Genomic DNA, 281,067 nt, shown 5'->3' on the forward strand with positions numbered 1-281,067 from the left:
TAACACTTTCACAGAAGAAGACTACCACAGCTTCCTCTGAACATCCTTCTATTTGTTCCGAGTTTGGAAAGTTCAGGACATTTGGTGTTCACCTGCGTGAACGTGTCAGACAGGTGAGCTTTCAGAGGAAGCTGCAGCTTCAGACCTGATGATCCACAGACGCAGATCGCTGCTGGTGACTCGGCGGGTGACGTCAGTGTTTCGCAGACGGTTTCTGGTGATGAGAAAAAAGTTTTCATCAATCAAATTATGAAAGAAAATATAATTTGAGTTGAATAAAATAAATGTCAGCCTGAGTGCATCGGCTACAAATTCAGTTTCTTCTTCTGAGAAAAAAAAAAAAAAACCCTCTGCTTTTCATAAAAAATTCATAAAACATTTTTACCCTTTCAGCAGAGCAAAAAAGGCCGTTTGAAGAGTGTAGCACTAAAGTCTACGGTCAGTCCCGAAACATACACAACAGCAACACCGGGTTGTATGTCGCAAAACTATTTTGATTGTGCTCTTGTTTGTAGCAAACCTGCGCTACCTGTTTTCAGGCTCGCGGAAAACATGGTCTCCTGCTCCACCACTGAGCCACCCCGGCGCTATGTTTTGCAACTTTTACACGCGTGCAGGCATCCTCAGCTCAAATTCTCTCTCCTGCCAGCTGCTGCCTGACGCCCCTCTCAGAAGCCACTGTCCCAACTCTCCTTAGCCTTTATAACTGCTAACTTTAGTAGGGAACAATCTGTCAGCAGCGCTTTGCACTGCTGCACTCTCTCCTTCTGATGTTGCAAAGGCCTCCACCCACTTAAAGAACATGTCAACCACAATGACACAATATTTGTTCCCTTCACTCCTGGTGAGCTCTATGAAATCAGCCGTGTTCAGATGTTTCATCAGTCTGTGGCTGTGCTGCTTGGAGCGGTGATGTACCTCTTCCAGAGATATGTGTTGCACAATGACCAGAAACATTTCTGTGGTGAAGCCTTCGATGAATAACCTTTGCTGAACGAAGTAATAAACACAGCCCTCTGATACAGGGTCTGATTCACAGGTCAGTTTAGCAGAAAGAGGAGAAATGGTTTGTTATTCAAACCACAGCTGATGAAACTTTTCTTCAGAAGTGTGCGTGCATGTGTGTGTGTGTGTGTGTGTGTGTGGTGTGTGTGTGTTTAGAGAGATACAAGATACTTCTCGCTCCTGCTCTGACATCCTTGTGGAAATGAGAGCATGGCAACAGTTTTTGACAGGAGAATGGCTGATAACAGCGCAGCCTCTTTGTCCTGATGTAGAGCAAGTTATTAAATGCGTCAAACTCAATTACTGCTCCAAAAGCATATCTGGAAATTCCCAGCAAACATGCCCCCACAGGCCCGTGTAGCACAGCCCACATGTGCCCCATGACATGCTATCAGCACCAGCAGGTGTGGCGTGTGGACCAGAATGGTGCTCCAAAAAAGAAAAAAAAAAAGCTGCTTTTAGGCACCTCCCTTATAATGAGGAGTGCTCACAGAGTTACACCTGATGGCTTCCTGCTTCCTTCCTGCTTTCTGTCTCCACTCAAACTCACCCAAGAATCTTTTGCTTGATAGACAAACATGCAAATCACTAAACTATGGAGCCACATGCCCCAAACAAAAGATTTGAAGTCTTCTATCAAACAAATTAGTCTGGCTTGGGAAATGAATGTATCAATAAGCTCCAGTTTAACTTCTGTCTTACTGAGGTCTTGAATCAGTCACCTTCTCTCAGTCTCATGTTTCTTTCGGTGTCTTCTTTCTGCTGCTCCTTTAGGGGTTGCCACTGTGGATCATCTGCCTCCACCTCACCCTATCCCTAATATCCTCGTTTGCACGTGTCCAGACCATTTCAGCTCCTCATAGCAGTCAGAGACTGCTTCTCAGTCTGCGTGTGCTGACGGTGGTTCTCCACAACCTCATTTGTAAGTGAAATGGACCTTTTGTTCATGCTCACTCGGGGCCTGAGAAAATGAAACCAGAGGCTTTTGTTCCCAACTCAGTGAATTCTGTTTCTGGGCTGTCTGCTAACAAAGTTATATGTTTGTATTTCTGAGCCAGTCAGCAACAAGATTTCAGGTTGTGTATCTGAGCCGACAGGCTGGAGGTCTCCAAGCGGGCCAAAGCTGGTTTTGTTGATGAACCCCCAATAATAAAACAATGTTTCTTTTAAATCTGAAAGTGATCATTCCATTATTCCATTATTCTGCCAGCTCAAGGTGATGTTCCATGCCTACAGACTGCCAGACCCCCCCCCCCCCCCCATGCCTGAACACCTGCTGCCTGTCCATGCTCCCAGGGTGAGGGTGGCCAGGTCCCCACACCTCCTGTTCCTGGGCTGTGAGTTCAGTGGGTCCCGCTCCACTAGAGCCTGAGAATCCAGGGCCTGTGGGCCTTGTGTACCCTGGCCTGAACCCGACCCTCAACCCAAGCCTCAGAGGGATCACCACCACAGATGCCAGCCCAAAGTCAAGCCACTGGAGGTGTCTTGTCACCACCGGCCTCCAGTCAAATCACTGGAGCGTCCTTGCTGCCATCATCAGCCCCCAGCCAAAGTACCTGAGGTGTCCTGTCACCTCTGCCCACTCTGCCCTCATCTGTGCTTTCCCCATTGCCGTCCACCAGGGTAGCTCCATCTCCTTTGTCAGCTTCCAGAGGACTGCCGCTGGCTCCTGAACAATTTTGCCTCTGCCGCTGGCCTCACAGCCAGCCTCAGCCCCATAAGCCTTGTCCCATGGCCTGGGCAGCCACCAGAACTACACTGAAAAAAATATATCATTGACTCACTTAAAAAAAATTGAAGTAATCTGTCACACCTAATATTTTGCATTGACCAAATGTAAATAAATCTTTTAGTGTAACCTAAAATTTTTAAATTCATGTAACTAATTTATAAAGGTGAAGAGAACCAATTCTTTCAAATTGTTCTAAATTGAAATACCGTATTTTCCGGACTATAGAGCGCACCATACTATAAGCCGCACCTACAAATTTTTTGGAAAAAAACTGGAAACGTACATATATAAGCCGCACCGGGCTATAAGCCGCTGGTATCTCCGCCGCTCTCGGTTTTCCACAATTACTTCGGCACTCAGCAGAGGGGGACAGACAACCCCAAATTGAGTTATAAGAAGTCAATTCACCATTGATTCGTTCACGCCGAGCTTACGTGCAGCGGCTCTATTTCCCTCCTGTAGTGCCAGGTCGATAGCCCTCAACTTAAAAGCGGCATCATAGGAAGTTCTTTTTGTGGTTTCCATGATGAGGGAGTTTGAAAAAAATCTCTTTTGTGCCTGCTGCTAGCACTTGTTGGCGCTTTCTTCTTTGATTTCCAACTTTGACGTCCCATGATTCATATCCTGCTAAAGAGCCCCCTGGTGGTTAAAGAAAAATCCACAGAAACGCCGCACCGGGCTATAAGCCGCATGGTTCAAAACGTGGGAAAAACGTAGCGGCTTATAGTCCGAAAAATACGGTAAATACATTGGCTTTATTACTTAATGTAAATATTCTACTAAATCTAACCTAAAAATTTTAAGTTGATGTAAACCATGTTGAAATGTTTGAGCATATTATTTCTTTTTAAGTTGGCTTGAATGTTATAAGTTGTTTATAACGTATATTAAGAATCAAATAAGCATTTCAGAAACTTTTATTCATAAAATTTTGATTTAAACACAAAACATGTCTTTACATAACATTTATGGTTCAGTGAACATCCAAAACATTACATATATTTGAAAATGTATAAACATTAACAGGCATTTTGAACAAAATGCTTGCATTATAAATTGAGAGAAAAAAAAACAATTAAAATATGTCTGCAGTTTTAGTTAACATACAATGGGTACATATTGTCCTTGTCTTCCTAAAACAAAATCAGCAGTTGCCCCCTCTTCAAAATGGTCAACATAAAATATGTTATCAAAAATAATAAAGTGAGAGCTATTCCAAAAGGAATTATCATCAGTTCCATAACTTTCAAACATATGGGTGGGGAAGGGCCAGCCTCTTTCATGGTCTGAAAAACAACACCTGCAAATCCAATTGCTCTTCAGTTTTTCAGAACAGTGACGATGTCTCTAAACTCAGGTCATCGTGCAATTTAAGTCTCTGAATGCGAACGTCTTGAATGTACTGTAGAAGAACCAATGGAAAAGTAAAATCAAGTGACCAAGTCAATTTAACAGCTGTGAAGTTGGGTACTCAGCCTATAAACCTTGAGGACATATTTTTTCCACCAAGCTCCATCAGGAGTTTTTGAAAGAATTCAAGAGTGTACTGCAGATTTTGGGATATTTTAGGTTGAGTGCATATATGAGCCCATAGAACATGGCAACAGCTGTTGCAAACAGAAGGCACATCATCCAGGACCTGTGTTCCATCGATGATGATCTTGATGTCTTTGGGTGGATGGAAAGGATCCTCTCTCCCAGTGACAAGATCGCCATGGTTTCCAGCTGCAGTTGGTCATCCTCCTGCTCATCCTGCAGACACACCAAGAAAAATTATTTATGACAACTAAAAGAGTACAGACCTCTACCAAAGCATAACAGCCTAAATATAAACAGTTCCATTACTTTCTGAAACACTAGACAATTTACCAGATATACTACAACAACAAGAGTTCTCTGTTAAAATTAAATGTATTTGTTTCTCCCACTATGGCATGCCGTTACTTCAATTTGGGCCCAAATACAATAGACAAAAATAAAAGGAGAAAAATATCTAGTGAAATGTTGAATTTCAACCACAAAAAATGGTCTGTGGATGTTACTAGTGTTAGTGCAACAGATCTCCTTACCTGGTACTCTTTAAAAAGATGCTCAACAGGCTCACCCAGGTAGATCATCAGAGCTTTAAGGACAGCTTCTCTTTTGATGGTGATGTCAACAGTCTGAGTAAGAACAATTGTTATTAATTAAAATCTAACTCACTCCTACACAAAACAACTATTCAGCTATAAATCCCAGTGAGTCTTCTCAGATACCTCATCTACAACTTGTAAGATCCTGGAGGTCTGCTCTTTCACACGTCCTCCCTTCCTCCTAATGACCTCCAGCAGTTTGGTGGAGTGCCAAAAACGTAGCCTCCAAAGGAACTGTTGGAATTCGCAGGAACTCAGCATTGATCTGCAAAACAAAATGAGCATGCAGACAGAACTGAAATTTTCTTTCAAAAAACATCTATGGGATTGATCACACTGCTTCAAGATCAGCTTTTTTTTGAATGTGCAATTAATATTAATAAATTTATCTCATCTCAGAAATTGCTTATCTTTATTCTTACAGTATAACCATTAGTACATGAATAAACGAACTGCTCAGAAGAACAACAACAAAGCATACCTCTTCCATTAGGAGAAGTGCTGGCCATCTCACCAAAATTTCTTCAGCGGTTGGCTGGCTTCTGTACGATTTCCTGTCTTCGGTATCCAAATGTCTTTGCCATCTTTGCTTTTACTGTTTGCTGGTTGTTTCTTTTCTGCATTTCTGCCAAAAAGGAAATCCTCTCTTGTTCCAAGCTTTCTGTAGTCTCACCAATTGGAAAAGATGGAAAATGGTTGACCTCAGCTCATCTAGGACTCTTCACATTCTATGCCGGAAAGGCATCCCCTGGAATTTTTGCTTTTAAAGAATTCACTGTGAGCTCAGCAGACGTGCCATGTGCCTTGAGTTGGGTCCGGTAGTTGGCCATTTTTATCTTGAGCCTCTGTTTCCACCCATAGCTCTGACTGAAAGATCTTGGCTCTCTAAGGCAGGGGTGCTTTCTTGTGAGTGCCTCAGCAACATCGCTGTAGTGACCATCTTCAGGATATGGTGTGTATGCATACACACTTTCAGCTAATTTCTCCACTATGTCTGACAACATTTTTGAACTAGGAGTCAGTTTTGTTTGGCTTTTCATGTACTCCACATTTGCCTTCTGCAGTTGGCATTTTGTGTCATAGGAGAAGTTTGGGATTTGGAACACTTGTGGCCACTGCTGTGTCCTTAGTGAGTCTGGTGAGGGGCTGCTAAGCAACACTGTGTCATCTGTATGTGCAGAAACAGAGGAGTCATCACTGTCCAGGCCACTTACAGAAGTGTTGATACTTATTGAGGGATCAACCGGGTACAAGACAACAGTTGTGGTATCAGGGTCTAACTGAACAACTTTGAGAATTTAAGATCCCTAATCACAGATGTAGAGGTCAGATTCACAAATATGTTTCCAAAATCGGTGTCCTTATACTGCAGCCTTGTGTGTCCCTCTAATCCACACGCATTCTTAACCTCATCAATAAGCTCTTCCAATGAGTTTGGAATCCCTTTGTGCAGCTCCATTCTTACGCTGTTGTCTTCACTTAAAACGATCAGCAATCAAACAGGTGCCATGTCTGCCATGGTGCTCTGAGATGATCAAGTTTGTAATGTTTTAGAAGTTCAGATCTTCTTGAATATGAAGAAGATCATATTCTTTACATTTCCACATGCATGGATAACTGAGGAAAAACACAAGGGGTGAGGTGTAAGGAGAACAGGGTTATCAAAGGATGATCCAGTTATCACAAATGCACATTGTACAAAGAACTTACCACAGGTTGACCCAGGACTTCCAAGTTGGTTGCACAGCAGAAATACAGTGTAACTGGTGGACACTTTCTGAAGTTAAAAGAGAAAAGATTATTTAACATTGAGTATTTTAATTTTACATTAACACACTTTCTCGCAGTGATTAAAAAAAACCCCACAGAGCATACCATTTTTATTGTTATACATACCAAAACCATCCTGTTTCAAGACACCTCGCTTGTATAAAAATGCTTAACAGTGTACCTTTAAAATTGAGTGCCTTCACATGGATTCTGTGGTTCAGAAACCTTTGTTTCCTGATTAATTTTGTTACTATTTGAGTTAAATTTGAGTCAATTAATTATTTAGCACCACTGTCAGACTCAATACATAATCCTAACTAGCTAACTGTGCATGCATTTTGTTAGCTGATGCACCACCGCTGAGGTGCTGGTTCGCGTGCCAGTGCTTGCACCTGCAAACAGCTTAAGAACGAGCCTGCGTTTTCACACCGCTTTTCTGTTTAACTGCTCTGCCGCTCTTGTCAAGCGTTCTTGGTTCGAGACCAGCTAGCTTGCGGGCCCGAGTTGAACTCGTTTTTCGGCCGAGGACCGAGTGCGTTCGCGGTGGAAAACGCGCTGGAACCGGCAGCGGAACCCCTGTCGGTGTGGTTTCCTTTGCAAAGCTGATCAGAACAATTCATAGCACAAGGTTTCTTCTCCGCTCACCCCCTGGAACTTATATTATCTCATATTACTTAGCCCATATAAATCTAAGACAGGATATTTCCATTCAGATTTAACAACGTTTTATCAGAGTTTAATGCTTACCTCTCAACAGAAGCTGCCCTTTCTTCAATCCCGTTCTCGCCGTTCCGTAACAACTTCGCTGAAATGGAAGCTCTGGTTTCAGGCGGAAGTAAAACTATACCGCCAGAACTTAGTTTTAAAGACTGCGCATGAGCAAATCATACTCAACCTAAAAAAAAGTGCTTTCATTGAATTCAAAAAATTCACTTTGGTGCCCTGCTATCAGTACCATTATAGTAAGGTAAAACATTTTAATTCACCCATAAGCATAAATTAAACAGATTAGTTTGAAAGAGCAAACTAATATTTTTTATTTATTGGAATCCAAATAAACACATTACACTAATGACAGTGCAGGTTTACTTTTTTCAGTGTACTTTGTCTGTTTTGTCTAGCCCCTTGGCCAGGTCTATCACCTGGACTGTTTGTCTTTTGTATATACTCTTATGCGTCCTTGTGTACATTGTGCTCTTCTGTCCGTCCGTGAGGGTCCTCTCCACCCACCCGGGTTGAGTTAGATTCTAAGACCACTGGGAGCCGACTGTCATGGTACTGGTCTTTGACCCAGTGGTCTGAGTTTATTTTCTGTCCTTAGTTAAGAGTTTTTCTTACTTATGATTTACTTTGCCATCACTGACCCAGCTGTCTTAGCTAATTATAAGCCAATCTCCAACCTTCCTTTTCTCTCAAAGATTCTTGAAAGAGTAGTTGTAAAACAGCTAACTGATCATCTGCAGAGGAACGGTTTATTTGAAGAGTTTCAGTCGGGTTTCAGAATTCATCACAGTACAGAAACAGCGTTAGTGAAGGTTACCAATGATCTTCTTACAGCCTCTGACAGTGGACTCATCTCTGTTCTTGTCCTGTTGGACCTCAGTGCAGCTTTGATACTGTTGACCATAACATTTTATTACAAAGATTGGAGCATACTATAGGTATTAAAGGTACTGCACTGCAGTGGTTTGAATCATATCTAATAATTCTGTGTGTTTACACAAGACTCTGCATTTAATCATTAGTTATTATTAATCTCTGTCTCTTTTCCACAGTGTGGCTTTTGCCCTGTCTCTCTCCCCTCAGCCCCCACTGGTCACGGCAGAAGGTAAATGGTAAATGGACTAGTTCTTATTTAGCACCTTTCTACTCTAGCTGAGCACTCAAAGTGCCTAAGATGACTGCCTCTCCCTGAGCCTGGTTCTGACAGAGGTTTCTTCCTGTTTTTCCTTCGCGCTGTTACCAAGTGCTGCTCATAGGGGGTCCTTTGACTGTTGGGCTGTCTCTGTATTACTATAAGGTCTTTACCTTCGATATAAAGCGCCTTGAGGCGACTGTTTATTGTGATTATAAATTATTATAAATACAGTTATTCCAGTTTTGTTGTGTTGGTGTCTCATTGTTATTAGTTTGTAATGTGAATTGTACCTGCTTGTCTGGTATTGAGTGTGAGCAATGGGCCACCATGACTGAGACTGCTGTGGCAGGTAATTATCTCAGGTCACTGTTTCTGTTGGTGGTGAGTTTCTTTATCCTACGAAAGCTGCATTCCTTCAGCTGTGTACAGAACACAGGAAGTGCAAGTGTGGACTGATATCTGTCTCCTCCTTGGACTTAGCAGTAGATCAGGAAATAAAAAATGGATATGTCAATCAAAAGATTTTCAGCAACCAAATCTGCCTACTACTTCTGCCTTATTTCCTCCAATGAAGGCAACATCAAGACCCTGTTTTCACTGCTAAATAATATTCTCCACCCCCCCCCCACCCCCCGACTTTTTTCCTTCTCATTTTTACTCCACTGTAACCTAAAACTCCCTCATGTTGTTTTTCAGTGAAAAAATTGACAAAATCCAACAACAACTACGTCCAATTTCTGTTTCCCCCCATCTGAACTTCCACACCTCTGTCTGCTGCTCTCCAGCTTTCACCTACCAACTCTCCCTGAAATCACTGACCTCATCCAGAAATCCAAGCCCTCCACATGTCTACTTGGTCTCACCAGGAGCAAGACTCTCAGAGGGGTCACACTCAGGTGCATAGCACACAGTCTCAGGAGGGGCTAATGTAGTAGCCATAACAGTCCTTGAGGGAATAACAGCTGGGGGACAAAGGTGTAAAGTGTTTAATAGGAAGTCTCTTACTAATGCATGCAAGGAGTCCAAACTCCATATTAGGCTAGAAACCAGTCTTTGTAACCTGGAAGTGACAGCCTCCTTGTAGTCCTCACAGGACACAGCAAAGCACAAAGACTACTTACTCACAGATTAAAACAGGAAGTGATAACAAAACAGGGAAGACACAGACAAGACTTAAACACAGGGGACTTGACACAAGGGAGGAGGAAACCTCTAAAACAGTGGAACTAGAAAACCTATGTACACCAAAGAGAAACCACAGGAAACTATATAAACATTAAATAAACCAGGGATCGCTAAGAATAACAAATAGCTAAACAAAAGCACTAAGAAATAAGAACACGAGTAAATATACTAAGAAAAAAATATACAAAAAAAACATATAATCATAAGGCAACCAAGAATCTCAGAGTCCAGAATGTGCTGGACCTTTTGAGGTGAGCATTTGTGTTTGGGCCAAATACTAAGGTCAGAGAGCCTGTGGGGCTAATTTTGCTCTCAGATGATCATTTGGATTCTCACATGCTTATCAATACTTTGATCAAATATGTACAGAACATGGAGATCTCCTGGACTATTACATGAACTCCAATGCATCCCAATTACCATTATTGACTCCAAAGAGCAGAACAGCTTGCCTGGAGTCCTGCTCACCCATAAACCATCAGACAGGGTAGAAAACAATCTGAAGTCAGTTTCAGTGACAACACTTCTTATAGGATGTTGATCAGTTTTGTAATGCAGATCCAAATAGTGAGTGATCTTACATGAAAAGCTCTCTCAGTGAGTCAAATTCAAGAAAAACAGTTTTTAATGTGGTGAAATCAGACACTTTCGCCATGTCTTACATCATTTAAGTATACAACTTTGTAGGATTTTACAGATGCTTGGAGTTGTTGTCATGATGTCAGGGTGATTAAAGTGACAAATACAGAATATTATCAACATTTATTTTATGTGTTTCAGCTGGATTTTACTGCTGCAGCCAACACATTTAAAGAAACAACTTTTACTTTGAAGGCGACCTGCCTGAGTTTCCATAACGCTGCTGATCCTTCTGGGATGTGAGCTGAGCGCCTCATCTTCATTCAAAGCTACAGCAGGAAAACAGCTTCATAGAGCTTCACATAGACAGCAGCGGCCTCTGGAGCACCACGATAACAGGAAATATCTTGATATCCTCCTTACAGCCTTCCTTAAGAAAGTTCTGCCTGTCATTGCTTTTGACCTGATTCAAATAGTAAACTCATCCCTCTCATCAGGTGTTTTCCCCCAGGCTCTAAAGACAGCAGTTATCAAACCACCATTAAAAAAGAACAATCTTGATAAATTGCTATTGCAAAATTACAGACCAATCTCTAACCTTCCATTCATGAGCAAAATTATTGAAAAAGCTGTATTTCAACAGTTAAATAGCTTCTTAACAATGACAAACCGCTTTGAGGTTTTTCAGTCCAGATTTCTGTGCTCACCACAGCACTGAGACTGCCCTCGTCAAAGTGTTCAGTGATATCCACACAAATAGACTGCAGAAGACTGTGGAAGAACCACAGTGCTGGTTCTACTGGACCTTAGCACAGCATTTGACACTGTTGACCATGATATATTACTAAAGTGACTAGAGAACTGGGTCGGACTCTCAGACACAGTACTTAACTGGCTCAATTCCTACCTAAAGAACAGGAACTTCTTTGTGTCAATAGGCAATTTCTTTTCAGAGCGGACAGGAGTCACATGTGGAGTACCCCAAGGCTCAATCCTGGGACCCCTTCTATTTAATATCTACATGCTCCCACTAGTTCAGATTATAACAAGTAATAGGATTAGTTATCATAACCATGCAGATGATACACAGCTCTATATCACATTATCACCAGCTGACTCAGAACCTATCCAAGCACTGAACAGATGCTTAGAACAAATCAATGTGTGGATGTGCCAAAACTTTCTCCAGCTGAACAGAAACAAAACTGAAGTTATTATCTTTGGACCTAAAGAGGAACGATCAAGAGTCAGCGCGCAGCTTCAGCTACTACAATTAGAAACCTGTGAATAGGCCCGAAATCTGGGTGTAGTAATGGACTCAGACCTGAACCTTCAGAGACACATAAAAACAGTTACAAAGTCGGCTTTCTACCACCTGAAGAACATTTCTAGAATTAAAGGACAACAAGATCTAGAGAAACTCATCCATGCATTTATCTTTAGCCGCATTGATTATTGCAATAGTATCTTCACAGGTCTGCCAAAAAAATCGATCAGACAGCTGCAGCTAATCCAAAATGCTGCTGCTCGTGTTCTCACCAAGACTAGAAAAATGGAGCACATCACCCCAGTTTTAAAGTCCTTACACTGGCTACCTGTAGCCCAGAGAATAGACTTTAAAATACTTGTATTAGTTTATAAATCGCTGAACGATTTAGCACCACAATACATTAAAGACTTACTATCATCGTATCAACCTTCCAGAACACTCAGGTCTTCTGGTTCCAGTCTACTTTGTATCCCCAGAACCAGAACCAAACATGGAGAAGCAGCTTTCAGTTTTTATGCACTTTAATGTGAAACAAACTCCCAGAAAACTGCAAAACAGCCGAAACACTAAATTCCTTTAAATCAAGGCTGAAAACCCACCTGTTTTGAATATAAAGCCGCTCTAGACAAAATATCTTATTACATATTGACCACCTCTCTATGATGATCATGTGTATCTGCTTGATGGCTTAATGATTTTGTGTGATGATTTACTGTGTACTTGATTGATGTTTTTAATGCTTTTATTGATTTTACTGCATATTTGTTTGATGTTCTTATGATGTAAAGCACTTTGAACCGCCTCGCTGCTGAAATGTGCTACACAAATACATTTTTACTTTATCCACAAAACTGGCATTTCTCATTCTTACATCAACAGCTGCACATGAATTATGGACATGAAGGAGGGCAGCAGTTCTCATCTTTCTTCACTTTCAGTAACATCGTCAGTTCAGGTGTGTTTCTGCTGCTTCCCAGTCAGGTTAAAGAAGCCTGTGGCTCCCTCTGCTGGTCAGATGTTAGCTCACACCTCTCTGTCCTTAGTTTGGACCTCTGCTCAGGTCCTTCTCCCTCCTAACGGAGACAAAAAGATTCGAGGAGACGCTCGTTTAACAAGATGAAGCATCTTCCATCATTTTAAAGAGACGGCTGTCATTTGTGTTCATGGCAGCTTTTATATTTAGAACTAAATACAGACAGAGTGGACTTTTCAGTGTGTAGGTTTTTACACCTCAACTCAACTTTGTTTATGAAGCACTTTAAAATCACTGGCAGTGCCAAAGCGCTGCACACAAGTACCAACAAACAGCCTGTCTGATGTGCAAAGGGAGCAGCGGCGTGGTCACCTCTCAGCTGTCTCTGTTGGGATGGCCAACAGTGACAGATCAGCTGACCTGAGTGGGCGTGACATTGGCCAGTCGTCTTAACTGATAAAACAGAAATGAGATCAAATTGTTGGGGGGGGGGGGGGGGTCAGACTCATTTCAGTCCTCATGGGCCCAGCCAGTGAAACAAGCACTCAAAAAATATGTATGCCCAAAATGTTGACGTTAAATAATTTGATTACAGTAAATTTCCCATATAGCTCCATAAGTACAATGTAAAACTTAAATGTAAGGGTATAGAGTCAGGTTATAGTATATTTCCCCCAGTGAGTGATTTATTAGAATAAATAAACCTTTGATTTTATATGTTTCTGATGCATTTTACTCAAAATTATTCCTTATTAATTTTGAGTGAGTGCATTAAAAAAATACCCACAAAATACATTCTGAAAAAAGGGCAAAGAAGGAAGTATTTGTTTTTACAGAGGTCTCTGAGGAAAAATTTGTAAAATTTCAAAAATGCATTTTGTCCACATTCAGCGAGTCCACTGTCACCACATTACGCTTCACAGACCACAGTGGAAAGGCACACAGCCTTCACCTGTAGGTGACCTGAACAACAGGAGGATTTCAATCAGCTTTTTTAGAAATACTCTCAACTTTCTGCAGATTTTCACTCAAGTCTGTTACGCTGAAGGTAAAAACATGTGTACACCTGTGCGTCCTCAGTCACAGCTCCTCCTGCATCCTTCATGATCCATCCATCCGTCCATCTGTCCGTCTGTCCATCTTCTGCTGACCTTGTGTTCACCATAGTGTGATTGTGTTTTTATGTAGGTTTTTAATTGTGCCATGTCTCTTATGTACTGATATGCAGTTTAATGTTTATGTATGAATGTCTGATTATGATTATAATTAGTGGCTGTACCAAAGACAATTTTCACCAGTGTGGACAATAAAGTTATTATATTGTGTTCATTCTTTCCATCCATCCATCCATGCATGCATACATGCATGCATGCATCTTTAACCTTGAGTCTGCGGCTGCTGTTGTTGGTTAGCACTGTTGCTTCACAGTAAGAAGGTCCTGGGTTTGAATCCACCATCTATCCATGGAGTTTGCATGTTTTTTCCGGCTACTCCGGCTTCCTCCCACCGTTCACTTGCATGCAGTCAGTGGGGTTAGGTTAGCTGGTGATTCTAAACCAGGGCTCTTCAGCTCCAGGCCTCAAGAGCCCCTGTCCTGCAGGTTTTACATGTGTCCCTGATCCAACACACCTGAATCAAATGGCTGAATTCCCTCCTCAGCATGCAGTCAAGTTCTCCAGAGTCCTGCTAATGACTTCTATATTTGACTCAGGTGTGTTGAAGCAGAGACACATCTAAAGCCTGCAGCAGAGGGGCTCTCGAGGCCTGGAGTTGAAGAGCCCTGTTCTAAACTACCCATAGGTGTGAATGGCTGTCTGTCTCTCTCTGTGTTAGCCCTGCTAGAGACCGGTCTGGGGAGTTGTATCCTGCCTCTTGCTCTATGGCAGCAGGGATAGGCTCCACCCACCCCCACCCTCAGTTGGGTAAGTGATGATGATTATCATTGATAGTAATAGCAGCAGCATATTGCATGTATCTGCTGTGAATAGTACAAAAAATTGTTGTTTTCCTCCTTAACACCTTCGCTTGCATTCTGTGTCATGAATACAGTTATTTTGAGATTGTGCTTGTTGCTTATACAGTGTTGTGGTGTTTTACCTTTCCTGATATTACTATAGATTTGTGACTACAAATCTCCTCAGAGAAAGTGTGAAAAATAAGAAAGCAACGACAGGGAGGGGCTCTTATTCTGAAGGGCAGGTGTTGTCGCCCTCTGTCGGCGCTGTGTAGAAGCACCTGTCCCTCCTCCTCCTGCGCTCCGTTTCTATTCCCGGACAGACCTCCTCCATTTTAACTCCGACACTCGGCGGAGGAGCAGCGGCTGGCAGCGAATTCGGCGGCCGGTAGAGAGACGCTCTCCTGCGGCGGGACTCTGGCTCTGACCCCGGCGGTGGAACACGCTCTTCTCGGCCTGAATCGACCTTTTTTCGGGATGGAGGTGCTGCGGCAGGACGCAGCCGGAGCGGCAGTGGATTTGTGAGGATTTAACGGCTCTGTGTTTCCTGCGGTGAAATTTCCCCCATTGAGAGGAGCCGAGGAAGAGGAGGAGACTGTGTTTCGGGTGCTCAGGTACCGGCTTTGTTCTAATTGGGTTTATTTATCATGAGGCGGCTTTGTTTGATCTCCTCAGCGGCCCGCGGAGCTGCCGCAGGCCGCTGCTGCAGCCTCTCCGGCGGCCTGTCAGCGGCTCCTGCTCGCTGCTTCCATCCGGACAGCATCCATCTGGCTCGGTGTTTTTGGGGGTGGGGTGGGTGGTGGTGGTGGTTATATAACGTGTGCGCAGAGGACACGCCGAGCTGTCCGTGAGTCTGTCCACGGTGAGGCTCACTGACTCACTGCTGCTGCCTCTCTCCTTTTAAACGAGCTGCTCCGGGCGCTCATGGCGGATGTCCGAGGCTGTTTTTCAGGCTTTGTGTCCGGATGCTCGGGCCCGGGGGGTGGGGGTCTGAGGCAAGGCTGCAGGTGCAGCAGGCCCGCTGCTCCATCCGGCAGAGAGCCGGACATGTAGTTTGAAAACGAGGCGGAGAAATCAGGTCAGTGTATCAAAGAGCCGCAGATGAGCGTCCGGATCCATCTGCAGTCCGTCAGCAGCGCTGCTGCAAAACATCCCAGAATCAGCCTATTAATTACCGCCGCTATGGATCAGCAGGGATGCCTCGGTTCTTTGTGCTGATGGTGATGGACTGAGATTATTTGAGCTCAGGCATGTGAGGAAACCGAAAAAGCATTGTTCCAGAAATTTCGCACATTTCAATAAAGCAACAAGATCAGATTCACTGATACTGAGCAGCTGAAGGACGCGACGTGACCTCAGTGCAGTGAGATTAAATATAACTGAGTGGCTTTAATAGTTTAGGAGAATGAAAAGGTTGGGAGAGATTTGTCACTGGCATGTGAAATCCTCCCGAGGCCGAACTGCTGAGAGCTGCTTCTCCTCAGTCCTCACAAAAAGCCGAATCCTCCTTCAGTGCTGAGCAGACTGAAAGCTGTGACTCTGAGGCTGCAGCGTGACAGCAGTGCTTACAGTGACAGAGTATTTTTAGTGTTATAGTAATACCTCAGATAACGGATAATTTGACTTTGTTGGCAAAATGAGAGGCAGATGTTCAGATGTTCTTCAGTCTCTGGGTTTCGGGGTGGGACAGGAAGAATGAAATTTTATGGACTTTTTGCCCCAGCTGCAGCTTTTTAAAAGCAGCTTTTATTTGAACTCAGACTGGCTTTTAGGAAATGAAGCTTACTTAAACATTTTCACTTTTCCTTGTTGGAAAACGTCACGAGGGGAAGGAAGGGGACTTCATGAGGGCTTAGGAAAAGAGGAGTTTGGTGCTCAGGGAAGCAGGCCTCTCTGTGGCTGTGGATGTCTGCAGTGTTGGAACTACATCGTCCTGCAGATGGACTACAAAATGCTTATCTGATGTCACCCCGGCGTGTTCTCAGCGTGTTGTTTCAGCAGGTCACAGGAACGAGAGCATCGCTCTGTTAAAGAGGCTGGAACTTTAGAGAAAGGAACACAGAGCCTATAAAATGGAATAAATCTTAGTTTTTATTGTTCCTGCTGCAGATAATTCCCTCCAGCCATCCCAGCTGACCTGAAGTAAACATGAATCCATGATAATCCATGATAAACAGCAGACATTACCAATGAAATGGAACTGCAGGGAACCTTAAACACACTTTCATATAATCTGGATTTAGACAGATTAGGTAACAGCTGGGCCAGAATCTGCTGTTCTTCCAGGAGTGTGACCTTCAGAGTTCAGCTCTGAGTTTCACAGCAGGTTATAGAAAATGGAAAACACATTCTTATTGAATATTTCCATCATCTGACTCATCTTGGCTTTTGGAATTTTTTTATGGATGCTCTGATTGGTGCATCGCTATGAATTCTGGGACGTCACCATCTCCTCTCCTTTCATAAAGGATCCTTTGGTGTGTCCTCTGCTAACAGAGCTGATAAAAGATGCTCTGAAGCGCCTCTTCTTAGTATTTGGAGAATGCCATCGGCTCACTGCACTGAGTGAGAAACCTTCCCAAGCAAAACTGCAGCTCTGATCTAGCTGTCACCCCTGTTGTCCACGGTGTCCCCGCTCTTCATTCATTCAGACTCGCTGTTAAAGTTTAACATCTCCAGCTAACAAAGTCATGAGGTCCTTCAGATGTCTGAAGGTGAATAATGCTCCTGTAACTCTGTGAATATGGACGATGAAGAGTGGAGCTCAGTCTGATGGAGGCTTGAAGGATGTGTGATCGGTGACAGCAGCTCTCTGTAGAAGTTTGCAGGCCAGGACTGAGATTTCTAGAATATTCTTTAAATCCGTCCAAAGCAGCTGAATGCTTTCACACTCATTAAAACTGCAATATGTGTGTGTGTGTGTGTGTGTGTGTGTGTGTGTGTGTGTGTGTGTGTGTGTGTGTGTGTGTGTTGTAGGGTGGGAGATAGATAGCCTTTATTGTCATTGTACAAGAAAATTGAGCAGCAATCCTTAAGGTGCCTAAACCTAATAAAAACATTCAATAAACTGCAGATTAGTGCACAGCCCCCAAGTAGCTTTAAAAAAATAAAAATTTAATTTAAAAAAAATGACAATGACATGAGACTTCAAGCGTGAACACATCATTTAAGTTCAATTCAATTCAGTTTTATTTATATAGCAAACATTTGCCTCAAGGGAGGCCAAAGTAATACCATCCAGAGGAAGTACCTGGTTAGACACCATGTTTCTAAGATTTGTGGAGCCGAGCACAAGAACTTCAGTTTGATCTGAATTTAGAAGCAGGAAATCAGAGGTCATCCAGGCCTTAATGTCTTTAAGACATTCCTGCAGTTTAACTGATGTGTCATCTGGCTTCATTGATGGACAAAGCTGAGTATCATCTGCATAGCAATGAAAACGTATGCAATGCTTTCTAATAATACTACTTAAGGGAAGCATGTGTAGTGTAAATAGAATAGACTCCCCATTTACATGAACAAACTGGAGTCTAATAGATAAATGAGTCAAACCACTGCAGTGCAGTACCTTTAATACCTATAGTATGCTCTAATCTCTGTAATAAAATGTTATGGTCAACAGTATCAAAGCTGCACTGAGGTCCAACAGGACAAGAACAAAGATGAGTCCACTGTCAGAGGCTGTAAGAAGATCATTTGTAACCTTCACTAATGCTGTTTCTGTACTGTGATGAATTCTGAAACTGACTGAAACTCTTCAAATAAACCGTTCCTCTGCAGATGATCAGTTAGCTGTTTTACAACTACTCTTTCAAGAATCTTTGAGAGAAAAGGAAGGTTGGAGATTGGCCTATAATTAGCTAAGACAACTGGGTCAGTGATGGCTTTTTAAGTAGAGGTTTAATTACAGCCACCTTGAAGGTCTGTGGTACATAACCAACTAATAAAGACAGATTGATCATTTTTAAGATTGAAGCATCAATTAATGGTAGGACTTCTTTTTCATTTCAATTTATTTATTTTTATAGCGCCAAATCACAATGAACAGTTGCCTCGAGGCGCTTTATATTGTAGGTAAAGACCCTTCAATAATTACACAGAAAACCCAACAATCAAAATGACCCCCTATGAGCAGCACGTGGTGACAGTGGGAAGGAAAAACTCTCTTTTAACAGGAAGAAACTTCCAGCAGAACCAGGCTCAGGGAGGGGCAGTCATCTGCTGTGACTGGCTGGGGCTGAGGGGAGAGAAAAGACATGCTGTGAAAGAGAGACAGAGATTAATAACAATTAATGATTAAATGCAGAGTGGAGTATAAACAGAATAAAAAGAGATGAAAAAGTAGAATCACTCAGTGCATCATGGGAATGAGCAGTCTAGTAGGAATGAGAAGGTCCAGCAGTGCTAAAAGCAGCTGAACATGAAGATATGTCTGTGACATGGTTATGAATAATTTTCTTTTTCTAATGGTGAAAATTTCATTTGTGGGGCTCCCGGGTGGCTTAGTGGTGAAGCAGGCGACCACATATATATATATATATATATATATATATATATATATATATATATATATATATATATATATATATATATATATATATATATATGCCGCATTGTGGTGCGGGCGGCACAGGTTCGAGTCCCGGCCTGCCCTCCTGTCTTCCCCTGTGTCTTTCCCCATTTCCTGTCTCCCTGTACTGCTGATGCGCTGTGGCCAAAAATGCAAAAGAAAAAAAAATTATTTGTGAAGAAATTCATGACTACTACCGTATTTTTCGGACTATACGTCGCTCCGGAGTATAGGTCGCACCAGCCAAAAAATGCATAATAAAGAAGAAAAAAACATATATAGGTCGCACTGGACTATAAGTCGCACTTTTTTTGGGGGGGGGTTGATAGAATCCGAGACCCAGAGCAGAAATTCCATCTTGAACGGCAATTTAAACTAATAATGGATTAAAGAACAGGACGAACACGGTTACGCCTACGTTATGCTAACGTAGCACATTCAGCTACATGACGCACAACGAACACGTGTTCGGTATGTTAACGTAACATTAAGTTATTCAGATAACCATAGCATAAAGAACATACTAACAAGTTAACCAAACCATCAATCCATTGAATTCTTCATCCTCGGTGTCACTTCTAAACAATTCCGTACACTCCGTAGACGAAGCGCCGCTTCCTCTTCTGTGTCGCGTTAGTCAGACTCGTCGTCAGCTGCAGTTCCAATTATTCCAGCCTTTCTGAATCCCAACAGGATGGTTTGTCACTGAAGCCCATGTTTTCTTGATCCATCCAATGACTTCCAGGAAAGTTGGGTGGCGCATTCTCCCAGTTGCCGTTAAGCTGTGCTCTCCATCCATCATCCACTGCGCCCACAGGTTACGCAAGACTGCCTTAAAGCTGCAGTTCACGGAGATGTCAAGTGGCTGGAGTATTTTGGTTCATGTGTTATAAATGTCACATATACGTCGCTCCGGAGTATAGGTCGCACCCCCAGCCAAACTATGAAAAAAAGTGCGACTTATACTCCGGAAAATACGGTAGTTAAAGAGAAAGGAATACTCGGCTCTACAGAGCTCTGACTCTTTGTCAGCCTGGCTGCAGTGCTGAAAACAAACCTGGGGTTGTTCTTATTTTCTTCAATTAATGAACAGTAAGATGTCCTAGCTTTACGGAGGGCTTGTTTTATAGAGCAACAAATGCTTTTTCCAGGCTAAATGAGCATCTTGCGCGTTTGTGAGTTATACCAGGAAGTCAGGCACTTCTGATTTGAGGCTTTCTTTTTCAGAGGATCCACAGTATCTGGTGTTGTACACACTACTGACAAGATAATCTACCTCTTCAGCTTTTGTGTGTTAGACCTTAGCTTTTCTCAGCAACAGCATGAGTACACATACTTTAGACACTGTCCCCACCTGGCAACAGATGCTCTGTGACTGTAGACGGGCTGTCTGCTGACCCATAATTCAATTCAGTTCAATTTTATTTAAATCACAACAATCGCCTAAAGGCACTTTATATTGTAAGGTAAAGACCCTACAATAATTAATGTATATAAGGAATAAATAATGTCCCCATGAGGCAGAGCAGAGTGGATGGTGTGATGAAGTTTTACAATAATTAATTTATTAAAATGTGTTTTATTTTGTCCCAGTCAGCTGTGAGGTCAGTTTCAAAATGCAGATGTTTTTATACCTTCTTTATTTTAGTGTAACTACTACCACCATTGTCCAAAATTCATCTTTTACTTTTCTAGGGCTGCAACGATTCCTCGAATAACTCGAATAAATAGATTACAAAAAATCCTCAAAGCAAATTTGTTGCCTCGATGCTTCGTTTAAACTCTGCAGCGCTCAAGTGTCTCCGTGTAAGTGGAGCGTTTCACTTGCGTTAGCGGCATTAAAGTAGTGATGGGTCGGTCGCGAACGATCCGGCTCTAAGAGCCGGCTCTTTGAAGTGAACGACGGGAGCCGGCTCCTGATAGTGAGCCGTTAGCATATGATCGTCTACACTGAGCGGGAGGAGGAGGGTCCACGGACACACTGTGCAGTGAGTAAACAAACACCAGAGAGGGAGGGGCTCCTGCAAAATGCTGGGAGACAGGAAAGAGGAAGTTGCGCGTTACATCGAGGCTACACGCGAGAACTGTGAGGAAAATGAGTGACGGAAAGCGTAGCAAAGACTGGACACATTTTAACCTTATACCTCCAAACATGTCGAACGAGACACAGCATACTTCAAAAGTGCCGGCGTTTGTGGACTTCCGGTCACAAATACCGTAACACCACTACATGACTATGAAGTGTAATTTCTGAGCTTTCAGGAACCGTTTGAATTTTTTCAATAGCACGAATAGTCGCGGAGTTACGGTGAAAAGCCAGCTGACTGCAGTGAGGCTACATCTTAATCAGGTTTAATGGCGGTTGGCAAACCAGCTTAGAGCTGCATTACCACCACCTACCGCTGTTAGCTCCCAGAACGGATCGTTATAACCACAGTTGCTAGCGAGCATTAGCATATTTTTTTATATTTTAATCCCTGATTAGTGATTAAAAATAGACCTGCACTAGATACATATTTAGGAGAATGCTTGCATAAAGCATTACAACATTATGCTCATGCAGACCCCAATTTTTCAACAAAAATACTGATAATGCAACAGCAGCAGGCAGCTGTTTTATGTGCTGTCTGTGCTTTCCCTGTAACCACCATTAAACCTTTACTGGGACACAGCTGGAGGTCCTTCATCAACCACTTGATCAGTAAGTGAAGAAAAGAGAACTTTGTAGCTGCTCCATCCACCGCTGTTTGTTTCACACAGGGAAAAACTGCTGTATGGAAGTTAAAATATGCACATGAACTATTAATATGAAAAAAAATTTCTTACTCGAGTAATCGATGGAAAGAATACTTGATTACTAAAATAATCGCTAGTTGCAGCCCTAAATTTTTCCATAATGTTCTACGTCTACAACAGTTAACTTGATAGAACAGAATGCCTTTATTGTCATTATACAGAATGTACAATGATGTGTTATCAGTGAATCCTAATACGCTTTAACTTAATCAGAATAATTTGAAAAACTAAAAAAAGCCCTAAAACTTAAGTTTAAATGCTTATTTTGTCTAATATCAGCAGTGTGTGGTCCTCAGGAATTTTTTTAATGTTTTGGTCTAAAATAAAAAGTCGTCATATGCTCGTGTGCACATGCAGGATGTCAGTCACTGCAGAAAGAGAAGATGAAGGTCACAGTTTACAGCAGTGCACTTCACAAACTAGTTGGCAAGTTACTGTGGCTCAGCTGCATGGTTTTATTTTAATCCACTCTTATTCTGGAAAGTGGCTGCACGGTGGCATGGTGGTTAGCACTGCTGCCTCACAGCTAGCAGAACAGCTAGAAGGTCTGGGTTTGAATCCACCTTCGCCCGGGCCTTTCTGTGTGGAGTTTGCATGTTTTCCCCGTGTGGTTTCCTCCGGGTACTCCGGTTTCCTCCCACAGTCCAAAGACATGCAATTACTGGGGTTAGGTTAACTGGCGATTCTGAATTGTCCATAGGTGTGAGTGGTTGTCTGTCTCTCTGAGTCAGCCCTGCGACAGGCTGGCGACCTGTACAGGGTGTACCGTGCCTCTCGCCATATGTCAGATGTGATCCAGCTGAAAAGTCTGAACAGAGGAGGAGTGCACACCTTCAGCTGTCACCTGACAGCAGGTTTCATAGGCTGTACATAACGAGCCATACATGGATCAGGAAGACTGTGCTCAGCTGATTGGTTAACAGATCAGTCACTCTGTAATGGTGCAAATCAAATCGTTGGCGGTGGCGATTGTTGATGTTGTTGACAGATCTGATGGGCCTTGCTGTGATGTCAGACAGGGTTCAGGCAGCCCCCTGCAGCAGCCCGATACCTTCAGGGACACCGTGTTCACATTTATCATCTCCCCAGAAAAACATCTGCTTCCAAAGGCCACCACGTGTTTGGGGCTCAGTGTGTGAGTCGGCCTTTAAAGAGTGCTGAGTCAGCGTGTCGATGACCGAGCTGCTGCTCTTTGTTTCCCTGGTGAGTTCTGTGTGCTGGAGGCTCCTGTGTGGATGGTCTCATGCTGCTAAGAACGTGAACCACTGAAAGAGCCCGTCTCCACACACACTTGCTGTCAGTCGCTGTACTAGGAGGAGCTTAGGAGCTTAATCTGAACCACACAGCTGTTATCTGAGGGCTGCAGACGCCGACGAGTTCTGATCTGACGCTGATAGATGAGTCGGAGGCCAGCGAGGTGCCACGGGGCAGCTCGCTGAGCCTCACAGGATGTTCCTTTAAAGTTTCAGAAGCATCAACCTCTAAGGCTGAAACAGGAAGCTCCACAACTGCAGTTCCTCTGCAGTCCAGCAGAGGTGCCACAGTGAGTCAGTAACCCACAGACTCCCATGTTAAAACGTTCCAGCAGAAATAAATGTTTGCAGCCTGATACAGAAACTGTTTTGGTTTCTATGGCTAATTTCCTCCTTCGTCACAGCTGTACGGGGGGAATATGTTTCTATAACTAACCTGTTTAAATAAAGTTTCTATTATTGGGGCATGGCTTCTTTAACTGACAGGTAGATGGCGACACAGGCAGCTGTACCTGCTAGCAGTCTGCTAGGCTTCACCTTAGCTAACTTGAGTCCCTGAACTGGACCTCTGGACCATTTTTGTGCTGTTGGAGCCTTTTGGAGCATTTTTAAAGTAATTATCTGACCAATAATATGGCTGCTGTGTGTTTCATTGGACTAACAGACCATCCAAGAAGGCTGAGCTCCAGTTTGATGAGTGGAATTTGAGAATTTTGATTGGATGTTACTTACTAGCTGGTATCTGTGGGTGGCAGTGGTGCAATGGGTTGGTGGCCACCTCACAACCGGAGGGTTGCCGGCTCGAGTCCCCATCTGAGTGCATGCTGTCGTGTCTCCTAGACACTTAACCCACATTGCCTAAGTGTGAATGTGGTGGTCAAAAGGGCCATCGGTGCAAATTGGCAGCCACGCCTCTGTCAGACTGCCCCAGGGCAGCTGTGGATACATCAGTAGCTTACCACCATCAAGTCTGATTGAGCTGTGAATGAATAGTGCATGAAATTGTAAAGCATATTTGAGTGTCTAGAAAAGCGCTATATAAGACTAATGCATTATTATTATTTTTAATATTATTTTTCTGTGTCTGTGTGATGCGCCCATACAGTCAATGCTAATCAAGCTAGCTAACATTAGCTGTTAGCTTAGCACCCCTCCCTCTCATTCAAATATATTCACTTTTGGAAACAAGAACAAAATAAAAATCATGGCTGCAGCCATAAGGCTACAAGTCTACAAGCTAATGGGTGACATCATGGTGGCTACATCCTTTTTTACGTACAGTCTGTGGGCTACTCCGGTCAGTAGAGTCAACATGGCTGCTGCTGAGCGGGCCATAATTGATTGTCCGTGATCATCTTGCAGCCTAAATCAGAGCACAGGTTGTGGTTATTACATCAGGTGGTGGCTGGCTTATCTCTGTGGCGTTAACGGACTGTTTGATGGTGAATTTTAGGCGATGAAGCTGTCGTTGAGCCGGTGAGAAGCAGGATCCAAAGTCAGATCTCATCAGCAGGTTTATTTGCTGAAGTGCCGCTCCAGAAACACACTGTGGCACGACGGTGAGAGGAAGTGGCTGTGATTGGTGGAACAGTTATGAGTAGAGAGCAGAGTGATCAGAGGGAATAATTCATGAATTTAAAAGCGTCACATCAAGGAAAATGTGACTTCCTGCCTGTAAACAGTTTGAATGACATAAAGGACCCAGTCTCCCATCTGAAATCAGCTTATTAATATTTCCAGTACACATTCGCCAGCTTTTTCTTCCTGTCTGAGTTTAAAAGAGAGCGATTCACGCCCTCTGACCTGTTACTTTGTTCTGGGTTTCTGGCGCTCTGAATTATAACCATTAAGCGAGGAGTTTGTATCAGTCAGGACATCAAACTGATTTTAGTTCATGGCCACAAACGGCCACAATCATATCACGGTACAGAAGCCACGGCTCTGTGAATTTCAGTTCATTTGCATATATATATATTTCATAAATGCAAATGAACCAAAATTCAGCGATCCAGTTATTTCTAGGTCAAATGATGATTTATGTGACTAAAGAAAACTAATGACTTAGAGCTTCTTTATTCCTCACAAACTACAACAAAACTACCTTTCAATAGACATAAAAGTCTCATTTGTCTAGAAAACAAAAACTGAGTTAAAAAAAAAAAAAACTGATCAATTTATCAGCGTCTACTACAGATCACCTGAGAGTGAAACACCACTACTAACACAACATTCCTCAGAAAATAAAGCTGACACAATAATCCTCCTGAGATTCATGAGAACAGATTAATCAGCATCTAGAGATCACTTTATTACCACCTCATACTTATTATTCTCAATATTGTTGCAGTTCCTGATTGTCAGCAGATCAGACCTGCGACCCTCCCATTTACAGACAGCTAACAGGCACCAGCTAATCAACAGCAGCTGATTATAAGCTAGCATTATGCCAGCTAATGTTAGGCTCAAATATCCTAAAAATCTCATTTTCCTCTGATAAACAGTTTGATTACATTCTCACACCACATGAGAATTTATTTGCCAAGTATCTGAGTCGTCCACAACATTAGATCCCCCTTGAAGAACGTTTCAGCAGCTGGGCTAACAGCGGCTAACACCGCTAACAGCAGCGCTTACTAAAACAGCAGCGTTACTGACAGAGAAGTCCTGGAAATCCTCAACAACTCAGCTTAGTATTGCTGTCATCAGTAGGGCTGCAACAATTCATCGATGTAATCGATGACGTCGACTACAAAAATTAGTCGAGGTGACATTTCAGCATCGACGCGTCGTGTTTTTAAACCCATCAGTCTATTTTTTTTTTTTTTTTTTTTTTTTGCTTATCGTGTGATTTTGTAATTGCAATACACTACAGGAAGATATGGGGGCAGTATTGCCTCCATTGTCTGGCAGTAAAAACAATACTAAAAAGAACATTACATGAACAACATAAGGCTGCTGGAACAGAGAGGAGGGTGGAGAAAATGAAAGAAAATGGATCCACACTGTCAGAGGTGTGGGAGCGTTTGACAGAAAACAGAAATAAAGCTGAATGCAGACTGTGCAGAGCAGAGCTTTCCTTCCACGGCAGCATCGCTGCAGTGCTGAGCGTTTAAAACCCGGCACCCTGGAGCTGTGACGTCAGCTCTGGATGGGTACGTTTTAGAGAGTTTTAGTGTTTGTACGGTAATGTTTGTGTTTACCTGTCAGAAACAAGCGCTCATGGATGATGTTTGCTAAGTGCCACCATTTCAATGATGTTGGCTAACGAGTGAAGGACAATAGGAGCAGTTACATTGGCTACTATTTATTTTCTCACATTAATATTAGCGTTAATTCTGAATAGTAAACTTCTTCATGAACTGACTCATCTGTAAACTTTTCAGTTGTTTTGGATGAAAAATATTTTTTGATTTAAGTTGAAGTCTTATTTGAACTTTTGGACAGAGGCCATTTTTATTTATTTGCACATTATATTTTCATTTAAAAATAAAAATTGCATTCACTCTAATATGCATGGTTTAGTTGATATTTATTGTGATGGTCACATTAATGTTAAAAATACATTTGATTAGTGTCACTCGTATTTTTATGGGTCATTATTTTAATTGCGAGAAGAGACAACAAGGTGATGTTAACAGGTGAGCAGGCTTGAACAGGTGAGGTAAGATTGAAATAATCATTGACTAATCGATAAAATAATTGACAGATTATCCAAGTACCAAAATAACCTTTAGTTGCAGCCCTGGTCATCAGACAGAAGTGAGCTTCTCTCACTCAGCAACACAAAGTTTCCAGCCTCCTCCAGAGGAAACAGCCGTGGACGCTTCATGATGTCAGCAGTGATATTAAATAAACACCAGCCAGAGCGTTTGGGGGGGAAATGGAAAATATCTGAAAATATTTCATTAACACGTATGTTTTTATTCCTGATTTATTGATAAGTGTTATTACAATGTGTCAGAATATAGTGTGTGCAAAAACGTTTTTATACACAGACAGTAGAAACGCGCCGGTGGCCACCGCCGCTGTGGGGTACACAAGACTCAAACACAGAACTCCAATTTCTCTCTTGTTTTATTTGGGATTTCCAGACCGTCCTCTCTTTTTTTTAAATGCCATCATGTAGAAACCCGTTGAGCTCGGTCCTTAAGATGTTTCCAGGTAAACATTTGGAGCTGTGGCTCTGTGAATATGAACTCTGTTCATGAATATTTCACAGCTCTCATTGGGAAAATGAGAGCGGACAGAATATTAGTAACAGGAACTTTCTAATAAAGTTGATCCACGGTGTCATAGCTGGGGAAGGTCACCCTGAAGCTGGATGAAGGTGTGTGGGAGAGTGTGTGAGTGAAAGCATTCAGCTGGTTTGGACTGTTTTAAAGAATATTCTGGAGTTTAAATCTCAGCTCCGACCTGCAAACTCCTCCAAAGCTGCTGCCACAGATCACACCTCCTCCACCCTCCATCAGCCTGCGCTCCACTCCTCAGAGTCCACGCTCACTCGTATTCACCCTCAGACATCTCAAGGGCCGAGCTCCACCACTTTCTTCCTGATGGACGGAGCCTCGGAAAGTGATGGTGCTGTTTTATACTTCTGTTATTGAAACTGCGATGCATCCCATGATATTCTTGCTCTCCTTGGTATTGTAGCTCTGTAAATAAATATTACATCATATTATAATAACCAGAGTTCCTCTGAACCAGAAATCTTATTTTTAACATTTTTAGCAGATTTTCCAAAATAAAACCTGCACAGCAGGCATTTTGTTACTGATGGACCCTCATAGATGGGCTTCATCAGTCTTGGTCTTGAAGGTGGATGAATGTCTCAGTGTGGATGCGGGCAGTGATAATCATGAATTCAGTGTATTTTTAAAACCTTTAAATGGGGCTGAGAGCTCCCTCCCTCTGACAGCTGCTGGCCTGAGAGGAGCTGATGAGGAGGATGATGGGGGGACAGATCCACAGGGCCAGGTAGAGTCAGGTCTGAGCACATGATGGCGGTGTCCTGCTGTGAGAGGAGGTGTTTCTGGGTGGATGTTGTCTGTACTGCAGCTCTAATAGAGGCTTCAGATGAGTCATGCTGCTGCTGCTGCTTCGCCATGGCAACTGAGAGGAAGGGTGGGGGTCTCTGAGTGACGCTGCACTGGAGGAATATTCCAGATCAGACATCACTGCACGCGCTCAGAGCAGCAGCGCCGCCTGCGCCTCCTGCAGGCGGCAGAGCTCACTGCCACCACATCTTGGTCCTGGATCTGGTCCGAGAGGCTGAGCAGAGGCTTTCATGCTGAACTCGGACTAAAACCTGAAACTGGACTCAGTCTCATCACATGAAGTGTGAGGAGCAGTTTACTGAGATCAGCTGATCTAAACCCTTTAAACTTTGCTCTGGCAAAAAAGTTTTTTTGTTTTTTTTTTAAATAATAATTAAAAATAAAAAATCTGAGTGAAATGAGCAAACCCACCCAGGAAACAAATTGAATTAAAAACAAAAATTAGAAACTAAATAGAAATCTGAACTCAGTGTTGTAGCTTTGGTCTGGATGCAGCCGGGGTTTGCGCTGAGAGATAAAGAGGCTGAATTACGGAACTAATGAGTCAAACACGTCAGTTACGAATTTCATAAACGATTCAAACTTTTGAAATCCTCCATCTCATCTTGATGCTTTTTCCTGAGCTCTTTTGATAATCAGGTCACTTTCTGCCATGCGTTACTCAGCTTCAGTCCATCAGAGGCAAACGTGGAAGAGTCGCTGCAGTTTCAAACGTTTTGCCACCTTTAACACGTCGACACTCGGGCTGTTGTCAGCCACCGAGCACCAAAGCATCTGGCTTGGCTCAGTGCGCTTGGAACCCCGGCTGAGTAGGTACTAAAAAAGTACCTGGTACCAGGTGCTGCCACCTAATGGAAACCCTAAAAGCCGAGCCAAGCAGGTATTAGAGGGAAAAGCGGCATAACAGAGTGATACTGAGACCACGCCGGGGATAACTAAAACCATCTGCTTCTGGATGCATGGACTCTGTCTGTGGAGCGGAGCAACGTTCATCCTCGGCTCTTCAGGCTGCTGCTGTTACCGCTTCACACGTGACGTGAGAGGTGAAGATCCTTTAAGTCGTCCAAACATGTGACCTAACACACAGGAAACATGTCTGTTCAGATTCCTGCGGAGGTCATCCTGTTTTTTCCAGAAACCACATTCAGGACTCCCTGTTTTTAGGTTTCCTTCAGTCTCTCTGAGAGTTTCATCTCTGTGTGTGTGTGTGTGTGTGTGTGTGTGTGTGTTCAGCTGGTATTCAGCGGGTTCCTTTAATCCAGTCTAACAGACCTGCACCGGTTCTGTGTGAAAGGTTTTCTAAGAGGCAGACGAGCAGCTGCTGCTGTCGCTCTGAGTCTCTGTCATGTCGACCTCGACGTGTCTCTGCGGGGACTCGCCGTCTGTAACCGGGCCTCTGATTGGATGTGACCCGTCTCGTCCCCCAGATCAAGCGGTTTTCAGGCCACCGCTGAAAACGCGCAGCCTGCGGCGCCTCCTTTGTTCTCCAGCTCTGTGTGATGTAACTGTGACATCATCGGTGACAGCACCATCACTGAGCCGTAAAATCTAGGTCACGAGGTAACCGTAGCAACAAGATCAGTAGGTCAAGCTGTTAGGCTGCTGGTGCATGCTGGGAAATGTAGTGAGCTCAGGCAGCTTTTCTCTTTAGTTTGATGAACTTAATGATGTAGATATATTTATTCCACCTCTGTTCATTACAGCTTTATTTAACAGGAAATATCTGTTTACTGAGCCCCGGCTTCCGGATGAAGGCGCCCTGCTCTCACCTGGGTTGGACCTGGCTTATCTTTAAACCTATCATTCACTCAGTTGATGCTTCTGGATGAAATGTGCTATTTTTGTCCCGTGGGTGACGCCGTCGGCCCGTCAGACCTGTTGGAGGGTGCTCAGGTGTTCTCTCCTGTCCTTATTCTTCACATCCGTCACTCCTCTGAGCGTCCGTGCTGTATCTGCTCCATGGGTTTAAAGAGCAAATTAAGACTTTAGCATGACTGCAGCCAGGAAGCCGGGCCTGTTTCAGTACTCAGACGGTGACACGATGACCTTCATCAACGTGACGAAGGTGGCGTGATTCCCACAGCTGCACTTAAAAAACAGCAGCATGATATGAAGGAGACCTGAACCAGCTGCAGGAGCAAAACAGGAATATTTGTTTTAACTGAGCTGTGAGCCGCTGCTTCCTTTGTTAGAATGTGTGTGTGTGTGTGTGTGTGTGTGTGTGTGTGTGTGTGTGTGTGTGTGTGTGTGTGTGTGTGTGTGTGTGTGTGTGTGTGTGTGTAAATCCACTGCTAGTCCAGCTGCTCGTTATCTTAGCCAGGACACACTAACTGAACAGATTTCTAATCTCAAGACTTTTGCTGGTTCAATAAGATAAAAATGACATGAAGTCATATAAACTAATAGAAGTGTTACACAGCAATATGTCAGAGGAGTGAATTTATGTTTGTGGCTCCCTGAGATGATGCTTTTAAAGCTCTGTTAAGAAATCTCATGGATACATTTTACAGGCTAAATGAAATGAGATTTAATACCACATGCTGCTCATTTAATGTGACGGATGGACGTGTCTCAGATAAGCTCTGAGCAGCAGAGTTTTGGCTCATCTTCATGAAAAACTGCAGAGTTAATTTGTTAGATCTGACAGAATCTGTACTGAGCACGCTCAGACGCTGGAAGATGATTTTTCCTCTGTTTGCCTTCAGCACTTCCTCCTCCTTCCAAACAGGTTCCTGGACGTTCCTCTGGTTGCTTTTTTGAGCAAACTTCAGAGATCTCCTCTCTTTTCTCCCTCAGGTTCTCTGCGAGAATGCGACAGTGAGCATGCTCAGAACCCTGATCGTTACCATGGTGATAACTGGCGGCCACGCGTGCAGCGATCAGGACAACTGCTCGAACGACAACAGCGGGTCCAAAGATTACTGTTACTCAGCCCGCATCCGCAGCACCGTGCTGCAGGGGCTGCCCTTCGGTGGCGTGCCCACCGTGCTCGCCCTCGACTTCATGTGCTTCCTGGTGAGTTGCAGCCACCGCAGACGCAGAGGTTAATCAGGCCTCCCCTCTGTGTCGTCACATCGCTCACATTAGACCCAGTGCCACAGCGCCCGTTCTATGCAGCAGAAGCACTGAACCCAGCACTGACAGGGGCTTCTGATTTTTATTGGCTTTAGAGATTCACAGCTTCATCATCATCACATTTTCTTCTTCTAAAACACCGAACATTTGTTTGTAATGTGACTGAACGCTGCCCCCGACTCCATTTTTAGTAAGTTGGAGCTGAGCGCAGATAAGTGAGACACCTGAGGGGTGTGATTAGGTCAGAGTTTACCTGCTGCACGTTTCAGAGATTCATTTTAAACCTCAGATTACAGAAACCGCCTGTTACCGAAACAAACTGAACTGAAAAGTTCAACTGAATTATTAATCTTATTAATCGTGCACAGGCTTCTGCCTGCACGCACACACACACGCACACACACATGTATTAGGATACACCTGAGCAACATGGCTGCCACATTTAGAAAGCAGCAGCTGCGTCTGCATGTCACCTGACTGCACAGCTGGAGGACCTCAGTGAGATTTATCCCACTCATTTGTCTGTCAATGTTCACATATTGGTGTCAGCACACTTTGACCTCTGACTTAGAGCAGCACGCTGGATTTTTCCGTTACATGTCTAACATGAAAATTTTCCCTCTTCTTCAGGTGCTCCTCTTCGTCTTTTCCATTTTACGGAAAGTTGCGTGGGATTATGGCCGTCTGGCGCTGGTCACTGACGCTGACAGGTAAAGAGTTCGTTGCTCTGAAAGGGTTTTTTATCATTGTGGTGTTGCAGGCATGTTTTCACAGCATTCAGATTTCTTATTAGAGGTTTTAAAGTCCGTGTGGGTCACCGAGTCATGAAGCAGCAGCAGCTCTTTCAAACGTCTCCTCGAACTGAAGCAACAGGGACGATTCTGAGAGCTGCATCTTTGTGGTAGACTTCATGCTGGGTTAATGAAACTCTTGATTGTGACTGGAATAAATGTGGGCATGATGTTCTCCTGCTGTGTGACCTGTTGGAGTTTGTTTCCCTCTCAGTATTGTCACCTCTCAGTATTGTCATTCTCACAGCACTTTTTTATTTTCTGTTTTCCCTCCTGAAGATTGAAGAAGCGTTTCAGCGACCTGGAGGAGCGGGAATAGTATGTTGTTGTTTTCTCCATGTGTGGTTTGTCTGCTAACGTCTTCCTCCTCCTCTGGTTTCATTAACGGGCTCTCTGATTGGCGCACTAACACCTCTTCTTCTTCTGCATTTCAGTTTGTGTTTGTTGGGGTTTATGTATAGAAGGTTATTGGTGCCACACAGACCAGAAACATGTAGAGCCAGCTCACTGCATTTAATCATTTATTTGTGTCAACACATAAAATTTTAACTGTATAAAATTTTTATTTTAATTGTTCTGGGGTTAAAATTTGGCTTCAAAATGACCAAAGACATTTTATTTCTGTATGCCATATTATTAAAAACACCATGGGTCATATTTCATGCTGTTCTGAAAGCCGGTTTGGCCTGTGAATGTAAGGTTAGCATTAAAGTGGCCATGAAACCCTGCATGTATAAACCTGTCACAGTAACTCTGTCTGGGAAGCTGGATTTAAGTAAAAAGAGTTTATAGTTTTTAGAGCGTATGGAGCACCTTTTTCTGCCTGTACATACCGTGATGTCACTGGGTGGGCTGGTCAGTTGGTTGCCGTTAACAGACTTACATTAGCTCACGTTAACTAACTAGTGACAGAACCAATAGTTATTGTAAAGATATCACGTAATGTAAGTCTGTTAGCGACAACCAACCGACGCAGTGATGTCACGCTCTGTGCTGGCACAAGGTGGCGCTACACATGCTCTAAAAACTTCACTTATTTCTTTAACAGTGTCTGTGAAGATGGATTCATCTGTGACAGTTTTAGAGCAGCTCCATGCTGTAAATATGCCTTCATACATGCAGAGTTTTATGGCCAAACAGTGTTTAGAAGCAGCTCGTCAGTGTGGCAGGTGGCACTAATCACCCTCCGTACCACATGAACACAGTGTGTTTTTACAGCATTGAAGTGTCTAAGAATGCTAACTGCTGTGATGCTAACACCACTCCACGCTTCTCTCCATGTTTACTGTGAACTCAGCCGAAGGCGAGACCGAGATAACTATGAGCCGGTGAAAAGGTAACAGGCCGCTTGTGTTTGTGCCGCTGTCTGTAAACCCTGTGACGTGCTAGTTAGATGGCTCAATAGCCAAACACACTGTAGTTACACAGCACGTTCAGTCACGTGGACAGCAGCTGAAACCGAGCACTATGATGATGATGATGATAATATTAACTGGAATATTCCTGAATAAGTTTCTAGAGGAGACATGGCAGACATTATATAATGTCTCCACTGTGGAATAGCCAATCACCCCCTGAGTCACTGGTTGTTATGGAGCTGTCGCACTCGATTTTCACCAGAAACTGAAATGCGGATTTACGGAAAAACCGAGTCACTGCAGTCGTAATCACACTGGATCAACAATGTTGCCGAATTGTGCCGATGGAGGTGAACGAGCCAGAAAGCAGAGGGTGAAAGGCGGGGCAACTGAAGGAGGAATTTACCTGATACACCTGTAAATGTCCTGGTTCTGGGGTTTTTGGACCCTGAATTTAGTGTTTATGGACTTAGATATTCTCCATCTGGCTTTTGGTTTTATTGTTTACATTTTCATCTTCTTCGTATTTTGACTGTTTAGTTCTTTGTCCCGGATACGGCTTGTTTGAATTTTGGTTCCCTGTATTTCCCTCTGTTTCCTGTCTGTGTCTCCCAGCATTACGTTTACTCCCCCCATGATTGTGTGCACCTGTGTCTTATTGCCTTGATTAGCCCTTAGTGTGAGTGTAAAAGGTGCTATATTACCCTCCTAGTGTGTTTCCTTCTGTCACTCAGGTTGGGTGGGATGAAGTCCAAACGTTCCTGATTGTTTTGAAGCTGAAACATCTGCTTGAGTTATGAAGCTCCATATATGGCCGGGTTTCTTTTGGTCTCACCCTTTCTTCCTGTCGTACGTCGGCTGCTGCCGCATCTTCGCACTGATGAGTTCTGTTGAATGAACGTAACAGAGGGAGCAGGTTTTTTTTTTTTAAACTCGTCTTTCCAGCTGAGCCGAGTGTTTTGCTTTAAATCATTTTTCCCAAAGCCGTGAACGTTAAATCCGATGAACCGTCACCGCGTCCGTGCATCATCAGGTTTTCAGTCTGTTTGTTTTTCTCACCATCGCGTCTCTGAAGCAGGTCCATGTTTGTGTTTGCTGAACTGTCCACTTCCTTTTAGCTCCTGTGTTTAGTATCACAAAGCTAATTTTTTGAAGGATCTCTGGAGGCCAACCAGCTGTCACACACAGAGGTCAAAGGTCGGCTCCACACTAACCTCCCTGTCTGTCTACAGTGTTGCCTCGGCGATGCACTCAGAGACGCCCGACCGCTACGAACGCCTCACATCGGTGTCCAGCTCCGTTGACTTTGACCAGAGAGACAATGTAAGTACACCTTCATCATTCCCCCCTCTTCATCATCTCCTCATGGTCGTCTTCTCTGGTTTTTGGCGGCACGGTCCCTTTAGAATCTGTCTGATTTTAGGTTCAGCATCTCAGCGATCAATAATCTATACGTCCTTGATGATCTGCTGCTTTTAAAGGAGAATGTTTACATGCATGAGAATATCCCAGTTTTCCAAATATGCCCATATTTGAAAGTTTATACAGCTTCTGCTTGAATATGCAGGCTGATGTTCTTCAGGGTTCAGGAGCATATTTTTTCAGAAGGCAGCTGAAGGAGTGAAAGAGTGAGGCTCAGTTAGTGGAAAACAGTTTACTGTCTCAAGTTGAACAAGTGGTTAAAAACAAACAAACAAGGGAATCGCCCAGCAGGAAGTCCAGGATTGTTTGGAATTTCAGAAACAGTGTGACCAAAAACAGGCTCACAGCAAACTGTGTACAGTAGTTCCTAAACCTCCCCATCAGTTATGAATGTGTTCCTTCAGCTTCAAGTTCTTCTCATTCAAACTGGGGTGATGCCCCCACCCTGCAGGCGTGAGCCTGTAAAATACGAAGGCAACAAATTATTTCAACTTTTTTTTAACCACAATTATAGTTTATTGCTGTTCATGAGCCCCCGTCTGCTTTACCCGTGAGTTCCACGCCTTTGGTTAGCTGTAAATTAGCTTCATGTTATTGATTAGTGGTAGTTTGGTTCTGCAGAATCAGTGTTTAAAGTGGCAGTTCACACAGTCAGCTGTTCCTGGTTGGGGTGTGTGCGTGTGCGTGTGTGTGTGTGTGTGTGTTTGTGAGATCAGGATGGCAGTGAAAGTCCAGCTCAGGAGGTTCCAGCATGCTCCTAATCCGTCGGCCATTATCCAATTCAGTAGCACAGCAGCTTGGGGTCAGTTGATCTGAGACTGCCAATAGTCAGCTGAGGCTCCGCCCACTCAGCATATTTCAGATGATTTTTTATCTATCATCCACCTGGTCCTTACTCAGAGTTTCTGTCTGATTTCTCAGACTTTTTATCTGATTTAGTGCTCATATCAGATAAAATAATTATAGTGGGTGATTTTAACATCCATGTAGATGCTGAGAATGACAGCCTCAACACTGCATTTAATCTATTATTAGATTTAATTAGCTTCTCTCAAAATGTAAAGGAGCCCACCCACCACTTTAATCATACTCTGGATCTTGTCCTAACATATGGCATAGAAACTGAAGACTTAACAGTATTCCCTGAAAGCCCCCTCCTGTCTGATCATTTCTTAGTAACATTTACATTTACTTTAATGGATTACACAGCAGTGGGGAATAAGTTTTATTACAGTAGAAGTCTTTCTGAAAGTGCTGTAACTAAGTTTAAGGATCTAATTCCTTCATTATTATGCTCTTCAGTGCCAACACAGTGCAGAGCAGCTACCTAAACTCTGCTCCCAGTGAGGTCGATTATCTCGTCAATAGTTTTACATCCTCACTGTGTACGACTTTGGATACTGTGGCTCCTCTGAAAAGGAAAGCTTCAAATCAGAAGTGCCTGACTCTGTGGTATAATTCACAAACGCACAGCTTAAAGCAGATAACCCGAAAGCTGGAGAGGGAATGGCGTCTCACTAAATTAGAAGATGCTCATTTAGCCTGGAAAAAGAGTTTGTTGCTCTATAAAAAAGCCCTCCGTAAAGCTAGGACATCTTACTATTCATCATTAATTGAAGAAAATAAGAACAACCCCAGGTTTCTTTTCAGCACTGTAGCCAGGCTGACAAAGAGTCAGAGCTCTGTAGAGCCGAGTATTCCTTTCACTTTAACTAGCAGTGACTTCATGGATTTCTTTACAAATAAAATTTTAGACATTAGAGAAAAAATTGTTCATAACCATCTTACAGATATATCTTTATAAAGAAATTCTACCATTAATTAATGCTTTAGTCTTAAATATGATCAATCTGTCTTTATTAGTTGGCTATGTACCACAGGCCTTCAAGGTGCTGTAATTAAACCTCTACTTAAAAAGCCATCGCTGACCCAGCTGTCTTAGCTAATTATAAGCCAATCTCCAACCTTCCTTTTCTCTCAAATCCTTGAAAGAGTAGCTGTAAAACAGCTAACTGATCATCTGCAGAGGAACGGTTTATCTGAAGAGTTTCAGTCAGGTTTCAGAATTCATCACAGTACAGAAACAGCATTAGTGAAGGTTACAAATGATCTTCTTACAGCATTGTTTCTTCTTAAGCGTCCTGAGGCAACTATTTATTGTGATTTGGTGCTATATAAATGAAACTGAAATGAGAATGATGCAGTGATTGATTTCTGATTTTTATGGGGATTTGTCGCTGCTTTTACTGATCTCTCGCACACTTTAAAAAAATCTTTTTAGAGAGTCTTGATTTCATCTAAACCTATAATCTGTTTATGCATTTCAGGGTTTCTGCTCGTGGCTGACGGCCATCTTCAGAATAAAGTGAGTATCTGTGAACACACTCAGATGTCCTACTCTAGTAACAGACTGTGAACACAGATGTGTTATGGATGAGGCTTTGTTCTGACTTATCTTTTTTCTGCAGAGATGAGGAGATTCGTGAGAAATGTGGCGAGGATGCTGTTCACTACCTTTCCTTCCAGCGTCACATCATCGGCCTGCTGGTCGTGGTCGGGGTCCTCTCTGTCGGCATCGTCCTGCCCGTGAACTTCTCTGGAGACCTGCTGGGTAAGAGCGGCAGCTTGTTCTCGTGCTCAGCCTGTACTTCAGGTCGTGAGGGTCCAGCTTCTGGACTCTGGTCCTGAGAGTTTGTCTCACCGAGTTCTCGCCTTGTGTCTGATTGGTTTTAGTCCGAATTATCAGTAAAGATGTTTTCTTCAGCCAAGGAGCTCCCGGACCTCCTTCCAAGGAAGGTAATGTGGGTGGGGTCAGAGCTGTAGCTGCTCTGTGCCCCGTAGACTGTGTCTGATGGTAGATGTGGTTTAGGTGGACCTGGACTAAGGTGCCATCAGGTCTGTAGTGAGTGCCGTGTTCAGCTGTGTTACAAACGTGGTACATTAAATATCAGTCTGTGCTGAAGAGAAGACGCGCTGTTTTTATTCTGATAACAACAGGCTGACAACATCCTCAAGTAGCCAATAAAAGGACCTATAATAATATCCTGTATTTATCCAGGGAAGCGCCTGTTCTGGAGTGACACGGCCACAAATGCAGCAGATTTTAAACAGGAGTAAAGAAACAGGTTCTTACTAGGACTGAAAATAAAGATGCTGCACTTCCTGTCAAACTGACACAGAGCAGCAGAAGGCGGCATGTATGAGTGGGACAGTCCACCGAGCTCAGAGAGCTGTGAAACAAACTGCAAGGATTTAAAAAAGAAAAATGTTCAGTGGGTGAGCAGACACCATGCGCCCTTCGGCTGAAATGCAGCGACCCAGGTTTGAGTCTAACCTGCAGGCCTTTGCTGCGCGTCCTCCCCTGCTCTTTCCCCTCCTTGCTGTCTCCTTGTCACTGCTACACTGTCCAATCAAGTCAAAAAGAAGTTCATCCAAAAAAAATAGAGCAGTGTTTGAAGCTTTATTTTCTCAGGAAAGTTAACACAGTCTGAACAGTGAAATACATCTTCAGCACAAATCATGCTGCTGCTCCCCACAGACTGTATGTGGAAGATGGACGTCCATGTGACCCCTGGTTTTTTTGTCTCTGATTTGGCCACAGCCAGAGGTGACCATAGTATGGCGAGAGGGTGGAGTCTTTGAGGACTGACCAACCCCAACTAACCATTACATGATGTGATGATGATAATAACAGAGCACAGCCTCAGACCACGTGCAATATCAAGAGCAACTTTCATAGCAGTCACAGTAACCAGGAGAACCATTTCTCACTCCTTTAAAACTGGCCGACACTCCTGTAACTTTGGGCGCTTTGGGTTTTGTGGGCGTCATTTTTCCCGCACAGGCAGAAACCGTCAAAATTCAGGAAGGTGTGAATGTAAAACTGTCCCATCCTCTTCATCAGCACTGTACAGAGACGATGGAAAGGTCTGATCTGAAGTCAGTTTGAACTTAGCCTCCGCTACTGGACTCATGTTTCTCTGATCACATGACTTTATTTCTTCCAGAAAACAATGCCTACAGCTTCGGACGCACCACGATAGCCAACCTGAAGTCTGGGTGAGTCACGTAAGAAGGCATCTGCTCACATGTCACTTTGATTGAAACATTTAATCTCCCCTTCTTTGCTTTTTTTTTTTTTTTTTTTTTTAAATCACTGTGAATCTGCCCTTTCCTATTTCAGAATAAAAAAACCTGTGAATCTTCCTTTTTGAAGGTTTTTATGTGACTTTTAGAGATATTGTGTTTGTTGTGTTGCAGGACAAATCTGCTGTGGCTGCACACCACGTTTGCCTTCATGTATCTGCTGCTGACCGTCTACAGCATGAGGAGGCACACGTCCAAGATGCACTACAAGGAGGACGACCTGGTAGGAAAACCAGAACATACTGGATCATGATTTCAGTCTGTGAACTCTGAGGACATGGCGTCTTTTTTTTTTTTTTTTTTTTTTTAACCTGAGCAGTAATCCCAGTTTTGTGTCTTGCAGGTGAAACGCACTTTATTCATTAATGGCATCTCTAAGTACGCAGAGGAGAGCCAGATCAAACAGCACTTTGAGTAAGTTCCCTGCCCTTCTTTCTGTGATTAAATGGACCTATTCTCCATACTTCCTGTCATGTATCTTCTTGTACATGTTCTTGTTCATATTAGACAAATTTCCCTGTGAGGCTGCTCTAAACACTCGGTTTATCACAGTTTATTATTTCTTGGATCTGTATGATGACACCCAGAGGGGACGTCCTTAATAAAGATGGAGGTGCTAAAACAGCTTGTTTTAGACAGCGCATGGGCTGAGGGGTTGCACCAGGGCCTGGTGTCAGATAAAGAAGGATGATTATGAACTGTGAATCATACAGATCTGCTCCAGGAATCAAACTGTGGAGCTGGGTTAGGATGTTCTGATGATGATCTGCCTCCTCTGTGTCGTCCTGCAGGCAGGCATATGAGAACTGCACGGTGCTCGAGGCTCGGATCTGCTATAACGTGGCCAAACTGATGGCTCTGAACGCCGAGAGGTGAGGCCCAGTGCATGCTGGGATCCACTCCATCCCACAGCAGCTGATTTTTCTCTCCTCCACTTAAAGCTGAATAAAATGTCATACAACCAAACAGGAATCATTCTATGTGAAGATGTTAAACTGAACGTGTCCTTTTCTTTAAACAACACTGGTTATAAGTAGAGGTGCAGCCATTGATTGGCTGGTAATGGGATTGGCCGGTTTTAACTCTTCAGAAGCCTTCAGTCTTTTTCACCTTGCAGTAATTATAGTACAGGTAGCTGTTGTTCAGCATTTATCCTTTACATGAAGCCGACCACAGCAGAGTAACTGCACTGCATGTTAGAGGTAATCACAGACTGATACAGATGTGTGTAAGATGTTCAGGTATAGGTGATGCTGCTGAGTCCTGTCCTGTTGAGGTGGCTCTTCTATGTGTTTGTGGAGCAGCTGTTGGGTTTCACCAATGTAGAGGTCTGAGCAGCACTCACTGCACTGCACACCGTACAGTGCGGTGTTGAGCTTGTGTTTGGGTGTTTTGTCCTTGGGATGAACCAGTTTCTGAGGCTGCTGCTGGGTCTGAAGCAGTGTTGCCAGATCTTGCGATAGAAACAAGCAACCAGCTCTATGAAAACAAGCCCAAAAGAAGCCCAACTGGCAACCCAAAACATTGTATAAAACTGAGGGACAAACTACCTACCACTCGTCTTTTGCTTTATTACGGGGCGCCGAGAGATAATCAAGGAGTTTCACTCGGAAAGAAAGTCAAGCCCAAATAAGCAACTCCATGTTCAAAAACAAGCCCAAAAAAACGCAATCCGCGACTCACGAGATTTGCAAGCGACTTTAGAAAAAAAACAAGCCCAAAGTCGCTTATAATAAGCAGACTTGGCAACACTGGTCTGAAGCACACTTGGATGTTATACTTGGAGAAAATTCTCTAACAAAGCTGCCACGAGTGAAGATGATGATGTTCGGCCTGTCGTTCTTTCTCCCTGGTTAATGTCTGAGGTTCTCGAGGTTAAATACGTGGCACTCCCCATCGGCCATTAGAACTGAAGAAGAGGTGAAATATCTTCAAGAGCTTAAAAAGAAGTCTAGTATCCTTAACCTACAGACCAATTAAGAAATTTTATTTTATTTTAATTATTTTTTTTAATGTACTGGAAAGAAAATTGTGACTATCCAAAATGTCATCAGAAGGTTTGACTGCACACAGTACATCTCTCAAAGTTCTGAAACTCTCCATTTTTGTCCACCAGTGAACCGGATTTCTGAGCACTGACGTTAACACACATCCACAAACAGAAGATAAACAGGAACTCTTCTAAACCACTCATTTCAGATGTTTATAGCTGTACACTGATAATTCCTAAAGCTGCATCTGTGTGATTCAGGCGTAGGCCCAGATCTAGGAAGCACCTTCAACCATCAGCTCTGAGGTTGCGTTCCGAAAGTCTCTCCTATTTCCTCTTTCTTGACCTCAATGAAAACGTTTCCAAAGATGGACAGCCGGTGTTCTGAATGCGGTGTGCTCGTGTGTTTTTAAGGTGACCGTGGAAAGAACGTGTACTCTGCGCTGATGTGTTTGACTGCTCAGAGCAGTGATGCTGTTTCCAGAACATAAATCAGTCACTGCTTTCTTTGACTTTGCTACCAGCCACCGTTTACACCACTTTGTTTCTGCTTGTATTGCATCAACTCAGAAGTCCTTTACCAATTTTTTTTTCTAACTTTAAGAGCGGTTGTTCTGACATTAAAGGGTGTTGAAGAGAATTTTCACTTCTTTTTCTTCCAGATCTTCTAACTCCACGTGAATGAGATCTGATAAACCTTCAGGAATCTGATTACAAACCATAGAAGAATTTGTCTGATGGGTTTCCTCTGTTTAACAGGCTCCACGTGACCGGAACTGACAACTCTGTTTGTTTGTAGGAAGAAGACAGAGCGCAGCAAGAAGTTCTTCACCGATCTGATGGCAAAGGAACACGTTCCCACCATGATCAACCCCAAACCGTGCGGACACCTCTGCTGCTGCGCCATCGCCGGCTGTGAGGAGGTAAAACAGATATTTCACTCCCACGGCAGCCTGTACGGTGACAGCAGCAACAGTCATAAAGAATCAAACATCTGTGCACAGTGCGCAGGGGACCGCTGCACACAGTATCTCACTAATGTGACGCTAACTTCAGCTAACCGGGTTAGATACTATTGTCTTTTGCTGCTCTCTGTCAAGGGCTCGTTATACAGTGATGTTCAGAATGACTTTGTCCCTCATCACATGACTCTACGTTATGTTGTGGTGTTTCCGTTGTAAAAATGCCACCGATACAGAAAATGGCGAGCTCCTCCACCTTTGTCTTGATACTCAGAATGACGAGTTCAGGAGCAGGAAGCTGGACTTCAGGGTCACTTCACCTGCCCTGCAAGTCTTCGTGACATCGTCAAGCTTTACCCACATAATTCAAATGCTAACATGCTACTGTTAGCATCCCAGGTGGTAGTGTATTGATGCTTTTCTGTGGTGTGCAGGAGGAGGCGGTCAGCTACTACACTAAGAGGGAGGCCAAACTCAAGGAGGAGTACAGGAAGGAGAAGGAGAAGGTCCACACCAAGCCACTGGGCATGGCCTTTGTCACCTTCCAAAATGAGGCCATGACTGCCATGTAAGCCACTCCCATGACTGCGCCCCAAACCCACCACCTCCTTATGTGTGTCTGACTCCATCCCCCTGTTTTTCTTTGCAAGGTCAACTTCTCATTTGGTGATTGCTGAACATGCTCGTCATTCTAAATTGCCCATAGGTGTGAATGTGAGTGTGAATGATTCTGTCTCTGTATCAGCCCTGCGACAGGCTAGCAACCTGTCCAGGTGTACCCCGCTTCTCACCCTGTGGCAGGTGGGATAGTCTCCACTGGGCTCCAAATGGATAAGTGGAAGAGGATGGATGGATGGATGGATGGATGGATTGTTAAATATTTTATGGTATTTACAGTTTTTATTTTATGAAATGTGACTGCTTTGACTCCACCTTCACCTCTTTAACCACGCCTCTCACATTCTTATCACACCACCTTTCACTCCACCTCCTCTTGTCCCAATCCCACCTTTTCGTCTCCTTGACGTCGCTCTTTGTTGTGACCACACCTTTTCCTCTGACCCTTCCTCTTTCTCTGACTCCACCCTTTCTTTTCTCAGTATTTTGAAGGACTTTAATGCCTGTCAGGTTCAGGGCTGTCGATGTCGTCAGGAGCCACGTTCCTCTCAGTTCAGTGAGGTTCTTCATGTTCACAACTGGAGCGTTACATACGCGCCCGACCCACAGAATGTCCGCTGGTAGGTCCACAAGCTCCTCCCACCTGAAACCTCCAACAAATAAATGCACTCTTTGAGATCAGCTGACTCTGTGTCCTGGTTCCATACTGCAGGGAGCACCTATCACTGGGTGGGATCTCCTGGTGGATTCGCTGCTTCATCATCAACTGCATCCTATTCATCCTGCTTTTCTTCCTCACCACACCTGCGATCATCATCTCCACCATGGACAAGTTCAACGTCACCAAGCCTGTGGAGTATCTCAACGTAAGAAGCAACAAGCAGGTGTTCCGTCCGGCTTCAGTGTGATTCGTCATCTTTCAGCTCTGACACTGTGCTCTCTCTGTCTGTCGGTTGGATGAATGCTTTGGTTTGGTTGGATGAATGCTTTGGTTTGGTTGGTTGGATGAATGGGATGGGTTGGTTGGATGGTTTCTTGAACAGAACCCCATCGTCACTCAGTTCTTCCCTACCCTGCTGCTCTGGGCTTTCTCTGCTCTGCTGCCCACCATCGTCTACTACTCTGCTTTCTTCGAAGCTCACTGGACCAGGTACAGCTGCTTCCTCCCCTCCTCTTCTTCACTACTGTATTACTAGGAGTAGCACACAAGAGTTGTTGCTGAGATTTCTGTGTAACCAGAAAAGTTTGAAGTTGAACCCAGAGTCAAAACAAGTTCAGATCCCATTAAAATAATTTCAAACAAGTCAGAGTCAAGATTAAAGTCACATGAAGCTCACATCTGACCTCAGTTTCACTGGTTTCACTGGTTATGCCCCCTGTGTTTTACTCTGCTTTGTTATCTATGTTTTGCCCTCTTTATCTCTGGATTGATTTTATTTTATTGATTGATTTATTTTTCTAGTTTCCCCCCACTTTATAGGGCACACTGTTTTCACCTTTTTACCCCTACCCCAGAGGGAGGAATGGGGTATTGTTTTTGTTAACAATGTTACAGCAATGCTATCAGTCTTATTCAGACCAAATTTGCATGAAAGATCGCCTGATTAAATTTCTGCCATAATAGGGTAAACGTCAGAGGTCAAGGTTTATTGAAAATCTTGTGATAACTCAATGTCATGTAGGATGTTCAAATTCATACCATAGATATATCTGCTCAAACTCTTGGACGAGTTTGAATCTCCTTGACCTCAAGGTAAAGGTCAAGGGGAAATAATGGGCATGGACAGTGGGACTGCTGTTATCTCGGTGATTCAATGTTTGGAGAGTGACACATTTGTTAGACGGACGACGTTCAAATCAGCTAAACTGTCTGCCAGGCGTGGGGTTTGTTTGCTCCTGGCACCACTTATTTTCTTCCTTTTTTCGTACTTCTTTATTGCCCGTTTTCCCCCCATGGTTTGCCCCTCTTTTGCCCCCATCTCACCTTGTTTTTGTTTGACCCGCCTGTGTGTGCAGGTCTGGAGAAAACAGGACGACCATGCATAAATGTTACACCTTCCTGATCTTCATGGTTCTGCTGCTGCCGTCTCTCGGACTCAGCAGGTAACAGATCTGTTGTCTGTAAAGAATCTGTAACCTGACTGACCTTTGACCTCTGCTGTCACTAAAGTGTTTGTTCTGTGGTTTCCAGTCTGGACGTTTTCTTCCGCTGGCTCTTTGATAAGAAGTTCCTGGATGATGGTACAGTCAGATTTGAGTGAGTTGTTTTTTTATTTCCTGGAGATTTTGTGCCCTGCAGTTTGTAGCTTGTTGCCGCTCATTGATTGCCATTGTGTTTCCACAGGTGCGTCTTTCTGCCAGATAATGGTGCTTTCTTCGTCAACTACGTTATCGCCTCTGCATTCATTGGAAACGCCATGGACCTTCTAAGGATCCCCGGCTTGCTCATGTACATGATCCGGCTGTGCCTGGCTCGCTCTGCTGCCGACCGCCGCAATGTCAAGAGGGTGAGAACGAATTTGCCGAAATTGTACATTGTTGCAGTAAACCATTCTGCCTAAAGGGGGCGCTGCTCTGGTTGTAACCCTGTCTGTCATCCCTGCAGCATCAGGCCTACGAGTTTCAGTTTGGAGCAGCGTACGCCTGGATGATGAACGTCTTCACAGTGGTGATGGCCTACAGCATCACCTGCCCCATCATCGTCCCCTTCGGTCAGTCCAACACTGCAGTAACTATTACACAGTCAGTACTTATTTAGAGTACCAGTAAACGTGCTTAAGTATTAATACTAGCATGTCAGTGTAAAGTGTGATGTCAGCTCAGATAAGTCCAAGTCCTGTTTAAAGTTTTAAGTCAGAATAAAACCAGATCCAGTCTGACTTCAGGTGTATTGGTCCCCTGCAGGTCTGATGTACATGCTGCTGAAACACCTGGTGGACAGATACAACATGTACTATGCCTACCTGCCCTCCAAACTGGACAAGAAGATCCACTCTGGAGCTGTCACCCAGGTGGTGGCCGCACCCATCCTCTGCCTGTTCTGGCTGTTCTTCTTCTCCACCGTACGCACAGGTGAGCCCCGCCCCCCACAGTCATTATGGGCTCCGTTTAAACCTGGATAGACTTGGGCAGATGATACAATTTACATCTCAGGGACAAACAAGCGGGTTAGAGGTGCATTAGGAAACTTTGCCACGTGTTTTGTTTTTATTGCTGGTGTGTCAGCAGTAACTTTAAAAATGAGACCATCCTCAACTCTCTGGTCAGCTCTAACGGCCTGTGGACTCATTTCTGAGTGAAGGACTGGAGACAGGTTCTTTTGTGAAATCCTAAGGATGTGACTGAATGCTAACCAAAGCTAACTGCTAATCTGCTCTCAGGCTTTAATACGTCGACCTCCATGTTTACGCTAGTGGTGCTGATCGTCACTATTGTGGTCTGCCTGTCGCACGTCTGCTTTGGACACTTCAAGTACCTCAGCGCTCACAACTACAAGGTACAGGAGCAGTGTGATGAAGGTTTGTATAACGTATATAAAGTCCAGCGTCTCACTGCAGTGTCTCCGTTTCAGATCGACACTAAGGAGAACGACGTGGACGCTGTCGAGAACGGACGTCCAGCTCGTCCCTCGTCCTCTCCCACGACCAAATCTCAGGTGACACATCTAAGATGTTCTCTTTACTCCATTCACAACAAACTGTACCCCCACATTTTCATCAAAACGACCAACAAGCAGGTCTCGGTGCTGCCGGCAATCAGGGCTGATGAGGCCGCAGGTTAGTCCATCTTACGCGGCGCGCTCAGAAAGCCAGGCAGACTCACCAAAGCAAACCAAGACTGAAACAAAGGACATAGTATGAGGTTTTATCACGAAGCTCCCAGAATGCCTTTCCTGATTTAACTTTGGCTGACCTTTTGTTCAGCATCATCTTCTAATGCAGCTTATAAAACACCGTGTGGCCACACCGAAAGGTTAAAAAAAGGGCACCGACCTCAAAAGCCACTGAAACATCTGGTCTTACCTGACAGCGCCACACACAGCTTATTTAACTGCTCTCCCAGTCATTGCATAGAAAGAAAGAAGCCATTTAAAGTTCTTGATTATATTCATAAGATAAAATGCTTCTAGTTCTCAGGGAACCTTTTAGAAAACTGCACTGACAGTTTGGCTGGTACTCCACTTTGGTGATGTTTAGGTACATGAGTTTTAGAAATTACAGCTAAACAAGTTCTTTTTTAAATTTATAGTTTTTTTGTTTTTTTGTTTTTTTTTGTTTTTTTCAGTTCAAATGGAAAAAAATATTAATGTGTTTAAACATGAGATCACTTCCAGTTTGCTGGATTTTGTCTCTCCCCTTTGCTTTAACATAGCCGTGTCTCCTCTGGTTGTGGTGGAGCTGTTTGTGGTTCTGTCTCCTCTGGTGGTGGTTGACATGTTTTTTATGTTCTTTTCCTTCCAGCAGCAGCAGCAGATGTACATCGCCCAGGTGCTCCAGGACCCAAACTCAGACGAGCCTGGCGGTGGCAGCAGCGAGGAGGACCGAGGCTCATCCCAGGACGAGGAGATGCTGAACGGAGGGAACAGCATCAATGAGGCGGATTTCCAGTCGGGGGAGGACAGTCTGATCGCCAACGAAGTCCACCAGTAGCTGGAGGTGGTGCTAGAGGGAGGGGGCGGAGCTAGTAGAGGGTTATACCCCCACAACAGTTACAAATAAAACTGACTGGAAAATCACTACACCCATAAACACTCATACAGTAGATCGACACGGTTAGCTCCACCCCCTCTCAGCCTGAAGACTTGACCCTGACCTTTGATGACGGCGCCGGGCGCCAACATCCAGTCCTGCACGCCTGTGGAACCCTAAAGGACGGAAGACTGTGTCCACAGGAAGCCACTGTATATAATCACAAAGCCAAAAGTTTTTTTTCTTGGGTTGGGTGGGCGGGATTTAAAAATTTGTGCCTGGGCTGGATTTTGTTTGTTCGCACTCGTGTCTTGACTTCTGATCCACTGTGGGTCACCTGAGCTCACCCCCTCCACCCCCCATGGGGTGAGAGCTGATGCTAACGCTGTCTTTTTTTTTTTTTTTTTTTTTTTTTTTTTCTCTGCATAGTGATTGCCTCCAAAAAAAACCCGCTACCCATACTCCAGAATCAGAGCACGAAATAACTTGCCAACTGCCAGTTCTTGTAGTCTTAGAAAACTCGCTGACACAAACGCATCGCAGTCCCTGCTTCCTGCTGGCTTGTCCTCCGTTGTTCTGTGACCCTTAATGCCGGTACAATCAACGGATCACTTGGGAGTTTTTTGTTTTGTTTTTTTTTACCTGCATGCTAATAGAAGTGCTGTCTGGATTAACATCGTCACACCTTTGGACGATGTCATTCATCACAGGACTGTGCTGGCCTGGGAACATGCTAAACTTCCTCCCGCCTGCTGGACCAGGATGTCCAGCGCCACCGCTTCAGTTGGATTGCTCCTCGCCACCGGACTACAGGACTCCACACAACCATGCTTTCTTTTTTGGTTTGAGTTCACCTGGACTACCTTAAATCGTGAACACCTGACAAAGGGAACGGGGATGTTTGTGTCTGTGTAGGCTTAGCAATCAAAACTCTTTTCAAAGGTGGGATAAACTTTGTGAAGACTCTGATTCTTCCGGCAGCAGCAGCAGGTAGTTTGGTGTCGGGCAGACGCAGAAGAGCAGCGCTTTTCGTCTGGACGTTCTACCTGAACGCCCAAAGCTGTCAGGACACTCAAGGGAAATATTTTCTGTTCTGAAGTGTGTGCTGTCCATCTATCTGTCCGTGTTAGTTTCTTATAACATCATCACCAGGTAACCAGTAACGTCATCCGTCTACTGTAGAATCAGGTCAACAAAATGATCAATTTGGTACAAAAGTTCAGAAATATATAATCACGCTTTCTCATCTTTGCACACATCAATAAAGTTTTATACTGAGTCAGACTGGAGCGAAGAGATGGACACCGGTTTCATCTCTCATGATACAAGGCGCTCCTTCTGCATTTCCATCGATGAGCCACAGCATTCTAGATGCACCGCCTTCAGACAAATAATCAGTTTATCTGTTAATATTATAACTACTGTTTTGAGCTAATTAGCTGGGTTTATGTGATTGAAGTCGACGAACGGGCGCTAACCCTAGGCTAGCTAGAACGACCAGCTAATAACTGATGTTTCTGTCCACGAAGCCATACAGAACTAGTTCTCAAAAAGAAAAAAACACACACACTGGCCCTTTTACTTGTTAGTGCGTGTCTTTATTGCTACTACCATAGTTTGTTGTCCTGATAGTGCAGCGTTAGCCTAGCTCTGGCTCCAGTTAAACTCACCCGATTAGCTCCTTAGCCAGATGGTACAAATGCAGGAATAAACCTGCATAGACTTCAACTTGTTCGTAGCTTCTCACTCGCACCAGTGGATGGTTTAGAACCAGGAAAAGAGCTGCTGAGTCATCATAAGCATTGAGCGTATAACTCGCTGGTGAAACACAGGACTGGCACATTGTTAGCTGTTTGCACGCAGGCTACAGCGAGCCAGCTACCCCTGGGTTAGCAGTCGCTTAAGTGAACCTGTTTCTGGTTGAAGGTAAGACTATTGTTAGTTCCCCAGCTCTGTGCGTGATGATAGCAGAATCACCCTGTAGGGAAGCAGAGATGAAACCGATCACCATCTGAAATACAGTCTGTTTGACCCGTCGATTTATTTCTCCTCAGCGTGTCCTCAGCTGCAGATCTTTTTCAGGATGGATCCTCGCCACATGATGACATTTGCCAGCTGGGTCTATGAGCGCACATTAGATAAAAGCCGATAAATGATCCAGCAGCGTTGCAAGAAGAGCACTTTGACACATACTCTGGACTAAAGGCGAAGATCACTGCCCACGTGGCGAACTCCCAGTCTGTGGACTTCCTGTTCCACAGGGGGCGCTCACAAGCTCATCCAGAATGAATGGAGCTGCAGAACAAAGTGGTTCACCCTGTTTTTGATTAAAAAAAAACCCTGAGACTAGGGCATCCCGTTTTTAGATGTCTTACTGGTTTCTGAGAGAATCAGCCACAGACTGCAGAAAGATGGGCAGAGCTACTGTGGTGTGAGCCGCAGAAGTCCTGCTTTGAAGCCTTGTTTCCACTATCGGCTGTGATGAGAAGGGGCAGATGTGACAGTGAAACCACACACTCTTTGGCTAACGACTTGTGATTGATAATCTTCCATTTTGAATCATTGTATGACCAATATCTACAACATGGGGTTAAATTTTTTTTATTCAGTATGATCCAAAATAAGTGACAGAGGTCAGAAAGCTGCTTTCTCAAGGACTGGAAGCCTTTTTGCAGCTGCGGCTAGTGCCCCCTGGTGCCCACAGAGGGAATGCAGGTTTAAGGCATGTCCACACTGGCTTGATTTTGAAACCATCTGTGGTCACAGCACCACCAGCCGCTTTACAGTGTCCTCCATTTTGATTTGGGTATAAAGGGAGCAGCAGCCTCCTGACAGTATCACCTTCAGCTGCCACAACTAGCTGCTGCTTCTACACACAGTTTCTGCTGGGCTTTAACTTTGCTCCTAAGGTCTGCCGGAGTTAGTATTTAGAAACGGGCACCATCAGGGAGGACATGCTATCCTAAGTCGTTAATTGACCAATCATCACGCATTAGCAGGACATAGAAGAGTCACTTTATTTGTGGAAATTAAATGCTTTTATCTGAAAGCAACTGGACGTTTACAGTTTTTCACAGAGGACAAGCTCCGAGCGCCCCCTCTGTGAACTGAGGTTAGCTCAGAGGAGGTGAACAGGCTGTCTCGCCCTCCACATGGTAGTTTTAGTTGAGCCTTTTGGAGCAATGGGGTGCTTATGTGCCCCCTGGTGGACAGACGTATTAATGGCTCTTTGCTCATGGCTGTCTTTACATTTCTGCCCCCTGGTGGACAGATGTGGAAAACATCGTGTTGCAGCTGCTTCTCTGCATGAATGCTAAAAGTTTGAAAAACAAGTGGAAACTGACCTGGCTGGCGGTGACATCACAAACAAAGGGTGGAGGGGCGTGGCTTTCGCACAGTAACAGTTCTTTATGTTTGAGTGTAGCAATGGAACAGCGAGGAGGTAGTCTCAGGTGTGTGTATGTGTGTTTGTTTTCCTAAAACAATGTTTACATCAGATTATGTTGATTCTTTTTGTTTGGTGTGTGTGTGTGTGTGTGTGTGTGTGTGTGTGTGTGTGTGTGTGTGTGTGTGTGTGTGTGTGTGTGGGGACACAGAGCTGGACTATGAAAGCTGCAGCTGCCGGCTCGCTGGCATCAGCAGGCGGCTGCACGCTGGAGCTCTGCAGCGTCGTGTCCGGGTGTTGTGTTCTTTGTTGTCGACTCGCGGTGCGGCGTCGACTTCCCTGCCGCTCCGCCCAAGATTGTACGCACATGAACCTGAAGGAGGCAGAGAGCCTAGGTGCGAGTCTGAGACTTGAGGTTCAGCTCAGCAGCTCTGAGGAAGTGACCTGCTTCCTGTTCCTGTTTGAGATCCGGTCTGTGGGAGGACCAGACACTGATGTTCGGGCTTCGTGAGTCCAGCCGAACTCTGGGTGTCGGACCCAGCAGAACTGAACGCGAGCCCTCGGGCCTCAGAGGTCAAGGGCTGCTGGAGAGCTGCTGAGCGACCTGTGACTGTTATATTTTGCACCGTGCTGACTTGAAGGTTTCTAAAAATGAGCCACTGCTGTTTTGTTTTTTGGGTTGGTTTTTTTTTTTTTTTTTTTTTTTTTTAAATAAAGTTCCTCCTGAAGTTCCTGAAATGTGAAGAAGAATGTGAAGTGAGGCGTGAAACGAGTGACAAATGTGTATAAAATGAGTGTAAATAGCCATCGAACTGCAGTCTGTTGTCTACGTCCTGCTTTAATTTATTGCTGTGACTCTATTTATTTGGACTTTGGTTTGTGTACAGTGACACCTTCGTCCTATTTATGTTCCTGATCAATAAAGTTCAATTTCATCCGTCCACTCGTCCTTTGAATTTATCTTCAGGTGTGAAAAACAATCTGAAACACTAGATATTCAATTCAATTTTATTTATATAGCGCCAAATCACAACAAACCGTCATCTCAAGGCGCTTTGTATTGTGAAACTCTGGCTTTTCTTTTCCAGAAAGCTTTAACTTAAATGCTTAGTCAGTTACCATGATAACAGGCTATGCACCTCACCTGTGTCAAAAATGTGTCTGCATACACCTCAAAGTACACTGCTCAAAAAAATAAAGGGAATACTCAAATAACACATCCTAGATCTGAATGAATGAAATATTCTCATTGAATACTTTGTTCTGTACAAAGTTGAATGTGCTGACAACAAAATCACACAAAAATCATCAATGGAAATCAAATTTATTAACCAATGGAGGCCTGGATTTGGAGTCACACACAAAATTAAAGTGGAAAAACACACTACAGGCTGATCCAACTTTGATGTAATGTCCTTAAAACAAGTCAAAATGTGACCCTCAGTATTGTGTGTGGCCTCCACGTGCCTGTATGACCTCACTACAACGCCTGGGCATGCTCCTGATGAGGTGGCGGATGGTCTCCTGAGGGATCTCCTCCCAGACCTGGACTAAAGCATCCACCAACTCCTGGACAGTCTGTGGTGCAACGTGACGTTGGTGGATGGAGCGAGACATGATGTCCCAGATGTGCTCAATCGGATTCAGGTCTGGGGAATGGGCGGGTCAGTCCATAGCTTCAATGCCTTCATCTTGCAGGAACTGCTGACACACTCCAGCCACATGAGGTCTAGCATTGTCCTGCATTAGGAGGAACCCAGGGCCAACCGCACCAGCATATGGTCTCACAAGGGGTCTGAGGATCTCATCTCGGTACCTAATGGCAGTCATGCTACCTCTGGCGGGTTAGGGTTAGAAGAAATGCCACCCCACACCATTACTGACCCACTGCCAAACCGGTCATGCTGAAGGATGTTGTAGGCAGCAGATCGCTCTCCACGCCGTCTCCAGACTCTGTCACGTCTGTCACATGTGCTCAGTGTGAACCTGCTTTCATCTGTGAAGAGCACAGGGCACCAGTGGTGAATTTGCCAATCCTGGTGTTCTCTGGCAAATGCCAAGCGTTCTGCACGGTGTTGGGCTGTGAGCACAATCCCCATCTGTGGACGTCGGGCCCTTATACCATCCTCATACAGTCGGTTTCTAACCGTTTGTGCAGACACATGCACATTTGTGGCCTGCTGGATTTCATTTTGCAGGGCTCTGGCAGTGCTCCTCCTGTTCCTCCTTGCACAAAGGCGGAGGTAGCGGTCCTGCTGCTGGGTTGTTGCCCTCCTACGGCCTCCTCCACATCTCCTGGTGTACTGGCCTTTCTCCTGGTAGTGCCTCCAGCCTCTGGACACTACGCTGACAGACACAGCAAACCTTCTTGCCACAGCTCGCATTGATGTGCTATCCTGGATGAGCAGTCTGACAGCTACAGCTGCCTCATTATAAATCCGTGACATCATCGCTGTCTCCGTCCTTACAGCCAGTTGACGAGTGAATGACTGTAAAAGCTTCATGTTACAAAAATAACGAGCTAACGTCTAACTGGGATTTCAGTGCTTGTAGAAACAAACGTCTGCAGATGAATTCGCTCCTCTGATCACTTTGCAGCGTCTTTATGAAGGAGGAAATGAATGGGAGTGTCAGACAGGTGGTTCAGGTGCAGCAGGAAGAGAGGAGTCAGACGCTACGTTCACACTGCAGCCTGAAGTGACCCACATCCGATTTTTTCGCCCTCGTGCAACCTGTATCCGATTTTTTCATGCCAGTCTGAACAACACAGATCCGATTTTTTCAAATGCGACCCAGGCCACTTGGATATGTGGTCCTAAATCCGATACGTATCTGATCTTTTCAAATGCAAGTGTGTACGGCCAGGTCGCATTTATTCGACCTGCACATCATTGATACTCGACAAACGTCACTATTCTGCGTCCTGTTATGCGGAAGCGGGAAGGAAAACGTGTGACTTCATTGAGCGTGCTCACTACATGTGATGTTATCGCGTCCTCTACTGCGCATGCGGGACGCTTTCAGGTTTGTCTGCTGTTCACACACAGATCACATCCAAGTCGCATATATTTGGAAATGTGAACGACCACGTAAAAAAAAAATCGGAATTGGGTCACTTCAGGCTGCAGTGTGAACGTAGCCAGAGAGACACTCAGAGTTTGTTGGATAAAACCTGCCAGCGAGCAGGTTAGGGTCACAGAGTCTGTTAACCATGGTAACTGACTCAGAGTTGGAGTTAGCTCTTTCTGGAACTGAAAACCCGAGTTTCCCTCATTTTAGGGTTAACAAACCCAGAGTTGTTAGCAAAACCTGCTTCCTGGGATAGGCCCCTGGAAAAAACATTCTAAATATGTTTAGAACTTTATGAAATAACGTCATGACTTTAATGCTTAAATTTGGTCCCGTATTGTTTAATGGTAGAATATGAAATTCGAAAACTCACTAAATCTAGCAAAAAAGTCGCTAAGTTGCCAACACTGTGTATGTATGTTTCTGTATATGTGTGTGTCACTGTCTGCGTGCCTGACCTTCATCAACTGAGACCAACAGTCCACCTTTGAACCACGTGCATGCTGAAGAGAAATCCACCAATCAGTTTAAAGTGTAATCTGCCAATCAGAATGCTCCTCTACATTTAAATCCACCAACTGAAAACAGTCAAAAGCTGTCAGCAGGACTGCAGTAACTGCTGACATACAGCCACTCTGTGCCCTGTTAAATTCACCTTGGTGCACTTCTAAATCAAAGACTGTAACTTCTATCAAACTACTTTTTGAACTGTGAGTGTCACAAGGACCTGTTCTACACATCAGTGTGATTGTTATATCCCTGAGGTCAAACAATTTGGCCATGGGAGCAGTTTAAAAAAGGAGTTCTGTCCTGGTGTTGAGAAAATCTCCTCCCTAAAATTACAATTGATCTCTATGGAGGAGTGGGAAGGTACTCCCTTTACTTGGACTCATGCAGTTCAAAAAGTTTACGTCTGTCAGGGTCGAGACACACATTGTTTGAAAGAAGAGTAGCAGCACTACATTTTGAGGGTAAAATGGTGGCTACAGAGTTAAAACTGTGGGAACAGCGGCAGTTTAAAAAGAAAAATTATAGATGAAAAATTGGAATTCCCCCACTCTTGACAGATGGAACTTTCACTCTAACCACCAAGATTCCGTCCTATATAGACCCTTTTACTGTTTGTAGACAATGATGACGTAGGTAGCCATGCGCATGCATTTTGGAAACGGAAGTACGGCGGAGTTCAATAGCAAACTCAATGTAGGAGAAGGGATTATCAATGAAAGATCGTGAAAACTACCTGCAAAAATGAATTTTGACCACCAGCAACTGACTCCGATCCCTGTGGTACGTTAGCAAGTGGCCCAGTATCCGTGGGCAGATATATACATGTATTTAGTGGAGAAACCCAGCGTATACACTGGAGAGAAGTTGCAGCACATATAAGTCACTGGATGGTTACAATTATGTTTGCAGCCGTGTACCGAACATCAAATATCATGACACAGACTCTGAGTTTTGTGTCTTGAAGGCAGAAGTTCTTCCAAGTCAAAGAAAAGGAAACAGGAGCGTTGTGTATGAGGCTCGGGCCACTGTAAACAAGTCAGAGAACTACGTCCTCACAATAAACTGTACCTGCATGGCAGCGTGAGTACTTCGTAAAATTGCTTTTCTAGCTTGTTAAGAGTTTTCCGGCTGCAGATATTGATTTACAATAAAAAAATATATATATATACTGTTCCAGTCACACTGTGAGACTCGCTCAACCATTCATATGTGAGTCTGCTCAGACGTTTGACTGGCACTGCATTTTGTAATCTATAGTGTGATTAAATATTAATTTAAAAATCAGGACTCTGAGTCCAGCGATGCCTCACCTGTAAATAGCCACACTACAGTTTAAAAGCCAAACAGCCTGCCAGCTGATACTGTTTACGTTAGATACCTGACATCCCGGTATAAACAACGGAAGATAAATAACTTTACCTGATATAAAATGGGCGCTTCAAACGCGAGCATTTCTGATCCTCTCCTCAGTCCTGATCGTGTCCAATTTTTATCAATACATTTGATGACTTGCAACCACAGATGCCTCCGTTTTCTCCTAAACAGCCTGATCCCGTGGGATTCGGTACAACTTCAGTCCACTTTTGGTAGAGTAGAAATTCTGACAGCCAAACACGCAACAGCAGACATTTTGATGCTGATATCGCTTTTAAATCACGTTTAAATGCTGCGCAGTCTCCTCGTTCTTATTGATTTGAATGGGGTAGAAGTTCACTTCCGTTGCCAAAATGCGCGCGCATCTTTTGATGACGTAGGCTGTAAATGGGTCTATACACACCCATTCTAAAGTCTGAAAGGGGTGAAAAAAACATGAAACTTAAACTGGAGCTGAAGAAAAACCATCAAAGATATTGAAAAGATAAATACAACCTGAGCAGTTCAATGTCTTGCCATCGTTTTAAAATTTGAATGGTGTCTGTTGCTGAAAGTATGTGGAAGCAGTTAGAGTTGAAAGAGGAGGAGGTTGGATGAGGATTTGAATACTATCTGAACCAGCATTCACACAACAAATAAAAATACCCATTAAAAATGTCATGTGACCACCTCATTTGCATAAGGAATGTTGACTTTGTCTGAAACTGTGTTACATCACTCAAATCCTACATGATAAAGATAAATGGCTAAAGACTTTGATCCTTAGCTTTTGATCTGAAGCTTTAAGTAGGAAAGAGAAATTTCAAGTGAACATTTTCAGTCTAGAAGTCGGTTTGTTGGCCGCTTTCATTTTCGCAGCATTCAAAAGTTCGGCATCGGCTGAAAAACGTTCAAAAACTTTTGTAAACTTTACTGAGTCAGAGAATCAAAATTGCAACATGTCTCAGCACCCAAGAGTTCTTGACTGGGGTGATCAGCCAAATGTCTCACATGAGGCTGAATCCCTCACAAGTCCTGGAGAAATCTGCAGTGAACTTCTCATGAACACACAAGTCCGAGAAGTTCCAAATATGCAGTACCAGCCCAATATGCAGATTGCAAGTGATTAGTGATTAGTGATTAGTGAAATGGAGGTGTCATACGCAGAGATGCAGAGCAGGTTCCTTGACACTGAGAGAAAAAATGAGGTTATGCTTCATGTCGAATTGGAAAAAAGCAGACAAATATTGGAAGAGAAGAGACAGGAGGAAATAAAACACAGAGAGGTCCAAAACAAGCTCCAGGACATGGAAGCAATGCATAAGGACATGCAACGCAAGCTTGAAGACATTCAGGAAAAAAACAAAGTCTTGCAAGCAAAGCTTGATGAAGAACTGCAAAGAAATGGAGACCTGCTGAAAGAGAAGGAACGTCAGGAAGAAATTTGAGATGGTTATGAATAAGTTATGAATAAGTTTTACTCTAAGAAATCTTCATGTTCAGCTGCTTTCAGCACTGCTGGTATTTATTTAGACTCTTTGTGATCGATCTTCCGAGTTAACTTCAATAGTTACTTCCTCCAAACCATCAACGTGTCTGTTAGACTCCATTCACACAAGACTAGTCTTCTTTGAGCAGTACTGCTCAAAGAAGTTCTACCATTAATTAATGCTTCAATCTTAAATATTATCAATGTGGCTTTATTAATTGGCTATGTAGCACAGGTCTTCAAGGTGGCAGTAATAATTAAACCGCTACTTAAAAAGCATCACTGACCCAGCTGTCTTAGCTAATTATAGGCCAATCTCCAACCTTCCTTTTCTCTCAAAGATTCTTGAAAGAGTAGTTGTAAAACAGCTAACTGATCATCTGCAGAGGAACGGTTTATTTGAAGAGTTTCAGTCAGGTTTCAGAATTCATCACAGTACAGAAACAGCATTAGTGAAGGTTACAAATGATCTTCTTACAGCCTCTGACAGTGGACTCATCTCTGTGCTTGTCCTGTTGGACCTCAGTGCAGCTTTGATACTGTTGACCATAACATTTTATTACAGAGATTAGAGCTTGCTATAGGTATTAAAGGTACTGCACTGCAGTGGTTTGAATCATATTTATCTAATAGACTCCAATTTGTTCATGTAAATGGGGAGTCTTCTTCACACACTAAGATTAATTATGGAGTTCCACAGGTTTCAACACCATCATTCCACAAAACCTGGTGCACAAACTATTCACAATTGGACTGAGCTCTTACCTCTGCAACTGGGTCCTGGACTTCCTGACGAACAGGCCGCAATCTGTGAGGATCCAAAACGTCTCCTCCTCCCTCATCATCCTCAGCACTGGCTCCCCCCAGGGCTGTGTGCTGAGCCCTCTCCTGTTCACCCTGCTCACATGTGACTGCTCAGAAAAACACCTTGGCTGTTGTATTGTGAAGTATGTTGATGACACAGCAGCAGTCTGATGCATTGCTAACGATGAGTCTGGCTACAGGCAGGAGGTGGAACACCTGGAGGATTGGTGTAGAAAGAACAATCTCTGCATCAGTGTAACAAAAACAAAGGAGATGATCGTGGACTTCAGAAGAGTCAGACACCCCCTCCTCCCCCTGCACATCGGAGGATCTGTGATGGAAGTGGTTCCCCGGTACAGGTGTACACCTGAGTAACAACCTCACCTGGGGCAACAACACTTCCAGTCTGGTCAGGAAGGCACACCAGCACCTCTACTTCCTCAGGAGGCTGGGGCATGCTGGACTCGGGAGCTCAGTCCTCTCCTCCTGCTACAGATGTGTGGTGGAGAGCATCCTGTGCTCCTGCATCACTGTGTGGCATGGAAGCTGCTCTACGGCAGAGAAGAAAGCTCTGCAGAGGGTGGTGAAGGCTGCACAGAGAACTGTTGGAGTCAGCTTCTCCACACCACAGACATTTACACCGCAAGATGCAGGAAAAGGGCCACCTGCATCCTGAAGGACCCCACACACCCAGCACACACACTTTTTGTTCCACTCCCATCAGGCAGGAGGCTGAGGAGCATTGAGAGCAGGACCACCAGACTGAGGAACAGCTTCTTCTCTGAAGATTAAGATTAAGATTAAGATTAAGATTAAGATAGTGTTTTATTTGTCACATGCACAGTTATACACAGTACAATGCACAGTGAAATGTATTTGTACCTGCAACCATATATACACACACATATAAATAAGAAGAAGAATAAAAATAAAAAAAAGTAATTCACACTATACACTATACTCTATATACTATACACTATACACACTTTTATAAATTATAATATTTACATTGTGCAATAATGGTCCAGTTAGGGCTCAGAGTTGAGCAGACGGATGGCTTGTGGGTAAAAACTCTTCTTCAACCTTTCAGTCTTAGTCCTCAGGCAGCGGTAACGCCGGCCTGATGGGAGCAGGGAGAAGAGAGAGTGTCCGGGGTGGCTGGGCTGTTTTAGGATCTTCATGGCCCTCAGCCTGCACTGCTTGGTGTAAATGTCCTGCAGGTTGGGGAGGGTGGTTCTGATGGTCCGTTCAGCTGAACGAACCACCCTTTTTAGGGCCATGAAGTCCTGCTTGGTGCAGTTTTCCATCCAGGTGGTGATGCTCCCACGCATGATGCTCTCGATGGTGCAGGTGTAAAAGATGTAAGACTGCTGAACTCCAGTGGGGCTATGTAGCTGCACTGCTTTTACACAAGTGCCCACACCCACCCACACACACATCACACACACACACACACACATTGGTTGACCGCGTACAAACCACCACAGAAGAAGACATGGCGCGGTCATAAGAGCTCCTCATGCTGCTGTCATTTGCACAAATCACTGCTGTGGCACCACATGTCGCTACCTTTACTCCATCTCAAACTGGACATATATATATATATATATATATATATATATATATATATATATATATATATATATATATATATATATATATATAAAAATTACAGAGCACTAAATCTGGACTTCCAGGGCCTGAAATTGTCTGCAGTATGAAGGTAAAGAAACTAGGTGACTGTGAAGGAGTCACATGTGGTTTTCGTGTGTGAAGGTCGTGCTATCCTCCGAGGCTTCGTGATGGGACATCAGGTATCTACCTTTAGTTTTCTTCAGGTTCTCACCTGAAGAAAAGAATGAAAAAAAAAAAAATCTGGCTTTATTTGATAGTTCACACTCCGGCCGGCAGGGGTCGGTACAGCCCCTGCGAGCTGACCCGCAGCGGAAGCAGTAAGCGCCGTTACCAGCTGGTTAGCCGGAGCTGAGGCAGCGTGATGTCCGCGGCCTCTAAAGTGGTCCTGTGCGTCTCCGTGGTTCTGACTGTGAGCACTGTGGCCGCGGTCCACCTCAAACAGGCCTGGGACAGAGAGGTAAGCCGGGCCGGGCCGGGCTAAAGATTAGCGTCTGTGTGACGGAGCAGGAGGTCACAGGAGCTAAGAGGCTAAAGCTAACGGACAGGTGGTCGGTTAAATTTACCTGAACGTACACAGTTGACGTCAGAAAGACATGAAAACGATAAATAAAAACGATGCTGAAGATAAACAGCAGCCAGAAAATGCTTCCTGCGCAGGTTTTCAAAATAAAAGACTCATCTCAGCCTGAATGTGATCATTAATAATTGATCGTTTCTTCATCGATCGCTTCCTTTATTATTCAGGAAGTAATGCAGATTGAATTAATCAGGCTGCACTTGTCTCAGCTTGTGCCCAGGTGAAAAAGAAGCAGCAGGTGTTTTATGAGACGCTGAGAGAGGTTTACAGGTATGCTTTTATTTTGAAGGAACGTTTCCTGGTGTGTGATTTCTGTGAGGTCACCAGTCCTGCTGTTAAACGACCAAAACAAACGCAAAGTGATACACCTGAGGTTGGCTTTAAGGCGTTCACATACCAAGAGCGAATCTCTCGAATCAGAGACTGATTAGCGTCACACCTGTCACACCTGTCACATGTAGTCTCACATGTTTCTCGATGCAGCGCCTCCGTGAGGGCGTGGTCCGGGATCTGGAGCGGCTGGAGCGCAGGAAGGAGAATCTGCGGCTGCTGGAGGAGCAGCAGATCCTGACCCAACAGCTGGAAGAGGAGAGACTCCGCAGGGAGGTCCATCTCCCCCCAAAGGACACCTGAGCCAGGTAAATGCTCTCATGAACCTGTGCTGTAATGTCCCTGACTCTTCTGATACTTACCTGACCAGCTGAGTGTCCTGTTTTACCTGTATTGTTTATGCTCTTGTATAAACTGTAGCATTCACCTGTTCAGGTGTGCTGTACCTGACGCACGGCGATGGACAGCAGCGGTGAGCAGCTGGTGGGCGGTGAGGACGAGGCTGCCTGCACGTCGGCCTCGGAGGGTCTGGAGGAGGGGGAGGTGGAGGGAGAGACGCTGCTGATCGTGGAGTCGGAGGACCAGGGCTCAGTGGACCTGTCACATGACCAGAGTGGGGACTCCCTGACCAGTGATGTGGGTGAGGAGGCCGACGGGGGCTGGGCCTGCGAGGACATGTCTTTCTACTGCGACCGCTGCCACAAGTGGATCCCCGCAGGTGAGACAGCCAATCGCAGTGCTCCATTTCTGTTGGTGCGAGACAGCATCCCATCTGCAGGGGGCACAGAGTTTGTTTCTGATTTATTTCACAGGTTTATGGCACGGCAGCGAGGTAAAACCGACATGTGGAGTGGGTGACATAAAATCAGCTCAGCCTGGAATAAACGGGAATGTGACAGCCACAAGAAGTTCCGATTTTTGTTTAGATCCTGGCTGTGGGTCCTTTGTGGAGGGGCGGTGAAAGCTGATCCAGTTGGCTGGTTGGCTAAACGTTGTGTTGCAATGTTTGATGGAGCTCAGCTGTGTACAGACCGCCCTCTGACCTCCATCCTCAGCTTTCTTCAAGTGTTTGGATGAGCAGCACTTTTGAAGCTACTCTTAGGCTGATTTTCTTTTATGTGGTTAGATCAAATCCCGCAGGTCTGATGTGATCCGGGTGGAGCAGTAGAGTCTCTCACAGAGGAACTTGCTAGTCCAGCTCCTGATCTGCAGTTTCATGTCCCTGAAGATGAGTCGTTAAAAAAGAGCAGTAATGTAGGAGACCCCCAGAAGCTGCCAGGCGTGCAGGAAGGGTTCGGTTGTGTGAACAGCAGCTTGACTTATTATTAGTTTCAATTGGCAGTGCAAAGCAGCGACCTAAACTCTGCTCCCACAGAGGTCGATTATCTCGTCAGTAGCTTCACATCTTCACTGCGTATGGCTCTGGATGCTGTGGCTCCTCTGAAAATCAAAGTCAGAAGTGCCTGACTCCGTGGAATAACTCACAAATGTGCAGCTTAAAGCTGATAACCCGTAAGCTAAAGAGGAAATGACCTCTCAGTAATTTAGAAGACTTTATTTATCCTGGGGGGGGCTCCGTAAAGCTAGGACATCTTACTATTCATCACTGATTGAAGAGAATAAGAACAACCCCAGGTTTCTTTTCAGCACTGTAGCCAGGCTGACAAAGAGTCAGAGACACCCTCTCTATTTTTAAGACTAAGCTTAAAACTGTCTTTTATGATCAAGCTTATAATTAGGGCTGGATCAGGTGACCCTGAATTCTCCTTTAGTTTTGCTGCTATAGGCCTAGGCTGCTGGGGGAGAGTTTCTTTTCATTCACCCATTTTTACTCTGCTCTGCATTTAATCATTAGTTATTATTAATCTCTGTCTCTCTTCCACAGCATGTCTTTTTTCTCCACTCAGCCCCAGCCAGTCACAGCAGATTTCTGCCCCTCCCTGAGCCTGGTTCTGCTGGAGGTTTCTTCCTGTTAAAAGGGAGTTTTTCCTTCCCACTGTCACCAAGTGCTGCTCATAGGGGGTCGTTTTGACTGTTGGGTTTTCTCTGTATTATTGTAGGGTCTTTATCTTGCAGTATAAAATGCCTTGAGGTGACTGTTGTGATTTGGTGCTGTATAAATACAACTGAATTGATTTGACTTGACTCTTGTACCTCTGATCATCTTCAGCTCAGCTGCGCGGCGAACAGCCGAGCTACCTGAAGGGAGACAACTTCTTCAAATTCATCTGCTTCAGCTGCTCCGAGGACGGCAAGGAGAGCTTTGAGAGGATGAGGCTCACCTGGCAGCAGGTAGGACAGCAACCTCGCCCACACAGTCACACACCTCAGACACACCGCACGCTGACAGCAGGTGCTTCCTGTGGCAGGTGGTGATGTTGGCCATGTATAACCTGTCTCTGGAGGGGACGGGCCGGCAGGGCTACTTCAGGTGGAAAGAAGACATCTGCGCTTTCATTGGTCGGCACTGGAACTTCCTGCTGGGAACAAGGTCAGCACAGAGATGGATAATAAAGTTTCATTCTTTATTGATAACGGTGTTCTCGATCACAAACGTGTTGCACTCTTCACTCTGCAGGAAAAAGACATCGACGTGGTGGAGCACGGTGGCCGGCTGCCTGTCAGTCGGCAGCCCCGCCTTCTTCCGCTCAGGAGCGCAGGAGTTTGGCGAGCCCGGCTGGTGGAAACTGGTCCACAACAGACCTCCAACCCTCCGACCAGAAGTGGACAAATCTATAACAAAGCCTAAGGGTAAGCTGCGCTTGAAAGTCAGCGCCCTGGTGGAAGGTTTCCATTGATCTCTGACCTTATGTGTTCTTTATGTACAGCCTCCAAACCTGTCCTGGACCCGATCATCACTGTGGAGGGTCTGCGCAAACGAGGGGCCCGCAACCCCGTCGAGAACGCCATGCAGCTGAAGGAGAAGCGCTCTCGCACCCAGGAGGCCAAAGACATCCGGCGGGCCCAGAAGGAGGCAGCAGGAGGATATACGGACCGCAGCGCCTCCTCCACACCTGTCAAACTGGGCGGAGGCCGAGGTGGAAGTGCCGGCCGGCGCCCTGATCTTGTCCTGGAGAAAGGCGAGGTCATTGATTTCTCCTCCCTCAGCTCCTCGGATAGGACGCCACTTACCAGCCCATCACCGTCTCCTTCACCTGACTTCTCTGCCCCGGGAACGCCAGCCTCACATTCTGCTACTCCGAGCCTGCTGTCGGAGGCGGACCTCATCCCTGATGCCATGCCACCACAGGCACTGTTCCACGGGAAGTTAATAGCTGATTTGTCCAGGGGGTGTGTTGTTTTATTGTGATGTAACCATAGCGTGTTCTGCTAACTCGACTTCCAGACGATGAGGAGATGGAGACGGAGGGGATGATTGACCCAGGGACAGAGTGCATCCCCCCTACCAGCGCCAACCTAGTCACCCGCAAGAAGCTCCGGCCGGCCCCGCCTCATATCAAACGTGAAGCAGAGAGTGAGGACGACGATAGCCGCGGTAGGGAGGATAACTTTGAAGAGCCCATAGGACGAAGTGAAGGCGCTCCTCTGTCCACAGTTGGTGCTGGAGGACATGAGCGGAGGAGGATGACTCATCCTGAGAAAGTGGACGGCGCTGCCAGCGCCTCCCAGAGTCCTCGTTACACCTCCCTCAGTCTGTACGAGGAGAGGATGTTGCTGCGACGGCTGGATGCCTGCCCGCTCGCATTAGCCGTCACCCCGCAAGCAAAACGCCTCCACAGGAAGCTGCTGGTTCGCCAGGCGAAGCGGCAGAGGGGGCTTCCCCTGCTGGACATTGACCGGGCAGTCAGCGCCACCCTCAGCCTGGTTGGAGGGATCTATGGCGCCCAGGAGGCGGGAACACAGATGGGAGGCGGAGTCAAAGGGAAGTACTGCACCAGCAGTCAGGAGCTGCGGATTCTCGATCGCTTCCAGGTAACCACAACCCTCGAACTCCCGACACTTCCTGTCAGTTCACTGTGATGCAGTGCTTCAGCACCTCATCACAGCAGCAGCTCCTGTATCTGCAGGTTATCCGATGCATGCTGAACATCACCTGTTTGTGTTTTAAAGACCAGCTTTTCCAGTAGAAGAGGCATCCAGCAGCAGTCCGTGTCCTTCTGGCATCGTTTGATGGGAGCCGAAGGCAGTTTGGATCAGACCATTAAGAGTCCGTACACTTCCCGTATCCTCAAACCCTACATCAGGTAAACCTCGTGCAGGAGAAAGAGTCCTCTCACTCTGCATCAGATAGAGAACCTACCTTAGAATAAAAGCAGTCCAGACCTTTAGTTGGGCAGAGAGAATCCCAACAGCTTTAAGCAGGGAAAGCCCAGGAGTCCTCAAAACCTCCTGCAAGTCTGGAAATGTTCGGTCAGGTGGAGTCGGGAAGCCTCTGGAGATTCAAAGTTGTGTGTTCCTGCTTTTCCAGGAGGGATTATGAGAGTCGTCCAGTGAAGCTCAGGCTGTTGGCAGAGATCAGAGCGTACCCTCACAGGAAGGAGCCTGGCTGGGTCCCTGAACCCGATGCGCCCATTGATTACTGCTACGTCCGTCCAAACCACATCCCCTCTGTCAACGCCATGTGTCACGACAGCTTCTGGCCAGGTAGCACGCTTACCTCTTCCTGCAGTAGGGGCATTGTCCTGCCGTGAGTCAGACTTTTTATGTGTTTCTTCCTCCAGGTGTGGATCTGTCCGAGTGCCTGCAGTACCCAGACTTCAGTGTGGTCGTCCTGTACAAGAAGGTGGTGGTTGGCTTTGGTTTCATGGTGCCAGACGTGAAATACAACGAGGCCTACATCTCCTTCCTGCTGGTCCATCCTGAGTGGAGGAGGGCCGGCATTGGGACCTTCATGATCTACCATCTGATCCAGGTATGAATCTTCAGGTGACCGGGATTGTGTGTGGTTGTGCTGGTCTGATGGTCCTAAATGCTGTATGTGTGTGGTCTTCAGACGTGTATGGGGAAGGATGTGACGCTGCACGTGTCGGCCAGTAATCCCGCCATGCTGCTGTACCAGAAGTTTGGTTTCAAAGCCGAGGAGTACATCCTGGACTTCTACGATAAATATTATCCCGTGGACAGCACCGAGTGCCGCCACGCCTTCTTCCTGCGACTGAGACGCTGAGCCTCTGAGATCTGCTCACATGAAGGAGGTTCGCAGCCTCAGTCCTTCGGCTGGGGTTAGCAGTGTAACTGTTGGTGCTTTGAGAAACATTTGGGCCCAGGAACTCCCTCCCAGGAATGTCCTCAGAGCAGAGTCAGATAAACTGCTGTAGCCTTTAAATGTCTTTGTTTCCTGTTTTTGTTTCTGAAACAATAAAACCAAAGTTCTGCAGAAAGTTTGGTCTCCTCTGTCTCACTCAGATTTCGTTTCCACTCAATTGGATCTGGTTTGTTAAACTAAAGCAGGGGCATGTGAACGTAACTGCTACTGGATGGATGTCATAGACCCAGGGTTATTATAGTTAACGAAAACGAACGAAATAACGAAAACTGAAATTGAAAAAACATTGTCGTTAACTGAAATAAATAAAAACTATAATTAAAAGGAAAAAACGATAACTAATTAAAACTGAATTGTGAGTTTACAAAACTAACTAAAACTAACTGAAATTATCGATAAACTGACTTTCATTTTAAGCCTTGTGGATTGATATGAAATCATTGTTTCCGCTCTCGGAGTTTAAGCTGGGAGCGCCACAGGACAACTGTGTGTGTGAGTGCGCATGTGCGTGCTCACCGCGCTGGTCCGCAAAGTAATGGCTGCGGTCTGCCGAGAAAGCGGCAGAGTACCGTATGGAGGTTCTTTGAGTACAAACACCTGCACACGACCACAAGGTAATAACACACACAATCCAGCTACACAAGCATAAATGCGGACATGAGGTCGGCAACTTCTGTAGGTTGTGTACAGAGGCCGCAAAGACCCTGCAGGTTTAATTAGCGAGCATCTAACCAAGCTAGCTCCTAAACAGAAGCAGCTTCAGGTGGTGAGAACATCAGGATGCAGCTGGATTTGAGCTTTGACTCCTTCAAAGAGTTTGTTTTTGTTTAACACCACATGTAGGCGTTATTAATCTGCTGCACTGATGCTGAAGTTTATTGTGGAGTTTATTGTAGAATTTATTGAGTTTGGGAGTTCATGTTTTTCTTTGTTTCTCCCTGTTGATGTTCATGTGTGTCCTTAATATTACACACATTTAGCATGTCTTGTGAACAGCTGGTTGTTGAATATATTTCTTTAAACTGTATCTTTTGTCAAGTTTTCATTACACAATAGTCACTTTTGCGCCTTGAATCTTGCACCTGATTAGGTATGAAAATACTAAACTAATACTGAAACTAACTGAAACTAACTAAAACTAAGCATGAAACCAAAAATAAAACTAATAAAAACGAGCAAAACCACTCTGAAAACTAATTAAAACTAACTGAATTAGAGAAAAAAAGTAAAAACTAACTAAAACTAAACTATAATGTAAAATCCAAAACTATTATAACCCTGCATAGACCTTTTTTTTTTTTTTTTTTTTCACTCCTTTAGATCCAAATCTGGTGGCAGGACTAAATCACAGCAGCTCACCTCAGTGTGTTTGCTGAGAACCTGGACAGGAATTAACTTTATTGAAGTTCTGCTACATTTTGTATTTCTGGACATAAATATTGTTCTTTGTTCTCCACAGAATTCATTTTAAAGGTTTCTTATTCTGCAGATATCAAATCTACTGATCCAGCAGTATATATGTCCTCCAGATCATCTCCAGCTGGCACATAAAGTGATGTACAGCGTTTAAGAAATGCCTCAGATCACCAGGAAAATGAACTGTAGCACTGAAGCCTTCAGTCAGTCCCGAAACACACGCAGCAACACAGGGAGGGGTGTATGTAAAAATACCCTGTTATTGTGTTCTCTTTTTATACTTCTACACGCTTCGGTTTCTTGGCAGGCATCCAGCTCAGCTCAGCTCAGCTCAGCTCAGCTCTCCTCCTGCCAGCGACTGCATAAAAAGACAAAACACACAATCAATCCCATGCCCGTCCCCCCAACACCCCTCTCAGAACTCACTGTCCCACCTCTCCCCTGCAGCCATGCCCCAAACCACACCCGGCCTCCACAATAATATTTTTAGAAATCAGCCAAAAAAACTTGTTTAAAACTAAATGATATTTATTCAGCAAAATGAATTTCATACCTGACTGTGAGCCGGCACACTGGACCTCTCTGAGAGGTCAGAAATGAATCAAGCACAGCATCCCACCTGTTCAGGGCTGCAGGTAAATACTTGTAACCTGGCATCTTAGTACAATAATAATTCTTTATTTTATAAAACCGCAAAATTGAAAACTCATGGACAACAACAATAATTATATTTTAAGCATTAAAAATATTGTTGAGATTAAAGAATTTGAGTTCACTGATGGATCAAGTGATTTCTGTCATTACCAGCACTGATAATTTAGTCTTTGGTGGCTGACTGCTTTGATTATCATGCAATAATCTCATGGATGAGGATTTTTAGTTTCTGTGTATCTTAGAAGCTCAGACTTTTGCACTTCAGCAGGATCCAGTCTTCCTTCAGTGAAGTCAGATTTGATTTCTGTGGCATCTTCCCAGATCAGTATCACAAAGTGCTTCACAACAAAAATGCTTGAACCTAAAAACAAAAAATTACCCACAAGCAAAGATGAGATTTAGCCGCTTAGAGGCCTCAGAGGAGATCCAGCTCCTTTAGGTCATGCACTGCCCTGATCACACGACCTCAGGGACCTGCTGGGAATGTAAACGTTCAGGTCCAGCATCAGCAGAACGTTCTCCTGCAGCGCTTCACATCGAGATGTCCCCGGAGACTCTAAGAAGAGCTGTCTCAGTGGAAGAGCTCTGAAGCCAGAGTGCTGTGTGAAACAGCTGGAAGCTGCTTAGCTGCATCCTTTAAACAGCTGTTTGGAGCCACTGAGAAGAGAAGCGCCTGATTTAAACGAGGCGAATTTAAAACAGAAGCACTTTGAGAAACCTCCACCGAGGCAGCTCGCTCGCTTTGTATTTGTAGAGCTTCGTTCTTTAAGCTGTTTGCGATGCAGTAAAAACAGAGCAGCTGAAACCTGTTTTAATATAATTGACCTCATTTTGAGGGCAATTATTTTTATTATTATTTATTTATGTGGATTCATTCTCTCACTTTCTTTAAAGATAAAATACAGCTTAGGGTCATCTTGAAAGAAAGGCAGATGTAAAACGTAAACATGAGGTCAGAGGTCAAATGTGACATGATATTTTTATACGGTACTTTCTATATGTTGACAACACACTCCACACATGTGAGAATCATAGCTTCAGAGTTACGAGGCTTTTTGTCCATTTTGGACTAATAAATCCTGAAGCTGACCTCGGAGACCTCGGTGGTGGATGTGAGCCAGATTTTAGTGTTACATGACCTCTGACCTCTGCACCCCTACAAAGATTTATCAGAATTCATTCAAATCTTTTTGACCCACCGTGTTACAGACAGAATCACACACACGCTGCCAAAACCAGAAGCTCCCTGCGGCAGGAGTGAAGAGTCCTTCAGCACAAACAGGTTTAACACACAAACACACACACACACACACACACTCACACTCTTTCTAAAATGACTCTTCATTCATTAACTCCTGGAAGCCCCGCAGAGCCACCACTCCCTGAACAGGTGAATATGAAACAAACAGACTCACTGTTAGGGTGTTTGATCGGGTCAAAGGGCAAACATCAGTCTTTTGGCTTCATTTTGCTCTGAACTTGCCTTCTGCTTCTATGCTGGAAGCAGCTGTGCGATCTGAACACCTGACTCCTCGATGCTGCAAGCGCTCACTTCATCAGGAGGAAACCTGCAGAGTTCAGACTCTTCATGTGATGTCAGGTGTCAACGCAACACCTGATTTATTGCCAGGTGACGGCAGGACGTGCAGCAGGGGGAGCTGAAGTCTCAAATGAAGTCATTCAAAAATCTTTGCACACCTGAAGGGGCGACAGAGGAAAACGTTCCACAACAATTGAACTCTTGACTCCTGCACACTGTCTCACATACCACAACGCTTCAGACTGACCTCCATCAGGTACAAGGACAATGGACACACACACACACACATCTTCCAGATACACTTCAATCATCCAATCAGAGCTCTGTGACTGATGAACTTTCAGTTTCTTTCTGATCTAAATGTTCCTTCAAAGAAGAATGAGCATAAATTTAATGAAAAGTGGAGGAAGTCAACAGCCAGCCTTTGCATCTTAAGTGACCAGTGGCCACGTCCATCTATACTGGACATATGCAGTGCATTTTATATGGCAGGCTAGAAGTTTGGTGATTATTTCTTTCCAGAAGTTTTATATTGGTGGACAGAGCCAGAATGTGTGGAGATGGTCATCAGTGTGTTAATGTACAGTCTTTAAAACATCTCAATTCCTTGTGTTAGGATATTCATAATATATGCCGCATCTATATCTTACATACATTTACTTGCCTGAGAAATTTGTTTTGATTGGAAGATAAACATAACGATTAAAAATACAGAAGCTTATAATGTTCTGTGTCATCATGAACTTTGTGTTCTGACTGTACAATGAACCACACTGATGAAGACGACACAATGATAGAAATGGAGACTTCGAGGTCACCCTGTTGTTGAAATTCTCTGTTTTCCACATTCTGTTTTGTAAATGATGTAACCAAGATAGGTAAGCTGTGACTACATGAAACTGTAAGCTGAATTAGAATGTGTCAGCACTTCATGTCATCTCACATGGCATCCAGTCTGACCCAGATATCTGTAAACTGTTTGAAATGGCTTTATTAAATTAATAATGGACTCCTTATTCCTGTTTTGTGTCATTCCTGTTCGATAAAACGAACATGCAGAAACCTACAGGCTTAAGCAGCACACACACACTATTTAAATTCCTTCACTTGACAATTGAAAAAATATATTCCACATTGTCAAGTGCTTCTAATTCTGCCTCATGCAGGTACGCAACAGTAAAGTTAAAAAAAAAAAAAAAAAAATGGTGTGAAGGTTTCCATCTCTTTCAACAGATCACAGAAAATCAGTTTGGTTGGTGCGCGCTCAGTTTATTTTTTCCAGTACAGCCTCTACAGGAAACACAAACAGCTCAGGCCTCAAACCTGCATTCTCTCTAATGTCCAGCAGGGGGCGACTCCTCTAAAATCTGATCAGTCTTTGAGAAAGTTAGCACCTCCTGCTCAGCTGACCTCTGACCTCAGTTTCTGATGAGTTGCTGGTTTCAGGTCGTTTGAAAAAGTAAAACTGCCCAACGACTTTATTCTTTGGTTAGCAATTTTGATTTGTTGTAAACCTCGATGTCCTTTCCTTGTTATTTAAATGCCCCCCCCCCCTTTTTTTTTTTTTTTCTTCCTGTTACTGTCTCTAATAATCTGCCAATGTACCACTCAGCCTGTGAGATCTAGTTGATACTTATTTTCGATATTGTTACCTTGATTGTCTGTAAATCCTTGTTCTAAATAAAAAAAAAAAACTAAAAAAAAAAAAAACAACTGAAAAAAAAAAAGGTCTGTTTGAATCAACAGGAAATTGATTTTGGGCCTATGAGAGGAACAGGAAGTAGCGGTGCCATAACAGGATGAGGTATGTGTTGTTCTTTTTTATGGGCGGAGTCACTAAACAGTTTGATCATAGCTGTAAAAAAAAAAAGGCACATCTGAAAATATTTTATTTACTCCAACCATCCCTGAGACCTGACACATACACACTGACAGGAAGTGATGTCACTCTCTAAGCGCATGACTTCATGTTCAGACCGATAGGAACACACCCAGGTTCAGTTTGTCTTTCCCAGTTGGCCCAGTAAGTCCAGTCCAGTCTGAGCCGCCAGCAGAGACACCATGCTGCCGCAGCCCGAGCTCACCGCCACATCGTACGCTGTCTGACCCGCGGCGTTCCTCCGCCTCAGGTTGGCCTTACAGCTGAAAACAGAATGAGAGGATGATCTCATTATGACATCAGGACATGGGAGGAGCAACAACTGCAGGTATTTTGCTGCATTCAGTGATGACTTGTAATTTCAAACCTCCGTCTATGAAACATAAAAAAAAGCAGGAGTCAGATTTCGGACTCGTCACCTCGGTAACCTTACTTTGGTCATCGGCACAGTGGTGCCAAATCAACTTTTGTTTGTGATGTAATAAAACGTGTTTCACTCTAAACTACACGCCTGCGGGCGCTCAGCAGGACTCTGTACTTCACCTGAGCAGCACCTCAGCACACGGCAGACCTGCAGAGCCCAGAGCAGCAGCTTCATGAAGAGCAGTGTTCTTCATCCTGAGGAGGAGGAGGAGTTCACCTTTAGATCATCAGCACACACGAGCATCACATCGTCTAAAAACCAGGGAAGCTTAAAGGGCCAATCAGAGGGCTCAGTCTGCTCTGACCTCCTGCACCAGAACCACAGAAACCTTCCAACAAACATGAAGCCGGTAAGTTTGCTGATTCTGATCTTTGGAGGGTGCCAAATACGATCGATAACAAGGAAGAAGCTGGGACGGGCTGACGGGAATGACCTGCGCTTTTCTTCACACCTCAGCTCATGTGACGACTCACATGATCGATAGTGGCTTAACGACTCTCAGGACCACCTCCAAGAGACCACCCCCACTAGGCGTTTATTACCCGTAGCTCCCCAGTTATTCTAGACCTGAAGAAGCCTCTGGGATGCTGCAGTACCAGAATCAGGAACTCTTAGCAGGAACCGGCTCCTTAAGGTGGAACTCTTCACACATTCAGGGACTCAGAGGTATTACCAGAGCTGATCATGGACCTGTGATGGAGGTAATCAGCTGACAGGCGGGCATCGCTACTAATTCATTGATGTTTTAAAGATGAATGTGTCTCCAGAGTTATTTTATCTTTTCTAATCTTTCCTCTGCCTCCTCCAACAGATCTGATCCTCATTAAAACTATTTTTGTAAGTTCATCAAAGCTCAGGATCTGTCACGTCCTGACCCCACAAACAGCTGCTGAGAGGATGTTGACAGAGGAGAGGACATCATCTCAGAGTTTCGGTCCATCAGAGGCCACAGTAAAAGCTGAATGCATGAGGGAAGATTTGTGAGCAGATGCTGTGACGGTGAGTCCATGCCTCAGACTAACATGCTACAGCTGGACCTCCTGCAGGTTCAGTGTTAGAATAAAACTCCAGCAGACAGGTGGAGGAGATGTAAATTTCTTTCTGCTGATTTTATAAAGTTATGGTGGGAAATAACCTCTTCCTGCTCGGATCGTCTCTTACCGTCCGGACTGCTGGTCCACGTCGGCTCCTCGCTGCACCAAAACAGGAAGGATGTCATGGTGACCATTCACCACAGCAACCGCCAGGGCATGTCGGCCATCGCTCCCACAGCAGGAAGGGTCCGCCCCCTGGTGAACGAATGCACACAAATGAAAACCGTGTCAGGTGACCCTGAGGAGGCTGCTGATTGGATGCAGAGGCTCATACCTGGTCCAGGAGCTGCTGGATGACAGCAACCTGACCTCGACAGTGACTCAGCTCCTTCAGCAGCTGAACATCTTTCACCTGCAGCCAGATAGCCAATCAGAGAGGAGCTTGAACAGGAGGAAAAAAAAAAAAATCAGGGAGAGAACCTCCCCCAGCTGTGGGGGAGTTTCTTACCGCAGGTTTGGATGTCAGGGTCAGTTTGGAGAGTTTCGGCGAACCTGATACCTGACCACTTCCTGTCCAACACAAAAATAAAAGCACAGATTGATCAGCAGCTTCTGATCAGCTCACATGAATGAAAAATAAAAGCACGAGAAACAGGAAAAATGAATCAATACCTTAGGGATATATTGATTATCAGCTCAGCAGTGACTCATCACTTTTTCATTTGTAACTGCAGTAAAAATTTCAACATTTACCTCCAGCAAGTACAACTGTATCACATTTTATTGTAAATATGTAGTACTTGAGTAAATATTTCTGAGTATTTTAACTCTGATAAGCTCTAATTTATATAAAATAAAGAGCTCCCGTCCCTTTAAGGCTCTCTTTTCTGATTGGCCAGCACCACAGGCTATGACAAACAGAAGCCAGGAGGCACCACAGCTGCAGTTCCCCTGATGACCAGCAGGGCGCCACTTTGAATCAGTCCCCTTCGACTCCCATGTTAAAACTTTGCTGCAGAAATAAACATGTTTACAGCTGATACAGAAACTGTTTTGGTCACTGTAGCTAATTTCCCCCTTAGCTGTTTATAACTCACCTGTGTGCCAGATTGTGTGCCTCCTTCGTGTGGTAATCAGGCTCCCTTACACTACTCCTGTGAACTAGTCTACTCCCTGTGCTAACTCCTGTGTCTCCCTGCTTCTACTGTCTACAGCCGAGGTGTGTTACTCACCAGAATCTGTTACCTGCTTCCACTGAGCTGATCTGTTTCTCCTGCAAACTTTTTTGGAACACTCTCCTCACCTACTCACCTGCCTGCCCACCCTCTGACGTCCTCTGCTCCTACAAAAAGACAAATTGCTGGACTCCCCCTCAGGAAATCTCCTTCAGTCCTCCAAGTATGCTCTCACACCTCTGTTCACTCTCACTAACTGGACTCACATTGTGGAAAATCTGTCAGTTCCCCCAGTTGTGCATTTGAGTCCACCTTTAACCAGTGGCCCATACGGCTCCTCACATTATGGGGGCTGTGCAGTTAATTGTACTAACAGGCTGAGCTCCACTTTGCTGAGTGAAATTCTGGGATTTTTGAGTAGAAGTTACACCAATATCCACATGGATTACATGTGGATATTGGTGGATTACAAAAAGCTTTCTTCAGATGTTCAGCCTAACTTCTGTAAGTTTGTATGCGAGTCACACGGGCCTTCACCTGTCCCACCTGTTCGCTCTGTAACGCTGCTCAGAGTCTCGGTCAAATCGATGGGCTCAGATCCTCCACCTGCAGGTCCCACACCGACATCTTCAGCACCCACCTGAGACCACACCTCACTCATTAAACTTGTTCATTAAGCATTGTGTGCCTTCAGGTGTCCCAAACACACCTGTTTTTCTTTTTGTCCAGCTGCCACAAAGCTGACGGTCAGACTGACTTCGTACCGATCCTCCTGAATCACTGCTGACACCATCTGAAAGGAAATGACACGAAGCAAAATCACCTTCTGACAGCTGATTTAACACATGGGATATCACTGCCACACATGTGAGGTGCGATTTACCCGGCCCAGACGAGGTTCTCCCAGTAGGGCCCTGAAGGGGGCATTGTTCTGGGCGTAGCTCCTCAGGTGTGCACATATGTGATCCAGCTGCTTCCTCCAGTAACCTGAACATGGCAGGTATCACACACTCAGGACTGCCCCTCTGCAACCCCGCCCCCAAAACCCACCAGACTGAGACAATGCAGTCGGTGGTGTTTTACCTCGGCCCGGGCTGATGGTGGTCAGCGGCGGGCGGTGGTCACTCGACGCCTGCTGTCTAGTGAGCTGTAGCACTCTCTGCTGCTCCTTCCTCTGCAGCTCAGTGGCTGATGGGTAATAGAGCCCTACAGTCTGTGTGCTTTGCTCCATGGTGGGCGGAGCTATCTTCACACTTCGTGGAAGGCGCGATGAGGTAGTGGCCTGTACACGCAGGGGGAGAAAGCTGACTCACTGGAATCATATGAAACACGTTGACGGTGTGATGTTGGTGGTGCGGCTTACATGATTGTTGGCGTTACCCTCCACAGGTCGTGTGATGTCACTGCAGGATCCAAGCAGGGGCGGTGCTTCCAGGAAGATGCCACAGACGGCGCAGTAGAAAGCGTAGGGGTGGCCGCTTGCCCCACATTGCCAACATGTCACACAGCTGGCAGCGTGAGCGTGCTGAAAAAACACATCGCATCACTGAAAATCCCACAATGCCTCTCTCACACACACACACACACACACACACACACACACACACACACACACACACACACACACACACACCTCCTGTCACCTGGACGTCATTCTGCTTTCAGGCATTCTGAAGCTTCAGTTTTAGCGTTTTGGCTGCTGCCACATTGCTTTTTTGGAACCAGAGTTGACCATATTTGGATGAGAGTGCTGAGAGTTCTTATGTGATGTAATGTGAGGTCAGATGTGTGCTCACCTTGGAGCCGCACCAGTCGCAGAATCTTGCATCACTGCGGTTTAAACGTTTACACCTGGAGCACGACAACTTCCTACCGTGTGCTCCTGGGTCAGAGGGGACGCCGCTCCTGGCTCCACCCACCTGAAGCCGTGAGAAGAAACAGAGTAAACTGTCTGCAGGTGAAGCTTTAAACCAGGCGTGACCAGCAGCTGAGGTTACCTGCTGCAGGCGGCTCTCGCAGGTCAGACAGCTGGAGGCGTGAGCTGGATTCCCACTTCCACAGCAGACACACACCACATGTCCCTGCACGCCATCACAGGTCAACAACAGGGTGTGTGTGCGTGGGTGTGTGTGTATGCGTGTGTACGTGTACCTGCAACGTGACGCTGGCCTGAGGCTGCAGCTGCTGATCAACAGCGGCTTCACACACCAAACAGGTGTGAGTGTTGGCGGGAACCAGAGAACCACAGAACACACACAGCAGCGTCTGACAAAACGCACACACACAAATACACAATCTCAGCATCAGGTGTTCAGCAGGACACTGCCCTGTTCAGGTGGTGCATGCAGTACCTGTCCCCCCTTAGCAGGTGGCAACCTGTAACCGGGTAATGAAGGAACCGGCGTTCCACACTCAGGGCAGAACCGAGCAAATGGGTCAGAGGGCCGGAGACTAAGACAGTGAGCACACCTGGAAAGAAACAGAAACTGCTGCTGCTTCATCTGATTTATGTTGTGAAGCCAAAAGTATATGGACAGGCCTTTGCCTGTGAATGGAATAGATTAGATTTTTTTACAAAAACAGGTTTCCCTCTCATTTTTTCTTCTTCTGTGAATGGATGTTCATCAGGTTCTGGCTAATGAGCTGTCCACATACTTTTGGCTCTGATGGAGACAGAATAAATGATTAACTGTGTGCTCATACCGCAGGAAGTCGGTCTCTCGCTGCACTCGGTTCGTTTCCCTGCTGTTTAACTGCCTCAGATCACCTGACCCCTGACAGACCACGGGCTGGGAGTGGCGAGAAGAGGTGAGCTGGGTGGCAGCAGTCCCAGAACCCAGACGGCCTTTCAGAAAACGAGGACCCGAATGAAGGGAAGGGTTTCCCATCACCCTCAGCTCTGGACACAGGAAACAGGAAGTGTGAGCAAGCTGGTGTTTGTTTACAGTTCATTGGTTGGTCAAACGAAGAGCAGAAAGAGCGATAAAATTTCTTCCATCATGCATTTCATTTCCTCGCCCATGTGATTATGCAACACTAGCTTCGGTTTTCTCCCTCTCACAGTTTGTGTTTTGTCTCGTCTTGGCTGCCCCTCCCTGATTCTGCCTCTGCTGGAGGTTTCTTCCTGTTAAAAGAGAGGTTTTCCTTCTAACTGTTACCAAGTGCTGCTCACAGGGGATCCTCTGATTGGTCGGTTTTCTATTTGTCATTGTGGGGTCTTTAGTTTACAGTATGAAAAGCCTTGAGGTGCCTGTTGTGAAGTTGTGTATCATGAATAAAGATGAATTGAACTGAACACACCTAAGGTCCCAGCAGAACTGGAAGTTCCTTCAGGCGAACACTGAAAGGGAAACAAAGCATTTCTGTGGATCATAAGCACTCTCAGCTGTGTGCCGGGGCTGATAGAAAATGCAGTCTGCAGCAGGCAGGTGTGTGATTACCTGCTGGAGGTCCTGTGGGACGGTGTCGACGGGATCCACGGAAAAAACCTTTGTGACCATGGAGCTCTCTCTGCCATCACTGCACATGAACAAACTTTATTGATCTATGCTGTGATAACACATCAGCACTAAGGAGACACTAATGTAAAGTGAGCACTAACCTGGCAACAGCTACCGCTCTGATGGTCACCCGGCCTGCATGCAAAAGGATGGGATCACTGTACTTCCTGCTGCTGCCTGTTGCACCTCGATGCCCTGCCCCTGGCTTTGAACCATCCAGAGTGTAAAAGATCTCCACACCTCCAGAGTCTGCACAGACACATTTTCACCTGTCATGCAGCCAGATGGATGGATGGATGGATGGATAGATGGATGAATGGATAATGCATGGATGGATGGATGATTGATGGTTGGATCGAATATGGATGTTTGATGTATAGAGGGGTGGATGGATGGATAGATGGATGGATGGATGGATTGATGGATAAATAAATAGATGATGGTTGGTTGGAAGCATATATGGCTAGATATTGATATTTGGATGTATGACTAGTTGGATGAATGGGTGAATGAATGAATGACGGTCAAGTGGATGGATTGATGATGAATGAAGTTGAGATGATTCAATTCCAATATGAAGCCAATATGGGAGAAATATTCTCTCTTCTAGTCCCTGTTAGTACTTAGCTGCAGCATTTGGATCAGCTGAAGGCTTTTCAGGAGCTTTTAGGACAGCCTGGTAGTAATGAATTAGAATAGTCTAGCCTAGAAGTAATAAATGCATTAATTAGTTTTTCAGCATCACGCTGAGACAGGGTGTTTCTGATTTTAGAGATATTGTGCAAATGTCATGGACTCAGCTGGCCCCTCTCTCTCACTCTGGGTCTCCCATTCTGTTCATGTTCACTAACCAATCCCTGTCTTGAAGAGGCGGTCCTCTCCAGTTCTCAGTTGCTAGGCACCTGGGCTGGTCCCCCGCAGCTAATGATGGTTTGGGTGATCATCTGTCCTACTTAAGAGGAGGAAGACCTACACTCAACACCGGATTGGTTACTTACCTCCCAGAAATTGGAACTCTTGAGTGCATACTTGAGAGTAAGTGAGTGAAAAGAGGAAAAGAAGAGAGGTTCAATCATTGTTTTTGAATAGAGTCCTGTAAACCTTTAGAGAGTCCAACCTGCCACCTTCTCCCCTGCTGTAACTATTCATTGTCATGTGCACTATAAATAAATTCACTGAAGAAATTCTAAAGAGTCTGCATTTTGATTTGGAAGAAGTTACTTTGAAGTTAACTCAGAAAGCTCAATCGGAGTGAGAGAGTCTAAATAAATACCAGCAGTGCTGAAAGCAGCTAAACATAAAGAGATTTCTTTGAGATGATTATGAATAATTTTTATATAACAAGTCTGTATTTTGAGTCCTCCCTATTCCCTCAGCCATGACAGCAAATGCAAAAAAATGGTCCTACATATTGTTTAATATGTGCATTGAAGGACATATCCTGGTCAAAAATGACTCCAAGATTCCTCACAGTGTTACTGGAGGCCAAAGTAATGCCATCCAAAGTAAGTATCTGGTTTGACACCATGTTCTAAGATTTGTGGGGCCGAGTACAAGAACTTCACTTTATCTTAATTTAGAAGCAGGAAATTCGAGGTCATCCAGACCTTTATGTCTTTAAGACATTCCTGCAGTTTAACTAATTGATGTGTCATCTGGCTTCATGGAGAGATAAAGCTGAGTATCATCTGCAAAACAGTGAAAATATATGCAATGCTTTCTAATAATACTGCCTAAGGGAAGCATGTATAGTGTAAATAAAATTGATCCCAACACAGAGCCCTGTGGAACTCCATAATTCTCTCAGAGGCCATAAGATCATTTGTAACCTTCACTAATGCTGTTTCTGTACTGTGATGAATTCTGAAACCTGACTGAAACTTCAAATAAACCGTTCCTCTGCAGATGATCAGTTAGCTGTTTTACAACTACTCTTTCAAGAATCTTTGAGAGAAAAGGAAGGTTGGAGATTGGCCTATAATTAGCTAAGACAGCTGGGTCAGTGATTGCTTTTTAAGTAGAGGTTTAATTACGGCCGCCTTAAAAGCCTGTGGTACATAGATAACAAATAAAGATAGATTGATCCTATTTAAGATTGAAGCATTAATTAATGGTAGGACTACTTTGAGCAGACTAGTAAGAATGGGGTCTAAAGACATGTGATTTGGAGGAAGTAACTATTGAAGTTAACTCAGAATTGGAGTGAGAGAATCTAAATAAATACCAGCAGTACTGAAAGCAGCTGAACATAAAGAATAATCTTTGAGATGGTCATTAAGTCACAACTAGTTAAAGTGAAAGGAATACTCGGCTCTACAGAGCTCTACAGAGCTCCGACTCTTGTCAGCCTGGCTACAGTGCTGAAATCAAAGCTGGGGTTGTTCTTATTTTCTTCAATTAATGATGAATAATTAAGATGTCCTAGCTTTACAGAGGGCTTTTTTTAATAGCGCAACAAACTCTTTTTTCCAGGCTAAATGAAGATCTTCTAATTTAGTGAAACACCATTTCCTCTCCAGCTTGCGGGTTATCTGCTTTAAGCTTCCTGCGTGTGAATTATACCACGGAGTCAGGCACTTCTGATTTGAAGCTTTCCTTTTCAGAGGAGCCACAGTATCCAAGTCGTACACAGTGAGGATGTAGAACTATTTACAAGATAATCTACCTCACTGGGAGCAGAGTTTAGGTAGCTGCTCTAAACTCTGTTGACACATGGCACTGAAGAGCATAACAATGGTGGAATAAGAAGTGCTTGATGACTGCCCCTCCCTGAGCCTGGTTCTGTTGGAGGTTTCTTCCTGTTAAAAGGGAGTTTTTCCTTCCCACTGTTGCCAAATGCTTGCTCAGAGGGGGTCGTTTTAATTGTTGGGTTTTCTCTGTATTATTGTGTGGTCTTTACTTTACAATATAAAGCACCTTGAGACAAGTGTTTGGATGGATGGATGATTGACAGTTAATTGGATGCATGGATGGATGAGGACACGGGTGTGTTATCTACCTGACTGGATGGACACAGGCGTGTTCGTGTCGATGTGGTTCTTGGCTTGGTGATTCTGCAGGTGGATGATGGGAATGATGAGTGGAGTTGACACCGCCCCTGCTGCCATGACAACAACTGTCTGCCAACCAAGCAGTTAATCATTAAATTAGTCAGTTAATTCCCTTTCCGACTGCAATGTAACTGAACATTTCTGCTTCGTGCTTCCTTTGGCTGCTCCATCTCTCAGAGCCACAGTGACCGGGAACCATGTTGAAAGTGCTCAGGGCAGTTATCTGGGCAGTTGTTTTGAAGCAGTCTCCACATTAACCTAAACCTCAGTGGACATTAAACCTCCCGTAGAGAATCTCCTGTCACCACCGGCTTTGTCCCAAAATATGATTTAAAAACGTCTCTCAGGGGGAAGTACTCTTTTACTCTATTACATCTGTCTGTAGTTATTTCATGAGTTTTCATAGCCTCTGTGTCCAGTGACAAACATGTATCTTCATGTGTAGTAAGTTTGTGAGACATTTTATTTGAAGCGCTGCTTTATGTTTCCATTTCCGGAGGGGGAACAGCCTAATATTCGTGGTTTGCTTGTTTGTTAACAATATTACAGCAAAGCTACAAGTCCCAATAGATGGCCAGTAACCCTGAGATAATCTGATTACATTTTTTTTTTTACATAATTGGGTCATGGCAAGAAAAAAAAAAACAACAACAAAAAAACCCAACAAAAACAAAAAGACAAACAGAAAAAAACAACAAAAACAAAAAGACAGAAAAAAAAAGTTTTAATCCCCCATCTTTGGCCCACTGGAGTCGACGGGCGCACCGGTGCATCCTGACTTTGTGGATTTTAGATGCAGCCTCACTGAGTCTCCATTGAGACTCAGACTTGAGAACTTGTGTCGATAGTGTGGATTTCAAACTACGCACCAGTTTTTAAATTGTGTTGACAGACCAAGTAAAACTAGAGTTATGATGAATAATTTACGCCAAGCTTTTTCTTGCATATTGTCTACACGTGTGACTCGCGTTTATGCAGGAAGAAACGGGATCTTAACTAGCAGGAAGTGCTTGAGAGCAAACAACAACAACAAAACAAACAAACAAACAAACAAAAACCCCAAAACAAAACAAACAAACAAACAAAAAAACACAGCATTTCCTTTCCTATTGGTGGAAAAATGCACCACTACAATCAATCAAATAATTATATGCTAACGTGTGACATTTGGCTGCTGAGCAAAAGGTTAAAGTTGTGGAAGTGATATAGCCAAAGAGAGACAGTGAAGGCAGACATTTGAGCATATATGGAGTGTGTAGTTAGTGTGTAGTTAGTGTGTAGTTAGTGTGTAGTGGACATGGACAAAAAATCACCAAAGACTCAAATGTAAACGCTGTCTCCAGGTGTGCAACAGGAGGAGGGACACCTGGACGCATCAGGCCTGTGATGACGCTCTCTGTCTGTGGGGACAGGAACTGTTTTTTGGAGCAGCACAAATAATTTGTGTAGCACCTTATTGTGACACCTGATTGTCTGTAAATAGCTGTACAGAAACTGCCTTTTAATGTAAATAGTTGTTTATAACTTTGTTTCTTGCTAAATTTGTACATGAGGTTTTTTTTTTTATTAACAACTTCTGTTTGTATTTTAAGTTATAAAATAGTTTGTTAAACATGTTTGTGGTTTTCACAGTAAAACAATGAAAATGTTTTCTACTCTTACAATGGTTTTGTGTGTGTGATTTTAGGTCCAGTGTGTTAATACTGTATGTATGTAATAGTGTGTAAAATGAAACAATAACTGTACAGTCACACATGTGATGTTGTGCTGAAAGAAATGATACTGAACAAGTGGAGGTAACCAGTTTATAAGGTGACATATAAAGGTAAAATCAAAAGAAGTCAAAAACAGCCAAACATACCCCCAACTCCACATAGGGCAAATAAATAAACAAACTCATATCTCCCTCTAAAACTGTCAGATTTATCTGGTATTCAGCACACAGCTGTGGAGGTCAAGAACTGGTGCCAAACTGAACGCCATCTGGGTCCGATCGAGGTTCTGGATTTGCAGGCTACTTGCTTTTAAAATCATGAAAATGACCATGAAATTAAAGTTATTTTACTTCAGCTTTTTAAACCCTGGAAAATTATGGGCGTGGACAACAGGACCTGTGTGTTATGTCTGTGATTCAGTGTTTGTGAGACCTACAATGTTCAGATCAGCTGAAACGCCTGTCGGGGGCGGGTCTTGATGTACCCCTGTGATTCTTGTTAAAGGCGACAAATTTAACTAATTTTTTACGTGACATCTGCGACTTTTGGACAGTTTTGGAGAGAGGCCAGAAACCTGAAATCCTTTGCTGTCACCGTGTTTTGTGTAAATACTACGAAGGAGTATTAGGGCCTATTCTATTCTATTCTATTCTATTCTATTCATTCCCTGCATCCATGAACCTCCTCTGAGGTCTTATTCTTTTCCTCCTGCCTGGCAGCTCCGGTATATCCACCCTCCCTCCTCTGTACATGTCCAAATGGACTCATTTCTAGTCCTGTCCCTCCTGCTCACTCCCAGTGAAGATCTGAACATCTTCAGCTCTGCCACCTTCAGCTCGGCCTCCTGTCTTTGTGTCAGCACCACCATCTCCAAACCATCCATCACAGCAGGTCTCACTACCATCCTGTAAACCTTCCCTTTTACTCTTATTGCTCTCCTTCTGTCACAGATCACCCCTGACACACGTCTCCACCCGCTCCACCCGGCATGCACTATGTGCTAGGGTAATCTGCGGAGGACCGGGACACGCCGGTAAATAAAACAGACAGAAACAGTTTTCTTACCTGGATGAAAGCGCAGGTGATCCACGAGACGCTGCCGCTGTTTACGGGAGCGTCACCATAGCAACGAACTCTGTCCGAGCGGACGTTTGTTTTATGCTCCTGAGAGATAGAGGTGGGCGGTGTTGACAGTATGGTATTGTACCCGCCCAACTTACCGGGCTGCATTGGTACAAACTTTTTTCTACTTCTTTTTATGAATTTAGAAACATAATGATGAAAAATAAATATAAATATGAATAAAAATCCATTTCAGGGCCGCGGAGGGACTGGAGTCTATCCCAGTTTAAGTTTTTATTTGATATATTTTGTTTTTTAGATATATCACTTAAACACTGAAACAGGGCCTTTCTAAAAAACAGCAACTTTTTTTTTTTTATCAAATTAACCAAAGCAAAAAATTATGTTTTCAAAGAATTGGGGCTATATTTAAACAAAAGGTAAATAAAAAAAACAAACGATACGGGTTTTTTTTTTTAAATCAGGCGGTTTTCAGACGCCTCCTGCTGCCCGAGGAACCTGAGGACCCGAGAGTATGTCTATGGCAGTTAGCTCACAGGGTAGCAGGCTAACGGCGGCACGCTTGCGGACATGGCTGACGTGAAGGTGAAGAAGGAGACGAACCTGTCGGACCCTGTCGAGGTGGAAAACAGGTCAGAGAGGCAGCGGAGCCGGCGGACCGCTCTGTCCGAGCACCGCGCTCCGGCTCATTACTGCCACATACACACACGCACAGACACACACACACACACACAGACAGTCTGGTCGTTAGTGCCGTCTTCAGCTCAGCTGCTCTGAGCTGAAAGAAAATTTTAAGCGGAGTTTACCGCTGAGACAGGAAAAGATTTAAAGTTCAGAGTTTAAACACCTAAACGCGTTTTCAATCTGGTAGATTTAAAGGTGTCTGTGTGTCTCTGTGTATGATGGCCCGTGCGTGTCTTCCAGGATCAAAGAGCTGTGTCAGCAGTTCCCTCATGGCATCACAGACCAGGTGATCCAGAATGACATGCCTCACCTGGAGCCACAGCAGAGAGCCATGGCCATCAACAAGCTGCTCTCATTGGTCAGTCTCATGATGTCACACTTGTTTCCATGCTCACCTTCAGACAGAGAGCAAGGAGGTGAGGAAAAAGGCCATGCCATGGTGTATCAGGAGGTGATTGATGAGGTGTTAATTGTTTCAGGGTCAGCTGGACCTGCTGAGGAACAATTCGGGTCTCCTGTACAGACTCAAGGACTCTCAGAGCACCAGGTAAACATGCACAGGTGTGGGAGTATGCTTCCTGTCAGGTGATCTGCCAGTGCGCCTCCTGGGGCTTTAAGTCTGGCTCGTGTTGCTCATTGGCGTCTGTGAGTTGAGCCACTTCCTGTCTGCTCTGTTTCAGTAAGATGAAGGGCTCGGACAACCAGGAGAAGCTGGTCTATCAGATCATCGAGGATGCAGGAAACAAAGGTAACAAGCTACTTCCTGCCGCCGTGCAGGTCGCCACTGCAGCTTGCCGTGCAGCTCACCACGGCGTCTGCGTCTCTTTGCAGGAATCTGGAGCCGAGACATCCGCTTCAAGAGCAACCTCCCTCTGACTGAGATCAACAAGATCCTGAAAAACCTGGAGAGCAAGAAGCTCATCAAAGCTGTCAAGTCTGTGGCTGTGAGTCTTTCACTGATCAATAATCAATCGGCCCAATTGCTGATCAGCAATCAATAACCACAGGTTGGGGTTTGTTTTCAGAACAATCCAGCGTGACAGGAATTACGATTAATCTACAAAAATGCGGTTAAAGCATGTAAAAATTAAAAATGCTCATTCACATGTCACTGCGTATTTTAATGTATTTTACAGGTACTTATTTAAATATTATTAAAATATGTATTTGACAAATATCAGTAATATTTTAATGTTCTGGAAAATATGAAAAGCTTCTGGAAAAATATTGAATATAAAAAAATGAATGATTTCAATAAAAATTAAATAATTGGAAAAATCTTAAAATATGTAACAAATAAAAATGTGGAATTTTTAAAAAAATATTTAATCATTACCTGGGTAAAAAATTAATACATTAAATGTGAAAAATAAAAACAAAGAGAATAAACACATTTACAGAAAAATGCAGCCTGTGATGATGTCGTGCTTCCTCTGTTTGTGCAGGCGTCGAAGAAGAAGGTCTACATGCTGTACAACCTGCAGCCCGACCGCTCAGTGACAGGCGGCGCCTGGTACAGCGACCAGGACTTTGAGTCCGAGTTCGTGGAGGTTCTCAACCAGCAGTGCTTCAAGTTCCTGCAGAGCAAGGTATAGAAAAACTTTATTTGAACTGTTTTATTGTCCAAACTGTCAGAATGACAGACCAGCAGAAGGCAGCACTCTGATGGAGAAGAATTATTATGCTTCTGTGTCGGGTCTTTGTAGGGCCAGAACCCTGTCTGAACTCTACAGGGTAACCTGTGCCATAACCTGATGTGTAACTACACGTCGGGTTGGTGCAGCCCACAAGGATTGTGATTACCGCACAGAAGGGTTTTGTTACGTATGAAGGTTCTGCAAAGAACCAACATAGAAGCATAATTCAGGTCTTAATTGGAGGGTTAGAGGAGGGGGAGGCGGCCTGCTGTGCTGGCCATGTGACTCGGCTGTGTGTTTCCTGTGTTAAGGCTGAGGCAGCGCGGGACAGCAAACAGAGTCCGATGGTTCAGAGGAACAGCTCCTTTGCCACATCGCACGAAGTCTGGAAGTACATCTGTGAGCTGGGCATCAGCAAGGTGAGACCGCCTTGACATCACACCTCAGACCCACCAATCACACCACAGCGTTTACCTGCAGCTCAACTTCACGTGTGACGGTTCAGAGACTGTCACAGACATTACAGACACATTAGAAACAGGAAACACAGCTGGAAATAACAGAAGGAGAAGTTCTGATGTTCAGACAGGTGAGCGTTACCTGAGGAGGCAGGAAGTGGAGTTTTTATTCACCTGTGATGTTTGAACTGTAAGACATTTAAAATCACCTGGATCCAGGTTTTTTAAAGCAGCATTGAGTTGATTCAGACTTTCAGTCGCACTCCTGAACCTCCTATGAGTTTCTGCCTTCTGAAAGCTAATTTAGCCAATCAGGCCTTTTCTTTCATGGTCAGATGACTCAATGAAAACGTGAGAGTAGAGAGCTTACAGTCCTTGTGAAGCCCAGAGGCAGCATAGACCTTTTTTTAGTGCGCATGAAGCAGGTGTGGCTGTGAGTAGTGCAGGCATGAGCTGCTTTTCTTGACCGCCAGGTGTGTCCCTCCAGGTAGACCTGTCCATGGACGACATTGAGACCATCTTGAACACGCTGATCTACGATGGGAAGGTGGAGATGACCGTGATCGCCGCCAAGGAGGGGACGGTGGGCAGCGTGGATGGACAGATGAAGCTGTACCGCGGTGTGAACGCCATCATCCAGCCCACCGGCCTCGTCAAGACGCCCTGTGGGCTCTGCCCGGTAACACCCGCACACATGCGCACTCTTGAAGCTGCTCTCAGAGCACCTGAGCTCATCCAATCTCCTCTCCGCAGGTGTTCGATGACTGTCATGAGGGAGGAGAAATCTCGCCATCCAGCTGCATCTACATGAGCGAGTGGTTGGACTTCTGATGCCACAGCTGCATTTCTGTGAAGGAAACTTCACTTCCTGTTCCTCACAGACGTGAAGAAAGGAGCAGCTGAGTTGTTCCCTCGGTGATGATGATTGACTCACTCCATCCCGTGGTCGTGTCCTGGAGGCGGCCTGAACATGTGGATATCTCAGTTTAAAATGTGACCGTTTGTTTATGAAGCTGCTTTAATGTTTCTGTTTCACAACTTCAGTCTTCAGGGCCGTGAGATTGGTCCGTCAAGGTCACATGGTCTCATATTTCCTGGAATAAGTTATTGTTTTGGTTCTTTAAAAGGCCGCCCCCGCCTGCAGATACTCGTTCGCGCATCATTCTTTAGTTCTTAGTTTAGTTTTTATGAAAGTGATGGTTGGGGGGGCTCTGATGCCGGCTCAGTGAAGGTAACCAAAGTCTGAGGTGGCAGGAAAATTGGAGTGAGTGGCCGTGTTTGTCAGCAGTGTGGAAGGGCTGGTAGGCGAATCTTGACCCATAAAGGGGGAGGAGTCTATGCACCTGATCGAAAGGTGAAGCGGAGAAAAGCTGCACTTCTGTACATGTGACTGACTGGGGCAGACACACCTGTAACTATGGTTTACAGACATGCCCTGAACGCATCACAGTGTCCTGTGTGAAGATGCTGAGTGTGTGTGTGTGTGCGCTGCAGTGTCATTAAAATCATTTAAAACTAAAAGGTGCAGATTTCTCTGAGAAGTGTTTTTTTTGGGGGGGGGGGGGCACAAACACCTGTGCCTCCTCTTCCTGTTTGTATCATCTGAAAGAAATGTGCTGTCACGAAGGCAGAGGAGCTTTTTGCAGGTCACACTGATGTTTTCCATGGCAGAAGCCAGGCTCCTGTTTTAGGGTTAAGCTGGAATAACCATCCACACAGGAAGTAGCCTTCACAAAGGTCTGGAGGGGCCGTCCTTGAGCTGGGGCTGTAAAGTACAGTGGCCAAAGAGGATGAAGGTGTGGCTTCTCCGTCCCAGGTATGAACATCCTCAGTCACTTTCAGACTCGGCGCTGCAGCTGCAAACATCTCAGCCTGAGTCCAGTTTCTGGAGAGCATCTGTATGCCCTTCAGAGGTCAAGGCTCTGACAGGCGTACAGATGTTCTTCATAGGTCAGACTGGAGTCACCAAGGAGGGCATCCGGGCTTCTGCACCTTCTCATTGATTCGGGCCCTGAAGTGTGCGGTTCTCTTTGACTGCACCTCTGACGGGATCAGGCCTCTCAGAGCCCCTCTGGGAGCTCCAATGGTGAATCAGCACTCAGGTTCTCCGGTGCACTCAGCTGCTCATCCAGTCACAGCCCTCTCAGGCCGCCGTGTTTTCCATCAGAGGTCATTAAGCAGCTCCATCAGGCTTAATGGGCTCAGCGCTGACCATCAGCATGGATCACGTTATGCAGCACGTACTCGTATCACTATGGGGGAGGAGTCTGAATACTGGACTACCCATGAGTCTCAGCTGCCAGTAACCACCACAGAGTGTGGTGTCTGAGAGGTCAGAAATTAATCAAGCACAGCATCCCACCTGTTCAGGACTGCAGGTAACTACCTGTAACCTGGCATCTTAGTCAATAATAATGTGCTTTACTATTTTTTTTCCTGCTTTATTTTGTAAGACAGTATATTTGAAAACTCATGGACAACAACAATAATTATATTTTAGCATTAAAACTATCATTTAGATTAAATAGCCTGAGCACACTGGTGGATTAACTGTTAGTGATTTTGGTCATTAACAGTTCTGATAATTTAGTCTTTGGTGGTGTAATAAAGTAATAAATGTGCATATTTTATATTTAAATGAAAGACACTGAGTCATAAAACCTTTAAAGTGAATTATTTTATAGCAGCAGAACCCTTAAAGTCACAAAAAAATGAAGTGTAACAGAAATCAAACTGCTCCTTCAGACTCTGGAGAATAAAGTAAGAGTCTCACTCTGGTTTAATTCGGGTTTTTTTTTGGGGGGGGGGGGGGGGGTCAATAAAGGTGAGTTTTGGGCGTTCCTGCTCCTCAGAGGATGAACCTGAACAGGTAGCGCTGTGGCCTGCAGGGGGCGCTCTCTGCAGGTGATTCCTGCTCGGTTATGTGGACAGCTCCCTGAATGCTCCACGAATTCCAGTCAGAAAAATAAAACCCAGAATCTGATCCCGGGTCTGATCCCGATCCAGACCCTGAGCAGACTGAGGACGAGGAGGAGGAGGCAGGGAGTGGAGGGAGGAGGAGGAGGAGGCAGGGAGTGGAGGGAGGAGGAAGAGGAGGAGGAGGAGGAGGGGGCAGTGCGGATTCTTTCCCGTCATTCCCTGCAGCAGCAGCAGTAGCCCCCCTCCTCCCTCCGGTCCTGTCGGTGCTCTCCGGTCTGCGGACTCTTCCTCACCTCCGCTGAAGTTTGGAGCTCCGGTCTGACCCTGAGCAGGTAAGCAGCCTCTTCCTTCTCTTCCTCAGACTCTCCTCATTTCTACTGTGTATCTATTGTGGCTGTGATTGGTGCTCCGGGAGGGAGAGGGCACCGGAGCCTCTGCTCCTCTGTAACTTCGCTCCGTGTCGGCCGGGATCGGCTCCGTAAAGCTCCGCGTAGAATCACGAAGTCCCGCAGCCCCGCTCCCCGGTCCGGGCCGCGCTCCTCAGCCGCGGCGCGGTGCTTCTCTGCCTGCATGTCCGCGGCTCGTCCCCGCCAGCAGCCATTTGTGTGGGCAGGAGGATGGAGGAGAATAACGGTGCGCCATGAGAGGAGCAGAAACAGGCGTGGCCGCGGAGGAGGAGGAGGGGGTGAAGAAGGCTGGTGTGTGAGTGCGGGACAATAAACAGCGCGGAGCCGCTTTCTGCGGACATCAGCGCCGGGGCTGTTTTAGCGGGAGCACGGCGGGGACGTGCCCGGCCTGCAGCTGCCGCTCCCCAGCTGCGACGGCTCCGCGGGCCGCTGCGCGGCTGCGCGCAGTCCGTGAGAAAATGCTGGAAAACAGCAGCAGGAGGGCCGAAGAGCAGGCCCCAGCGCCCGGAGCAACAACAATCCCCGAAACCCGGCCCGGGAAGGGGAAGGGCACGGAACGGTTTCTTAGAGTTCCTACAAAACACACCCGCTAGGTTCTGCTCAGCGGAACCAGTTCTGTTTACCTTAGAACCTGCGGGACTGACGGGTCATTCATCAGATCCTGTAAATAAGACATTAAAGTCACGTTCCCCAAACCTTTAAGTAACGTTTGTTGTCAAACCAAAACAGAACATTAAAGAGTCTCGGGGAACGTTCCAGACTGGTTCTATTAATCCCACCGTTCCTCCAAGGTTCCCAAACTGCATCTGTAAGTTCTGCCTTATAGTTACATCAGTGTGTCAAGGAAGCGTTCTTTAAAGGTTCCCTTGTTGATAGAACATTCCCTAAAGGTTCCACTGTAACGGGAAGCAGTATTTGGTTCTGTAAACGTTCTGGGAATGTTTTTCTGATGTTAGGAGAAGCTCATCACTGCAGAGTCGGGCTCATAGATCCCATAAGTGTGATGAGGAAACCTGTTTCAGACATTAGAAGCTCGTAGAAACTGAACCTGCTGTGTTTATCTTAAATTTAAGATGATAAACCCCCCCAACATTCCTCTAACGTTCCTCTAACATTCCCATGGCTGCACCTTTTTTAAGAAGTGGAACAGATCAGGGGCAGCACGGTGGTTAGCACTGCTGCCTCACTGTGAGATGGTCCTGGATTTGAATCCACCATCTGGCCTTTCTGTGTGGAGTTTGCAAGTTCTCCCCGTGTCTGCGTGGGTTCTCTCTGGGTTCTCCGGTTTCCCTACACAGTACACAGACAGGCTGGCGACCTGTCCAGGTGTACACCCCCCCCCCCAACCGAGGACAGGATAAATGGAAGAAAATGGATGGATGGAACCGATCAGACAGGACCTGATCAATACCTGTTCTCAGCGCTCTGGTTTAAATATTCATGTGGTTTGTTTTCTGGTGATTGATCAGCTGAACAATTAAGGGAATGTTCTCCAAACATCTACAGAACCTTCTCTTATGGTGTGCTGGTGTTCCTGATTGGTCCTGTTTCCCTCTGCTTACTAAAGGTTCCCATTTAGGTTTTTGATGACGTTACGCTGTGTGCAGACGTTCTCTGGTGGTTCTTGGAACATTAAAGGAGAAAACTGCACATAAACAAAAGAACCAACCTAGCTTTGATGGGACCCGGTTCGGTTCTGGTTCTGGATGGTCCCAGACCTCGTGAGTTTGTGATGTCCGAAGTATTCGGGTGTGTTTGCGTGAGTGGAACCTCGCTGCGTTTCCGATGTCGGACAGTTTGCATTTCACTCGCCACACAGATGCCGGCGTGTTGGGCTCAGAGTCTGGCAGATCTGTGTGTGCCCGCTGTGAGTTCTGACCTCAGATCAGCAGCGAGCCGCTTCCTGTTGCCGGGTGGGGTCGACGCTTCAGGAAATGAGCCTGTTTGTGTGCTGAATAAATCCAATAAGTCCTCCCTGCTCGTGCACAGCGGTGAGCTCACTCTTCTTCTTCGTCTGCACAAACACTCGTCCGCTCGCCGTTCAGGAGACTGAGAGCAGTTCAGAGTCATCTCAGGGCTGCAGATTCAAACATGATGAAGCATGACCACACAATACCATCCTACACCTCTTCATCGCTGTTCTCTGTCCTCGTTTGATATGAGTTTCAGCCACGGCCTCATTTGTCATCTTATGATCTGCTTCAAAACTGTAATCAATAACTGATCAGCAAACCAGGTGAAGGATTCCTTCTTCTTCTCGTTTGTTATGTTTCCTCTCCAGTGCTGAGAAATAAGAAGCTTTATGTATTAAAAACAGTCTTAATAAGTCATGAGTGCTGTGTAATGTATCTCTCACTGTTTGTTTTATGACAACAGAAGCTGAAAACACCTGATTTATGGCTCCAAAGCCAGCATGAGATATTAGAGGTTATTGTTTTTTTAGATTTTGTTGTCAGCAGAGTGTTTGAATAAAGTTTTTTTTTGCAGCAGCTTGTTTCCCTCTGAGCTTCATCAGCTCTTTTTTTAACTGTGTGAGGAGACCAGCTGCTGCAGGCGCTTCTTTGTGGTGTTTTTTTTTTTTTTGGTTTCATGAAGCTCCAGATGTTTCAGTGGGTGAACATCTGGACTGTATTCAGGTCAGTTTATCAGCTGGACTCTTCTCCTGAGGAGCCATGCTGCACAGTGGGGTTTGATCATCTCTAAAGCTCTACCACAAACACTGAGCTCATTCAATGTGCCTCAACATATGCAGTACCTTTGAGGCTCACCGGGGGCAGCACCACATTAGATGCTTGGTTTGGATGCTACTTTTGTGAAGCGCCTTGGAGAACCTCTGTCATTACGTGACAGTTACAGTTGGAGCCGCTGAAGGAGTCTGAGGTGTGAAGTCGGGCTTTGCTGACGCGTTCTCGTGGCTGAGCGGCGTTGTGCTGGGAGACAGCTGCTGCCTCAGACAGGTGACACACACCTGCTGCCTGCTGCGTTCCTGTCCCTCTGACTCTGTGAGGATCCCTGTCTGCTGCAGCCCTTAGGAGGACTTCCCTATGAGGTCTTCACTTTGGGGCTTTTTGAGGGTCTGGAGCCGTTTCAGGGCTCAGAAGCAGCAGATGCCTCACTGAGGGTCCTCACAGGGGCAGGATGAACGACGCAGTGTGTGTGTCCACAGCTGTGACTGTCAGGCTCTCAGGAATGCGGGGGGGGGGGGTCTGTGTGTGTGTGTGTGTGTGTGTGGGCTCCATTTGTTCAACAACAGCCCTTCCACTACCCCCAGTCCACACACAGTGTGTTTAAAGAATGCAGGGCGGTGTGGGTGGGCAGATGTTTGAATGACCTTCTGTCCTCTTACTAACCTGCAGCTGATACTGAGGTGTCACTCAGCTGGGAGGAGACTCGACACTTCCTCCTCAGGAGGTCAGGTGTGCAGCATCAGTTGCCATGGCGATGTAGCAGGTTAAATCTCGGTGACTTTAAATTCGACGCAGCTCGCTGACGTCATGTTTGTGGAATGTGAACTCAAACAGAGCCTGAGCGAGAGGGCGGGGCTCATTTCACTTCCGTTCTGCCTCCCTCAACACACACGCGCACACACACTCCTCTCAGACGCTCTGCAGCGAGACATTTTCCTGACAGCTGACAGCTTCTTCTTTCTCTTCTTCAGGGGCACCTCTTTGTATAACAGCAGCTGTTTTTCTTCTTCTCTGATGTTTAACATCTGACCCTCATCGTTCTCATCACTGTCATAAGGGACATGATAAGGATGCAGGAGCTGCCCCTGACCTCTGACATTTAGGCTCAGCCTCTCTAGCTGGTCTGTTTCTGGGAAGTCGAGTCCATTAGCGTCCCTCAGGACTTCCTCTGAGTGCTGTGATGGCTCCTGCTGCTGCTCGGGCCCATCACTCTGATCCCATTAGCTCTGATCAGCTGAATCAGCCAGCCAATGGGAGCACAGCACACACAGACTCATGGACAGACTGCGCTACCCATGATCCTCAGCTGCTGAGTGTTTTGTGTTTGACTACATAAAGTTTAATGATTCATAGATAATCAGCTGGTGATTTGATGATGTCAGGCGGTGGTTTGATGTTAGGTGGAGCTTCCTGTCCGAATGGAGCCTCTCCAGCTCACAGAGGAGATGAGCGAGGGGTTAAAGCTCCACCTGGTGGCTTTCCCGGTGAAAACAAACACATTTATAGACCTGCAGAGTGTGTCGAATGTTTCAGCTCGATTCATCTGAGCAAAATAAAATCTGAATGAAACAAATTTTCTGCTAAAATTCTTCTAAGTAAGCAGCATCCCCACTAGTTCCCTCAGGTTAGAGCCTGTTTTAGCGGCAGGTCGGGCTCCAACGTAAAACAGGAGCTTCATTCCTGTTTTTAGGAGTAGGAAGCTTTTTGAAGCGTGAACAGGTCAGAGTTCAAAGCTGAAAATTCAAATCAATCTGGGTGTTTGTTCAGTGACTGCTGCTGCCCCCCTGTTGACCCTGATGTGTCCCCTGCGTTTCATAATAAGCGGTTTTTCATAACTAACCTGTTACATCAAACATCGTTTCCTGTCTGCTCCGCAGGTCTTGGCCTGAAGCCGCCGATGTGGACGTGTCTTTGCTGACATCGAGGTGTGTCAGAGGTGAAAGGTCATGATGACAACGGTGGCCGCCGAGTACGACCACATGGAGCTGCAGCAGCAGTACAGCAGCAGCAACGACACAGTCAACAACCGTTGGGACGATGACTGGGACAACGAGAACAGCTCGGCCCGCCTCTTTGAACGCTCCCGCATCAAAGCGCTCGCAGGTAGGAGCCGGACCACTATAACGAGCACACCTGAACAGGTCCGCCCAAGTCAGGTCAAAGGAAGTGTCAAAAGAAAAATAGAGACCTACAATAAAGACATCAAAAATCAAGTCATTTTTCATATACTGTTAATTAATGAACTTATTTATTCTTGAGTTAAACAAGTGAACAAACTGGGAATGAAGATGATCAATATTTGGAACTGATTTATAGTAAAAATGAAAATTAGTGTCACAAACTGTCATTTAAATGTTTTATGTGAATCTTGCTCAGAACATTTATGAGTGTTTTTTGCTTTTATCTAACATCGTGTTAGAGAAAAATGGGTGAAAACTTACCTGCACAGGTACATCTGCCACATTTACACTGTGAACCTGGAAGTGATAACTCCATGCCATTAGAGGCCACCAGCACGCTGTCCATGTGCTGATGTGGTCCCGATTTGACCCCGAGAGCAACGATTTGAAGAGAAAGACCACTGATGAAGCCAGAAAACATCCAGTGAGAACTTCAAGTCCTCCATAACTGAAAAACTAGCATGAAGAAAAACACTTCTGTTAGAAAAATAACTGGGACAGCGTGAGGAGCGACCCTGATCCAAAAAATATGAAGGACAGGATGTATAAACAAAATTCCACATCCTACAGCGCCAAGGGGCAAGAAACAGTCTCTGCTTGTGGGAAATGATATGCCATCACTGAAGAACCTCTACCCCCAATCTGATTTAGACATACATAACTCTTCCATTTAACAATTAACATTTCCTTAATCCAGTGTGCAACAGTAGGTGGACAGGGAGATTTCCAAGATAAAAAAATATGTTTCTTGGTGGCAACATTCCTACGTAGATGCACAGCGATCCGAATATCATGTGGCATTTGTCACACTGAGAAGCTATTGATGGGAAGATGTGGTTCAATATGGTTTTGGAGTAATGCAGCCTGTGCATCACCTCATAATGAATCAGTCCGTGATTTGGTGATAAAGCATCTGTGTGTCAGGGCAAGGCTTCTTCCTAAAACTCCACTGACAGTTCTGTGTTTAAGTCCTTGACCCAAGCTTCCTGCGTAGAAGCTGAAGATACAGTCAGCAAACTTTGATGTTAAGTGTTTGGAGCCTGGAGAGTGTGCCAAGAGCTTGTACAAAGATTGATTAGTTGAAACAGTTTTATAACTGGATAACTCCTTCCTCACACAGTGTCTGATTTGGAGGTAGAAAGGCAAGTTTGGAAGACTGGATTTGGTGCAGAGTTGTGACAAGGAGGCAAACTGTCCATCAATGTACAGATCTGCCAGAGTCACATACTGTTACCTTTTTATCCTGTCTCCCTCGCCTCACCTGCAACCGGTCGCAGCAGATGACTGCCCCTCTTCTTCCTGTTAAAAGGGAGTTTTTCCTTCCCACTGTCACCAAATGCTTGCTCATAGGGGGTCGTTTGATTGTTGGGTTTTCTCTGTAATTATTGTAGGGTCTTTACCTTACAGTATAAAGCACCTTGAGGTGACTGATTTGGTGCTATAGAAATAAAACTAAATTGAATTTAATTTACCTCTCTAGACTGCAAACACTTCATCAAGCTGACCAGGCTTAAAAGAATTATTACGCCAAATTACAAGGAGTGACAATGCTGCTAGAGAACAGGAGAGATGAAAGGGATATGTTTTTTAACAGCTGAGGCCTCAAGGAGAGCCCACTGGGAAACATCATTGAAATCTATGGACCTCCAATAAATGAGAGCTCTCATGTTGGCTGCCCAGTAGTAGTGTCTCAAGACCAGGAGGCCGAGGCCCCTCTCCTTGGTGGACTTGTGCAGGTGGACCTTAGATATTCTATGTGACTTGTAACCCTAAACAAAGGGCATTATAAGAGAATCTAATGTTTTGAAGAATGTCGTCTTCAAATGTAAAGGTAGGCTTTGGAAGACATGAAGCAATCTAGGTAAACTCAGCATTCGTTTTATGATTGGTAGAGCATTCACTCTACCAATCATAGTTCAGAGTTTGTTGACTAACTCTGTAAAATGAAATTTGAAAAGATGTCTGGGATCTGTGGTCAGTTTAGGTAAATTCACTACTTCATTCAATTCTCTGAATGGCAAGGTTTTCAGAAACTCTGCTGATAGCTTACATGTTAGGGGCATGAATTCATTTTTCTCCCAGTTTATGCTGTAGCCAGAAATCTAACCAAAACAATTTATGTAGCTCAGTAAGATGGGGGACAGAGACCATTGGTTCACCCAGAAAGACCAAAAGATCATCGGCATAAAGAGTCACACGGGTTTCTGTACTGCTCAGTTTGATGCCCCTGATATCTGGATGGGTCCTGATACCTATAGCTAAGGGCTCATGTGCAGTGTTGAAAAGCAAAGGGGACAGTGGATCGCCCTTAAAGACCCCACATTTTAGGCAGAATGATCAAGATTTGTCCCCATTAAATTTCAGGTTCACCTGTTTTTGAAGGAATTGTTGATCATTCTTAACAGAAGATCTAAAATGTCCTGGAATCCTTTAGAGAACTAAAGGTTCTCTTTAGAGAACTCAATCCTTTAGAGAACTCAGGGCCAAACCCATCCGGGTCGGCTGCCTACCGCTTGGAAACACTTTGATAGATTCCCAAATTTCAGATAGTGAAAAATCTGCATCTAAACCATCTCGAACAACTCCGTCTATTTGCAGAAGAGCCAAAGAATTAAATAAATTGTCAAAATCCTCTGTTGTTGCAATTGATTTAGAAATGTAAATATCTGAATAAAATTCACAAAACTGATCTTATATTTCATTTAAGTCTGTAAGCATCCGAACTGATTTGGACTTTATTTTGTAGATGGCATGTTTAGATTGTTCCACCTACCCAGCCAACAATTTATGAGATTTGTCACCCAGTTCAAAGTGCAGAAGAATTTTATCGGACTCTGACTGAAGAACAGAATTCCTGTAAGCCTGGTTGGCAGTCAGTTTCTTCCATTCTGCCATGCTTGGCCTCTGATCTGTCACCTAATGTACACTTTCTAGGTTTCCCAAAGCACAGAATCATTAACTTCACTATTATCATTGTTCTAAAGAATAAGGGACATGCCATGACATGCCATGGATGATGTGGCCTCCAGATATCTACAATGCCTTTGGCCATCATCAAATTATTCGGAGTTTTGATGGTTAGAAGATTATAGCAGTTTCATTTGGCTTTAGAACTGAAGAAGCCTCATGGATGAGAGGTGAAATGTCTTAATGAAGTCCACTTGCCTTCTTTTTCAAGCTCTTAAGACATGAACAAAATCCCCACCCTATGCTTCCCCTAATGAAGCAGAATAACCTTCATTTCCTTTACCTTCAGGCTAAGATAAAGAAAAACTGAAAAAAAAAAACAGCGTAAGCTCCTCAGAGGCACATACAGGAGGAAATGTGATTTTTTTAAGCTTCTGTAGCATTTATCATATTGTTCCAAACAAAAGCTATTGCTTTCAAAGGTCAAACCTCAAAACTCTTCTGCATAGTCCTTGGCTTCTTTCTGCACTTCTTTCTGTCCCTCAGCTTCTGCAGCATCTCTTGGAAGCCCCGCCATTGCTCTGTCACCTCCATGGTGTAGTCCAGATTGATGAAAATGATCTGACCGCCATATTCCATTGGGCGCTGTCTTGAAAGTTGCAGGACCTTTTCTTTTTCACGCACGAAGTGGAACCATGCAATCATTGTTTGGGGCTTAGAGCCCACGGGTAGTTCTGGGCTGTTGTGTAGAATGAGCCCTGTCAATGGTCACCAATTTCAGGACATTATCTGACCCAAGAAACTTTGGGATAAGATTAGGAATGAAGGGGGAGGAGGAGGAGTAAGGTTTAGAAGGAGGCAAATCTTATTTCCAGGAACTTACTAGTCCTTTTACCTTCTGTCTTCAGGTTTTCAGGTATTTTATTGTGAAGGGGTGTATTTTATTGTGAACTTACACTTAGTGCCCTGCTGATGTAATTTCTCCTCATTCTACACTGTGAGGGCATCCTCAGCTGACATTTACCAGATGGAGTGACAGCAGCTGCAGACCCTGAAACTGATTGGCTGTCTTGTTCTGTTGGTGAAATGCACCCTGGGTGTCGTAGTCACAGGTTTGGGTTCTGGTCAGAGTCTGAGGAGTCCTGGGAGTGTGTGTCAGCATTGGTCCTCACCAACATAGCAGTGCAGGTGTGTGTGTGTGTGTGTGTGTGTGTGTGTGTTTGTGTGTGCGCGTGCGCGTGCATGTGTGCGCAGGGGGGACTCTGGGGGGCAGGATGTTTGTTCCTCATTTCCTGTCCTTGGTTCAGGAATGTGAAGAAACAATAAAGGGAAACACCCCCACCCTCCCTGCCCTCACCCCTTCACACCCTAATGACATCATGCTGAAGCTGTAATGCCATTGGCTGACACACTCCAACACGCTGTAAAAAAGTCAGGCTCAAACCTGAAGCTGGAGTCAGACTGGGAACCATCACGACGAGCTGCTGAGAAAGCTGGGAGTTTTCTCTGAGATTATGAACTTTGCAATAAATAATAGAAACGTGATCTTTGGTATTGAATGTAGTTTTTACTCGTTTTTATCAATCACTTAAAAATAACTGGACTGCTGGCGTGATTGCACGGTTGTGCACGTGTAACCAGCAGATGAATGTGCAGGGCTGATTATGGACGGCGTTTGAAGCAGACGTTCTCTGCTGGTTAGGGTTAGCAGCAGGTGCAGCAGGTGTGTCAGACAGGTGACCTGCTGGCTGTACCTGGAAGAGTTCATGCTGGACGTCATTTCGGTTCCACCTGAGATGTTTGATGGTGGTGATGACCATTTCCTGCTGTTTGTACAGAATCATTTAATCTCATCATCGGAGTCATAGACAGCAGCACATTCTTCTTCTACTTCTCTGTTCAGTGGTGGCAAACAGCTTGTAGTGCATTACTGTCACTTTCTGCTATTAAGATAGTGTTACATCCACCAGGCACAGGTAAAAAATTTACACAGTCTGTGAAAAAGTCCATTCTCACTACTTCTATATGGATTGAGAGGGTCAGCAACAGCCAGGAGCTGATAATAAAATGCACTGATTGATCATCAGCAGGCATGTTAGCATGATGTCCCCAGAGAAAAGACCTTCAGTCTGTGTGCAGCAGCACCCCCTGCTGTGTGCCATCTGCATGTGAAGCGGCATTTGATCTGTTTCAGGAAGCTATGTGATGTTTGAGTGTTCAGCTGAAGCTGGGAATGTAGCGAACCATTTTTTACAGTGTGTTTGGATAGGGAGTGTCTGTGTTTGCTGTGTGTGTGTGTGTGTGTGTGTGTGTGTGTGTGTGTGTGTGTGTGTGTGTGTGTGTGTGTGTGTGAGTGAGAGAGAGAGGCGAAGAGGAGGGAAACAGGACAATCAGTTAGATCATTGAGCAGGAACGAAGAATGAGCAGCGTGTAGCTGCATTGAAGGCAGGGCAGACACACACACACACACACACACACACACACACTGACGCCACGCTCGCCGTCTTGCGACCGTCACAGCGACCTCTGGACTCCCATTTTTCCACCTCTCGATGACACGAGCGCGGTTTTCTCTTCTCGCAGCGTTTATGCTTTGTGATTTTCCTCAAAGGAAGTTTTTCTGTTTTTCAGCAGCAGCATTTTTGAGGAAAGTTTTGGTGACATTTCAGAGTCTCTCTCTGTGCTCGGGTTCAGGCTCAGCTGACAGTTGGATTTCTGTGCTTTAGTTTATGGACTTTGGCCTTTTTTTAAACTCAGGTGATGAAGGCAGGTGTCTCTGTCTGAGTAAAAACAGTCCTACTTCATTTGCTGAGTTTCATTTTTTTCTTCTGCTCTAAGTGCTGAAAGAAGAGTTTGATTTTTCGCTCTGAAACACCTGAAACGTGGCTTGAAGCAATGATCTTGCTCTCGGTGGGCTGATGTGCAGCAGCGTTGCCTCGTGGTTTATTATCAGCTTTGGTAAATACCTTCTCCCGTGTCTTCAGCTGTGATGGAGGCAGAGTGGGCGTCGGCGGACTCGCAGCCCAGCTACAACGTGCTGGAGGGTCGATTCAAACAGCTGCAAGGTAAGGCAGAGGTCAGAGGTCACGGCAGCAGAGGGAGGTGGGTTTCGTGTAATTGGGAACCATCATCCTGACCAATCTTGAGGCTGCGGCCCTTCAGTGGGTTCTCTGGATAGATCACTAGAAGATTTCTTATACTGTTCTGTTCTTATACTGTTAAAAGTTGCTGGTTGAGTTTGAGTTTGCAGCTTTTTTCTTAAATTTTTGCCTGTTAAGACCAAAATGGAAATGGTGAAATGCCAAAATGTGTGAGGTAAGCTATTTTCTGACCGTGTGGTTAAAAAACCCCCAAACTACCTGCACACGGCGTAGCCGAGCACCAGCCGTGGATTACATTTTCTGATTATGTTCACAATGCAGCAAAATATGTTCTCTGAATTTTAGCATTAAAATACGACGGATTCCTCTTAAAAGTGCATAAAACCAGCAGGGGGCAGCGTTTCACCTTAAGGTTTAGATGGAGGTTTTACCTGTCAGTGACTCACGGAGGAGTGAACGAGGCTCAGAATCTTTTAAAACTTGTCATCAGCTGTTCTTCCTCTTCTTCTTTTGGTCAATGTTTGTAAAAGATCACAACATCTGTCAGGTGTACAGAGGGTAGAAAACAACCTCTGTGGACATGATGAAGATGCACCAGTGTCCGGGGCGCCGTGCAGCAGGAAGGGAGCTGATAAAGAAATTAAAGATGAATGCAGAGATGATCAGGCCCTTGCACCTTGGTGCATGTGGATGTATTTGAATGTCTTGAGCTCTGGTTTTTTATTGGCTTTCTACAAACAAGCTACATGTGACTTCCTGCGTGTCGTGGAATCAGCTTCACTGTGTAAATCTCACATAGATTAAATGGTTTCTGTCACAGTGTTAATCTGCCATTGCCATTAGGTGACGCTGTGACATTTACTCCGCATTGACACGTAGATGTCTCCAGGCCTGAGGTATAACTCCTCCCTGTGCGGTTGGGAACGCGCACTGCAACAGAAACCGTCCAGTTTGTTAAAGTGTAACAACAGGAAACGGCGCCCTAATGGTGGGGCTGCTCTGTTAGGGCTACAGGGGGCGCTGTGGAAGATGTGGACCCATCTGTAAATGTTCTGATGTGTGTGCGACGCTCCGTAAGTTTTCGAGCACATTTCATCAAAAGAATGAAGCCGTCACATGTTCAGTGCTCGGGTTCTAAAACTCCGCCCACAGAGCTCTTCATTACAGTAACATGTTTAAACACAGAGTGACTGCATGTGCAGCGTACTTGTGTGGCAAAGCCAGGTGTCTGTGGATGTGTTGGATGACCTTTGACCTGCTCCTGGTTAAAGTTTAAACATTTAGTTTTATTGCTGAGCTCAGTGACACCTTTACAGACTGTTTGCAGAGTAAGACCTGCTCAGAGAGCAGGTTTACGTTCAGACAGGTGCAGTTTAATCAGGTTCACCTGTTACAGACTCTCAGATTTCCACTGAAACGTGCTGCAGGAACTCTGCCTGAAGTTTAAAATGTCTATTGCTGGTTTCACTCCTGGACTCTTCTTCCTGGACAAGCTGTTTTAGCTCCTCCCCCTTTAGGACAGCTTTCTTCTAATTGGCTGCTCCTTGCAAACAGGTGGGTGGGGCTTCTGTGCCTGAAATGATGTCATCCAGGTCCAAGAGTATGAAAAAGTTTTGATGAGCTGATGTGTTGTCTCATGCTGGAACGGGAGTTCACTGTTGATGGTTCTGTCAGATATTAAACTTTTTAATTTTTTTAAAGATGAAGCAGAAAAAGATGTTCGTGCCATCACACAGTCTATTCAGCAGAAGGTGCTCTGAAGTCCTGCCCCCAGTGGTCATGTTACATACTGCAGCCAAACTGACTCTGTGTGTGTGTGTGTGTGTGTGTGTGTGTGTGTGTGTGTGTGTGTGTGTGTGTGTGTGTGTGTGCGCGCGCAGATGAGCGGGAGGCGGTGCAGAAGAAGACCTTCACTAAGTGGGTGAACTCTCACCTGTCCAGAGTTTCCTGCAGGATCACAGACCTCTACATGGACCTGAGAGATGGACGCATGCTCATCAAGCTGCTGGAGGTCCTCTCTGGGGAGAGACTGGTAACGCGCACACACACACAGAGACACACACATACATATGCACACACTGTGCTGAATCTGAAGCTGCTGACATCAAATAAATAGCAACATCGGCAGCAGCCGTCGTGCAGCACACGGAGACGAAATCCAGCTGTGAGCGCTGATAGAGCACCCCCGCTCAGGCTGTGGCCACTCACAGTACTGCAGCTCCTGAAGAGCGAGAAGGGCAGGAGAGATGCTTTTGAGCGTGTGCAGTGAGAGTCCACTTCAGTGATTTTTGTGCCAGCAGCCCAGATGTTTACAGAGGTCATTTCCTGTATGTCAGATGACTGAAGAAGCACCGTTTTTTTGGAGAGTAAATGTCACATGTTCACAGCAGCTGGTCATGTGTTGGAGGTTGCTGGGTGATGTTGTTTTTTAAGTAAAAGTCAGTTTTCATTTCACCGTGTGACTGTATGTAAACAGATTAAATCCAGTTTCCCTCTCCTGATGACCTCTTGAAGGGTACAGTAGCTCACAGGAAGTAACTTCACAGCTGAACCAGGTGTGTCTGACTTCCTGTTTTCCCTCTGAAACACTAACCTGCTTCCGTCTGAGAGGTCAGAGCCGGTGGACCCGTTGACCTTGATTCTGAACTCCGGATAAGACCGGGGGGGGGGGGGGGGGGCACTGGCTGTTGTGCAGCTGCTGCCCCTCTCCCCACTTGCTCCGCATTCAGGGCCAGGAAGACAGCCGGTTTTCACCACTTCCTGTCCTTTGTGTCATCCTTTGGAGAACTGCGAGCTGCATCCACGCTTCACTATATGATTATATGAAAGTCTGCCCTCACAGGAAGTTAATATGATTTGTTATAAACTCTGGAAGCTGAGCGTTTGCTGCAGTTAGATCACAGCAGCTCCTAGTGGACATCAGAGGAGCTGCGCTCAGACTCACCGGCCTTTCTTTAAATCTCATAGATGCTTCACACATCTGAAACCTCCTGACTCTGTTGCTCCTTCTCCAGCCAAAGCCCACCAAAGGGCGGATGCGGATCCACTGTCTGGAGAACGTGGACAAAGCGCTGCAGTTCCTGAAGGAGCAGCGGGTTCACCTGGAGAACATGGGCTCTCACGACATTGTGGACGGAAACCACCGTCTTACGCTGGGCCTCATCTGGACCATCATCCTCCGCTTCCAGGTAACAACACCGACAGGTGTTAAACTATTAAACCAAGAACTAATCTCAGACAACCAATCAGAAGATTTTTTTGGACCTTTCAGTAAGTGCTCAGAGATGAGATGAGGTAGGGAGCTAAAAACACCAGACAGGTGGAGGTGTGACTCTTCTGCCTCTTGTCTTCAGATTCAGGACATCAGCGTGGAGACAGAAGACAACAAAGAGAAGCGGTCGGCCAAAGACGCCTTGCTGCTCTGGTGTCAGATGAAGACAGCGGGGTGAGGCTCACCTGCAGCAGCTGCAGCAGCTGTGTACTGTAGATGATGCCCACCTGAGATTAACCTCTGCTTCCTGTTATCTTCCCAGATATCCCAATGTCAACATCCACAACTTCACCACCAGCTGGAGGGACGGCATGGCCTTCAATGCTCTCATCCACAAACACAGGTAACACCGTCACCCATACGAAGAGTCCGGGTGGGATTTTTATGGAGTGGGAAAACTACTGTGTGAATAAAGTTTTTGTTGTTGTTGTGTTCAGGCCAGATTTGATTGATTTTGACAAACTGAAGAAGTCCAATGCTCACTACAACCTGCAGAATGCCTTCAACATGGCAGAACATCACCTGGGCCTCACCAAGCTGCTGGACCCTGAGGGTACGGGCCAGTTTACCTGAACACTTTATTTGAACCCGCTTTGAAATATCCATATTTCATTGCCTGCTTGATTTGCGTGTTTGTTTGGATGTCTCTGAAACTGCTGTTTGCTGCAGATATCAGTGTGGACCATCCTGATGAGAAGTCTGTCATCACTTACGTGGTGACATATTACCACTATTTCTCCAAGATGAAGGCTCTGAAGGTGGAGGGCAAACGTATCGGGAAGGTCAGTCAGACTCCAATAAGCTGCTGTTCAACAGTCAGATTTGACCTTCATCGTCCTGAAAATGACTGAAACTCAAAGGTCATAGACTCTTGATTCTGCTGCACATGGCGGCAGCATGCCTCACTGTGTCTGTGTGTTTGGTCCAGGTTTTGGATAATGCCATTGAGACGGAGAAGATGATCGAGAAGTACGAGTCTCTGGCCTCAGATCTGCTGGAGTGGATCGAACAGACCATCATTATCCTCAACAACAGGAAGTTTGCCAACTCTCTGGTGGGAGTCCAGCAGCAGCTGCAGGCCTTTAACACCTACCGAACTGTGGAGAAACCTCCCAAGTCAGAACCTCTTCTCTTCCTCCACGCTAAGCAGTTCATTCTACCTGTGTACAGGCCTCACCTGATCTCTGTCCCCCCTCAGGTTCACAGAGAAGGGGAACCTGGAGGTCCTCCTCTTCACCATCCAGAGTAAGATGCGAGCCAACAACCAGAAGGTGTACATGCCCCGTGAGGGAAAACTCATCTCAGACATCAACAAGGTGCGAGCTGCTCTGAAACTTCCAGTCTATCAGTGTTTTACCTCCAATCAGCTTCTGGGAACGCAGAGGTGAACCAGCCGTTCGCTCAGCAGAAAACACACTTTTCTTTTTTTACCTCCAGTTTCCAGCTTTCCAGACATGAATGTTTTTATTTTTAGTCTTCTATGAGTGAATCTCTCTTTGAGTTTTGGGTATCACATCTGAAGACTCAGATGTTTTCCACCTCTGCAGCTTCTTATTTTCAGTCTCATGACTGTCGACTCCAGCAGATGAAACGATTACAGCAGGACTTTTGTCTAGTGGCTGCTATTTAAACATTTACACCTGTGAGTCACTCACGTGTAATTGGTTTCTCGACACGATTTGTCCAATCATATGACGGCTAACGAGTTTGGGCTCACTGTGAAAAAGTTACTGAATACCATTTGATATTAGAAAGGCTTTGAATGACAGAATGATTAGAAAAACACACACTTTCTGATCATGTTAGCTGAAAACTGTCCTGATTATTAAGGAAACATCTGCTTGGTTCAGTGTCCAGAGCATCAGCCTCTCTGAGTTTGATTATAGTCTGAAAAAGCTAAAAAATAATATGAATACGAATACCTTTGTTAGTCCCACAATGGGGAAATTACAGTTAACAGAACACCCATCCAAGAAATACAAACACAGAGACAAACACAAACAGGGGGGGCAGGTGTCTGAGGTCATGCAGCCGTTTTACCGGCGCTACCTTTAGCAGGAAAACAGAAAGAGATACACTGGGATAGGTAGGTTACAAAAATCATCTGGTACTGTGTTCATTATGAACACCTTACGAGGTTCAAAAAAAACACCTCAGCAAAGCAGCAGCACATTTAAAGCCTGGAGAGCACTAGGGTGGGTAGGGGAGGGGCTGCCAGCGGAGACGAGCAGGATACTGTGATGGCCACACAGCTTCCAGACCAGCAGTTCATGATAAGATGGTACAGTCAGCCTTGGTTGCCAGGATACCAGTTCATACAGGTCACAACACGGGGTGGGGGTGAAGAGCATCTGTTTACATAACATCTCCAAGAGGCGATTTAGATAGACAGCCATCCAAGGCCGTCTGGGAGCCAAATTCCAAATACTGCAATTGTTTAGGTTCAGGCCGTCATAACTATTTGCTGACAGACCTTACAGTTTTCTGGTTACCTCTCAGAAATCCAGTCATCCGAATTTGGTTCTACTCCGCCATGCAGAACAGACACTCCAACACTCCTCCAGATGTAATCCACTTCGATTCAGCTCAACTGAGTCTGATTGAGTTCGTACTGTTTCTGCAGCCCTCACAGGCAGCCTTACTAGGGCCTGAACAGCTGCCCAGAAACCAGGTATCCCCAGGTCCAATTCGGGAAAAATCCTGGTATCAATATAAATGCCACGTCCACACAGTGCAGCCAGGAACGTTATCTTCCATCCCCACGGGAATCCATAACATAACCAGCCAGGTATGTAGCCGGGCCAGAGGAAAGAGGGTTCCCCTTCTCCCAATCTCCTTGTGATGAGAATTTGATCATCAATAGTGTTGAGAGACCAGCTGACCAGATCCATAATTTAAATTCCAGTTCGGGGATGTGTGAAGAGATGCTCTAAGCAGCGAAGCAGCAAAAAGCAGGGGTAGATAGGGAAGGGTGGGGAGAAGAGAAAAATGCGTCTGTCTCCACCGAGAGCAGGAAGAAAAAAAAAAAAAAATAATAATAAAACTGCAGAGTATTCTTGTTCTAAAGGAATAAAGGGGAACTCCCAAAGAAAACAATAACTTCACGTGCTAATGTGCACTGCTTCCTTAATGGAACAGAACTAACTGACTCTAAAGACTATACTCCAGGTTATACTCTAGGTCAGTGTTTCCCAACGTGTGGATCACAACAGTACTGTTATATTTATTTATATAAAAAGTTAAATAAAACTGGTAAATAGGAGGTGGATAGTTTTTGATATTTGTCATTACTCTGACCTAAATTTACTGCTCTTGTATTGAAGTTTGTGTCTCGGTGGCAAGTGGGCAACATATTGGCATTAGCACTACATATGGCTGGGTAGCTGTTGCTGTTTTTTGAATAGAAATTTCAAGGAAATACATCACTTTCTCTTGTGTTTTAATTAGTGAAGACAGACTCCTAGCCAGGAAAATTTCACAGGCCGGCGCTATCAGGCGAATTTTTTTTGGGGGGGGGGGGGGGGGGGGGGGGGCTCCATGGGATTTTCTGGCCGCAGTGCTCTTGACTTTGGGTACCACTGCTCTAGGTTATACTCTAGATTATACTCTCATAGATCCAACATTCCTGCTGTACTTCTTTGATGTCCACTTGCATTATAATGTAAATTCTCTGTGGACAAATCCACATGGTTACAAAACAGGTACATGGACATCCACACAATCCCTCAGCTAAACAAGCAGGAGGACATCAGAGTCTCTAATATGAAAAATTCTGAGACTCAAGACTGAGGTGGTAGCTTCATTAATAACCAGGATATGGTGGTTTTTGAAGGGAGTAGTACACACCTGTGCACAAAGTCTTTGGGGGGTTTTAGGCATTTTATTAGAATAATGGCCAAAAAAAAAAGGCCAAAAAAAAAAGTCACCACCTGAATTTAACTAAGCAAATAGGTACGAGCCTCCTATTGGATAATTACTGCATGGGCGATTATCTTTCAGCTGGCTACAAGTTATTTAACCCCAACTGGTGCAATGAGTTGCTTCTCATTTCTTAAACAACCATGTCAAAGACACATCGCGTGGTCGTGGAAAAGATGTCGGTCTGTTTGAGAAGGGTCAAATCATTGGCAAACATCAAGCAGAGAAAACATCTAAGGAGATTGAAGAAACTACTAAAATTGGGTTAAGAACTGTCCAACACATTATTCAAAACTGGAAGGATAGTGGGGACCCATCGTCTTCGAGGAAGAAATGTGTCTGGAAAAAAATCTTGAATGATCGTGATCGTGATCACGTAGCCCCTTAACTGGCAAGGGCCCGGTGACGGGCCGTTTGTAGTCCCTTTTATATGGCAGGCTAGACCCTCCCATTTTTATTGACACGTCATTCGGCCAATCATGTAACTGGCTGCACCAAATCACCTGACAAAGCTACGTGACGCCCTCTGAGTATTATTGGCTCTGGGAAACCCATTTCTTAACATGATTGGCCGAATGAGGTGTCAGTCAAAATGGGCGGGTCTAGCCTGCCATATAAATGCACTTCATTCGGCCCGAGGACCAGACGCAGCCGATTAATAGGCTATGAAATGGGTTGTTCAGAGCCAATAATAACCAGAGGGTGTTATGTAGTTGTTTCAGGTGATTTTATTTGCTGCCAGTTAAGGGGTTAAACATTTGGTGAAATCAAATCAAAGAAAACAACAGTAGCACTCAGGGCTGTGTTTAATAGTGAAAATAAGAGCATTTCCACACGCACAATGCAAAGGGAACTCAAGGGATTGGGACTGAACAGCTGTGTAGCCTTAAGAAAACCACTAATCAGTGAGGCTAACTGGAAAAAAAGGCTTCAGTTTGCGAGGGAGCATAAAGATTGGACTCTGCAGCAATGGAAGAAGGTCATGTGGTCTGATGAGTCCAGATTTACCCTGTTCCAGAGTGATGGGCGCATCAGGGTAAGAAGAGAGGCAGGTGAAGTGATGCGCCCATCATGCCTAGTGCCTACTGTACAAGCCTGTGGGGGCAGTGCTGTGATCTGGGGTTGCTGCAGTTGGTCAGGTCTAGGTTCAGCAACATTATGTGCTCAACGAATGAGGTCAGCTGACTACCTGAATATACTGAATGACCAGGTTATTCCAGCAATGGATTTTTTTTCTTCCCTGATGGCACGGGCATATTCCAAGATGACAATGCCAGGATTCATTGGGCTCGAATTGTGAAAGAGTGGTTCTGGGAGCATGAGACATCATTTTCACACGAGTAGAGACCTCAACCCCATTGAGAATCTTTGGGATGTGTTGCAGAAGGCTTTGCGCAGTGGTCAGAATCTGCCATCATCACTGCAAGATCTTGGAGAAAAATTAACGCAACACTGGATGGAAATAAATCTTGTGACATTGCAGAAGCTTATTGAAACAATGCCACAGCGAATGCATGCCGTAATCAAAGCTAAAGGCAGTCCAATGAAATATTAGTGTGTGACCTTTTTTATTTGGTGGTGACTTTTTTTTTTTGGCCTGGCAGTGTATGAAATTATGGTTTAACGGTGTTCAGCTGTGCTAGCATGATTGTTAAAGACTTTCCTATTAGTGAGTACCAAATGACTAAATTTTAACACTGTAGGGTCTTTACCTTAAATATAAGGCACCTTCATTTTATCCAGGTTTGGAACCGGCACTGGGAAAACACCAGCTTTCCTGAGGCTGGGTTTGAGTCTCCTCCTGGTCTCGAATCATAGAGCCACTTCAGTTTCTGCTACATTAGATGTGCTTTTCTTCCACAAACGCTGACATTTTTAAGTGGCCTCAGACTTGTGTACAGACGGATATTTGCTTTTCCATCGTGCAGTGTGCCTGCTGAAGCTATTCTTCTGTGAAAGATCTTCGTGCTTACTCAAAGCTGAACAAATTCACACTAAAGAAATCATTGAAAAGGATTCCTGCGTAATTCAGACTCAGTAAAATGCTTTGAGATGTTGTAAATGCTGCAGCTTACTGTCCGGATCTCTGTTGGTTTTATGCTGCCTGAGCGGTCTTAATGTGGTTCTGGGTGGAGTTTGATGCTGACCTTGTGTTCACCCTGACAGGCCTGGGAGCGGCTGGAGAAGGCGGAGCATGAGCGGGAGCTGGCTCTGAGGACGGAGCTGATTCGTCAGGAGAAACTGGAGCAGTTGGCTAGACGCTTTGATCGCAAGGCAGCCATGAGAGAGACCTGGCTCAGTGAAAACCAGAGGCTGGTGTCACAGGTAGAAAGAATCACATGACCTGCATTCATTTTTTTTTAAATTCTTGGTTTCATGAACGTGCTGCCACCCCCTCTCTGTCTACAGGACAACTTTGGCTTTGACCTTCAGGCTGTCGAGGCAGCCACCAAGAAGCATGAGGCGATAGAGACAGACATTGCAGCGTATGAGGAGCGTGTCCAAGCTGTGGTTTCTGTGGCGAAGGAGCTGGAGGTGGAGCACTACCATGACATCAAACGCATCACAGCCCGGAAGGACAACGTCATCCGTCTGTGGGAGTACCTGTTGGAGCTGCTGAAGGCCCGCAGACAGAGGCTGGAGATGAACCTCGGCCTGCAGAGGGTCTTCCAGGAGATGCTCTACATCATGGACTGGATGGATGAGATGAAGGTACCCTAAACAAATCTTGCTCCCACAGGGTAAAACAAAGGGAGAGGAGTCTAAGACTACAAACAGGAAACGAATTTGAGCAGGAAGATGATCATTGCTCTAACTGTCCATCTGTGGTTTCCAGATGTTGCTGCTGTCTCAGGATTATGGGAAGCATCTGTTAGGAGTGGAAGACCTGCTCCAGAAACATGCCTTGGTGGAGGCCGACATCGCCATCCAGGCTGACAGGGTGAAGGCAGTCACTGCCAATGCCAACAAGTACTCTGTCAGCGACAGCGGTGAGCAGCGGGCACCTTTCCTCAGTTCTAAGTTTAATTTGATCTCAAGTTTTGGTGTTTTAATTCTGTTTTTCCTAATGGATTCATAACGAGGAGTCTTGTAGGACCAGGAATGTGTCCTAGTTGTCCTGTCATTCAGCACTTCTTTATGTACTGGTTTATTACAGTTTTTTTTTTTTTTTTTTTAATTTAATTTCATGTCTGAAAAAATGCTGACAACATTTTACTGTTCAGGTTACAAGCCCTGCGACCCTCAGGTCATCCAAGACCGAGTGGCCCACCTTGAGTTCTGCTACCAGGAGCTGACTCAGCTGGCTGCAGAGCGCCGTGCCCGACTGGAGGAGTCTCGCCGCCTCTGGAAGTTTTTCTGGGAGATGGCAGAGGAGGAAGGCTGGATCCGTGAGAAGGAGCAGATCCTATCTTCTTTGGAGCATGGTAAGGACCTGACGGGGGCACTACGTCTCCTCAGTCAGCAGCGTGCCCTGGAGGATGAGATGAGTGGCCGTGCTGGCCACCTGCAGCACACCATCGCTGAGGGTCAGGCCATGGTGAAGGCTGAACACTTCGGTGCCACAAAGATCCAAGAACGCATTGGTGACCTGCAGAGTCAATGGGCTGCGCTGGAGCAGCTGGCAGCAGTAAGGAAGAAGAAGCTGGAGGAGGCTCTGGCCCTCTACCAGTTCCAGGCTGATGCCGATGACGTAGATGCCTGGATGCTGGATGCCCTGCGCATTGTGTCCAGTGGAGAGACAGGCCATGATGAGTTCTCCACCCAGGCGCTGGCCAGAAAGCACAAAGATGCAGCAGCAGAGGTGGCCAGCTACAGGCCGGTCATCGACTCACTCCACGAGCAGGTCGCTTGTCTGCCTAAAGAGGAGGCGGAGTCAGAAGAGGTCCGCCGTCGGCTGGCTGGCATCGAGGAGCGTTACAAGGAAGTGGCGGAGCTAACGAAGCTGAGGAAGCAGGCGCTGCAGGATGCTTTGGCTCTTTACAAAATGTTCAGTGAGGCCAATGCCTGCGAAGTTTGGATCGATGAGAAGGAGCAGTGGCTGAATAGCATGGAGATCCCTGAAAGACTGGAAGACCTGGAGGTCATACAGCACAGGTAGGATTTTATTTATACAGCAGCAGAACAACAGTTTTTCAGTAACTAATACCTGAAGGCTCTGCCTCCCATTCTACTCTTAAGTATCCTAGGAACCACAAGTAAGCCAGCAGTCTGAGAGTGAAGTGCTCTTTTGGGGTGATATGGGACTATGAGGTCTTTGAGATAAGATGGGGCCTGATTATTCAAGACCTTGTATGTGAGAAGAATAATTTTAAATTCTATTCTAGATTTAACAGGGAGCCAATGAAGAGAAGCCAATATGGGAGAAATCTGCTCTCTCTTTCTAGTCCCTGTCAGTACTCTAGCTGCAGCATTTTGGATCAGCTGAAGGCTTTTCAGGGAGCTTTTAGGACAGCCTGATAATAATGAATTACAATAGTCCAGCCTAGAAGTAATAAACAGTGAAAATGTATGCAATGCTTTCTAATAATACTGCCTAAGGGAAGCATGTATAATGTAAATAAAATTGGACCCAGCAAAGAACCCTGTGGAGCTCCATAATTAACCATAGTGTGAAGAAGACTCTCCATTTACATAAACAATCTGGGATCTGTCAGATAGATATGAGTTTAAACCACTGTTGCGCAGTTCCTTTAATCCCTGCACTGAAGCACAGCATGTCCTCGGCAGGTTTGAGAGTCTGGAGCCAGAGATGAACAGCCAGGCATCACGTGTTGCTGTGGTGAACCAGATTGCTCGCCAGCTGATGCACAGTGGTCACCCAAGTGAGAAGGACATTAAGACCCAGCAGGACAAACTAAATAACAGGTACACCCTAACTGTGAATATTTCAGGTAATGAGATTCCTGCCTAGGAATTACAAAACCAAAAATATAAATATAAATATGAGAATCTGATGTGTAAACTGACCTGAAACAGGACTGCACCTTCATGCCATGGTAATCCTCTTCTCTGCCTCCAGGTGGAGCCAGTTCCGCGAACTGGTGGACCAGAAGAAGGAGTCACTAAATTCAGCTCTGGGTGTGCAGAACTACCACCTCGACTGCAATGAGACCAAGTCCTGGATCAAAGAGAAGACCAAAGTCATTGAGTCCACCCAGGAGCTGGGTAATGACCTCACGGGGGTAATGGCCCTGCAGCGCAAACTGACCGGCATGGAGCGCGACCTGGCCGCCATCGAGGACAAGCTAGGTGAAATGCAAGGCGAAGCTCAGCGACTGGCAGAGGAGCACCCCGATCGGGCCAACCCCATCACAGGCCGTCTGGCTGAGATCACCGCCGTGTGGGAGGAAATGAAGAACACGCTTAAGAACCGAGAGGAGTCTCTAGGTGAAGCCAGGAAGCTGCAGCAGTTCCTGCGTGAGCTCGACGACTTCCAGTCGTGGTTATCTCGCACTCAGACCGCCATCGCCTCCGAGGACATGCCCAACACGCTCGCTGAAGCAGAGAAGCTCATGGCCCAACATGAAGGCATCAAGAATGAGATACAGAACTACGAGGAGGACTACCAGAAGATGCGGGACATGGGTGAAATGGTAACACAGGGCCAGACGGATGCTCAGTACATGTTCCTGCGACAACGGCTGCAGGCGCTCGACACCGGCTGGAACGAGCTGCACAAGATGTGGGAGAACCGGCAGAACCTTCTATCACAGTCCCACGCCTACCAGCTGTTCCTCAGGGACACCAAACAGGCCGAGGCCTTCCTCAACAACCAGGTAATTACCTGCTTAACACCTTCCTCCACATCTTTGTCCTGATTCTGCCTGTGATTTAATAACCCACCGTTTCTCTGAACCTTCTCCTCTGTGTCTGTGCCCTGCAGGAGTACGTCCTGGCTCACACCGAGATGCCCACAACTCTGGAGGGTGCCGAAGCTGCCATCAAGAAGCAGGAGGATTTCATGACTACGATGGATGCCAACGAGGACAAGATCAACAGTGTGGTTGAGGCCGGCAGGCGGCTGGCCAGTGATGGAAACATCAACGCCGACCGAATCCAGGAGAAATTTGCCTCCATCGACGACAGGTAGGCCAGAGCTTCACTTTGCGTTCTTTTACTGGAACTGTAGAATAATCTTTTAGTTGTTGTTCTGGAGCCTTGCACTGTCATTTTGAGGTCCTCCTCAGTAGATGTAGTCATTAAATTTCCAAAATTATTGCCTGGTTGGAGGTACAGGAGCTGCTCTGTACCTCCTTTCAGCCGTTCTGTTTCTATTGAACAACAGTGGCAGAAAGGTTCCCCGTGGATCCTGAGTGTAGGAAGGCTGCTTCTCTGAGAGGTTTCAGAATAGGAGCAGAAAGATGATCAGGCAAAGCTTCACCAAAGCCACTGAGCTTCACCCAGCAGTTTGCCAGGCGTGTTCACAAATACCAACCCAGAGGAGGTAGTTTCCTTCTGAAAACCCCCGTCCACAGAGGTAACGGAAGGAGATGATCTCATGATTGTCTCCTTCGTCAGAAGGAAGACCTCTTATTTTCTAAGTGCAGCATGAAGAGAACACTTCACAGAGCAAATCCAGAGGGCCGAACACAAGCTGCAAACCATCTATCAGTGTGTGATAAAAAGCGCACTTGGTCCTGAGGCTTACTGCTGTTTCTGTTATATTTTGGAGGTCATTTGGATCTTATGTGTTTGTTTCAGGCATAAGAAGAACAGGGAGTCTGCAGTGGAGCTGCTCATGAGGCTAAAGGACAACCGAGACCTGCAGAAGTTCCTGCAGGATTGCCAGGAGGTCAGTCTCCGCTCAGACAGATGGAAGCATCCTGTGATGAGCCCTTTAGATGTCTGTGCCCTCTCAGACTTGTGTTTTGTTCTGTTTGCTACAGCTGTCTCTGTGGATCAACGAGAAGATGCTCACAGCTCAGGACATGAGCTACGACGAGGCCAGGAACCTGCACAGCAAGTGGCTGAAGCACCAGGCCTTCATGGCCGAGCTGCAGTCCAACAAGGAGTGGCTGGACAAGATTGAGAAGGTATAGCACTCGTCTGTAGTTAGCAAAGAAAAGGAGTCAATCAGCAGAATCTAAACTCATACAAGAGATAAATTACAGCGTGAATCAGAAGTAAATGAAATGGGGTAAATGAAAAAAAAATGTGTCTGGTCTGGATACTCGTTTTATAAAGACACTCAAATATTCTTTGATATGTCTGATAACATATGATTAATCTATCAATCAGATCCCAGCCGTGACTACTCAGATTTACAAATCAGGGAATAAATCAAATGTCAGAAATTACAGAACAATTAGTATATTTCCAGTTGTATCTAAAATGATTGAAAATGGAAAGCAATTAATAGATTATAATGATGAAGGTGATGATGATGAAGGTGTTAGCTCACCTTTATGCTCATGTTTGACTCAGTTTTCTGAGTTTGCCGTCTATGAAGTTACTGAAACACCAATTAAATAATCATTTCATCCTGTACAAATGTACTGAGCGAACCACAGTAGGTCACCTCTGGGGACCTTTAACCTGACCTGAGTTTCTCCTGACCTCAGGACGGCATGCTCCTGGTGTCGGAGAAGCCAGAGACGGAGGCGGTGGTGAAGGAGAAGCTGTCGGCGCTTCACACAATGTGGGAGGAGCTTGAGTCCACCACGCAGACCAAAGCTCAGTGTCTGTTTGACGCCAACAAGGCTGAGCTGTTCACGCAGAGCTGCGCCGACCTCGACAAGTGGCTGGCCGGCCTCGAGGGCCAGATCCAGTCTGACGACTACGGCAAAGACCTGACGTCTGTTAACATCCTGCTCAAAAAGCAACAGGTACGGTTCAAATGAACAGATTTACATGTTTTCTGCACAGAGAGAACTCCGATGCATACATTTTACTCATATTACAGCTAAGACGCCTGTAACAGAGAATTTTTTTACATTTTCATTAACAGTGAGTGTGAGTTATTCTGTCTCCACTGACTGCAGTACCAGATGGATTTGAGTATTAGTACTATTATCAGTTACTAAGTATCAGCTTCAGTAGCAGTAATGGTATTTGTAGAATTAGTCTGCCTAAATTCAGATTCCTTACAGCTCAGAGTCCAGAGCAAAAGTGAGTAAATCCTGAGCAGGTAACAGACTGAGAGCGTTGTTATCAGCGTGAGTCTGCTCCTACTGACTCCGCATCAGAGGGAGGTGGTGGAGTGGCAGCAGTACTGTTGGGTGTAGTAAGAGCAGTAGCAGAAGTAGTATGACAGCTGTGACTCATTCCTTCTGCAGATGCTGGAGAACCAGGTGGAGGTGCGACAGAGGGAGGTGGTGGAGCTGCAGAGCCAGGTGAAGGCTCTGGGTCAGGAGGTGAAGGACGCAGACGAGGTGGACGGGCGGAGGCAGGTGGTGGAGAAGAAGTTTCAGGAGCTCCTGGATCCGCTGCAACAGCGCAGGAACTTTCTGGTGGCGTCCAGAGAAGTTCACCAGTTCAACCGGGACGTCGAGGATGAGATCGTACGTCAAACGTTACACATCCATATTTTCAGGGTAATTCAGGTGTCCTGCACACTCTCACTGTGGTCTCGGTTCTTTACAGCTGTGGGTTCAGGAGAGGATGCCTGTGGCCATGTCCACTGACCACGGACACAATCTGCAGACCGTCCAGCTGCTCATCAAGAAGAACCAGGTAGGAGTGCGTTCTTACCAACAGTCGGAGCTTGGTGGTGTTTCCTGATAGGTGCCTGACGCTGACCTTTTTTGGTGTAAACATCCTCAGACCCTGCAGAAGGAGATCCTGGGCCATCAGCCCCGCATTGATGACATACTGGAGCGCAGCCAGAGCCTTCTGAAGGACCAGTCCTCGAACGCGGATGTGATTCGCCAGCGCCTGACTGACTTGCAACGGCTGTGGAAGCAGCTGATGGAGGAGGTGGAGAGTCGGCACAACCGGCTGGAGGAGGCCCACAAAGCCCAGCAATACTACTTTGACGCTGCCGAGGCCGAGTCCTGGATGAGCGAGCAGGAGCTCTACATGATGTCAGAGGAGAAGGCCAAGGTGGGCATACATACACAACAGTCTGTAAAAATCTCACTAGATAAAACTCACATTAAAAGTTGTGAGTGAATGATTATGACGATTATTTGCTTTAATCAGGACGAGCAGAGCGCTGTCACCATGCTGAAGAAGCATCAGATCATGGAGCAGGCGGTGGAGGACTACGCTGAGGCCGTCCACCTGCTGTCCAAGACCAGCAGAGGACTGGTGGGCGACGGACACCCGGAGAGGTGCTCAGACCCATTTCTAATCACGCATGGAATAATTGTGCTGCTAAAGTTTGGCTGAACAATATCACACATAAATAACATGAAGGAACATTAGAAATGATCATACATCATCAGGAACCCAGCTGTGATTAAAGGACTCCACTGTGTGTGTGTGTGTGTGTGTGTGCGTGTGTGTGTGTGTGTGTCAGTGAGCGGATCAGCATGCGGCAGTCTCAGGTGGATAAGCTTTACGCTGGCTTGAAGGACCTGTCAGAGGAGAGGCGGGGCAAACTGGATGAAAGGCTCCGCCTCTTCCAGCTCAACCGAGAAGTGGACGACCTCGAGCAGTGGATTGCCGAGCGGGAGGTGGTGGCTGGGTCACATGAGCTGGGACAGGACTACGAGCATGTCACTGTACGTCACTGCGAGTACTAATCATCATACTTCCTCTGAGTGTTGTGTGTTAAATATTACGTGCTGACCTCTGACTTGTGCTCACTCTTCAGATGCTACAGGAGCGTTTCCGGGAGTTCGCCCGGGACACCGGGAACATCGGACAGGAGCGTGTGGATGCCGTAAACCGGCTGGCAGACGAGCTGATCAACGCTGGACACGGTGATGCGGCCACGGTGGCAGAGTGGAAGGATGGGCTGAACGAGGCCTGGGCCGACCTGCTGGAGCTCATCGACACCAGGACGCAGATTCTTGCTGCCTCCTTTGAGCTCCACAAGTTCTACCATGATGCCAAGGAAATCCTGGGACGCATCGTGGACAAGCAGAAGAAGCTGCCGGAGGAGGTGGGCCGAGACCAGAACACGGTGGAGACGCTGCAGAGGATGCACACCACCTTTGAACATGACATCCAGGCCCTGGGAACACAGGTCAGTCTGGCCAAACCTGCTTTATGGGGACACTGGTTTTGTGTGGATCTTATGAGTTTTGGCCTTATTGAGTCAGAGACTTATGGGAACATATGGGGACTCAGTCACATGGGCATGTCAGCTTTGTGGGGGCATTTATTTGAGGTGTCCCTCAGCATCCTGAGGGCCCCCCAGGACCCTCTCTGTACATGGTAGAGTAATTTCCACCCAGAAACCAGCCGTATCCTGCAGCTGATCAGTCATGTAGTCGTTTGTGACCAGCCGGAGCGTCGGCGCTCCCAATCGCGTAACTGCTTTTAAATGCCTTTAGAATTGCAACCACATACGATAGAGCAATAGTTCTTTTTGCATATAAAACCAGAGGATTTACATGCATTCATAGTGGCCCAGAGCGCTGTATCCTTCCTCTGACGGGTTCACAGAAATCACGTAAAAAGCGCTAACAACAAAACATAGTTCATGCACTTTACCGTTTTTTCTATTATAGGTCATAAAGCAGGGCTCTTCAACTCCAGGCCTCAAGAGCCCCTGTCCTGCAGGTTTTAGATGTGTCTCTGCTTAAACACACCTGAGTCAAATATAGAAGTCATTAGCAGGACTCTGGAGAGCTTGACTGCATACTGAGGAGGTAATTCAGCCATTTGATTCAGGTGTGTTGGATCAGGGACACATGTAAAACCTGCAGGACAGGGGCTCTCGAGGCCTGGACTTGAAGAGCCCTGTCATAAAGGGTTAAAGGTTCTCAGCCATCATATAGCTGAAGAAGTATTGATCTTATCTATTCCGCTACAGCTCTCTGTCCTCATGTTTCCCATCAGGTGATTTAAAATCAGAGCACTTATGTGAAAACATGTAGTCGTATGTGTTGTGACCTTTGACCTGGTGTGGCAGGTGAGGCAGCTGCAGGAGGACGCGGTACGTCTGCAGTCGGCGTACGCTGGAGACAAAGCAGATGACATCCAGCGCAGGGAGAGCGACGTGCTGGAGGCATGGAGGACCCTGCTGGAGGCCTGTGACGGACGGCGACTGCGCCTCCTCGACACCGGGGACAAGTTCCGGTTCTTTAGCATGGTCCGAGACCTGATGTTGTGGATGGACGACGTGATCCGGCTCATCGAGGCCCAGGAGAAACCCAGGTAGGCCCACGTGCAGCATGATGGTAGCTCCTCGCCCGACAGGGCCCTCGCTAACCGAAGACGTTTGTGTTCAGAGATGTTTCCTCGGTTGAGCTGCTGATGAACAACCATCAGGGCATCAAGGCGGAGATCGACGCCCGCAACGACAGCTTCACGACCTGCATCGAGCTCGGGAAGGCTCTGCTGGCCAGGAAGCACTACGCTTCAGAGGAGGTGAGCTCAGGTGTTTCACAGGTGACGCAACAAATCACAAAGGTAAATGGTAAATGGACTAGCTCTTATATAGCGCTTTTCTACTCAGTCAGAGCACTCAAAGCGCTTACACAACATGTTTACATTTACCCATGCACTCACATTCATACAAGCACTTCCATGTTTATACTAAGCTAAGTGCTTTTAATTAGCTAACATTCACACACATTCATACTCCGACAGGACGGTCGGAGAGCAACTTGGGGTTAAGTATCTTGCCCAAGGATACATTGGCATGTAGCTTGGAGTAGCCAGGAATCGAACCGCTGACCTTCCGATCAGTAGGTGACCTGCTCTACCTACTGAGCTACAGCCACCCCAATAGGGTGTGCTGCTATCAGAGATGTAGGCAGGTAAAAACTCTTCTGAAAGGTTGAAGAAGAGTTTTTACCCACAAGCCATCCGTCTGCTCAACTCTGAGCCCTAACTGGACCATTATTGCACAATGTAAATATTATAATTTAAAAAGTGTGTATAGTGTATAGTATATAAAGTATAGTGTATAGTGTGAATTACTTTTTTTTTATTTTTATTCTTCTTATTTATATGTGTGTGTATATAAGGTTGCAGGTACAAAATACATTTCACTGTGCATTGTACTGTGTATAACTGTGCATGTGACAAATAAACACTATCTTATCTTATCTTATCTAAACACGAATGAGTCAGAGAGTAATCAGGCTGAGAGAAGACCGAGGAAAAATGATGCTAAATTAAGAAAATAAAGTTTTAATACTTGTGAGAAAAGTGAGAACGTAAAAGATAACTAAAAGTTGTTAAAAGTTCAGGTAATAGTATCGTAAAAATTAAATCCTTTATGATGAAATTTATAAAATAGCAAGAACATAATCCAAAAAAAAAAAAACGCTGTATTTACAGCTGTGGTCAGAAGACTCACAACAGTGGGAAAGTCCAAGGAACTCAGATAAGATCTAATAAGGAGAACTGTAGATTTACATGTGTTAGGAAAGTCTCTTGGAGCCATTTCTAAACAGCTGCAGATTCCAAAATCTCAAACAACTGTACGTAAGTCCAAGTTATTCAGATATGTCAGCACTTCGCTGAGGTCTGGAAGACCCGAACTGTTGCCCTCAGATTAGAGGAAACTGGTCAGGATGTTCAGGAACCACCAAGGCTCAAGCCTGCCATGAACTGGAGCACCAGCGTCACTGTCCACAGTGAAGCCAGTTTCACATCGTCATAGACTGAGAGGGTGCCGATCAAGAAAGAAGCCCCTGCTCCAAAATCAACACCTTCAAGCTCGACTGAAATTTGCAGCTGCCCACATGGACGAGCCAAATGCCTTCTGGAGAAAAGTTTGATGGTCAGACGAGACACAGATTGAACTGTTTGGCTACAATGACAAGAGGTGAAGTAAAGGTGAGAACACTGTACCACCAAAGCCCAAAATTACCATGATATTCATGCCCAAAGTGAGCGTATGGAAACTTCTGACCACAGCTGTATGACAGAGATATTTCTGAGAAATAAAATCAGGTTTGAGCTTCAGTCTGTAAAGAAGTAATGTTGCCAATAAAGTTGAGATTGAAATCTGCTGAAACTGTTTTCTCTCCCAGATTAAAGAGAAGCTGCTGCAGCTCACTGACAAGAGGAAGGAGATGATTGACAAGTGGGAGGACCGATGGGAGTGGCTGCGACTCAGTAAGACTCATTTTCTGTTTATCGTCCACACAAAACATCCATTTAAAATGATGCAAGCTGAAAGGTCAGAGGTCAGAGCTGACTGGGCACTGCAGTGATGAGTCAGCACTGATGAAGTCTCCTCAGGCTCTTGGTGTCCTTTAGGAAAGCTGAATCAAACCTCTGGCTCTGACCAATCAGGAAATGCTTCAGGTAGTTGAGTCATGCTCAGAGAACAGCTTCAGATGTTTTCTGACACATGACTGCACCTCTCTGCATGATCCTTCATCTGACAGCTGCAGAAACTTTATTCTCATTGGTCCTCTCCAATCAGTACGTCGACCAGCAGTGCCCACAGAGACACAAAAAACACCCACCAAAAGACATCAAACACCCACAAAGGCACAAACAATGCCCACAAAACACAAAAAACATCCACAGAGACACAAAAACTGTCCACAGAGACACCAAACAATCCCCACAAAGAGACAAAAAAAGGCTGAGGCTGAGGCTTCAAAACCAGGCTTAACAAACCAAAGGCTGACTGTCACGGTGGCTACCTTCCTGTAGGGGAAGGCGCTGCATTAAAGGCTAAACTATGGGAACAAAAGCCTTGTTACAGGTCATACACCTGTAGAAACACCTGTACACCTCTCACCTCATCATACTGCAGTTGTGTCTCTGTCATCAATTCATCTCAGTCACATAATCTTCCTCTCTCTTCCTCTTCAGTCCTGGAGGTGCACCAGTTCTCTCGGGATGCGGGCGTGGCTGAGGCCTGGCTCCTGGGTCAGGAGCCCTACCTGTCCAGCAGGGAGTTGGGCCAGAGCGTGGATGAGGTTGAGAAACTCATCAAACGCCACGAGGCCTTCGAGAAGTCAGCCGCCACCTGGGAGGAACGCTTCTCTGCCCTGGAGAGGCTGACTACGGTGAGGGAGGGTGGTGGTAGTGGAGGTGGAGGTGGAGGTGAGGGTGATGAGAAATGTGATGATGATGAAGATGTTTGCATGTGTCTTCCAGCTGGAGCTGCTGGAGGTGAGGAGGCTGCAGGAGGAGGAGGAAAGGAGGAGGAAGCCGCCAACTCCAGAGCCCGTGGAGGTTCAGCAGGAGGAGGCTCAGCAGCAGAGGTGAAAGAAACATCAGCGACTCTCATAAAGATCGCCATAAAAATAAAACCGTGAGAATAATTCGGTCTGTGTGTTTCTGCAGCGCTGTCACTCAGAACGGACTCCCCTCAGACCAGGACTCTCCGCGGGTCAGTACTCACATTCAAGCCGTAAACTTTATTACAGCTCCATCAGCAGGCACACAGCAGATCGCCTGGCATATTTAAAATGACTTCACATTTATTTTCTTCTTCAGATGGATATTAATAGTAAATTACTCCTTTACTTCAATTTCTTCTTCTGCGGTGTTAAACCTGACCTGTGGACTCAGTTCAGTTTGGATAATCTGTCCTTTAACCCCTCCCCTGTATACCCCACCTTTGCAGGACGGTGTGGATGGCGGAGATCTGGTGAACGGTGTCGCCGAGCGTAGCTCCAAAGAGCCGAGCCCTGCCCCCTCGCCCACCTCCGGCAGGAAGATTAAAAGTCAGTCGACAACACTGCCCACCAAGAACCAGGACTCTGCCTCACAGATGGAGGGACTGCTGCACCGCAAACACGAGTGGGAGGGCCACAACAAGAAGGCCTCCAACAGGTAAGATCCTCTGCCACAAAGGAGGTAGTCAAGCAGCTGCATCACCTGACACTGCTGCTCTTTGATTGGCAGGTCGTGGCACAACGTGTACTGTGTCATCATCAACAAGGAAATGGGTTTCTACAAGGACAACAAGGCGGCCAGTCAGGGCGTCCCCTACCACAACGAGCTCCCCATCAGCCTGAAGGAAGCCACGTGTGATGTCGCCTCAGACTACAAGAAGAAGAAACATGTCTTCAAACTCAGGTAACAAGCTCTGCTCAAACACTGATGTGCAGGTGTACTCCAAAGAGTAAAAAATTCAGGTGTGATCCAGTCCCAACACGGCCTGGAGTCAAGCAGTTCAAATGGTGTTCTTATTTCAAACGCCCGTCACTGGTCCCAGTATCACCGGGCTTCATGTTTTAACCAGGGGTGCTGCCAGGACCTCAGAACACTAGCGGCTTAGCCTCGCCCACAAATTTTCAATCTTCAGTAATTGCACCTTTTTGAAGTTATTTCAGAGTAAAGCTGATCTAAAATGTCAGACACTTTGCACTGCCTAAGGTGGAGGTTAGGAGACTACGTTTAAAGTTACAATGTGTAAAATACAGTATCACCACTAGATGTCAGTAGATTGCAGTCAACTGAGTTCTGTTTTCTTACGCCTCCCAATTCAAGTGCACACTGTTGATGATGTGTCCTGCATTATAGTACAGGACGCACTATATTTGAACGTGTTTGAATATAAAAAAAAAAAAAAGCAATAAATCAGTAAATTAAATATTTTGGGTGTATTTTATGTTTTTATTCCTGAGTGACCTCAAAAACACTGACCGGCTGTCAGTCTGTGTTTTACCTCAGCTACCAATACGTAGGCTGTAAAACTTTGTGAAAGGAGTCCGATACAGGTCAATGAGTTGGTGAAGCTCACTTCTGGTGACTTCACCCGATGACAATCAGCTGTCTCTCCCAGTCACCTGCTAAGTATTTTTTTTAATAAGCCTGCTCTTTAATAGGCAGTTCTTTTATGAGTTCAAGTGCTATTCAAAAACCACCCGGGGCTAATGACGCAGCTCATTTTAACAGATGGTATTTATTCCTCATTGGGCACAGGTGGAGTCTGAAGGTCTGTACTTCTACCGTCAGTGAAAATAAAAGAGCAGACTGATCATCTGAGCATTAAATGTGTGGTTAAAGTTTGTTTTGATGGGAGAAAATACACTGCTCAAAAAAATAAAGGGAACACTTCAACAACACAATATAACTCCAAGTAAATCAAACTTCTGTGAAATCAAACTGTCCACTTAGGAAGCAGCACTGATTGACAATCAATTTCACATGCTGTTGTGCAAATGGAATAGACAACAGGTGGAAATTATTGGCAATTAGCAAGACACACTCAATAAAAGAGTGGTTCTGCAGGTGGGGACCACAGACCACTTGTCAGTACCTATGCTTTCTGGCTGATGTTTTGGTCACTTTTGAATGTTGGTGGTGCTTTCACACTTGTGGTAGCATGAGACGGACTCTACAACCCACACAAGTGGCTCAGGCAGTGCAGCTCATCCAGGATGGCACATCAATGCGAGCTGTGGCAAGAAGGTTTGCTGTGTCTGTCAGCATAGTGTCCAGAGGCTGGAGGCGCTACCAGCAGACGTGGGGGAGGCCGTAGGAGGGCAACAACCCAGCAGCAGGACCGCTACCTCCGCCTTTGTGCAAGGAGGAACAGGAGGAGCACTGCCAGAGCCCTGCAAAATGACCTCCAGCAGGCCACAAATGTGCATGTGTCTGCACAAACGGTTAGAAACCGACTCCATGAAGATGGTATGAGGGCCCGACGTCCACAGATGGGGGTGCTCACAGCGCAACAACGTGCAGGACGCTTGGCATTTGCCAGAGAACACCAGGATTGGCAAATTCGCCACTGGCGCCCTGAGCTCTTCACAGATGAAAGCAGGTTCACACCGAGCACATGTGACAGACGTGACAGAGTCTGGAGACGCCGCGGAGAGCGATCTGCTGCCTGCAACATCCTTCAGCATGACCAGTTTGGCAGTGGGTCAGTAATGGTGTGGGGTGGCATTTCTTTGGAGGGCCGCACAGACCTCCATGTGCTCACCAGAGGTAGCATGACTGCCATTAGGTACCGAGATGAGATCCTCAGACCCCTTGTGAGACCATATGCTGGTGCAGTTGGCCCTGGGTTCCTCCTAATCTAGGACAATGCTAGACCTCATGTGGCTGGAGTATGTCAGCAGTTCCTGCACGATGAAGGCATTGAAGCTATGGACTGGCCCGCCCATTCCCCAGAACTGAATCCGATTGAGCACATCTGGGACATCATGTCTCGCTCCATCCACCAACATCACGTTGCACCATAGACTGTCCAGGAGTTGGCGGATGCTTTAGTCCAGGTCTGGGAGGAGATCCCTCAGGAGACCATCCGCCACCTCATCAGGAGCATGCCCAGGCATTGTAGGGAGGTCATACAGGCACGTGGAGGCCACACACAATACTGAGCCTCATTTTGACTTGTTTTAAGGACATTACATCAAAGTTGGATCAGCCTGCAGTGTGTTTTTCCACTTTAATTTTGTGTGTGACTCCAAATCCAGGCCTCCATTGGTTAATAAATTTGATTTCCATTGATGATTTTTGTGTGATTTTGTTGTCAGCACATCCAACTTTGTACAGAAAAAAAGTATTCAATGAGAATATTTCATTCATTCAGATCTAGGATGTGTTATTTGAGTGTTCCCTTTATTTTTTTGAGCAGTGTATTAAAAAAAAAATAAGTGTCCATCTCAGCGCAACCCAGTAGGGGGCAACCCAGAGTGGTGCAAGGTTTAACTTTTAGACTGACAAAAAACGTTTTTATGTGACTTTAAATATTCAGTTTGCTGTACTTGAACACTCTTCCTTACATTGACCTTATTTTTTCAAAGCTAGCAGTCCTGAGGATCAGCAGGACGAGTGTTTTATTGTGTTTGTTTGGTCGAGTTCAGAGTTCCTCCTTCGCTCACCTCTGTCCTCCTCTCTCCTTTCGTAGAATCGCCGATGGAAATGAGTATCTGTTCCAAGCCAAAGATGAAGTGAGTTTGATTTTCACTCAGATTCTTATAAAAACTGACCTTTGTGGTGTTTGAGCCTTAAACCTCTCTGCTTTTTAACCACTAACACACTGTTGGTGATGTTTGAGTCCCTGACTTGTGTCGCCCCCTGCAGGAGGAGATGAGTAGCTGGATCCAGGCCATCCTGAATGCCAGTGCCGCTGACCGCTCCGATGTGCAGGGCAGCAACCCCGGCACGCCTGCCTCCGGACGCGCTCACACGCTGCCGGCCACTGTCACGCTCACCACCGAGTCGAGTCCTGGAAAGCGGGAGAAGGACAAAGAGAAGGACAAGGAGAAGCGCTTCAGCCTGTTCAGCAAGAAGAAGCAGTAGAACGTAAACGACGAGGTGCTTTGGTGAAACCGGTCTGGGCGCTCTGATGCAGCAAACATCACGTTAAAAAGGCCTCATTTCTCACGAGCTGCTGTCAGCTGGGGAGACCCAGAAGCTGCCTCAGAGCACCGTCAGCTTCATGAAGGTTCATTCAGCAACCTTTGTAATTCTCAGCTTGCCTTTCTCAGCGGTGAACCTCAGACTCGGAGCCATCAGTCCTCCTGATTGAATTACTCACCTTTAAAATGAACACAGAAAAACACACCTAGTGTCTGATGTCACTCCCAAACAGCCAATGACAGAGGTTGACCGCTGAGAGGGTTAAGATGAGGCACAGAGAAGTGTTTCACCAAAGCGCGCCGTCTGCTTGTTTATGTTTGTTCTCAGTTTTTTTGTTGTTTGTGTGTTGGTCGTTTGGCAGCAAGACACCACCGAAGCACCTGCGAGCATTTTAGACGTCCCGATCTAACATGTCATCATCTATGACTGAACGGAGAGCCGCTTTGGCTCTGACTCGTTACGAGTCTGCGTCTGAAGCGAAGCTGTGTCTCTTTGTGTGTGTGTGTGTGTGTTCGTCGATGATGAACCGCTGTGACATCACAAACTGCTGCCGCTCTCGTTCCGATCCATCAGTTTCTGGACAGAAATGCCCGTTAGCTGATGATGAACCGCTGTGACGTCACAGTATCTCGCTCTTTCTTTGGTGACATCAGCAGGGACCACACACCTAATTTCTGTTGTTTTTGGTTTTTTGTTTGTTTGTTTTTTGCAACATTGATGATTTTTTATTTTTCTAAAATTTGTTTTTTCTCTTTTATTGTTTCCTGTTTTTTGTCTTCAGAGACAGCCTACATTCTTCTTCTGCCATTGAGAAATTGGACCAACAGTGCATTTAGTTTTATATTATTTCTGTTGTTTTTGTTTCTCTGCAGCCATTTTGTTTTTGTCAGACAGCCAATCGCCTTTGAGGAGGCGGGTGATGTAGAAATGTCCACCTGCATGCTTCATCGGGCTCCGGACCTGAACACTCACCGGAAATTGCGACTCCCTTCTTTTTTTATCTTTGGTTGGGCGATGTTGGCGGGAGCGGACGGAGCTTGCCGTCCTCCATATGGAAGCGAGGTCCGGCTCTGGACTCGTGAAGGTTGCTCGCTTGTTGTCGGCTCTTCGCACCGCGCTGCGTTCAGATTTTCTGCTCTTTGATACTCGTGTTGCTCCCCGTCACTGTATATCTATTGTACCGAACATGTATGGAAGTTAATGTCATCTTACTGCACAATCAGAACTGCATCTATAGGAATGAAGAAAAAGCTCTCCAAGGGCAAATATTTAAGCAGAAGTTAGATCATTAAAGCTTTTCTCATGTATGAAACTGCACCTGTAGACTTTAAAGCGCTCTCTCTCTGTCAAATATGTGCGATGTCATTAAAGCTTTTAAACTTTACTCTCCAGCTTCCTGTTCTTTTCCTCTTTGCACGGCCTCAGCTAGAAACCTTCAGGGACCCCTGTCCCAGTGCACCAGCAGGGTTTACCGAGTCAGGTTTAGCTTGATTTTCTCAGACCACGTATGAGGGTGGGCTGAAAAGTTCATAGGCTGACCACGATGCAATGGTCGAACTTGACCAAATGCGTTTTATTTTTTGACATAGTCTCCCCTGTGGTCCACACGCTTCTTCCATCTGTGTTGAAGCACTTGGATTCCCATGGTATAGGAGCTTTCATCCCTCAAAAAAGTCCTTAACAGCAGAGATGACCTCATCATCAGTTGATACCGCTTCCCAGCCAAGTGTTTTTTCATGTTGGGGAACAGAAGATAGTCGAATGGTGGCAAATCAGGAGAATATGGATGGTGATCAACCAGCTCAAAGCCACAGTTGTGCACAGCACCCGTTGCAACCACGGACTTGTGTGTAGGAGCATTGTCCTGATGAAACAGGACACCCTTCGTCAGTTTTCCGGGGCATTTTGGCTTTCGCATCTGCCTCAGCAAGTTGGCATAGTATTCTCCATTGATAGTATGACCATCACCTTCCCTGCTGATGGCACCGCCTTGGCCTTCTTTGGTGGGGGAGAAGACGGGTGTTTCCACTGCATGGACTGCCATTTGGTGTCTTGCTGAAAGTGGTGAACCCAACATTCTTCTCGGGTGGATTTGGTTTAAAAAGTGCCAAGTTCACATGACCGACATGACCAGCCTGGTGAGCTTTTGATCAGGCATCAAAAGTTGTGGCATCCACCGAGCGGAAACCTTTGACAGGCCAAGCTCATTATGCAGAATGTTCTCAATTCATTCACGGGAGATGAATGTCCTTGGGGCTTAACCCCTTTTCTGCAGATATTTGATAACACCACGGTGCCAAATTTTTCACAGGATGTCTCTAGTACTACTTTTCCAAATCCTCAATTCTGTATCCAATGTGAGTTTATCTGGAAAGAAAACATGCAGTTAGCATCCGTAAAGGTTGAATTTAAAGCATGCCAAATTTATTTACTGTATAATAACCCCTTCTTAGTCAGCCTATGAACTTTTCAGCTCGCCCTCATACTTACAGACCTGTACCATCAGACGTAAGCCCTCTTTGACCATGCGCAAACGTTACTGAGTCCAGAACAAGCGTGAAGTCCAAGGTCGTTTCTGTACAGCTTGTATCAGCGTTGTGCTTAACGTGTAGACTTTACCACAAGCAGACTTTAAGGCCGGTTTATGTTGGACCACAACCCAGCAGCTGGTCACCATGGCTGCTTTCCACGTTGACAGAGATAAAAACCATCGCTGGTGTTTTCAGGAGAGGACTCACGCTGCTGTGATGGTCATTTATTTATTTTTTTAGAAACACCTTTCTTTGATTTGCTCAAAAGCTTTTCACTCTTCCTCATATGGACTTTTGAGAGCCCATACAGTTGCTGACCACTGGTGTAGCCATCTTCTTACATTTATCACAGTGGCAGCAGGCCGAGTATTTCAGATGTCCTTCTCCCCGTGGAGCTCCCCCTGTTCCTTCTAAGCCATTCCCAGGCTACATAAGAAATATAATCTCTCCAGCGAGTAAAGAGAAGGTGATACAGAAGCTGAGAGGTTTGGCTTACTGAAGAGCTCCCATTCCACTTTTGGTTTGCATCTGACTACAACCAAGCAGCCGGCAAGTTCTGTTGTTCTCCGTGTCAACCCAACTAGTAGAACTCGTCACCAGTGGTTTGGATGTCCTGACAAGTGGAAAAACCTCCTGAGCACGTCAGAAGTCCTCTTCTTGCTGACTGCTGTTTCTAAATTGTGTTAAGGCTGAACTGTTGAGCTGTTTATTGGGTTGAGTGTACATCCATTCATTTTCTTCTCTTTATCCAAAGGTGGGTTGGGGTGGTAGCGGATGGTGCACTTGATATAAAGGCCTTTCTAAGACTTAGTAAATACGTAGTGCGGCAGCTGGTTCCAGGGTCTGGAGGTGGCTCTGAAGAGTGTGTGTGTGTGTGTGTGTGTGTCTGATCTGATAAACTGAATTTGTTAGAAGTTTGCATTCATATGTATGTTACTTCAACATGTACCAGCCACAGACCGAGACTAATGGTGAGGATGCTCCCTGACTGTCTCCACATCTATGGAGGCCACAACCAGAAGGTCATGTTCCCATGCTCCACCTGACATGAGGCTGTGGGTTTAATGCTCGTTGCTGCTCCCTAGTCTGAAGCTACAGGTGTGCAGCCCAGATTCAGTGAAGTTTATCAGTAGGGCCATTCTCCAGGTGTTACAGCAGTTTTTAATGTGCAAGTGTCCATGAAAAAGAGCATTTATGAGGTTCAGGTGAGTTTGTTTCTATCCGACGATGATGATGATGATGATGATGATGCAGCACCGTCCTCTTACTGAAAGAGGAGTGACTCACCTAAATCTCATCTGAAGTCACCTGGATGCCCTTTAGCTACAAAACACTACAGCCCCCAGCATGCACTGCAGCGCCAAGGATGAGCCAAACCCGCACCTGCTCAGAGACGGGAAGTTGCTGGAGGTGAGCAGGAAACTGGGGCTGTGACCTTCAAAATAAAGCTGAGGAGTCCTTTGGAAAAAATGAGTAGCTTCTTTATGGAAGCCCTGTGGGTTCATGGGTAGACTTGAAATGAAGGTCGGGTTAATGAACAATTCTGTGAGTTCAGTCTGCAGAGGACTGTCTCAGTGTGGGATGGGACGTTGCTGTCGTCCCCCTCTTTAAAGCCTACAGCTGGAGGCTGACTGACTCTAAATTACATTTCTTTCTAACTACATACAAGCATTAAGGTTTTACAGACATTAATGACTCTCTCATTACCTTTGTGTTGTAAACGTGTCAAATGTCCAGTGTCTAATCAGAAATGTCAGTCTTTGTGTTTTCCTGTCCCCAGGCGGCTATCAGCTCATTTATAAAGTAAATGTCAGTTTAGCTCTCCTCCTAGAAGCTGAGCACAGTTTTCAGCTTCTGCAGGGGGACCAGAGCTCAACATCTAGACTGGCTCATGCATGTGAAGGTAAGGGTTTTATCACAGTCAAAGGTCAGCCTGTGTAATGCTCTGCCCAGCAGGGAAAGGTACGAGTCACCAAAAAGTCTTTGCAGATTTTGGTGAAAATGAAGCAGCAATACTGAGAAGTTAATCTGGTGTTAAGTGACTCATAATTGACTTAAAGAAAAATAGGTAAAATTGTGAGGCTGGCACACTTTTTTGAGCCACATCTATGGACCGAGTCCTGAGAGGGCAGAAACATTAGACATAATTCAGGTTTCATTTCTCTGAGATGAAACTTGTCAAACACCTGTACCTGCGTGACCTCAGAGGCATAAAACCAACACAAGCAGCTGAAACAAAGAGTTTCGGATCTGTTAATTTTTCTGTCTTTTTATGTAATTTGAAGTCACTATAACAGAAAATGAGACAAATCATGAACCCTGACGTGTAAGCGTTTCCTGTCCTCCCGCTGACCAGCAGGCAGCGCCGCTTTTATTCTGAAGGTCACTACAGGAAGCACCGGGATACACGGTTTCCGGCTTGACGCGGTCGGTGTTCCCGTTAATGCTCCGTCTTCGGTTCGGCGTTATTCTGGGTTTTAGGGGCTGCTAGTGAGGCGGGCGGCTGCCGCGGGTGCGTGTGCGTGCAGGAGCAGCCGGGTCCGGGTCCTGTGCGGACTGTCGCGGATGAATGAGCGCAGTAATCTGCGGATTGCCGCTGGCAGACGGCGGGGGGATTTTCTGTGATTTAAATCTACGCCTTATGAACGGAACCGCGGACGGAGGCCGAGCGGAGCTGCTTTAAAGGGAACCGGTGCAACTGCTGCTGCGGACCTTCAGGGTTTAGACCGTCCGGTCCGGCCCGCCGGAACGTTTATCATTAAAAACGTTCCTGTGGTCACATTTCAAAGTCCCGCCAGTCAACGTTTAGGTGATGATCGATTATCCGTGGATGTAACGATGATCGTTTGTCGATGATCGATCAGTTTATTCAGTTAATCTGTTTCTAAAACATGAATCTGCTCCTTTAACAAAGATCAGTTCAGGCTTCATCCTCATTGCTGTTTCTAGCTTTAAGATAGTTTTTTTAATACCTTTGCACTTTTATCAGGTTAATTTTATTTTTGTGAATTTTTAAAATGTTCTACTTCTTCTCAGCAATCATCTGAATTTAGCCAAAAGAGCAAAAAGTTGGGATTAATTGATCAAAATATTATTTTAAATGCGAGAAATTTAATTTTGGTACTCGAACGTTATTCGTGAGAACATTCCAGAAATTAAAAACAGTCTGAGCGAGTTTTCAGGCCGAGAATTTTGGCGCTGACTTGGTCCATGATTTTTTCAATAAGAAGCGAGGAAAAGGAAGCCTCATGAGCTCCCAGCTGTGCTCTGGAATTATGGGAAGTGTAGTTAAAGGGACTACAGGGATGGGCGGCAGCTCTCAGCAGCATTAACAGCACATCTGCACTGGAGTGGGAAAACTTTCTCGGGATCCTCCGGCGTGTTTTTCTGCGGATGTTTGATTTTTCAGATTTGAGCCGACATGTCGGATAAAACAGCACCACGCTGCCAGCTGAGGCTGGAGTGGATCCACGGCTACCGAGGCCACCAATGCCGAAACAACCTGTACTACACAGCGGGGAAAGAAGTGGTGTACTTTGTGGCTGGGGTGGGTGTGGTCTACAACACCCGAGAGCACACGCAGAAGTTCTACCTGGGACACAATGATGACATCATCAGGTGAGGAGAAATGCTGTGTGCCAGTGAACTCTGACCCTGTTTAGTCAGGTTTCAGGGTTTAAACTTCCAACAGGCTCCCGATCCTCTGCCTCCTGAGAAGGTTGGTGCTGGAGAGGAGCACATTAGAACCTCGAGCTCTGGACGAACAGTGCAGTTCTTGTTCTGGTCATGGAACACTGGACCAGCTCTTTATCCTCTTGAGGACATTTGAGGGAGCATGGTTGTTTATACAACCAACCTGACTGCATTCTTTGGGGCATCCTGAGGGGGGCGCTTCAGGAGTATGGGGTATCCCTGTACCGCCGTAGTGAGAGCTCAGTTCGTGCTGCTGGCGGGAAGTTGGACTCGTTCCTGCTTGGTCTTGGACTTAGCCTGGGCTGCCCTTTGCCGCTGAGTCTGCTCTGATTTTGATGGACAGAATTTGTAGGCAGAGCCAAGTGGTGGAGGGTTTTGGCTTTGATGGTGTCAGGATCACGTCTCTGGTTTTTACGGATAATATGGTTCTGTTGACTTCATCGAGCGGGACCTTCAGCTCGCGCTGGCACAGTTTGAAGCCGCTTGAATGAGCTGGCGTTCGCACCTCCAAGTCTGAGGCCACAGTCCTCAGCCAGAAAAAGGTGAAGAGCCCACTCCAGATTAGGAACAAGTTTCCAAATGGAGGAGTTTAGGTACCTCAGGGTCTTCTTCACGAGTGAGGGGAGAGGTGTGTGAGATTGATGGATTGTGATGAAGAGGGCTGAGCGTGAAAGCAAAGGTGTCCATTTACTGGTCGATTTATCACCTATGACCAGAAGCTCTGAGTAGTGACCAAAAGGATGAGATCATGAAGCCAGAAATGAGCTTCCTCTGAGGGCTCTCTGGGTTCAGCCTCAAAGATAGGATGAGGAGCTTGGTCAGGAGGAGCTTGGTGCACAGAGTTAATCCTCCACCTCAAAAGGAGCCAGTTGAGGTGGCTCTGCATCTGACCAGGGTTCCTCCTGGATCCTCCTAGGCGAGGTGTTTCAATCCAGCTAATTGGAGACCCCAGTACACACTGTAGAGAGTAAGTCTCAGCTGGATTGGGAACATTTCAGTATCACCCTGGAAGAGCTGGAGAAGGTGGCTGAGAGAGAGATGGACAGCGGCTGGGAGTCTCATCCCAGACTGCTGCTCTGAACTCTGAGAAGAAAATTGGCAGAAAATGTATTAAACAATATAAAGAAGAATTTGTTTGTCAGTAGGTGGCGCTGCTCTGAGCATAAAGGTGGATGTAGCTTTTTAAACCTCCATTCTCTCCGATGTCCAGCACGGGGCGTCTCCTCTGGTATGATTTGTATAGAAGTCTGAGAAAATGAGCCTCTGATCTGTGAGCTCAATAAACACATGCCCAGTAGGTCACTGGATTTGGGTCACGCTGAATAAAACATGATGTTCAGTTTGTGAATTTTGGTCATTCTTGGTGTCAGAATCAAGGATTATCAGGGGTCTGGTCGCTGCTCAAGCAGGTGATTTTAATCAGCTCAATAGAGAATCTAGCACAGTCCACGGGAAAGCTGCAGATAATGGCAGTATGTTTCAGTTAGACGAGTACTGATAGCTGTGTGCACCAGAGTCCATTAGAAAACTGAAAAATAAATACCAGGGTACGTTAGAGGAACTGTGCAGTTGCAGCTGTTTTACTGATATGTCCTGCAACACTTTGTCAGCTCATCTTCCTCACTCAGAGGATCTGAAGCGATACGTCAAACGTGCTTAAATTCAGCGAGTCGTCCTCCTGCTCAGCATTTTACTTCAGCTCCATCCACGAAGCGTCCAGAGAAAAATGCAGTTCAGAATCTGTTTTTAGGTTCCTTCAGTCTCAGCGGTCTGTGGTTTTTGTCTGAATGTCAGTGATGCCCTGCAGACAGAGGGCGCTCACGCACCGTTCAGCTACTTTCATGGGCTTCTTTGATTGGAGGACCTTTTTAAAAAAAAGGAAGCCAGTCAATGTCTCTAATCAACACAAAAACCAGTCAGAAGAATCACAGGTACTGAGTGTTTCCTCCCACCGGCTGGAGCCCTGAGATGTGTGTGTGTGTGTGTGTGTGTGTGTGTGTGTGTGTGTGTGTGTGTGTGTGTGTGTGTGTGTGTGAACATGCGTGTGTTCACTGGTCTGTGTCAGCCCCCCTCCCCCGTCACAGATGGCTGTCAGCCTGCAGCGGGGCCGCTGCCGTCATGCAGCCTCTGTAGGAACGTTTAAAGCCTTTGTCAGCATCTGTCAGCAGCTGTCTCTGTGATGTCAGCCCAAGTGATGAGGTCACAGTTTGGACACAGGAAGTTGAGCTCAGCAGTTAGTCGCTGTGATGGCAGAACTGTAATGTCAAAACTGCTGAGCAGTGTCAGGGTTGCTGACTTGCTCTTCCTCTTCCTCTCTCAGTCTGGCGATGCATCCAGATAAGGTCCAGGTGGCGACAGGTCAGGTGGGGAAGGACCCGTTCATCTGTATCTGGGACACCTACGCCATGCAGACTGTCTCCATCCTGAGGGACGTCCACACCCATGGAGTGGCCTGTCTCGCCTTCGACGCTGATGGACAGGTAATGACGTCACCACGTGCGCATCATGGCAGGAAGTGTCAGTGCAGCAACAAAGAGGCTCAAATCCAAACTGTAACCACCCATCTCAGATTCTAGTTTTCGGTATGGGGATCTTGTTCACAGCACAGAGCTGCAGAAGCAAGTGAAACAAGAGGGCCAAAAGTGCAGTGACTGCAGTGCACCGGGAGCTCACGCCCTGCTTCAGAGGGGGTTAAGTCTCTTATGGATTTGCAACTCGAAAAGTGTCCCATTTCTTTTGGAGGCACAAATGATTTGAAATTTTTTTTTTTTACAGTCATTTTAATATTCATGGTTTTAGTGAGGAACTGGCTGTGTACAGGGATGTTTCCCCACAGTTATTAATATCAATAGATTATTGGTGTTCAAATAATTTAAGGGGGTGAAAGAGAGGAAAAGTCCAGGCCCAGACAAAGTAAACGATCATCTCCTTAAAAACTGTGCGGAGGAATTTGGCTGCAACTTTCTCATTTCTTTTCTCAAAGTCTCCTCGTATTTGGAGGGACTCTATTACTGTACCGGTGCCCAAAGTTAGAGCACCTAAATTATTAAATGATGATCAGCCTGTTGCTTTGACTTCTCTTGCAATGAAAATCTTTGAGAAACTTGTGAGAAATAAAATCTTGTGTGCCAGAACAGGAAGTGGTGTGTGGTCCTGGAGCATCTGGATGCTGTACACAATTTTTCCTGTTTGATTTTTTTATAGATTTTTCATCTGCTTTTAATTACATTTAATCCCATGTCTTAGCGAGACGTCTCATCAGTACATATAATGTTGATTGTGATCTGGTTTCAGGGTTTGTGGATTTTTTTAACAGACCGTATAAAGTGTGAGTTAACAGTATTTTATCAGATGTGATTTTATCTTCTACTGGTTCCCCTCAGGGGGGTGTCCTCTCCCCACTCTTATTTGTCTGTTATATAAATTGGTGTCAGAGCCTCGATCAGAACAGATTCATGATTAAATATGCAGACGACTCAGTGATCTCTGCTCCATGATGACAATGGCCCAGTTGTGAGGACTTTGTAGCACGGTGTGGATGTTAATGCATCAAAAACAAAGGAGGTGGTAGAGAAATATTTGGGCACTACGTTGGATAACAAACTGTCATTCAGTGCAAATATAGGTGTCATCTGTGCAAAGGCTCATCAGCGTATACATTTGTATCAGAAATTTAGGGGTTTTAATATGGATAATATTTTATCAAAATGTTTTATTGAGTCTGTTTTAACTTTTTATTTAATCTGTTGGTTTGGATTTCTTATCCTTAAGGAAAAAAGAGACTGGAGTATGTTGTGAAATTGTTGTTTGAGGGTGGCTGTAGCTCAGTAGGTAGAGCAGGTCACCTACTGATCGGAAGGTCAGCGGTTCGAATCCTGGCTACTCCAGGCTACATGCCAATGTATCCTTGGGCAAGATACTTAACCCTAAGTTGCTCTCCGACCGTTCTGTCGGAGTATGAATGCGTGTGAATGCTAGTTAATTAAAAAAAAAGCACTTAGCTTAATTAATGATGGAAGTGCTTGTATGAATGGGAGTGCATGGGTGAATGCAAAAACAGGTTGTATAAGCGCTTTGAGTGCTCTGATTGAGTAGAAAAGCGCTATATAAGAACTAGTCCATTTACCATTTTACCATTTGTTAAGAAAAGTGGCAGCTATAAAACTATAAACCCTCCTGTACAAAGTTAGGGTGACCCAGAGGGCAGAGGACTCGGGGGTGATGGTACTCACCCCCTGTCTTCAGAGTATCAGCTGTTGCCTTCAAGAAAGAGGTATTTTTTGCATTATTGCAGAACCAACACATTTAAATTCTCATTTGTTCCTGCCATTTTACCTTTTTGAATTCTGTGACTCTGGGTGTATGTGTATCTATCTGTATGAGAAAAAAATATTCCTTGATTAAAGTTTTTGGATTCAAACTTGATTTAGTAGGAACTTGCAGTTTTTCTGAGCTGAAACTGATGCTCAGAATCCCTCGTTGGGCTTTTACACCCACAAAACACAAACATTGTTTTTCACTCCTGGATTCTCCTACAGCAGCTTTGCATGACGCATGGCTCAGAATAATCCGCCTTTATCTGATTCTGGGCCACATGCATCCCCTCCATTCATCCTCTGTCTGAAAACATCTGTTTTAGCTCCTCCCACTTTAAGGCTACTCTTTTCTCATTGGCTGCACCTCATAAACAGAATGTTTGAACAGCAAGTGGGTGGGGCTTTTATTCTGTCTCTGTGACATCATCCAGATCTCAGAGTGTAAAAAAAACCTTGTAAATTGAGTGTTCAGAGCAGCCCTCACAGGTATTACTGCACACACTGAGCTCATTATTAGAAACCTCATGTTTAATGTGAATGCCTACCACAGGAACAGGAAATATATGACAGGAAGTGAGTAGACAGTGAGTAGATCACCTTCACATCATTTCATTCTGTTTATGATTGGCATCCTCCAATCGTGTGTTTTCAGTCTTTAGGATCTCAAACATTTCTTCCTTATTTCTGTCGCTGTAGCGACTAGCCTCGGTTGGTCTGGATGCCAAGAACACGGTGTGCATCTGGGATTGGAGAAGAGGACGAGTCCTCGCCACGGCCACCGGACACTCGGACAGAGTACGAATCGGCACCCTCAAACATTTACCTGCTTACCTCTGGGCATACCTGAGGAGTAACCCTGCTCTCGGTTTTCATGCAGATCTTCGACGTGTGCTGGGATCCGGTCCAGGCTGGTCGGCTGGTCAGCTGTGGAGTAAAGCACATCAAGGTGGGACAGCACTTGGGGAGTCACATGACACATTTTAATGTTCAGTGAGTTACTGCTCAGATTTAACAGGTTTCGTAACAGTTGGCTTCTCAGTCAGCTGTGGATGCTCAGCAGACACTGATATAAAAGCCGTGCTGGAGTCAGTCATAATCAGTGCAGAAGGGACTTACTGAAGTCAGTGCATGATGCATGTCTGAAAAACTTTAAATCACAGTCAGCTTTCTTGACCAAGTATGTGTACACATTCATGGAACTGGGCTCAGGTTATTTTTTTGCTCTCAATGTATGTAATTCATTTCAATTGAATTGTATTTCTATAGCACCAAATCACAACAAACTCAAGGCGCTTTATATTGTAAGGCAAAGACCCTACAGTAATACAGAGAAAACCAAACAAAATAATTATTCTAGGGCCTTTACCTTACAATATAAAGTGCCTTGAGGTGACTGTTGTGATTTGGCTCTATAGAAATAAAATTCAATTGAAATTGAATTGAATTACAATAGCCTAGAAGTAATAAATGCATGAATTAGCTTTTCAGCATCACTCTGAGACAGGGTGTTTCTAATATTTTGAAAATTAGAAACATCCTGTCTCAGACGCCATTATTTCTAAGATTTGTGGGGCCGAGTACAAGAACTTCAGTTTAATCTGTATTTAGAAGCAGGAAATTAGAGGCCATCCAGACCTTTATGTCTTTAAGACATTCTTGCAGTTTAACTAAGTGATGTGCGTCATCTGGCTTCATGGATAGATAAAGCTGAGTATCATCTGCATAATAATGAAAATATGTGGAATGCCTTCTAATAATACTGCCTAAGGGAAGCATGTATAGTGTAAATAGAATTGGTCCTGGTGCAGAACCCTGTGGAACTGTGGAAGGTCAAGTCTCGAGCCTCACATACACCTCACTGTAAGCCTTTTGCTTTGTCTTTTCCACCTCTCTCTTTTCTGTATGCCTGGCTTCCCAATACTCCTGTCTGATTTCTTCTTCTCCCTGACTATCACACTTATTCTTTGTTAACATCTTTCTTTGAGGGCTTTGCAAAGTCCATAAATAAAGTCCACAAAAAAATTCCTCCAAAAATCAAATGTCCTGCTGATGGAGACTGTAGTTTCCTGTTTGGTAGAAGAGCCACAGAGGCACTCGGAGCATAAACATCACATCCTTTGGATTTCAGTGAAAATTTGTCCTTCACATAGAAATCAGCCCAAAGGCAGCCAGAGAGTTGGAGATGGTTTGTGTTCAAGTGACACTGCAGTCACTGCAGTTGGAGCTAAAACCTGTTTCATACCTGACTAAAGCTGCACATTTAAAACTGCCCAATAAAAACACAGATATCAGAATCTCACCACTAGTGTGTCCCTCAGATGTATAAAGTTATTCAATTTAAATAACTTTACACGTCATGCGCAGTATTGTGCGAAAGTCTTGAGTCACCCCTCATTTCTTTGTATTTTGTTTCCTGTATTTTCTAAGCGGTCTTGAGCAACAGTTCTCCAGGCTTTCTGATGGTCTTTCAAAGTTTCTCTTTGTTCACTGGCTGCTTTTTCACTCATTTTGCTGCATTTCAGCCAGTGAAGAAGAAGAAGAAAGAGCTTTATTTGTCACATACATATACATGCAGTGAAATTCATTCTCTGCATTTAACCCATCACACACATGGAGTATGTAGTACACACAGCACAGCATGGAGCAGGGGGCAGCCAAAGGGCGCCCGGGGAGCAACCTGGGGGGGTGGGCTTGCTCAAGGACCCACAGTGATGCCAGCCCGAGGATTCGAACCAGGGTCCTCTCAGTGATGAACCCTCTTCTTCTCCCCTAGGCCACCACTCCAAGCAGATCTTGCCAATATTGATAGAATTATGCACCATTAGATTTTGATCCACCCTGCAGCAGCTCCATTTTTCAGCATGACAGTGATTCCAAACACGCTGCCAGTGCAGTTAAAGCATCCCCGGATAGAAAAACCCTATCAGTCATGGACTGACCTCCCCAGAGCAGAGACCTCAACATTACTGAAGCAGTGTGGGATCATCCTGACAGAGAACACAAAACATCCAAAGAAGAGCTTTGAATGTCCTTCAAGAAGCCCAGAGAACGATTCCTGATGACAGGAAGCTGCCTCACAGAGTTCAGGCTGTGCTGAAGAATAAAGGTGGTCACCAAATATTGTCTTAAATAGCCATAAATAGATAAACATAGCTCCCAAAGGCTGTGAAGTTAGTCTGGCACTATCCATCTGCTCTCTGTCTAATGTATTTGTTTAATTGTCTTATTATTTGCTTCAGCCACTGCTTATTAATTCATTTCCTGGAGCATAATTTTAAACATTTTCATTTTATTCATTGAGTAAAAAATAAACCCCAACACTCATATACTGTATTTCCATGTATGTTTGCACGTTTCAGTAAACCACTGTACCTGTTTCCCAGTCTCCTACATATAAAGTTATGGCAGAGTATTGTATGGATTTTTGTTTTGTTTTTTTACGCTAGGCTTTAAACATGTTGATATTATATTTGAGTGAAAATGGTGGAGACCCTGAGGGCTTAAAGCTCAGGCATCCTCACCAGGAGTGAACGCCTGGAGCAAAGTGAAAAATAAGTTGTTCCCTGTGGAGCTGCTCAGGTGACTTTAATGAGAAACATACACAAACTGATCCAAAATTTCTGACTTAATGTAGCACATCAGCCTGCCTGACATGAGTTGTTGTGCATTTATCTTGGCCCTTGCTGTTTCCTGTGTCTGTAGTTCTGGACTCTGTGCGGGAACGCTCTGACTCCAAAGCGAGGCATTTTTGGGAAGACAGGCGACCTGCAGACCATCCTGTGCGTCTCTGCAGCCAAAGATGAGCTGACGTACTCCGGCGCTCTTAACGGGGACGTTTATGTGTGGCGAGGAATCACACTGGTCAGGACCGTACAGGCTGCACACGGGGTACTGACACACACACACACACACACACACACACACACACACACACACAAATATTCAAATTTGCCCCAACAGCCAATGAAAGAACCTCTTCCTTTTAAAGTCTGACAGCTGAAATCAACAGAAACGTACAGAACAAGAAGTTGAGCATTTACAGTTACTGTGACTCGGGGCTGTTGATTCATTTAAACTAACATATTCGTCCTGCTGTAACCAGGTTTCTGTGAGGCAGAATAAATCAATGTGTTGATCATTTATTAAATTATTATTATTAAATTATCAATTATTAAATCAAGAAGAGAGAGACCTAATGTTTAGTAATCCACATTAAACTGTTTCAAGGAGAACATGCGGTTAAACATGTCGCTCCTGGTCTGATTGGGGAGGGTCCCAGAGAAAACTACAGAGTCCAACATTGTTTTTGCAAAGTTACACACCGAGTCAATATTAATTTTAGTGACCTCTGATTGGTGTAACCGGGTGTCGTTACTGCCGATTACTGAATAACGATCTTACCACAGTCACCCAGCCGGCCTGTTTTCCCTGCTGCTCGGGATCTGCTGGGGGGGGATATAACGGTGGGTTAGCTCTCCCCCAGCAGCCTCCTCCATTTCATAGGCTGTCTCAACACAAAGTGAAGTAAAATTTTTTTGCAGAAGTTTGAGTTTCTCACATGGACTCACAATCACCTCTGATCAGCAAAGATGGAGGTGACGTCTTACTGAATAAAAAACAAATTATGGTCCCATTAGAGTCACAGAGGAGCAGCAAGCAGGGAAGGATTTAGGCCACCTGTGATTGGGCTTGTGTGGTTTCTTCAGGTTTTCAGTCAGATCTTAGCTCTCCAGCTTCACCATCCTGTTAGAATGGTGGAGCTGGAGAACAGCATTCACCTGTTTGGAGCACCCAAATGGAAAAGCTTTTAACAGAAAAAATGAACACAGGAGGCTTCAGCAGAAAGGGAACATCTCCTGGGTTCTTAAAATTTGCCAGTTAAAGTGTGGCTAACCAACTCCCTCACCTAGCCCTGGGTGGGTTCCTGGTGACCTGGTGGTTGCTAAGCTGTTAATAGAGCCACTGCTGGGCCTGTGCGTGGAGGGGGTGCTGATGGGGAAATGTTATTTTTCTGCAGGCGGGGATCTTCAGCATGCACGCCTGTGAGGAAGGATTTGCCACCGGAGGGCGAGATGGCTGTATCAGACTGTGGGATGTGGACTTCAAACCCATCACTAAGATCGACCTGAGAGAGGCCGAGCAGGGCTACAAAGGTCTGAACCTGGTCTCTTTTCTAACACGGGTCATTCATGGCTCCACCTGCTTCATAGAAAATAAATCTACACCAGTCTGAATAAGCCATCCATTGTCTGCTGCTTGCCTGGGTTCAGCAGAAACCCCCAGCTGCCTCCTCCAGCACATTGGGGTGGGGTGGGGCACCAAGGCTTTCCCTTATCACACAAGGGACATAATCTCTCTCTGCCAAGTTACAGCTTAAATGTGTATTTTTTAAATTTTTGTTGCTGAATACAAGGCGTCCGTCCCAGAGTGCGCTGTGTTTTCTGTCTCAGGTCTGTCAATCCGCAGCGTGTGCTGGAAGGCCGACCGGATTCTGGCCGGGACTCAGGACAGCGAAATCTTTGAGGTGATGGTCCGAGACCGGGACAAACCGGTTTTGCTGATGCAGGGTCACAGTGAGGGCGAGCTGTGGGCACTGGACGTGCACCCCAAACAGCCGGTCGCTGTCACCGGGAGCGACGACCGCTCCGTCAGGTCGGTCCAACCCAGCACAGCTACCACCGCACTGCTCATCCCGAGTATGTTCCTCACCTGTCTCCCTCTCATCTGTCTCTTCTCTTCCTCTCACTTGTCTCTCACCTGGCTGCCCTTCATCTGCCTCTCTCTCACCTGGCTGCCCATACCTGTCTCACTCTCACCTGTCTCTCACCTAGCTGTCCCTCATCTGTCTCTCACCTGGCTGCCCATCACCTGTCTCTCACCTGCCTGCCCCTCACCTGTCTCCACTCACTAGCCTGTCCCTCACCTGTGTGTGTCTCTCAGGCTCTGGAGCCTTCCTGACCACACCCTGCTGGCTCGCTGTAACATGGAGGAGTCCGTTCGTAGTGTTTCCTTCAACAATGACGGCTCTCAGCTCGCTCTGGGCATGAAGGATGGTTCGTTCACTGTGCTGCGTGTCAGGTGACCTCACTTACTTGTTGATAATTTGACGTAACACCTCAAAGTTTTGTTATTACTTCAGGTTAGATAGTAGCTTTAAGAAGATCCCTGTGCTGTGAGTTCAGTAGGTAGTCTGGGAAGCTGATGTCTGCCTTTACCTTCAGTTCAGACAAATGCTGACGTGTACATGGAAAAATGTTAGAGTCAGGCTTATCTCAGGATAACGATCACAGGTATGAAGTTAGCGTATCCAGATCACATACTGGGGTCCTGAGCTCTGCTGAACTTAGTTTGGTCTTTGACCAATAAAGAGCGCTTCATGCCGAGTAATGCATACAAATGTAGCATGAAAAGGACTCTGGGTGCAATGCTGACTGCTTTGGTTCTTAATGATGGGTGAGGGTAAAGGGGGGAAGCTTGTTATCCTGAACATCCCTACTCAAATAACTAAGCCAGGGTACCATTTGTCACTGTGCATTAGGGGTGTGCGATATATATCGTCTATGATAATATCTTAATTGCTGTGTTAACGATGTGTGAGCTGATGTTATCGAGTATGCTACTGACTGGGGAAAAAACAACGATCATAATGCCTCGAGTCCACGCGTTCACTACTTCATGTTTTAGTACAGGCTGCTGCGCATGCGCATTGAGAGTGCTCATACTGTGCGCTAGCATAGCTGCCTAAACAACACACCTAAAGCTGGAAAAGAGTGAACACACTGTTCACCGCCTTAGATTTAATTCCTAGGCGAGGATCATCTTCATTTGCATGGAGGTGGTTTGGATTTGAAAAGACTGACATTGCTCAAAAGACGGCAGTTTGCAGACTTTGTAAGACAGCGGCTGCCGTTAAAGATGGCTAACCTGTTCCATCATCTCTGAACAAACCACCGCACAGAGTATGAGGACTATCAAAAGTTTCGGAAGCTCGCTGTCCAAGACAAAACCAAATCAGCTAGGGTGTCTGGCAAAACACTTTACTTTCACAAACTTTAACCCCCCATGACCCCGACTAGCGGGATAAAGAGGACGATGATGGATGTTAATATTCTTTAAGTCTTATATTTTACTAGCTTGCACTTCTTTTATGAACACATTTTTAAAAATCGTTTATTATCGTTATCAACAAAATTACAGAAAATATCGAGATATCATGTTTTGTCAATATCGCACAACCCTACTGTGCAGGGACATGACGGAGGTTGTGCACATCAAGGACAGAAAGGAAGTGATCCATGAGCTGAAGTTCTCTCCGGATGGTTCATTCCTGGCGGTGGGATCAAACGACGGGATGGTGGATGTCTATGCTGTCGCACAGCGGTACAAGAAGGTGGGCGAGTGCAGCCGCTCGGCCTCCTTTATCACCCACCTGGACTGGTCGGTCGACAGTCGCTTCCTGCAGACCAATGATGGTGCTGGAGAGCGGCTCTTCTACAGGATGCCAGGTACAATCTCTCAGTCTGAGGCTCAAACAAGCAGAAGCTTAATTTGTGTACTTTAATGAGACTTACCTGTACAGGTCTTGTCTTTGGTCTGGGATGTGGTTTTGGAATCACCCGTTCAGCTTGCAGACCTGACAGGGGACTTTCAGTACCTCTCCAGACTTGGGGCTTATCTGTCTAGCCTGGAGACTTCATTCATGACTCAAATTTTAGACTCAGGTTTTGTCTTGGGCTTTAATTAGATTACCCTTAGAACTCACCTCTTCATACCAGAGACCAAACTTAACTGGGGACTTTCTTAGGGACTTACCCTCACAGACTGCTCAGTGAATTGGGTCTTCCTTGTCCAGGCCTGAGACCAGATGTGGGACTTTTCTGTCCAAACTGGTGTTTTAGGATTTACAGTCTGGGGACTTGATTGTGCAGATTTAGATGTGGGACTCACCTGAGCTGGGGTTTTTCCTTGGGTCTTATCTGCCTCCTCATCCTGTCCTGCAGCGGGAAAGCTGCTTCCTAAAGAGGAAGCAAAGGGGATCCACTGGATGACGTGGACTGGTGTTGTTGGGCTGGAGGTGAACGGCATTTGGCCCAAATACTCCAACATCACCAACGTAAACTCCGTGGATGCCAACTACAGCAGTGCCGTGCTGGTGGCTGGCGATGACCTCGGTCTCATCAAACTCTTTAGGTTCCCCTGTCTAAAGAAAGGTGGGTGATCTTTATGCCACAGGAGCATTTTAATAACTCAGGACCTGATTACAGAAAGTCCAGGCTGCATGATGGACCAGGATCTCTGGGGGCCATCTTATTTCTGACTTTCACTAATTATAGCTTGAGTTAGAGATGTTGGAAGCTGGAGCAGAATAGATTTGATAAGGGACTATAAAGGATGTTTCTGGACTCTAAGTATGATTCATGTCTCTGTTACTGACTCAAAACAGGGGCCAAATTTAAGAAATACATTGGTCACTCTGCCCATGTGACCAACGTTCGCTGGTCCAATGATCTGCAGTGGGTCATCAGCACCGGTGGCGCCGACCACGCCGTCTTCCAGTGGAGGTTCCTCCCCGAGGGCGTGATGAACGGTGTTCTGGAGCCCCTCCTACAAGGTAACACAGAGCTTATCTTTTCTCTGGGTAATGACAGCGCTGGCCCACAAACTATCTTCAGACCAGGCTGTATCCTGGCCCTCCTGATGCCTGAGCCCTTAGATCTAAACTGGTGCCCTGAAATTCCAGAAACCTTTGAGCAGGCAGCAATCCAAGCCAGAAAAAAATTCACAGCTCTGCAGTATTGGACGACCAGGGGGACGGGCCACCTGGGTATCGAACAAGCACTTTTCTGTGCTAATAGCTGTACTCGCTTGCTAATCGTGCTAATAGCAAGCAGTTTAGATAACGAACAGATGAAATTCTCAGCCTAGCACAGCGCTGGGCGATCACCTGCTAGTTTGAACCCTGGCAACAATTAATCCTGTTAAATCTAAACTTAATTGGTACACTGATCTTTACTTTTTATCAACCCTAAGTCGTTATTTTGCACAAGAATCAACACACCGAATGCTTTGTTATTCTAAATCTACACATGTAGCTGAAAATGACTCATAACTTTGAACATCGCTGTTTTGCATACCAACGTCACGATTTTGTTGTCTCTAATTCTGCTGCATTTTTTTTTGTTTTGCTAATTCACCATCTAAAAATGAGCTTAATGTTTTTCTGTATTAACGCCTGAACACATTTTCAATATGTCAGCTGTTCCCGATCTACCTTATCGCAGTAGCTAAAGTAATATTTTTCGGCTGTTGCGTCTTCAGAGGGATACGCTGACTCCAACAGCGGTGAGTCGGACTCAGATGTGTCAGATGTCCCGGAGCTCGACTCGGACATTGAACAGGAAGCTCAGACCAGCTACGAACGTCAGGTGACCAGGAAACAAACATTCTCACCTGCGGTTTAAAAAAAAAAAAAAAAAAAAAGCATCTGTCTGACTCACCTGTCTCTGTCTGCAGGTGTATAAGGAAGACCTGCCACAGCTCAAAAAAAAGCTGATTGGTTCCTTGAAGCGACAGAAAGCTCCAGAGGAGGGGCTTCGCCTGCAGTTTGTTCACGGGTAAAAGCAAACGCTCAGTATGAACCTGATCAGTGTTCAGTTAAAATTTTATTTATATACTGTCAAATCACAGCAAACAACAAGTCATGTGATCTGGTCACATAAGTGTTTCTTCTCTGATCCAGGAGTATTCCTGACAGGCACCACATGTCAATCTTTAATTGTTATCCTGAAATCATGACCTTAAATGCACAAAATCATGAATCACTGTTAGGTATCCCTAAATAATCAGATGTGACCTTTAAATTACCGGTATTATATAAATAAACCACTGTTTGTGACCTTTATTGTGGCGATGCTGCTTCCTGTTTTCTGCAGGTACCGTGGTTTCGACTGCCGTAACAACCTGTTCTACAGTCAGGCGGGGGAGGTGGTGTACCATGTGGCCGCCATCGCCATTGTCTACAACCGGCTGCAGCACAGCCAGAGGTTTTACCTTGGGCACGACGATGACATCCTCAGCCTCGCTGTTCACCCACTCAAAGACTACGTGGCCTCGGCACAGGTACGCCCGAACGCAGCATGTTACTGCGACACTGACTGAGGCTGTTTCTGATTGGCTGTTCCTGCGTTCAGGTGGGCAGAGACCCAGCCATCCACGTGTGGGATATCCAGACCCTGAAGTGTTTGTCGCTGCTCAAAGGATATCACAGCAGAGGAGTGTGTGCTCTGGAGTTTACAGGTAAACTGACTGGGCCATTTGGCATCCCTGAATTAACATTTCTTACACCTCACCTGTAATCCTTAACTCACTGTGTATTAACTCTGTATCATTTTGTTTATCAATGAAACACCATTTGTTATTCCTAAATCTCCAGGTGAAACCATAATTAAGCAGCTGTAATCCTTACATCACCATTTGTTATCCCTAAACGTCCCTTATAAAGCCTTCTTTGTACATGTTTACACTGAACCACCATTTGTCATCACTAATCCTGTAACCTGTAATGTAACCTGCTCTCTTTGTGTCGCTGTGTTTTCTCTGTATTGGTCTCGCTATTTGTGTTTCTCAGCGGACGGGAAGAGTTTGGTCTCAGTGGGAATCGATGAATTTCACTCCATCGTCATCTGGGACTGGAAGAAAGGAGAGAGACTGGCCAAGGCCAGGTAAACACACCTGGGCAGAGTCGGTTATAAACGTCCTCAAACTGACTTCAGATGATATTTTTCATCGTACGGTGGCTGAAAGCTCATTTCTGTGCTACAGGGGTCATAAAGACAAGATCTTTGTGGTGAAGAGCAATCCGTTCAGGATGGACAAACTGGTGACGGTGGGGATGAAACACATCAAGTTCTGGCAACATTCAGGTAGATGTTGTGTCCTGTTTACCTGGAAGTCATCTGATAAACATTCACATTTTAGCTCGCCGTGGAAACATGTTTTAGAGGAGAAGCTGAAAGGAGGAGGAGGTGGTCACACAGCTTATTTTTCATGTTTGATGGTTTTATTCATGTTCACATGAAAAGTGAAGATTCTTTAAAATGGTCTTTTTTTGTAAATAAATGCGTGATCGGGGATCATAAATATCTGTTCCTGCAGGAGGTGGTCTGACATTCAAACGTGGGATTTTCGGGAACCTCGGGAAGCAAGAGACGATGATGTCAGCATGTTATGGTCGATCCGAGGACCTTGTTTTCTCCGGAGCCACAAATGGAGACGTTTACATCTGGAGAGACACGATGCTCATCAAGACCATCAAAGCCCACGACGGCCCTGTGTTCGCCATGTGCTCCCTGGACAAGGTGATGTGTTATCTGTGCCCCCCTACTTCATCATCTTTTTAAAAAAAAGGACGAGGGTGCAGCTAGCCCACATTGGGGTGGAGTAATATGAACAACAAACATGTATGACTTTGAAAACAATCATTACAAGAAAATGTTGAGATTTTAAAGAATTATTTTGCAGGAATAAAATCAAAATTACAGGAATGTTCATGTTTCTTGAACTTGTTCATATTTTTGATCTAAAGTCGCAACATTGAAAGATTTCAAAATAAAACCAGACTGATATCTGGTAAACAGATTCTGAGCTGTTAATGTCACTCGTGACGTTTGGGCTTCTGCTTCCTGTGTCAGGGTTTTGTGACAGGGGGCAAAGACGGCATCGTGGAGCTCTGGGACGACATGTTTGAGAGGTGTTTGAAGACGTACGCCATCAAGCGCGCCGCCTTGTCTCCGTCCTCTAAAGGTACGACACACCTGTTACTCAGACTGTTTCTGAACTCGGAGAACGTCTGCAGACTCTGAGGCAAGGTTATAATAGTTTTTTTGTTTAATGGTTACTTTTAGTTTAGTTTTCGGTAGTTTTCGTTTTTTCATAGTTTGTCAGGTCCAAGATTCAAGGTGCAACAAACGAATCCGTGCATTCTCCTGCTTGCGGTGTGTTAACCAGCCAGCAGTTATTTTTTTCAGTGAAAAGAGTACATTATAGTTGTCACCTTTCTGCATGGCTGCGATGCTGGTTCTTTGTCAGAGCTGCACAGAGATGCTAGCTTGGTTAGATACTCACTAATTAGACTTATGCACTGGGTCCTTGCGGGACCTCTGTACCAACCTACTGGCATTTATTCTTGTGTGAGCAGAGTTATGTGTGTTAATTAACTTGTGGTTGTGTGCTGGTGTTTTATCTGGCTGACAGAAACAAACAATGCTGGGACTTTTCCCCCTCCTTAGTCCTCGCTCTTTGTGGTCAGTTTTTTTATTCAGTTTGTTCATTCCTGCAGCGAAAAGTAGGTGAAAATATCCAAGAGGACTCGACTGTGCCGGACAGACCAATCACAATCGTTCCAGGTTGCAGACTGAACATGTAGTTACATTTCTCGAGAGGTGTACGTCAGGTTCAGACTTCATAGGTTCCGAGCGGTTTCTGTAGCCTCCTTGTGTGTTCTCCTCAGGTATACTCTGAGGTTGGTGGTTTTTCACCTTGAGAAGTGTTCCACACATTTTGCCATCACCCACATCAAGACGCTTCTATCTGTCTATCGTACTCAAATAAATCCCATATGGGACTCTGCCGCTTTCTCCCAACATTTACTGCTGCTATTATTTTGCAGACTGGCGCAGTGAGTACACACACACACACACACACACACACACACACACACACACACACACACACACACACACACACACACACACAGTGTGTTTTGCTATCTTTGTGGGGAATTTCCATTGACTTCCATTCATTTCTACAGCCTAAACCTTACCTTTACCCTTTTCCTAACCCTAACCATCACATACCTAACCCTAACCCTAACCTAAACTCAATTCATACCTTAGCCCTAACTCTGACCCCTGACCCAAAAACAGGGTTTCCCCTTGTGGGGACAAGGTTCCAGTCCCCACAAGGAGCAATTGGTCCCCACAACGTAGTATATGTCAGGAAAATTGTCCCCACAAGGTATTATAAACATACGCACACACACACACACAGAGTGAGTTGTTGGATGGTGCTCCCAGCTAAAACTGCTAGAGCAGAAAAAGTGATTTCATATCAGTCCACAAGGCTTTTAAATAAACTGACAAACACGAAAACGAAGGTCATTTTATCTATAAAATAAGACAACACAGATTTGGTTAGCGTTTTTTTCCTTTTAATTATCTTTTTCATTTATTTCAGTTACAAAAATGTTTTTTCAATTTCAGTTTTTGTTATTTTCATTTTTGTTATTGATAACTTTGCTCTGAGGTGATCGAGTCTTGTGTTTTCAGGGCTGCTGCTGGAGGACAACCCGTCCATCAGAGCCATCACTCTGGGTCACGGCCACATCCTGCTGGCAACGAAGAACGGAGAAATTCTGGAGATTGATAAGAGCGGCCCGATGACGCTGCTGGTTCAGGTCAGACGGACAGAGTTAACATTTACTTCACTGACCCTGTCAGAGTCTAGGGTCACACGGGCTCTCAGACTCTTCCCCCATGTTAACGAGGTCATCCTCAGCGATCCACGGATGGAGAACAGGAGCATCGATAGATTGAATTGCTGTGATGTACTAACGCAGTCTCCTGTGTCTCTGTGTCAGGGTCACATGGAGGGCGAGGTGTGGGGTTTGGCGGCACACCCTCTACTTCCTGTCTGCGCCACAGTCAGTGATGACAAAACTCTGAGGATCTGGGAGCTGTCGGCCAATCACCGCATGGTCGCCGTCCGCAAACTCAAGAAAGGTGAGACATGAATTTTTTACTCTCACAGGTGTTGTACCTGTGTGTTACCTCTTTGTCACCAGTGTTGCCTTTTCTCTCAGGTGGGCGGTGCTGTGCCTTCTCTCCGGATGGGAAGGCTCTGGCGGTCGGTCTTAACGATGGCAGCTTCCTGGTGGTGAACGCTGACACGCTGGAGGACATGGTCACTTTTCACCACCGCAGAGAGCTCATCTCAGATATCCGCTTCTCCCAGGGTACCTGAACTCACCACGCAGGTGTGGCACAGGATGAAGGTCTTTGGTCAGTCAGTGATGAGTCAGGTGTGTGTTTCAGATGCGGGGAAGTACCTGGCTGTGGCCTCGCATGACTCCTTTGTGGACATCTACAACGTCCTGACCAGCAAGCGAGTCGGCATCTGCAAAGGAGCCACAAGCTACATCACTCACATTGACTGGGACTCCAGAGGTGAGGTTGTCATAGTTTGCTGTGTAGCAGGCAGGTTGCAGACCCAAATGCACAACTCAGGATGCGATTAGAACATAAAGCAAGCCTTTATTGCTGGCTGATCAAAGTAGTAAAGTTCAAAATAATACAACTGATAATACGACCAGGAAAATAAACATCTAGGAAGCGCAGAACTGGGGAGCACACAGCATAGAGGGGACAACTCAAAGGGCGAGGGGAAACGCAGACAATATATACACACCAGGTAATTAGGAAGATGGGAAACACCGGGGAACACAGCCCAAACTAGACAGAGGAAGCAAATCTAAATACAACACACGTGAGATAAAAGACTAACAAAATAAAGCAGGAAGTAACTGGCAAAAGAAGCCCTACCACAGAGATGGAAGATACTGGTAAACCACGACAAACGTGAGCCGAACCCTGAAAACAACAGCTCAAAACCTGAGAATGTAAATATAAGGAAACCAATCAGGAAATCTTTAAAAGGATACAAAACTACAAAGACTACATTAAACATTAAATAATAGAAACTGGAAGTTGTGGTCACAGATACCGGGCTGTATCTTTAGATCTGAAGTTGGGCAGCTAAAGCTTCAGAGGCCCCGAACAACAAATGTATAAACTTGTCAGACTCTTCCTGATGTTTCCTTCACAGGTAAACTGCTGCAGGTGAACACCGGAGCCAAAGAGCAGCTGTTCTTTGAGGCCCCACGAGGACGCAAGCAGAACATTAGTGTGGCTGAGGTCAGGAGCACGCTGAGAAGTTTGACTTATTTTAGTTAAACTGCATCAGAGACCATCCACTGTTTCCGTTTCAGTTTGAGAAGCTGGACTGGGCGAGCTGGACATCTGTTCTGGGTCCCAACTGTGAGGGGATATGGCCGACGCTCAGCTTCGTTAATGCCGCGTCGCTCACCAAAGATCGCAAACTGCTGGCCACCGGAGACGACTTCGGCTTCCTCAAACTGTTCAGCTTCCCATCCAGGGTGAGAAAAGAGTCCAAGTCCAAAACAAAATATGGAAAAATTCAGCTTTAAAATTTTTGCTTTTCTGTTCGGCCTAACCTCTGACCTCAGGGCCAGTTTGCCAAATTTAAGAAGTATGTGGGCCACAGCACCAACGTGACCAACGTCCGCTGGTCCAATGATGACACCGTGCTGTTGACAGTGGGCGGGGCCGATATGGCGCTGATGATCTGGACCAGAGAGCCACCGGGTCACAAAGAGAGCAAAGCCGTGGACAGCGAGGAGTCGGACGACGACACGGAGGAAGACGGAGGTACACCACAGCAATTCTGTTCAGTTCAGCTTTATTTATACAGCACCAGTTCAAAACAGCAGCAACCTCAAGGTGCTTTATACTGTAAAGATCCTAAAATATTAGACAGAATGAAAGCATTAGTGGGAAGGAAGAGCTCCCATTAAACAGGAAGAAACCTCCACTAGGACCAGGCCTAGGGAGGGGTGACTGGAATAGAAGTAATAAATGCATGAATTAGGATGTTTCTAATTTTAGAAATATTGCACAAATGCAAAAAAGACGGTCCTACATATTTGTTTAATATGTGCACTGACATATCCTGATCAAAAATGACTCCAAGGTTTCTCACAGTGTTACTGGAGGCCAAAGTAATGTACAATAACTTCACTTTTATCTGAATTTAGAAGCAGGAAATTAGAGGTCATCCAGGCCTTAATGTCTTTAAGACATTCCTGCAGTTTAACTAATTGATGTGTGTCATCTGGCTTCATGGACAGATAAAGCTGAGTATCATCTGCATAACAATGAAAATGTGTGCAGTGCTTTCTAATAATACTGCCTGAGGGAATTGGTCCTGGCTCAGAACTCTATGAAAGTCTGTGACTGACTCATTTTCTTTTTAGGGTATGACAGCGACGTAGCCCGGGAGAAGGGAGTGGACTACGTCACCAAGATCTACTCAGCCAGCATCAGGAATATGTCGGGAACCAAACCTCACCTGCAGCACAAAGAGCTTCCTGTGGAGGAGAGGTAGGATTGTTTCATTTCCTGATGTGGCATCCAGACGGTGAGTCTCTGATGTCAGTCGTCCTCCTGTTCAGGCCTCCCGTGAGCCGAGCTGCACCGCTTCCGGACAAACTGCTGAAGAACAACGTGACGAAGAAGAAGAAGGTGGTGGAGGTGAGTATGAGATGTCTGGTTATCGGCCACCTGCTGACGCGTGCCTTCGCCTCAGACAGCTGTGTGCGTGTTGTTTTTAGGAGCTGGTCCTGGAGCACGTCTTTGGCTACAGAGGCTTCGACTGTCGCAACAACCTGCACTACCTCAACGACGGTGCTGACATCATCTTCCACACCGCTGCCGCCGTGGTCATCCAGAACCTGTCTGCTGGTCAGTAAAACTGTCGCACCTTTTGAGTAACTGTTGCTGCTGGTGGCCTCACATTTTCTGTCTCCTGTCCTAACAGGGACTCAAAGTTTTTACCTGGAGCACACTGATGACATCCTCTGCCTGACCGTTAATCAGCATCCGAAGTACCAGAACGTCATCGCCACCGGGCAGATCGGTGAGTCCATCAGAGACAAGTGTGAGCACTGTTCCTGCTCACGTCTGCTCCCCTAACATCAGTCTGTACGTTAAAACCCATCAGATTCCTGAAATGAGGAGACAGTGCTGTGCTGTCCACGTGTCTCAGTGATTAATGAACAGGCCTGATGGCTCAGGTGGCCACTAAACAGTTAAACAGGTTCTCACCTGCTGGTTTACGTGGACATTACTTTGTCTTTATGCTGACAGATATAAACTTCTTGCAGCCTCTCAGTCTCCTTCCCGAGCTGCTTCCTCTATCTGCACTGTTAGCGATTAGCTGGTAGACAGCGCTCCCTCCCCCCCCTCAGGTGATGTCCGGCGGGTCGTTCCTGCAGAAACCCTGAGCACTCGCCTGTTACGCTCTGATTTGTTCAATCATCATGTTGTTGTCATGCATGACCTGGCTGCTTTTGGCCCATCACGCTTCTGTTCTTTTTCACGGCTTCCTCATCGTCACCGCCTCACCTCATCACCAGGTGACATCACTGACCTGCCAGGTAAGTCTGCTTTCACCTTCCTCATCACTCATCACTGATCCATTCTCTCACTCACACACACACACACACGCACGCACACACACACACACACACAGGCTGTGTTTGAGTTGTTTAACCTGTTGGTGTCATCCACTGTCGGCGTGTAGAGGCGGAGCTGTCCGGTGAGTATCATCAGTCAGGATCCTGAGTGTAGACCCCCGCCCCCGACACGCTGCCCATCAGAGTCTGCACCGGTGTGGATTCACATGAAAACACTTTAAACGTTCACACTGAACTCGTTTCAAACCACAGAAACGTTCAAAAGCAGCGACTCTTAAAAGCCTCTCTCATAGTTGGTAGATTTTCAGAATAAAAGCATTTATAATGCTTTTATAATGCTGCTAATAAATCCAAGAGCGGCATCTGTTTGGCATCCACACAGCAGGAGGCGCTGCAGGGAGATGGGAAAATTATTTCTGTATTATTTTATTTTTGACTCTTAAATTAATCTACAACATTCATATGATCAATATTTTATACAATGCTATTAAAACCAAGACTGCATTCATAAAAACAGATTATCGCCCTCCGGGTCGTCTGCTGGTGCTGCAGAACGTCACTCACAGAGGACGTGAAGGAAGGTGGTGTTGGTGTGGCCAAAAAACTGTTTTGAGTGCGCTGTGAGCTGGATGCTTTGCTTTGAATGTCCTCCATCAGATGCCTCGGGACAATACGGTCATCACTGACGGCTTGACCTCAGTTTGACCCCATTCACAGTGCACAGCTCTGTGAATGTGGACAGAAAGACGAGCGTGCTTCTCTCGAGCCGTCAGATTCAGAAACTGTTGCTTCTCTGAATCGTAGCTGCAGACCGCCCTCTCTGAAAGTGTGTGATGTGCTTGGTGGATGAAATGGTCCATACGGAACAGGAAGTCCACGCGAGAGGACAACCTAAAAGGCCAAATTCAGGGTTTTTTCTTTTTAATGGCGCAGTCTGATAACTTTTTCTTGTACGTGAAGGACAGACTATGTATATAATTTGCATTGAAATAATCCTGACTGGTAGTGTATATCAAAATCAAGCTGAAAACTACCAACTTGATTCTCAAATATATTTTGAATTTTTTTTCCATGCTGCAAGATGGATCTCATTCTCTTGCTTTTTATTATTTTTCTAGTCCATGGACCATCTTCAAACTTCAAACATCAGTGTGGATGGAAACAGTGTTTTCAGATGTCTCCACATTAGCTCGAGCATGGCAGTAGGAAAATAAAGGCAGTCAGACTCTGAGCCTCGTATCAGCATGATGGAGTAGCTGAGCTAGCCTGGCTGTTTCTGTCTGTGCTGTTTGTGTTGATTCAGAGGCTTTCCTTCCTTTAGAAACCTCACCTGATCAGTCGTATTTATGCAGATAATATCAGGGCATGAACAACAGGCATGATGGTCTTTATGTGCTGGACAGAACCAGCCATGATCACAGGGGCCCAGAGCAGGACATAAGACTGTGCTCCTGATGTTTGTGACCCTCTTATTTTCCAGTCTGTTAGTATTTTTTTGTTTTTTTAAATCATGTCTTCTCTGTTCTTTGATTCTGAGGTTTGCGTGACTGCTGAGCCGCTGGTCTGGGACCTCAGGAGAAAAATGTTTGTGTGATCATGGCTGAAATTGTTGTAAATAGAGGCGGTTTTGAATATCCATACTCTGATTCTGACTTGCAGTCACCTGTTCAGTCAAATCAGCATGTCGGTACCAGTTTCTGTCTACATCTGAACTCAAGCGCTGGAAGTACTGAAAGATCCTTGAACAGAATGAGGTCTATCGATTGATCCCCTGCCCGCCGCTCTCACCCTGAACGTCTCAATCTCAGCTTGTTCCACGTGACTCTGCATCTCCATTTCTTGGTTCCTGTTCACCCTTTAGTTTGATACTTCACTTCATTGGTTCCTTCATCCTTTAGTTGTGCTACCTTGATTCTTTATTCTGACCTTTTCTCTTTGGCTTCCTTACTATCCTTCATACCTTGGGCTCCTCATGTCCTTTCACTGCATGTTTGTTCTACAGTTCCTGGTAAATCTTTGCTTCTTGATGCTGTAGATCTGAGGTTCCCCGTTCCTCCTGTTCCTTGAATCTTTGGTTCCACAGTTTCAAGGGTGCTGAGCAGATCAGCTGTAGAACCCATGTGTTCCTTGGTGTTTCAGTTCCTCGGGTCCACAGGTCCTTGGATGATTAGGTCCTGGTACTTCCTGCCTTGGTTCTTTGGTTGTTGTGTGGTTTCTACGGTTTTGGTCTCTTCTCACAGGCCTCGCTCCGTCCATCCATGTGTGGGACGCCATGACTAAGCAGACGCTGTCCATCCTGCGGTGTTCACATGCTAAAGGTGTTGGCTATGTCAACTTCAGTGCTACAGGGAAGCTGCTGCTGTCTGTGGGGGTGGAGCCTGAACACACCATCACGGTGTGGAGGTGGCAGGAAGGTACCAAAGACCTTTTCTCAAATAAACAAATCTAAGATGCTTGCAGCTTCTGAAGGAATACTCTGTTTAACAGACTGGTTCTTGATTAAAAACTTTATGTTGGCTTCTTACGTTGAAGCCAGGCTTAGTTTGTCTGATATTTGTTACTTTTGGTGGTTAAAATGTTCAAACTTATTGTGTTAATGCATTTAAACTCTGAGCTTCTGAAGAAAAGATTGACGGTCTGTATGATCTAAACTCTGATGTCCTCTGAAGAATTTAAGCAGAAATAAAACATGTCTTTAAACAGGGGTTTAAGAAAGGGCATCATCTCAGAGTTCCTCACCTGTTTCCATCCTGTCCATGGGAGAGGTCACATTAGAGGCTGGACCTCCTGCAGACCGCAGAGGAAATGATTTCTAAAGAAACTCCACTGAACCCAGAGCTGCTACTGCTGGGTTTGAATCCCGGAGGACACTATTAGATGAAACATGGACATTAATCAAGCTCAGATTATAACCTCAGTGGTCACTGAAGGCAAAACTGACCATTTAGGAAAGCCTACATGTTAGTAGTTTCTGATGAATTTCAGACTTATATCTTTGTACCCTGATTACCAAAACCTGAGAGAACTGTTTCATAAAGACAGAAATAACACAGTCTGAATGCCTACAGTCACAGCCGTGACCAGGGGCAGTGTTAGGGTCGGGGGAATGGGGCGGGGTTGCGACAGATGATGACTTAGAAATTATAAACATTATTTTGGAAAATAAATGTATGGTCCACATGTTCCACGGGTATGACTTTTGATCTCTGACCTGTCTGTCAGGCACCAAGGTGACGAGTAAAGGCAGCCACGCTGAGCGGATCTTCGTGGTAGAGTTCAGGCCGGACTCTGACACCCAGTTTGTGTCAGTGGGAATCAAACACATCAAGTTCTGGACTCTGGTTGGAGGTTCACTGATGTACAAGAAAGGCGTGATCGGCTCAGTGGAGGACGGCCGCATGCAGACCATGCTGTCCGTCGCATTTGGCGCCGTAAGAAACGTTGATGTTATAACTGCCTTCCTTTTTTATGTGAAGTTCCAGAGTTAATAAATTTGTGGTAAATTGGTGTTTGTCTCCTTCAGAACAACTTGACGTTCACCGGCGCCATCAATGGAGACGTGTATGTGTGGCGGGAGCACTTCCTGGTGCGAGTGGTGGCAAAAGCGCACAGTGGTCCCGTCTTCACCATGTATACCACCCTGAGGGACGGCCTTATCGTTACCGGGGGGAAGGAGCGACCGTGAGTCACATGTTATCAGTTGTTGAACATGTTGGTGTACTTCAGCTGTTCATTTCTCATGTTTGACCAATCATTAAAGGCTTAAAGTTTGCATTATTAGGGGCGTTGCCTCTTTGACTGACAGGTGGATGGCGACACAGGCGGCTGTAGCTGCTAGCAGTCTGCTAGGCTTCACGTCAGCTAACTGGAGTCCCTGATCTAGACCTCTGGACTGTGTTTGTGCTGCTGGAGAGTTTTGAAGCATTTTTAATGCAATTGTCTGACCAATAATATGGCTACTGTGTGCTTCATTAGACTAACAGACCGTTCAAGAAGGCGGAGCTCCAGTTTGCTGGGAGAAATTCTTGGATTTTATTGGGATGTTGCTCATTAGCAGGTATCTGTGTCTGAGTGATGCTCCTGTGCAGTCTGTGCCAACAAACATGGCTAGCATTAGCTGATAACTTGGCACTCCACCCTCTTGTCCGAATATGGTCACTTCCTGAAACAAAAAGGTCATAAGGCTAAAGTCCATGCTTTAAAAAAGTTGCCTGAAGGTCAGGGTTCAGGGGGATCTAGTTTGGGGATCTACCACTTTTTTGAATCCTTTGAAGTCTGAAATGTACAAAGAAAAATTGGGATGTCTTCTGGTTTTTATCAGGACTAAAGAGGGTGGTGCTGTAAAGCTTTGGGACCAGGAGATGAAGCGCTGCAGAGCTTTTCAGCTAGAGACCGGCCAGCCAGTGGAGAATGTCCGATCTGTCTGCAGAGGGAAGGTGTGAAGAGCACACTGCACTACTTTATGTTATCATGATTTCTGTCACTGCAAGAGTAACCTACAACTTTCTGACAGGGTAAAATCCTGGTGGGAACCAAAGACGGGGAGATTATAGAGGTTGGAGAAAAAAACGCTGCCTCCAACACCATGATCAACGGACACACTCAGGGAGGGATCTGGGGTTTGGCTACTCACCCCTTCAAAGATGTCTTCATCTCCGCCAGTGATGATGGGACCATCCGAATATGGGACCTGGCTGATAAGGTATGGGTTGAACTGTGGGACAGCGTGGTGGTACCTTTATTCTGCAGCCCTCACCTGGTACAACGTGTTCCTTTAATCCTGTTTTCGGTCTTAGAAACTGCTGAACAAGGTGAGTTTGGGCCATCCCTCCAAGTGCACGTCCTACAGTCCGAATGGAGAAATGGTTTCCATCGGCATGGCGAACGGAGAGTTCATCGTCCTGCTGGTCAACTCGCTCACCGTCTGGGGCAAGAGGCGAGACCGCAGCGTCGCCATCCAGGATATTCGGTGGGTTTGGGCCAATATGAGGACAGACAGGAGAACATCAGCCCCTAACGCTTCTGTATCTAAGTTCAGTCATCTTATGTTTCTGGATTTCTCCTTGTTCAGGTTCAGTCCAGACAACCGGTTCCTGGCAGTAGGTTCAGTTGAAAGTGCCGTGGATTTCTACGACTTGTCACTCGGACCATCGCTCAATCGGATTGGTTACTGTAAGGACATTCCCGGCTTTGTCATCCAGATTGACTTCTCTGCTGACAGCAAACACATCCAGGTACCTTCACTTCCGGGTTAAATAAAGGTTAACAAAAAGAAGAAACTCTCTGAGTCCTGAGTTATGACACAGTGACAGTGGCTTTGTTGTTGTGACCTCTGACTTTTTCTTTGTGGGTTAAACGTCCTTTAAGAGGAGAGCTAGTTTTCAAATCTGTTGATTTATTCGCAGGTGTGCACTAGCACCTACACCCATCAGGTGCACGAAGTTCCCTCAGGGAAGGTCATCACAGATCAGCCCGTGATTGAGAGGATCACCTGGGCAACCTGGACCAGGTGAGTCTTACAGAAATGTTCCTTTTACTGTGCTTAATATTGGAGAACATTTGACAGTGGGAACATCTAAGACACTTTAATGGAGGCACAGGGATTACCACAGAGGGATTACCGACTGCTGTCCCAGGAGACAGAGAAGTCAGCGAGCCTCACAGCCAATCTAATCACAACATAGGGGTGTCCATTATAGGGAGGGGGGTTTCCACAAGTCTGTGCCTTCATTGTAGGGGAATCAAACAAGCTTAGAGGTCTGGAGACCAACTGCAGAGCAAAGGGACCAAATTCTCAGAGCAATAAGAAAGCATGAAGTTAAAACAGATTCATCTTCTGTGGAATGTGGTGTAAGAGCCACACTAACGAGCCAAGGGAACTACCTGGGAACATGTTCTACACGACAGGTTTTAAGGGAACTCACTGCTGGACACTTTCCAAACTTTAGAGCAGAGAGACCGAAACTCCTCGGCAGGACTGAGGCAGCCCTAACCCTGTCTGACTGATCGTAGAAAAACAACTGCTTTTCTCCAGCGCTGGGACGCTTTGAAAACATAAAGTGAACACAGAATGCAGGGATTTGGAGCGCATCAAAACTCCTCATTTAAGTAAAAACTGCAGAGCGTGTCACATGCTGAAACAGAGGAATCTGTTTGTTGTGAATTTGATGCAATTTGTTTTTGTAAGTTGGGACAAATTCTGGAAAGATGGGAAAAGTTGGAGGAACTTTTCACAACTAAAAAAAAAAATCGAAACGAGTTCAAGAAACACCACCATTGCCTTTTCTCAGCTCAAGTTCATTTGTTGTTTGTAGTCGTGGACCTGATCAAGGTGTTTCTATTTGGCTTTCTTAGCATCGTGGGGGACGAGGTTCTTGGCATTTGGCCTCGTAACGCCGAGAAGGCTGACGTTAACTGTGCCTGCGTTTCTCATGCCGGCCTCAACATGGTGACCGGAGACGACTTCGGCCTCATCAAACTCTTCGATTTTCCCTGTGCTGAAAAATTTGTAAGTAAATGCAACGCAATCACAAATCTCTGAAAAGTTTACGTGAGCCCAGACTGACTGCCACCTTCTGATTTTTCCAGGCAAAGCACAAACGTTACTTTGGTCACTCGGCTCACGTGACCAACATCCGCTTCTCCTGTGACGATAAATATGTAATCAGTGCCGGCGGCAGCGACTGCAGGTGAGACCTGAATTACACCAAAGTTCTCGTTAGGTACAAAACTTAGAAAAATAATTTCAGCGCTTTTCAGATTTGATGGTTTTCTTTGACATAAAATTAAGTTTTTAGGTTGCTGCAGATCTAAATGAGACATTTAAGGACCTATGGACCTGAATTCTGATATTTCCCTAAAAGGTCCAGAAGCTTCAGGATGTAGGGTTCCTAAAGGTTCCCGGAGCCTTTTGAAGGTTGCAGCTCATTAATGGTTCTCTCTGGTGTTCTCTCTGCAGCCTGTTTGTGTGGAAATGTCAGTGAGGTTTTTGCAGCCCACCTGAGTCCTTCTTGGGTCCACCTGAATCAACCTGGGTCTTCCTGAGTCCACCCAAGTCTCCTCCTCTTCTCCTCTGATGCTGCTTCCCCGACTCTTCAGACTGAACTCTGACCCGAGTTCGATCTCCATGTGACAGCGACAGCAGCGGTCGCCTCTTGTTGTACATTTGATGTGAGGATATGTTTCCTGTTGTCGTGGCATGACCCGTGGGCGGCGTGTAGCTGTGTTGTGTAGCCGTGTCTGGTTTGTCGGGATGTGCCTTTCTCACAAACTCTGACCAAACATTTGATACAACTTTATTTATAATGGTGGTGCTAACAATCAGACTGTAGTGGTGTCGTCCTGTCAGAAGATGAAGATGATGATAATGATGATGCAGAGAAGTTTAAAAAAAAAGAGGAAGAAGGATCCATTTTTGATCCCAGATGTTAGAAGTTGAAAACCAGTAGAAAACTGTTTATATGAAACTTTATTTAAAAAGTTAAAGAATTCTACCTCAAAACAAAATAAAGAGAAGCAAAGAAAATATTTAAGGTAGAAAATAAATATTTACATCCACATGGTGGCGCTGTGGTGTGTGTTTGTCTATAATTTAAAAAAAAAACCTGGCATGTGACCTTTCATCGAGAATTATTTAGAACCACAGGGGCAAGGTCATCAAAGGTCAGCCCTATAAGCTAGGGCTGGGCGATATGGACCAAAAATGATATCTCGATATTTTTTAGCCAAATGGCGATATACGATATATATCTCAATATCTTTTCTTACCAAAGGTATAAACAAAAGGTACTTCAGAGTCAAAGCTACATGTCCCAAATGTCACATGGGCACTTTTATTAACATTCAGCTGTAGATGTACATGAGAAATTGCTCAAAAGTCAACTAATGACATATTAAAAAAATAATGCTCCTTAAATAAATTCATGCATTTTTCCGCCATAACAAAAGACTCACAGCTGTGCTATTAAAATGTAAACAGAAAAGATACAGAGCATAAACAGCAAAAGGCTGAGTTATTCTTTAAAAATCCAATCTGCAGTGATGTAGACTTCACCAAAGTGCTTCCTCCTGTGTGTACTGCTGGGCCCTATTCCAGGAAGCAGGTTTAGCTAACACATCTGGGTTTGTTAACCCTAAAATGAGGGAAACTCGGGTTTCCAGTTCCAGAAAGAGCATTATCTCCAACTGAGTCAGTTCCTGGGGTAACAGCTGGGACCCTAACTTGAATAAAAACAGAATCCCATAAACCCAGATGTTATTAATAATAGATTAGAGACAACATATCAAGTGATTAAAATGAGAAAATGAACCATTTTTATAAAAATATGAGCTCATCTTGAGTTTGATGGCAGCACCATCAGCACATGCTGCTCTGAGACCTGTTTATACCTTTCAGCACTGATGGAGCCTTTCCAGATGTGCCAGCTGCCAGTTCCACTGATGCACCCCCATACCATCAGAGGGGCAGGCTTTGAACTGAGCTGATAACAGCCGGATGGTCTCTCTACTCTTTAGTCCATGTTTGGATTTGTCTGACCTCAGAACAGTTTCCACTTTGCCTCAGCCCATTTTAATGAGCTTTGACTGTTTCTAGATCAGATTCACAGATGGCTTCTTCTTTAACATGCATCTGTGGATGCTGTGCTCAGTGATTTCTGGAAGTGTTCCTGAGCCCTTGCTGTGATTTCCAGGACAGAATCAGGCCTGTTTTTACTGCAGTCCTGCCTGAGGCCCTGAAGATCACAGTTTACAGCCCTGCCCCTGCACACAGAGATTTGGCCTCTAAATCTTATGACATTATTGTAGATTATATTCAGTGAGGAACATTATTCGGAAACAGTTCCAGTAGTTATAGACAGTTTGATGCAGGTTGGTGAACCTCTGCCCATCTTTATTCTGAGAAACTCTAAGATGCTCTTTTTATACCCGATCATGTCACTGGCCCGTTGCCAGTGAACCTGATAAGCTGCAAACGTTCCTCCAGCTGTCTGTTTGCTCCCGCTTACTGTTCCAGCCTTTTGTTCCTTCGTCACAACTTTCTGATACCATCAAACTCAAAATGAGCTCATATTTTTCTTAAAATGGTTCATTTTCCCAGTTTATACTGTAACGTTGTAAACACACTTCCACAGTCGGCGATGTTCACAACAAAGGTCGTCTTTATTACCAGAAAAACGGCTGCTGTAGGCCACAGCCACGCCAACCACAACTACAACAACGGAACAGCAACACACACACACAGGCAAGCTCTCGGTCTTTTCTCTCTCTCCATGCTGCCTTCACGAACCTCCCGAACAGTCCGAAATCCCACAACATCAACACGCTCTCCAACTAAGAGAATCGCTACATTGCCCCCCCTCACTAAATCCCTCGCCCCGAGGGATCCCGTACAAAGTCTCTGAGGTGACCTGGGGGTCTTCTCTGCCTCTGCAGCCCCCTTGTAGACGACACTTGGGGCTGTGTCTGCTGTCCTGCAGCACCCTGCTTTTGATCTGGGATGGGGTGCAAAAGTGGAGGAAGCTGTGGGGCAGTAGAAGGGGGCACAGTCAGTGAGTCTGGGGCTGTGGCTGTTTCATTTCTCAGGGGGGTCGACTGGACCTGGGCGCACATCACCCTTATATGGAGCCAGCCTGTCTCTATGAAGGGCCACTCGTCTCCCCCTAGTCGGCAGCTGAACCCTGTACACCACTTCCCCCAGCTTCTCTACCACTACACAAGGCCCCACCCAGTGGCAGTCCAGCTTAGGGCACCGGCCTTTCTTCCTCCTCGGGCTGTACACCCACACAAGGTCACCGGCCCTGAAGTCTTTCCCTTTTACCCTCAAGTCATAATTCCTTTTCTGTCTCATTCCCGCTTTCTCCAGCTGATCACGGGCAAAAGCATGGGCCGACTCCAGCCGGTCCTGCAGTCTCCTGGCGTATTCCGGACCCGGTACGACTACCGGAGCGTCCGGAGGCCTCCCCAGTGCCATCTCCGCTGGCGTCCGTAGCTCTCGCCCCAGCATGAGCAGGGCAGGCGTACACAAGGTGGAATCCTGCACAGCGGACCTATACGCCAACAAAACAAGGGGGAGATGCATGTCCCAATCACGCTGGTGCTCTGCAGTGAGGATGGCCAGCTGTTTCGCCAGGGTCCTGTTGAAGCGCTCGACGAGCCCATCACTCTGCGGGTGTAACGGTGTCGTCCGGGTCTTTCGCATCCCTAAGCGCTCACACATGACAGAGAAAACAGCCGACTCAAAGTTCCTTCCCTGGTCACTGTGAATGGTTTCTGCCATCCCGAACCTGGCAAACATGCCCTCCACCAGCCTGTCGACCACCGTCTCCGCCTCCTGGTCGGGTATGGCATATGCCTCCGGCCATTTTGTGAAGTAGTCCATGGCAACTAAGACATAACGATTTCCTCTGTCTGTGCGTGGAAAAGGCCCCATCACGTCCACTGCTACTCTCTCCATCGGGGCTCCCACTGCTAACTGCTGTAGCTGGGCCCGGGACTGGTCTGAGGGACCCTTGTGCGCTGCACAGAGGTCACACCGGCGGCAAAAGTCCTCAACATCCCTCCTGAGCTGCCCCCAGTAGAAACTCTGCCGGAGCCGCCGAAGGGTTTTGGAAACTCCAAAATGCCCCACCCCGGCGGTTCCGTGGGAGGCCTTCAAAACTGCCTCCCTCAGGGCCCTGGGGACCACCACCTGCCACCTCTCCTCCCCCGTAGCTGGCTCCTTCCAGGCTCTCTGCAGCACTCCGTCCTTTACTCGGAGAGCTGAAAATTTCACAAACAGTCCTTTAGTTGCAGGTGAGTATCCAGCCACTCCGCTCCACTGCGGTCTTTGACCAGACTCCACCCATTGTAGCACTGGCCGGAGGTCAACATCCTGCTCCTGTTGCGCTCTCCACTCGAGCGGGTCAATCACCTGTGCCACTCTGCAGGCCAGCTCACCTCCGCTACACCCGGAATCATGCTCTCCCCCAGCCCGGAGCTCCTCCTCCCGGGCTTCCCGCTTTTCGCAGTACCGGCAACCAGCTGGAGCACAGGGGCGGCGGGACATGGCATCTGCGTTGGCGTGGTGAGCCCCCGCTCGGTACTTCACTTCGAAGACGTATGGCGCTAATTCCTCCAGCCAGCGTGCAATCTGCCCCTCTGGCTCCTTAAACGCCATTAGCCACTGCAAGGCTGAATGGTCTGACCGGACAGTGAAGGGCAGGCCACAAAGGTAGTACCTGAAGTGACTTATTGCCCGTACTATGGCCAGGAGCTCCCTTCGCGTCACACAGTAGCGTCGTTCAGCCTTATTAAAGGTTCTGCTGAAGTACACCACCACTCTCTCCCCCGCTGGCCCCACCTGGCTCAACACTGCCCCCATTCCGACATCGCTGGCATCTGTGTCTAGAATAAACGGCAGACTGGGGTCCGGGGGTGGCGAGGGTGGGAGATTCTGTTAGGGCGTTTTTCAGCCGCTCAAAAGCCTGTTCACATCCTGCTGACCAGTCAAAGTCACTATCCTTTTTCTGCAGGCGGAACAGGGGCGCAGCAATACAGGAGAACCCCCTTACAAACCGCCTGTAGTAGGACGCCAGACCAAGGAAGCTCTTTAAGTCCTTCAAGTTTGTGGGGGTTGGCCAGTCCTTCACCGCCTGCACTTTCTCCTCCAGCGTACTGATACCCTCACCCCCGATTTTGTGTCCCAGGAACTCCAGCTCTTTCCTCATAAAGCAGCACTTATCAGGGTGGAGTTTCAGGCCCGCTGCCGCTATCCGCTGTAGAATCTGCCGCAGGGATGCCAGAGCTGCCTCGAAGGAACTTCCGTGGACCAGGATGTCGTCCAAGTAGACCAAACATTCCTGTTGGGGAATATCGGCCAGCACCTTTTCCATCAACCTTTCAAACGTGGCCGGCGCATTGCATAGGCCGAAGCAGAGAACACGGAATTGCCACAGCCCCCTGCCTGTGCTGAAAGCAGTCTTTGGTCTGGCTGCGGGGCTGAGGGGCACTTGCCAATACCCGCTACGCAGGTCCAGCGAGGAGAACCAGGAAGAGCCGGAAACCAAATCCAGGCACTCATCGATGCGGGGGCAGCGGGTATGAGTCTTTCTTAGTCACACTGTTCAACGGCCTAAAATCGACACAGAATCTCATTTTGGGGCTCTTCTTCTTTTTAACCATCACAACCCCCGAGGCCCAGGGGCTGTCGGAGGGTTCAATGACGCCAGCCCTGAGCATCTCCCCGATCGCACTATCAGCCGCAGCCTGATGCGCCAGGGGGAGGCGGCGAGGGCGTGACTTCACAGGCCGTGCATCTCCCGTGTCAATGTCGTGCTGCAGGAGGTGAGTTAAGCCTACCTCGTCTTCTGACAGAGCAAAAATGTCCTTGAACTCCAGCAGCACCTGCCACAGCTCCTCCCGCTGTGGATGATCTAAATCTTGGCAGCTACGTGTCCATATGTCCCTCACTACTGCCAGTCTATCCCCCTCCCCCATTACAGTGTGCTGGTCTGAGGCAGGAGAACCCACCACGGTGGCTAAATCAGGGTCAGGGGACAGGGGTGCAGGGGGGTAGATCGGGGGCGGAAGGTGTGCCTCATGGTGCACCCCCGCTGCTCTCGACTTTGGCGGGTGTAGGTTCGGGGCCTGTGCGGGGCGCACCAGGTCAACCATGGGGCCCCCTGGAAAGGTCAGCGTGTTATTCCCCAGGTCTAAGACACTCTGTGAGGCCCGCAGAAAGTCCAGGCCTAATATGCAAACGTCCTGCACCGCTGCCACCCACACCTCCAAGTTCACTCCCAGGCCCCCCACCTGAATAGGGACCAGTCCTTTTCCCAACATCGGGGCTAACTCACCAGTCACTGTACGCAGTTTTACTGTAGTTGGTTCCAACTGGGTTCCCACCGGCACCACGTCAGGTCTCATCAAGGTCGCAGTGGAGCCAGTGTCGACCAGAGCTGTGCACGGAGCCCCTGCCAGGGTGATGGGGATGTGACAAAAATCCCCTGCACGCGTCCAGCCCACCACCCTCGCGGACTCTGTGCTGTCGTCTGCTTCTGGGGGGAGCTGAGCCCCGCACCCCCAGCTGTACCGTTGGGCTCTGTCCACCGGCGCCCCGGCGGATTGGGAAACAGAAGAAGGGGCCTGCGCCGTCCCGCCTACGCAGGCCCTGAGGCGTTTCCCTGAACACCGGCAAGGTCTGGGCATCGCACGCTGATGTGGCCCAGCTGTCCGCACGTCCAGCAAACAGGAGGGTCTCGGCGAGGACGAGCACCGCGGCGTGAAGATTGTAGAGACACGCCTCGAACCAGTTCGGTCAATTCGGCCGCCCAAGCTGGCACCCCCTGGCCCGGGGCTTCCGGCACCGCAGCCCTCACCACCGGGTCATACTCGCTATGGTCGCACCCCGCAGAAGCCACCACGGCCTCCCTCTCCAAGGCCATCTCCAGGGCCTCGTGCAGATTGCGGGGGTGGGAAAGTTGAGTCTGGATGCGCAGCTCACCAGGGATAATGGCGCGGATGAACTGGTCTCTGGCCAGCTCGTTCTGCACGTCGATGGGCATGTGGGCATATGCTTTCTTCGCTAGCATCTCAATGTCATTAGCCAAAGCGCGAAGCGGCTCACCCGGTTGTCTCCGTCTACTCGTCAGTTCGGACCGCAGGACAGCAGGCTGGCCACACTGCCCAAACCGCCGCTGCAGAGCACCAACCAGAGCCCTGTAGTCACCCCTCTCCGCTGGGCTAAGCAGCAGCAGGCATGCCAAAGCGTTGTCAGTGAGGCACAAGGCTAGCTGGAGTGCTTTAGTGTCTGTGGACCAGGCCGCAGCATGCGCTAACAGTTCAAATTGAGCATGGAAGGCCTCCCAGTCAGCCTTACCGGAGTACTTGGGGGTTTTCACATTTGCCTGGCAGGGCCGGGCGCCACTATCGCCAAGCACGGGCCCCGCGCTGTTCGGGGCGGGCGTCTCCGCACCCGCGTATATTCCTGCAGTCGATGGGCTAAAGCCAGCGGCGGCCGCCAGGCCTCCGGCAGTCCGTCTTAGGCGGGCCAAACGCTCTCCGGCACTGTCCGCTCCCTCAGGACCCAGCGTGCCCCCAAAGTCACTGTCCATAGCCTCTCTCTTGATCTTCGGGCGGGCCCCGGCCACATCTCGCTGCGCTGCCATAGTTAGCGCAGGCTGTCAACTGAGGTAGCCGAAGCAGGGCTAGCCGACGGTTAGCAGTCCCACTTCTGACACCAATGTAACGTTGTAAACACACTTCCACAGTCGGCGATGTTCACAACAAAGGTCGTCTTTATTACCAGAAAAACGGCTGCTGTAGGCCACAGCCACGCCAACCACAACTACAACAACGGAACAGCAACACACACACACAGGCAAGCTCTCGGTCTTTTCTCTCTCTCCATGCTGCCTTCACGAACCTCCCGAACAGTCCGAAATCCCACAACATCAACACGCTCTCCAACTAAGAGAATCGCTACAATACATTTGATGTGTTTTCAATGATCTATTGTGAAAACCTTTTGTTTTCCACAGTGCCCCAGCTCTCCTGAACTGGGTCTGTAGTTATATGATGTAAAGGAAAAAGTGTGTCCTCAGTTATAATGTGGATATTTTCTGGAATTAGAAGAAAAATGTGCTCGTATGCAAAAACCTGTGAAGTTCACGGAGTTTCCAAAAAGAAGGAAATGAACCATAAACGCCCAAAAAAACAAGAGGAGGCGGTGCTTAAAAAAAGTCAGAAATGTGTCTGCACCCTGTTTCCCATGATGCCCCTCTGAGCACAGGTGAACAGGTGGGAACTTTTCTACATGCTGAGGCTCACTTCTTCAATTTACAGACCAGCCTCAAACACGCTGTTTGGCAGCATACACACAAACCTCCTCCATGCACCTAACTGACCTGTGGGGGCAGCAACACGCAAACCTAATAGAAGAAGAAATGCTTCCGGTGTGTGAGCGGACTGTCATGGCGGCTCCCTGGCGCAGGTGAACCTGTTGGTGTTTTTCGGGTTGTTCACGATGAGCTGTGAGGACGACACGAGCCGTGTCAGGTTGAGAGGACGACCGTAACCGGAGGCTCGGGACGCTGTCCGGTCAGTCTGTGCCAAACCTCTCTCACACGCACCGCATTTCACCGCTGTCAGGTAATGACATGTGCACGAACTACACCTGACACTTCAGGTGGGCTCCCCGGTCCTGTTTTCGTGTCCGGCTCTGATTAAACGTGATTATTGGTCAGCAAACATTTGATTTTCAGCCGTTCCTTCTGCAGGCAGCGGGCCGGAAGTTGAACCGAATTACATCCAAAACGATCGTTAACAGCTCCCAGCCTTCATATTTTCTGAAATCGATGATTTTGTCATTATTGATCAGAACTGTTAAGTCTCACTTTCACATTCGGCGTCTGAATAAATCAGGTTTTCCTCGTGGTTCCTCTGATATCAGACTGTAAACAGAGTGACCGGCTCTACGCCGAGCGTCATTTAGAAAATATTATATTACTATATTTTTTCTATTTTTGGTGCTGAGATCTTTCAGAACAAAATCTAAACCGTTATTACTGATTTGATGGACCCTTCAGGTAAATTCGGCATCCATTTAATCCACCAATCAGCTTTCATCTCATCATGTTTAGACTTTCTATACTGCTGCGTACTTAATGCATTAGTCAGGGGATTGTGAATCAGTCAACTTTTATTAAAAAATTAATCCTCCCAACAAACAATAAAATCAGAAAGTGGTTTTTAGTGACGAGGTGAGGTGCCGGTGAGACTGGATCCTCTTCCGAGCCTCTGAGAACCTGAAGCCAACCTTAGAACTGTTTCAGACTGAGAGCTGTGAGCAAACTGATTCAGAGCATCAGAAGAAATCATAGAAATGTTCCCGCAGTGTGTCACACACTCACCTGATTGTTCCCGCAGTGTGTCACACACTCACCTGATTGTTCCCGCAGTGTGTCACACACTCACCTGATTGTTTCCGCAGTGTGTCACACACTCACCTGATTGTCTGCTGCCTGCTCTGAGGACGTGTCACTTGCGTGGTTTGTGTGCATTGAAGTTGATTGTGCAGCTGACGGAGAGGAGCAGACACACCCCTGAGTGAAAGGCTCAATCCTAACGGACCGCCATCCTGAAACTTCTGACATGAGGAGCACACACTTCCTGAGACTGCGTCCTGATGATGGTGATGTTTAACCTGCAGATGTTTGTTCTCTCACACAGTAACATTAATGGTCACCTGAGCCCTCTGCAGCCATGTACATGATGTCATCCGCAATGCGGGGTGCCCGACGACTCGTCCACGGCGACCCGGCTCTGATCTGTAACTTCCTGTCTCCGGGCCTGCTCCCACCTGCCCGGTGCGCTGCCCCGCTGCTCACCTGTCAACAGAGCAGAAAATTTGCTTTCAAGCAGGTGAGTGTGTCTTCAGTGAAAGTGATGGTGTAGATGACGGTTTCCTTCATCTGTATGAATAAAGATTTAGTAGGTAATAGTAAAGATCATTTGTGCCTGCAGGTCAAAGGTCAGAAGAAAGATCATAAGAACCAGAAGGTCAAACCCAAGTCAGATAAACAGGAAGTGGAGATCCAACAGGGGATGACGGCGGCGGCGCTCGCCAAGGCCATGAACAAAGACTTCGGTAAGGCTCACAGAGAGTATACCGATGGAGGAGCTACTGAGACGTCAGCCGTTGCTTTCTGAGGCCCCACTTTGAGGCTGTCACCATCTTGGTTTTTAAAAAAACATGGATGTGATGAGGAGGGGCGGGACTATGAAACTGCAGTTTTGTTAACTAGTAACTTGTCAATCACACGTTAGGCAGTGAGCGCTGCACCACCTAGTGACAGATTTAAGGCTCTTTTTCATTAGCCTTGTTTTTCTGACATGGAAGCTGCTGTAAATAAAGTTTTCTTTGAATCTCAGACCACGTGCTGGAGGCTCTGCTGAACACAGCGGTGGATCTGGACTCTCTGGAACCCGACACGGTTCTGGAGGAGCGCTGGATCAAGGAGGTGGTGACGAGGTCTGGGATGAAGTTCAAATGGGCCAAACTGAGTGCGAGCAGAGAGCGACCCAACAGAGACGCCTACAGAAGGTGACTGCAAGTGGCTCTGATGGGTTTTGTTTCTAACTCACTCCAGCGGTTGGTAAAATAAAGTTCTCTGTGACCCCCCCCCCCCCCCCCCCCCCCTTAGACCAACTGCCGATCCCGCCTTCCTGGTGCCCCGCCCCCCGGTGGTGACCATCATGGGTCACGTGGACCACGGTAAGACGACGCTGCTGGACAGTCTGAGGAAGAGTCAGATTGTGTCCACAGAGGCGGGCGGCATCACGCAGCACATCGGCGCCTTCCTGGGTAACAGCACGCTTTAAACGTTATTTAAACACACGAAATGAGCTAACGTCAGCTGTGTTTATTGATCCGTTCATTCTGATCAATCATCAGTAAACAGAACTTCCTGTAGACCTTTCAGATTAAAATGTTTTGTTAGTAAAGTTAAACTGAAAGATCATGATGCTCTTTAATGAGGTTTTCTTGTGAAAATATTCAGGAAGTGCTGAGTTTCACTTGAAGGTATATTTAAAATAGTTTTACTCGCTGAGTCTGAAACCATCAGCTCTCAGATGGCGCTAACTGCCATCGACAACGTCCTTCACGTTTCATCTGTGTTTGTTTAAGAAAGAGTGCTGAAGCGTCGTAACAAACCGCTCCTGGTATTTTCCTCCAGTCCAGCTGCCCACAGGTGAGAGGATCACCTTCCTGGACACTCCGGGTCACGCCGCCTTCTCCTCCATGAGAGCCCGTGGAGCTAACGCCACAGACATTGTCATCCTGGTGGTGGCGGCCGATGATGGCGTCATGAACCAGACGGTTGAGTGCATCCAGCATGCCAGGAGGGCCAAAGGTAGGAATTCCACGTGGCAGTAACAGCTGAGGCCTCAAATGAAGCTTCATCCTTGTGTTTTTACTGGATTGCTGTTTTACTTTGTTCTCTTGTCTACGTCTAATGGTGCTTCCACTCTTTTCGCACGTGTTTCAGTCCCGATGATCGTGGCAGTGAATAAGTGTGACAAGCCTCAGGCTGACCCTCAGAGGGTCAAACAGGAGCTGCTCGCTCACGATGTCGTCTGTGAGGAGTTTGGAGGAGACGTTCAGGCGATTCACATCTCTGCTCTGAAAGTGAGCATATCAATAAATACAGATATCAGTATCAATACAGATGATTGATGGGTGCAGATCTCCCAAAATGCAGTGCACAAAGGACATTTAAACTGATCACAGAACAGAGCAGATATAGAACGGTGAAGCCAGCGGGTAATAAACCAGCAGTCTGTGCAGAGCAGCAGTGGAGGAAGACTGAAATAAACTGAAATGCCTCCAGAAAAGAAAACTAAATATCTTATGTCAAATATTAGGTAAAGACCTTTACAGTTAACCCAAACCTGCTGCTGTAAACTAAAGATGTCATTGATGCTGTTGTCAGGGTAACAACCTCTTGGCTCTGGCTGAGGCCACGGTGGCGTTGGCGGAAGTTTTGGAGCTGAAGGCAGAGCCTACTGGCCTCGTGGAGGGGCTTGTCATCGAGAGCAGAACCGACAAAGGCAAAGGGTGAGTGTGGACTTCGGTTAACTGGAAACATCAGAGTTTAAACGGACCCGGTAGAACCAGCTTTGTCTCCTCAGGCCCGTAACGACGGCCGTCGTCCAGCGAGGAACATTAAAGAGAGGCTGCGTGCTGGTTGCTGGAAAATGTTGGGCTAAAGTCCGCTTCCTGTTTGATGAGAACGGGCAGGCTGTGAAGGAGGCGGGGCCGAGTACTGCGGTGGAGGTGGTTGGCTGGAAGGAGCTGCCATCTGCCGGAGAGACCATACTGGAGGTCGAATCTGAGGTGAGGTCCAAATGCTGCACGGCGAGGTCTGACCTCAGAGCTGCCGGCTTAAAAATAAAACAAGACATAAACAGGATCCTGAAGTCATTTCACAGTGTAATCGCTAAATGTCTACTCATGATAAATACTTTTTTATTTATTATTTTTTTATTTATTTATATATATATATATATATATATATATATATATATATATATATATATATATATATATATATAAAATTTGTTTCCTGTCAGTCTCTTCCATAATAAGAGCTCTCCCTCTTTGGCTCCTGCAGCAGCGAGCACGAGAGGTGGTGGAGTGGAGGGTTTATGAGGAGGAGCAGCGGAAGCTGCAGGAGGAGCAGAGCCTCATCGAGGAGAAGCAGAAGCTCCACCTGGAGGAGTACCGCAGGGAGAGGGAGGGTCTGTCCCACCTGAGCTGGAGGCAGAGGAAGGTGGCGCTTTACCGCACCAACAAGACTCGCTTCGCCATGAGGCCCAGCGAGAGGACACAGAACGACCAGCTCAGTCTGCCGCTCATCATCAAAGGTACATACAAAGCCAAACTCCAACAGGCTCCTCCTGCTGATGTCACTCTAACCAAACAACGTTTGACCTCAGGTGATGTGGATGGCACGGTGGAGGCCATCCTGAACATCCTGGACAGCTATGATGCTCAGCAGCAGTGTGACCTGGAGGTTGTTCATTTCGGCATCGGGGACGTCACAGAGAATGACGTCAACATGGCTGAAACATTTGGCGGTATGAGCAAAATGTTTTAATTCCTGTATGTTGCTCTGGAGTCTTGCTATGCCCATCAAACTGCTTTACCTCAAATTCATGATGGTTTAAAGAGTTCACTACTTAAAGCCCAAAACACATCTGCAACATAGGGTCGACATAGGGCCCTCCTCCTGATGCCTTCTTACACAGCCGATTGGATGCGTTTCTCCTTCAGGCTCCATCTACGGCTTTAATGTGAAGGCGAGCCGCAGCATCGAGCAGCTGGCGGCGAGAAACGGCGTCCCGCTGAGACTGCACAACGTCATCTACAAACTGGTGGATCAGCTGAAGGAGGAGCTGAGCGGCAAATTGCCGCCGCTCGTGTCTGAGAACACCATCGGTGAGTCAGCTGTTAACCTGATCACGTGGTCACATGACCATGCCTGACCTGAGGTGGCGCTGAGGGGTGTAACTACAAATCAAGATTAATTGGTCAGCGAGCTGTGTTAAACTCACTGTCACCAAAGCATTGCCTGTTACATCCCCATGATAAGTGACACCTCATCTGGTCAGCAGCAGGCGATGTTCAGTGTGTCAGCTTATTTCCAGCATGTTCTCAGTGATGCAGACTCTCTGCTGGGAACACGTTTGTCTGAGACCTCTGAATGAAGTTACAGAAGCTCAGACTGAACTTGCACAGATTCATGCAGGAAATGTCTAAATGTTGTTCTGCTTGATTCTAACTTGTGTCCAGTCTCGGGTCAGATGCTGCCAGCCACACCCCTTTCACACGGGGGAAACCCCTGGGGTACCTTAGTGAGCTGATAGCCAGCTTAGTGTGACCATGACCATGTTTGGGTGAGTCCAGGTAACGGGAAGATATAAAACTGCATTACCTGCTCAGGTGGGAACGAGGCAGCAGCTGGACCTGCTTTAACACATCTTTTTGGCATTTTTGTAAATAAAGCTGCATCTGTGCTTATCCAGGAAACTTCAGGGTCATGCAGGCTGTTCAGTTCCTGTTTTGATCACCATGGTAACTATTCTAACTTGCTCACAGGTGAAATCGCTGCCTTCTGATCAATCAGATCTCTAGAAAAATCGCATTCAGTCCAACTGAGCATCGATTACCGTGGTGATGTAAATGGGTAGGAAGTGAACCACTTTCATAAGCCTGAAGCTGGATAAGCCCAAATCAAGCTTCAGGACAGAGCTCAAGAGTTCAGTGTCTCAGGTGACGAAGGCTTCCTCCCCCCTCTGGTGCAGGTGAGGCGTCGGTCATCGCGATGTTTGACGTCACTGTGGGAAAGAAAAAGGTTCCCGTGGCCGGCTGCCGTGTTCGGAAAGGTCAGCTGGACCGGCGGCTGAAGTTCAGACTGCTCCGAGGCCAGGACACGGTGTGGGAAGGTGAGACCAGAACTGGACTGTGGGCCCAGGAGCAGAGCAGGAAGTGGACTTGTGTTGTTCTAATCTTCTTCCAATGTTTCTGCAGGTTCTCTGGTGGCGCTGAAGCACCACAAAGATGACGTGCAGACGGTGAAGGCAGGGATGGAGTGCGGCCTGTTGGCTGACGTCAGCTTCAGAATCGGTGATGTCATCCTATGCTTTGAGGAGGTGGAGGGGCCACAGGTTATTTCCTGGGACCCTGGCTTCTGAACGCGAAACTGCACATGAACCAGAGACGCTCAGAAACAAACGGACAGCTGATGTTTAGTTTCACAGACGTTTATTGAAAACTGAACAGGAAGTAGATAAAAATTCAAACTGGACAGACACACGTCTGAAAATCGTGCTCTCTGTTTGGACAGTGCTTCTAATAAAATACAAACTTGATTTGCTGATTGGTTCGGACAGGTGTTAGCAGCTGATGTCACATCAGGAAAATAAACTAAAAATATTCTTATTCATTATTCTGAACTGAACTTTCCAGAACAGGAAGTGGACTGAGATCCACTTCCTGAGCGTTCTTCCGTGGACTTAAGGAAAAGAAGTAAAGAAACGTTCCCTCATTTCTTCTTGGTCTTTGTGGGTTTGGCGAGCAGCGCCGGGTCTATCTGATCTGGACTCAGTCCTCTGACAGCGAAGAGTCGAGCGGCGCGCTCTGACAGCGTTCCTCCGCACTTCAGCCCCCGAGACATCAGTTCCTCCTTCAGAACGTCCAAACCGAGAGCTTCCAGCTGCTGGACAGACGACGCTGAGAACAAATCCAGGTTCTGCAAAACAAAACAGGGTTAATGATCACAACATCTGACCACAAAGTGCACTGCAGTGGTTTGGAGTCTATTAGATAAATATACTTCTATTTGTTCATGTAAATGAGGAGTGTTCTTCACACACTAAGGTTAAGTATGGAGGTCCACAGGGTTTTGTGCTAGGACCAGGAACTTTTGTCCTGCAGATGTCAGACTTTATGCACCAGGTGCCCACCTGCTGAGATGGCTCACTGGACTCTGATGGTTTGGAAAGGCCAGGAGGGTCCTGGTCCTCTGAGGGTCTCTCAGTCTGTTCTCTGGAGATCTCCTGTGGGTTCTCGTTTTTAGAAGATTCAGGAGGGTCCTGAACCTCTGAGGTTTGGACGCTCTGGTTTCCTGAAATTTCTGGAGGGTCCTGGTCATCTGAAGGTCCCTCAGTCTGATTTCTGGAGGTCTCCTCTGAGTATTGTGGGGCTCTGTTGATTTGACTGTCTGAGGAGGAGCTGGAAGAGAACATTTCTATTAGACATAGTTAAATGAAGGTGGATCTGGTCATCTGTGCTCTCTGCTGGTCTTTACCTGCTGCCCTCCTCAGGCTCTGTCTCCTCTCTCCGTGTTGTCATGGTAACGGTGGCAGCAGCTCTACAGCTCGAGGAGGAGGATGTGGACGGAGCTTCGTCGTCCTCTGAGCTCAGCAGCTCTTCCATCTCCTCCAGCCCTGTCCTGTGAGCACACGCCAACACGTGAACTAAAGATGTGCATGTTCTGTCATTTCCTACACGCCAACACCCGACTGAACCAGAACCTTCTCTGCTTTCCTTTCAGCTCGCGCATCTGTATTTTGTTGTTAAGTAACAGACGTTGCAGTTCAAAGGCCGCGGGCGGTGACAAAACCCAATAAAGCTGACAGGCGTTCATGGGCTCCACACCAGCAGGTGTGCCGGGTGGGGGGCATTCCTGTGGCCTCGAGAGCTTCAGAAAAACACTTCATCAAATCTTAAAGACTAAAACAATAAAACTGAATGAAGTTTATGCTGTTTTCCAATAAATCACTGATAAAACCTAATTAAGTGATGCTGAGTTCAAGAATACCAGTAAAAAGCTTCAATCGCATGCAGTTTTTCACAAAACACACATTCATTTCTTCACATAGTACATTAGTGCTCATTGTATTTCAGCAGCTCCAACACAATGTGCATGTTTTCGCAAGTTTCTGTTAACTGGACAGAATGACAGTCAGTACAGATGCAAAGAAATCACAATTTATTCAGGAGGACACAAAGACCCTGACCAGAAGGTGAAGTCAGTGACTGCAGCTCTCGCTGCTTCCTTTAGCCCACGCTTGGAGGTTTTCTAGTCGGCAAACTGAATGATGTGCCCTGGGCTCATCTTTGTTACCAAATAAGCAAAGTATGCCTTTTCCACAAAACCTCTTCGGATGGTTTCCCGTTCATGGATTAAGCATGGTCCTAGACTAAAAGGAAAAAGTCAATGAAGACCACAATAGGAAAAAAATATTTAGTCCAGGATTAGACTTAATCCCTGTACGGGAAACTGGGCTCTTGTATTTGCAGTGTAGTGGCGCATCTACAGATACAGCAGAAAACATCTGGATCATGTTTACATTACCAGTTGTGAAAAACCAGGATGTGACGACGAGAATATTCTGATTTCCAAAAATAATATCCAAAGTGTTAGTAGGGATGTGCGATACTGACAAAAAATATTATCGATATTTTCTGTAATTTTTTCTATAACGATAACGATATTTTGCATTATTAAAAATGTGTTCTTCAAGAAGTGCAAGCTGGTAAAATAAAACACTTAAATCAGTGTTTTTGACATTTTAACTTATTATTTTATTTTATTTAACCTCTATTTAACCAGGAAAAATACATTGAGATTAAAATCTTTTTCCAAGAGTGCCCAGGGCATGACAAATGTAAACTTTGGCGAGTTTTTCAAAAGCAATCGCTCAATATGGAAGACTTGACAGAAGGAAAAAAAATTTTTTTTTAAAAAGAGGCTGTCCAGGGGGATTCCCCCTACATTATAGCAAAATAAAATCACAGAAACTACACACCCTCATCTGATCAGAATCCGCTTCTGGCAGACCGCGTCAGTATTATCACGGCTCCAAACAGGTGAGCTCCGAGAACGTCGCTGGGCTCGACGCAGTGATTGTAACATACCTACTTTAACTTAAAGGATATTAACATCATCCATCTTCCTCTTTATCCCGCTAGTCATATTATATTCCTCATACTCGATGATGGACCAGGTTAGTTGTCCAGCTATCCGTTTTCTTACAAAGTGTGCAAACTGCAAACCACCTCCTCGCCTAGGAATTAAGGCAGTAGACTGCCAGGCTGGTGATGTCTGAGTTTCTTCCCCTGGTGCAGTGTGTTCACTCATTTCCAGCTTTAGGTGTGTTGTTTAGGCAGCTATGCTAGCGCACAGTATGGGCACTCAATAAGCACACGCAGCAGCCTATACTAAAGGATAAAGTAGTGAACGTGTGGAGCCGAGGCATTTGTTTTCTTTTTCCTCATTAGCATACTCAATAATGTCAGCTTGCACATCGTTAACACGGCAATTGTGATATTATCATAGACCAGGGATCTTCAACTCTAGGCCTCGTGGCCCAGTGTCCTGCAGGTTTTAGATGTCTCTGCTTCAACACACCTGAGTCAAATATAGAAGTCATTATCAGGACTCTGGAGAACTTGACTGCATACTGAGGAGGTAATTCAGCCATCTGAATCAGGGGTGTTGGATCAGGGACACATCTAAAACCTGCAGGACAGGGGCTCTCGAGGCCTGGAGTTGAAGAGCCCTGTCATAGATGATATATATCGCACACCCCTAAGTGTTAGATTTCCTACAGCAAATACAAGACAGGGCTGCGTGACCGATTGTAACTGTGCCTGCATTAGATCAGAGTGACACTGATGGTGTGTTTCTTACTTCCTGTCTGAGTGACTGCATCATGGCCGCCCTCTTCAATCTCATCAAAAACAAAAAATCCATCACTTTAATTTTACTGTGTTTAAAAGACTCACCAGAACCCCCCCTCCTCCTCCTCCTCCTCCTGCCTGTCTTCTTCGACTTCTTCTTTGCCGGCTCCTCGGTTTGATCAGAGATTGCCCTCTTGTTGCCAGAGACGTCATCTACCTTCACCTGGCCGCTGGAGGATGCCTGCAGACCTACAACAGTGACACAAATGCCGTCACACACCGGCAGCATCACGCTCTCAATGTGCTTGTTGGGCAGTGCCCATGCTGCTGACCTTTGAGCACCGAGTCCTCGAGTCGCTCAGACAGGTCATGGCACTGCTGCTGGTACTCGGTGTCGCTGAACTGGTGTTTGGGCTCGTTGAGCTTCCTCTGCAGACGCTCCAGACGCCGCTGCTCCTTCTCCGCCTCACGCTCCGCCTGCTTCTTAAGCCACTCCGCCATCCTGCCGCACCACAGAAGAACAAAGAATCTCCATTTTCACTCACGTTCAGGATCAGACACCAACCAGAAACTGGTGGAGGAAGTGACCTAATTTCCTGTTTCTCTGGGAGTGGGATGATGCTTCACAGGTGGTCGTTTCACTGCTTTCAGGTGTTGCACAGCCGTGAGCTCTGTTCACAAAATCAAAGCTGCCGCTCCGCTGCACTCGCCCATTATTTCATTACGTTTGTTCAATGAGAGAATAAAACCTGAGTGCCATCCCTTTTCCTTCCTCATTTAAACTGCATTTTATGGCACAGTAGTTGTTCGTGTGACACCATTTTCTGCTGCAAAGACTGAGCTGGAAGGTCTGATCAGATCCTCAGCTCCGCCTCTCCATCAGGATTTATGAGCCCAGCTTTAGTCTGATCTCAGATCAGTGCAAACACCTGCTCACAGGGAGAAAAGATTGTGTCACCTGTACTGTGCTGAGGGCTGATGCAGCCCAGATGAAGAGGAGCAGAGCAGTGAGAATGTTCCTTGGAGCTTTAACACGAGTTAACGTCAACCTGATCAGGATTACAGCGACGCCATCTGCAGAGCTACAAACGCACCGTTTCTCTCCTGTGCAGCTGGAATCAACACCTGAAACAGCTGGATTTCAGAAAAACTTGGAGATACCCGATGCTACCTCAACCTTCACACACAGTGAGCCAGACTGGACCGTCTGGTGTTCCAGTATCAGGTTCTACAGGGATTCATTTCACATGGTTAAAAGACGCAGCAGCTGTTATGGCTGAAATAAAGCCTGACTGCACATGTGTGTAATACCACCCTGAGCCAAAAGGATGGCACAGTGAGTCAGTCCAACATTCAATCAAACTATGAGCTCAAATCTGTAACATCTGCACAGGAGTCATGTTCCCATTTCCCTGGAAACAGTCACGGAAACAAGCTCAGTAAAAACAGGCAGTATTAGGGGCGCGGTAAGCCCACAGAGGCAGCTGATAGAGGGCGGAGCCTAATCATCATTAGGAACCCTCTTCATGTTTGAGTAAAACTATGCCTGTAACGTGTTAGTGGGCCGCATGTTTTACCTGAACGTCTGCAGGTAGCCAGTGCAGCAACAACGCCTGTGACTGTGAGACTAAAAGGAATATGGCTGAAACGTCACAGTAGTAGCTTCCTACAGGTTCTCGGCTACTCTGAAACGACTCTGCCAATGACCTCCGACCTCTGTGCCGGGTCAGGTTTGGCTGAGGGACGTCCATCCTCCTCTGAATGCGTTTGGTTTTGTTTCCTTCCCGCACGCGCCGCTTTTGGGGTTGTGAAAAAACTTTGTGGGGAACTCCTCCCTCGCTCTCTGCTAACACGTGTCTGCCGAGTCACACGAAGCACGACAACAAAAGAGAGGCGCAGGGAGGTGAAGTAAAGTGTACGTGAGCGAGAGGAGCACCATCTGCACAGCGTGTCCCTGAGCCAGCATCAGAGCAGAGAAACTGTAGCGCGTATCCGACACCAACGTGATTGATATCTGGATCGATTCTTGAAACCCTTCTGATCAAATGCTGCCACCTGCTGTTGGAAACTTGTATTACTTTTAGCTGAATTTTTACAGGACATACCCTCAAAGACTGCAGACTGATGTCACTACCTGTCTGATCTGAATCACAGGGAAATGTTTCAGCTCCAGACTTGAACTGACCAGGACACAACACCCACATCTGTGACTCACTCTTTCTCGTGGTTGACATCTCTGAGTCTCCGCCCACTCAGGTCCCTGCAGGCCTCTCGATTGGTCGTCTTTTCAATCTGAGCGCCAAGCGCTCGCAGCATCGATCCAAACCCTAAAACACACGTTTCACATGTTACTTTCAGCTTTTCATTGGCGGGAACACAGGCATCTCCTTCCTCTTTACTGACCTCCTTTCCCTCCGCGAAGGCGGGGCTCCAGGTGATAGACAGCTCCATGCTGCAGGGGATCATCCAGGTGTGCCCGCCGTCCGTCTCTGATGACATAGAAATCCTGGAAACACAAAATCTCTCTGAACCCACTGTGCAGCTCACAGCCTCCCTCACATCTCCGTTTGTCTCGGTCAATAATGCTGCACTTCAATTTCATCAGCTGAGTGTGTGTGTCTGTCTGAGTGTAAGTCTGTGTGTGAAAGTAACAGATTGATTTCGGAGGCTTCTGATCACCTCCACGCTGAAGCCGCGGATGACCGCGAGCAGGATGATCCCAGTTTTCTTAATCCGAGTTTATTAAATCTGAAAATCACGTACTGAATAAATAGAGACGAACCTGTGGATCCTGAAAGTTCGGAGCTGCTCGGATTTCGTGATGATTTGTAGATTTACTCGATAAAGTTTGGAGTGAAAAGGTTTTTTAAAGAGTTACTCCAAGGTTACGTTCTTTCTTCGGCCGGGTTAAACTCGGCTTTTCAGCTTTGTTTGAATTAGCATAACATTAGCACAACATTAGCACAGCTGCTAGCATACAGACACGGAGTCCATTTAAATCCCCTAACACGGGTCAACCCGGGTAAACCTGCCTCAGTCTCACCTGCGGTAACGGGGCAAGCCGGTCTAGGACGTGCTGGACCACAGAACCGGCCGGAAACACGCAGGTAGAAGCTCTAATACCCGGAGCGTTCACCAGCACCTCCATGATGTACAGTACGCCTGCGTAGTTCTTTTTCGTGTGTTTCGTCTTCTTTTTCGGCTTCTTCTTCTTCTGCTGCTTGCTTCTTCTTTCCCTCAATATAAAGCGTGTTGGGGTGCACATAGCGCCACCTGCAGAGCCGGAGTGTAACAGCACAGACTCACCTGCACGTGAGTCAAGACAGTATGATGTGCGAAAAAGTGATTTCCAACAAAAATGTCTGTTGTAAAGGACTTTTTGGCCTTTAATCTGTCAAATACATCCGTCATTCTGAGCCAGAAATAACACCCCTGTCACAGGTAGACGCTGCAATCCATTTTTGACAACACTGGGCAAATGTAGTCACTGTGATTATCTCCTGATTTCTGGCTCTGAGGGGGGCGGCGGCTGCGTCACTGACGCCTCAGAAACCTTTGAGCTGCTTCTGTCTCTAAAGGAGCTCCTCCGAGCTTCAGACACGTTCTCCATCTTCATGCAAAGTTCTGATTTTTCTTTCTCTGGCTTTCTGTTTGAAAGCTGCTGCTCCATCTGCAGCCTCAGGCGGCGCTCGGAGTGTCCTCCGCAGGAAGTACACGATCAGAGAGCTTCCGGTAGTGTGGGACAACATGGCGGCGTTGTGCAGGGTCGTGACTGGGCTCCGGTTGTCCTGTCCGGTCCTTCTCCAACGGGCTCCTCAGGAGCTCGTTCAGCTCGGATTCCAGCTCTGCGGACAGACCCAGGTCCGGCTTTCGCCGCCGCCTTCGACCAGCAGACGGAGCTTCAGCGGGAGGGGAGAGCTCCGCGGCCGGCCCGAAGGGCTCCTTTCCTGGCCGGGAGGACTGCTTCGCCTCGTTGCTGCGCCGGTCCCCGCTGATCCAGATGGGTCCGGCCAAAGACAAGGGTGGTAGTCGGGAGAATCTTCCGCGTGGTCCAGGATGACCTGTACATCGACTTCGGTGGGAAGTTCCACTGCGTGTGCCGGCGGCCACCCGGAGGGGAGAGCCTGCAGCGGGGCTCCAGGGTCCGTTTGCGGCTTCAGGACCTGGAGCTCACTGCCCGCTTCCTGGGAGCCAGCACCGACACCACGCTGCTGGAGGCCCAGGCCGTGCTGTTGGGCCCGCTGGACGGACGGGAGCACCAGAATCGCGACTGAAGCCATGCAACGGAACTGGACTGACACCAGACAGGGGTTTGAGGTAGAGGAGCTGGGTCTCCTGCAGGAGGTGGAGGGTCGGACTGTGGACCGCACAGGTGGATTCAGGTGGACTCTGTTGCTGAAATATTCTGAAACTGTGTGTACGGACGCTCAGGTGTGCCCGAAATAATCATTATTTGTAAATAAATAAAATTTCCTTTGACTCTGAATTGAACTTGATTGTCTTGTCATGTCACTTTTTACTGTTGAAACAGAATGACCCCTGACCCTTAAGCCACGGTCACACGAAAGGGTTGAACAGCTGATGGTTTGTTTCATGAACCTGAACCTGCACTTGGTTTATCACAGCCGAGGTCATTAAAACACCGTTTGTGAGCATTAAGGAGGTCAAACAGCTTCAGATTATCTACGGCTGCTTCTGCTGTCACGGTGAGGAGGAGGAGCAGAGCCTCTGAAGGTCTGCAGGGCAGAAAATGTTTTATACGGCTCAGTGAATGTTTGAAGGGTCGAGCTCAGAGAAAGTTTCAGCAGACACAAAGACGCAACAGAGGAACGATGGCTGATCAATAACTTTATTTCTTCCTCCAGATGAAGGTGTTGAGTGAAACATCAGAACTGTTATTAGCACTTGAAATGTTTCCAGGAGACAAGTTCATAAAAGCTTTTCAAACATCTGGAACAGCTGCCATGATTGAGGATTATATGATTCCAGACTCTGGTTAATCTGTTAATTACCTGCACAGGTGAAGCACAATACCTGTGTGTATGTTCATGCAGTATATAAATATGTGGGTAGGCCGCTGAATATTTGGAGTAATATGTTTCTGCTGCTCTCATGTTTCAAAGATCTGCTGCAGCTTTACTGTAGCAGTACTGCAGTATTATAGAAGTGGAAGTAGTAGTAGTAGCTGCGCTGCAGCATTGTAGATTGCAGAGTGGTAGAGCTGTGGTGGTATGTTCTCCCTGGACGGGGCGCTCTGACGTTCAGGTGATTCAGCCGCACATGCACAGACAGAGCCACGAGGAGAGAACAACACACACACACACACACACACAGCAGCAGTCAGCACAGAATCAGTCACTTCATGCGAATCTTTGGGAGATAAAATGATTAACATGACTTCTGGAAAGTTTAATGATGTTTCATTTGAACTTTATAAACGACAATCATTCATAATTAAGAGATTCAGTTTGTGTGATTCGTGCAGGAGTTTCATGGATTATGAAATAAAAAATAAACCTGTATTTGACTGGTGCCATTATCCTTTACTCTTCACAAAACAGAAACACTGTATTTACGAAGAATATTTCATGAAACCAAAGCAAACGTGTTTGTCCTGCGGTCTGCTTCTAAAAGCTACCATCATTTTATTCAGCGGCATTTTCCCTCTGCAGTAGATGCTGAGGGCTTTTATTGTGAAAGACAGCAACAGGAAGAAGCCCTTTTCAGGGTGTGTTCAGATCGGGCCGTGACAGCAGCATCATTACTCAGCTCTAACGAACACCCGGGGCTGCCGGGATTCATTCTGCCTTTCCAGTGTGAGTCCCAGCTCGTGATAACCCTTCTTTTCTCACTCCAGGCCTCGCCTGCTCCACCTGGACTCCAAACAGAGTTTCTAGCTGAAATGGGGTATCTGAGTACTCTATGCAGCCTCTATTTCTTCCTGAACATTTTCTGACACATTTCTGGAACTTTTATGGAGCTCAGAGAGTGATGTGATGGTTTACCTCGATGATGTTCACCTCCACGGTTCCCGTCCCGTCTTTGTCCAGGTGCTGGAAGGTTCCTGACAGACAGACACAGAACACTTCAGGACATCATCAAACATCAAAACATGTCTTTTAGGAGTTCTTGGCATGCTGAACCTACGGAACATGGCCTCCAGTTTGATGACGCAGCAGGTGAAGTGTCAAAGTCAATGATCTCGTTGTCGGCGTATCGGGCCACCAGCATCTGATGCAGGCTTGTTGTTCAGTTTGAAACCTGAGGACAGAACAGATCTCAAGTCAGTTTAACCCAACAGAGCACGCTCAGAAATGATGCAACACTCTGGACAAATTACCGCCATTTTCCAGTGCCAGCCGCATCTCGTATGAGTTCATGCAGCCGGATTTATCCAGATCGAACTCTCTGAAGACTCCCTGAAAACATGAAACCAAACTCATCACATCACAGAGCTCACACAACTCATCTGATCAGCGGCTCAGAGAGTGAGCAGTCGGATGCTCTGAGGGCCACTTTTTTGAAAAGATGTTTAAAACCCACAAAAGAGAAACGTGGACCTCATCAACCAACTGATCAACCAGCACCAACAAGAGTCGTTTTTAGAACAATCAGACTGGAAGGAAAAAGATGAACTGATTCTGCTCATATTGGATGAAGTATTTAGTTTTGAAATTAACCTGTTACCTTTGACCTGCAAGCTTCAGGTGTTCACTCAGACTCACCAGCCACTTCCTGACCTTGTTCCAGAGAATCTGAAACTCCACCAGCCCGAGGCGAGCACTGCCATCTTTCTGAGATGGAGTCAAGGCCAACAGTCACTGGTCATCACTCTTTACCTGTCCTACCTGCCGGGCAGCGTTCATCACAGCAAGGATACATCCATGAGGTTGACCATGGCCCTGCAGGACTCCATGCTGAAGCCGTCAGTCTGCAGGTCTTTGTCTGCAAACAGGGCCAGAACAGAAACCAGGTCAGAACCAAAATACAGCTCTGCGACCAATCAGAAGGAGGATCACTCGCTTCCATCTGATCGATCAGCTGTTCTGCATCAGCTGATTATGTAATCTCATGAGTCAAACCACATTTAAAAGTAGGATCTGCAGAAATCATGACCCGGTTCCTCAGAAACAACTACCAACCTCATTTCAATGTAAGAACTATTTTCTTTTAACTGTCTACATCCACTGACTAAAAGAGGCGCGCAGCTCACCAACAGTAAAAGCTCAGCTGAGGGGGCGGGGCACCATCACAGGACAGCAGGCCCTTCCTTCAGAGCAGTGATACAATTAGCAGACTGCTGAAAGAAAATAGTTCTGACACAAAAGTGCCCACAATGAGGTTGGTGGATGTTTCTGAGTAACCAGGTCATGACATCACTGCTTTATATTTCATTTAATTGGCTGTTCGAGCTCCACAAGGTGAGCACCATTAGTTCCACTATACTGAAGAGCAGACCAAAATCACTACATCTCCAAACTGATCCTGATGGACAATCTGCACTGCAGATCAGAGGAAAGGTGAATTTCATTTTGGGGTGCATTGTTCCTTTAAGCTGTGGCATCTTAAAGTGTAGACAGGAAGTGAGACGGGACATCCAGGTTTTGTGTTTTAACCTTCAGAAATGTGCTCATCTGGCAGAAATAGGTGAGGAAGACTTACGTTTGGCCACGACTCTGTTGAGGATGGTCCTGAGCTCCCGCACTGAGATCTCCATGTCCTGAAGGGAGGAAACAAGAAGTAAACATTCTAACTGGTTCAGCTTGTTAACAGCAGAGAACAGTTTGATAAATGAACTCACTTCTCCAGACAGCTGAGCGAACATAGACCTGAAGGAGTCATCAATGGTCCTCTCTGACACTTCCTCCTGCAGAGAAGAAGAACAGGAAGTCAAAGGTCAACAACACAAAGCCATAAAACATCCAATATGCAACCTAAAAAGGACTTTTTTTTAACCTCTTCGCCAAAGTTTGCCACCACGCCGTCGTCCATCTCCCTGCAGAGAGTCACACACTGTCACTGAGAAGGCTTTTATTTGAAAAGTAAGGTGTCCAAATGGATTGTGATGGACTCACTGAGACTCAGACTGTTTCTCGGTGAACACTCTCAGGACGAAGTCCGCTTCCTTTGAGGGTTCAAAGGTTGACGGGACAATCAGGTATTCGCCGGGTGGCAGGCGGAACCTGGAGCTCACCTCTCGCAGGTTGATGAAGGTGTCAGAGCGAGCGCAAGAGGATTGACGCAGGAAGAAGTCCTTCTTCATGTGAACGCTAGGACAGCCTTGGGACTGGTGGACAGATGGACAGATGGCCGCTACCGCTGTTAGTTATTAATTTAAAAAAGTTAAAAATAAAGTGTTTGAAACTCACCTGCTCAGGTATCTGCAAATGAAAACAAACAGAGGAAACGTCACCAAACAGCAGAATAACAGTGTGTTTAAATCTTAACAGCATCAGACCTTTATGACCTCTGACCTCATAGATGGCGAAGCCAATGGTGTGCATGTCCTGGCCCTGGCGGCGGTAGCGGCGGCGATCTTTCTGCATCAGTGCCACCAGGAAGCTGCAGGCTTTCTCTTCGTCCTCAGGGTCATCGTCCTCTTCCAGCAGGGAGATTTTATACTGAGGGTTGATCCAGAAGGTGTCTGGAGGAGGGCATCATGGGATATGTAGTTATAACTCAAAAGGTGTACACAGGTATCACATGTTCCTGACTGTGAAGTGTTCCACAGGGCGGTATCCTGGGTACTCTACTGTTTTCACTTTAGAAGCTTATGATGTGAATTTCCATCTTATAAGTTTCAATAACCCCCTGAAGCTCATCCATATATTACCTGATCATCAGTAATCAATAAATGGAGCAGCGTAGTCATTTGAGTCAGACTGGTTTGAGGAATTCAAAAATTTGGCCTCCAAATGTTAAAAATATAGAAAAAACTAAGGTACTGAATCAACCCTGCCTCAGAGAACCAGCCCAAATTAAAACAGGTTTGAGAACCAATTATAATATATATGTATCATGATGTGGGATTACTGACAGAAGCTGAGCTTCATCTGCCAATCACTGGTAAAATTTTCACAGTAGCCCCTCCCACAGTCACTGACATCACAGGTTTTGACTTTATTCCAAGCATGTTTTTTTTTTTTAATGGAAATGTGCAGAACTAGTTCTAGATCAAGCACCAGCACAGTGTTGGTATTAAATAAGTGTATCTGCCCCCTTTTCTCACTGGGGTGGTTCCTGCAGCCCCCGGCGGTGCTTCCTCTCCTCCAGCTGCCCTCATACACAGCAGTGGTCCAGAAGCTGGTGGTGTCCTGACTGAGAGCGTCTGGAGTCAGATTGCATATCTCCAGCCGAGAGAACTGACGCAGGAACTCCTGGAACGACATCCTGACACACCCACAATTGTTTTAACATCTTCATCCTTTAAAGTCATCAGAGTCATCGTCACAGAGCAAACCTACCAGAACTCCCCGTCCTCCATCTTACACAGCATCTCGTCCTTCTCTGCCGAGTCGATGGCGTTCCACTCCGAGGAGCTGAAACACAGACACACGTTAAACTTTCCGCAGTTTCACTCCTCCTGCTGGTTTGAGGTCTGACAAACTGCAGCACTCACTTATCGCTCCAGGCTCCAGTCCACTCCACCTGACCCCAGGGGTTCCGGATCCGGATCAGAAGCTCCTGTCGGCGGCGGTACTCCACCTATGGGAAGACAAACATCCGAGATCCAACTCAAATGCTGGACATGTGGAGGAAAAGATTTTATGAGTTTGAAAACCAAACAAGGAAATCTAAACCCTGCGCAAAAACAATTCAATCAAACTTTGAATTTATTTGAACTTTTTCACAAAATGTATTCCTTTAATTTAAACTGTTTTCAGTTTCTGATGTTGGCCCTTTCATGGCAAAGGTCGTCCACTGTCTTGCCTTCATTAAATGTGGGATTTAAGACCACTGACTCAGTTCTTCCAGCACTTAAAAACTAATGAGAAGAAATAGGGGACCAAGGTGAAGGTTACCATTAGAACTGAGCTGTATATGGAGGTGATCTGACTTTACTCTTGGGTAAAAAAATTTTCAGGTTCTCTAATTTGTAGCTGAGCTCACCTGTCTGAGGCCTGTTACCGAGTAGGCGTGACCTTTGACCAGCTTCTTAAAGGTGACCGCCTCCATGTCGAAGGCACTGGTGATCTGAGGATGGAGCAGAAGGTTCTTTTATCAGTGCACACAAACACCACCATCCATCGTTACACTTAAAAACCCTTCACGTATCCCTTCAGATACTCTCTGAAGCTGAGACATCATTTCCTGTAACATAAAACGAACATCAGCTGTGATTCATGTAAAAATCTGTGGGACATTTTGTGTGTTTTGTATCTGAATCTGGAGATCAGAAGTGCAGAGTTTGAGTGTGTTGTGAGCAGACTGAGGTGTGACTGACGTCTATGGAGCAGCCGAGCAGAGAGCTCTCTCCAGAGCTTTGCTGATGATGCGATGAAGATTTCTGGGAGCCTTCTTCAACTCATACATCTCTGACACACCACCCGTAAAGTCCTCGAAGCCCTCGGTGGTGCTGCCGCCGGATAGTGCCTCATATGACCCGTTCAACCTCAAAAACAAGAAAAAACATGCAGTAAACAGAATTAACACGCAGACAGCATTCTGGGATCACGGTGAAGCTGGCAGGGCGTGGTCCATGCTGAAAACTATACAAGGACCATCAGTGAGGACCAGGCTGAGAGAAGAAGCTGAAACCACAAACTGCAGGTGGGCAGGTCTTACTTGGCGTAAGCTTTCTCCAGCAGGGCGCTCCAGAACTCAGTGCCTTCCGCCGAATGGACGAACATCAGCTCGCCATCTTTGACCGGCAGTCGGTCGTCAATCACCACGTCCACCCACTGCCCAAACTGCCAGAACTGCAGAAGAAGAACAGCTTCAGTCTGTGAATCAGTCACCTTTGACAGGTGTGTGCTCACATCATCCAACATCCTACTTGAACACATATGACAGGTGGGTGGCCATGGCCTGTGTACAGATGGAGTCTCACCTGGAAGTGGAAGATGCCGGCGTATTGCTGGCTGAAGCTCTGACCGTGAGGAACGACACGATGCAGCAGCCGCTCATTCAGCGTCAGAGAGCCGATCGCAGCCAGCAGCCAGCAGTCACCTGGAGGAGCACAGCACAGGTGAGACAGGTGCACACCTTACAGCCTCGCTGGCTTCACCTGGCAGAAAGCTGCAGTTGCAGCTGGTGCCTCTTTTCATTGGTCTCTGGTTGTTTTATCAACTTGGTCCGATTGGACGAACCTCAGGGGAGCTGCAGTGCCCCCTGTAGGCAGTCTGCTGTACATCACCTGGTGTTCCTGCAGTTTTATCTCAGGACAAAAGGCCCTAAAGCTGCAGTTAGCGCTGAGCTCAGATCAGATCAGGACGACTCTGAGTGGGTGATGATGATGGTGATGATGATGATGGTGAGTTCGGGAAATGTTTGTGATGCAGACTTACTCCATTATCCTAATGGTCTGTAGGGACACCCTAATGCTAAGCTAAATGCTAACAACACAAACAACATCACATTAAGCTGCTAATGCTTCAGACTAATGGAGTTTCCTCCGGACGTTCAGGATCAATACAGGTCAGAGAGTGCTGCAGGTGGATCTCGTAACATTGAGTTCTGCTTCGTCTACCCATGAACCTACTGCTCATCTTCTTTGTCGGAGGTTTGGATGAAGACCGAAATACCCAGAGTCCTGACCTGAAATCACTGAGCAAGTTTACAAAGAGCAGGAAAAAACTAAGCTGGTTCACCTTTGACGTTAAGGTGAATTCAGATCACGCCCACACAGAACCGCCCAGGTGTCGCATCTGCCTCTGGGGCTTTCAGGGCAGTGTGATTGACCACAATCTCAGTGAGTGGTAGTCTGAGCGATCAATAAAGGTGATTTTTTTTTCTTTATTTTTTACTTTAATGCATTAAATCTATATTATTAATGATATGAGATTCTCTTCTCTGCATACAACCATCCTGTTCCTGCTTGAAACTCCACCCTCTGTGTGTGTGTGTGTGTGTGTGTGTGTGTGTGTTTCTGTCTGACTTTAAATCAGAGTTCTTCACTTTTACATATTTCAGTCTGCATGAGGACACGATGAAGAGTGGAGAAGAGACGTATCACACACACCCTTACATGCAGACTGTGTGTGTTCATGTACTGTATGCACACAGAAATATGAAGACGACATTAAAAATAAGAGCAGGAAATAACCCCAACTGTAATTTAGAATATATATTACAACAATTTCAGTTCACCACACATGCTCTGAAAGTTTGTTTAGCTTCCATGTTTATATCAACACACATTCAGATGGACATGCTGGAGCAACACACACACACACACACACATATATAGTATAGTATATAGTATAAGAGCACTGTGCCCAGCGGTAAAATCAAAGACTTTAGATAAAAGCTCAAAGGGGCTCTGAGCAGCTCTGTAGATGTTTCTGCTATTTTGTCCACCTCCTGTTTATGACTGAGGATGGACAAAATACCAGAAACACCATTCAGTGGGAGCCAAACAGCTTTAAACATATTCAGGAGGACGGGTATTGATTGTTGCTTTTACTGATCAATAAGAGTGCAACATTAATGATGATGTTATTGTTATTGATTGATTATTACTGTTTAATTGTTATTGATCATTCAGTGTGACTCGTGCTTTTTACATAATGTGCCTCCAGCAGGTGGAGTTTAAAGGAGCAAGCAACAGCCTGTGCTCCGCCCACCGGTGGGTAGTGGTGGTGGTGTGGGGGAATGGAGTGGGCGGATTCATACTGATCATTCCTGTCCAATCCCAACAACACACACCCAGAACTGGGACTCCACCCAGCTGACTCACTGTGCTTGTGTGTGTGTTTGTGATTGAGAGAGAGAGACAGAGATACCAGTGTGTTGAGTCATACACACACTGGTGTTTGTGCCGGCTTGTTGTGTTTTCAGGGGTTTTACTTCCTGTTTTCCTTCTGAGAAAGGAGAGAGAGAAGAGGAGGAGGAGGAGCGCTGGTTGCTGCACTCTGAGTCTAGTTCATTACATTTTACTGTAACACCATCACATGAAGCATTAATATAACCATGAGTGCATTCATGTGAAAGAAGCAGAGTCTGCAGTAAGATGGACTGCAAAAGTGCATATATGCACTGAATAAATTTTATTTAAAGCATGAGGGATATGCAAACTAACATGAGTGCTCAGGATGGCTGCAGCTGCACAGTCACAGCTTAATCAGCCCGGCTGTGCTGACCGCTGCTGAACAACCACAAATACTCTGAAGCGCTCCTCTGCATTGAGAAGCACCCAAACAAGCCTGACAGAGGTCAGATGGTTCCTGGAACCTACACAAAGCTACCCTAAAGAGGCCTAAAGAGTTCAGTCACACAGACCATCAGATGCTGAAGAGCGAGGAGGAGGAGGAGGACTGAGGCTGCTGCTGCTGCTGCCTGGTTCCTCAGTTTGTGATTCTTAGAAAGCTGCAGGTGACTTTGTCCTCCTGTGTCACCTCATTTCCTGAAAAGCTCTAACTACATGCCAAACAGTTTGAGCCTGTCATAGTGCATGCTGGGAGCTCTGGGAATGAAAACAAGGGTGTTTACAGATCACAGCCTCTGTAGCAGCATTAAATCCTGGCTGCTTCCACAGCTGGATGTGACTACCATGAATTCATGAGTTGGCCCGCTGATATTAACATTCATTCAGTCCACGCTTCCAATAACTGGTTTTCCAATAACTGGTTTTCCATAACTGGTTTTCCAGTAACTGGCTTTTCACCGCTGCTGCTGAGCAGCTTCTAGCGGGACTTTACACCTGAACCAATAAAATGTGAGTGCTCACGTGACTTACCCAGAGCGCCCTGGCAGATGTCCGTCCTGGTGGCTCCACTCACAATGAACTGAGGACTCCGTGTCAGCTCCTAGAGCAGCCAATCAGAGACAGCTGTGAGTGTTGCGTGTCTGTTGTTATTCGTGGTGTTTACATCAAGTGTGTTATGTTTCTGGGTCTCACCGTCGGTCTCTTCCACTCCACCCCTCTGGTTTTGGCTGTGAAAGGAGCGAGCTCCTTGAAGCCGAGCGAGGCCGGTTCTGCGGGGAACATTGGGTCCTCGAACAGGGTTCTGTTCTGCAGGCACTCCTCCTTCAGGGCCTGGAAGTCCTGGTTCAGGAAGCGTGCGGCCTGCTGGACCGAGCCCAGACCCGATGCCCGGGCCCGGTCCATCCGGATCTGCTCAGACACACCTGTAAACATCTTGACCCCGAACACATCAGAGCATCAGGGCGCTGATCCAGGAAGCAGGTTCAACAAACTCTGAGTTTAAAAACAAACTCTGAGTTTCCTGTTCCAGAACAGCTGATCAGGGTTGGTTCAATCAACTCTGAGTATATTAACCTTTGTGTGGATGAGTGATTGAGCTCCAGTACCAACTGACCGACCTGTGTGTTAGCGTGTTAGTTTATGACCATTTAATTTTTTAAAATAATTATTCAGTGAAAATGGAATCTATTGATGGAATACAACATGAGTTTATTCATTTTTTAATTGAGAATTTCATTATTTTTGCCATTACTGGATAAAACATTTCTAATCTGATCTAAGATCAGCTTCACTTATAGATGGGAGCTCTCTGACAGCCACAGCACAGATGTTTCACTGAGTTACTGTTAAAGGTCAGAGGTCAGGCATAGTTCCATATTTAGATGAAAACATTCAGAGCAGCTTTCCGAGTCTGTAATGAATGGAAAGTTTTACCAGTAAACCTGTTATAATGAATGTCTCAGCTTCATAGGTTTTAAATATTTCAGTGGATGAGCCATTTTAAATAAAGAATGCAGATCGTGCCGGGAAAAGGAATCCATTATGGACGGATTCGGACTGGATGAGCTGGGAAATGACTGGAGCCTGAACTGGATCTGGACCATTCATTCATTCATACTCTGAATTTCAGACACCGCACTCACAGTTTGCTGGATAAAACCTGCCAGCAGGCAGGTTAGGTTCACTGTCACTGTGATAACTGCCTCAGAGTTGAAGTTAGCACTCTTCCTGGAACAGTTTCCCTTATTTTTAGCTAAACCTGCTTTGTGGAATAGCGCCGACATGTTTCCTGACACAGTCCACATTCGTTAATTAAAGTAGCTCAAAAACTGTCCTGAAATATTTAAAATTTATAAAGCTGAAACACTTCTTATAACATGTTTGCATTTATTCATTACAGACTTGGAAAACTGCTCTGAATGTTTTCAACTAAATATGAAACCCTGACTGACCTCTGACCTTGAACAGATATGATATATTTTATAACAAGCTTTTATTCTGTGATGATGACAGAGTGGGCCAAGCTGATTACAGTAACTCGTCATGCTCCACACTGACACGTTTATTCCTGGAGGCGCTGCTCTTTATTTACCCGTCTTTCCTTAATTAGGCACGAGCTAAACCAGGGTGGACCTGATTGAACCAACTCTGATCAGCTGTTCTGGATCATGAAACTCAGAGGTGACGATCTCAGAGTCGATCAACTCAGAGTCTGCGTTTAAACTCAGAGTTTGTTGAACCTGGTTCCTGAAATAGGGCCTAGGGCCCAAACTTCTGCAGCAGGGCGGGGTTTTACCTGAATTCTTTCTGACAGGTTCACGGCGTGCTGAGAGGAAACTGCTGGTTCTGTTAGTGGATGAAGCGGCGGCCAGCAGATTCCAACCTGTGACATCAGAGGGCCTGTGTGAGCTGTGGTTTAATGCTGAGAGCTTCATGGTGTATATAAAACAGGCAGGGAATGTCAACAGGCGGCCCACGGGCCACATCCGGCCCACCAAAGCTTTCCACCCGGTCTCCGAATAGAACTGCCACAGGTACTATATGCCAATCAATCATGTTGCTTTATGACCTGTGAAATGCCGGCCTCTGATAGTCTGAGTGATCAAAAGCCTCCAAACGCCACTTCCCATTGCCCGTAAAGGCCTCCACGTCCCTAAAACCAAGATCGGACAATGCGACTTCAAGTATTTTCAACACTGCACTGCACAGAGGAGCCGGCTTTTGTAATCCGATTATAAACTCAGCTGAAGGTGAGTCTGGCCTTGGTTTGTGTCGAAAAATTGTTCTGCAATCATACTTGTCTAAAGTAAAAGTCGTAACGAGATTTCTGTCGGTGAACCTGCGGAAGTATCGTTACTAGCTGCCGAGCGTACTCCCCGGTTCCATCTCCTTTCTTGTGAGGGTCTCTTACATAGCCTGTTCTTGGGGGGACCGGCAGCTCGGCGTGCACCCGCATGGGGTCACAGCCCCCGTATGCGTCCGACCCCGCAGTCTAGTATCTACTGTTCTGTTATTGTTAAAATAAATGTGCTGCCATTTTGTGCCATTGCGGTTGTACTGTGTGAATCTATGCAGAAATCTTTTTTATCACAGTCTGATATTTGTGCCTTTTGCCTTCATTCACACTGGGCAGAGGACGGACTGATGATTTTACTGTGTCGCCTCAAAACAAACTATTATTTATTAAAAAGTAGGTAAATTTCTTTATTTACATTTTTGAAAAAAGGGCACCTCACCATTGTCTGTGAAATGAAATCACTAAAATTTACCAAAAGAGCCAGATAAGGTTTTGCATCTGAACTCTACATATGTTCCTATATTCATTTTAAAAAACTACAACAAACATGCCTTCTAAAAAGCAGATCGTTGCTCTCATTTAGCATTTTATTGTTTCTCGTGCTCATTACATCTATAATGAGAACTGCGCGCAGTTCCGCTGTTTTCATTTCAATCAACATAACAAAGAACGGGGGTGCTGTGGCTCAGGAGGTACAGCAGGTCACCTGCTGTACCTGGAAGGCTCCAATTCGTGTTGTATGCGCACTCTGAGTGCTCAGAGCAGAAAAGCGTCATATAAGAACTAGTCCATTTACCACAACATGTAAGTCTTTCACATCATTAAAAAATAGCATACATTTCAAAGAAAATTTGATATATCAAATGATAATATTACTTAGGATGTAATATTAATTTTATTTTACTTTTTGGGAGCATCTGGCCAAATGTAGATGACGACCCTTGCTTTAAGGTTACACAGCACTGAGTTTTCCGTCAATTAATCAGCAAAGTGAAACCGTCATATCTGCAGCTCCGCAAAAACGATTTTTAATGATGAGAAACTTACAGGACCAAAGCTCTCAGCATCGCCGGGAGATTTATTGATCACACAGGTGAGGATACAGCTCTTCACTAATCACCGAATCACACTGCAGCGTTTAAAGAGCTGCTGAACGTCAGACTGATCAGACCCGATCAGAGGATCAGATTGTTTTTCCTCCTGGTTTCAAACTCAGCTTAGGAACACGTTTTCCCATCATGCTTCGGGGTCGGGAAGTTTCTGACATTCTAAATAACCTAAATAACCCCGTTAATTGTTATCAGGGGATTTTTTTATCCCCTGCTGTTCGTGAAATGAGCAGTGATGGCCTCTCGTAAACAGGATAAAACTCATGATTTTTTTGTTCCGTTTCTGTCTGAAGCTGCAGACGGATCTCAGGCTTTTGATTGGTCCGTAGACGCCGTGATGTAATCAGTTTGTGCCGGATCAGTGTAAAAACTGATAAATCAGCTGATCAAAGCGGAAACAGAGAAAGGAACCGACAGGGACCGGTTCACAGCTCCAGACTCACCTGTACCTGGTGTGTTGGTCCTCCGGGTCCCTGTCCGAGATGCGGTCTGCCCCGAGTCCTGGATGGTGCTGAGGATGCTCAGTGGCAACACCGCGCCCCGCCCTGTGGGAGGGGCGGAGCCATGGTTGCGCACAGCTTTTTTTTTTAAAATCTTTATTTAGTTTCACACAATAACAATAACAACAGAAACACAGTATCCACAATCTTTCAGACATTGTTCAACTGTTAACTTATGAGAGAACAAAAACAAGATGTGATTATACAAAGCAAGAAATAAATAAATAATGAGGAAAAAAATAAATAAAATGAGAAAAAATAAAGAGGCAGACAATCTCATTCAAGGTACTCTGAATAAAACTGAAGGGCTGATAAACGTTTCTTGTCATTTCTTGTTATCTCTATATTTTAGACACTCAAAGTAAAGTTTAAATTCAACTAAAAAAAAATAAATGATGGGGTTTCTTATGTGATATGAATGTAAAATTTACCCAGCAAAATGAAAAACATTGGCAATGTTAAACTTAGTTTAAGAAAAAAAACCTCTTCTAATCAAAAATTAACTGTTAAATAAAAATTTCTCCAGGTTTTCCAAAAGGTAACACAGAATGAACATTTGGGTTTGACAGGAAAGGCGTCCTCCCGGAGAAACGCCTCATTGACCTAACTGACCTTCATTGTTCAGAGGGTCTTTTATGAGTATTACTTTGTTTTCAATGCAGTTTTAAAAATAAAGTCATTGGTTTCCTTTAGTAATATTGACACAATTGCACTTTATTAGCACTCAACTCTTTTTTGACATATAAAAAACATACTAACAAATGAGTAATATTTACTCTTAAATATTTACTTATTATTATTATTATTTATCAAGTATTCATACTATACTAGTATTATAATAATAGGTGTGGTTCTATCTTCCAGGCACTTGAGCAGCTGCTCAGGCCCTTTTTCCACCGACCGGGTGCCGGTGCCAGGATGTGAACTGTTCAGTGTGCAGCGGGCAGATGCTGTAAAATAAAGAGCCAGTGTTATCCACAAATATAATTGTTATGTGTGGGTAATGAACTTGTGCATTTATTGCCAATATGCATGCTGATGTAGTGCTAGTGGGTTTGTGGTAGTTCATTTTATGTTATAGGTCTGTGGTGAGCCCACAGACACTAGAGCTGGGCGATATATCAAGTTTTTAAAAAAATATTGATATACTTTCATACGCGATATAAAATAAGACAATATCGTTCATATCGATGTAGTCTGGGTTGCGTTACAATCATACTTGTAGATCCAACAGTTCACCTTTCTCTTCTCCCAGTGTGCCTCTGCACAGCTTCACAGTGCCCCACCGCTCTCTGCTTCATCCGTTAATCATGCAGGAAGCAACCACATGGCAGTGTTCCCAACTTAGTGACTTTGTTGCTAGATTTACCGGCTTTTCAAACCCTGCTGGCGACTTTTTCCCAAAAGTGACTAGCGACAAATTTAGCGACTTTTTCTGGTGAGGTCGGAGAGTTTTGGAAACCTGAAATCCTCCATTGTTGCTGTATTTTTTGTACATAAAGCCTTCATACGGCATCCGTTCGTACGCTTTGGCATCGCCCGGACCCCTAAGAGTTGCTGGCTGCAGGTAAGAGAGTGCCGCCATACACAGCAGAAGTTGGTTTGTACCGTAAGTCACATGAGCAGAAGTGGGTCTTTGTGCTTGCAGACGCTGCATTGAATGGGTGGGCCCGTTGCCGTGATGTCAGTGCATACAGGTGCTGGTCATGAAATTAGAATATCATGAAAAAGTTGATTTATTTCAGTAATTCCATTCAAAAAGTAAAACATGTATATTATATTCATTCATTACACACAGACTGATATATTTCAAATGTTTCTTTTAATTTTGATGATTATGACCTGTTGACCTGTTGCCCGGTCATCTGCTCGACCTGCTGACACAATCTGCATTAATGTCTCATCCTCCCCAAACTGTACTCAAATATTTGAAACCTATAAAGCTGAGACATTCATTATAATGTTTTTGCCTTTATTGGTAAAACTTTACATTCATTACAGACTTGGGAAGCTGCTCTGAATGTTTTCAGCTAAATATAAAGCTATGACTGACCTCTGACCTTTAACAGTAACTCGGTGAAACATCTCTGCTCTGACTGTCAGAGAGCAGTCATCAGTGAAGCTGATCTTAGATCAGATTAGAAACACTTAAACTAGAAACATTAAAGCAGTTTTTCTGTAAATCTCATTACTCATTTTTATCCAGAAATGACAGAAGTAATGAAATTCTCAATAAAAAAAAATGAATAAACTGAGGTCGCTATTCCATCAATAGATATAAGTATTTAAATGTTCATAAAATGAACTATTTGGATCTAAACTTCCCATTAACAGTGCAGCTGCAGCCTACCCTCTCACTAGTTTACCATTCAAGACCTCACTGCAAGGATTTAAATACCTAGGAATACATGTGACTAAGAATTACTCACACCTTTTTAAAGCCAATTTCAGTCCTTTACTTGACCAGCTGACTCAGGACTCACAGCATTGGTCTATGCTGCCCAGGCAAGATTAGCTGTATCAAGATGAATGTGTTGCCAAAATTCTTGTACCTTTTTCAGTACATACCAGTATTTATCCCAAAACAGTTTTTCTGGTCACTGGATGCTTCAGTTTTTCAGTTTATATGGAACAAAACCCTCCTAGGATACAAAAGAATATCTTACAGAAAATTAAAGAAATGGGTGGGCTTACCGCACCACATTTCCTATTTTATTATTGGTCAGCTAATATCCGTACAATGTTATTTTGGTTTAGTGCTAACCTTGCCCATTATTTTACATTTCTGCAAATTAGGGACTTTACTCGTCACCGTCTCTCTGGTTTCCTGATAATCACCACCTCCACTATGGTTGACAAACTGTCAGAAATCAATCCCACTCCAAAGGGCACCATATCAAAAATATACAATATTTTGATTTTCAACTTGACCCCTGGATTTAACCATCTTCGCGCTACCTGGTCTGACAATCTGAACTTAGAGATAGAAGACGAAGTGTGGTAAACCGTTCTAAAACGCATTCACTCTTCATCAATCTGTGGCCGACACAGAATTATACAGTGTAAAGTAGTCCATAGAGTTCACTGGTCCAAAAGTAAATTAGCTTGAATCTTTCCTGACGTGGATTCAAGTTGTGTGAAGTGTGGTTTGGGTCCGGCCACTCTTGCTCATAGGTTTTGGGCCTGTCCCTCTCTATCCCAATTTTGGGAATCTGTCTTTAATTCCCTTTCTGCAATCACCTCGACCACAGTACAGCCCTCTCCCTTGGGGTGCACCCCCAAAATCAATTACTGTCGCACCATCTTGCTGATCACACTGTTAGCTAGACGTATTATTCTGATGCACTGGAAAAACCCTCTCCCACCCACACATTCTCACTGGATAAAAGATGCCCTCTTCTTCATGAAACTAGAAAAAATTAGGTACTCTCTCAAAGGCTCCGAAACCACATTCTCAAAAATCTGGTCACCACTCTTGAATCAAGTTATGTCTTTGACACTGGATGCAACCCCATAAGTGGTGCTATCTCCACTCATCCTAGTTGTAGCTGTGCATACCCTGTACCTAACTCTTATCAATTACATTAGCACAGAATATATTAAGCCCTTTAGCTGTTTTCTTTTTAGTGTACCCCTTTTTTTTTAAGTTTTTTTCTTCCCCTCTTCTTTTTTAAATTTATTCATGAAATGTTTTTTTTTTTAAACCTATTTTGATATAGTAATTTCTTTCTTTTTTCTGTTTTTGTGCCATTTTCTGGTTCATGTTTATTATTCCAATTAATGTTTTATGACATTACTGGAATGTTTGTCTGTTCTGATGTTCACTATTGTGTAAAATCAGAAATAAATCATACTTAAAAAATGAACTGTCATAAACTGCAGCAGAAACCGTTTTTATTAAGTAACAAACTGACCTGAGGTCAGCTCCGCCCCCGGGGTCTGCTGCTGTCTCAGTCTCTAACACACAGGTCGGTCAGTAAACTCAGTCTGAGCTGTTTCTCCACAGTTTTATCTTCTCTTTCTGTCTCCTGCAGTTTGTCCGTCAGGCTGAATAATTAGATTTTATAAATTAAATGTAAAATTAGGATCCAGCTTCATCTGATGAAAATTCAAGTTGTGTAAAAGATGACAGCAGACATTATATAAGAAATGATATTTTTTCTAACAAACTTTTAATCTGTCTATGATGCTGACAGCGTGGGTCAGGCTGATTAAAATGATGACACACTGACACGTGATCCTCCATTAATCCATCTGATTAAAATAGAGGCCCCGCTCTTTATTTACTCGTTGCCATGGTGAATCCTGGTATGGGCGCTCCATTGATGATGGCTTTTTTTTCCTCACTCACGCGCTAAATCAGGGTGATCATACTAAGAGTTGATTGAACCAACTCTGATCAGCGGGAACAGGAAACTCAGAGTTGCTGATCTCAGAGTTGATCAACTCAGAGTGTATTTTTAAACTCAGAGTCTGTTGAACCTGCTTCTTGGAACAGGCCCGATCTCCTTTGGAGCAGCTTCATCACTCTCACCCCCAAAAATAGGGTGAAATGGGGCGTGACAGATCACAGATAATTCATCATCAGTGAAACACAAACACAGCTTCCAGGTTTAGAGGATTTATTGACACGTCACTCAGTTAGTGTAGAGATTCAAACATGGATATAAAACAGCAGGTCTGACAGGAAGTGAGGCGGCGGCTGTAAACAGGAAGAAGGCGTGCTGCAGCTCAGATCATGGCGAAGTTTAACCACTGCAAAAAAGAAGAACACATGACAGACCATCAGTCTCTGACCTCACGCTGAACTCACACACCGTCACCGTGTTTTCGGTCTCACCTGCTGGAAGTTGAGCTCGATGGAGCCGCTGCCCTGAGTGTCGAGCTTCTTGAAGATCTCTGTGGAGGAAGATTGTCACACAAGGTTAAAGGTCAGTGAGAAATAAATTTAGTCCTCACAGGGCCACTGAGGCATTCTCAGAGAGCATTTAACAGCTTGTGGACCGTCTTCTACTGAAAATCCAAAGAATGACACATTCATGGTCCAAACATGTCCCTGAGCTCAGAGAATCCACCAAACAAGCACAGACTCACACAGAGTTTCATGCAGAAGGTTTAGAGAGCAGGCTATGGTTAGCCAGCTAGCTGCTACACTGGATATCGACTGTGAGCTAGCATTAGCCAGTTTCATCTTAATGAAAGTTTAAAAAAAAAATTTTTTTTAAAGTTTATTTATAGGCAAATTAATTAAACACATAATTAAGTTAAAAAAATATAGGAATAAATAAAATGAAAACCCCGTAACATAAAATGAAAAAAGGAGCACAAGTTTCAGCCATCGACTGCATTCTTATCACACATTTAAGAGACGTGAAAGTATGACAAAGCTCCTGATGAAACACGTGGAAATTTGGGTTTTCTTTCAAGAATTTAAATTTTCCAAAAATGATTATTGAACTAACAGTCATATCGCAACACCAAACAAACACTTTCCTTCATTAAAATGAGAGAAATCAACAAATTTAGCAAACAATTAGTAACGAATATCATCCGACAAGGAATCTGTAAAAATACAATGCAACCAAAAGCAAAGGAAGAGTGAAGGATTGCTTTGGTAAAAATGCTGTTTATCTTTGTGTACTTGGAATTTCAAGCAGATGCTGAGTCTTCCAATACGTGCAATACAGACCATATTACTTTCTCTAACCAAACGTGGAAAAAAAGTCACCGTAAATTACAAATCGGGATGTTATCAGGACTAAAACTGTGTTTGTATATTATTTTCCAATATAATAAAACCTACTGATGAAACAAAGATAATCTGAGGGGGAGCTGTTTAGGTCAAAGTCACACCTACAGAGGAAACTGATGTCTTCTAATTTCATAAAAAAATTCTCTGAATATGAAACAGAAGCTGTTCTTTTGATGGTGCCATTAATGCCATCAGCATCAGTCGCCTTCAGCCCACCTTCCTTATACTCTTTTTTTTTTTTTCCTGGATATATTTTTTTGGCCATTTTCTGGCTTTATTAGACAGTTCTTTGCAGTGGAGAGAGACAGGAAAGCGAGAGGAGAAGGGAGAGAAGACATGTGGTAAAGAACGACAGGCCAGGACTCGCACCTGCGCCGACCGCACTGGCGCACAACATACATGGTCACCTGCTCATGCCCTGAGCCAGCCTGGCACTCTTCCCTATACTCTTTCGTGTCGTGAGTTTTCCTCTTCCAGATGTAATTAATGTTAGCCTATTTTATGGCTTTTATTTATGCACAGGTGAGGAGTAAGCCGGATAACTGGATCATGAAATGCATCCATAAAAATCCTGCCAATGATAGAGATCTCTTTGGGACCAGGAATTCATATGTACATTTACTGAGGTTATTCCAAATGTTAAGATTACCTGGTGTCTCCCAATATTTGGCAGTGTGTGAGCTCAAGTGTTCATCAGTTGATGTAACAGGGATGTTAGGAAGTGGAGTGAAAACAGAACAGTGAGCAGGTAAAAAGATTTAACTTCAGTTAGAAGTTTCTATTTAACCCATCTAAATGATATTTCATGGCCTCCAGTTCATCCACTCTCATTTCTGCACGGCAGACTCTTCAGAATCGCCCACTCGTCTTAAGGATGTTCACACAAAGTTTCAGGAGCTGAACACGAATAAGAGGAAGAGTGGAATTTAGTGTAAAGCTGGGAAATTTACTTGGAAACGTGACCCCTGCTTTCCAGGTTGTCAGTAAACAGTCTCTGTCCCATTCTCATATGATAGACACTCCCGTGGCCTTATCAATGTAAAGGTACTACTGTGGACTGCTGAATTAGTTTCCATTTATCACATTCATTCAGTGGTGGTTTATTACAAATACCAATTTCCATCTCCTTTTGTTTACTAGCCCTCATTATAATTCACTATTATATGTGGAAATTTGATGAACTTTGTAGTTCAGGTAATCCAGTTTATCACTGAAAACAACCTTGTATTTCTACTATTAAGTAAGTATAACCAAAAGGGAACATTTGGCAGCTTAATTGGAACATTTCTGTCTAAATGGGCAAATAAAGAAAGAAGACCATACTGAAACAGGCTGCCTTTAAGGTAACACTTCCTTATAGAAGTAGAAAGGTAATAAACCAGGTTTATCAAATGTTTAATCCCTTTTCCTCCTTGCACCTTTTAGGGAGATGAACAAGCTTTAGGGATCTGAAAACATTCTGAATGTCAGTAAACAGCTACAGTCTCTGAAACATATTAGAGTGTGAGTTAAGTTATTAGTGGTTGCTTTCCCTCGCTGTAGTCTGGAATAATCCTGTTACTGCTAATGTAGCTGACATGGCCTCTGTAGTAAACGTTCTTCCCTGTCGCTCTGGCTTATTCTGTCCTCAGCCATGCAGCTGCATAACTCTCTGTTGGCTTTAAAGAAGGCTTGAACTGGATCCCCATGACTTTGCAAATCCTGGAATTTTCAGACAGTTTCCAAACAGCCTCGCAGTAGGGTCTCATGACAAAGTGTAAAATGACCTGCTGATGTCTTCCCTCATCTGGTCTCCTGGGGTGATGAACAGTGTCAACCAATGTTTCCACGGATGGAGCCCACTGTGTTGTGGTCTTGGACAGGAAACTAATGATGACGTCTCAGGTTTGTTCGTCCTTTTCTTTCAGGCCGTGCATTTTGAGGTTCCATCTTCTCGTTCCTCTTCAACTCTGTTCCTCTTCAGCTCATCCATTTTTTTTTTCACTTATCCAGGGCCAGGTTGTGGGTGCAACAGCCTAAGCAGAGAAGCCCAGACTTCCCTCTCCCCAGCCACCTCCACCAGCTCATCCAGACCCCAAGGCTTTTCCAGGCCAGCCGAGAGATATAATCTCTCCAGCCTGTTCTGGGCCTGCCCAGGCGCCTCCTCTTGGAAGTAACACCTCACCCAAGAAGTGCTCAGGAGGCATCCTAGTCAGATGCCCAAGCCACCTCGATTGGCTCATCTCGATTTGGAGGAGCAGTAGCTCTACTTTGAACCCCTCCCAAATGGCTGCAGTTTGTGGCAGTGGCGCAGTGGGTAGGCGCTCGCCTTGCAGCCGGAAGGTTGCAGGTTCGAGCCCCTGTCCTTGCGTTGAATTGTGTCCTTGGGCAAGACACAAACCACATTGCCTAATGGTAGTGGCTGCATGACAGCAGATGCTTGTCTCTGGATGAGTGATCTGGAACGATCATTTCGTTGTGTGCACAATGACAATGAGTTTAATCTAATCCTCACTCCATCTCTAAGGGAGAGGTCAGCCACCCTTTGGAGGAAACTTATTTCTGCCGCTTGTATTTGCGATCTTAGGTAAGGTAATGTAGGAATGCAGACAGCTTTGCTTTTACGCTTAGCTGCCTCTTCACCATGACAGGCTGGTACAGCGTCCACATCACTGCAGATGCAGCCCTGCTCAATCTGTCAATCTCCCATTCCCTTCTCCCATCGCTTGTGAACAAGACCCCGAGATACTAGAACTTCCCCACCTGGGGCAGCAATTCATCCCTGAGCTGGAGAGGGCACTCCACCATTTTTTGGCCTCAGACTTAGAGGTGCTGATTCTCATGTCAGCCGCTTCAGCCTCGGCTACAAAACCATTCCACTGCGAGCTGGAGGCCACAACCTCATAAAGCCAACAGGACAGAAGCCTTCCGCCACATGGCTACACCTAGAAATTCTGTCCATAAAAATTATGAACAGAATCAGTGACCGAGGGCAGCCCTGGTGAAATCCAACACCCTCTGACTTATTGCCAGCTATACGGACCAAGCTCTTGCTGCGGTTGTACAGGGAGGGACCCCAGAGAGATGCGGTTAAGTGCCTTTTCCAAGTCCACAAAGCACACATAGATTGGATGGGCAATCTCCCATGCACACTCAATTATCCTTGAGACATAAAGAGCTGGTCCAGCTTTCCATGACCAGGACAAAAACCACATTATTCCTCTTAAATACGGGGTTCGACTAATGGACAGACCCTCCTTTCCAGCACCCTGGCATAGACCTTACTGGGGAGGCTGAGGAGGAGGTCTCCCTTCTTAAAGATGGGGACCACCACCCCGGTATGCTAATCCAATGGCACTGCCCCAGATCTCCATGTGATGGTGCAGAGGCATGTCAACCAAGACAGCCCTACAACACCCAGGAACATAGGGCAAATCTCTTCCACCCCAGGGCCCCTGCCACCAAGGAGGAGATTAACCACCTCATTGACCTCACCCCCAGTGATGGGCGAGTCATCCCCCTCATCCCCAAACTCTGGTTCCATTAAAGAAGGTGTGTCAGTGGGAATAAGGAGGTCCTGGAAGTATCCATTCCACTACTTGACTACAGTATGAACTCAGCTGAAGTCAGCAGCACTCCACCTGCACTATAAATCATGTGAGTAGAGCACAGCTTTCCCCTCCTGAGTCGCCTGTCGGTTTGCCAGAATCACTTCAAGGCCTTCAGTTGACAGCTCAGCTCCTCTCGTCACCCAAGTGTCCAGAACATACTGCTGCAGATCTGATGATATGATTACAAAAATCAATCCTAGACCTGTGACACAGTGTGTCCTGGTGCCATGTGCGCTTATGGACATCCTTATATTCAAACATGGTGTTCATTATGGATAAACTGTGGTTTGCACAGAAGTCCAATAACACGGCACCATTTGGGTTCAGATCAGCCGTTCCTCCCAATCACGCCCCTCCAGGTCTCACTGTCATTGCCCACGTAAGCTTTATACATGACAGCAGGATGATGGAGTCACTGGATGGAGCACCCTCAAGCACCCTGCCCAGTGACTCCAAAAAAGGATGGGTACCCTGAACTGTCATTCAGCGTATAAGCAGAAACAACAGTCAGGACCTGTTCCTTGGTTTAAAGGCACAGAGAAGAAACCCTCTTGTCTACCGGTGAAAACTCAGACATACAGGCAGCAAGCAGGGGGGATACAAGAATACCCACAGCAGCTCGTCACCTGTCACCAAGGGCACCTCCAGGCTGGAACAGAGTCCAGCCCCTCTCCAGGTGACTGGTTCCAGTGCTCAGGCCATGCGCTGAGGTGAAGCACTAGCTCAGGCTCCTTCTCCAACCAGAGAGGTGAATTCCATGTCCCAATAACCTTTTATATCGGCTGCATTTATTGGCACAAGTGTAGCAGTATACCAACATGATAGAGTTCTTAGCGAAAGGTATCGATCTTTGTGATTAATTTGTCTATAGCCTCGACTAGGGACTAGGGCTTTTTTTAAAACCTTCACAGGTGAGGCCATTGATTTTGTTGGGGTTACAGGGTTTTTTCCTCTTATCGGATTTGTTAGTTGACGCTTCCATCAGTGGATAGTCATGGCCACTGATGTTTGGTTGGTTTGAGGTTGCTGTTAGTTTAACATTAGCTTTGGCTCTCCTATTTGGTATGTTCAGTTCAAAATCTGTTCAGAGTGCATATGGTCACTTTACACATATTTAAATAAAATCTCAGGCTACTCAGGTTAATCATTTTCAAATGATTTTTATCGGCTAACATGACACTAGTCAGACTCATGCAGCATAGCTGACTAGCAGCTAACTGGCTGTAACCATACCTTTCATACAAAATTTACTGCTAGGTGAACATAAATGCTAGCTGGCTCTCTTTAAAGTGACCATAACAGCAACTAGTGTATGAAGAGTACCAATTTATCCAGTAGTGAATTTCCTGTAGTGGCCTCAATTTCAAATTACTACTGGCTATCATCACTGAATGAAAGTTAAACACAGAAATAATGCATCGGACGAGTTTTGGTTTATTTAAGTGTGTCTCTTGTTCCTGAGCAAATCCATTTGGCTGAGAGTATAGTTAAACTTCATAACTTCTTCATAACTGGATTGTTTTATTTAACTTTAACGTCTAATTGGAGAGCAGTCAGTATATTTGGAAATTAATCATTATCTCATCTTTATTAACTTGATGTAGCCGTGAAAACGCTGCAGTTTCTCAAAGAAAAAAAGATGCTGATGATCAGGTACAGGACACAACCCCAGTTTCAACAGGAACAGCAAACCAGGGGCTGTTAGCCTGCTAGCTACCTTTGCTGTTGTGAAACTGAAACCTAAGGTACACAGGACATACACTGTTCTCTCATTTGCTGGACAACATACATGACATACAGAACAAACAACAGACACAGAGCAGAGTGTGGATGACTCAGCACTTTTTAGATGCTAGCTTGCACCTAGAGTGTTTAGGTGCGACTTGTGTTTTATCAGTTTTCTGGAGGATACACAGAGCGCATTTGAACTCACAAACAGAGCTCTGCTTATACCAAAAACTGAAATCTCAGAGAGAACCTGAATGAACAGTTTGGGCTGCAAAAATGCTTTTTAGCCTTGCTCTGAGCTTGTTAGCGAGTGGAGCATCAACTCACTGAACATAATCTCCAGTTTCATCAGGCATGCCACGAAGTTGTCGAAGTCAATGGTCATGTTGGGTTCGGCGTATCGGGCCACCAGCTGCTGGTAGATGGTGTTATTGAGAGTGAAACCTGGAAGAAGACAGCAACAGTTAATTGCTAACAGAGGTAACCGCATGCTAACACAGACATGTGAAAACATGTTTTTGTTCCCAGTGATAAAAATTTAGAAAATTAGGTAAAAAAATATGAATTTAGATGTTAGATTCAACTCATTGTGTGCACAAGGCACACAACGAAGCGATCATTCCAGATCACTCATCCAGAGACGAGCATCCGCGGTCATGCAGCCAGAGACCGGCGCTATTGTTAGGCAATGTGGTTTAAGTGTCTTGCCCAAGGACACAACGCAGCTCGGGGGCTCGAACCGGCAACCCTCAAGGCAAGGCAAACACCTACCCACTGCGCCACTGCCACTGCCCAAAACTTTGAATATGTTTTCAGAGTTTAGCCATGATAATGGTCTGCTGCAGTGGTTCTCAAATCTCAAATGGCTGAATTACCTCCTCAGTCTGCAGTCAGGTTCTCCAGAGTCCTGCTAATGACTTCTATATTTGACTCAGGTGTGTTGAAGCAGAGACACATCTAAAACCTGCAGGACACTGGGCCACGAGGCCCGGATTTGAGAACCACTGGACTGCTGGATTAAAGCAGATAAAGTCATGCCGTGTTGTTCTGTTATGGATCCTTTTACTGTTTGTAAACAATGGTGACGTAGGTAGCGATGCGCGCGCATTTTGGAAACGGAAGTACGGTGGAGTTCAATAGCGTTTCAATCTACGAGAAGGGATTATCAACGAAAGATTGTGAAAACTACCTGCAAAAATTAACTTTGACCACTGGCAACCGACTCCGATCCCTGTAGTACGTTAGCAAGTGGCCCAGTATCCGTGGACGGATATATACGTTTATTTGGTGGAGAAACCCAGCGTGTACACCCGAGAGAAGTGGCGCGCATACAAGTCACTGGATGCTTACAATTATGTTGTTTGCGGCCATGTACCGAACGTCAAATATGACACAGACTCTGAGTTTTGTGTCTTGAAGGCAGAAATTCTTCCAAGTCAAAGACAAGGAAACAGGAGCGTTCTGTATGAGGCTCTGGTCATTGCTCAAACTTTTGACTGGCACTGCACATTGGAATCTATAGTGCGATTAAATATTAATTTAAAAATCAGGACTCTCTGAAACCAGCGTTACCTCACCTGTAAATAGCCAGCCACACTACAGTTTAAAAGCCAGCCTACCAGCTAATGCTGTTTACTTTAGATACCTGACATCCCTGTATAACCAGAGTGGATAAATAACTTTACCTGATACAAAATGGGCACTTCGAACGCGAGCACTTCTGATCGTGTCCTCAGTCCAATTTTTAATCAATACATTTGATGACTTGCAACCACAGACGCCTCCGTTTTCTCTCAAACAGCCGTGATCCCATTGGATTCGGTACAACTTCAGTCCACTTTTGGTAGAGTAGAAATTCTGACAGCCAAACACGTAACAGCAGACATTTTGATGCTGATATCGCTTTTAAATCACATTTAAATGCTGCGCAGTCACCTCGTTCTTATTGATTTGAATGGAGTAGCAGTTCACTTCCGTTGCCAAAATGCGCGCACATCCTTTGATGACGTAGGCTATAAAAGGGTCTATACAGCGAGTCTGGAGATCCAGACTACCATCCCGTCTGGTGTTATAATGCTTTTTAAATCATCTGTATCTTCAATACTAACCCCTCCAAGCCTGGACCCAGCTGACACTTGTATTGGTCAATCCTGTTTTTCCACAAAAAAGTGAAAAACCAATTGTGATAAAGGTGCCTTACTCCAGAAGGACAAGGTCTGTGTTCATATTGGAATAATTTTGCTTCAGATTTGGACTGGAAGAAAATCTGGTGTCTCCCAACTAAATATTTGATTATTAATAAGATTAAAGATATAGCTCTCAAGATGATGCATTTACCCATACAAGTCTTTTGTATTTCCATTGCGGCTTTTGTATTTGACCTGACACCTCTGGGCCACCGTAGTCGAGTGTCCAAAAACAAGAAAGTCACATTTTTATCTTTGATACAAGTTTGAAAACAACATGGATGTGCTTATACTGACTTTAGTAGTGATCCCAATGATCATATAATCAATAACCAATTTATTTTAGTCATAGTACCTTAGCACAAATGAACTGTTGTCAAAACTCTGATTAGCCAAAGATTTCTAATGTTTAAGCAGATACTTCATCTTCCAATGTTTTTGAGTATGATGTCAATCTTTATTTATTTTTGGTTTTTCATTTAATTTTTCTGAGATGTGCAGGGTTATACACCTTTTCCAGGGTCAAATTTCAATGTCAATTTTCAAGATTTTCCAGCACTTTAACACTGGGATACATTTTCATACAAATAAATACATACTCAAAATTATTAAGAAAAAAAAAATCTTTTGATCACATTAAAAAGATGGTTTTATGCCATAAGTCACTTGACAGAACACAATAACTATTAATAGTGATTTCTGGAAACTTTATTCTCCAGATTGCGAGCAAATCTGGATTAAAACAGCTCTTATGTTGAGTCCATGGTGAAATCTCACTCATGCTAAGCTAAGGAGCTTTAGACCCTTAAACTTTTAACTGAGGTGACCCTCAGGCACTGAGCTTCTGCTGCTAGCAGAGGTTGTAACATATCTCCATTAGTTGACTGTCAGCAAAACTACAGATGCAGCAGGAGGAATTATTGCATTGCAGTGACATAAAGACAGGAGAGGCAGGATAAGAAGAGATTTCAGTGAGCATAAAACAAATTCAGCATTCTTTATTTCTTTAGCAGCAGGAGGAAATAGGAGATAGGTTCCTCACTCCAGGTCACTCTGGTGTCGCATGGAGCTGTTCAAACTGTTACAGTTGAAACTCCAGGCCTGTTTGCCCGCTGCCTGCTCATGAGTTTATTTTTGAATTTGTGCTTCGTGTACCTCTTTGTTTTTCTGTAATTTAAAATTGATTGCCAAATATTTTTGTTCAAGCTACATGATTTGATCTTGTGCTCTGATTAGTGCTAGGGATGTGGACACTTTTGCTGGCCATGGGAAGTGGCGTTTAGAGGCTTTTGACAACACATAATTCAGGCTAGGCAGAGACGGTATTTAGTGGGTTATGAGGCAAAATGATTGGATTGGTGTATAGTATATGTAGTTTTTGCATCTGAACTCTTCATATGTCTCACTTCCGATCTTTGTGTTCTGCGTGGGCTTCGGAGGACCCGATCTACGTAGGCCAGGGTCCTTCAAAGGATACAGCCCCTGAATGTGGACACAGTTTCTGCAGCACATTTAGCGGTTTCTCTGGAAGCAGCAGCTACATCCTCGAGGATGGAGATAAGTGAAAGCATCACGCACGTCTGAGCCAAGACTTATAAACTTCAGCCGTAATCACTCAGTCAGACCTGAACACACTCAGCCTCTCATCACGCCACAAAAACAGCACACTAACTCTGCTCTCTCAGTTCACTCAGCACATGGAACAATCACCTGCTGTTTCAGTTTGTTTCTGCAGAAGAAGAAAAAACTGACCTGCGTCTTTAAGGGCGACTCTCATCTCAGGAGTACTCATCATCCCAGAGTTATCAGTGTCATTCTTCTTATAGATCAACTGCTCTCACACACACACACACACACACACACACACACACACACACACACACACACACACACGTGTAAATATTTGTAAATCTCATCCCGTCAGTAAAAACATGTGGGCGTAGAGGTCAAAGGTCATGTCTCACCAGGTATCTTTGCACCTTCTTCCACAGTGTGGCAAATTCTCCGAGGCCAAGCTTCCCGTTGCCGCTGTCCTGCTGCGTGTTAAGAATCAATCACAGGTGACAGGCGAGCGACATCATTAACCCTAACAGTCTGCAATCACCTGCAAAATGCCTCGCACTCAGTCATCATTTCCTGTTTCTGTAACACCTTCACTTCCAGTTCCTGCTACCAGGTGACCATTGTGCGGTCTCTGACCTGAAAGCCAAACTACAAACAGCTGAAGGAGAGCAAAGGATACATCCATCAGGTTCACCATGACCCTGCAGGTCTCCATGCTGAAGCCGTCAGTTTTGATGTCAGTTCCTGTTGAAAAAGAAAACAGGAAGTGAAACCTGCAGCTCTTTGCCTTCAGGTAAAATGTGTCGAAGCTTCAGCTCACGTTTGGAGATGATTTTATTCATGATGGTACTCAGCTCCCACGCAGAAACCTCCTTGTCCTGAAATGCAAACATGAGCAGCCAATCAGCTGTTTGTGGGCATCACACCTGTACAGCACCACACTGAGATCGCTCTCTGAGTTCTACCCCCCCCCCCAAAAAAATAAAATTTACAGCCTGCTACATGTGTGTTTGGTGGCTAATGCTAAATGCCGTGCCAGCTTGCTAATTCAGTGAGTGAACCATTGGATAATATAATGTATATAATATTCTGTGATAATGGTTGGTCCTATGGGTCACCGAAGGCACCTGAATCTTGTTGACCATGAGATAGGGATCTAGTCTGTGCTATGATGCTCTGAAAATAAGATGCAGCTATTACTTGCAGCTGTTGTTAATAAACAATCCTTAAACATTACATCAGTGCGTTATCCTTGTGAGTCTATGAAAACAAGAAACAAGACAACTTTCTGGGTTTTTGTTTAATAGGAAGCCCAGAAATGTCCTTTGAGCACCCTTTTTCCTCTGCTTCCCCCGCAGTTTCACGCTGGTTGCTATTTTCCCAGAAAAAGAGAAAAAAAAAAAAAAACAAGCATGAACAGGACATTGGCTACATTGCACATGCACAATGTGACTGAAACTATACGTGCGCAGTGGTAGATTGCAAGTTGGAGTGAAATAATACTATAGAGTAGGGCTGCATAAAACGATTATTTTATTAATCGAGTATTCTATCGATTATTCCATCGATTAATCGAGTAATCGGCTAAGAAATACTTTTTTTATTAACAGTTTATCTGCATATTTTAACTTCCGTACTGCAGTTTCTCGCCATGTGAACAAACAGCGGTGGATGGAGCAGCTACAAAGTTCTCTTTTCTTCACCTTAACACTTGCTGATCAGGTGCTTGATGAAGGCCCTCCAGCTGTTTCACAGATTTAATGGTGGTTATTAAAAGAAAAACCTGCTGTTTTGGACGCTGGAAAAACGTTTTCTTTTTCACTACTTGAGCTCACCGTCTCTTTGCGCTTGCGCAGTTAAAACCGCTGACTGCTATGAGTGTTCTGAAAAACTAGTGGCTGCGGGAGCCATGGCGCATGTGTGAGTAATGTTGTAATGCTTTGTATTCACAAGCATTCTCGAAAATACGTTTCTACTGCAGGTCTATATTTAGTCACTAATAAGGGATTAAAGTATAAAAAATATTTTGACGGAGCCCCTCGGGTCTGGGGGGGCGGGCCTTCCGGTACCGAACCATCGCTAGTGCTAATGGCCCGCGCTCGCTAGCAAACCAGTTGTGGTAGCTACAGCTGAAGTAAAGACAAAAATAACACCTGAAATTCTCAGCGAGCAGAACACACACAGACACACAGAGAGCAGTGGAGGCGTGGAAATGCATGTCAGCGATAGTTGTCACCCGTCCCGTAAAGTATGGAACCCCGCATGTTATGGAGCCGTATTCCACTGAGTCCCGTAACATACGGGGTTCTGTATTTTACGAGACAGGTGGCAACTCTAGTGATGATCCACTCTGTGTTAAAGGAAATCCATCGCAGCGACGGAGAGATTTTTAGAATGTGTGCTTGTGTATACGTGAGTGATTCACACTCCAGTCCAGTAGGTGGCGGTAATGCAGTTCTATGTTGGTTTGCCAGCCACCAATAAACCCACAAAAAAACGACGGAGCTCTAATGCTACTAATGCTAGTGAGGAGCGCCGCTTACACCGAGACAGCTGAGTGCTGCAGAGTTTAAACGAAGCATCGACACAGTAAATTTGTGTCGATAAATTTTTAGAATCGATTTAATCGAGTTAATCGATGAATCGTTGCAGCCCTACTATAGAGCAGGGATCTATCCAGAAAAAATATGTCTGGTATTGGTGACGGGGTGGAGTGCGCAGAGTTTGCGGGGTGTGTACCCGCTTGCTAATTACATTAATAGAATAGTTCCAAAACACAGCAAACCGTTGACCTCAGCATGGCGCATTGCAGAACCCTGCTCTTTAACAGCACCGCTGCATGTCGGGTTCATGAAGATGAACTTACATCTTTGGCGAGTTGAGCGAAGAGGTTTCTGAATCCAGCATCCACCTCACTTTCTGGGACAGTTTCCTGGAGACAAACACCATGGAACCCATCAGCATATTACCAATAACCTTTATTGACAGCAAGCTGCAGAGACGGAGCACCACACTGTGTCAGTTCTCCTGAAACTTCGGGTTGTCTAACACCAACATCAACCTCCATCCCACGAGTTCATTGATGAATGTGGACGAACTGATCTGAAGTGTTACTCACATCACTGAGCTCGGCACTGACGGGGTCGTCACAGGGCCTGCCGGAGAGAGAAGACTGAGTCTCGTGTTGGAGCGCCAACCAAAAACCAAACACATTGATACAGTTTATTGCTGATACAGTGAACAAGGAACCATTCACACTGAGTAGGCCAGAGTCTCTGCAGGCAGGGACCGGACCTGGACTTAGACCACACCCCTTTACCTCCCCCACACACCAACAGGATCAGCAGGTTTCTTACACGGTCTCTGACTGCTTCTCAGAGAACACCCGGATGCAGAAGTCGCCGTTCAGGTCCGGCTCGAAGGTGGATGGGACAATCAGGTACTCCCCTGGTGGCAGCTTGAAGCGAGAGCTGACCTCACGCAGGTTGATAAAGGTCTCTGACCTCGCGGTCTGAGCGTGGGTCTGGAAGAAGTTCTTATCCAGGTGCACCTCGGTCTGCCCGTGGAACTACAGAGGGGGAACAGCAAATCAGGGGGTGTTGCTGCAGAACATCCATGTGACAGAAAATTTTTATTTCCTCTCTTTTGTTAAGTTTTAGAGCAAATTTCAGGAGCAGTATAATTAACATCAGCAGCAGCTTTGGAGATCTGAGTGAAACACTGATGCACGTAGTACACAGCCCAGCCCAGCTCAGAGACTGCAAGCAGAGGGTTAGCCTGTTAGCTCCTGTGGAAATGTGCATCCATGTTTCAGCTTATTTGACATGTGAGGAGTTAGTCTGCCTGATGTGTCCTGACATCACAGTTACTGCAGGAAATATCCTGAATGGAAAAAAAAACTTGAATAGAACTTTGACCTTTAACCTGCAGCCTCAGCACTCACCTGTTTTGGAAGCTGAAAAAGAAGAACAGAAGAAGAGTGTGAGCTCAGACCTCATCTTGTTGATCGTTGGATTTTTTAAAATTGGATCTTTAATTCAGATGTTTCTCACCTCGTAGATGGCGAACCCGATGGTGTGCATGTCCTCCCCCTGTTTGCGCATCTTCCTGCGGTTCTTCTGGATCAGACCCACCACGAAGCTGCAGCCCACCTTGCCGTCATCGGGGTCATCATCCTCCTCATTCAGCTTAATCACAAACTGTGGATTCATCCAGAACGTGTCTGCAGACAGAAAACATCTGGTTTGAACCCTCCTGGTGGTGGCACTTCAACCCCACCAGGTTATCATCCATCAGGTGTTCATTAAAACATGCCACCTGACCCTAAAATAATGCACCTGTATCTTGTTCCTGTTTGGTTAAAACATGGTCTGTTTCATTGCATCTCTGTGTTTCAGCAGATTACTCACATGGGTGATTTCTGCAGCCTCCGGCAGTGGATCCTTTCCTCCAGGTGCCGTTGAACTTGCTGACACTCCAGTGTTTGACAGAGTCATCCTCGATAGCATCTGGGGTCAGAGTGCACACCTCGATACGAGAGTAGTGACGCAGAAACTCGTTGAAGGACATCCTGCAGAGAAAGAGGAGAGAAGAGCACACCTGACCCTCTGATCTCAGCTGGCGTGTTGCGTCTGCAGAGGCTCCACCTACCAAAACTCTCCGTCCTCTGCGTTGGCGTGAGGACACTCCCCCTGCACGTAGTTCCACTCAGAAGACCTGCGAGAGCAGAGATAATAAAAGCGTTCAGACGCCGGCCTCGGATACTGGAACTCATCTGTGTTTATGTGATGGATTCTTCTTCCTGCTGGAGTTAATCAGTCTTCTTCCACATTGGCCATCCTGTGACTTCACCTGCTAGGTGGATTCACCTGCTCTCTGATTGGTTGTTGTGAGGATGGAGTCTCCTCTTTTCTCTGACTCAGCCTGTCAGGTTTTCGTTCTCCGCCTGCTCTTGTTCCACCACAGCTGAGTGAACCGGCCAATCAGGCTTCAGCACTGCAGCTTGTTTCTTTATACCTAGGTTATTATAAATGAAGACACCCTGCAGGGCAGGTGTGTGTTTGCTGCTGTTTTGCTCTGTAACAGGTTTTGTTTGCGTGCATGTGGAGCCAGGCGTGGTGATCTCCACCCACTCAGAAACACCACGCTGTCAGCGTTCCTCTGGTTAGACAGGTTTTTCCCAGCATTCTCCTGTTTTCCTTTGTATGAAAACACCACTCATCAAACTCTCTTAAGCATATCCACCTTGATGCGCAGGTATATCTGAGCAGCCAATCAGAGGCCGCCTGGCTGCATTTGCTGGTAACCAGTGTGATGATGTGAGGTCAGATCATCTCAGCGTATCTGTCCTCATTTCTTTTTCTTTTTTTTTTGAGGAGTTAACAGGTTTATTGAATTCTACATAAATATATATGAAAAGTAACCCTGGAAAACCAGAGTCCCACAGAACAAGAAAGATTACACATTCTGTCATTCCCAACTTGTCAAACTTCAATATGTGCTTACTACATATGTCTGTCCTTATACTTTAAGTTTTTTTTTTTTTTAACACTTTATTTATAAGATTTTTTCTCATTTCTTTTTCTGAATCTCACTGAGGACAACCTGAAGTTCTGGCATCCTTCATCCTATTTCCTTCTTGTGTGAAGAAGATGATGTACCTGTGAGCTGGAACTTCTACTTTGTTTTATAAAATGAGGAGTGAGCTCGAGGAGCTCCCAGAGTTTAATTACCCGTCGCTCCACGCTCCCGTCCACTCCACCTGCCCCCAGGGGTTCCTCATCCTCACCAGCTTCTCCGGACGCCCCTGGTAGTTCACCTGGAAAGAAAAACAGAATTACCTTTCTCCTCCTCCTTCACCTCTGTCCCAATCCCACTGCTTCTCTTTTCCTGTTACCTCCACAGCACCAGTCAGTGAGTAGGCGTGGCCTTTCACCAGCTTCTGACGAGTCACAGCTTCAGAGTCTGCAGCACTCGTGATCTACAGCGAGACAAACAAAGCCAAAAACAAAACTAAACTTTCATCTCCTCCACCAGATAATCCTGAAACACACCGAAAACCTCAGAAAAACCTCAAAAACCTTAGAGCTCCTCAGAGCACCTCCAAGAACCTCAGAGAACCTCACTGTGACTGAACATGATGGAAAGATGGTTTCCCTCCACACTCACATCGATGGAGCAGCCCAGCAGCGATCCGGCTTCCAGGGCCTTCTTGATGATCTGGAACAAGTTGGAGGGGGGTTTTTTGAGGTCGTAGTTCTCGGCAATGCCTCCAGTAAAATCCTCGAAACCCTCAGTGGTTGAACCCCCTGACAGTGCCTCGTAGGAGCCGTTCACTCTGCACACAAAGAGCACACAAGGATTACAGAGCATTGGAACCACGCTGTAAAGCACATCTGCTTGGACTGCACCATGACATGCAGCCGTGGTCTGATGTGGCAGACCTCAAGAGGATGGAGCTGCTTCAGAAAAAAAGAGGATGGGGGTCATAAAGATCAGGCTAGTGTCCAGATAGATAAATCACAAGTGAATTATCTGCATCTCTGAGCTGAAACTATCAAAATAAGAGTGTGCAAAGTTCAGAGCTGAGAGCCTTCATCCTGTTGTGGTGGACCTTACTTGGCGTAGGCCTTCTCCAACAGGGAGCTCCAAAACTCCCTCTTCTCAGCCGAGTGGACGAACATCAGCTCGCCATCTTTCACCGGCAGCCGGTCGTCGATCACCACGTCCACCCACTCCCCGAACTGCCAGAACTGCGGGGGGGGGGGGGCAGCAGAGGACAGAATGTGACACACGGTGCACACTTTTACTTTGAAAGTCTCTCTGAATTCTTCCCACCTCCAGCATGAAGAAAGATGAATTCATGTTGTTTGGTTCCATCTAAAATTTAAATTCTGCTTTATTCTGTGACAAACCTTTAGTTCCTTCACATTGTGGGCAGGCCCACTAAAATAACTGAATACGTTTTTTTAGGGTTTATTTTCAATTATCCTAAAATAAATAGTTAAACAAGCAAAAGATTGAGTGAGTTTTCCTTTCTATAAACTTAAAAGGCAGCGTTTAATCTAACCAATAGCAGTTAAACCTGAGCAACATGTGATGGTGCAGAGGATGAAGAAACTCTCCTGAACTTTGTGTATTCTGCTTCAGACGGGCCTGATCTCTGACTCAGTCTCAGGTTTTGGTTCTACTAAACCTGCTCGGCTCTCTGCGGTTCATCTTTACACCTGAAGTCTCAGTGACCCCCCCCCCCCCTCAAGAACTATTAACAAACGGGTCACGTGTAGTTAATGAATGTGCTTTTTTTTATTGTCAATTGAAATAAATAAAAACAGTAATCAAAAGGAAAAAAACTAATAACTTAAACTGTATTAACTAAAATGAACTGAAATGATAAATTATCGTTGCTTTCGTGTTTGTCACTGTATTTAAAAACGTTTTGATTTATATGAAACCTTTTTTTTCCGCTCTGGCAGTTGTAGCTGGGAGCGCCATGCAGCAAGTTGGGAGGAAGCAGCTGTACCAAATGGGATTTCTATGAGTATGATAGCGAGACAGATAGAAGCAAGTGTCTTGTTGTGGATGATGGCAAAATATAAGGAATACTTCTCACCCCACCAACCTCAAACTAGACCTGAGGAGCACGCAGAAGGTGGCTACAGAAACTCTCTGAACTTACACAGCAGTAACCTACAGCATAAGCTCCAGAAATGTAACTACATGTCGAGTCCACGCAGCTAGCAACAATTGTGATTGGCCTGTTTAGTATCGCCGAGTCCTCTCGTGCATTTCCAGCTCCTTCTTGCTGCAATTTTTGAATTTATCAGTGATGCAATCAATGCATCGATATGTCAGCAAATCCCTGGAGGGAGAAAATTCCTAGGGGGAGATCACTGAAACTATCGGAATGGACGTGACAGAAAGAACTTGAGCTTTGATTCCTTTAAAGGAATCTAGGATTCTTTGTTTTTTTTCTTGTGGACAGTAAAAACATCCAGCATTAAAACTACTAAAAATCACCTCTGTCTCATGCATCCTGCTATTGGGTCCATCCCTGCCAGCCAGTTAATGGAGCAACATGTTCATGTGTGTCCTTGATAATGCATTTAGCAGATAATGCTGCTATCTTGTGAATAATTGATGAATGCAATTTTTTAAATGGTGTATTTTGTTGAGGTTTTATTAATCTTGCACCTGACAAAGTATAATAAAACTCAAACTTGTGAAAACAAAATTAAAGTAAGGATTAAACAAAAAAATAATTAAAACTGTCTGAATTAGGAAAAAGTTACGAACAAATAAAACTTAACTATAATATGAAATTCAAAACTATTATAAGCACGCTGCAGCCTGGCATGGTGTGGCATTGGGCTCAGTGGCCCGGTTTCCACTGACCTGGTGCTGTTGCAAAGTGCTCAAACCATTTTCCACCGTGAGCACAGTCGGTGCTCGGACAAAAAAAGGGTTCAACTCCAGCCCCGCAGCTAGCTGTTCTGCAAGCAGCAGAAGGGTGTGACTCTGCCATCTCGATGTAAACTTTTCTACCACCATTTCACCACATACACGATTTCCATGGCTGTGAAATAGGTTGGGCTCTAAGGCTGAACTTGCTGCTTTAATCAGTTCATATCACAGATAAAAGGACACAAAGTGCGTACTTGTCTTGTTCGTTATCGCTGTCTGTGTCTACCTTGTGCTCCACAAAGATGCTGCAGTAGTTTTGTTTGGACCATAAAATATGTTCGCAGCACATGAAATAAAGTTTGCAAAAGGGTTTGGCACATTTTTGCCGTTCATTCACAAAGCACGGTGGAAACGAAGGCCCGTTCTTAAGCGGTTCGCCGGTTCATTGAAACAGACACCAGCGCTGGCACCAGCACCGGCTCCTCGTCAGTGTAAACGCAGTAAGGGTGGTGCAGCGCTCACCCAGCTGCCTTTTTCTGTCGTTTCAGTCACACAGTTTTTAACCACAGTTTGGATCTCTTGTTCAAGTGATCGTACAGTTTGTATTATTCTTCACATGACAGCAGAAACGCCAATGATAGGTAGGGGGTACCATTATCTTAGGTTATGCATGGGCCTATAATAAACAGAATAATAATAAACATTACCCTCGGTAATTACAAGCCCCCCCCATAATTCCTCTGACCAGAGTCCTGGCCCCGTGGCGAGTCTGAACCTCCATAAACTAACAAATAATTTCATGGCTAGAAAACCTTTTGGAGTGTAAAGCATGAAAACCTGGTTGCTGATGTTGTTCTAAGAGTTGCAGCTCATTACAGCCCAACAGCAACAGCGTGAGAGCTTCTGCTGTTTGTGGACCACCTTAAGCTGCTTATGGAGCTCACCAGTGTCCAGTTTTAGGTCCTGATTAATTTCACTTTGATCATTTTGGAATATGTTTGTCACATTTACTTCAGACATGACCTCTGAAACTCCAGCAGCTCTTTGAACCCTGTCAGTGTTCACATTACTGCTTCTTAATGAGGCCAGAAAACACAAACCTGTCCTGTTTGACTGATTTACGGTGCACCACTAAAAAAATAAATAAATAAATAAAATCACACATTACTTACCTGGAAGTGAAAGACACCGGCGTAGGTATTACCAAAACCCTGGTCAGTGGGAACAACTCTGGCCATCACACTTTCGTTCAGAGTCAGAGAGGCGATGGCCGCCAACAGCCAGCAGTCACCTGGAGGGACAGGAAACACTCATTTAGACTAACAGTGAGCCCCTCACTGCTGCGCCCTGCAAGTGATAGATCATTAGATTACAGGTCACTGTATCTGAGCGTTTTAGCTGTTATGTTGTTTCAGGACCATATTTGGACATGTGCTATGATATCAGCTAATGCTAGCTGGCTTGGTTTGCACAGACTTTATGTGAGCATAAAGATACCTGCTCATCCATGACATCCAATCAAAAATCCCAGTATTTCACCCAATTAAAACAGGTAAGTTATAAAGACAGCTTTGGAGGTTGATATTGTTTAATATTTAGTCCTGAAAGCATCAGCTCTGATTGGTGCATATAATTATTCATCACATTTTTTCTAAAGGAGGCTCGGAAAGAAAGTATTTTAGAGTTCAAACTTCATGAGTTCTGCAAAATGTGGAGCATCATCACTTCCTCACATGCTCACAAAGGCAGACACGCTCTGGCTCATGTCATCCAAAGAGAAGAAAGACCTCGACACAAACTTTACCACCTGAGCATCGAAGCCTCAGGAGGCACTTCTCTGACAGTGAGAGTTAAAGCTATGCAGGGAGTGAAAACAGCCTGCAGCCTCTGTCCACAAACATCCAGAGATGATGCTGTGACAGAGCTCTGACTCCAGTTTGGTCACATGTGAAAACAGATCTCAGTGTTACACAAGCAGCACTCTGAGGTCTGCAGCGGTTTCACTGAAGCACAAATGTAACTCATCCCACCATAACACAGGCTGGACAAAATGAAACACCTGGTTCAGGGTGCCCTCAGAAACAGGTTCAGCTTCAGGCAGAGTCATGTGACCTGCTGGATGTCCTCACAGAGGTGCAAAGACAGACGTGTGTGCTGAAGTCCTGGTTCAGGTACCATGATGCGCTGGTGCCGGTGCAGAAGCCGACAGCCAGGGCTCGCTTCTTGGCCAGAGTGGACACCACGTCAGACATGATGATGAAGAGGAGGAGGAAGATCCAGAGGGTTTTAGGTCTACAAACAATTTCTTCCGCTCAAACTTTTCCTGTGAGGGATTGTTTGACTCAGACCCCGGCCCGAACCAGAAGAGGAGCCACAGACTCCCTGTGCACTCAGTCTGTCTTTCCCTAAAGCTGCTTCCTGCTCAGCCAATCAGGGCTCAGTGTGGCCTCTAATCACAGCCTGTTCAGCTGCTTCACATTAAAATAAGTTCTGCAGTGAACAGGGCACAGAAAAGAAGTTCAATGATCACTCTACGCATCAAAGTGCATGTGTGTGTGTCATGCTGTAAGAGCTCTGAGTGCTACAACAACCAGTCCAACCAGTCCAACTGTCCGCTCTGCCCTCACTGGAAGTTTGACTGAATTAAATGTTTGAAAGCAAACAGGAAACAATGTGACAGCATGGCCTGAGGGAACAAACAGCTTAGAGGAGAGAAACTCTTTCATTATTCAACTTTGTTTTCCTGTTCAAACGCTGCAAAAACCTTTCACATAAACTTTGCTCCTTATCCTGGTTCTTGTGGTGGAAATGTTCTGAAGAATATAAATGATTCCTTCAGTTTTTAATGTCTTCATCTCTTCTGTTCATGATAATCATTCAGGATAACTACAGGCTGACAGCATCAGTCCCTATCATGCCAAAAGTTTTCAAAATTAAATATTTCCATCAAATAGGGTGATACACAGTTTGGTTTTAAAGCAAGCACGGCCCTGCTCTGTGTGTTTATCCTCGGCAGTTTTCATACGAGCTTTTGATCGAAACCTCCGATGGTGTAAGGTGAGAGTGAGAGGTGTGGGGACAGATACGCCTGCAGGAGCGCTGCTGTAGAACTGAGGAGGACAAACACTGAAGATTTCTACACATTACTGTCAGATAATAATCGTACTGTAAGAAGGTCAGATATGGACATCTTATCCAATGTCAGACGATGGTATTTATAGGCAGTGTGGGTCCTCTTATCTGCATGTTCAGAGAAAAGCTCTCTTTGTGTTATGTGACCTGTTTGGAATTAAAGACTGAAATTAAAAAAATGTAGCAGATACACTGAGATGTGCTGGGGTGGGCGTGTCACCTGAAACTTCCATGAGAATGAAGACTTTAAGAAGTTCTTCAGGGTTAAAAGTGAGTATGGAGCAGCTGCTCATTTTATCATCTCAGTGACCTCTGACCTCTGACCAAACTGAGCCAGGTAAAGGAAAACCAGCTGATCAGAAGCTGGATGTTTCCTGGATAGTGATGACGTCAAATTAATGCTGATATTTGGCTGGAGTTTCACTTTAATCAGATCAAATCTATCAGGGGGCTGGCAGCACTGGAGTCAGCAGTGAGGCGTTCAAGGACAGTGAGACACTCACCCAGAGCGCCCTGACAGATGTCGGTCCTGGAGGCTCCGCCCAGGATGAACTCCGGGTTAGAGATGAGTTCCTGGAAGAGAGAGCAGAGAGAGAAGGTGGAATGTGAGTGAGGGACCCTGCATCCCCTCCATTTACAGCAGGGGCTCATCACGTGTCCCACCAGAGTCCTCTGAATCTGCCACAAAACTCAGCTTAATCAGTCATCATCCTGCTTCCACTCTCGATTAACTCCTGAAACACCTGGACACACCTGGAACAGCTGATCAGACTCTCACTCTCATCTGTGTGTGTGTGTGTGTAAACATGAAAACCCTCCCTCCCTCCTCTTCCTCACGGTGACACATGTGCACAGCGATCATTGATGTTTCCTCCGTGCAGCTCCGCACCAGGAAAAGCTGCGACTCATCTGAGAACATGACCCATGCGCATGCTCCACATTAATAGGGACCGTCAAAAAGCTGATTTAATTTTAGAAAACAGACAAACATCAGAGGGGCGGAGTCACCTCTTCTTTGTAATCTCTCAGCTGTGACATGAAAAACCTCCAGAAGCCTGAGGAAGAGGAGGAAGACGCCTCCTCCTCTCTGCACAGAGATGATCAGTGAGATTATCATCCGTGAAAAATATGACACGACTCTGTGTACAAAACACTGCTTTTCGATGAGGAATAGGCTTCTTCAATTACTCTGCAAACCCCCCCCCCCCTCACCCACTGTACCAAACAGACCCACCCGGTATCAGTTCAGGGCCCGGCCCGGTTCTTACCGTGGGCCTCTTCCAGGTGACACCCCGGACCTTGGAGGAGCTGGGGCCCAGCTCTTTGAAGCCGAGGGACTCGGGCGCGGCGGGGAACGTCGGGTCGCAGAAGAGCTTCCCGGAGGACCGGCACTGCTCCCGCAGCGAGCTGAAGTCCTGGTTCAGGTACCGCAACGCGTTGGCGTTGGTGCCGAAGCCCGCGGCCAGGGCTCGCTTCTTGGCCAGAGTGGACGCCACGCCGGACATGATGATGAAGAGGAGGAAGATGCAGAGAGTTTCAGGTCTACAAACGCCACCAACTTCTACTGCTCAAACTTTTCCTGTCAGAGATCGTTTGACTCAGACCTCGCCCTGCAGCAGAGGAGGAGCCACAGATTCCCTGCGCGCTGTCAGTCTGCTCCTCTCCACCTGCCTCTCTGCACCTGCCTCTCTCCACCTGCCTCTCTCCACCCTCCCTGAAGCAAGAAGCTTCACGAAGGAAGTCACTGCGCGCAAATATAGGCACGCACAGAGAACTGTTATAAAGTGCAGAAATCTCTGTGTTACATTGCCTCAATGACACAAGGAAATTGTTTAAGCCATCCCCATCTAGTGTCTTCAAATAAATGAATAAAGTAAATAGGTACATGCAAGACAAGTGCACTGCATCCTTGCAGAATCATCTGCATCTAAAGGAGAAAGGTCACTCTATCAAGGATGCCAACATTTACATTTGGGACCAGGTAGGCAGATGGTTTGAAAGAGGAGTTAAAGAGGCATCCATGTCCACTGTGAACAACCATCACTGAACAGAGGAGGTGGACTATGCCACCAACTTTCCCCCGCTTACAATGCTGTCTTGAGCTCCCTCCCCAGGTGTCTCAACCCCCATTCACACCTGTGTCCAGGTGACCTCAATAGGTCACTTGATAGAGTGGAGTGAAGTCCCAAATTGTTTTCACCCAAAACCACTGATTGTAATGACTGAGGCCTCCTTTCACACCTTGGCACATGTGATTATGCACATGAACAATAGTGGGTCACAACCACCTCTAGGGGACTACGCCCACTAGGGTTTTAATACCTGGGTCTTTCCACCTTTGGTTTGAGAACTGAAGAAGCCTTTTGGATGCGAGATGAAACATCTTCAAGAAACAACAAGAAGTCCAGTCGCCCTTTTTTTCCAGCTCTAGAGATTCCTTTCGTCATCATCTTTGTTGCTGATCCACTTCTTCATTCACAATTAACTTGGATTCAAAATTTGAATCTTCAGTGTGAGCTGAACAACATTTCTGCTGATTTTCATCTGTGCCCACAAAGAGGAATTAAACAAAATTAAAGCATGATTTATTGGACTATACATATTGATCCGGCCAAATTTATTAACCTTCCTAAAACCTGACTGCCCAGAGTAGAGACCAGGAAGCAGAGGTGCAGTCTTACACTCCTCTCTGCAGCTTCTCTCCTCCTGCCATCCCCCAAAACCCCATCCCCACAGAGACGGTGCCTGCTCCCAGACCACCAAAAAAACAAACCTAAAATCAACAAAAAAGCATAAAAATTCAAAAAGAAAAAATAATATAACTTCCTCAACTGCACCAAAGACTAAAACAGTTAAAGTTAATAAATAATTAAAAATTAGGTCTCTCTCTTCCAAGTCCCTGATTTATTTATTCCTCAACATATTGATTTATTCTGCCTTACAGAAACCTGGTTAAAGCAGGATGAATATGTTAGTTTAAATGAATCAACACCCTCGAGTCACAGTAACTGTCAGAATGCTCGAAGCACAGGTCGAGGAGGAGGAGTAGCAGCAATCTCCCACTACAGCTTATTATTTAATCAAAGGCCCAGACAAAGTTTGAAGTCTTTTGAAACTTTGACTCTTAGTCTTGTCCGTCCTAATTGGAAAATACAAAACCCATTTTTATTTATTATCTATCGTCCACCTGGTTCTTACTCAGAGTTTCTGTCTGATTTCTCAGACTTTTTATCTGATTTAGTGCTCAGTTCAGATAAAATAATTATAATGGGTGATTTTAACATCCATGTAGATGCTGAGAATGACAGCCTCAATACTGCATTTAATCTATTGTTAGATTCAATTGGCTTCTCTCAAAATGTAAACCCACCACTTTAATCATACTCTGGATCTTGTCCTGACATATGGCATAGAAACTGAAGACTTAACAGTATTCCCTGAAAGCCCCCTCCTGTCTGATCATTTCTTAGTAACATTTACATTTACTTTAATGGATTACACAGCAGTGGGGGATAAGTTTTATTACAGTAGAAACTTAGTTACAGCACTCAAGTCTGAAAGTGCTGTAACTAAGTTTAAGGATCTAATTCCTTCATTATTATGCTCTTCAGTGCCAACACAGTGCAGAGCAGCTACCTAAACTCTGCTCCCAGTGAGGTCGATTATCTCATCAATAGTTTTACATCCTCACTGCGTACGACTTTGGATACTGTGGCTCCTCTGAAAAGGAAAGCTTCAAATCAGAAGTGCCTGATACCTTGATATAATTCACAAATGCACAGCTTAAAGCAGATAATCTGTAAGATGTAAGCTATAAAAAAAAAAGTCCTCTGTAAAGCTAGGATGAATGATCTTCTTACAGCCTCTGACAGTGGACTCATTTCTGTGTTTGTCCTGCTAGACCCCAGTCTCAGTGCAGCTTTTGATACTGTTGATCATAACATTTTATTACAGAGATTAGAGCATACTATAGGTATTAAAGGTACTGCACTGCTGGGGTTTGAATCATATTATCTAATAGACTCCAATTTGTTAGTAAATTTGTTAATTTGTTAGTAAATGAAGATGGAGTCCCACAGGGTTCTGTGCTAGGACCAATTTTGTTTACACTACCCTTTGCATTTACATGCTTCCCTTAGGCAGTATTATTAGAACACATTGCATACATTTTCATTGTTATACAGATGATGCCCAGCTGTGTCTATCCATGAAGCCAGATGATACACATCAATTAGTTAAACTGCAGGAATGTCTAAAGACATAAAGGTCTGGATGACCTCTAATTTCCAGCTTTTAAATTCAGATAAAACTGAGGTTCTTGTACTCGGCCCCACAAATCTTAGAAACGTGGTGTTGAACCAGGTACAGCATTACTCTGGCCTCCAGTAACACTGTAAGAAATTCTGGAGTCGTTTTTGACCAGGATATGCCCTTCAATGCACATATTAAACAAACACGAAGGACTGATTTTTTGTATTTGCGCAGTATTTCCAAAATTAGAAACATCCCGTCAGTGATGCTGAAAAGCTAATTCATGCATTTATTACTTCTATGCTGGACTATTGTAATTCATAATTATCAGGCTGTCCTAAAAGCTCCCTGAAAAGCCTTCAGCTGATCTAAAATGCTGCAGCTAGAGTACTGACAGGGACTAGAAAGAGAGAGCAGATTTCTCCCATATTGGCTTCTCTTCATTGGCTCCCTGTTAAATCCAGAATTGAAAATCCTTCTCCTCACATACAAGGTCTTGAATAATCAGGCCCCATCTTGTCTCAAAGACCTCATAGTCCCATATCACCCCAACAGAGCACTTGGCTCTCAGACTGCTGGCTTACTTGTGGTTCCTAGGATACTTAAGAGTAGAATGGGAGGCAGAGCCTTCAGCTTTCAGGACCCTCTTCTGTGGAACCAGCTCCCAGCTTGGATTCAGGAGACAGACACCCTCTCTATTTTTAAGATTAGGCTTAAACTAGGGCTCGATCAGGTGACCCCGAACCCTCCCTTAGTTATCCTGATATAGGTCTAGGCTGCTGAGGGGTTCCCATGATGCACCGAGTGTTTCTTTTTATTTACCTCTTTTTGCTCGGTTTATACTCCACTCTGCATTTAATCATTAGTTATTATTAATCTCTGTCTCTCTTCCACAGCATGTCTTTTGTCCCATCTCTCTCCCCTTAGCCCCAACTGGTCTCAGCAGATGACCCCCCCTCCCTGATCCTGGTTCTGCTGGAGGTTTCTTCCTGTTAAAAGGGAGTTTTTCCTTCCCACTGTCACCAAGTGCTGCTCATAGGGGGTCGTTTTGACTGTTGGGTTTTCTCTGTAATTTTGTGTAGGGTCTTTACCTTACAACATAAAGCACCTTGAGGTGACTGTTGTGATTTGGCGTTATATAAATAACACTGATTTGATCACTCCTGTACAATCCCAACCACACACACCCAGAAATGGGACACCACCCAGCTGACTCACTTGTGTATGTGTCCGTATAATGCGATACACACATTCCAGTGTGTTGACTCATACACACACACGCTGGTGTTTGTGTAGACTATATTTATTAAAAGATGGTTAACTTTTACAAAGTCTTTGATTCAACTGAAACCTATGGGAAATCAGCTTAAGAGTAGGATCTTTCTAACTAAAATAGGAATGATTTCAAGATGCATCTACCCAGCATTTTAATCAAAAATCCTGCTTCTCACATACAAGGTGGTGGATGTGAGCCACATTTTAATTGTTACCGTGATCTCTGACCTCTGTACCCCTACAGAGATTTATTAGGCTTCATTCAAACCTTTTAGATCTGTTGTTTACAGACAGAATGACAAAAGCAGAACCTTCCTGCGGCAGGAGTTGAAGCTTTTTAATATATCGTGTACCTGAGCTCCAGCCTGCTTCTCTTATGGATGAACGGTTTTATTAAGTCCTGAAAATTTCCCAACTTTTGCTTCTTACAGCCAGGCATCTCCTTTGGAGCAGCTTCATCACTCTCACCCCAAAAATGTTTCCTTATAGGGAGAATTGGGGTGTGACAGATCACAGGTAATTCATCATCAGTGAAACACAAACCCAGCTTCCAGGTTTAAAGGATTTATTGACCTTACATGTCAGTCAGTTAGTGTAGAGATTCAAACATGGATATAAAACAAGAGCGGTGACAGGAAGTGAGGCGGCGGCTGTAAACAGGAAGAAGGCGTGCTGCAGCTCAGATCATGGCGAAGTTTAACCACTGCAAAAAAGAAGAACACATGACAGACCATCAGTCTCTGACCTCACGCTGAACTCACACACCGTCACCGCGTTTTCGGTCTCACCTGCTGGAAGTTGAGCTCGATGGAGCCGCTGCCCTGAGTGTCGAGCTTCTTGAAGACCTCTGTGGAGGAAGATTGTTACACATTAAAGGTTAAAGGTCAAAATACAGAGAGTCCATGAGAAATTCACTTAGTCCTCACAGGGCCACTGAGGCATTCTCAGAGAGCATCTAACAGCCTGTGGACCGTCTTCTACTGAAAATCCAAAGAATGACACATTCATGGTCCAAACATGTCCCTGAGCTCAGAGAGAATCCACCAAACAAACACAGACTCACACAGAGTTTCATGCAGAAGGTTTAGAGAGCAGGCTATGGTTAGCCAGCTAGCTGCTACACTGGATATTGACTGTGAGCTAGCATTAGCCAGTTTCATCTTTTTTTTTTTTAAATGTAGTTATAGGCAAAATAATTAAACACATAATTAAGTTAAAAAAAATAGGAATAAATAAAATAAAAACCCCGTAACATAAAATGAAAAAAGGAGCGCAGCATTAACATTTTCCTGTAAGGTTCAGTCATCAACTGCATTCTTCTTTATCACACATTTTAGAGACGTGAAAGAATGACAAAGCTCCTGATGAAACACGTGGAAATTTGGGTTAGCTTTCAAGGATAAAAAACAATTATTGAACTAACAGCCGAATCACAAATACACCAAACAAACCCTTTCCTCTGTTAAAGGAGAGAAATTGTCAAATTTAGGGAACAAAAAAAAAAACGTTTTGCTGTGTGAGCAGTTAATCTGTTTGTACCATTTGATATCAATGCTGTTTATTTTTGTGTACTTGGAATTTCAAGCTGAAGTCCTCACATGACTACATTTCCAGAGTTTTCCAATAAGCGCATTACAGACCATATTCCTTTAACTAACCAAACGTGGAAAAATAATTTGTAAATTCCAAATTCAGATATTATGAGGACTAAAACTGCATTTGCATCATTATCCAATATTGTTAAACCTGCTGATGAAACAAAGGGGGGGGGGGGGTTGTTTATGCCACATTCACACCTACAGAGGAAACTGATGTCTTCTAATTTCATGAAAATTTTTCTCAATATGAAAACAAAAGCTGTTCTCACATCTTAGGAATCATCTGAGTCAGTGTATTTTGATGGCGCCATTAATGCATTCAGCATTAGCTGGCTTTTTTTTAATGTGGGGAGTTTTCCTCTTCCAAGATGTAATTAAGGTTAGCCTGATTTATGGCTTTTATTGTGTTTGTGTGCAGAGATGAGGATTAAGCTGGATAAATGAATACAAATCCTGCCTATGACAGAGATCTCTTTGGAACCAGGAATTCAGATCAGATTTACATTTACTGAGATTATTCCAAATGTTAAGATTACCTGGTGTCTCCCAATCTTTGGCAGTGTGTTTGTCCAAGTGTTTATGAGTTGATGTAACATGGATGTTAGGAAGTGAAGTGAAAACAGAATGGCGAGCAGGTAAAAAAGATTTAACTACAAACCTGACATCTTAGAGAAGAAATCTATTGTTTAAACAATTTTTGGAATTTGGCTGTTTTTCCATGAATATAGTTATCGCATGAGCAAGTTGACTGCTTGTTAGTTGTTTATCTAAAACTGTTAATTTTGAAAAAAAATGCAGGGATGTACCTTGAGGAAGTACCACTGTACTATACTGTCTTTGTAAAGTAATGTAAGCTAGTTCGCACGTAAATGATTGTAGTGAAGTAATCAAGAACAAGTTATATGTTGTTATGAGTTGGGCATCCTTTAATAAATCCGGTCTCTCTGAGATAATAAGAAATAAATGGTTCCTTCATCATCGTGGTAGGTAGAATGAGGGAATTCTGTTAGCATATTGAAAAAGATTTCCACTTCATCTATTCTCATTTCTGCAACACAAACAATCAGCCACTCTTCTTTAGGATAGTCAAAGAAAGATTCAGCAGCTGAACATGAATACGAGGAAGAGTCCAATTTACTAGAAAGCTGGAGAACGTCCTCAGAAACAGGACCTGTGCCTTCCTGATTGTCAGTAAACAGTCTCTGTCCCCTTCTGATATGATTGAAGCTCCTTTGGCCGTATCAGTGTCAATGTTCTCTACTGAGGACTGCAGAACAATTAGTTTCTCTTTCTCTCTCTTTATAATTTTACTATTATATGTGGACATTTAATTAACTTTGTATTTTAGGTAATCCCATTTATCCCTAAGAACTATCTTGTATTTCTACTATTAGGCCTCAAGTATAAGCAAAAGGGGACATTTAGCAGATTATCTGGAACATTTTTGCCTAAATGTGCAAATAAATGGTAAATGGCCTAGTTTTTATTTAGCGCTGTTCTACTCTGACTGAACACATTTAACCATTCACACCCATTCATACAAGCACTTCCATATGTATCTAAGCTAAGTGCTTTTATTGTCTAACATTCATACACATTCATACTCCAGTGCTTCCCCAGAGCAGCCAGGAATCGAACCGCTAACCTTCAGATTGGTAGGTGACCTGCTCTACCTCCTGAGCTCCACAAAAAGGAAACATAACTGGATCAGGCTTCCTTTGAGTTGAAGACTTTCTTATCAAGGTAGAAAGGTAATTAACCAGTTATCAAACATTTTATCCCTCCTCCTCCATACTCCTTTAAAAGAGATTAACAAGGTTTAGGTACCCAAGATCATTATGAATGTCAATAAACAGCTACACAGACAAGCTGCTGAAACATATTAATGTGTGAGGTGAATTATTAGTGCTTGCTTTCCCTCGATCTAGTCTGGGATAACCCCGTTAGCACTGATGTAGCCCACATGGCCTCTAGTAAATGTTCTTCCCTGCCGCTCTGGCTTATTCCATCTTTGCTCACACTGCTGTTGGCTTTACAGAAGGCTTGCATGAAATGGATCTCCCATGACTTTGCATATCCTGGAATTTTCGGACAGTTTCCAAACAGCCTTGCAGTAGTGTCTCATGACAAACTGTAAAGTGACCTGCTGGTGTCTTCCCTCATCTCGTCTCCCAAGGCGATGACTGCTTCCATGGATGGAGCTCACTATGGTGCAGTCTTGGACAGGAAACTGATGTTGATACCTCGGATTTGTTCATTTTCCTTTTCTTTCAGGTGTGCATTTTGAGGTTCCATCTTGTCTCGTTCCTCTCCAGCTCCATCAGTCTCTTTCAACTTCTTGTTTTCCTGAGCGAGATGGGGGAATTTCTTTTCCCATATCCTGTATCCACATTTTACCTTCTTTATATCAGTTGCATTTATCTATAAGTTTAGTAATGTTAGCGACCACGATGGAGTTCTCTTAGCTAAAGGTATCGATCTTTGCAGTTAACTTTTCTATAGCCTCAACTAGGGATGCATTTGGTAGATCATTTGGCTCTTGAGGGTTTTTTGTTTTTTTTTTAACCTTTGCAGCTTTCCATCAGTGTATAGTCATGGTCACTCATATTTGCTTGGTTCGAGGGTGCTGGTAGTTTAACATTAGCTTTGGTTCTCCTGTTCAGCATGTTCAGTCACAAAGTCTATGATAATTCAGCTGGTAATTCACACTGTCTCAGTAGTTTTCCAAATACAGTAAACATCAGTTAAGTTGGATTCAAAAGGCCCATGGAATTTCATCCACCTTATTAAAAAAATCCATTTTATGTGTAAGCCAGATAAAATTTGATTCTTCAAAATTCTTCAAAATATCAGACAGTTTGGGGTTTTAATATAGAATTTTGCAGCAATTCTTTCTGCTTCTCCCCTGGATTTGCTTACGCAAATTTTATAATCTCATCAAGTTTGTAGCTTACGCTTGACTCCTGTGCTTGCCATAATTATCTCTGGTGAAATGAACTGATTAGCCCAGTGCAGCCAATCCAGACACTACATGACTGTCTACACACTCAAGCAATGTCCAGCCGTTGTTAGCATGTGCAGTTGTGCACGAACATGTCGATGAATGGACGTGGGCGTGACAGGAGCTGAGGAGCGCTTTAGCGCTAAACTCATCCGACTTAAGCAATCACATTTAATTGGACATATATTACAATGGGACCAGATTTTTCATCCGAGGCAGGCAAAAATCCAACTTGCATGATCTGATTTAGGTGATGAATTTATTTGAATTAACGTTAGCAAGACCAGACTAGAGCGAAAATCCAATTTGTGTGACTTCAACTTAGGCAACTTTTATTGTAGTCTATTTAACTTTTTTGCCTAGTTTGACTGCTAATTACAATTTTGTTATGTAAATTTCGGGACAATTTATCAAAAGCTCAAAAGATGCCACATTCTTGGTCCACCATCATCCTCAGCCTATCTTAATGAAACTTCTACAACTATCTTTTTTCTGGCTAATGTTAGCTAACACTAGTGTGCCTGCTAACACAGGTGAATTTCAGGCTCTGTCACACAGTAAAATCTCATGGGTACGGTCGCTTTACACATATTTAAATAAAGTTTCGAGGCTGATCTGGTAATTTAGCTGGCCATTTTCAAATGATTTTCTCAGCTAACATCACAAACTAACCAATCAGCCATTGGAAGTTTCCTTTGCTGTCATCATACTGAAGCAAAGGTACAGAGGACATATGCTGTTCTCCCAGCTGCTGAACAGCATACATGATATTCAGAACATACAACAGAGACATATGACAACTCAGACTGATGATGATTTAGCACTTTTTAAATGCTAGCCTCCACCCGGAGCGTGCAGTTTGTGTTGGCAGCTTTTGTCAGTTTTCTGGAGGATACCTGGAACTCCTTTAACCTCACAAACTGAGCTCTGCTTGTACCACAAACTGTGTCTTTGCAGGTAAAACCTGAATGAACAATTTGGCCTGCAACAATGCTTGTTAGCGAGTGAAGCGCCTACTCACTGAACATCATCTCCAATCTCATCAGGCATCCCACAAAGTTGTCAAAGTCGATGGTCATGTCAGATTCAGAGTATCGGGCCACCAGCAGCTGGTAGATGGTGTTATTGAGAGTGAAACCTGGAGGAAGACAGCAACAATTAGTAGCTAACAGAGCTAACAAGCATGCTAACATGGACATGGGAAAAAAAACAGGCTTTATTCCCAGTGATGACAGTTTTAACATAAATTTAGACAAAACTCTGAATATGTTTTCAGATTTCAGCTGGGCTAATGCTAAGAGACTGCTGGTTTAGTGTGGATAAAGCTGCACCACGTCATTCAATTTTATAAAGCGAGTCTGGAGAGCCACCATTTTCTCGGCTGTCACTCTTTCATGTAGTTTCTGGTTGGATCATGGCTGTTAATTACCAGGCAATTAAGTTATATGACTCATTTCATTCATGCTCGCAGACTGCTTCACGTAGCTGCAGTTTGATTGGTTGTGATGTGTGTTAAAGGTACCTTTAACGCTCTGACAGATGAGTTTTCTTACACAAGTTGGCAACAGTGGCCCTTACACAGGAACTAATATACACCACGTTTTTCTCATGTAAACAGACTCATGACATTCACTGCCTTCACTTACTTCTCAGGCAGTTGGGCTTCTGAGAATGAGAAAGTCATTTTTTTTTTTTTTGCTTAAAATGACTTTTTCTAATCATCAGGATCACTAACAATCTGTTTCACTCATGGTAACTTAACACAAATGAACTGTTATCAAAAATCAGATTAACCAACGATTTAAAACAATTGACCAGATGTTTGCTTCATCCTCCATGTTTTTGAGAAAACTTTGAGATTTTTATTTTGTTTTTTAAATTTTTCTGAAATGTATGAATTCATCATATTTCTAATTAAACTGAGCAAACATCATGAAAGGATTCAACATTGATCCTGATGCATGCTCAATAATCCAGGTGAAGAAATCTGAATCAGCTTTCTGAACTCTCATGCATGCAAAGCTAAGCAGCTTTAGATCCCTAAACTTTAACTGAGATGACCCTCAGGCACTGAGCTTCTGCTGCTAGCAGAGATTGTAACGTACCATTTCCATCAGTTTACTGTCAGTAAATCCACAGTAGCAGCAGCAGGAGGAGGAAACAGATGCATTATTACAGTGAAAGAAAGACAGAAACACTGCAGGAGGGGCAAGAGAAGAAGAGGAGATGTTAATGAGCAGGAGACAAATTCAGCACTCTTAATTTGTTTAGCAGCAGGAGGAAAAAAACAAGATACTATCCTCACTCCTGTGTGGAGGAAGAGGAGTGTGTCAGCGGGGAATCACCATGACTCACACTCAGACCACAATCTGCAGCACGTGTAACTGTTTCTCTGGAAGCAGCCGCTACATCCTCGAGGGTAGAGATAAGTGGAAGTGTCAAACACGTCTGAGCCAAGACTGATAAATTTCAGCTGTAACCACTCACACCCAGACCTTAACACACTCAGGCTGTCGCCACAACACAATGTTAAATTCGACACCCACAAAAAAAGCTCTACACCATTTCCGATACTGCGGGAAATGACAGAATTAAGGCCTAATTATTTTTAAACAAAAATCTTTATTTCAAGATTAGCACAGTACTGCTCTGTGCATTCAGCTGTTCATTTCCTGAGCTTCTGCTGGCTTGGCTCCATATTTTCACTGCTGCTTTTCTCAGCTTCCGTCTTTAAGAAACACTTTTTAGACATGAATAACTATGTTATCCTGTTAAATTGACCCCACCTATTAACATCTGACCCACAATAACATTATCGTTTTATCATTATGTGGGCCCTTCCTTCCCTTAGGATCAAACACACAGGATCACCAAAGATTCACCATCACAGGATGAAGTGAGGTTACGGTAACTGTTAGAGGGGTTAAACTGGGAATGAAAGGACTCTGGGACGTTAGAAAATGAGCAGGTTGATCCCTTAAATTATGATTTTGCTGTAAAAGCCCATCACAGCGTGGAGCTTCAAACTTTAGGACCTTTGTGATGGTACTGAGCTTGGTTCTCTGTGAAGATCAAAATAACAGCAGAGCTGCAGCGAGGCCCAGCAAGAGATACAGAAGGATTATTTTGCTCTGATTGAGCCCTGCTGGAAATGAGCAGAAGGGTCACTTTCAGTCAGCCCAACATGCAGCATCAAACAGGAAGCAGCAGTCTGAAAAAAATAGCACCCTAACTCCACCCACTGAGTTTAAATCAGCCAATGGAATCATTTGTTTCTGACAGAAATGTGTGCAGAGGTGGTGAAAAGACAAGGTTGCGCAGACAGACATCTAACTGTAACCCAAACAGCTGCGTTCGGCCTGAGGCTTCAGCCCTCAAGCACATCACAGAGATGCTTTAACAAGCTAGCTTTAATCAGCAGCAGACAGGAAGTGATCTGCAGCTGCTGGTTTTACCCACGTCAAACAAGACGAGACAGCAGCTCAAAAACAAAGACCTTGATTGGGTCTGAAGGAATGTCTCTTTGAATGTGATTTCTGATAATTTTATCTGCGTGTTAAACACATTAAACATGTTAAACATCTCAAACAACCACCTGCTGCTCAGTTCATTTCTGCAGAAGAAGAAAACTGACCTGCATCTTTGAAGGCCACTCTCATCTCAGGAGTGCTCATTGTCCCCGAGTTATCAGAGTCGTTCTTTTTATAGATTGACTGCACACACACAGACAAGCACACACACAACTGTATAAATATTTGTAAAACTCCTCCTGTCAGTAAAAACATGTGGGCGTAGAGGTCAAAGGTCATGTCTCACCAGGTATCTTTGCACCTTCTTCCACAGTGTGGCGAATTCTCCGAGGCCAAGCTTCCCGTTGCCGCTGTCCTGCTGCGTGTTAAGGATCAGTGACAGGCGAGCGACATCATTAACCCTAACAGTCTGCAGTCACCTGCTAAATGCCTCGCACTCGGTCATCATGTCCTGTTTCTGTAACACCTGCTTTTCCACTTCCTGCTACCAGGTGACCACTGTGTGGTCTGTGACCTGAAAGCCAAACTGCTCTCCTTCTACTGTTTGTAAAGGATACGTCCATCAGGTTCACCATGACCCTGCAGGTCTCCACACTGAAGCCGTCAGTTTTGATGTCAGTTCCTGTTGAAAAAGAAAACAGGAAGTGACCCCTGCAGCTCTTTGCCTTCAGGTAAAATGTGTCGAAGCTTAAGCTCACGTTTGGAGACGATTTTATTCATGATGGTCCTCAGCTCCACTGCAGAGATCTCCATATCCTGAAATGCAAACATGAGCAGCCAATCAGCCGTTTGTGGGCATCACACCTGCACGTCCTCACGCCGCAGGTGTATGAGACTTCCTGTGAGGCCGTTTATAGACCGCTCTGTATCGGCGCCGCTGCGTGTCGTGTTAATGAAGATGAACTTACATCTCCGGCGAGTTTAGCAAAGAGGTTTCTGAATCCAGCATCCACCTCACTTTCCGGCACAGTCTCCTGTAGACAAACACCATGGAAACCATCAGCATGTTACCAATAACCTTTATTGACAGCAAGCTGCAGACACAGAGCAGCACACTGTGTCTCAGATCTTTTCTCCTGAAGCTCCGGTTTCTCTAACACAGCATCAACCGCCATCCCACGAGTTCAGTTCCTGTTTAAATACTGATGAATGTTTACGAACTGATCTGAAGTGTTACTCACATCGCTGAGCTCGGCGCTGACGGGGTCGTCACAGGGCCTGCCGGAGAGAGAAGACTGTGAGTTTCACATTGGAGCTCCAACTAAAACCAAACACACTGACAGTTTATTCCTCATACAGTGAACAAGGAACCCAAAGTTCACATCTCAATACCTCCATTCAGACTGAGCAGGCCAGAGTCTCTGCAGGCAGGGACCAGACCTGGACTCACCACACCCCTTTACCTCCCCCACACACCAACAGGATCAGCAGGTTTCTTACACTGTCTCTGACTGCTTCTCAGAGAACACCCGGATGCAGAAGTCGCCGTTCAGGTTGGGCTCAAAGGTGGATGGGACAATCAGGTACTCCCCTGGCGGCAGCTTGAAGCGAGTGCTGACCTCACGAAGGTTGATGAAGGTTTCCGACCTCGCGGTCTGAGCGTGGGTCAGGAAGAAGTTCTTATCCAGGTGCACCTCGGTCTGCCCGTGGAACTACAGAGGGGGAACAGCAAATCAGGGGGTGTTGCTACAGAACATCCATGTGACAGAAAATTTTTATTTCCTCTCTTTTGTTAAGTTTTAGAGCAAATTTTAAGAGTGGTACTATTAACATCAGCAGCTGATCAGCAGCAGCTTTGGAGATCTGAGTGAAACACTGATGCACGTAGTACACAGCCCAGCCCAGCTCAGAGACTGCAAGCAGAGGGTTAGCCTGTTAGCTCCTGTGGAAATGTGCATCCATGTTTCAGCTTATTTGACATGTGAGGAGTTAGTCTGCCTGATGTGTCCTGACATCACAGTTACTGCAGGAAATATCCTGAATGGAAAAAAAAAAAACTTGAATAGAACTTTGACCTTTAACCTGCAGCCTCAGCACTCACCTGTTTTGGAAGCTGAAAAAGAAGAACAGAAGAAGAGTGTGAGCTCAGACCTCATCTTGTTGATCGTTGGATTTTTTAAAATTGGATCTTTAATTCAGATGTTTCTCACCTCGTAGATGGCGAACCCGATGGTGTGCATGTCCTCCCCCTGTTTGCGCATCTTCCTGCGGTTCTTCTGGATCAGACCCACCACGAAGCTGCAGCCCACCTCACCATCATCGGGGTCATCATCCTCCTCATTCAGCTTAATCACAAACTGCGGATTCATCCAGAACGTGTCTGCAGACAGAAAACATCTGGTTTGAACCCTCCTGCTGCCGCTGTGGACTTCAACCCCAACAGGTCATCATCAATCAGGTGTTCATTAAAACATGCCACCTGACCCTAAAATAATGCACCTGTATCTTGTTCCTGTTTGGTTAAAATATGGTCTGTTTCATTGCATCTCTGTGTTTCAGCAGATTACTCACATGGGTGATTTCTGCAGCCTCCGGCAGTGGATCCTCTCCTCCAGTTGCCGTCAAACTTGCTGACACTCCAGTGTTTGACAGAGTCATCCTCGATGGCATCTGGGGTCAGAGTGCACACCTCGATACGAGAGTAGTGACGCAGAAACTCGTTGAAGGACATCCTGCAGAGAAAGAGGAGAGAAGAGCACACCTGACCCTCTGATCTCAGCTGGCGTGTTGCGTCTGCAGAGGCTCCACCTACCAAAACTCTCCGTCCTCTGCGTTGGCGTGAGGACACTCCCCCTGCACGTAGTTCCACTCAGAAGACCTGCGAGAGCAGAGATAATAAAAGCGTTCAGACGCCGGCCTCGGATACTGGAACTCATCTGTGTTTATGTGATGGATTCTTCTTCCTGCTGGAGTTAATCAGTCTTCTTCCACATTGGCCATCCTGTGACTTCACCTGCTAGGTGGATTCACCTGCTCTCTGATTGGTTGTTGTGAGGATGGAGTCTCCTCTTTTCTCTGACTCAGCCTGTCAGGTTTTCGTTCTCCGCCTGCTCTTGTTCCACCACAGCTGAGTGAACCGGCCAATCAGGCTTCAGCACTGCAGCTTGTTTCTTTATACCTAGGTTATTAGAAATGAAGACACCCTGCAGGGCAGGTGTGTGTTTGCTGCTGTTTTGCTCTGTAACAGGTTTTGTTTGCGTGCATGTGGAGCCAGGCGTGGTGATCTCCACCCACTCAGAAACACCACGCTGTCAGCATTCCTCTGGTTAGACAGGTTTTTCCCAGCATTCTCCTGTTTTCCTTTGTATGAAAACACCACTCATCAAACTCTCTTAAGCATATCCACCTTGATGCGCAGGTATATCTGAGCAGCCAATCAGAGGCCGCCTGGCTGCATCTGCTGGTAACCAGTGTGACGATGTGAGGTCAGATCATCTCAGCATATCTGTCCTCATTTCTTTTTCTGAATCTCACTGAGGACAACCTGAAGTTCTGGCGTCCTTCATCCTTTTACCTCTTGTGTGAAGAAGATGATGTACCTGTGAGCTGGAACTTCTACTTTGTTTTATAAAATGAGGAGTGAGCTCAAGGAGCTCCCAGAGTTTAATTACCCGTCGCTCCACGCTCCCGTCCACTCCACCTGCCCCCAGGGGTTCCTCATCCTCACCAGCTTCTCCGGACGCCCCCGGTAGTTCACCTGGAAAGAAAAACAGAATTACCTTTCTCCTCCTCCTTCACCTCTGTCTCAATCCCACTGCTTCTCTTTTCCTGTTACCTCCACAGCACCAGTCAGTGAGTAGGCGTGGCCTTTCACCAGCTTCTGACGAGTCACAGCTTCAGAGTCTGCAGCACTCGTGATCTACAGCGAGACAAACAAAGCCAAAAACAAAACTAAACTTTCATCTCCTCCACCAGATAATCCTGAAACACACTGAAAACCTCAGAAAAACCTCAAAAACCTTAGAGCTCCTCAGAGCACCTCCAAGAACATTAGAGAACCTCACTGTGACTGAACATGATGGAAAGATGGTTTCCCTCCACACTCACATCGATGGAGCAGCCCAGCAGCGATCCGGCTTCCAGGGCCTTCTTGATGATCTGGAACAAGTTGGAGGGGGGTTGTCTGAGGTCGTAGTTCTCAGCAATGCCTCCAGTAAAATCCTCGAAGCCCTCGGTGGTCGACCCACCAGACAGTGCCTCGTAGGAGCCGTTCACTCTGCACACAAAGAGCACACAAGGATTACAGAGCATCAGAAGCTCATCTGCTTGGACTGCACCGTGACATGCAGCTGTGGTCTGATGTGGCAGACCTCAAGAGGATGGAGCCGCTTCAGAGCACACAAAAGAGGATGGGGGTCATAAAGATCAGGCTCATTGTGTGTAATGGCTGAATATCTCTACATGCAATTTTTTAACTACTCAGCTGGAACAAATGAGAGCAGCCAATGAGAGCAGCCTATCAGAGCAGCCCTAGAGGATGTGGCAATGATTCATACATCAACTATGAAACATTAAAGAGTTGTCTTCATGATTTGGAGTTACAATTACATGTGTTTGCATCTGTTTGCGTCTGTAACAGCGTGTGGGCAGTGCGAGCCACCGTCAGCGCGACATGCACAGGAATAATATCAGACTTCATCCAGCTGACAGGAAGTGAGGCTGAATGAATGATTAAGGATGTCTGATATGATGTAAGTGTTGGGTCCACGTGAAGTGTGGAAGTGGGCGTTTTCAGCTCAGGCTGATGTGGCAGATTAGTGAGCTCTGGTGTCCTTCATCAGTTTCTGTTCCAAAGTATCAAAACGAGTGTGCAAAGTTCAGAGCTGAGAGCCTCTATCCTGTTGTGGTGGGTCTTACTTGGCGTAGGCCTTCTCCAGCAGGGCACTCCAGAACTCCCTCTTCTCGGCCGAGTGGACGAACATCAGCTCGCCGTCTTTCACCGGCAGCCGGTCGTCGATCACCACGTCCACCCACTCCCCGAACTGCCAGAACTGCGGGGGGCACAGCAGAGGACAGAATGTGACACACGGCGCACACTTTTACTTTGAAAGTCTCTCTGAATTCTTCTTCCCACCTCCAGCATGAAGAAAGATGAATTCATGTTAATGACTGTTAATGTTCCAGATCAAATTTAAACTCTGCTTTAGTTCTGTGAGCACTTTTAAGATTTGACAAACTTTTAATTCCTTCACCTTTGAGCGTGAAACATTGTGGGCGGGTCTAAGGGGCCAGGCCCCCCCCACTTCAAAAATTGCCCCCTCGCTGCCGAGGAGAAGTATTTTCTTAGGTTTTACTTTTAAATCACTCCAAAATAAATATTTAAATAAGCAAAAGACTGAATCAGTTTTCCTTTCTATAAAAGTAAAAGGCAGCATTTATTCTGACCAATCACAACAGCCCATTTCACTCTGACCAATACCAGTTAAACCTGGGCAGCATGTGATGGTGCAGAGCTCGCTCAGCGGAGGATGAAGTTTTAATTGAGGCTTTATCACAGTTTCCAGAGTAAAACACTTGTTCTGTTTGTGGCTGTGCAGAGGGTGGAACAGGTCAGAGAAAGGCTGAAATCACTGAATGCAGAAAATACAGTTTCTACTCAAAGTAGAAAACAGAACAGATGGGAGTTAGAGCTTCTGCCTATTTTATTTTCTCCTTGAAAGCAGAGATGATGTGCGGTGCAGTGTGGCGCGGCATGGTGCTCCGCTCACCCAGCTGCCCGTTTCTGCCGTTCCAATCACACAGATTTTAACCACACATTGAATCTGCTGTTTAAGTAAATGGACGGTTTGTATTGATCTTCCCACTACAGCAGAAACACCAGTGATAGCTGGGGTACCGTTATCTTAGTTTATACATGGCCCTGTAATAAACAGAAACATTCCAAACATTACCCTTTGCAATTACAAGGCCCCCCCCAAAATCCCTCTGACCAGAGTCCTGGCCCCGTGCCTGGTCTGACCCTCTGTTGACTAGCAAATAAATTCCCCACATGGCCAGAAAGCTTTTTAGAGTGTAAAGCATGAAAAACGTGGTTCTTGATGTTGTTCTGAGAGCTGCAGCTCATTAGAGCCCAACACTGATGGTGTGAGAGCTTCTGCTCTTTGTGGACCACCTCGACCTGCTTATGGAGCTCCACAGGGTCACGTTTTAGGTCCTGTTTTATTTTACTTTGATCAGTTTGAACATGTTTGTTACATTTACTTCAAAGATGACCTCTGAATCTCCTGCAGCTCTTTGAACCCTCCCCATGTTGACATCACTGCTTCTTTCTGAGGCCTAAGAACTTCAACCAGGTGTTTGACTAAGGTACTGTGCACCAATGAAATCACACATTACTTACCTGGAAGTGAAAGATGCCAGCGTAGTCACTACCAAAGCCCTGGTCAGTGGGAACAACTCTGGCCATCACGTATTCATTCAGGGTCAGAGAGGCGATGGCCGCCAACAGCCAGCAGTCACCTGGAGGGACAGGAAACAGTAAGACTAACAGGTAGACCCTCACTGCTGCTTCCTGCAGGTGGTAGTTCATTAAATTACAGGTCACTGTATTTGAGTGTTTCAGCTGTTATTATGTTGTTTCAGGAAGAGACCATATTTGGACATGTGCTATGCTGTCAGCTAATGCTAGCTAGCCTGGTAAGCATAGAATCTAGACTGTATGCAAGCATCACTCCGATACCTGCTGATCAGTAACAACCAATAAAAATCACAGAATTTCAGTCAGCAAAACTGGATCTCCACCTTCTTGGACAGTCTGTTAGTACAATTTAAGCCACCTATGTCACCATCCACCTGTCAGTCAAAGAAGCCACGCCTCAAATAATGCAAACTTTAAGCCTTAATCCAGGAATCCTCACATCCAGGCCTCGAGGTCCGGTGTCATGCAGCTTTTAGATGTGTCCCTGATCCAACACACCTGAATCAAATGGCTGAATTACCTCTTCAGTATGCAGTCAAGTTCTCCAGAGTCCTGCTAATGACTTCTATATTTGACTCAGCAGAGACACATCTAAAACCTGCAGGATACCAGCTCTTGAGGCCTGGATGTGAGGATCCCTGCCCTAATCAAATTAAAACAGTGAGTTATAAAAACATCCTCCTCTGCTGGACGGTAGAGGAACTGCAGCTTTGGAGGTTGATGGTGTAATGCCCTTTACAGGCTGCAGCGATACTAACGTAGCGATCAACATGCAAAGCTGAACTTTAAACCCTGAAAACATGCACATCTCCAATTGGTGCACATAATTATGTCTAACATTTTTTTCTAAAGGAGCACCAGAAAAAAAGCATTCAGGAGTTCAAACCTCATTAGATTTGCTGAATGTGGAGCATCATCACTTCCTCACATGTTCAGACAGGCAGACGCGCTCTGCTTCATGTCACGCAAAGAGACGAAAGGTCTCAAAAAAAAAAAAAACTTTAACTGTTCATCTCACCAACCACCTGAGCACTGTGAGGCCTCAGGAGACACTTCTCTGACAGTCAGTTAAAGTTGTGCAGGAGGACGAAGCTTTAGGAAGTGAAACCAGCCTGCAGCCTCTGACCACAAACATCCAGAGATGCTGCTGTGACGGAGCTCTGGTTTGATCACATGTGAAAACAGATCTCAGTGTTACACAAGCAGCACTCTGAGGTCTGCAGCGGTTTTACGAAGGCACGAACATGACTCATCCCACCACAACACAGACTGTGTGTTTGTGTGTCTCTGTGAGGACCGCCGAGCTTCAGGCTCTCCCAAAGACACCCACGGGCTCCGAGACAAACAAACACCTGGTTCAGGGTGCCCTCAGAACCAGGCTCATCTTCAGGCTGAGAGTCATGTGATCGCTGGATGTCCTCACAGAGGTGCAAAGCCAGACGTGTGTGTTTGAATGTGAGGGCGTGTCCTCATTGTCTGACAGCTCAGAGCCCTCGCTCCCTCCTGCTGATGTTTGAGGTCTCTCCCCCTCTAACAATAGCTGGCAGGCCCTTTCCTGCCTCCTGCTCAGCCAATCAGGGCTCAGCATGGCAGCGCCTTCTAATCACAGCCTGTTCAGCTGCTTCACATTAAAATAAGTTCTGCAGCCAGCAGGGCACAGGGAGGGGGCAGTTTTAACTGCACTGTGAGCATGAGACTCCACCCGTCAGAGCGAAGAGGCATTTGGTCCTTTTTAATACCTATGGTCATGTGACCATCTTTATGCTGCTTCTTTGACACTCGTTCACTTCATACCGAGCACTGACCCACTTCACAGTCTTCCAGGCAGAAATACCATCCTTCTAAGCAGCTAAAAGAAATACCTTTGCTCCAATCAAAGAAACATTCAAACTGAGAAAAAGTGCTTGTATGGATGGGTGTGTGAGATGCTGAATGAGTCGAGTGGAAAAATGCTACAACAACCAGTCCAACCAGTACAACCCTAAGCTCTGCCCTCACTGGAGGTTTGACTGAACATAATGTAAAGCAAACAGGAAACGCTGTGACAGCATGGCCTGAGGGAATAAACAGCTTAGAGGAGAGAAACTCTTTCATTATTCAACTTTGTATTCCTGTTCAAACGCTGCAAGAACCTTTCACATAAACTTAGTTCCTTATTCTGGTTCTTGAGGTGGAAATGAAATTATTCAGGATAAAGCTGATAACTGTGGGCTGACAGCATCAGCCACCATCAGGCCAAAAGCTTTAGAAATGAAATCTGTTCATCAAATCCGGTGATAAGCAGTTTGGTTTTAAAGCAAGTGTGGCTCTGCTCCGTGCGCATATCCTCTGGAAGAATTCAGCTGTTTTCATGCGTGGTGTAAATCAGAGGTGAGAGTGAGAGGTGTGGATACGCCTACAGGAGTGCCGCTGTAGAACCAAGGAGGACAAACACCAAAGCTTTCTAGAGATGAAACTATCGGATAATAATCTTACTGTAAGAAGGTCAGATATGGATATTTTATCAAATGTCAGACGATGGTATTCATAAGCAGTGTGGGATGATGTCTGCACACGCAGACATCCTCTTATCTGCACATACACAGAGAGTGAGGCTCTCTTTATTTACAGTGTGTGTGTGTGTGTGTGTGTGTGTGTGTGTGTGTGTGTGTGTGTGTGTGTGTGTGGCACACCTGTGGACCAACGGTAGGAAAGCGAGTTTTTGGAAAGTTCATAGAGCTTTGAGAAGGCCTTCAAATTTAAAGCTGAGCATGGAGCAGCTGTTTTATCACCTCAGCGACCTCTGACCTTTGGCCAAACTGAGCCAGGTAAAGGAAAACCAGCTGATCAGAAGCTGGATGTTTCCTGGATAGTGGTGACGTCAAATTAATGCTGATATTTGGCTGGAGTTTCACTTTAATCAGATCAAATCGATCAGGGGGCTGGCAGCACTGGAGCCCAGAAGTGAGGCGTTCAAGGACAGTGAGACACTCACCCAGAGCGCCCTGACAGATGTCGGTCCTGGTGGCTCCGCCCAAGATGAACTCCGGGCTAGAGACGAGTTCCTGGAAGAGAGAGCAGAGAGAGAAGGTGGAATGTGGGTGAGAGAAACGCGCCACACCACCACCCTGCATCCCCTCCATTTACAGGTGTTCTCAAACTGTCAGGCGGCCCTGCAGTGGTTTAGTCCTCTGAATCTGCCACAAAACTCAGCTTCATCAGTCATCATCCTGCTTCCACCCTCGATTAACCCCGACCCACCAGAAGCTTTCAGATTAAACTGAGCTCTTGCCCCTGGAACAGCTGATTAGACTCTCACTCATCTGTGTATACCCCCCCCCTTCCTCCTCACGGTGACACATGTGCACGAGGATCATTGATGTTTCCTCCGTGCAGCTCCGCACCAGGAAACGCTGTGACTCATCTGAGAACATGACTCACTGCGCATGCTCCACATTAACGGGACTCCTGTGCGCGCACCTAACACCGTCACAAAACTGACTACATTTTAGAAAACAGAAAAAAACATCAGCAGGGCGAAGACATCTCCTCTTTGTAATCTCTCAGCTGTGAAAAAAAAACTCCAGAAGCCTGAGGAAGAGGCCTCCTCACGGCTCCTCCTCTCTGCACAGAGGAGCTCTGTCAGATTATCATCCGTGAAAAAAGTGTGACACGACTCTGTGTGCAAAATACTCTGCGCTTCCATGAGGAATAGGTTTCTTCGGGTACTCTGCAAACACCCCCCTCCCCCACTGTACCAAACAGACCCACCCAGTCCCAGTTCAGGCCCCGGCCCGGTTCTTACCGTGGGCCTCTTCCAGGTGACGCCCCGGACCTTGGAGGAGCTGGGGCCCAGCTCTTTGAAGCCGATGGACTCGGGCGCGGCGGGGAACGTCGGGTCGCAGAAGAGCTTCCCGGAGGAGCGGCACTGCGCCCGCAGCGAGCTGAAGTCCTGGTTCAGGTACCGCAACGCGTTGGCGTTGGTGCCGAAGCCCGCGGCCAGGGCTCGCTTCTTGGCCAGAGTGGACGCCACGCCGGACATGATGAGGAAGAAGATGCAGAGAGTTTCAGATCTACAAACTCCACCAACTTCTTCTGCTCAAACTTTTCCTATCAGATTTTTTTTTTTTTGCTCAGACCTCGCCCCGAACCAGAGGAGGAGCCACAGACTCTGCGCGCTGTCAGTCTGCTTCTCTCCACCTCCCTCACTCCTTCCGTGGAAAGCAGCCGCGCTCGTCAGGACGCAAAGCAGGAAGCTTCATGAATCCACCGAAACATCACCCACGCAGACTGCTTCACTTGATCAGAGGCAGCAGACCATACGAACTGCACTCTGACAGCTGGGGTTTAGTTGGGGTCAAAGTCACTGTGGGTAAATACAGCCACGCACGCGCAGTGCAGTCACAGAAAAATGTTGCAGAAATGTCTGCGTTAGATTGTCTCCCACGTTGCCTTTGCAGAGACATTTTCAGAAGTGGATGAATGAACTAAACTATCGCTGGTTGTCAAACTGATGAATGAGCTGTTTAGTTTCAGAGACAGGAGTCTGACCGCAGGTCCATCCGCTCAGTGTCTTCCTCACTCTGCAGCCCAACCGAACAATGAAACTGAGCTCGCAATAGCTTCTCAGACATATTAAGCTTTTCATTAGCAGCCTGCGTGAATCAGTGTAATTTATAGTTGAAGTGTGTCGGTAGAATTCAGGTCGGGGGGCGCAGTGACCGCGAGACCCGTCCATGACACCGGTGCGGCTTCATCAGGAACCTCAGGGAGAAGAAGAGAGTCAGTGAGCTGCAGAAGCATCTTCATCCCCCTCAGCAGCATTTCCACTGCTGTTGCACTGAGCTCTGCCTCCTTAAAAAAGTGCAAACGTGTCATTTTCACCTCATTCACGCGTCTGTAAGTCTAACGTCACTGCGACATCAGCTGAGAAAGGCTTTAAAGCTGCGCTGAAAACACCTGGAAACGTATTTAGTCGTTGTACAGCGCGTGGAGACACGTCAGAGGCGTAAAACAAATTTTATTTAAAAAGTCGGATCACATTAAATGTCAAAAACATTAAAAAATACAAAAAAACCCTGAAACTTCAGCTCCAACTTTCTTTCAACCTAAATTATTCTCAAAGTCTGAAAACAAAAACGTCTTGAAAAAGACTCCACACGGTTTCAAACGGAGGACATCCTGCAGGAGACCGGCTCCTCCACAAGTTCTCCACTCACTGCAGATCAGAGCTGCACGGCTCTCGTATTACAGCGCCACCTGTGGGTGCAGTGCCTCGTGTTTTGGGAGCATACCCTGAAGCTTTACGTTGACAGATTTGATGGGTTTTGCGGCACAAACACGCTGAGTAGCAAACTAAACAAGGAGAACAATCGGAACAAAGACAATGAGCTCTCTGCAGGGTCCCTGTTTGGACCCGATGGAGGAAAAATAAACAGCAGCCGCAGGGAAACAAACAACGATGAGCTCAGAGTCAGACGAACTGAGCGCACAGAGCGGTCGCGGTCAGGTGAGCCGCCTATTCAATTCTCTTGCGCTTCTACCCTCAGTTTTACGGTAATGTAACGGACCAAAAAAAAAACCGACCTGTAATAATTTTTTATGGATGTCATAGTTGTGTAAAGCACTATGACATGTCACAGATTTGTTATATGATGTATTTTAAGACAAAGTTAGAATGCGTGTGTATGTGTTCCTTTTCATCTTTGCTGCTGATCCACTTCTTCAATTCTTCATCAATCAAGCCTAATTTATTGGACAGTACAATTATAAATGTAAATGACAATTCTTATCCAAACGAATCCATTAACATGTTTAAAAATTCATAAATGAAATTAAAGGACAATTATTTTCAAATTCAGCAATATAAAAAATCATATTGCCCATTAATTGAGTTATTTTTGCCTAATATTAAAATGTATTTGATGATCTAAGGCATGAAAAAAAAAAATCAGGAACGGGGCAAATATTTTTCAGAGCACTTTAATTTCTGCTGTTTGTCTTTAGTGGAATCTTTCAAAGTTATCTTTTAGAAACATGAACAAAAATACATGTTTATCTTTAGAGAACATTCAACTGTATATAAACTATGTCAATAAAAAGTAAAACACATCACATTACTCTGAAAAGAAAGAAGTTAATTGATCTTCAATAAGAGAAAGGAATATTCTAATAAGGCATATTTGTAATTGTATGTGAGCAGACCGTGTGGGTTGTGTGTGGAGGTCAGGACCCAGAAGCAGGACTCAGGAGACGGCAGATTTGAATGATGATAGGTGAGCATTTACTGTGGCTGAATATGTAGTGGCAAACAATCTAAAAAAAATAAACCTAAACTGGGAGATAAACTAGAAACACTAAGAATACAGAGGAACAAGACACAGACAACAACAATCCGATAAGGGGAAGACTGAGACAATAAATACACAAAGGGATAATTAGGAACAGGCAACAGCTGGGAGCACAGCTGGACACAATCACAAAACGAGACAAGGAAGTAAAGCTAAACACAAGACCTAACAAAGTAAACCAGGAAACAACTAGACTGAGACAGGAACACAGACTAGACACAGCACAGGAAAATGACAACAAAATACATGAGACTAGAGACAGGACAGACACAGGGGTACCACACAGGGAACAGAGATTCAATATAAATAACTATAACTAACAAATACAGAACATTAAACAAACTAAGACTCTAAATAATGGAACTAAGAAACACAATGAAACAGAACCATAAGGGTGAAAACACAAAACACTGGGCATAAGGCCCAGGACCATGACACTAATGGATTTTTGATCAGAATGACAGAGTGAAATATGAACATGATTGTCCTTTATTTCTGTGGAACATTGCAGTGGTTTGAGATGAAACTTTGGAGACATGTTGAGTGAATAAGTCAGAAGAGGAATCCACTGAGAATTTCATGTCAGCTATCAAGGCTGATCTTTAATGATTGTTTATTTATTTATTTTGGATATAATATTTCAATATACTTACATTACTGAATTTGAGCATAATTGTCCTCTGATTTGAAGTTGAATTTAAAATCCTTCTCCTCACATACAAGGTCTTGATTAATCAGGCCCCATCGTATTTTAAAGACCTCATAGTACCGTATCACCCCGATAGAGCACAGTGGGAAGGACCCCCCCACCCCTTTCTTTTTTCTTTTTCTTTTAGGGCCTCAGAAAAAAAATACTGACAGGTACCCTGGTCATGTAGCTGCAACAGGTAGGAAACTGACAGGTTGAGATACCTGTCAGCTGACATTCTTTTAATACATCATACATTATTAGCCCCATTTGTGTGTGTGTGTGTGTGTGTGTGTGTGTGTGTGTGTGTGTGTGTGTGTGTGTGTGTGTGTGTGTGTGTGTGTGTGTGTGTGTGTGTGTGTCCATACGTGCCCATATATCCATGAATATGTGAGGACATGCATGTGATCTTTCCCAAATCAAAAGTGAGCTTGACTCATTATGTGAAATTTTTCTATTTTTTTAAGAAAAAAGTCACCAGCAAAATGCACCTCAGTGAAAGCCAGCATCCAAACCCCTAAGTAAGGATACAGAGACTAGCAGACACCAAACCAGCCAGTGTGCTGAGTCCAAACATCACAACACAGGATGGTGATAAGAACCAAAGTGGCTGCGACCTACATCAAAGGCCAAGAAGTAGTGAACAGCTTTGTGCAAAGGCAGAAGCATGCAGGAAGGTCTCCCCCAGTGCCTGGGGCCCTCACCAAGACCCAACAGAGGCTGAGAGCACAACCCAGTCCGGGCACCCAGACAGAGGAGTCCAGAATGCTGCACGAGCTGCAGGACAGCGAACAGACCCAAAGCCCAGGAAGTACACCAGGCAGCACAACTATGGTGCCCAGGCACAGCCCCACTGGCAGAGGACATCCAGACCCACAGGGCGCCCACCCAAGCCCACCACACCCCACACCCACAACATCCCTACCACCCCCCGCAACCCAGACCTGGCACCAGGGGAAGGCCCAGCCCCCCCACAGACCAACAGAGGCAAAGGCAGGCCCAGAGGACCTGCCCAAGTATCCCCAGAGAGGCAGAAACCACTGCAAGGGGACAGGTCCAACAGCACGGAGGGCACGATACATCTAAGGACGGGGTGGAAGCTTCCGCCAGGAGGCAGAAGAACCGAGGAGAGGGCCAGGGGTAGGAATCACGCCCACCACATGCATGGCCAGGCTTCACACAACAAATGACCTGGAGGCCATCTCATGCTGAACAAAGACACCACGGTCTTTGCAGCCCATGACCAGCACCCCAGGCCAGGGAGAGCACAAACCCACCCTCTGCCCCCAAGTGGGTCACAGGCGAGAGAGGAGGCGCACTAGGAGAACACCCAGGGAGCCAACCGCCGCCAACCCCAGGGCCAGCCAGAGCACCCTGACAGCCTCGGCTGGAACCACCCCAGATGTCCGGGCCCAAATGGGGCCCCATGATCCCCCACAGCACCCAGAACCCCACCACCCAAGCGCCCACATCCCCCTGACAGAACAGGCCAACCATATACAGTCCCCATTGGAACATAAGGGTCCCCCATGGATCCTAAAGAATAGAAAGCCCAATTAACTCATGTTGGGGCCCCTGGAGTGATCTGTTGCTGTCTGCAAAGGGGGAGAAATCAAACAAAAAATACTCCTGATCCTGTAGCTGCAAAACAGATTAGAAAAGTTAATAACACAAAGCACTCAAATGTTATCAATAATGATAATGATAATGTCAACCATGCACTTAGATAAATCTGATTTAAAATAATAATATGTTTAGCAATGTACATTAAGGTATTCATTTACAAGAAAAATCAGGATTCTAGAGTTATATTTAAGGATTTAATGAATGGAAAATGGAAAAACTCCCTTTTAACAGGAAGAAACCCCCAGCAGAACCAGGCTCAGGGAGGGGCAGTCATCTGCTGTGACTGGTTGGGGGTGAGGGGAGAGAGAGACAGGACAAAAGACATGCTGTGGGAGAGAGACAGAGATTAATAATAACTAATGATTAAATACAGAGTGAAGTATAAACAGAGTAAAAAGAGGTGAATAAAAAGAGCAGCCTAGGCCTATAGCAGCATAACTAAGGGGTGGTTCAGGGTCACCTGATCCAGTCCTAACTATAAGCTTGATCATAAAGGAAAGTTTTAAGCCTAATCTTAAAAATAGAGAGGGTGTCTGTCTCCCGAATCCAAGCTGGGAGCTGGTTCCACAGAAGAGGCGCCTGAAAGCTGAAGGCTCTGCCTCCCATTCTACTCTTAAGTATCCTAGGAACCACAAGTAAGCCAGCAGTCTGAGAGCGAAGTGCTCTGTTGGGGTGATATGGTACTATAAGGTCTTTGAGATAATATGGGGCCTGATTATTCAAGACCTTGTAGGTGAGAAGAATGATTTGAAATTCTATTCTAGATCTAGCAGGGAGCCACTCTAGCTGCAGCATTTTGAATTAGCTGAAGGTTTTTCAGGGGGCTTTTGGATGGAGCAGGACAGTCTTGTGAAGCCCCGTGCTGTTCATTAATGTCCTAGAAACACAGTTCCCCAACCTGGCAAACTGTGGAGGAACAGGTGTGAGGTGAGAAGCAGCTTTTTTTTATAGGATGTTATTGTTGTAGATTAACAATGATGATCAAGAGCAAAATTGTCTTTTAATTTCTTGGGAATCTATGGAATGAAACTCTGCACACATATAGAGCAAGTGGAGAAGGATCATAATGTGTTGAGAATTTCATGTCAACTTTAAAAGCAAATTGATCCTGAGTGAGGGGCCAGGAAAAAGAGTGATTCCAATGACTCCTGTGGAAGACACACCAAGAGAACTGTTTACCCTGCCCACGAAAGGGTTAGTGTAGAGGGGAGAGTGTCTGGTCGCCGGGCAATAGCCCATGGTGCCCAGCCAGGCGCAGCCTGAAGCCGATAGATATTCTTGTATCCCTCAGCTTGCTGCCTGTACTTTGGAGTTTTCACTGGTGGACAGGAGCTGTGTCCAAATTCAGGGGCTGCATCCCCCGAAGGACCTGTTCTATGTAGGCCGGGTCCTTGGAACCCCATGAAGAACGCAAAGGCTGGAAGTGAGCGCCTGTAAAATTGGATGTTCTAGTCTTCATATCCACGTCACCTGCCCTTACCTCAGCGTAGCTCCTGTCATGTAGCAACTGTGACAGTGCAAAGCACAGCTGTGGAAAAGGAGCTGTTATAATGGAGACAGAACTTTTGCTCCTTTTTTTTTAATTTAATCTCAGCTCTTAATTGAAAATAAGCTGTTAAAACACCACATTTCTACATCAAGGAATACAGATGGGTTAATTATTCAATTCCAAATATACTGACAGCTCTCTAGTTAGTCATTAACTATAATAAAACTATCAGTTATGAAGCTTAACTTCTATTTTCAGCCAAATCAAACAAATGAAACACAGAAATAAACCAAACATCAGAGATCATCTGAGTGACTTATATCTGTGTTTAACTTCCACTCAGCGTGAGGGTGTGAGAAGGATGTGCTGGGAGTCTCAATCGGCCGGTCAGCTGATGGCTGGCATGCCAAGCTGCTGGTAGAGCAGCAGGAACGGACATCTCGGAAAACGTCGGAGCACTCTTACAATATCTTAATCGATCGACCACATATTTGAAGTTTACATATCTACATTCATGCCTGAAAACATCGTAAAAGTTTCTTTTGTGTCACAGAAACAGTCATATTTTAAAACTTTTTGGACACTTTCCGCCTTTGCCGCTTTTGACCGGACCAATCCTTCAAATCCGGGGAAAAGAAGGCCGCATTCATCAACCGCATTTGGAGGAGCCTTCGAATTTGGACAGTCTTCATTGCCTTGCTCTGACGTAATCGGCCTACAAATGTGGCCTTCGAAGGATGCGGTCCCTGAATTTGGACACAGCTGTTGTACCAGGACACCATAGGTCGCAGGTCAATGATCGAGTTTGTAATTGTATCATCAGATCTGCGGCTGTACGTTCTGGACACTCGAGTGAGAGGAGGAGCTGAGCTTTCAACTGATCACCATCAGGTGGTGAGTTGGATCAGGGGGCGGGTGGTGTACCTAAACGTATAGTGAGGGTGCTCTGGGAAAGCCTGGCAGAGGCCCCAGTCTATAAGATCTTCAATTCCCGCCTCCCTCAGAACTTCAACAGTGTTCTGAGGGAGGCTGAAGACATTTAGTCTGAATGGACCATGTTCCTCCATTGCTGAGGCTTGGTCAGCCTGTGGGACTCCAGAGGCAGCTCAGACAAATTGCTGCATGAATCTGGCTTACAGCCATACCACCCTGAACCCGCCCAATCTTGTCTGATCTCGGAGGGTAAGCAGGGTCGGGTCTGTTTAGTATATGGTTGGGAGACCACCTAGGAATACCAGGTGCTGTAAGCTTGGGGTGGCTGTGGCTCAGGAGGTACAGCAGGTCACCTATTAATTGGAAGGTTGGCAGTTTGATTCCTGGCCTCAGGGTTGCATCCCAAAGTTTCCTTGGGAAAGATACTGAACCCCAAGTTGCTCTCCAACACAAGTGTTGGAGTGTGAATGTGTGTGAATGTTAGACAATAAAAGCACTTTGCTTAGTTACATATGGAAGTGCCTGTGTGAATGGGTGAATGTAAACGTGTTGTATAAGTGCTTTGAGTCCTCAGATAAAGTAGAAAAGCGCTGTATAAGAACTAGTCTATCTGCGGTGGTAGAAGTGTAGTAAAAGTCACGTATGTAAAGAGAGCCCATTGAAAAGCTGGATGACTTGTAACTGACGACTCGTGTGTATTTTCAGTGATTCAAGCAAAACTTTAAGACTTTTCAACAATTATCTGCACATGCTGCAGATTTATTTACACATTTACAAATCTGATTACAGACATGGATCACAATACCTACACACAGATCGCAATACAGACACGCAGATTCAGTTGCATACATGTAAACTTCCACACAGATAGCAATGCACACAAAATCGACGGCAGAGACCAACAAACGAGCCACAACTGAAGGTGCTGCAGTAAAGACCTGCAGAGCATCTCATGGAGGAACCATAGCATTTGGTGTTCATGGGATCTTCAGGGAGTCACTGACTGCATTGAAAACACTCCTTAAATTTAAATTGTGTTCGTGTGTCAAATCAATTTTGAGCCTCTGAAAATTGAGGACTGTGTATGAAATGTGTGTAATTCCTGAAAAGTTGATGCAAAACTGTGGTTAAACCATCTGAGTTAAAGCTGAAAGCATGACTTAAAATTCACTGTGGTGGTATAAGGAGGCAAAACTACAAAAACTTGGTCACTGTCCAAAAACCTGACTGGCTTTTAAAGGGAAGGAGAATTGAAACAAGAAAAAAAAAAGGTAAATGTCAGTTTTATGATTTCATTTTTCTGAGTGTTCAAGAACCAGCTGATCCTGCAGAGCCTGAAGGCTTCAGAGTCTGTGTTCCTCTGAGGTTGAAACCATCAACCTTCAGCTGCTGCAGTTCCCCTTCAGTCCAGCAGAGGCACCAAAGTGAGTCTGTCCCCATAGACTCTCATATTAAAACTTTCCAGCAGAAATAAACATGTTTACAGCCTGATACAGAAACTGCTTTGGTCTCTGTGGCTAATATTCCCCTTCATACCTGTTGTACGGGGGGAGAGTGTTTTTAAAACTCACCTGTTTACACTGGATTAAAGTTTGCAATATTAAAACAGAGGCTTTAAAACAGGACTTCAGGAAAGAGAGGTCGATGTGGGTGACTGGGTGGTTTGTAGTGTGTGGACCACGATGTGGGGTTTCTGATGCTCATCTGGACAGCAGGGTGCATCAGAGGTGTGATGAACATCTAGATATGGTTGCTCTGTTTGCTTCCGTTCCTGAAGACATTCTTCTGCAGCAGCATCTGGTTCTCAGTGGATCCAAACTTCTGTGTCCTGCAGGTTCAGGTGTGTGCAGGTGTCGGCTGACCGTAAACATCTGCCACTGTTTGCTCTGTGAATAATTCAAAGTCAACTGATATCACACTGCTCCTTCACCTGTATCTGAGCTCCGCCCTTTACCTCATAACTGAGACACACAGTCACCCACACACCTCAGGAGACCCTCAGTAACAGCTGCTGCTACACTCATTTTGGTGACTCTCGAATGACACGGCAGCTCTTCTGGCTCCTGCAAGCTCAAAGACTTTGGTAGGTTCTCAACAGCCTCCACTTAATGTTGGCTGCTTACTTTGAACATTTTACAGGCAGACTTTCTGCAGGTTTCAGCATATTTATTTTGGCAAAACCTTCATTTTGGGTAGACCTTCAATAGACCCCCAGGATGGCAAGCACAGCAGCTGATCTGACCAGGAAGAAGGCCCGGTTAGAGGACGGTACCGGCAGTTGGTCCAATGTGGTCCCCTTTAACCAGCAGGACTTTGAGCAGCTGCATGCTGAGTGCCTGCAGACTGGCTCGCTGTTCTGTGACCCCACCTTCCCAGCAGACTGGGACTCTCTGGGATACAACCAGCTGGGACGCTACTCATCCAAAACCACCGGTGTGGAGTGGAAACGCCCCTCGGTGAGTGACAGACACACAGTGTGTTTATGTCAGGAGGTTTTTTTGATCAACCATCAAACACGTCTGAAAACAGTTCATGAGGGACAGGCAGAGATGTCTGTGTGTCTGAACCACAAAGATTCAGTTCATTAAAGCAGTGAAAATAAACCCAACCCTCTGATGTCTCAGTAACCCTGACCTCTGACCCCGACTCTGTGCTGTTAAGAGTTTTAACACAAAGTTAGTCTTCCTACAGGTTTAAAGTCTCTCATCATGTGATGGGAGAACTTTTAAAGTCTCACTGAAATGTTCAGATTGATTTTTAAAGAAACGTGGAGGAAACTGGGTTAAATGTTGCTTTAATGAGAAAGTCTGCAGGTCAGACAGTTGTCCTGGTTTCACTTCGATGACTTGGATCGTTCTTTCTCGGCTTGGTTAGCAGCTCAAACAACGGTACAATGATATACTTGTGCAAAGGTACAGGTACTCTTTACTAAAGTAGGAGTACAGACACTTGTATTAAAAAGTACTTTGGTAAAAGTTAAAGAGCTGATTCAATTTCTTTGTTCAAAATTCAAGTGAAAAAGTTCAGACTCTGAAATTTACTCAAAGTAAGAAAGTAAAAAAAAAAAACCCTTGAAGGACATGTCTACACTGTTTACACTGACAGTACACAGTTGGTATGAAGGTGGAATAATGAATCTCAGCATCGTCAGCTTAAACTTATCTCTGTTGCACTGACGTAACCTCTAACTGTGACCATGAACACCACAGCTGCTCTGCACCAGTCCAACACAGAGCTTTACTGTAAACTCACCACAGTGCAGCAAACGGACCGGTTTATCCTGCACTAAACTGCAGTATTTTCATGCAACCTTTGAATAACACAAAGTTAGTATACCTCAGTTTGTTTTACAGCATGTTTCAGAATACGAAAAATCATAACTTCACATAATATATCATAACATTTCAGAAATGAGGACATTACAGGTAAGCTTTAAATTTCCAGGTTACCAGACATCCCTGAGCAGTCCTTCCCTTTAAATCTAACCTCTCTGCTTCTTCTTCTCTCCTCTTTCTTCCATCTTTCTCCATCTCTGAGTGAACTTCTCTCTCATTCTGGGAAATACGGCAGCTGGGCCTTTAAGCTTGCAGAGACACTGACAAACTGCACACAAACAGTTTGTGTGTTTGCTGATATTTGTTGAGCTGTTAGAAATGTTGCTGTTGTTAAATTACTGACCACTTAAAGCACTGCTGCCGTTATGCTCGCTTCTCTTCTGTGGTGCTGGCTACATGCTGGAGCACTGCGACCACAGCTTACGGACATCCGAACCAAGAACTGTTCTGGATCATTCTGGCCCGCTGTAACCCCTGAGTACAGCGCTATAAATGATGCATAAATTATATGTTTTTGCCTGTTTCACCTGTTTGCATGCAGTAATGCATTATGTTATTGCATTGTCATGGCATCAGCTGCAGCATTAAGCATTTTCAATGTACTGATTTAAATACTGAATATTCAGCTCAGCAGAACGAGCTCTACTCACAGACGCCCTTTGACCTCTCTTCATTCATGTTTTATATTTTATGATCTTTGCAGCTGCTTTATGCACTCTGAGAATAGCTTTGATCAGATTTTACATTAAAGCTTTAAGTTTTTATATTGAACGAGTCCCTGAAATTGTCTGTGGAGTTATTCTTTTATGAGTTGCTTTAACGTTTAACAGTGAAATATTCCTGCTGCTAATAAAAAGACAGCAGTACAAAAAAAAAGTCTTTAACATTGTGTGTCTGATTTGGTTTATTCAGTTCAGTTTCATTTACACACGGCTTCATGCTGTAAAGACTCGACAGCATCAGATGATCAGACGACCCGCTGTGAGCAGCACTTGGTGCTAGTAAGAAGGAAGAACTCTCTTTGAACAGGAAGAGACCTCCAGCAGAACCAGGATCAGCATAAAGATTATCAGCGGGTGTGAGCAGCTCTTTCTTAAGCTAACAAGACACACCTAAATGAGAACAAGAACAGCATTTGTGGTCTTTTGGGGCGTTGAGTTTTGGACCAATGTCTTATCAAAAAGCTGCATAGACTCACCAGGTCAGATATTAAAGATAAAGCCAGCTGCTGTTAGAAGAAAGGAGTGTGACTCAGTTTGTGTTAAACATTAACAAGATAACGAGCTCCCATCAGGGCTGCCGTTCCACCTGCTGCAAAGGTGATATCAGGGCTTAACTTCAGCTGCTCACAGGTTTTAACAGCTTTAAAAAACATGGCGAAGTAACCGATCATTTAAAGGTTTAAATATCCAAGTGGTTAGTCTGCAGATTGTAAGCTGCTTCTGAATGACACATTTTATGAACATGAGTTCAAAAATACTGATTCAAATGAAAAACATCACAAAGTCACAAGAACATTAGGATACAGTAACCGTTTCTGCTCACAGAGTCAGAAAAGTCTTTCTGATGTTTCTGTGAGGAAGGCTTAAGATCAGTCGTTTGATGACATTACGTTCATCTTCAGCTCCTCCATCAGGACTCTGCTTCATCACAGCAGGCTGAACTTCATCTCCAGATCTAACTCATGTTCTGACTCATATTTCAGAGAGAAACAGCTCACTGCTGCAGTTCATACTGATAATCATCATCACCATTAACTCCCTTCTGTCTCGCCCAATCAGGAACTGTGTTCTGATCCTCAGTTCATCATTGATGGAGCCAAAAGAACCGACATCTGTCAGGGAATGCTGGGTGAGAAAACCTTTATCTTTCCAAAGGTGTGAGGACGTGTGCTCCTCGCTGACAAGAAGAGGCAACATCACACAACACCTAAATTTTGCTTTTCAAAAGTGACTGATAAAATCATCCAAGAATATAAATTTACTGAACTGGTTTTCTGAGTAAAGTAATTAAGCTACTTACAGCTGCTTTTGCTTATTAAGCAAATATGCATATGTACATGTTCTCACAGAGTGCAGAAATGTCCCCACAGAAGTGTCCCCTTGTCCTTCCTGCAGCAGTCTCAAACAGCTGTGACTGATCATGTGGTTTGCTGTGTCTGTCAGGTGACTGCTGGCTCCTGGCGGCCATCGCCTCCCTGACCCTCGACCCTCAGATCCTGAACAGAGTGGTCCCTCCTGGGCAGAGCTTCACCTCACACTATGCCGGCATCTTCCACTTCCAGGTCATTCAAGTTTATTAAAGGAAACAGAAACAAGGCTGCAGTATAAGCGGGGGGGGAAGCTTACAGAGGAAGTCACATCATGTTATGTTTACTGTAGCTGTGGCAGTACGGGCAATGGGTGGACGTGGTCGTGGATGACCGGCTGCCCACCAGAGAAGGTGAGCTGTTGTTCGTCCACTCGGCAGAGGGGGGGGAGTTCTGGAGCGCCCTGCTGGAGAAGGCCTACGCCAAGTAAGCAGAACCTTTGTGGTCTCTTGAGGCTGACCTGTAATGACTTTGATTTTCTGACTTTTCATGTAGCGCCACCATCAGGTTCTCTTATGACCAATTTCTTAACTCAGTTGCAGAGATTTTCTCATCAGTGTTTCCACCCTGTGACCCTGACAGCTGAAAAATGAGCACATCTGGTCCTCATTCAAAACTATTTTATGGAAAAAAAAATTGGAAAGGTCTAAACTAATTCAAGGTTCATCAGGTTTGATTTTCCAACAAATTATACTGTTTACTGGACACCCGTGGAGTCTGACACCACCTCTGATCATGCAGTCATGTGAGAAAACATTTAAAGACCCAAACTCAGTCTCAGTGCAGGTCTGCTGAATTTAAACTCGGACCCTCTGAAGAAAAAAACTGAAGGCTTGCATGATCCACATTGTGACTTTCTCTCCGAAGAAGTGAGGCAGAAATTTAATCTGAACAGAAAATATTTAAACTGTGTTGTTTGGTCTTTACCTTACAATATAAAGCTGAGACAACTGTTTGTTGTGATTTGGCGCTATATAAATAAAATTTTATTGAATTTAATTAAACATCACCAGCTGAGATGTTTAGTAAAAGCTCATCATCATCATCATCATCATCATCATCATTCACTCTCTGACCCCACAAACAGCTGTTTGAAGGTCAGCTGACAGGACTGTTGTAAAGTGAGGCTTTGGTGAATATCGTAAATTGGTGCTGAGGGTCTTCCACAGTAGAAATGAACTCATTTACATCAGTCAGTCAGTCAGTCAGAATACTTTATTGATCCCAAAGGGAAATTACTACTGTTACAGCTGCAACTGTTTCATTTAAACGAGTAAACCTAAAACACAATAACATACACTAAAGGCATAAAAGTATAAAGACTAAAGAGATATTTTGACTATATACACATCTAAATCTATACACATATGAAAATTGTGAGTGCAAAAATTTTTAAATAGGTGTCATTATATATATATGCACAGTCCTTTTTTGTACAATGTATAAGTGTATGTACAATGTACAATGTATATAGTGTATGTACAATGTATATGGAAATTTAAACAATTTTATGTACAATTGAATACTGATAAGTGAATGACACTGATGAACCACAATGTCACCTATTAAGGGAGGAGTTATAGAGTCTGATGGCCACAGGTAGAAATGACCTCCTGTGGCGCTCTGTGGTGCATTTTGGTGGGATGAGTCTTGCACTGAATGTGCTCCTGTGTCCCATCACTGTGTTGTAGAGTGGGTGGGAGCCATTGTTCATAATGGCCTGCAGCTTAGACAGCATCCTCCTCTCCGACACTGCCATACCACATCACTGGCTTTGTGGATCAGTTTATTGAGTCTGTTGGCGTCTGCCGCCCTCAGTCTGCTGCCCCAGCATGCAACAGCATAGAGGATGGCACTCGCCATCACAGACTCATAGAAGATCCTGAGCATAGTCCGGCAGATGTTGAAGGACCTCAGGCGTCTCAGAAAATAGAGGCGACTTTGGCCCTTCCTGTATAGGGCATCAGTGTTCTTAGCCCAGTCCAGTTTGTTGTCAATGTGTACTCCCAGATATTTGTAGTCCTCAACGGTGTCCACACTGACCCCTCCGATGGACATAGGGGCCACCGGTGCCTTGTCTTTCCTCAAGTCCACCACCAGTTCCTTTGTCTTTGTCACGTTGAGCTCTAGATGGTTCCGCTTGCACCATATGACAAAGTATTACATCTGTAGAGACAAACAAAGTTTTCTAATTAAAGTTTAAAATCAAAGATATTAAAGCAGTCTGCTTACATAAAATCATGTTTCATTGTTAAAATCTTGTGTTCCTCTCGCTCAGCAGCACCTGCAGCTGCTCTGCTCCCACCTTAAGCAACAGGCTAAGCAGCAGGCTAAGCAGCAGGCAAAGCAGCGCCACCTGCTGGTCACATTATTGTTCTTGGACGCTGCCAAAGCCGTCATGGGTCACAGTTCGCATTAATCCTTCTTTAGCCCCTCAGTTCATTCTGTCTGAAACAAGCTGTTTTAGTTCTTCCTCCCTTAAGGACACCCCTTCTTCTGATTGGTCAGCTTCTGGAAGCCTGCTAAGGGGCAGCAGTCAGTTTATTTGGTGGGTGTGCTGTGCACCGTGTTATAAATAACAGCAGTAGCCACAGGGCTGACTTTACTGTTTATGTGTTTAATATGACAGGAAGTAAGGCCAGGAGCTCTCTGGGGTCACATCATCAGCTGATTGCACCTACATGTTTTCCTGAGTGCTGCTGGTGTGATTAAGCAGCTGTTTGTTGTGACTGCAGCTGGTCTAACTGCAGGAAGTTGCTGTGCTGGGTGGAGGGTGTTTGCACAGTAACCACTGAGGTCTCCCAGCCTGGAAAACAGAGTCGCAGACAGAGCTGCTGACTCAGTGTTTCAGAAAGAACTGATTTATGAAGCTCAGGTCTCAGGCCTCCTTCCTGGAGTCTGTCAGCACGCCAGGCTGACTTCCTCTTTTCCTCGCCAAAGCTCTAAACCTGTCAGATTGTGAGGGCACCCCCTGCAGGTCTCTCTGCAGATTTTCAGCTGGATTCATGTCTGAGGTCTGGCTGGGCCATCCCAAAACTTATATCTTCTTCTGATGAAGCCATTCTTCTGTTGATATGGATGCTTTGACCCATTGTTGTGCTAAAGGGTGAAACTCCTCTTCATCTTCAGCTTTCTAGCAGAACCTTGAAGGTTTAATGTTAGAACTGACTGCTCCAAACTACAAACAAATACAAACACCACCATGCTTCACCATGGCTGTTCTTTCAGTGACATGCACCAAGCATCCTTCTGGAGCTGTGACCAAGAAGGTTGACCTTAGTCTCAGACCAGAACACGTTTTCTCACATAAAACTCCTCCATGTGTTTATCTTTAGTCAGCTCCAGTGGTAAGATCTTCATGGGCCAATCAGACAGCTCCAGCCGACTGATGATGCTGCTGCTCGAGTCCTCGCTCAGACCAAGAAGGTGGATCAGTGCAGCTCTCAGATCTTTGCAGTCTGATCTGAAAGCTTGCTGCCAGTTTGTGAAGCTCTGACCAATCAGAGTTTCCTCTCAGGGCAGGTTTGAAGTGTGTGTACTATGATGAGGGTTAACCATCCCTGGTCTCCGTCTGCAGGGTTAACAGCTCCTACGAAGCTCTGAGCGGTGGTTCGAGTATCGAGGGCTTTGAGGATTTCACCGGAGGGATCGCGGAGAGCTACGACCTGAAGGAGGCGCCGCCCTTCCTGTTTCACATCATGAGGAAAGCTCTGAGGCTCGGCTCGCTGCTCGGCTGCTCCATCGATGTAAACACACACACACACACACACAGCAGCCCTCCTCAATATATGATCCCCCCCCCACCCCCATGGTGTCCCCACCAATGTCATTGGACTTGTGAACATTACCTGACACCACTGGATTTAACTGTACATTTAGTGGAACTGAGTACATTTACTGGAATACTAATGTACTTGTACTTAAGTATTGTCATTCTGTGATTCTACTTTCTGCTTTTACTCCACGGTCTTTTGGATGCAAATATTTTGCTTTGTCTTCCATCCATTTATTTTAAAGCTTTAGTTTCTTATTAATTACATTATTATATATAGATTAAGCTACCAAGTAATACATAGCTGCTACTTTCATTTGTTCCCTTAATCACAGCAGGTAGTAATATATAAGTAATTAAACTCATCACCAGCTGCAACATTAAAGATACACACACACACATCAGTGGATCAATAACTGCTTTCCAGTGATACAATAATCAGTAGGATTCTGAGCAGCATTTTACTTTAGCTACCTTGATTCTCCAACCTGTTAGTTATTTGGGTAGGATCATAATTTTTACATAGGTCTAAATACTGATTCTGAGTAAATAATCAGATTTTCTGATATAAGAACGAGTCCATGCCACATGGCCAGAGTGCAGTGGCCTGTGGCCCTTCCCTTCTCTCTCGCTCCACTTTCCTATCGTCACTGCTCCACTATCCAGTAAAAGCAAAAATTCCCAGCAAATAATTTTTAAAAAGTAATAAAACAAAGCAGGATATTGAGTGATATTGAGAACATGTCATCTTCTCACCCTCCTCTTCCTCCTCCTTGGTCTGCCTCGTCACTGATAAGTCGCTGCTGTAGGACTTCCTCAGTGAGAGCCGTTAGCACTCGGGCCATGTTTGCTTAAAAGATTTCCACGTTTTAGATTTCCAGCTCATATGATACGGAGGCCATCACGAGTCAGAAGCTGGTTAAAGGCCACGCCTACTCCATCACGGCAGCAGAGCAGGTGAGGCAGAAATACATTTGCATGTGAACAGAAACAGCTGGATGGATGTTCACAACTGTGAGGTTCTGCAGGTGCATCACCGTGGTTCTCGGGTGGAGCTGATCCGGATCAGGAACCCCTGGGGTCAGGTGGAGTGGACAGGCGCCTGGAGTGACAGGTGAGTCCAGGTGATGACAGTGCTCAGAGGTTGTGGTGATAAAGCGCTCCACTGTGGTTTCAATGTGTTTCCTGTGCATCAGCTCAAAGGAGTGGGATGATGTTCCGGCAGAGGAGAAAAGGAGGCTCGATCACTGCGCCGAGGACGGGGAGTTCTGGTGGGTGGAGTCTGAACTGTAAAGGTGTCTGTAGCTGCTGCACACTGACCATGCTTCTCTCCGCCGGCTGCAGGATGTCCTACGGTGACTTCCTGCTTCAATTTTCCCGCCTCGACATCTGTAACCTGACACCCGACACGCTGACAAACGACCAGGTTGGCCGCTGGAACTACGCTGAGTTTGAAGGCATGTGGAGGGTGGGATCCACTGCTGGCGGCTGCAGGAACTACCCCGGTATGACTCTTCACTGCCAGAGGAAGTGATGGGTTTATGTTAAAAAGTGCACAGGCCCAAAATGATGATGGTTTCATATGTCAGTAGTGAAGAGCATTCAGGTAAAGTGAGCTCATGTTCCTCCGCAGCCACCTTCTGCTCCAACCCTCAGTTCTTCATCCGGCTGGACGACGTGGATGACGATCCTCACGACGGTGAGGAAGGCTGCACTGTACTCATTGGTCTGATGCAGAAAGACGCTCGCAGAGAGAGACGCTTCGGACGTGACCTCAACACCATTGGCTTCGCCATCTATGAGGTACAAACACACCTGACACTGAGCTGATCACTTGTTTAGGTTTGATGTGGATCAATAAAGGTTTGGTCCGCTCACATCAAAAACATTTTGAAGTCTCTGTAGCGTCACAGCAAAGTGAAGGTTGGAGAGCGTCTGCAGACGTTTGTGTGTCTGTTTGTTTGCAGGTTCCTGATCAGGTGAGCTCCGCTGGAAACAGATTTATCACATTTTTACCATCTGAATATACCTGTCCTGACACGTCTGCAACTCCATGTTCTAACCCACGTCCCAACTTCACCAGGTTAGAAGGTGACATTTGGTCTCATCCATTAATACCTGCGTGGAAACATTCTTACCCTGAAACAAGTGCACACAAAATCACATCAGGCTCATGAAACGTGTTCTTAGTGCCAAAAAAGGTGCAACTTTTCAAAGAGTTTCCACCAGAGTGACGTCTCCTCTGAGACGCTTGCTGTGGCTCAAGCAAAGAAAACTTTGGACATCAAAGCTGATGTGAAACAATACCCATCACTGATGGGGATATCTTCCCTCTATTAATGAAAATATCAAATAAATGTAGAAGTCAGGATAACATTGCAGCCCCCATTTCATAACAGAAATCATTCAGGAGACATCTGATTACCTTCTGCATATCTATTCTGCCCTAATTTGGAGGCCTTGCCGTAAAGTTTTTAGAAATATTGCACAAATGCAAGAAAGCAGTCCTACATATTTGTTTAATATGTGCACTTAAAGGCATCTCCTGGTCAAAAATTACTCCAGTATTTCTCACAGTGTTACTGGAGGCCAAAGTAATGCCATCCAGAGTAAGTATCTGGTTAGACACCATGTTTCTAAGGTTTGTAGGGCCGAGTACAATACATGGTCAAATCACCTGGATCAGGTGTACACTATCAAAATAACTATTTAATTCTAGTCATATTTAAGACCTGAGGTATGCAACCAGTTAATAAAGATGAATCAGATGTTTCTAAATGATATAAACATCTCAGCAGGACTCAGAGATCCATCTTCAGGTTATCTTGATCATGCCTCATCACGTTTGTCTGAACTTCTTCTGTGGTTAGTATAAAGGTCGTACTAACATCCATCTGGGCCCAGACGTCCTCCTGAGGAGCCAATCAGTGGCTCGTAGTCACAACTTCATCAACCTGAGGGAGGTGTGTGATCGCTTCAAACTGCCACCCGGAGAGTACGCCATCGTCCCATCCACCTTTGAACCGCACCGCAAAGGCAGCTTCATCCTGAGGGTGTTCACAGAGAAGGAGGCCCACACCAGGTCAGGGTGCTACTGAGGACCTCAGGGTGAGTGAGTCACACTGCTCATTCAGTCTGAACTCTGTTCTCCTGTTTCAGCCCCATGGAAGAGGACGTCGATGCCCACATCCACGAGGTTCGTAACTCCCCACACATCAGTTTGTAGAAACGGATCAGAGCTGGATGCTCCAAGATATTTGAACTTCATTCCCATTAGGATGGAAACCAGTGCAATATTTTTAAATCCTTTTAGTCTGAATTTTACCAACTTTCTCCTTCCAGCCTGACGTCAGACACGACACCGTGGATCCTCACTTCAAACACCTCTTCATGCAGATATCTGGAAATGTAACAAAGGATTTTTTACATCATAAACTTTCACACAGCTTCGCTTCCTGCCGATCCGATGGAGAAAAAACATGTGTTAATGTTTTCACAGGACTCTGAGATCTCGGCTTTTGAGCTCCAGCAGATTTTGGACAAAGTGGTCACTCAGAGTAAGAAGAGTTTAACGTTTCACTAGCAGAGCTTCAAATAGTCTGGCTGATGTCTTCTCTGTTTTCAGGGTCAGACATTAAAACCGATGGTTTCAGCCTGCAGACCTGCCGTAACATCATCAGCCTGCTGGATGTATCCTTCACACCAAAGTCACACAAAATCATAACCCTCTAGAAAATGATAGAAATATCCATCCATCCATCCATCCATCCATCCATCCATCCATCCATCCATCCATTTTCTTCTGCTTATCTGGGGCAGCAGCCTAAGCAGAGAAGCCCAGACCTCCCTCTCCCCATCCATCTTCCCCAGTTCGTCAGGGAGGGACCGCAAGATGTTCCCAGGCCAACCAAGAAATATAATCTCTCCAGCCTGTCCTGGGTCTGCCCTGGGCCCTTCTCCCAGTAGGACATGCCCAGAACACCTCACCCAGGAGGTGCCCAGGAGGCATCCTAGTCAGATGCCCGGGCTACCTCATCTGGCTCCTTTCAATGTGGAGGAGCAGCGGCTCTACTTTGAGCCCCTCTCGAACGGCTGCACCCCTCACCCTATCTCTAAGGGAGAGGTCAGCCACCTTTTGGAAGAAGCTCATTTCCACTGCTTGTATTTGTGATCTTGTGCTTTCTCCCTTCACTCGTGAATAAGACCCTGAGATACTTAAACTCCTCCACCTGGGGGAGCAAGAGGGCACTCCACCCTTTTCCAGATGAAGACCATGGCCTGTTCAACTGCAAGCTGGAGGCCACCACCTGATGAAGCCAAGAGGACCACATCATCCGCAAAAAGCAGAGATGAGATTCTGAGGCCACCAAGGCAGAAACCTTCTGCTACTTGGCTACACCTAGAAATTCTGTCCATAAAAATTATGAACAGAATCTGAGACAAAGGGCAACACTGGCGAAGATCAGCACGCACATGAAATGAGTCCAATATGGACCAAGCTCTCGCTCCAGTTGTACAGGGACTGAATGGCCAGCAACAATGGGCCAGACACCCCATATGCCCACAGCACTCTCCACAGGATACCCTGATGGAAGCAGTCAAATGCCTTCTCCAAGTCCACAAAACACACGTAGACTGGATGGGCAAACTCCCACACACACTCAAATATCCTCAAGAGGATAAAGAGCTGGTCCAGTGTTCTGCGACCAGGATGAAAACCGCATTGTTCCTCTTGAATCCGAGGTTCACCCAACAGACGGACCCTTCTTTCCAGCACCTTGGCATAGACCTTACTGAGGAGGCTGAGGAGTGTGATCTCCCAATAGTTGGAGCACACCCTCTGGTCCCCTTTCTTAAAGATGGTGACCAACCATCTTTAAGAAAGGATTGGCAGACCATTGGTCTGCCAATCCAGTGGCGCCACCCCAGATCTCCATGCGATGTTACAGAGGCATGTCAACCAAGACACAACATCCAGAGCCTTCAGGAACTCAGGGCAAATCTCATCCAGGGGCCCTGCCACCAAGGTAGTCATTTAACCCTGTAACCCTCAGAATGCTGTCAAAGTTCTGTCAGAGGTGGGGAGTTGAAGATCTCGCATACTGGGGCGTCTGCCAGGCATTCCCAGCACACCCTCACAGTACATTTATGTGTGCCGGGTCTGTCCAGCATCCTCCCCCACCACCTGATCAAACTCACCACCAGGTGATCAGTTGACAGCTCAGCTACTCTCTTCAGTGAAGTGTCCAGAACTTACTGCCGCAGATCACATCAATATGATTAGAAAATCTATCAGCGACTGGAAACCTAGGGTGTCCTGGTGCCATGTGCACTTATGGATGTCCTGTGGTTTGCACAAAAGTTCAATAACAAAACACCATTTGGGTTCATATCGGGCAGGCCGTTCCTCCCAGTCACACTCCTCCAGGTCTCACTGTCATTCCCCACGTGAACATTGAAGTCTCCCAGTAGGACGATGGAGTTACCGGATGGAGCACCCTTGAGCACCCTGCCCAATGACTCCAAGAAAGGTGGGTACTCTCAACTGTCATTTGGCGCTTAAGCACAAACAACAGTCAAGACCCATTCCCTGGCCCAAAGGCACAGGGAAGCAACCCTCTTGGCCACCGGTGAGAACTCTGATGTACAGGCAGCAAGCTGAGGGGATACAAGAATACCCACCCCAGCTTGCCCCCCCTCACCGAGGGCAACTCCAGACTGGAACAGAGTGGAGCTGGAACCTCATGCACGAGCTCAGGCTCCTTCCCTACCAACGAGGTGATAGAAATATATTTTTGATAAAGTATAAGGTAACGTCTCAACCTTTCCAGGAAAAAAAACTTTTTAAAATTTCCCGAATTAAGTGCCGCTTTCAGGAAAAAGGGCTGCTTTGACTTTTCCATGATCATTCAGGTTTGAAATGAAATGCTTCAAATATTCATCCCATTCACAGATGATTGATCAGAAACCTAATAATTGATCAGTAACTGAAGCATTTTTCAATAAAAGTGAACACTCTCAGGCTATATTTGCTGATTTCCTTCTGTCACATCAAACTGAATGAAACAATGATTACTTACTGATGATTATCATATTGATTGGATTTGCACAGATCATAGCAGGAAAATGAGCAAGTGTTATGTGTACGACTCACCTGTGTTACTGGAGGTGATCAGGTGTGCTCTGTGGTTCCTGAACTGATCCTCAGATGGACAGCAACTCCACACTTGGTCTGCTTGAATTCCAGAGTCTGTGGATAAAGATGCAGAGATACCTGGTGAGGCAGAGCTGTGTATGTCTGCAGTGTTAAAGCTAAAGTGTCAGTGAACAAAACAATGATCTCACTAAGCTGCTGTTGTGTTGCAGGAGATCTTTAAGAGTCACGACTCTGACGGTTCTGGCACGATGAGCAGTCATGAGATGAGAGCAGCTTTGGCTGAAGCTGGTGAGACTCCTGAAAGGTTTGGGACACCTCGGAGGATTTTCAGGGGAGCTTTGAGCTCCATCTAAACCTCCAAAAGTGACTCTACAGGTTCTCTTTTTAAAATGTGCGGTGAGATGCAGAATTCACCTCCCATTTGCTCCCATTTTGTGTGATTATAAATGAACTCAGGCGGGAACAGACTATAACAGTGAGGGTCCCAGTTTACAGCATGCTCTGTCCATGAAAAGTCTCATTCAGGTGCCACAAAGCTGTCACCAGCTGGGCCCAACGTTTGAAGCTCTGACATCAGCTGCTGTTGGAGGAGCTACAGTACAAAATTCACCAATAATTGGCAAATTCATCCCACAGAAGTCACTCCAAATTGTGCTTGTAGCCCTACAAACGTGTTGGTGAAAAAGACGGAGCACACCCAGAGCTCCTTGAAAGGTCTTCCTGGTTGTTACGGTCTCACGTGGTGGCTCCTCGTATGTTTCAGGGTTCCAGGTGAACAGCGCCGTGATCCAGGAGATTGTCGGTCGCTATGCCGACAGCTGCTATGCCATCGACTTTGACTGTTTTATCGGCTGCTTGATCCGTCTGGAGATGCTCTTTAGTGAGTCACCAGCACCCCAGTGCTCCTACTGCTCCCAGTATTCTCAGTATTGCCAGTATTGCCCATGCCTCCAGTGTTCTCAGTGCTCAGCTTTATTTCCTCCCACAGAGATGTTCAGAACATTGGACAAGAAGAAGCAGGGCTGGATCCAGCTCGACCTAGAGCAGGTAAACCACACCTGAACCGTACAGTCTCTTTTATTGGCTGACATTCATGACATCATCACTGACCTCCTCTTCTCTTCCACAGTGGCTCTGCCTCGCCATCAACTGACAGCTGCCACTCCAGGAGCATGCTGGGAGTTTGCGGGGATCTGCTGGTGATGATTATGATTAGTTGGTTGTGGTTATCGTGGTTTCTGTGATGACTCACACTGAATGAGAGGATCAAAATAAAATCTGAAGCCATGGCCTTCGTCTTGAGTTTGCTTTCTCACGTTTGCGGCTGTTACCCAATCAGCAGCTGTTTGAGTGAATGTGCAGCTGCTGCCAGCTGTGGATGAAGAAGTTAAAAGCATCAGAGCGGCTCATGCTTCTGGAGACTGTGATGAGACTGTTCACATAATTACATTCTTTTATAAAAACAGAACAGCTGAAGTAAGTGTAGCCCTTTTGAAACAGGAAGTACCAGAGTTGCAGTTCTTCTGCAGTCCAGCAGAGGTGCCAAAGTGATTCAGTCTAAACTTCCATGTTAAAGCTTTCCAGCAGAAATAAACATGTTTACAGCCTGATACTGCTTTGGTCTCTGCAGCTAATTTCCCCCTTCATGACAGCTGTACGGGGGAGGATGTTTCGGTAACTCACCTGTTTAAAGTTTACATTATTAGGGGCGTGGCCTCTCTGACTGACAGGTGGATGTAGCTGTTAGATGTCTGCTTCGACTCAGCTGATTGGAGTCCCTGAGCTGGAGTCAAATTCTAGGATTTATTGGAGAGGATGTTGTAAAAAGTGCTGGATGACGTCAAGGCAGGAGGGGCCGGAGCCTGGCAGTCTGAATGATGGGGGATTGATGTTCTGAGTCAAGGATATCAATCCTAGTGAGCGTGTCAAAGCTGAGATTGATAATGTTCATCATTTCCAGGCTGTTATCATCCAGCTTCATTGTGACTGAGCTCTCGTTTCTCAGGTGTGCAGAGCTGAGGTAATAAAAGCTTCATGAACCCGGATAGTAAAGTGGATCCAGATGAGACACGGTCACCTGCAGCTTCAGTTTCTTGCTGATGGCTCAGTTTGACTTTAAGTCACTAAAAACATTTTACTCTCTCTTTTTTAATCTCCTTATTTCTGCCTCCATGCTTGTGTAGTTCACTGTGTTTCTGTGAGGGATGGAGGACTGACATTCCAGCATCTAGAGGGCAGTGTGTGTGTGTGTGTGTGTGTGTGTGTGTGTGTGTGTGTGTGTGTGTGTGTGTGTGTGTGTGTGTGTGTGTGTGTGTGAGTGTGTGTGTGTGTCTGCACCTATCATAAACAGGAGTAAATTAGAGGAACCTTTAACCATCAGTGAGCAGCTGCAGGAACATTTGTGAAGCTGCTCTAAGAGACAAACTGCTGGATTTCCAGGCTGAGGGTGGAGTCATGACGAAGGCTGCAGGAATGAAACAACAACAGGAACACCCTTCCTCCTTCAGGCTGACTCACTGTGAGAACAGGACAGGCAGTCAGGATGCTGGCCTTCACAATAAAAGCATCACTGTGTCCACGGTAAACTTCGTTATCTGTGAAATGCATGCAGGGTGCTCGATGAAGGGACAGATTCAGGTTTTCAGGTTGATTTTCCCTCCTGAGCAGAACTGTCTCTACCCCCTGTGACCTGTTCTTCAACACAGCTTCTTCAAGTGTCTGCTTGCAGCTGAATCTAGCAGTCAGCAGTCAGCAGTCAGCTGCTGGGGAGACCAGCAGCTGACTGCTGCTGCCAGTTAAAGCTCATTCAGCTTTAACTGGCTCTCAGTTAAAGCTGAATGAGCTTTCCTGGAGCTCCTTCTTTTCTCTGTGCTGCGCTGTGATGCTGGATTTATTACACTGAGCTTGGGGTGTTCCACGTTTTGGCTGCTGTGACTCATTTCATTCATTGTCATTTCACAACTTCAGAAATAAATCAAGTTTCTTTTGTGTGTGACTCAGAGCTTCCTGAACATTCCCTGAGCAGTAAAATATCAAAGTATGCTCGCAGCCTTAGAGCCAATACATTTAGAGGGAAGTCTCTCAAAACATGAGTTCCTGAGTTAATTATGAGATCGTGCTTTGAAGTTTTATTGTTCACTTATGGAAGAAGCATGCCTTTTTTTTCTAGTGTGATCTTCTTGGTGACTAAAGTCTTGGTCGACTAAATGGGGAAAAAAGACCAGTCTAAAAATAAGAAACACTCAAATTTTAAGCTACCTTTGATGGACAATTTCACAAAAACTGCCTGAACAACATTTGAGACCATGAATCATATTCTGCGATTATAATTCACCTTTAAAGGATGAACACATCGCAGCACATTTAGACCAGGAAAGTTAAATAAGTGAACCTGCCTTATGAAAACACCTCACTACACAAGATGTTCAGGTAGTATTAAAATATTTCAAATACACTGCGACTGAAAGGTCCTTCATAAAGAACACTGTGCTGAGCGTTATGAATGCTGTCTTACACTTCAGGTCAACCACTCAATTAATCAATGAATGAATCGGCAACCCTGAAAATCAGCAGCAGCAGGAGGAGTGGGAGGAGGAGCACTGAGCGTCCCATCCCCAAAGAAAAGGTGTTTATTAAGAAGCAGGTAACATTTGTCATAATCTGGCAGCAGTTTGAGAAAAACAATTAAAACTACCATTTATTTTATCAACAGTAGTCATGTGACAAAAGCAGCTGCTGACTGCAGGTGTGCTCAGATTGAAAGAGGGGAACTCCACAGGTGTTATTTCAGCCCAATTCAGACCTCTGCTGGTTCACACTGGAGTTCTTGCTGTGTTCAGGCTCTGGGCCGTCCTGGAAGATACCCACAGTCCACACCTGAGTTACCTGAAACCTGCCTCCATCACAGTTAATCAATCTAATTAATTAATTAAGTAGAGTAATCACTTTTAGCTGGTTAAAAAACTGAACTGAGAGCAGCTGAGCTCTGCCTGTGACTGCTCTGCTCTCAGGTGTGGCACACCTGATGTTTCTGTATGGAGTCTGGTTTGACTCTGCCAGCTGATCACTGACAGGTGTGTGTACCTGTCTGTCTGCAATAAACTGATAAAGTGCTAAACCAAAATTGATGAAACTTTGTGGAAATATTCCCACAACGGGGCCCAAGAACATATGAGTTCATTTAAGGTGAAAGGTCAAAGTCACCAAAAGTATTTAAATATTTAAAAATCGCTCTTATCATTGGCAAAAATGTAAAATTCATCCCTCAGTGATCTTTGACACTCAGGTCTAAACAGTTACTGTTAATAAGTCATTCCTTTTCATTTAAAATTTAAATACTTAAAATAATGAAGAGTAAGCTACAAACTACACAAAAATCACACACACACAATTCATATCTCTGCAAATGTGTTTTTCTGTTTTTCATTGAGATTTCAGAGGATGCTGTTAGGGTCCATAAACTATATCCAGACTTTTTTTTATAGTCTTATATATCTATGGATACATCGATTATTGATGACCAGAAAATGAATCAGAAGCTGCTGTGATTGGCACTCGTTTAGAGACCACAGGTGAAGCTGGATAAATGTGAGGCAGCACGTTTCAGTAAAGTTGTTTCAGGAGTTTCTGGTTGTTGCGTAAAAACCCGTCTTCTCCTCCACCATTATTTACAGTGCAGAGAATCAGTCAGCCAGACTTTATTTGTACAGCAGCTTTCATGCAGGTCAGTACTTCACAGCTGATAATAAGATTAGAAAATTAATGTGCAAGAATAAAAAGATTAAAAAAGACATTAAAAAGACAAAAACACACAAATGAAGCTTTGAAAACTTCATCAAATAAAATGAAGAACAATTAAAAAATAGTATTAAACTTAAAAATATGGAAGACTAACTAAAAAGAAAAAGACAAGATGAATTAAAAAAAGACAAATACAGCATAAAATAGAATACAAGGTGCAAAAATGAAAAAACTCCAATTGGTGAAACGGGTCTGAAAAGTGAAGCTGAATCTTTATAAAACTGCACTCTCTTTAATGTCCAGCAGGGGGCGACTCTTATATCTACATCTCTGAGAAAACAAGCACCTGTGTCACCTGATGAGGTGATGGCAGGCCCGGATTAAGGTGGGTCTGGGCCCCGGGGCAAGGAGATTGCAAGGGCCCCCCCTCCCCCCCTCCCGCTCCGAGCCCATACCAACCCCCCCCCCCACCCCCCCACCCCCCCCCCACCCCACCCCACCCCACCCCGACACACACTCCCCTACAAAAGTCTCTTTCTGCTCTTCCTTCGTGCAAAATCATCTACCAACTTATCAAAGTTCAGCTGTTGCACAAACTGTGATTCAATTGCAAGAAGTGAGAGGGAGTTCAGACGATTTTGGGTCATTTTCATCCTGAGCTCATTTTTTTATTCGAGCCATTCTGGAGAATGACCGTTCCCCTTCACAGTTCGTAATTGGCAGAGTCAAGAACAGTCGAAGTTGGGGCCCTCTGGTTGCCATATCCCGTGGTTCAGGGGCCCTTTGCCATCCCCCGTGGCCCAGGGGCCCTCTGATTGCTGTCCTCCGTGGCCTAGGGGCCCTCTGGTTGCTGTACGACATGGCCCAGGGGCCCTCTGGTTCCTATGTCCTGTGGCCGAGGGCCCTCTGACTGCTGTCACTCCCCCCAGCCCATTTCAGTTAACCCTTATAGACTAAAGAAGTACAACTAAAGAAGATCCTAGAATAGAGGGCTCTATCGCAATCAGCATCGACATCGGTATCTGGATTGTTGTTGGGCCCCCCCCTGGGCCCCCTGGATCCATGGGCCCCGGGGCGCCAGCCCCACTCGCCCGGTCGGTAATACGGCCCTGGGTGACAGAGTTAGTGTTAGCACGCAGTGTCTGAGTTCTTGGAGAGGTTTGACTTAAAGCAGACCTGTTCTCTATGACTTTGCTTCTGTCATCGTGTCTCAGTAAATCCTTTTAATCATATCTGACCTGATCGGTTGATGATGTCTGAAAACAGGCAAGAAGCACACCTGAGGCGAGAAACACTGACAGACTCCTGCTGTTTATCTTTGACACCAACGGCTGAGACACCTGAGGTGGAAAATTCCACTCAGTGTGAGTGTGTGTGTGTGTGTGTGTGTTTGTGTGTGTGTGGTGCCGACAGCAAGTGCCGTCTTGTCAACAGAAACTACAAATGTGCTGGCAGGTGGGTGGGTGGCGGTTTCTGTAGTAATGAAGGAAGACGCCTGGGGGAGCGCAGCCAATCAGAATGCAGCTTCACATTTACAGGTGAAAAACTGCACCTGGCGCTCAGCTCACAGTGAAGAGACAGGTCAAATGTTTTCTTTAGAAAAAGTGAAAAACACCTGAGATGGGTGTGTCATTCACCTGCAGACTGACCCCCATCAAGCATGTTTTATTTACATCTTATGGACTGCTGAGTAATCAGAATATCAGGTTTCACGTTGACCTCCATCCAACCTGCTGCTCCTCACTCTGTGACCACTTCCATGTTCTGTGTTCATCTTTATTATTTGACTTAAACTCCACCCCTTTTCTGTCAGCTTTCAGGTGACATCATCAGCTCTCTCTCTCAATCGTCCCACACAGTCAGAGCTTCAGCGATGGAGAGTATGCTGGCATCTTCCACTTCCAGGTGAAACTTGGAGAAGCAGCCCTGCTATCACTGCTGACACACACTTGGACGCTGCAGCAAGCAGTTCTGCACACCTCAAACCTCCAACCTGTCTGCATCTGGCAGTTCGACAAGTGGGTAGCTGTGGTGATTGATGATACTATTCATGCACTTGGCTGAAGGGAGGGAGCTCTGGAGCTTCTGGAGAAGGAGAAGGCCTGCACCACGTCCTCTGAGTAGATGGTTCTGATGGTGCTTTTCTACTCTACATTCACCCATTCACACACACATTCTCACAGGGGTTCAGTATCTTACCTAAGGATACTTGGCATGCAGACTGAAGCAGCCAGGGATCAAACCACCAACCTTCTGATTAGCAGATGACCTGCTCTACCCCATAGAGTGTGAAACCGAGTTCGAATCCGAGGCCAGGATAGAGTCGAGACTGTATCAGCGACTGAGTTTGAACTCGAGTTTGCTAGAAAGAACAGACAGTCAGAACCTGAGAGCCTGAGTCAGGTTCGGACCGAGTTTACAGTTGAACTTTAGAGCTAGGGAAAATGATGGGTTCAGTCTCAGCTGTCTCCATCCTGAGATGTACTCCTGAAGAAATGACCTGCTCCCAAACTCTCGTGAAGAGCAATGAGGAGGAACAAGTTGAACAACTGCTGGAAGATTTTTTTAGTTTGTCCAGAATCAGAAAAGCTTCAGCTGAAATGCTCCTCATCTGTCTGTCCATGCCAGTGCAGAGCAGACAGACACGAGGACTATTTCTAGACAGTGTTTAGAAACGTTTACTCCTACTGGGTAATGTCCCTGCAGGTTGAATGGCTCCTACGAGGCCCCGTCAGGAGGTACAACCTCTGAGGGCTTTAAGGATTTCACTGAAGGAATTGCCAAGGTCCACAGCTGAGCCAACCCAGGCCACATCTGTACCACATCATCCAGAAGCTGCAGCTCACTGATGGGCTGCTCTACTGACATAAGAGACAGAGGGCGGGCTTACTTTACAACAATGAGGAAGTGAAACTCTAGGGATGAAGGATCTCTGCAGAGAGTGCAGACAGTTTTGTTAATATGTTGTTTGTTGCAGATCAGAAGCTCGGCCAACTCTGAGGCCATTATCTATCAGAAGCTGGTCAAAGGCCCCACCTACTCTGGTACAGGCGCAGTGGAGGTGAGGAGACACCAATTTACAAGCCCCACCTCCTCAATGTGAAGCTGTGCTGTTTGCAGAACCAGCTGTCTTCTTCCTGTTGTGGTGTCACGGTCAGAGTCACTACGTTTCCCATATTTCTTAGCTACAGCTGTTTCTTTTTCTTTTTGCAGGAAGTCAGAATTCATCCATCCATCTTTTTCTACTTATCCAGTTCAGGGTCGCGGGGGGGCTGGAGCCACAGGGCCATAGGCGGGGTACATTTGGACAGGTCGCGGCCTATCTCAGGGACAGACACACGCACATTCACACCTGTGGTCAGTTAAGAATCATCAGGTAACCTAACCCCACTGACTGCACGTCTGTGGACCGTGGGAGGAAACCAACTTTACCAAATAATATGATTCACAATTTAGTGAATTTATTTAACAGAAGAATGAAAAAACAGACATCAAAGATGAAAAACATACCGTATTTTTCGGACTATAAGCCGCTACTTTTTTCCCACGTTTTGAACCATGCGGCTTATAGCCCGGTGCGGCGTTTCTGTGGATTTTTCTTTAACCACCAGGGGGCTCTTTAGCAGGATATGAATCATGGGACGTCAAAGTTGGAAATCAAAGAAGAAAGCGCCAACAAGTGCTAGCAGCAGGCACAAAAGAGATTTTTTTCAAACTCCCTCATCATGGAAACCACAAAAAGAACTTCCTATGATGCCGCTTTTAAGTTGAGGGCTATCGACCTGGCACTACAGGAGGGAAATAGAGCCGCTGCACGTAAGCTCGGCGTGAACGAATCAATGGTGAATTGACTTGTTATAACTCAAATTTGGGGTTGTCTGTCCCCCTCTGCTGAGTGCCGAGTAATTGTGGAAAACCGAGAGCGGTGGAGATACCAGCGGCTTATAGCCCGGTGCGGCTTATATATGTACGTTTCCAGTTTTTTCCAAAAAATTTGTAGGTGCGGCTTATAGTATGGTGCGCTCTATAGTCCGGAAAATACGGTAATAATGTAGTCAAGTGTAACTGTGTGTGATCGGCTGCAGGTGGAGTACCAGGGACACAAGGTGGAGCTGATCCAGATGAGAAACCCCAGGTGGACCAGAGCCGGGAGCAATAAGTAAATCTGAAGCTCAGAACCAACAGAAATCCATCAGAGATGCAGACGGTTCAGAAGTCCCTTTAGAATCTGTCTGATTTTAAGGTTCCTTCAGCATCTCCTTGTCTGAACATTCATGATCAGCTGCTGTAAATAAATGACCTCCAGAAAGACCCCATTAACCTCTGTGTGGGTGTCACATGTGCTGTAGAACATGTTTGTGTGTCATGTGAGGACAGCAGTACATGACCAGAGCACGAGCTGCTCTGAAAGCTCTTTAGATTCTACACAGACTGAGTCATACCTGCAGCTCAGTTTGTTTGGTGAGCCGGCAGCTCCCTGCTCAGGTGGAGACTGAATCTCTGCTGCCCTCTGCTGGTGGATCACTGCAGGCTGAGGTGTGCAGACAATAGGAGTGAGATAAAAGGAATAACAGGTAGTTACTGAGACTGAAAAAGCACACAGGTGAGAAACCTGCATGTTTAGATTCAGTGGAACTTCCACTTCCTGTGTAGATCATCATCCTTTGAGAATTTGTCTGATTTTAGGGTTCCTTCAGTGTCTCAGTGAGAGGTTTCTGAATACACAGAGGCTCCACCTGCTCTTAAAGATGCCTCAAAGCATCATGGGAACCATATCAATGATGAGAAGAGCCTGTGAGGACAAAGTCATCATCAGTGAGGGGCATTCTAACCTCCACCTCCTGACCATGTGCCATCTGGCTTCTGAGGCTTTACTGTCAGGGTTTTACTGTTTATACCTGTGCAACAGACTGAACGGTTTTCACAGATATCTGGAACAAAAGACTGCAGTTACATGGATAAATAAAGAGGGAGGAAAGATGAAAAATATTAGCAGAAACAGGAAAATCTGGAGTTATAATTCAATTTTATTTATATAGTGCCAAATCACAGCAACAGTCGCCTCAAGGTGCTTTATACTGTAAGGTAAAGACCCTACAATAATACAGAGAAAACCCCACAATCAGATGACCCCTTATGAGCAGCACTTGGCGACAGTGGGAAGGAAAAACTCCCTTTTAACAGAAAGAAACCTCCAGCAGAACCAGGGAGGGCAGTCATGAATACATGCCACTGCACATTGTACGCTGCATCAGAGGGGATTTTATTGTTTGTTTTTTATTTTATTTTATTTCTCTCTTGTCATTATTTTGTCTTTATTATTGTATTGTAGTCATTGTTATAACTTTTGACAATATTATTGCTATCTCGTTTTTTGTCGTCAACTTATAATGTGGAATGTATAGAGCTGTAAGACATAGAAGAATGTAACTATGGAAAAGTGTCACTATTTGTGGTTAAAAATAAAAACTAAGTTAAAAAAAAAAAGACACTGTGAAGAGAGCCAGAGAAAAAGTTAATGACGTACTGCATTCTTCAAATTAAATGTTAAAAAATGATCAGACAGAAGGTGGTTTAAAGGGAATACTCAGAACAAGACCCAGAGTATGATTAAAGTGGTGGGTGGGCTCCTTTGCATTTTGAGAGAAGCCAACTGAATGTAATAATAGATTAAATGCAGTGTTGAGTGTCATTTTCAGCATCTACATGGATGCTAAAATTACCCACTATGATTATTCTGAAGTGCGCGCTAAATCAGGCAAAAAGACTGAGAAATCAGACAGAAACTCTGAGTAAGGACCAGGTGGATGATAGAAAATACAATTAGGGTGGACAAGACTAAGAGGCAGGCTTTCAAAAGAATTAAAACTCTGTCTGGATCTTTAATTAATTAATAAGCTGGAGTGGAAGATTGCTGCTACTCCTCCTCCTCAGCCTGTGCTTCGAGCATTCTGACAGTTACTGTGACTCGGGGGTGTTGATTCATTTAAACTAACATGTTCATCCTGCTGTAACCAGGTTTCTGTAAGGCAGACTAAATCAACATGTTGATCAATTATTAAATCATTTACTAATAGGAACTTTGAAGAGGTTAGAAGAGTTAGCCCTACCCTAACGTGTAGCTGAATTTGCGGGTGTTGTAAGCGACACTCGGACCCGATCAATAGATTCTGGTCAGACTGAGCAGCAGCCTGAGGATAAAGACTGACCTCCCTCCTGTTTGCCTCTTTTCCTTCTGAATCTTTGCATCTTGTTTACGTATTTCAGGCTCCTGACAAGGTACAGCTCCACCATGTTGACAGTTCTGCCTTCTGCTGCCTGGAGGAAGTAATGTCACTCAGTAATGTGTTTAATTGGCTGCTCCACACTCTTGAATCTAACCTGCCATCTGTCTGTCAGTTCTCTGTTCAAAGGAACATCCACCTCAACAGGAACTTCCATGCCGCTGCTGCCCAGAGAGTACTTGATTATCCCATCCATCCGAACCCCATAAGAGTGCTGACTTTTGCTTTGAGTCTTCTCTGAGAAACAGGTTCTCTCAGGTGTTGTTTGTAGTTGTATTTCATCACAGTGGCCATCAGGAGAACTGCAGTAGTTGCTGCTTTGACTAAGTTGCTAATCATACTCGGTGAGTTTGAAGATTTGTCGTGAGAACTTGAAAGATCAGCTTCCTGTTTGTCTTGTGAAGGTTTCAGCTGACTTTGTTCCAGCAGGGAGCTGGACGACCCCATGGAGTCCTGAGTGGAGAAGGTGAGACACACTGAGGAGGATATGATCAGAGATAACCAACCTGATGTGTTTCTGTAGCAGCTCCTCTCCGAGAGACCCAACCAGCAACTCGAGCACAAATTTTATTATTGTTGATGATAATATTATTGATGACATTATTAATGCCTTAGATGGAAAGCAGTACTGTGCTCCTGATCTTCTCCAGGTGTTCACTTCTGTTGATGATGAGCTGCTCGGTGAGCTCGATCAGGTGTAGGGGGGTTCAGGAACCTCCCTGCAGATGGAAACCAGTGTGTTTACACTCATTAACCTCTTTATCAGGAACACCTTGCTCGTACTGGGTTTGACCTCTTTTCCCTTCAGAGCTGCTTTAATTCTTCATGTCACAGATTCAACAAGGTGCAGGTTCCTCAGAGATGTTGGTCCATGTTGACACGACACTATCACACAGTTACTGCACATCCATGATGTGAATCTCCCATTCCAGCACATCCCAAAGGTGCTCTATTGGACTGAGAGTTGATGACTGCGGAGGTTGTCTGAGTGCAGTGAATTCACTGTCATGGTTAAGAAACCAGTCTGAGATGATCTGAGCTTTATGACATGATGTGTTATCCTGGTGGAAGCAGCCATCAGAAGATGGTCCACTGAGGACATAAAGGGATGGAGATGGTCAGCAACAACACTCAGGCAGGCTGTGGAGTTTAAACGATGTTCAGTTGGTACTGAGGGGCCCAAAGTGTGCCCAGAATGATTGGCCCTCCTTCAGAGCACCTATAAAAGGAACTTTGATTATCAGACCAGGGCTGGCATTACTTTAATAGGCAGGAGAACCCAG

At 45.5% G+C, this 281,067-nt stretch overlaps 14 protein-coding genes, 2 long non-coding RNA genes and 1 pseudogene across 23 annotated transcripts; 11 read left to right on the top strand and 6 right to left on the bottom strand.

The window, feature by feature from the left end:
• Positions 1 to 4,445: 4,445 nt before the first annotated feature.
• On the bottom strand, positions 4,446 to 6,648 carry LOC115788481 (uncharacterized). The gene is made up of 5 exons (XR_004020591.1): positions 6,580 to 6,648; positions 5,351 to 6,486; positions 4,993 to 5,134; positions 4,807 to 4,899; positions 4,446 to 4,489 (listed from the first exon to the last, which is right to left on the bottom strand). It is a non-coding gene; the product is annotated as an uncharacterized LOC115788481 (long non-coding RNA).
• An 8,139-nt stretch (positions 6,649 to 14,787) lies between these two features.
• Positions 14,788 to 51,504, top strand: LOC115797038 (CSC1-like protein 2). Of its 3 annotated transcripts, XM_030753549.1 has the most exons (25): positions 14,788 to 15,072; positions 30,928 to 31,146; positions 31,837 to 31,916; positions 32,277 to 32,315; positions 34,588 to 34,678; positions 37,105 to 37,142; positions 37,246 to 37,388; positions 37,511 to 37,573; positions 38,785 to 38,836; positions 39,038 to 39,146; positions 39,267 to 39,337; positions 39,715 to 39,795; positions 41,713 to 41,836; positions 42,310 to 42,443; positions 42,976 to 43,113; positions 43,206 to 43,359; positions 43,537 to 43,643; positions 44,510 to 44,596; positions 44,685 to 44,750; positions 44,838 to 45,000; positions 45,099 to 45,204; positions 45,398 to 45,565; positions 45,907 to 45,989; positions 46,065 to 46,148; positions 46,954 to 51,504. In XM_030753549.1, the coding sequence occupies exons 2-25, from the start codon at positions 30,955 to 30,957 to the stop codon at positions 47,140 to 47,142; spliced, it is 2,562 nt and encodes an 853-aa protein (XP_030609409.1). In that variant the 5' UTR covers positions 14,788 to 15,072; positions 30,928 to 30,954; the 3' UTR covers positions 47,143 to 51,504. The 3 variants fall into 3 exon arrangements, with proteins under 3 accessions (XP_030609409.1, XP_030609547.1, XP_030609469.1); XM_030753609.1 differs by lacking the exon at positions 37,511 to 37,573 and having other exon boundaries at positions 14,789 to 15,072; positions 45,874 to 45,989; XM_030753687.1 differs by lacking the exons at positions 45,907 to 45,989; positions 46,065 to 46,148 and having other exon boundaries at positions 45,398 to 45,426; positions 47,107 to 51,504.
• Positions 51,505 to 59,728: 8,224 nt separating this feature from the next.
• pet117 (PET117 cytochrome c oxidase chaperone) lies at positions 59,729 to 60,892 on the top strand. The gene is made up of 3 exons (XM_030743707.1): positions 59,729 to 59,883; positions 60,487 to 60,641; positions 60,754 to 60,892. The coding sequence occupies exons 1-2, from the start codon at positions 59,788 to 59,790 to the stop codon at positions 60,634 to 60,636; spliced, it is 246 nt and encodes an 81-aa protein (XP_030599567.1). The 5' UTR covers positions 59,729 to 59,787; the 3' UTR covers positions 60,637 to 60,641; positions 60,754 to 60,892.
• kat14 (lysine acetyltransferase 14) lies at positions 60,504 to 65,675 on the top strand. The gene is made up of 11 exons (XM_030731527.1): positions 60,504 to 60,641; positions 60,754 to 61,051; positions 62,504 to 62,625; positions 62,703 to 62,824; positions 62,912 to 63,084; positions 63,162 to 63,596; positions 63,680 to 64,266; positions 64,405 to 64,538; positions 64,763 to 64,938; positions 65,016 to 65,206; positions 65,288 to 65,675. Exons 2-11 carry the CDS (start codon positions 60,793 to 60,795, stop codon positions 65,459 to 65,461), a joined length of 2,373 nt encoding a protein of 790 aa, XP_030587387.1. The 5' UTR covers positions 60,504 to 60,641; positions 60,754 to 60,792; the 3' UTR covers positions 65,462 to 65,675.
• A 5,243-nt stretch (positions 65,676 to 70,918) lies between these two features.
• Positions 70,919 to 83,102, bottom strand: dzank1 (double zinc ribbon and ankyrin repeat domains 1). Its single transcript, XM_030735278.1, is given in 19 exon segments — positions 70,919 to 71,312; positions 71,593 to 71,667; positions 72,635 to 72,762; positions 72,842 to 72,919; positions 73,016 to 73,077; positions 74,229 to 74,322; positions 74,392 to 74,475; positions 74,566 to 74,669; positions 74,766 to 75,207; positions 75,479 to 75,601; positions 75,680 to 75,782; positions 75,784 to 75,947; positions 76,034 to 76,151; positions 76,386 to 76,581; positions 76,983 to 77,022; positions 77,123 to 77,201; positions 77,284 to 77,431; positions 80,181 to 80,301; positions 83,013 to 83,102. Coding segments are annotated over 18 exon segments (2,292 nt in total). The 5' UTR covers positions 80,290 to 80,301; positions 83,013 to 83,102; the 3' UTR covers positions 70,919 to 71,167.
• On the top strand, positions 71,245 to 72,494 carry LOC115784170 (uncharacterized). Its single transcript, XR_004020274.1, has 3 exons — positions 71,245 to 71,377; positions 71,575 to 72,174; positions 72,285 to 72,494. It is a non-coding gene; the product is annotated as an uncharacterized LOC115784170 (long non-coding RNA).
• Positions 83,103 to 83,502: 400 nt separating the features above from the next.
• Positions 83,503 to 98,114, top strand: polr3f (polymerase (RNA) III (DNA directed) polypeptide F). Of its 2 annotated transcripts, XR_004020388.1 has the most exons (10): positions 83,598 to 83,662; positions 83,955 to 84,072; positions 84,194 to 84,261; positions 84,395 to 84,462; positions 84,546 to 84,658; positions 85,160 to 85,303; positions 85,663 to 85,770; positions 86,297 to 86,488; positions 86,563 to 87,292; positions 98,098 to 98,114. XR_004020388.1 is itself a non-coding variant. In XM_030737893.1 (9 exons), exons 1-9 carry the CDS (start codon positions 83,601 to 83,603, stop codon positions 86,638 to 86,640), a joined length of 951 nt encoding a protein of 316 aa, XP_030593753.1. In that variant the 5' UTR covers positions 83,503 to 83,600; the 3' UTR covers positions 86,641 to 87,292. The 2 variants fall into 2 exon arrangements, 1 of the variants encoding a protein (XP_030593753.1); XM_030737893.1 differs by lacking the exon at positions 98,098 to 98,114 and having other exon boundaries at positions 83,503 to 83,662.
• On the top strand, positions 88,916 to 126,931 carry LOC115785935 (spectrin beta chain, non-erythrocytic 1-like). Its single transcript, XM_030737881.1, has 36 exons — positions 88,916 to 89,060; positions 93,700 to 93,925; positions 101,891 to 102,042; positions 103,025 to 103,198; positions 103,364 to 103,455; positions 103,544 to 103,624; positions 103,719 to 103,834; positions 103,951 to 104,063; positions 104,210 to 104,397; positions 104,480 to 104,597; positions 109,366 to 109,524; positions 109,609 to 109,911; positions 110,036 to 110,189; positions 110,424 to 111,294; positions 111,928 to 112,065; positions 112,220 to 112,976; positions 113,084 to 113,286; positions 113,902 to 113,992; positions 114,087 to 114,233; positions 114,762 to 115,025; positions 115,476 to 115,700; positions 115,783 to 115,872; positions 115,963 to 116,241; positions 116,341 to 116,471; positions 116,660 to 116,864; positions 116,957 to 117,331; positions 118,223 to 118,467; positions 118,542 to 118,680; positions 120,297 to 120,381; positions 121,093 to 121,289; positions 121,381 to 121,487; positions 121,570 to 121,615; positions 121,853 to 122,061; positions 122,134 to 122,307; positions 125,093 to 125,135; positions 125,269 to 126,931. The coding sequence occupies exons 2-36, from the start codon at positions 93,769 to 93,771 to the stop codon at positions 125,485 to 125,487; spliced, it is 7,047 nt and encodes a 2,348-aa protein (XP_030593741.1). The 5' UTR covers positions 88,916 to 89,060; positions 93,700 to 93,768; the 3' UTR covers positions 125,488 to 126,931.
• A 3,614-nt stretch (positions 126,932 to 130,545) lies between these two features.
• Positions 130,546 to 160,947, top strand: LOC115784066 (echinoderm microtubule-associated protein-like 6). Of its 3 annotated transcripts, XM_030735141.1 has the most exons (43): positions 130,546 to 131,696; positions 134,092 to 134,251; positions 136,784 to 136,882; positions 136,965 to 137,033; positions 139,790 to 139,975; positions 141,105 to 141,240; positions 141,538 to 141,739; positions 142,028 to 142,165; positions 143,336 to 143,592; positions 144,088 to 144,297; positions 144,531 to 144,698; positions 145,406 to 145,512; positions 145,601 to 145,701; positions 146,020 to 146,206; positions 146,278 to 146,383; positions 146,715 to 146,808; positions 146,909 to 147,009; positions 147,242 to 147,444; positions 147,778 to 147,889; positions 149,413 to 149,540; positions 149,724 to 149,865; positions 149,946 to 150,098; positions 150,178 to 150,309; positions 150,968 to 151,056; positions 151,131 to 151,298; positions 151,389 to 151,590; positions 152,196 to 152,322; positions 152,394 to 152,472; positions 152,553 to 152,682; positions 152,759 to 152,857; positions 153,357 to 153,377; positions 153,524 to 153,538; positions 155,657 to 155,830; positions 156,639 to 156,847; positions 156,940 to 157,097; positions 157,738 to 157,852; positions 157,930 to 158,118; positions 158,213 to 158,385; positions 158,488 to 158,650; positions 158,822 to 158,925; positions 159,771 to 159,924; positions 160,005 to 160,105; positions 160,375 to 160,947. In XM_030735141.1, exons 1-43 carry the CDS (start codon positions 131,500 to 131,502, stop codon positions 160,397 to 160,399), a joined length of 5,883 nt encoding a protein of 1,960 aa, XP_030591001.1. In that variant the 5' UTR covers positions 130,546 to 131,499; the 3' UTR covers positions 160,400 to 160,947. The 3 variants fall into 3 exon arrangements, with proteins under 3 accessions (XP_030591001.1, XP_030591010.1, XP_030591018.1); XM_030735150.1 differs by lacking the exon at positions 153,524 to 153,538 and having other exon boundaries at positions 131,500 to 131,696; XM_030735158.1 differs by lacking the exons at positions 153,357 to 153,377; positions 153,524 to 153,538 and having other exon boundaries at positions 131,500 to 131,696.
• Positions 160,948 to 168,239: 7,292 nt separating this feature from the next.
• mtif2 (mitochondrial translational initiation factor 2) lies at positions 168,240 to 174,827 on the top strand. 2 transcript variants are annotated; one of them, XM_030734209.1, is made up of 14 exons: positions 168,240 to 168,542; positions 169,623 to 169,814; positions 169,917 to 170,040; positions 170,325 to 170,496; positions 170,597 to 170,757; positions 171,131 to 171,307; positions 171,443 to 171,582; positions 171,887 to 172,011; positions 172,086 to 172,290; positions 172,568 to 172,820; positions 172,893 to 173,033; positions 173,230 to 173,394; positions 174,261 to 174,401; positions 174,487 to 174,827. In XM_030734209.1, exons 2-14 carry the CDS (start codon positions 169,656 to 169,658, stop codon positions 174,648 to 174,650), a joined length of 2,127 nt encoding a protein of 708 aa, XP_030590069.1. In that variant the 5' UTR covers positions 168,240 to 168,542; positions 169,623 to 169,655; the 3' UTR covers positions 174,651 to 174,827. The 2 variants fall into 2 exon arrangements, with proteins under 2 accessions (XP_030590069.1, XP_030590076.1); XM_030734216.1 differs by having other exon boundaries at positions 168,241 to 168,491.
• On the bottom strand, positions 174,704 to 181,367 carry sde2 (SDE2 telomere maintenance homolog (S. pombe)). The gene is made up of 9 exons (XM_030734226.1): positions 181,187 to 181,367; positions 180,547 to 180,649; positions 180,359 to 180,470; positions 178,476 to 178,645; positions 178,245 to 178,392; positions 175,986 to 175,994; positions 175,766 to 175,909; positions 175,422 to 175,689; positions 174,704 to 175,207 (listed from the first exon to the last, which is right to left on the bottom strand). The coding sequence occupies exons 1-9, from the start codon at positions 181,289 to 181,291 to the stop codon at positions 175,001 to 175,003; spliced, it is 1,266 nt and encodes a 421-aa protein (XP_030590086.1). The 5' UTR covers positions 181,292 to 181,367; the 3' UTR covers positions 174,704 to 175,000.
• A 523-nt stretch (positions 181,368 to 181,890) lies between these two features.
• Positions 181,891 to 182,986, top strand: mrps28 (mitochondrial ribosomal protein S28). Its single transcript, XM_030733627.1, is given in 5 exon segments — positions 181,891 to 181,932; positions 181,934 to 182,011; positions 182,013 to 182,052; positions 182,055 to 182,161; positions 182,163 to 182,986. Coding segments are annotated over 5 exon segments (522 nt in total). The 3' UTR covers positions 182,418 to 182,986.
• Positions 182,987 to 183,009: 23 nt separating this feature from the next.
• Positions 183,010 to 195,978, bottom strand: LOC115783011 (calpain-1 catalytic subunit-like). The gene is given in 26 exon segments (XM_030733593.1): positions 183,010 to 183,441; positions 184,150 to 184,207; positions 184,291 to 184,329; positions 184,332 to 184,383; positions 184,385 to 184,404; positions 184,484 to 184,562; positions 184,869 to 184,937; positions 185,024 to 185,088; positions 185,806 to 185,863; positions 185,945 to 186,010; positions 186,100 to 186,139; positions 186,219 to 186,430; positions 186,513 to 186,524; positions 186,618 to 186,787; positions 187,373 to 187,533; positions 187,608 to 187,682; positions 187,763 to 187,848; positions 188,254 to 188,337; positions 188,588 to 188,616; positions 188,619 to 188,755; positions 188,929 to 189,062; positions 189,194 to 189,312; positions 192,041 to 192,110; positions 192,203 to 192,442; positions 193,806 to 193,892; positions 195,859 to 195,978. Coding segments are annotated over 24 exon segments (2,103 nt in total). The 5' UTR covers positions 193,806 to 193,892; positions 195,859 to 195,978; the 3' UTR covers positions 183,010 to 183,413.
• A 4,550-nt stretch (positions 195,979 to 200,528) lies between these two features.
• Positions 200,529 to 223,890, bottom strand: LOC115783016 (calpain-2 catalytic subunit-like). Of its 2 annotated transcripts, XM_030733608.1 has the most exons (21): positions 223,538 to 223,890; positions 222,773 to 222,842; positions 220,310 to 220,428; positions 217,353 to 217,486; positions 216,903 to 217,071; positions 216,631 to 216,714; positions 216,467 to 216,552; positions 215,385 to 215,450; positions 215,144 to 215,304; positions 214,787 to 214,956; positions 214,678 to 214,689; positions 214,091 to 214,302; positions 213,853 to 213,889; positions 213,601 to 213,666; positions 211,555 to 211,612; positions 211,414 to 211,478; positions 211,136 to 211,204; positions 210,924 to 211,002; positions 207,313 to 207,429; positions 200,756 to 200,814; positions 200,529 to 200,670 (listed from the first exon to the last, which is right to left on the bottom strand). In XM_030733608.1, exons 1-21 carry the CDS (start codon positions 223,772 to 223,774, stop codon positions 200,647 to 200,649), a joined length of 2,094 nt encoding a protein of 697 aa, XP_030589468.1. In that variant the 5' UTR covers positions 223,775 to 223,890; the 3' UTR covers positions 200,529 to 200,646. The 2 variants fall into 2 exon arrangements, with proteins under 2 accessions (XP_030589468.1, XP_030589475.1); XM_030733615.1 differs by lacking the exons at positions 215,385 to 215,450; positions 216,467 to 216,552; positions 216,631 to 216,714 and having other exon boundaries at positions 215,144 to 215,278; positions 216,992 to 217,071.
• Positions 223,891 to 228,343: 4,453 nt separating this feature from the next.
• Positions 228,344 to 246,487, bottom strand: LOC115773742 (calpain-2 catalytic subunit-like). Its single transcript, XM_030720678.1, has 21 exons — positions 246,127 to 246,487; positions 245,317 to 245,386; positions 242,265 to 242,383; positions 240,782 to 240,915; positions 239,972 to 240,140; positions 239,700 to 239,783; positions 239,536 to 239,621; positions 238,677 to 238,742; positions 238,436 to 238,596; positions 238,075 to 238,244; positions 237,966 to 237,977; positions 237,365 to 237,576; positions 237,106 to 237,142; positions 236,833 to 236,898; positions 236,623 to 236,680; positions 236,482 to 236,546; positions 236,211 to 236,279; positions 236,029 to 236,107; positions 233,416 to 233,532; positions 228,584 to 228,642; positions 228,344 to 228,498 (listed from the first exon to the last, which is right to left on the bottom strand). Exons 1-21 carry the CDS (start codon positions 246,361 to 246,363, stop codon positions 228,475 to 228,477), a joined length of 2,094 nt encoding a protein of 697 aa, XP_030576538.1. The 5' UTR covers positions 246,364 to 246,487; the 3' UTR covers positions 228,344 to 228,474.
• Positions 246,488 to 253,605: 7,118 nt separating this feature from the next.
• LOC115790355 (uncharacterized) lies at positions 253,606 to 253,724 on the top strand (annotated as a pseudogene).
• A 1,655-nt stretch (positions 253,725 to 255,379) lies between these two features.
• Positions 255,380 to 270,024, top strand: capn8 (calpain 8). The gene is made up of 22 exons (XM_030727380.1): positions 255,380 to 255,490; positions 255,604 to 255,863; positions 258,524 to 258,593; positions 258,908 to 259,026; positions 259,124 to 259,257; positions 262,409 to 262,577; positions 263,477 to 263,560; positions 263,632 to 263,717; positions 263,800 to 263,874; positions 263,948 to 264,108; positions 264,237 to 264,406; positions 264,571 to 264,582; positions 265,474 to 265,685; positions 265,763 to 265,799; positions 265,946 to 266,011; positions 266,103 to 266,160; positions 266,229 to 266,293; positions 268,812 to 268,880; positions 268,970 to 269,048; positions 269,524 to 269,640; positions 269,749 to 269,807; positions 269,890 to 270,024. The coding sequence occupies exons 2-22, from the start codon at positions 255,624 to 255,626 to the stop codon at positions 269,911 to 269,913; spliced, it is 2,106 nt and encodes a 701-aa protein (XP_030583240.1). The 5' UTR covers positions 255,380 to 255,490; positions 255,604 to 255,623; the 3' UTR covers positions 269,914 to 270,024.
• The last annotated feature ends 11,043 nt before the right edge of the window (positions 270,025 to 281,067 follow it).

The sequence above is a fragment of the Archocentrus centrarchus genome, chromosome 1 (genome assembly GCF_007364275.1).
Source record: "Archocentrus centrarchus isolate MPI-CPG fArcCen1 chromosome 1, fArcCen1, whole genome shotgun sequence".
NCBI classification, from domain to species: domain Eukaryota; kingdom Metazoa; phylum Chordata; class Actinopteri; order Cichliformes; family Cichlidae; genus Archocentrus; species Archocentrus centrarchus.

Excerpts from the sequence above, each read along its gene's own strand:
- LOC115797038 (XM_030753549.1), top strand. The coding sequence starts at position 30,955 with ATGCTCAGAACCCTGATCGTTACCATGGTGATAACTGGCGGCCACGCG. Across the intron at positions 31,917-32,276 it reads CTGGTCACTGACGCTGACAG|ATTGAAGAAGCGTTTCAGCG; the intron begins GTAAAGAGTTCG and ends TCCCTCCTGAAG. Across the intron at positions 37,574-38,784 it reads CGGACCTCCTTCCAAGGAAG|AAAACAATGCCTACAGCTTC; the intron begins GTAATGTGGGTG and ends TATTTCTTCCAG.
- pet117 (XM_030743707.1), top strand. The coding sequence starts at position 59,788 with ATGTCCGCGGCCTCTAAAGTGGTCCTGTGCGTCTCCGTGGTTCTGACT. Across the intron at positions 59,884-60,486 it reads AACAGGCCTGGGACAGAGAG|CGCCTCCGTGAGGGCGTGGT; the intron begins GTAAGCCGGGCC and ends TTCTCGATGCAG.
- kat14 (XM_030731527.1), top strand. The coding sequence starts at position 60,793 with ATGGACAGCAGCGGTGAGCAGCTGGTGGGCGGTGAGGACGAGGCTGCC. Across the intron at positions 63,597-63,679 it reads ACCACAGGCACTGTTCCACG|ACGATGAGGAGATGGAGACG; the intron begins GGAAGTTAATAG and ends CTCGACTTCCAG. Across the intron at positions 65,207-65,287 it reads TGATCTACCATCTGATCCAG|ACGTGTATGGGGAAGGATGT; the intron begins GTATGAATCTTC and ends TGTGGTCTTCAG.
- polr3f (XM_030737893.1), top strand. The coding sequence starts at position 83,601 with ATGGCTGACGTGAAGGTGAAGAAGGAGACGAACCTGTCGGACCCTGTC. Across the intron at positions 84,659-85,159 it reads AAGCTGTCAAGTCTGTGGCT|GCGTCGAAGAAGAAGGTCTA; the intron begins GTGAGTCTTTCA and ends CTGTTTGTGCAG. Across the intron at positions 85,304-85,662 it reads TCAAGTTCCTGCAGAGCAAG|GCTGAGGCAGCGCGGGACAG; the intron begins GTATAGAAAAAC and ends TCCTGTGTTAAG.
- LOC115785935 (XM_030737881.1), top strand. The coding sequence starts at position 93,769 with ATGATGACAACGGTGGCCGCCGAGTACGACCACATGGAGCTGCAGCAG. Across the intron at positions 109,912-110,035 it reads ACTGGATGGATGAGATGAAG|ATGTTGCTGCTGTCTCAGGA; the intron begins GTACCCTAAACA and ends TGTGGTTTCCAG. Across the intron at positions 115,026-115,475 it reads TCCTGCTCAAAAAGCAACAG|ATGCTGGAGAACCAGGTGGA; the intron begins GTACGGTTCAAA and ends TTCCTTCTGCAG.
- LOC115784066 (XM_030735141.1), top strand. The coding sequence starts at position 131,500 with ATGTCGGATAAAACAGCACCACGCTGCCAGCTGAGGCTGGAGTGGATC. Across the intron at positions 158,386-158,487 it reads GTCGCCATCCAGGATATTCG|GTTCAGTCCAGACAACCGGT; the intron begins GTGGGTTTGGGC and ends CTCCTTGTTCAG. Across the intron at positions 158,926-159,770 it reads ACCTGGGCAACCTGGACCAG|CATCGTGGGGGACGAGGTTC; the intron begins GTGAGTCTTACA and ends TGGCTTTCTTAG.
- mtif2 (XM_030734209.1), top strand. The coding sequence starts at position 169,656 with ATGTACATGATGTCATCCGCAATGCGGGGTGCCCGACGACTCGTCCAC. Across the intron at positions 172,291-172,567 it reads TACTGGAGGTCGAATCTGAG|CAGCGAGCACGAGAGGTGGT; the intron begins GTGAGGTCCAAA and ends TGGCTCCTGCAG. Across the intron at positions 173,034-173,229 it reads CATGGCTGAAACATTTGGCG|GCTCCATCTACGGCTTTAAT; the intron begins GTATGAGCAAAA and ends TTTCTCCTTCAG.
- sde2 (XM_030734226.1), bottom strand. The coding sequence starts at position 181,291 with ATGGAGGTGCTGGTGAACGCTCCGGGTATTAGAGCTTCTACCTGCGTG. Across the intron at positions 180,650-181,186 it reads GGCTTGCCCCGTTACCGCAG|GATTTCTATGTCATCAGAGA; the intron begins GTGAGACTGAGG and ends TTGTGTTTCCAG. Across the intron at positions 175,208-175,421 it reads CCAGTGAGCCATCTCAGCAG|AACCTGGATTTGTTCTCAGC; the intron begins GTGGGCACCTGG and ends TTTGTTTTGCAG.
- LOC115783016 (XM_030733608.1), bottom strand. The coding sequence starts at position 223,774 with ATGTCCGGCGTGGCGTCCACTCTGGCCAAGAAGCGAGCCCTGGCCGCG. Across the intron at positions 211,613-213,600 it reads TCGCTCAACTCGCCAAAGAT|GACAAGGAGGTTTCTGCGTG; the intron begins GTAAGTTCATCT and ends TTTGCATTTCAG. Across the intron at positions 200,815-207,312 it reads GAAACTGGAGATTATGTTCA|AGATCTTCAAGAAGCTCGAC; the intron begins GTGAGTTGATGC and ends CTTCCTCCACAG.
- LOC115773742 (XM_030720678.1), bottom strand. The coding sequence starts at position 246,363 with ATGTCCGGCGTGGCGTCCACTCTGGCCAAGAAGCGAGCCCTGGCCGCG. Across the intron at positions 245,387-246,126 it reads TCACCTGGAAGAGGCCCACG|GAACTCGTCTCTAGCCCGGA; the intron begins GTAAGAACCGGG and ends TCTCTCTTCCAG. Across the intron at positions 240,916-242,264 it reads CTGGCATCTTTCACTTCCAG|TTCTGGCAGTTCGGGGAGTG; the intron begins GTAAGTAATGTG and ends TGCCCCCCGCAG.
- capn8 (XM_030727380.1), top strand. The coding sequence starts at position 255,624 with ATGGCAAGCACAGCAGCTGATCTGACCAGGAAGAAGGCCCGGTTAGAG. Across the intron at positions 259,027-259,123 it reads CCGGCATCTTCCACTTCCAG|CTGTGGCAGTACGGGCAATG; the intron begins GTCATTCAAGTT and ends TGTTTACTGTAG. Across the intron at positions 265,800-265,945 it reads TCGATGCCCACATCCACGAG|CCTGACGTCAGACACGACAC; the intron begins GTTCGTAACTCC and ends TTCTCCTTCCAG.